General features: G+C 44.4%; 3 protein-coding genes and 1 long non-coding RNA gene across 17 annotated transcripts in view; 1 reads left to right on the plus strand and 3 right to left on the minus strand.

Annotated features, from left to right (window-relative positions):
• Pdzd2 (PDZ domain containing 2) overlaps nt 1-35689 on the minus strand; it is a 385871-nt gene extending 350182 nt beyond the window's left edge. For 2 of the 5 annotated variants that reach the window (XM_039103091.2, XM_039103090.2), the window contains exon 1: nt 35378-35689. The gene's annotated coding sequence lies outside the window, so the exon portion shown is untranslated. The remainder of the gene's footprint in view (nt 1-35377) is intronic. The other 3 variants (XM_039103085.2, XM_039103086.2, NM_022940.2) reach the window with 2 other exon arrangements.
• Nucleotides 35690-93272: 57583 nt separating this feature from the next.
• On the minus strand, nt 93273-95435 carry LOC100909396 (uncharacterized). Its single transcript, XR_351464.5, has 2 exons — nt 95209-95435; nt 93273-93782 (listed from the first exon to the last, which is right to left on the minus strand). It is a non-coding gene; the product is annotated as an uncharacterized LOC100909396 (long non-coding RNA).
• Nucleotides 95436-114516: 19081 nt separating this feature from the next.
• Nucleotides 114517-129933, minus strand: C2h5orf22 (similar to human chromosome 5 open reading frame 22). Of its 4 annotated transcripts, none has more exons than NM_001107654.2 (9): nt 129743-129921; nt 128816-128961; nt 126822-126971; nt 122190-122592; nt 120699-120761; nt 120240-120361; nt 118808-118874; nt 116742-116881; nt 114517-116353 (listed from the first exon to the last, which is right to left on the minus strand). In NM_001107654.2, the coding sequence occupies exons 1-9, from the start codon at nt 129821-129823 to the stop codon at nt 116221-116223; spliced, it is 1305 nt and encodes a 434-aa protein (NP_001101124.1). In that variant the 5' UTR covers nt 129824-129921; the 3' UTR covers nt 114517-116220. The 4 variants fall into 4 exon arrangements, with proteins under 4 accessions (NP_001101124.1, XP_006232110.1, XP_006232109.1 ...); XM_006232048.5 differs by lacking the exon at nt 129743-129921 and adding an exon at nt 129609-129742 and having other exon boundaries at nt 114538-116353; XM_006232047.5 differs by lacking the exon at nt 129743-129921 and adding an exon at nt 129263-129578 and having other exon boundaries at nt 114538-116353.
• A 120-nt stretch (nt 129934-130053) lies between these two features.
• Nucleotides 130054-241857, plus strand: Drosha (drosha ribonuclease III). Of its 7 annotated transcripts, none has more exons than XM_039102206.1 (36): nt 130063-130219; nt 131271-131381; nt 132208-132251; nt 132943-133008; nt 138529-139362; nt 142014-142106; nt 146683-146793; nt 147012-147243; nt 150000-150141; nt 152068-152222; nt 155622-155702; nt 162442-162528; nt 165113-165199; nt 171465-171536; nt 173052-173133; nt 174047-174121; nt 186317-186486; nt 189378-189502; nt 190943-191042; nt 192985-193092; nt 197972-198079; nt 198514-198652; nt 199175-199235; nt 209287-209346; nt 210723-210822; nt 213656-213758; nt 215580-215650; nt 220755-220799; nt 222189-222346; nt 223510-223615; nt 232631-232772; nt 234616-234698; nt 234777-234880; nt 237368-237460; nt 238191-238237; nt 241603-241854. In XM_039102206.1, exons 4-36 carry the CDS (start codon nt 132992-132994, stop codon nt 241731-241733), a joined length of 4122 nt encoding a protein of 1373 aa, XP_038958134.1. In that variant the 5' UTR covers nt 130063-130219; nt 131271-131381; nt 132208-132251; nt 132943-132991; the 3' UTR covers nt 241734-241854. The 7 variants fall into 7 exon arrangements, with proteins under 7 accessions (XP_006232112.2, XP_063137815.1, XP_038958134.1 ...); XM_039102207.1 differs by having other exon boundaries at nt 130075-130223; XM_063281744.1 differs by having other exon boundaries at nt 130075-130223; nt 189378-189478.
• Nucleotides 241858-267425: the final 25568 nt, after the last annotated feature.

Raw genomic sequence — 267425 nt, forward strand, 5'->3', positions numbered from 1 at the left:
ATCCACTCAGACCGTGTTCCAACTGATACCCTCAGCCCAGAAATACCACAACACACACAGACTTTAGCCACAGTCCCGAGCGGTCCTCAGTAGCTGCTTCTAGCGTAGGAGGATAGATGGGAGGCACCTGACCACAACTCAGGACAATTCTTAAGGGCTGCCCTAGCCTAGAGAGCCTGGGGATTTTCTGCCCCATCCGGTGGATGGTCTGTGATGTGGAAGTGTAAGCAAAATAAACCCTTCCCTCCCCAGATCGATTTTCCTGCTGCCCAGCCTCTCCTCCCACCGTCCAGGCCTCTGCACGTGTAACCCCTCAGAATCCAAACATTAACTCACATTAGGTCCTGGGGGAACGCCCACTGAACCTCTTTCCCTCGTGTTTGGAGTTTTATAAGGCACTCTACTGAAGTGCCATTGGTGTGCAAAAAGTGAACTTGAACCACACAATTTGATGTGTGTTCTTTTTCTTCCCTTTACACATTAATGGGTTGAAGGGTCATGTGCAACCTAGGCCAAGTATTCTACTCCTGAATCCTTCCCTCAGTTTCTGTGCTGGCTGATTTTTAGGTCAGTTTGATATAGTCTAGAGTCATTTTAGAAGAGGGAACTCAACTGAGACAATACTCCACAAGACTGTCCTGTGGGCAACCCCGTTGTACATTTTCTTAGTTCCTAATAGGTATGGAGGGGGCTGCTTCAGTCCATTGTGAGTAACATCACCCCTAGGGAGGTAGCCCTGGATGGTATAAGTCCTTAGTAAGCCACAGAAGCAGAAGCCAAAAAGCAGTGTTCATGGCCTCTGCTTCAACTCCTGCCTCCAGGTTCCTGCCCTGACTTTCTTTTATGATGGAGTGATGGGGAAGTGTAAGTGAAATAAACCCTTTCCTCCCCAGGTTGCTTTTTGGTGTTTTATCACAACACTAGAAATCCTAACGAGGACAGCTTCTTCCTCTACTTTCCCCTGTTTTCTTCCCTTTTTATTTCTTTCAGACTCTCACTAAGCTGCCCTGGCTGGCCTTGAACTTGCAATCCTCCTTTCTCAGCCTTCCAGAGTTGAGAATACAGACAGATGTGCACCAGCATAGTCCACTGTGTGTGTATGTGTGTGTGTGTGTGTGTGTGTGTGTGGTGTGTGTGTGTGGTGTGTGTGTGTATGTGATGTGTGTGGTATGTGGGTTTGTGTATATGTGTGTGGTATGTGTGTGTGGTGTGTGTGTGTGTGGTGTGTGTGTATGTGTGTGTGTGGTGTGTGTGTTTGTGTATATGTGTGTGGTATGTGTGTGTGTGTGTGTGGTGTGTGTATGTGTGTGTGTGGTGTGTGTGTTTGTGTATATGTGTGTGGTATGTGTGTGTGTGTGTGGTGTGTGTGTGTGATGTGTGTGGTATGTGTGTTTGTGTATATGTGTGTGGTATGTGTGTGTGTGTGTGTGGTGTGTGTGTGTGTGGTGTGTGTGTGTGTGTGGTGTGGTGTGTGTGTGTGTGTGTGGTGTGTGTATGTGATGTGTGTGGTATGTGTGTTTGTGTATATGTGTGTGGTATGTGTGTGTGGTGTGTGTGTGTGGTGTGTGTGTATGTGTGTGTGTGGTGTGTGTGTTTGTGTATATGTGTGTGGTATGTGTGTGTGTGTGTGGTGTGTGTGTTTGTGTATATGTGTGTGGTATGTGTGTGTGTGGTGTGTGTGTGTGTGTGGTATGTGTGTGTGATGTGTGTGGTATGTGTGTGGTATGTGTGTGTGTGTATGTGTGTGTGTTGACGCTGATCGCAGGATGCCCAATGAGATAAGGAACCCACATTGAAACTGTGCCCTCTGGTTAGTCAGTGCTCTCTGCTTTTATCTTTGAGGAGATTGTCTGGTAGGTAACAAGGTATTGGGGCAGCGGGTGTCTGAAGACTCTAACTAAATACGTTTAGTCTTTGCCCTATATTGGGCTGGAACTGCTGCTCATTCCCACCCCCCAATCCCATGCGCAAACTAGGAAACTCCTTCTACCCTCCTTCTCCCAATTCTGCCCACCCAGAGAAAACTCTGGGCTCCTCATTCTCCGAGTTTCCTGAAATCGACCCAAAAGTGACTCCCTCCCCCAAAGGGTCTCAGGTTTTGGCCATTTACAGACACAGTGCCAGCTTCTAGATCAAACATCTTCAGCATGCGCCCAGAACCCATAAAACACCCTCGTTTTAGCCTGGATGTGTCCCTGTAAAATCGGTGAACCCACCTGAGAGCTGCCTCCTAATAAACCTAACTTTATGTACTTTTAATCTGCTCTAATCTGGCCTATATCTGTGTTACCAAGGGACAGGACAAAGCCTATCACCCTACTCCCTCGCTCTATTTCTGTCACAGACAGATATCACCCAAGCCCAGAATCAAGTTCTCCCACAGACAGTGACCTAACAGAATGATGAACTAGTCCCTCTCAAGTTTTAGGTTCTCATATGCCTCTCACCCACATCTGCCTTGCTCAATGAGAGGACACTGTCACCTTAGTTCTTTTTGGCCTCATTTGTAACCCGGCACCAACAACCTCAAAGGGCTGCCACACTGAATAAATGAGATCTTAGGGTTGGGGCTCATAGTACCCTCGACAGTCAGCAGCCATTAATGTTATGATGACGGTTCCCAAATGTTCCATTTGTCACCAGCTCCACTCCTTCCACAACTGGTACATTTTCTAAAATTCCTGTCATCACTGGGATGCCCATGCTCAGAGGCAGCCACAAAGAGCCCGACACAAAACCTATCCTTCCCTCCTTCTGGACCTTTCCTTCCTGCTGGTAACCCCAAGTCCACATTCGCCTTATCTCTCCCTCCAGTTTTCTAATTCCCCAGTGCCAAGGTTTTGACACAGCTGGATTTTGCAAGCCAATAAATTTTTTATGAATTATTGTTAGAATAAGACTATTTCAAAGTTTATTTTTTGTAATAAAGATACAAAGTGAATATAACTGATTGACAGCGTTTTTTCATCATCTAATATCCTGAGCAGGAAAACAGGGCCCACAGCATTGCTTTTTAAAACACTTATGTAGCATTAAAAAAAAGTTCATTGCATTAGTTTTCTTTTTGTCATTTCTCATCACATTAACACGAACACTGGCTAGTACCTATTAGCTGGCATTTAGAAGCCCAAAGACTGTCTTCCTCCTGCCTGTCTTAATCAGTCCATAGAAGTCGCTATCACAGAGCAGTCCCACAGACTGGGTCAGGGGAGAACAACAGAGTCAGCTCTTCCAGTTCTGGTTCTTGGTAAAAATCTGCTTGCCTCTTCAGTACGTCCACACTGGTGGAGAAGGAAACATTTTCCTGTGTCTTCACTATGATCAATGATGACTTCCTGTGGACTCTGCCCTCCTGTCATACTCATGTCCTGGTCCTGGTCCTCCCAAAGACCTTACCTCTAAATATCATCATGTTGGGGAGTAGGTTTCAACACAGGAAACAGGCATTCAATTCTCAGTACCAACCAATCTCCTTCCTGTCCGTCCATCCCATCCAAACATTCTTAGAACTCACCTTCTGCACCCTTCCTAATGGATAGCTGAGGAGTCTTATTCTTATTGTGTGGAGGGCTCATGAGATACAGAACCCCAAGTCTGGCTAACAGGAGACCTCAAAACACCAATGTGCAGGTTGAAATTTGGATACACTGTTCCATAGAAACAGTAAGGAGGAAGTGCCCTCCATCAACCAACACACACTGTGTTACATGGAGCACAGTCCACAGAACCAGGGACGACAGGTATGAGTCAGCCCCAGTCAGAGACCTGGCCACTCATCTTTGAGACTAGGTCCTCTTCACTCCCTACACCAGCGTGCTTTCTAGTGGGACTTCCTCGGAACAGTAGCCACTTCTTTTTCTCCACACTATCTCAAACCTTCTTGCTAAAGCACCCAGAAAAGGTCTCCCAAGAATGCTCGCTGTTCCTAACAATAGGAAACAGACAATGGCTAAAAATAACAATGGGCAAAGTGACAGCATTTCTAGAAGGCTGAAAAGAGTTCCATTAGCAGAATTCCTGGGGTTCAGTGGTATGTAAAAGGGGCCCTCCCCTCCTGTCCCATCTGCTTCAAGCCTTCCCCATTCTGTTGCATAATTGTGGCTGCTCCTCTGGCTTTCCCAATGCTCTCCACCTTCACAGAGACTCTCTAGACCTCCCCAGAGCTCAGGCCAAACACCTGTGCTTCTCCTCTTCCTCAAGAAAGCTCCTTCCTATATTCCCCTTTAATAAAACAAACAAAACAAAACAAAGCAAAACAAAAAGACCAGAAAACAAAAAACACAAAAAGAAAAAGAGAAAGACAAAGAAAGATTCAAAAGAGTCAATAGGGCTTCCTGGAGACTCAGAGGGTCCTAGTGAGATCTTTAAGGGCATCAAAGGAAAACAGATGTACTGTCACTCCTCCTGGGGGAAAGCTTACCCCTCCCATGACAAGAAGGAGGCACCCAGATGGAGCTGTGCCAACAGAATCGGAGAGAACTGCCTCAGATGTCCTCCATCTGGGGAAGTTGGAGGGAACCTAGGGGACTAAACAAGTTATCAGTTCTTTGAGCCTCAGATCCTGCAAACAATGTCCACTCACTAGTGTTAGCCTCTCGGAGCATGAATCAACCAACCTGTAGTGCCAGCATTCAACAGAAATGGACTCAGACTCTCCCTGGATCTACTGAATTCCTGTCTGCATTTGAACAAGGCTCTCAGGGGAGTCCTGGTGGGCAGAGCCCAGGGCAAGGCACAGGCAACTCTGCAATGGTATATTGGTTCATGTTTATAAGCCTGGTGCTCAGGATCCTGAAGCAGAACAATTGCATGCAAATCTAAGGCTAGCTTAAGATATACAAGACTGTGGTGTTTTAATGAGAATGGCCCCTGTAGGCTTATGGAACTGAAAACTCGTTCCCCAGATGGTAAACTGTTTGGGAAGGATTAGGAGGTGTGGCCTTTTTAGAAAAAGTGTGTCACTCGAGTGGGCTTTGAGGTTTCAAAAGACTCCTAGTGAGCTAGTTCGTTCTCTCTCTCTCTCTCTCTCTCTCTCTCTCTCTCTCTCTCTCTCTCTCTCTCTGCCTACTGGCTGCACGGATTAAGCTGTTCCTATATTCCACCACCATGGACTCTAACCCTCCGAAGCCATAAGCCACTTTAAACACTTGGTTTATTTACGTTGTCTTGGTCATGGTGTCTTCTTAACACAACAGAAAAGTGATTAAGGCCCATCCTATCTCAAAAGACCAAGGGAGCAAGGGAGCAATGATCTGCCCCAGAGATCAGTATAGTCCAGGAGAAAAATGACAAGTGGTCCCAGAGCCTTACTACTCCACATGAGGGCTGAAAAATAGCAGCCCCCCCACCAAAAGGAATGCACGTGACCTAGAACTGCAAGACTAGAGCCTCCCAGTCATCCCCAGAATCCTGGGTGAACTGCATGTGTGCCTCTGTTCTTCTAGGTTTTTAGAAGCATTGGTGTGAGCCACGAGCGCCTGTCCATGGATGGCTGTCAGGAAGCCTAGGCTTGGCCAGGTTTCACCAGTGATAGCTGCCATCCAGATCCGAAGAAGAGCAGGCTCCAGTGGACATGGAACTGACACAGACTCTTTGCTACGTAAGTATAAAATTGATGGATTGAGGGAGGGGGATGTTGCTGGGAGCACAGCACTCTGGGCTCAGGTCCTCATGCTGGCCACAAGAGAAACTGGGCATGATGACCCCCGGGAAAAAAAGAACTTATACAACACTCCACAGTATTTTGTGTGCCATCCTAGAAGAGGGATGGGAGATCCCGGTGGCAGGGATCTGTATCTCTTCTTGGTCCTTCAATGGCACCTCCTCTGGAAGGCCTTCTTTAACTTTCCCTTCTGAGCCATTACCTTTTTATTTTCCTTCTGCATTCCTCGTACTTTGCTCCTTTCTGTCCCACTGATCTGTGGGCTTTTTGCTCCTTTTCCTTGCTACATGATTGCAAGTCCAGGACTGTAGCAGAAATGGTGGATCTTAGCCTCTCTTCTGAAGATCACCAGAACATAGTTACCAAACATGATCTGGGGTTCTTTATTCTCTCCAGGGAACTCTGCAGCCTGGGGGCGGGGTGTCAGAGTGAATGCCCCTGCAGCAGTGTGCACCCAGTGAGGAATGAGGGTGAGACTCAGTGGGTGTATAACCTGGAGTTCATGCATCATGGTAGGGCAATTCTGAGGTATGTTTCAGACCTGTCCCCTCTCTCTCTACCTCACCTCCCATTTCTCACGGTTCCTGTCCCAGAGCCTTGACTGCTCTGCTGTCAGCAATCAGAGGAAGACAAGCATATCACTCACTGTTAAAAACCCAGTGCTCAAGGTGGGGGGTGACTGCACACGCCTTTAATCGTAGCACTCGGGAGGCAGAGGCAGGCAGATCTCTATGAGTTCAAGGCCAGCCTGATCCACAGAGCTAATTCCATGACAGCCAGGACTACATAGAGAAACCCTGTCTCAAAAAACAAACAAACAAACAAACAATAACAAAACAAAACAAAAACAAACAACAAAACCCAGTGTTTCGACACACACACATTCTGCACAGTGAATGCTCATACACACCAATCGTCTATAGAAGTTAGAAGTCCCTCTGTGCCTTGAAAATCCAAATACAACTGCCATCAGCCAAACTAGTAAAGCCCGTTACAACTTCAGTGACAGAAGAGGCCAGAAGAACACATCTTATGTCTTTTCCTTGATTTATGATTAAAACAGCCTAGTCTTGTACCCGCACTAACAATTAAATTTCTAATTTTCATTCAGAAGAGCTCCAGGGCTAGGGCACCAGCTCTAGAGTCTAGTAGGCCAAGACATGAAGTCCAGCCTGGTGTCTCCTTGGTATCCCAGAGTTTCCGACTCATTACCTGGAAAATCAGGCCTTCAATGTTCTGGGGAGATTTTAATGACACTGGACTTATTAGAGGATTTAACCCAGTCCCATCTACGAATAAACCTACAAGTGGTTTTTAACATTATCACTATTGTTACTTCATTGCCCATATCAGGCAATCTCCATGCTTATTGGGGTGATTGATGGATGCTGAGCTCCAGCTACGTAAAAGACACAAAGCAACCAGTTCCTGTACGCATGATGGAATTCTCCAAAAGTAGGGTGCAAAGAGGTTTATGCCTTACCATGAGCATGTGTGCATGTGTGTGTGTATGTGCATGCGTGTGTACGTACATGTGTGTGTTGCCTGCGTGCATGCATGCATGTGTATTTGCACACACTTGTCTACTAACACACACACACACACACACACACACACACACACACACACACACACAGAGGCCAGATATCAACCTTGAGTGCTGTTTATTGGGAATCGTCCATCTAGCTTTGTAAGAGTCTCCCATTGGCCTGGAGCTTACCAAGTAAGCTAGGTGGGCCAGTCAGCAAGGCTTAGGCACCCTCCTATCTCCTCCTCCCCAGCACTGGGATCAGACAGGCACCACACACAGCTTTGTATGTAGGTTCTGAATTTAAACTCTGGTTCTCAGGCTTGTGCTGCACGCACTATGCCAACTGAGCCTTCTCCCTAGTTTCCCCCTCCCTTTTGGCAAACGCTCTTACCTATATCTTTTCCAGTTCATTCAGCCTACACTGTGACTAAAACGCAACTCGGACTTGGGAAAGTCACCTCCTCTACGCAGGCCTCCCTGTGATGTTTGAGTGAGTAGCAGGCCATTTCTCGGGCCCTCACAGTTCCCCTCATGAAAGGAGAGCAGTCTGCACTGAAGGGAAACAGGGCATGATGAGCAGCGTGCAGTCTCCCTACCGCTGACAAAGCATGGTGGGTTATTTGGGCTCAAGGCAGCCATCTTGTATACTGTCAGAGAGCCAGTAGCATATTTGGCCTCTACTCATAACTACCTCAGCACAGCCAATACTGATGTCTCCAGATAGCATCAAATGTCTTCTGGGGCAAAAACCGTCAAGTGGAGGTTTGATTCCTCTGTGGCCTGCAGACAAGGGCAGGCCATGTGATCGAGCCCTAGGCCCATATCAGGGAGGAGTCGTACTGCCCATTTGCCTTGGTTGGCCTGATTTTGGTTTTCTTAGGCTACCAATACTGACGAGAATATTAGCTCTCTCAGCCATGTCTACCTTTTCTCTAGCGAGCGCGTGCCTTTCTCGCTCATCCTTCACTCCCTACTACACTTCATTAAGGAGCAGGCCGGAGGAAACAAGCAAGCATTTGCCGCAGAGCTAGGATTATTTCTGTTTTCCCTGGTCTATCATTAGCCACATCTGCCTGCAGATAGGATTGATGTTTTCAAAGCTCATCTACTCACAGCTCCAGAACATAACCCTCGCCACGGTCATCACTATCTCTTTATGACAGTAGAAACAGCAGGAGATCCAGACTCAGATGATCCTGACATGCAAATGCGCCATAGAGTCCCAGCAAAGGCAAACGGCTTCCACAGATTTATTAACAACAGTGCTGCTCTCAACTAGAAAAAAATCGGATGGCTTTTCCGGGCAATGGTCAAGGTTGCTGTACAATGGGACATGAACTCCAACTGATCTGATGAAAGTCAGAGCACCCCCATGAGCAGACCATGCCTGGGGTGGGCAGCACCCAGGGTTTGAAGGAACAGAGGATGGTCTGATGCTCTGCCAGCTTCCAAATAGCTGTCTGTAAACATGGCTCAGGGTTGGGTGTGGCCATCAAGGTTGGTTGGGCTCATCGATTCTCCCTTTATATCAAAAACAAATTCCAGGGAAAGACCGGACAGCAGACCTCCAGAGCTACATGTGTTAGAGCAATGAGAAAGTCAATTTGCTAGACAACAAATCGTTCCACAGTCTTCCAAACCGGAGCAGTGCCACATAAGTACCTCTAACTCACAGCTCCTGCCTTCTAGGGATATACTACCCACCCTTCAAGAATGAGCACACTGACAGGGCAGGACCAACAGCATGATAGGGAGGACTACCGTAGTGATGGGGAGGACTGCCTGGGAGGATCATAGCGATAGGGAGGACCAATGGGGTGAGTAGAAAGATGGATGGGGGCTGGAGAGATGGCTCAGCGGTTAAGAGCACCCGACTGCTCTTCCAGAGGTTATGAGTTCAATTCCCAGCAACCACATGGTGGCTCACAACCATCTGTAAAGAGATCCGATGCCCTCTTCTGGTGTATCTGAAGACAGCTACAGTGTGTACTTATATATAATAAATAAATAAATCTTAAAAAAAAAAAAGAAAGATGGATGGATTGTCAGGGAGGACTGTTGTGGTGATGGGGAGGAGTGATACAATGACTTCTGCGGTAACTAGAAAGAATGATGGAATTATGGGGAGGACTACCATCAGGAAGGGGAGGACTGCTATGGTGATGAAGAGGCCTGCTTCTATGAAAGAGAAGACTGGGGAGGACAACTGTAGTTCAGATGAAGGAATATTCTATCCTTTCCCCCGAGCCTTAGTCCTTGAGTTTTTATCCTTTCTCTTTGGCTCTCCCTCCCCAGCAATCAGTGCCTATCTGACTCCTCATTGTCCCAGCCTCTGCACCAATGTCCCCTTCTCAGAGTAGCCTTCCCTCACAGCAGCCCCTCCATGCTACCTAGTCCTTGACATGTTTTGGTTATCTCTAAGAAGCCTTTGGTTCCCCTAATTTTACTGCCAATGCTTTCATTGGCTTCATGTCCACACCCCAAATGTGACTACCACGAGGGCCAGAAGCTTGGAGTCTGACCCCCCCCCCCCCCAGGCACACAGTAGAGACTCTGTCAATATTTAGCTCATGAATAAAGGTGCCTGGACTGCCTGGGTGGCCAAGAGACTGAAGGTTTGCAAATGGTGCTACCAAGAATGGTTCGACATGCTCAACCTTAAAGATTTACCTCATAGCTCTGTTTTGTTTGCCCTTGATGGCATCTGTGATTGTCTTCATAGCAAGACTGATCTCTTTTGGTACAACCAGACAGCGGCTCCAGAGAGCCAAGCCTTCAGGCTGAGGAGAGCCAATGGCAAATTCCCTGCCTCCTTCTAAATGGTTTCTGCCAAGTTTTTTGAGCACAGTTCACTGGTCTATTTTTAGGTAACTCCAGTGGTAATCTAACCAGTAAAAGCAGCCACCACCTTGTAAATGCAGGATCAGCAGGCACTTGCGTGTATGAACTTGTCAAAATAACTGCAAAAAGCACTTTTCCTGAAGATCACTAAAAATAATTAGAAGAAGAGAGTTTTTGAGTAAGGGGATAAGTTCGGCTGCAGAATCATATTCATTTCTTATATCCCACATGAAAACCTTTGCAATATTTGGAACATGAAGATACATTCCAAGATCACCTTGGCCCTGAAGGTTTCTGTACTTTGCCCTTCAACTTCAATGCCAGACTGGGGCTGGCTGGGTAAATAACTCCTCTGGCCCCTAAGCTAAGAACACACTACAGAAGAGCCCCCCACCCCCCATGGAAACACTGAATTCCTTAACCAGCATACACAAAATCTCCTGTTTTACTCTCTAGCCTTCCCAGCCGACTCATGAAGCCCAGGACTAGAAGTGTTGGCTCAGGAATGCAAGCAGCCTGCTCTCCCTCAGAGGTCTGCACAGCTCCCCTCCCACGGGCTGGAAGGTGCAAGGCCATTCTTCCCCATGACCTTAAGGCTTTCTTGCCTCTGTCTTCTGAGTGCTGAAGTTTACGACGAATAAAATTTCCATTTGATAAGCGCAAGAAATTACAGTTTGTCTTGAGAGATGGCTAGAACATACAACTGTGAACCGGGTCCAAGAAAGGATTCTGGAATAAATTTATCCCTAATGAGATGACTGCTGGGTTTGCAGAGGAGGGACAGGTGGTGTGGTGTTTTGGATAGGAAAGCCGCCCCTCCCCCACCCCGTAGACTCTTATGTTTGAATGCTTGGCCCACAGGGAGTGTGGTTTTGTTGTTAGGAGGTGTGGCCTTGTTGGAGTAGGTGTGTCACTGTGGAGGCAGGCTTTGAGGTTATAATTGCTCAAGCTATGCCCAATATGACTCACAGTCCCCTTCTGCTGCCTGTGGATCAGGATGTAGAACTCTCAGCTCCTTCTCCAACACCGTGTCAGTCAGAAATGCTGCCATGCTTCCCATCATGATGATAACGACTAAACCTTGGAAGCTCTCAGCCAGCCCCAATCAAATGTTTTCTTTGTAAGAGTTGCCTTGGTCATGGTGTCTCTTCACATCAATGGAAACCCTAAGACAGGTGGGATGGGAGGAAGGCCAAAGACCCAAGAAGGTGGGCGCTATTTCGAAGTGGACACGAAGAAGCATCCTAGAGAACTGAAATCAAGTCCAGGAAGGACCAAGTGCTAACGCCCCTGCAGACCCTCCTGAGGTTCCTCTCTTCAGTGTAAGTAGTGCCTCAAGTACCTCCCAGGAGCCCAACGGCAAAACCAGCAAATTCCACATGGTCCTGAGGTCCAGATAGTCCCTTCTATACAGCACTGACAGACCCACCACAGACTGCATTTCCTATCCTGCTTGCATCTAAGCAGGGCCATTTCCTGGGTGCCAGCTCCAAGCCAAGGCAGCTCAGAGACAGGTGTGACATCACGCCACCATCTCTCCTTCCTTCTAACAGCTAGAGGCTGCAAAAGATTTGCAACCCTGGTAAGGAAGACAGATAAAAGACCCCAATCTTTTAATTGCCATGCAGGAAGAGTCCACGTGCCAACACGAGCTCCTGCACAAGTTACTGTGTGAAAGAGAAGTCACTGTTGTTAGGTTCGATGAACATGAACCACACTGAAACTTGGTGGTTGCACGGTCACCACACCTATCGATACTCTAACACAACAGAGTAGGTACTGCTTACTGGTTCAATGTGGGTAGGAGTTGCTCAGATGTTTCAACACTGAGAAGCGCATTCATTAAATGGCAGTGGGGGTGGGGTGTATATATATGCTCACCTCCGTTTGTACACATATGTTTTCGAGCATGTGGAGGCCAGAGGTTGGGTGTTTCCTAACTCATCTCCACCTTAGTTTTTGAGACAAGGTCTCTCGTTGCACCTGCCTCAGCTAGATTGGCTGGCCAGTGGGCCCTTGGTGTCCCCATCTCTGCTCCCAGCCCTAGGATCACACGTATGTCTCTCCACCAAGCTTGTTAATTGTCCTGAGATTTCAAGTCAGATCCTCATGCTTTTCCAGTAAGCATTTTACACAGAGGCATCTCACTGGTCCTTAAATGAGTGTTTGTTGAATGAGAACAGTCCATTTTATTAGAAGGACTCAAATCCCAGAAAACAAAAGTTCACACAAATTCATCACCATACATACACGCTCACGCATGAATGCATGCAAATGAATGAATGCATGTATGCATCCACCCCACATGCACATGTACCCTTAAGGTCCCGCACCAAAATCACATAGGGTCCTGGCCAAGCCTACTCCAGCTAGCTCTGATTCATAGGACAGCAGAAACCATCCTAGAAACTGTCCTCCCAAGGCTCCGCTGCCCAGCATGGGTATCACACACCGCCAATACCGAAAAAGAAAATTGGAAAAGGAAAGAAAAAGTCATCAAGAAAAAGAATCCAGATTTCTCATGATCTCACCCATGAGTCAGATCGGCATTTGGGATAAGAAGTAACCAGCGCCGACCAGAACAGTTTGTCTGCGAGATGCCTGCCTGCCAGTTTCAACAGCAAAGAAGGCACACTTTTTAAATTGGCTTAAAAGGACAAACGGAGAGAGCACTTGTTTATTTTTCTTTCTCCTTAAAAAAAATTACAAGGTGAACGAATTTCTTGCTTAAAAATAGCCCCCTTGGAAATGAAACTATAATTTTCTTGTAGACGCTGAGTGCCAAGTATCTTGCCATCAGGGCAGTGGGGAAACATCTTGCAGGATGTCTTTGCTCTATGACCCTTGCATCTTCCTGGAGTTGTTCACCTATAACATGTACAGTTAGAATAGATAACTTCTGAAGTCCAAGAAAGACAGCTTTAGCGAAAAGGAACTGATTATTCTTTGCACATCTTGTAAATCTTTTACTATCCATAGAACTTATTCCTAACAGAAATGGTGGTATTTTTGTGAGCAGTTTAGTTTAGAGGGATTTATTTATCCAGAACTGATGAAGTCCAAGACACTACCCATGTGGCTGAATCTTTAGTCATGAGACGCGCAAGATGTGTGGACCCTCTCCAACAAATGACAGTACGGAGGTCCGAATGCCTGTGGTTCTCCCCTAAGTCATTACTGAAATAGTTCTCAACCTGTGGGTCGTGACCTCATAAGGAGTCACATATCACATTACATCTTATAATAGTAATAAAGTAACAGTTATGGAATAGCAACAAAATGACTTTATGGTTGGGGGTCAGCATAACATGAGGAGCTGAATTAAAGGGTTGTAAGCAACAGGAAGGTTGAAAAACACTGCCTTATGGGTTGGAAAACCCAGCCCCATGGGGCCGATAGGAGTGGACCTTTTGGAAGTGACTGGGTTCTAACAGCTAAACCCTCCCAATCATCACAGCTCTTCCCTAAAAGATCCGAGGAGCAGGCTAGCCCCTTCTATTTTCTGAGAACAAGTAAACCAACGCCTCCATCCATGAGCCGGCATGAACAACTGAGTCTAGTGGCAATGATCTGAATGTCTCAGGGACCAGAACAGCAAGAACTACATATTTGTGTTGTTTATAAGCCACATCGTTTACACTTTGACAAAGAAGCCCAAAAGGACTCAGGCAGGCAGTGTGAAGATTATGGCAAAACAAATTTTATCTTGTTGTTGTTTGAGACAGAGCAGTCCAGACTCAGCTCACACTCCTTACGCAACGGAAAGCTGGTCTGGAATTCCTGATCCTCCTCCTCCTTTCAAGTGCTGATATTGCAGGCAAGTGCATCCAGGCCTGGTTTTTCTTTCTTTCTTTCTTTCTTTTTTTTTTTTTTTTTGGAGCTGGGGACCAAACCCAGGGCCTTGTGCTTGCTAGGCAAGCGCTCTACCACTGAGCTAAACCCCCAACCCCCAGGCCCGGCTTATTTAGGTTTTGTTGTTGTTTGGACACAGGGTCTTGAACTCCTGCCCGAGCCTCTCGCATTCAGGAGTTACAGGGCTGTGTATGCTACCACTCCTGGCCGGGACATTTTCTTCTCTTATTCTAGTTTTGAAACAAAAGTACATTTTCAACCCAGGCTGGCCTCAAACACTCCATAGTTATGAATAACCTTGAACTCCTGGTTTTCCTCAAGCCTACGTGTGTGGCCACACCCAGCTGTTGTCTACCCTCACCCCTTCCTTTTTAATCCAGAAAAGAAGCTTTGGGAATTACAAATGACCATCGATTCCTTCTGAAAGTGAGGTAAGTAGGGCTTCACCCAACTCTAGAGAGACGAGGAGAGAGAGAGAAAGAGAGAGAGAGAGAGAGAGAGAGAGAGAGAGAGAGAGAGAGAGAGAAAGAGAGAGAGAGAGAACATGTGTCTAGATGAGAGACCAGGGTTGCTGCTATCCACTCCAGACTTTTGTCCCTGTTCCCACCCAGTTCCTCCACCAGCCCCCTCTGCCCACCGAACCCCCACTCCACTTGACATTTTTCACCTGGGCTTCGGAGAAAAGGAGAAAAGGAAGAGCCAGCTATTTCTATCTATCTTTAGGGTGAGGAATTATTGCAAACTTTAATTACTTGGGCCGTGGCAGTCCCTCAGGCCCACAGGCTGATCGAGCTCTCTGCACACTACAACAGTAATGTTAGGATCTGGTGAAGGAAGCAGAGTGACTGCATACTCGGGGTCTGTGAAAGGATAGGTTCTCCTTGACTGCTGAGAACACCGCTAATGAGGGTTATGGAAATAGCTACTCATAGCTGACCCGTGAGAGTCGAGCCTCGACAGCCTTGATTTCAGGGCCAGACTGCCCCCCCTTGTCCTTTCGCCTGGTTGCTGTCCTTTGCTGTCTCCAAGGTTGCTGTTTAAATCAGGCTTCTGTGTCCTACCAGTACAGTGTCTGGTCAAAAAAAAATGTCTATAGGCAAAAAGTTAAAAAGAGGCAAATATTTGTATGTGTATGTACATGCATGTGTATGCATGTGTGTATGTGTGTATGTATGTGCACATATATATTCCTTTCTATATTTGAAGTCTTTCCAGTATACACTATCATTTTCCTTTTTTGCCAGCTTATAAAGGAACCTCGTCAATATCACCACAGACTGTGTAGCCACAGCCAGAATCCTCTGAGGCTAGGACCTGCATTTAATTAAAACCCTTTTTCTTTAAGTAAAGCAAGAGTTAACCAATCCCCTCCTCACGTTTCTTCAGTGCCTCTGGAAAATAGATGTGGTTGTCTATAAAGAAAACTGCACCAAGTGTTTATAGAAGTGGGGGAAAGAGTAACATACAGTCACCACAGGGCCCCCTTCAAGGAAAACTTAGGTTCCAAATTTAAGCTTCAAATCATGAAATGGCTTCTTTCTATTATCCTCAGAGGCTTAATTGTACCAAGGAGGAAGCACACCCAACTGCATTCAATTGAACTGAAGTTTACGTCTACAAGCAAATGGAAAAGGAAACCAGTGGCTTCCTAAGAGGAGGAGGCCTTGGGAATAGCAGGTCTCGGGTGGCAGGCTATCTACTCAGTCAGATTGACTTAGAAAAAGTTCTTGTCTCTAAGCCTGTGACTCTTCGTCTGTTAAGAAGTCTGGCAATCCTTTAGAAAACCAGGATAAAGCAGTATATAGAGACAAACTTGGGAGAGGGGGATGATTTGGTACCGGGGTGAATTACGAGGTAGAGGCGCCTCTAGATGCTAGAGAGTCTAATCTTGGGACATGAGTTCACCGGTCCCTGCTTGGTGCCTACAGGAAAAGGCAGCAGCCAAGCTCTCTGTGTCTTTTGGAAGACAGAATAGAAAGGAAAGAATTCCTGACATAGGACTGCTTCTCCAGTCATGAACTTCAATGCTCTGACCCCTGTTCTCTCTTTTAAACCCAGAACAAGTCTTATACACTAAAGCCACTGCAATGCTTTATTATCACACAGTGGATTATAGCCTCAAATCAGTCAACTCAAAGTATGGGGAGTAATAAAGAGGTGAGTCTAGACTTCTCATTCAGAGGGGTGATGGTGTAATCTAGGTGTTGGCCAACCTGGGGGACAGGGGAAGAGGAACAGATTTGTGGGTGGAATGTGATAAATGGAGTTTGGGTCCCATTGCTTTAGAAGAGTCGGGGTTGCCCAGATGGAGACAACAGGTGGGTCAGAGCTTAGCAACTGTGTGTATGGCACAGATTTTGGAGTGACTAGTCCATAGATTGTGGATATGGTTTAAAGATTAGCCTCAGATTGCTGGGGTTGTAGGAGGAAGGCAGAGAGAGAGAGAGAGAGAGAGAGAGAGAGAGAGAGAGAGAGAGAGAGAGAGGGAGGGAGGGAGGGAGGGAGGGAGAGAGAGAGAGAGAGAGAGAGAGAGAGAGAGAGAGAGAGAATGTGGGGGGGGTGGAATTGTTCTAAAGCAAAGCACAGAATTCAATCAAAACAAGGAATGGAGGCCAGGCATGGTGGTACATATGCTAACAATCTCAGGAAGTAGGAGGTTGAAGAAGAGGGTTATGAGTTTGAGGCTATCTTGGACTATATAAGACCCTATCTCCAACAATGCACTGGGCTCTAAAGGCTGTTGCAAACACTCACTGAGACCTTTGTTGGAAAGGGCTTAGGCAGAGGTGGAGGAGACCAAAGAAAGTCCAGAGACAAAGTGACATAGGTGAATCCTAGAGAATGGAGACTCGTGGCGGATGGTGGTGTTGAGAGGCTGTAGTACATGAGGGGTTGGTTCCTACAGGTCAAGGTGGTGAGGGCATTTCACAAATGTGTGGGCTGGAAACCAGGCCTTGTAGAGTACCGAGGAATTAATGAGAGACTGGGGACTCAGGGACAGCCAAGGGAGACCAATTTTTCAAGTGACTTGGGGATTATGAATACAGGGCAAAGCAGTCTTAATTAAAGAGTTGGTGGCCAAGGAAATTCCCATCAATACAGAAGGGCTAAAAAGATACTCGTCATCGGTGATCCTGAGTGAAGCCAGAGGAGACAGTCCCCCAACTCTGTCCCCGCCCAAACCATGATCTGATGCAAGGAGATAGGAAAGCAGGCACTTGGGCTGGGTGTGGAAGTGCACAGTCTGTGATGTGGAGGTGTGGGGAAGGGGGAGGGGGAAGGGAGGGGGAGGGGGAGGGAAGTAGATTTGTATTGCTTCTCTCTCTAGAGGCCACACTACCACTCTTTTCTAAAAGGCAAGGTAGGAGGTGAAGGGGAGGGCAAGAGTTAGGGTGGATGCTCAAGAGTAACTGGTGTGGTCCAGGTGCAGACTGTCCAGTTACAACAGCAGCCTGTACATCTGATGAGTTTAGAGATTTACGCTACAACAGTTACACCAGTACAAGTCACTGGGTGGATGGATCTAGCAGCTTTAGTTTGGATTTCTGGTGTCTGGAGACCCAGGCTAGCCTGGAACCTGTTGGGATCCTCCTGCCTCTGCCTCTCAAGTGCTGGGATGTCAGGCACACACACCCGTAACCAACTTAGGTGGCGCTGGTTTGTTTGCTTGCTTGTTTTGTTTTTCTTCCATAGGAATGCTTAGCAGTCAGACTGAAAGGGCAGAAAATACAGTGGCTAGACTTAGTGTAGAGACATTGGAGGACATTGAGAAGGGGAGAGCAAACTTGAGACACTAGCCAAGAAGCTGATGAAGTGACAGTTCCCAGGGGCACAGGCTGAGAAGGGGCAAGGAGCTGGAAGACAGCCAGTTTCTCTCCTGGAATTCTCTCCCACTGGGCTCCTCTACTTTGGGCCCTTTGTCTGGATATGTTGCCTTCTACCTCAGGCCTCCCTGGGCAGCACAGGCTGGATATAGAATACTACAGTAGAACTCCATGCTGTGTTCCTGGCCCCACACACCTAGGACTGACCTCATTTAAGAGGCACACCACACTGGCTGCTGTTCAGACAGGCTCCTGGACATCCCACAATAAATGCAGTTGGTCTTCTCAGCCCGAGTGTAGGATCTTCACCCGAGCCGTTGGCTGACTTCAGTGAGGCTTGGCCTCCATTTCCATTCCAGAGCGAAATGAGGTCACTGTGCTTCTCGGATCTGGGTCATGAGCAAATGGGATAAACATGTCACCCACGCCTTTTTTCAGGTTGTTGGTGAAAATGTGGGAAGAGGAGGAGGGTGACACCAGTGCCAGAGCTGCGCCTGGGTCTTGTTCTCTGGAACCCTCTCTCTGGGTGGATGCCAATCCTTCCATCCTTTTGGGTACACAGCTGGTCACCTAAAGATCTCCCCCTGCCTCTGTGGCTACTGCTGGCCAGGCCCTGTTGCTGCATTCTGCCTGTGAAGCTATCCCAAAGGCTGGGCACAGTGACACATGCTTGTGATCCAAGTACTCCAATAGGAGAGGCAGGAGGATGGCAAGCTTGAGACTAACCTAGGTTACACAGCAAGGCCCTGTCTTAGACAAAACAATGAAAAGATAAAGGTATCAGTCATTCAAACCCTAGCTGAAAAGTCTGGACCAACAGCACCCCTGGGATGAGCTGGTCTGCTAACCTTTCCCCTTGGTAAGATACAATTCCCCTTTCTTTGCCATTTCTTATTCATTCACTACCAAACAAATTGAGATTGCTTTACAGCATTTCATAGCTTTATAACATTTCCTGTCTTCACCAAGATATCACTTTCTCTTAAACCAGGGCTTCAAAAGGACTTAAAGGTGTTAAAGGTTTAGTTTCAGACCTTCCTCCTACCGTAGTATATCAGGTTACTTACTCTCCCAGGCTATTGAAATGAAGAATGTCACCCAGATAATGTGACTCTAGTTGAAAAGTAACCCAGGAGGTGGGAGAGATTGTTCTGTGGTTGAGAGCACTAGCTGCTCTTCCAGAGGTCTTGGGTTCGATGCCCAGCACCCCCATAGTGGCTCACAACCATCTACAACTATAGTTCCACGGGTCCTCTTTTGGTTTGCAGACATACATGCAGACAAAACGCTCACATACATAAAATAAGTATAAATCTTAAAGCATGCGGCATAAAAAAAAAGGAAAGAAAGCTGCTTAGACTAGATGGATGGCCTAACAATGCCTCCATTAAGCTGTTTAGCAGAATCTTCTTAGCAGATCTACAGTGCAATTACAGTTCTATCCCTCTGCATCTGATTTTGGAATTGAGGCCAAATGTGATGCTGTTTGAGCTTTCTTGAGTAGATTTTCAGACACTGAAATCCTGAGGTCTGAAATGTATGTGTATGCACATTACATGTATGTTTAGATACATATAATATAGTTCCTTATACATACATATAGTTCCTTTTGCCTGCTCTCGGGACCCTCTTCCTCCTACTGGGTTGCCTTGCCCAGCCTTGATATGAGGGTTTGTGCCCAGTCTTATTGCATCCTGTTACACCGTGTTTGTTTATATCCCTGGGAGGCCTGCTCTTTTCTGAAGGGAAATGGAGGAACAGTGGATCTAGGGCAGAGGGGTGGTGCCAGGTGGGTTGGGGGTGGGGTGGGGGACTGGGAGGAGCAGAGAGAGGGGAGGCTGCAGTTGGGATGTATTGTATGAGAGAGGAATAATCTTTTTTAAAAACGATAAAATAAGGATGATATAGCTCAATGATGAACCAGAGTGGGAAATGGCAGGGTGCTAATGAAGGGGATAATCCCTCATCATGAAGGGTGTGGCATCCTTTCCCCCAGGCAACCTTCCTTAGATAATGCTGTCCATCCAGTAAACAGGAATGGTTAAGCAATCCATCAGCATCTACTTCCGGCCCACCACCAGGGACTCAAAAAAGTCCAACAAAATGGCCTGGTGTCCCTAGAGAAAATACGGTCTAGTCTGAGAGGAAGAAGGAAAGGGAACAACAGAAGACAAGATGTGGGGACTCACCTGCTGTACAGTGGGAGCTGGGTACCATGTGATGATGCCAGCCATGTTACAAGGAGCTGCCAGGCAGGGAAGAAAGGAAGATGCGCCTTCTCCTGAGCCTCAAGAGAGTGACAGAACTTAGACAGTGGGTAGGTGGACATGGGGTAGGGGCTAAAAATGTGGGGAGCTCACTCGGGCAAATGGAGTTTATAAATAGCCAGCATCAATTCCCTTCTCTTAAAAAAAAAGTCTAAGCTTAAGTTGGAAAGCTCCCTGAGAACACTGTGATGTAGGGCCCGTTCCTCCCAGCCCAAGTTCAGCCAAGGTTATACAGGGATGGATGTGCAAAACACTCACTTTAATAGGATGCTCCAATTAAAACCCTAATATGCTACCCTACACAGCGCCAGTTTTATTAGAACCACTCACTGCAATTTACGTTTCGAGATGAATGGATTTTCTAAGAATATAGCAGCATATGTCACAGACGTAAAACTCCAAGAAGGAGAAAAAAAAAAAAAGAGTTCAGATCACAAAAGTAGTTGGCAACCCGGGCTCCATATTGGAATCACCTAGGGAGCCTTGAAGAAAGATCAGGGCTTGGGTTGTACCTCGTGCCAATTAAACCACAGTCCCCGGAGCACCAGTATTTAAATTAAAAACACCACTGATTCTAATTCATCCTTTCAACTAATATTTCCTGAGTGCCTGCTCCTAGCCAAGCATCTTCCTAAAGGTTGGTGATGTAGCAATGAGTGAAACAGAACCCCCCCTCCAAAAATATAACATCATCGGTCTTCCGTTGCAATTAGTAGGCAGAAAAGGCAATTAAGTTAGAAACTTATATAGGAAATGAAGGCCAGGCAACCTCACAACAACACTGAGTGGGTACAAAAGACTTCAACAATGGATATCTGTATCAACCTGGAGAAAGCGAGGGAGAACTCAGCTATACACTAGAAGAACATGCTAGAGAGAACAGCATCATAGCCCTAAAGCACAATCCTGCGAGTGAGGCAAGAGCTGGCAGAAAGAGTTAACAGGTAAAGCCAGAAAGGGGAGGGACATAGTGGGGAAGCACCAGCGAGGGCCTGGTGGCCCTGTAGTGAGTAGGCTTTTACTCTGAGCAGAGCAGTGACATGGAATGATTTATATTTTTACTAGAATCATTCTGGATGCTCCATTGAGAATAGACTATGGGGAGGGGGGAGTAGCAGCGACTGGGAGTCTCCTAAAATAGCCCAGTTGAGAGATAAGGAGAACTTGGATGAGAAAAGTGCTGAGAGCTGGTTAGCTTCCAGATAGACTTTAGACGACCAAGTGTAGAAATATCATGAGCTGAGCATGGTGGCATATGCCTCTAATTCCAGTCTGAAGCAGGAGAATCCTGAGTTTGAGGCCAGCCTGGGCTACGTGTCAGAGAGAGAGAGACAGAGAGACAGAGACAGAGACAGAGACAGAGACAGAGAGAGACAGAGAGAGGAAGGGCTGGGAATTCAGCTCAGTTGGTAGAGAGTTTATCTAATGGCAAAGCCCTGGGTTTGATCCCTGGTACCACGGTTAACAGGCACAGAAGAACACACCTAAAATCCCAGTACTGGGCAGGTAGAGGGAGGAGGACCAAGAGTTCAGAGGTTACATAGACTGTCTCGAGACAATGAAAAAGGGAGGGAGGGGAGAAAAGAAAGGGGATGGGAGAGGAAGGAGAAGGTGGAGCTCCTAGGGAAGAGGATGGGTCATATGGATTAAGTAGTTACATATGGAAGCAGGACAAGATGGAGGATGTACTGGTGGGCATTCTTGACTTCCGGGTGCCCTTTAGAGCTGTCAAATGGAAGACAGAAACCCCAAATGTTCAGTCTTGGACTGCCCTGCATTACCAGAGGGATAAGGGTGGGGTGAGGAGGCAATCTTGACAATGAAAACGAATGCTGGCTGGCTTGCAAAGAAGAACGCCTGCAAACGGTGCCATTCAGAGCCAGAGCACCGCAGAGGCTACACTGGTCATGTCAAATGTGTCGAGCGGTCAAGCACCGGTCTCAGAGCTATCTCTGGATTTAGCAAATGTGGCATCATTAGCAACTTCCAGAAGAGCAGGTTATATGCATCTGGAGATGTGCTTCAATGGGAAAACACACGGCCTTCTAGACTCAGCTTATGGGATGCCAGTCTTTCTTACTGCGACTTAAGGGGTTCACACATACTAGATCTAGAAGAGATAACTAATGTAGTGACTAAGTAAACAGAACCGTGCACGTATCCACATAGGGCATTTGGAATATCATCTACAATAGATAGCATGGAAAATGGGACCTGCCCCACTTAAAGTGACTGCTGACGACAGGGTAGCTTCTCTGGCACATTTATCAGAAGGCTCATCAGCTGGGATATCAGAGCAGTGCCACTTCGGACTACAGCACCCTCGTGGCCCAGCTGTGAGCATCGGCCCCGTTCTTCTCTACCACCTTAGACATGAGAGCTGACACTAATTTCATTCCGCTTAAAAGAAGCTTCATAAAGAATGAATGACGGCTCAGTATTGACGCATGCTTGTGTCTCAGCAACGCCATGCAAATAGTCTGGGTTCTTTTGTCTTTCTTAATTAGGCTTTGAGTGTGCATGCATGTGTACGTGTGTGTGAGGTGTGTGCTTGTGCAGCCGTGAATGTGCCCTGGTGTGCCCATTGAAGCCAGTTCTCTCCTTTCATTAGGTGGGTTCTGGGAACCAAACTTGTGTTGTCAGGCTTGGTGGCAAGTGTCTTTACTGCCAAGCCATCTCACTGGACTTATGGTCAATGTTTTGATGAGCTTTCCGCTCTACTCTTTTGACCAATGCTGACCAACAGTGACTGCACTGTAGACTACAGTTTACATCCAGGTCAAACCACCCAGATTTCACTGAGGTCTACATATGCATTGCGAAATGGCAAGGAGGATCTTTGTGTGGGGAATGGGTGGACACTGCATATCCTTCTTGTCAGTCCGAGCCTTATTTTTTGAGAAGTCTCTCACTGAGCTTGGAAACCATCATTTTAGCTAAACTGGATAGCCAGTGAGCCCCAGGGACTCTTCCTGTCTCTGCTTACCCAGTGTTGGAATTACAGCACTCACAGTTATGCTTAGCCTTTATGTGGGCACTGGGGGATCGAACTCAGGTCCCCATGTCTGCACAGCAAGCACTTCACTCACTGAGTCATCTTCCCATCCCCTACCCAGAAGGATCCTAACCAGCTTCAAGTCCCCAGAAAATAAGGTTTTGGGGACTCACTATACTCTTAAAAAAAAAAAAAAGACAGAGTCTGATGCAATCCAGCTCAGCCTCAAAATCAGTAGCTGAGGATAACCTTTAACCCTTCATTTTTATGCCTCCTCCTCCTCCCACATGCTGGGATTATAGCGATGCAGACCTACATAGGAAGTCATACTATGTTCTTGATGCATTTTCTTTTCTCCTTCTAGACCAGGCGGGATACAAGGGCAAGAAAAAACTTACTTGGTATAGAAAGTTTGGGCTATGAAGGCAGGGAAAGACACAGGGAGTGGACAGTACTAGTTAGGCATCAGAGGAAGTGATGGTCCAGGGAGCGAGTGCAGGCCGTAAGGGAAGGAAGGGCCTGAAAAGCACCACTTTCTCTCTTGCCAATCTTTCCAGGAGGCTGAGTACTTTAACATATTCGATAATTCAAAGAAATCTGACTTCCATTTATTTCGTCCATGTACAGAACGGGAGGCATATGTAACATTTCTTTATGTGTCATGCATTAAATAAATATTAGCCGAATGAAAAGAAAGTAGAAAAAGTTGGCTTGAGGGCATCAAGGACAAGAAGGTAAGCCCTAAGAGAAAACTGGGCATCATGTTGAGAGGGAAAATGCTACCTCCTCCAAATGTTTGCTGTGCTTTCCCAGCATTCAATGATTTTATGGGCAGCTACCCTCCTCCTAGCTGCAGGACCTCGGCAGTTATAAAATTGGCATGCTGTGCCAAGACGCAGATCGGGAACAGCAGTTGAGAACATGTTATTAAAAAAAAATAGTAAGTCCAACTATCCTAGCCTGCAGGTTCCAGCGAGGATCTGAACCAACGGAATTCCAGAAGCACACCGCGATCCACCAAGTGAGAACTGTGGTAGGCGGTACCATTCCACATGAGAACAGCACATGAAATTCATCCTGGCTCCGCTGTGCCTACCCACCTGCCTGTTAACAGGAACAATGAGCAGCTCTTCTTTGGTCGATGCTAAAAATAAAGGGTCCTACCAATGAGTGGCACTTTACATGCACAACCCTCAGGCAAGCTCTGGTTACCATAGCAAATCCTACTTCCGACAGCAGAGGTGGGGTGCATGATGTATCCAGGAGCCAGGGTTCTGCCTTCCCACAGGAAAGCGGTTATATCTGCCACAAGTCCTGATCCGCTGCTGTAGCCCTCTCCATGAGGAAAGCCCAACCAATACTTATGGGTCTTGGACATGCTTACAATTACAGTTACTGTTTGCCTGAAAGAGTAGGGTTTCCTCCCCACTCCCAGTGTTGATGTTTACTTACTGGCATGCTGATGTAATTTTCGAGATTGGCCTTGTTTTTAAGTGGAAGTCTAAACTGAGCACAGCATGTCAGGCCTGTTATCCTAGCAACTCACAAGGCTGGGGCAACAAGCACTTGAGCCTAAGAGTTCAAAACCAGCTTTGGCAGCAAGGCAAGACTCTGTGGAAGGAAGGAAGGAAGGAAGGAAGGAAGGAAGGAAGGAAGGAAGGAAGGAAGGAAGGAAGGGGAGAAACTGAGAGGAAAGAAAGGAAGGAAGGGAAAAGGGGAAAAAGAAAGGAGAGAGAAAGAGTCAACAAAAAAGGGGGTGAGGGTAACTGCTTTCTTACCTGGTAAGAATGTGTTGTTCTTGGCTTCTTCCATGACTAGTCCAAAGCTGATGAAAGAGGGACCAGCCTTGTAGCAAGGCTCCACAAAGTAAGTTGTCCTTGTCTACCAACCTACAGGTGAAGTCTACGCAATCACCCAGGGCTCCCTCATCTGGGAAGAGATGTAGGGGCCGCAAAACTCCAAAAATACAGAAAAATGCTGATGCGTAAGGAAAACCAGACCAACAAAGTCCTCCAATCAGACCAACGAAGACCTCTGAGCCTCTTCTAAATCAACTGTCACCTAAGCCCAAGTTCTCATCCATGGTCTACACGGAGCCTCTGAGAAACTGGGACAGCCCGGATTCCAACACCCCCTCCCCCCAGGCTTCTGAGCTCTCCAGCTCCTTTGCAGCCTCTTGAGCTCAGGATGCTGACACACAACACCACTGGATGTAAGGATCCCTCCTGGTCATCTCTCCCTTCCCAGTAAGGCTTCAAGGAAGGCATTTTAATCCATCAAGTCTCACAATGGCTCAGAAAAAAGTCTTGAGCCCAAAAGTCTTGAGAGAAAGCAAAATTAACTTCTCTGCTTCTGGGGCTTACGTTTCAGGCCAACTTCTCAGAGAAACTGAGAATCTGAGCTTGAGACTTCTTCCCTGTGTATTAACCATCTGTGACAGGAAATGAACTTTTAGGAAGCTTGGAAGTCTGGAGGGACTGCCAGGATCCCGGGCCAGCCCTGCTTCTCAGAGACTTATGTGTAGAATATGGCTGAGGCCTCCGGCTTAGGAGACACGGGGATCTAGATGGCAATCTAAGAGGACATGTCTGTGGTCTCCTGTCACTTAATCTTCCTGAGACTGAGGACACTTAAGTGTTTCACGTGTTCGACAATTGAGAGCGTGGTAAGGATGGAAAGACAGCTCCAATGGGCATAAATGTCTCTATGGCAGGACTGCTGCTGGCACTTAGGATTCATGAACAAAGAAAGGTCTTTGCTTTAAGGAAGTTTGTACTCCAAGAGGTGATACAGAAAATAAGCAGAAAAAAAAATCAAGGCTATGTTTCAAACAGGAATCATGTATGGAGCCCCAGGAGGTCCCATCTTATACAACAGACTTGTGAAGATCTTAGGGAAGAAGCTTTGAAAAGTAGAAGGGCACAGTGCATGATGGGACATGGTAGGTTCCAGAACTGAAAGGACAGAAGTTAGGCACAGACAGAAGACAATGGGTGGTAACAGTCATTACCATTGATCCTGTTCAAACAGTGAGAAATCCCCAGTCTTAAGCTAGGAAGTGACATGATTTGATGATGTGTCAAAGATTGTCCTTTTAGTTTTTATTATTTGATGTATATATATGAGTGTTTTGTCTATACATGTATGCCCCTGTGCCATGTGCATGCCTGGTGCCCTGAGAGGCCAGAGAAGGACATCAGATCCCTTGAAACTGGAGTTACAGATGGTTCTGAGCTCATGGAGAAGCCCATGCTAACATTCCTTTGCTGATATCAGAAGCTAGCCCTTTCTGGTTTCCAGTGTGGACTGAAGATGGCCAGTGGCTCTTCAGTAATCCTCCAGACACTCCCACTAGGTTGGGACTGTTAAGGCATCCAGCTTTGTGGACTGAATAGCCATTGAATCTCAATAGTCCTCAACCTCTCCACTGCAAAGACAGCCATCGATAGACTACCAGGTTGTGGTGTTGTATAAGCCAATCTAAGAAACATACTACACACACACACACACACACACACACACACACACACAGAGAGAGAGAGAGAGAGAGAGAGAGAGAGAGAGAGAGAGAGAGAGAGTTCTGTTCCTCTATGGAATCTTAACTAATACAATCTGATTGTCACCAAATTCAATCTCAAGTGTCCTTGGAAAAGATACAAACACACACACAGGAGGTTGCCATGTGGTGACAGTGGCAGATAATGGGGTAACACAGCCTTAAGAGATGTCAACAGAAGCTGGAAGAGGTGAGGCGTTCTCCCAATTTGAAGCCTTTGGCAGGAACACAACCCTGCCAAGAAGCTTGATCTCAGACTTCTAACCCCCAGAACCACGAGAGAATGTGTCTCTGCTGTTTTAAGGCACCAAGCTTGTGTTAATTTGTGCTGGCAGCCCTCAGAGCAGTAAAAGGATACACCTCACTGGATTAGTATGAATTGAATAAGTCAAAATGTTATAACATGTCTATCACAGGGCTTGCCAAAAGTGAACATTAGAATCACCTTAATTTTTACCATGCCAGATCCTGAAGAGCAGGATCACAGCTCGTCTTAGGATATGCTCATGCTCAAGGTAAAGATGGCGTCCAAGAAACTGGGCAGGTGAGGGACCAAGTGGTAGAGGAGCGTTCATGCACCAGGTGTGTCTCTCTGGTGCCAAAACTTGCTGACTGCTGCCCCACAGCAGTCGCCAATAGAGCAGTCAATCAGCTTTACATCTGCCCAGGGTTTCTGCCATCAGTATTAGATCCAGAGAGGGGTGAATACAATCTTTTCCGGCACATTCCTTTCTTCACGCTGTCTTACTGCCTGCTCTCTCATGAGAACCCATGCTGATGAAGACGCTCGGAGCCTATTTTCCAGGGACAGTGGGGACAGCTGTTTCTTCTTTGAGCCTAATGATATTGGGAATAACAATGGCCAGGGCAGGGTAGGAGTGGAGAGTGGGTTGAGGAAACCGTGGGGGGAGAGCCGGGTCGATTCGGCATGCTGAGTGACTTTGTAATAATATCTGCATGGCTGCTTTAGCCTTGAAAGTTAATTTCCTTACCCAGAGACCCATATAGCACAATCTAGTTTTACCCAAATCTCTATAAAATACACTGTGCCAAATGGGACAGGGCACAGGGACGTGGTGGAGAGGGCATTGGGAATGAACTGAAACACAGCTGGAATCATATATGTCATTAAGTGTCTATTGGCCAACACACAGAGGCAGAGTTTATTGCCGTCTTGTCTCATTAACCTTGGCTCCATTTTGATCTTCTTGGGCGCAGAGACGGTAGTGCTGGAACACTTGGGAAGAGTTGCTGATTGGGTGTGTTCACTTTCCTGCCAACCTGAATCCTGTGAGGAGACACCTACTGTTCGCTATACAGAGGGGCAGCTTGTGAAGACACTTCTGGTGGCTGCGTCACCGGAACTCTTCAAGGGAGGCTGCGTTATTGGGTATTCAAACATGCTCATGCCAGTCCAAGATGTTACAGTTAACTTAAAAAGCACTTGTCAGTCTGCTCTCCAGGAAGAGCATTGTGTAGAACATCAGAATCACGGTAATAACCCAGCATATTTAAACAGGCTGAGCCAGGCTGGCCTTTGGTGAAGAGTCACAAGTTGCTGTTTATTCTGTCTCCCTGCTGAGGAATTCTTACATCTCCTAGGGCAACTGTAGTTGAGCAGGTCCCCTCCCGTGAGCGTCCTCCTGATGCCCAGAAACTGCCCCTACACAGAAGCCTGATTCCCCGCCTTCCTTTCCCTCACTGAGAATACCGGCCTCCAAAATTGACCTCTTGCTTACCTCCTCCCAGCTCAATTCAGTGCCTTAGTGAGCAGGTGCCAGCCAGGAACTGACTTTGGATTTACACAGCATTGAGTATGTCCCTGCTCACGGTAGGAATTCCCTTTGGCATGATCCGAACACCATCTTTATTTTTAGCAAAGCAGGACGATCACTCTTCCGAGGTCAGAACGACAGGGGACTCGTGTTTTAGTTTGGATGGTTCTGTTGAGGTAACAGAGTGAAGCCAGCCAGTACTTCCAAAGTCCAGGTCCTAGAGATGCCCAAGCACTGATAAAAATGAGCCCAGGAACAGATCTGCTCAACTCCATTCCCACTCCTGCTAAACACCTCAGAGGACCCAGTCTGGGATCCTCTATAAAGGACAAACATGCCACAGAGGCTTTCTGCCCAGGAAGCTGTCAATCCAGCATAGATCCTACACGAGAAGGCCTCAGTTTATGTCAACCTTTAGGCAAGGGAGCGGCAGATTATCCTGTTCAAGGATTTGTGGAGTTTGTGATTCCTTTTTATCCTTCTGGAGGGATGCAGACACTTCTAGCTGCTCCTGACGAATTTCGCCACATTTTTACTATTATCCCACTCAAAACTTGCGGAAATTATCTGTGCGAAATAAGTTCACATTGTACACAGTGGTTCCCCATCCCTGCTTCCCCCAAACCTCCATGTTCTAAAAGTACTTTTGAGTCACAGAGAAAAAGATCACCTCCAAACAAACAACCTGAGGAAGGCTTCTGGGGCCAGATGTTCACTACTCTCTGATTTCGTTAGACTGTTAGAAAGAGTTAGGAATCTTACGGGGTTTGTTTTGTTTTGTTTTGTTTTTTATTGTCTGCAAGTTTCTAGCCAGCCACTCACTCTTGATGTATTCAAAGAGGTAGCAAAAGCAGGGACCATCCAGGACCTGATGGGGAGGGGGGGCTGGGTCAGATGCAGACAGTGTCACCTGACATCTGAGAGAGATAAAGCCCCCAGGTTGGTCTCTTCCCAGGGCAACAAAGGCACCTATGTCTTGTCTGCACACCTGCACCTAAGCCAGCCGATTCCTTAGCACAGCACAAGGAGCCTCTGCGACCATTGAGTGGGGACAGGCTGTAAACACATGGTGTTCTCTGAGAGCACATTTGTCAACAGATTATAGACCCCTTTAGTTCAGTCAGACTAGATCACATGACCTGCCTGGCTTCAAACGTCTATCAACCCTGAACCGAACTCTAACCCCACCCCACCCCCGCCTCATTTCACCAATCCAAGGATTTTAAAGTTTTAGAATATCATAAAATACATATCTTTTAATGTGCAACTAATGCATAAACCCAAAGGGCAACATGAGCCAGGCATGAACAATCCAGGTAGAAAATAAAGAATGAGAGAAAAAAAAAATCAAGGCTTCTATTTCCTTAAGAAGCACTCTTCACATTTCTCCCAGAGTTAAATTAGTTCGGCGTACATCTTGGGAGTGTTTAGTAAATAAAGTTAAGTGCTCCATTTCTCCCCGTCTTCACTAATCACTAAGAATATTTATTTCATCTCTCTGTGTGTAGTCAGAGATCCATTACTAAAAGCGAGGTGTGCGATGCTTGCTTACTTCTCCATCTCCCTGCATCTGGCCTACTTGCTTTGGAATTGACAAGAGTTTTCTGATCAAGCAAGAGTGTGCTACAGTTCTAGCTCCCGCTGGGGGACGGAGGGACTACTCTTTCTTTCCTGGGCCCCAGGAACTGGGAGGGATGCATCATCCCCCTCCAGATCACAGGGGACAGGGCAGATCACCCTTGCTTAAGCCCAGCAGCTGGACCTTTGCTCAAGGGGGACATCATGGAGCCACTGCTGTAAGGCGGCAGATAAAAAGGCAGGCATCCCAAATGGTTCCTTAAGATCAGGACATTGGGAGGGCAGACAGCGCAGGGCAACCTAAAGCGCTTCATCCGTCAGGGAAGGAAAGCTCCTCCAGGGAGGCTGGAGAGATTATCGGTTAAGAGTACTGACTGGTCCACCAGAGGTCCTGAGTTCAATCCGCAGCAACCACATGGTGGCTCACAACCATCTGTAACGGGATCTGATGCCCTCTTCTGGTGTGTGTGAAGAGAGCTACAGTGCACTTATATAAATAAATAAAAATAAACAAACAAACAAACAAATAAATCTTTCAAAACAAAAACAGAAAACCTCCTCCGAATACGTTCAGTGGGAATGGAGAGGATTTTGGAGAGAGATGTATTCCCCTCTAACCAAGCTGTTCCAAAGGGCCCAGGGCGTACCGGAGGCCACCATCTGGGGACTTGCACACCTCAGTACTTCTTTGTACACCTCTTGAAAACAGCTTGTGAAGGAGCTACTCCAAAATTCCAATGGTGTGGAGTTCTCTGCATTGCTGAAATTCCAGCCAAGCCCCCTCCAATTTAGGATTCCTTCTCCTTAGCTGCCTCAGAGAGAACCAGGCTCACCTCCCAGGGCTGGCTGTGGTAGCACACACAGTTCCTCCCTTTCAAGCCCTCTCGGCCTAACCAGGTGTCATAGCAGCTCTCAGCATCCCTCCAGCATCACTGAGGATTGATTCCACTATTCTCCTGGCTGGGGCACTGCAACCTGTTCTTTCCAGTGCTCCCCCAACCTCTGCCTCTCTCCTCACAGAGAAGACAGATGATAGCCATTTTCTTTCCTTGTGCATGTTCTCGATTGTCTCCAGACTCAACCTCCCCAAACATCCCTTCTTTGTGTTTTCCATTCTCTCCCAGTTTTTGGTTGCTTTCCAAACATGCCTGAGGAGGGGACCTGGGACCTCGTCCTGCATATACCTTCCTTAAGTACCACTACCTGCGCCAAGCTCGCCTCAGTGAAACTGACACTTGGTAGGCCTACTTTCACTACCTATCAATCATGTTCTTTTGCAAGCTCAGTGACCATTCTGTACATCAGTGGCTCTCAATCTTCCTAACGCTGCAACCCATTAATACAGTTCCTCATGTTATAGTGACACCGCCCCAACCATAAAATTATTTTTGCTGCTACTTCGTAACTGTACTTTTGCTACTGTTATGAATGTTAATGTAAGTATCTGTGTTTTCTGATGGTCTCAGGCGGCCCTTGGGAAAAAGTCGTTCAACCCCCACAGGGTTTGAGACCGGAAGGTTGAAAACGCTGCTTTAGACTGCTCTCAGCCTCTGCGGTGGCCTTTCCTTTCCATGTCTCTGGGCATCGGTTTCCCTCACATAGGCTTTTCCAATACCAGCAACATGCTGTGCTCAGCCTCCTACTGGGCGCTCTGGGGACATTGCTAAAGCCAGAAGAAAATCTCCAAGAGATTCAGCCTCCTCTTGGGTTTGGCTGTGATCTTCAGTGGGCCCTCCTTTGAGATACTTTTTCCCCTTATGATTGGTGGACCCAGACCTGGGCCACCTTTAGATGAGGATGCCCCCTCCACCAAGATATGACTCACCCAGGCTCATGTGATCTAGGTCAAGGGAGCATTTATGCCATTCTCTTGCCAGCCCACTAGGAGCTCCCACTCAGGGTTTAGAGACCCTAGAGTGTATTCAGCCTGGGGTAGTTCCCCTGGATTCTTTCATGGTCTAGCCTGAGGCCACTGTTCCAGGTCTAGTGTGGGAGGTCTTAGAGAAACAGCAGGGCAGCCTGATGAACAGATCCTCAGGCTCTGCAGAGAGCAGGCAGAGAAGGAAGAAGCACCATGAGGTCTCCCAGGAATGGTGGCAGAGTCAGAGAGGAGGCCCTGTAGCTCGATCTTAATGAAGAAGAGGTTTGTCAGGATCATCAGAGAAGAAAGGATATTCCAGGATTCACCACCCAGAGAAAACAGCTTTGAAAGGCAGCCACCATAGCAGTGAAGGAAAGACTATTCCTGGACTCATCTGTGGTGTGGTGGGTGTGGTGTGGTGTGTATGTGTGTGTGTGTCTTTGTGTGTCTACATGTCTTTCTCTGTGTGTATGGTTTTGTGTGTCTATATGTGTGTGTCTCTCTGTGAGTCTCTCTCTTTTTTTCCGTGTCTCTGTATATGTCTCTCTCTTCTGTGTGTATGTGTCTTTGTGTGTGTATGTGACCCTCTCTGAATCTGTGTAGTTCTTCGTATGTATCTCTCTGTGTGTCTGTGTATGTCCGTCTCTTTCTCTCTGTGTCTCTGTGTATGTCTCTTTCTTGTGCATGTATGTGACTCTGATGGTTCATATATGCTTGGCCCAAGAAATGGCTCTGTTGGAGTAGGTGTGGCCTTGTTGGAATGGGTGTGTCACTGTGGGCGTGGGCTTTATGACCCACATCCTAGCTGCCTGGAAGTTAGTCTTCCACTAGCCACCTTCAGATGAAGATGCAGAACTTTCAGCTCTTCCTACACTATGTCTGCCTGGATGCTGCCATGGTCCCGCCTTGATGATAATGGACTGAACCTCTGAACCTAATTAAATGTTATCCTTATGAGTTGCCTTGGTCATGGTGTCTGTTCATAGCAGTAAAACCCTAACTAAGACAGACCCTCTTTGTATCTCTGTGTGTTTGTTCTTTGTGTGTCTATGTGTATGTCTGTCTGTCTTTTTCTCTCTATGCGTGTCTCTGTGTGTATGTCTCTTTGTGTGTCTGTCTCTCTCATGTGTGTAGGTATATGTACTGGATAATGTGACAAGAGAGAAATGTACAGTTGGCTAGGTTTGAAGCTTACTCCATAAGTCCCCAGGGTCTTGACAAGTTTTACAGGAAGTAGTGAGAAAAAGAAGGCTGGGGGCTGGCTAGTTGGCTGGCTTGGGTAAGGGCCCTTGCTCTGCAAGCCTGTCCACCTGAGGTTAGTCCCAGGAACCTGTGGCCAAAGTAAAGAACTGACTCCACAGAATGGTCCTCTCACTTCTACACCTGAGTCATACACTCACCCACATGTGCCTACACACACACACACACACACACACACACACACACACACACACACACACGTAAAGTCTGGAAGGTTTTTCCAGACTGCTGTCTTGTCAGATGTTAAACCCCAGCCTCCCTAACTTGGCTCACCTACTTGTAGTTAGAACCAGCATGCGGGCTTTGTCTCTGCTCTCTGAGTCCCACCCATCCCCCACAGTGGATGACTCTTTCCTTTCTACCTCACAAACTACCATCCACCAGCTTGGACCTTCACTGCCTCCCCTACCATCACCCACAAGAATCTTCTCATTAGACTCTCCGTCTCTCCTCTCTCCCGTCTCAGTTCTTTCTACAAGAATTGCCTGGAAGCACATACCTGATCACGATAGACCCTTGCTCAAAAGTCCCAAATATTTCCCAACTGTCTGGAAAACTAGATTCATGTGGGTCAAAGCTCAGCCTCTGATGCCACGGAAGAATCCTAAGACAGGATCCACCTTTCAGCACACACTTCCTCCCCTAGGTGCTCCTCCACAAAGCTCTCCGATCCCCACAGTGATAAGGGGGCTTTGTTCTCCTCCATACCCCTGAGATATTTCATTTGGAACATACTTAAATTAGTCATTTAATTATGCCTTTATTCCTTCACACACTAAACATCGGGAATTTACATTAAGGCCAGAAAGGCACTAGCTTGTATCATCGCTTTCCAGAGAGGGCTTTCCTGCTACACTGAAACGCTTGACAGCAAGGACAGATCCTCTACGCACTTCTCCCTGGAACCCCTAGACCCAGCAAACCACAGGTGCTCCAAATGACTGAAATGAATAGAGGAATTATCATACGTTTCCTTAAATAGTAAACTGCTGTAAGTGCATCCAAAAATCAATTTCAGTGATAGATTTAAAGCGTGATTCAATATTTTTCCAGGCGCTTATTAACTGTGCCAAGGGGGACGCATTTATAGACCTCACATGGTTCCGACTCTCCTCTCCTAACACCTACCACCCCATGACTCCTACCCCGAAACACGGTGCACAAGCTCACACCGTGGTGTAGCTTTTATAGTAGCAGCAGTTCCTGGCTCATCCTAGTGGAAGAAGAAATTCATGTAGCCAGAACAACCACCCACAGCCAGGGGTGTGCTCTGAGATATTAATTCCACCCTCACAAGCAGCCCTCCCACACCACACCTGCCAGCATGTACCTACCTGGCTCCCACCCAGAAGTCACGGGCCAGAAAAAGCTGACCCAGTAGAAACAGTGGAGACCTACCCCCCCCCAAGCCGGGAGCAGAGATGAGTGTGGGAGACCCCCCCCCCCAGTCAGAGAAGTGCCCTGAAGATTCAGGGGTGTGTCTGCAAGAGGAGCTCACTTTCTTTCGTCACTCCGCAATCACTTACCTGCAGGAGCCTCATCGTGACTTGTCAAGCAAAAGACGTGTAAGAGGCAAAACCGAGCTTAGGCCTCCACAATGCTCAACCTCCAGTCCCAGTATATGCTCTGGACTCTGGAATGCCCCGGTGTCTGTCTTTCCAGTGTCTGCCACCAGCACATGCCAGACCTGGTGTGACTTCAGTGTTCCTTATCAAGATCTATGCATAGAGCAGGGCTGCCAAAGGTAGGCAGCAGGTAAACTTCTGTCCAGGGTCCTAGATCCTTCGTCCCGCCCCCCTCCCCCCAATTCAGTCTTGTGCTTCATGGGGAAGGCGGGCAGGGGGCTGAAGGGGAGTGGACTTCAGGAAGAAATACTTTCCTACTGGAACATCCCTTATCTCCCTAGCAGATGACATTAAAACCCCAAAGATGCCCTTACTCTTCATGCAGACTCTTTCTCGCGCCTCTTAGTGGGTAGGGGATTAGCGAGAGACGAAGCGCAGGAGGATGGTCCTTAAAACAGTGGCTAAGGTAGGGAGACAAACCAACACACTAGGTTAAGGACTCTTGGCCCGATTTAGGCGTCCCAGGCAATGAGCCTCCGGTTATTCCTGTCTCTTGTCTCGCTCCGCCCAACCTCTCTGCTCCACTGTGCCCCTCTTACCTCCCACCAGAAGGAAGAGGAGTTTGTGCCACCCAACGTGGGATCCCACTTGGGTGCCCTCACTCACCGCTTTGCTTGGACTGGGATTCCCGCACCCGATTGTCACTGAACTTTCTCCAGAGCACACCGTCCTGGGGTTACGAGCTCCGCTACCCCGAGAGCCCACCCGAAGCCCCACCCCCGTGGCGACCGTAGCACCAGGTCTCTTCACCTGTTCGTGGATCGGCGGAGGCTCGAGCCGCTCCTGGCGCGTCCAGACTCAGGCGCCGCCCGGCGGTGCCCGCGCAGCTACCGCCGCCCCTTCCACCACCGGTGCCGCCGCCGCGCCTGCCCGGAGAAGCTGCGCCGCAGGGGTTCGCCGGTTGCCGCGGTAGGCGCAATCCCGAGCGTCTTGAGATCGGTCGGGCGCTTGGAGGGCGCCCGCAGCAGCCGCCCCGCCGCGTCCCACTGCCCGCCGCCAGCACGCACTGGCGCTGGGAGTGAGCTGCTCGCTGCGCAGCGCAGCGCAGCGCAGGGATGCTCCGAGCCTCCAGAATGGGCGGGGATTCCTTCCCTCTGCTGGATTCGAGGGGCGGGAACTACCTTCCCGGAGTGACAGGCCCAGGGGGCGGGGATTCCCCTGCAGGAATGACAAGGTGGGCGGGGATTCCCCCCGAGCAAGCCCCGGAGCCGGGAGGACCGCTCTCCCAGGGAAACAGCAGTCCTGGTGCGCCCGCTTCCTGGGGATCCTGGGAGGAACCGATCCAGGGAGACTGCGGCTCAGAGCTGCCATGTAGGCAGGGCTTGGGGCGCCATCTAGGTGGAAGAACCAGAGCTAGGAGGCTTAATTTGCTTTTGCATAGCACGTAGTAGCACATAGCGGAGAAAAATGTCTATTGCCTTTTCAGGGCCTGGGGAGGCCCAGGGAGACTGGAGAAGAGCCACCATCCACCCCAACCTTCCCTGGCCTCTAGCCCTTAGGATACCAATACTTAATATAGTATTAGTCTGAGCATTCCTTGGGAGAGAGAACCTCTTTGCGTCTTAAGAACCCCAGAGCTGTTAATCCTTCAATTAAGCCGCTAGAGGAAATTCCATGGGCCCCAGGATGCAGGATTTGGATCTTATGGACCTCCTGCTGAGTGGACCTCAAGAGCTAAGGCCAACTGCCCTCCGTTTTATTCCAGGTCACTGGGAGAACGGGAGCCTCTGGCTTTTTGGATGCGTCATCCCATGGATTTCAGGAAGCCTTCAAATATTTTTGGTTCCTTTTTTTGTCATCCTTGTCATTCTGCCTACCACAGGGAGAGGACGATAAGAACATAATAGGGAGACTGCACGGCTCTGCAAATTAAGCTCTCTTGAGAGGAAAAGGCTGGTCTTTTTCAAGTGCTGGCAGATAAGGGTAAAAACATACGAAAAATTACAAACCTCGGGATCATGAGTTGTTGAATAAATGCTTTTGACATTTTCTGCAGAGCAGTAATTGGAAATCTTTGCTTTGAGGGAGATGGGGATATGGTGGAGCGTGGCTGGGCTCTAGATTTGTTCAGCAAAGCGTTAAGATCTGCTCTCTTGGAAGAGCAGATAGACATACGTCACCTTCAACCCTCGCAGAGCGTCCCTCAGCACCAGTGACCAGAGTAGACCCAAGGCGTTTCTAGAGAGCATTTTCAGCAAGTTGTCGGGGTTCTTTTCCTCGGCTTTTATAATTCCCAATCTTCAGAGATCAATGTCTGTACAAATCCAGGCCTGCAGTATTACAGACTGCACAGCCTTCACCACCTGCAAGCTTCTCTTCTGTCTACAGAGAAGACACTCGCCGTGCGGAACGGAGCAAGGATCAGTGGTAGGCTGTTCCGTGTAGCACTACGGAGGTGTTCAATGAGACAGGCCTAGAAAGGTGTTATTAGGACGCCACGAAGAATTCTTCCCCAATTATGCAGTGCTATCTGTTTGTTCAGCGATCCTAGCCTCAGCTGCCACCGCCCCCTCCCGATCTCAGGAGCCTTGAAGAGGCCACCTGTGTCTCCTAAGCCTCTGTGCTCAGCACCTGGCACAGCCAGCAAGCCACTGAATATGCAAATGGTCACCGCTCCAAAGGTTCTCATTGCTCCCTCTCACCCAGCCGGTTCCAGTCCTTTCAGCCCAACCCTGTGCTCCAACCAGGAGAGTCTGTTGCTTTTGTCAGAAGGACATTCTCCCTCCCCAGGCTCTACTGAGATCTCAGAGTTGAACAGTGGCAAAGGTAGCACTGCGTTCGTAATGATAACAGAGCCCTTCCCAGGTGTGCTAAGACGAGGAGCCGGTAATGTTTGTCTCCTGTATTTCCAGCTTGTGAGCTCATGGAAGTTAAGAAAACAACATAAAAGATCTTATGGCGTTTATAAAGTTCAGTGCATTAGGGTGTCCAATCAAATAGCCAGCCTCTCAAAAAAATATGAACGAAAGCAAAATGAGCTGCTAGGGTATTGGGGAGACCATTCAGTGGGTAAAGCACTTGCTGGGCAATCATAAGGATCTGAGTTTGAATCTCCGGACCCCAACTAAAGCCAGGGATGGTAATGCTTCATTAATCCAAGTGTTCCTCCAGGGAGATTAGAAGCACCACTAGGGAAATGCTAGGAATCTCAGAGCCCCATCTTGGCATACGAAATAGTAAGCAGCAACAATAATCAAAAAGAGACAGGTCATAGACAAGGTGGAAGGTGAAAACTAATACAACACCTCAGGTTGTCCTCTAGCCTCCACAGGTGTGCACTGGCACGTGCTCGAGCACGCGCACACACACACATGCACTCACACACACATGCACACACTCACACACACACACATGCAAATGCATAAAGGTAGGTGAGTTATTATTAAATGTATGTGTGACTCATGCTACACATAATACATGCAGTTGGATGCTTTTGTTATCTGCCCCATTCAGGTGTGGCCCCGCTGACCTGGTTAAAATGCTTCTGGTCCCCATCAGTCTTCATCTGCCATTTTTCAGGAATGTTCTCATGAGTTCTTGCTCCTTGTCAACAGTAGTTCAACTCCCGTGAGGTCAATCAAATGCATGGAGCTTTTGTTTTGCCCTTGTAGCCTGGTCAATTTGAAAAACCGGCAAGTGAAGTCATTTCAGTTCCGGTGTTTGAAGATCAAAATGTAAATCCTCTCTGCCCTCTTGTCAAATATTGAGTCAACAGATTAGTATGTCCATCTAAGTTGCCACTTTAATTTATCGTTCAAAACATGTGCAGTGTGAAGGAGAAAGTGGGGTGCAGAAAAACTACAGACTGTGATGCCGTGGCTAGTTTTATGCCAACTTGAGACAAGCTAGAGTTATCTGAAAGGAGGGAGCCTCAATTGAGAAAATGCCTTCATAAGATCAGACTGGAGGGCATTTTCCTAGTGATTGATGGGGGAGAGCCTAGTCCATCATGGGTGGTGCCATCCCTGAGTTCCTGGTCCTGAGTTCTATAAGAAAGCAGGCTGAGTAAGCCAACGGGAAGCAAGCCAGTAAGCAGCATCCCTTCCCAGCCTCTGCATCAGCTCCTGCCTCCGGGTTCCTGCCCTGTTTGAGTTCCTGTCTGACTTCCTTTGATAATGAATGGCAATGTGGAAGTGTAAGCCAAATAAACACTTTCTTCTCCAAGCTGCTTTAGTCATGGTGTCCCATCACAGCAATAGTGACCCTAACTAACTCAGACAGCAGGTAATGATAATGAACAGAGAGAGGAATCTACTGTCTCATTCATTACGTAGGTGACAGGTTAAGGCATGCCCTTTCGGAGCAGTACTCAGACTGCAGTGGTTTGGTCCATCTCTGAGCATTTTCCTAGTGATTGATGGAGGAGAGCCTAGTCCATCATGGGTGGTGCCATCCCTGAGTTCTTGGTCCTGGGTTCTATAAGATTTCTTCTGAGGAAGCAGAATCTACCCACCAGATTGCTTCTTCACCTATTTCTGCAACAGACACTGGATGTTTCAACACTTTCCATTGCTCCTCCTCCACCGCTTGTCCAAGTTCATTTCCAGAGAGGAAAAAGAGCTTTAATCAACTGCTCGTGGGTTCCCTCTCTCTTCTCAAGCTCCGTGGATTCACTTCATCCTCGAACCAGATTCTAGTTTTCTACTTACTTAGCCAATGTAATGTGCTATCCCGGGCCAAGAAAGGGCTAAAAGAGGACGGTAACTGCTGGATCCCCAAACAGACGATGTTTAAGAATTCCTATGAGATGGGAAACTTCTATCCTTAGACTCCTCAACCCCTGAGATCATCACGCTCTGGGTCTGAGTAAGTTGGCTATGCCAGGGGTATGGGTGGGATCTTGTATCTTTCATTCTTAACCCAAAGCCCCTGGCTGGTATTTGGGTGAACCATGGTGCAGGCTTGGAGAAACTCTGAAGCTACCAGACAAGAAACAGTCCAGGTTCACACATTCCAACACATGACCACAGTACTAATAGATTTTATTTTAAACCTTGATGAAAATTTTGTAGTATTTATTGGTCTCAGACCAAATCTTTTATTAGCCAGTATACAGTGTATTAGCCAGACCTACAGCTGATGAATGCTCTTTAAACGATGTGTCCAGGGAAAGATTTAAGGACTTCCCATCTTACACATATCAAGAATGCTGTTTTGTGGGGCTGGGGATTTAGCTCAGTGGTAGAGCGCTTACCTAGGAAGCGCAAGGCCCTGGGTTCGGTCCCCAGCTCCGAAAAAAGAACCAAAAAAAAAAAAAAAAGAATGCTGTTTTGTGGGAGGCATGAGCATGATATTGGAACCTGGACCGAGATGCTTTGTCTTTTCAGAGTTGTCTAATATTTCCACATATGTGGATGATTTGACTTTCTCCTGGGTTAACAATAACAAAGCACACTCTGGTTTATTAAGACAGCCAAGCCAATCTATTATTTTATTACTTTGATTCTCTTATGGAAACATTGATTACTGTACTAATTCTTTCTTCATGCATTTTGGCAGGAAAAATCAATTAAACACCGGCGAGCGCAGCTCAGCGCGCATTATTCATTATGCTCGCAATCCATGTTGGTGAGTCTGTCTTTTTTCCAAACGGGTTCCAGAAGGTAGTGCGAATCCAATAGATTCTGTTGTGTTATTTTCAAAACAAGATTTCACGCATCAGGGCCTGACCTTCAACTCCTCACCCTCCTGCTTCTACCCCCTGCACACTGGGATTCCAGGTGTGCACTACACATCCGGTTCTAGAGATTTCTAGAGTCAAACCCAGGGCCTCATTCATGCTACAAGAGCACTTCGCTATTTGAGCGACTCCCCCACAGAGTCCAGTAGGTTCCTGTGGGTGGTGACGCATTTGGCTTGCTTCTGAGCTTACTTGATCCTCAGGATTAGGGCACCAGCAAAACAGATCTACTAAAACTTAAAAGAGAAGAGAAAGGGGTTTTGACTAGCATAGCCTGTCCTTAGCAATCAGCCTCTCTAAAAGAAGCTGCTGTCGTAGCTAGACAGGCACCTCGGCGTTTTGTTTTGTTTGTTTGATGTTTTGTTTTCTTTTCTTCTGATTTTATAAACCAGAGAGATGGGACTTGTCAGCAAGTCTTCTCTGGGCCTGTGGCTTCTGCTGAACTAGCAGTTGTTGTATTCTCCAAACTTGAGACAATTTGGTATCAAATCATTGCGTATCCAAATGTGTGTGTCCTTAGGTAAGCTGCACAGCCCATCCTCAGCCCTGCCCCCGCCCCGCTGCCCCCGCCCTGCTGTCCCCGCCCTGCTGCTGATCGTCTTCACTCTGTTCTGCACAGCTTAGGGAAAAGGCATCACTTTAAGTCACTCGCACACTAATTTTACTTCTAAGCAGCTTCGCTGAATCATCTGAAAAAAGGTAATTACACAGAGAAATATTTCGCTCATGTGTGATGTTTTCTTTCTTTTAAATCTATTTCTTCACTCCGTATCTCTCTTGCCAATCTTAGCATCTGTCTTTACCGATGCTCCGAACTCGAAGGCAGAAATGACAGTTCATCTGGGAAAACAACAAAGAGTAAGCACGGCGCTCTGAGACCAGTCGCCACCATGCAAAGAAGCGTGGGCAAACTGGGGTGCGTGTCTCTAAAGTGACGGTCATGCTACTGACCACTAAAGGTCTCATTAGAATCTTAGGTCCCTAAAGGTAGATATGGGAGTCCTTTGAAAGAAATTAAAGTTCTGCTCAAATGAGAAACATGTGTGGACAACAGCCACTTGAACGCCAGTTTCAGCTCGTCAAGAAGTATGAACAGGTAAGGTGCATTATATTTCGCCTCAGTAGTGAACATCACCAGGCACATGTGAGAGGTCATCATGCAGCCTCTCCGCATGGTGCATCAATTAGTGGGACATTAAAATTTCATTTTGCATCTTTGCTGTCTGCAAGAGTGCCAGTCAATGACACCTGCAGAAATCAAAACCCTGGATGAAATGCTAAGGTGAACTTGAAAGTCAAAGACTGGGGCTGGAGAGATGGCTCAGTGGTTAAGAGCACTGACTGCTTTTCCAGAGGTCCTGAGTTCAAATCCCAACAATCACATGGTGGCTCACAACCATCTGTAATAAGATCCGATGCTGTCTTCTGGTGTGTCTGAAGACAGCTACAGTGTATTTATGTATAATAAATCTTTAAAAAGAAAAGTTGCTTTATGAAGGAGCCCAGAGGACCATGACCTTGGCAGGATTTTACTTAACTGTTTGGTTTCAGACCCCAGACAAGGGACTGAAGTGCTTATTTTACAGATCAAAGCGGACCTGGCCTTCAGGTTCTCCAGGCATCCCTCAGTCCCTACCTGGTATATCCTGTCCCCAACCCTAAACTTTCCGGCTCAGAGTCTGGGCTGTCCTCCTCCTAGAGGCTTTCCCTGTATAATCCAGACATTTTAGTCCCGCTTCTTTTCCTCTTCTTTCTCTGCGTGTGTATGCACTTTCTCTTTCTCCCCACCACCTCCCCATGGTGATTCCTCTAGCTTCAATCCTTGGGACCAGTGAACTCACCCCAAAAACCTGCCTTTAATCTAATCTAACCTGGCTTGAATTGGCTCATTTTACTGGTGGAAAAATAACCTTTCACCTTTCTCAAGGGGTTTGTCTCATTCTGGCTAATAGGAGAACATACAAATTCTTGAGTGTTAAAAAATTTTAGGACTTGGAGGAAAAAAAACGAATCATTTTTTTCCTTCTCCTTATTATGTGCTTATCAATAAAGCGAATAACTTAAGCTAGATTTATTTGTTTGTTTGTTTTCTTTTTTCCTGAGACAAAAATTTCACTCTGTAGCTCTACTGGTCCTAAGATTCCCTGTGTAAACTGGATTGACCTTGGATTAGTTACTTTTCTGTGGCTGTGACAAAATAGCTGGTGAAAGAAACATTGTGTCTTCTGACTCATAGGTGAAGGTTGCAGTCTACGATGACAGAGGAAGCATGGCGGCACAAGCATGGGACATGTGGCTGCGTTGCATTTGAAGGCAGGTAGAGATGAAGGCGGGTGCTTAGCTCACTTTCTCCCTTCTATTCAGTTTGGAATCCCAGCTTGAGGACTGGTGCCACCTACATTCAGGATGGGGCCTTGTCTTCTTTAGAAACACCTTCCTAGACAGACCCAGGAGTGTGTGTTTCTATGGTGATTCTAAATCCTATCAAATTGATAATGAAGTTTAATCATCACAGACCTCAAATTTGTAGTGATCCATCCATCTCTGCCTCCCTAGTGGTGAGATTACAAGGGTATGTCACTACACATGGTTTAGACTACCTTTAAATAAATAGTTTGCTATTGTGGCTTGAATGATTAGATCACATAGAAATAAAGTAAGAAAAAAACCAAAGACAAACAGCTAATGGCTTTCACAGTACTGAAATTTGCTATTCTGACTACTAGAGGAGGGGGGATTTCAACGTCTTACTCAGATGTGAACCAAGTGAAGTACAATAGCAAACCGCATGACAAGATATGCCTATGAGTACTACAGTGGCACACACGTTATGGAAGTAACCAGCCACTTGCTGATTGGTTTTAAAGTCCACTCCACAGGAGGGAGCAAATGCTTGGTACTGAAAATCTGGTTGAGAACCCGTGGTTGGGGAGAATTCACAAGCTCCAGGGGTGAACCTATTAACTATCATTCTGCTAAATGAATATAGCATAATTCTTATCTCTCTATCCATATACTAGAAACGTGTGTTTCTTTTCACGGTGGATGGTGTCTCACAGTTGGTACAAGTACATAGAATAAGTATTACTGCAATACTCAACTATAGATATAGGACATCTGTATCACACACATATCTGAGGCTCAGGGACCATTTCAAAAGAAGGGATGGAAAGATTATAAGAGCCAGGAGTTGGGGAGGACCAAAGCAAAATGCCATCTGGACTTAATAGAATGTCTGCACACATGAACTTGCATCACACAAGATGGGGTCAGTCAACATTCTAGCATAGAGTGGAAAGAGGTTCATGAGTTCACATACTGTGGTGGTTTGAATATACTTGGCCCATAGAGAGTGGTACTGTTAGGAAGTGTGGCCTTGTTCAAGGAAGTGTGTCACTGTGGGGATGGGCTTTGGAGGTGTCCTCCTATGCTCAGGCTCTACCCCTTGCAGAAGAGGGCTTCCTCCTAGCTGCCTGAGGAGGCCAGTCTCTCCTGGTTGCCTTTGAGTCAGGATGCAGAACTCTCAGCTTATTCTCCAGCGCCATGTCTGCCAGCATGCTGCCATGCTTCCTGCTATGATGATAATGGACTAAACCTCTGAAACTATAAGCCAGCCCCAAGTAAATGTTGTCCTTTATAAGAGTTGCCTTGGTCATGGTGTCTCTTCATAGCAATGAAAACCCTAACTAAGACACCTACTGAATAGCAACAGAGAGTTGATGGTTTGGGGATGAGGGAGAGTTGATTTTAAGAACATGGTTCCTAGTGAATTGACTGCACTCCAAATTGGTGGTCCCATTGTGGGAGTTTATGGGCAGTTCAAATTGACTTGAGAGAAAGAGAGAGAGAGAGAGAGAGAGAGAGAGAGAGAGAGAACATGAAATTGGGAGGCAGAGAGATGGGGAAACTAGGAGGAAATTATAGAGAGTAGTTGGAGGATATAGATATGATCAGAATATACTTTGTGGTATTCTCAAATAATAATAAACAAAGTTTAAAAAATACAAGTAGGTATTAACAATCAACAAGATCCCAGAATTCTAGAGTCCAAACAAGGCCTCCTTTATTTTTAAAGATTTATTTTAATTTTATGTATGCATGTGAATGCTTACATGTATGTATGTGTATCATGTGTGTATCTGGTGCCTAATTGGATCCCTCGGAATTGGAATTATGGACAGTTGTGAGCCATCTAGTGTTGCTCTTGGAACTGAACTCATGTCCCCTAGGAAGGGCAGTGAGCGTTCATTAACTGCTTCTTAACTCTTGAGCCATCCCTCAGCGTCTCTCGAGGCTCCCAAGAGGAGACTTCTTCAGTATGATTCTGTTAATTACCTAGGATGAATCTTTTTTTCTCTTTCTTTCTCTCACTTTTTTCTCCCTCTCTGTCTCTCCATCACCCCCCTTTCTCCCCTCCCCCACCTCTCTATCCCTCCCCCTTCTTTCCCTCCTCTCTCCCCTCTAACCCTTACCCCTTCCTCTCCTCCCCTTCCCCTTAATCCCCTCACCTTACTCCCTTTTCTTCCCCCCTCTCCCCTTACCCCTCTTCCTTTCTTCCTCTCCCCCTATCCTTCTTCAATTCAAAATGGATGGCCTCAAACTAGATAGGTAAACCTGATTGACCACAAATTCTTATTCTTTTTCCCTCAGCCTTCCGAGTGCTAGAGTGCTGAGTACTACCATCTCTGTGGACTATGTGTTCTGGGCCTTGGAAACCTGACTGGGGCAATGAAGAAAGGACAGAGCCATGTATAGAAAATCTTAGATCAGGTGGGCTCTAATGGAGATGCAGCAGCTACTAGGAGACTCATCAGATTTAGTATATACTGCAGATGGAGGAGGTGGGGTTGTTATATGCGGGTAAATGAGGAGGCCGATTCAGCTAATCTCAGGAGGAGGTTTCTGTAGGGGATCAGTCTCAGGCAGAAAGAAGCTGCAGTCCATACTTTTATTTTAATGTTTATTTATTTATTGTATATGGGTACACTGTAGCTGTCTTCAGACACACCAGAAGAGGTCCACCGTGTAATTGCTGGGAATTGAACTCAGGACCTCTGGAAGAGCAGTCAGTGCTCTTAACCACGGAGCCATCTCTCCAGCCCCAGTCCATACTTTCTGAATACCCTGTCAAGATTTATACACGGCCCAAAGGAACGCTTTGCCATTTCTCTGAGCCTGACCTAGGGAGGGCTTTGCCATTTCCCTGAGCCTAGCATGAAGAAGGCCTTGCCGTTCCCGTTGGTCTGAGGCATTGAGCGCCTTGGCACAGTTATGTGCATGTCGACAGCACACGCTCAGGACTTCATCCCCCCCGCCCCCCACACACACTGTGGACCGGCTTCAAAAACTAAGGTCATTCACGTCCCAGTACAGATGAGTAGTTACACACCTCTGTTCCACAGCCCCAAGAGACAGAATCATCTCCAGTGAGGGCAGCACACTTATACATTCATTCCTTGTGATAAATTACAGATGCTCCTCAAAGGGGGTTACTTTTCTTATTACCGTCTTTTGATATGTCTGCTATCAGTCAGACTGTCAAGCAGCCCATCAATATTGTATCTCCAGCATGAAACTGAAAAAAAAAATCAAACGGTTTAACACGTGTAATTCTGCGTGGGTCACAGAGAGAAGTCTCCCAAACTGGCCTTACTGTAGGTGCATACAATATTGTCTTTTGTTTTCCTAGCAAACTAATACTCTATTCCAAAAGCAAACTTGATTTTTCATGAAGTTGTTAATTGGAATCTTCATTCAGATGTGAAGCAAATGATCCCAAAGGCAGTTCTAACTTGCTGGGTGCTGGAGTCATGAGCTCTCTGGATGGGGCATGGCCCTGCAGAGATGGGATACTAGGAGTGTTCTAATGTCTTTTTCTTTACCCTAGTTTTAAGCTTTTATTTATTTATTTTACACCCCAAACATAGTTTCCCTTCCTTCCTCTCCTCCCAGTTCCTCATTTCCCCTTCTCAAATCTGCTCCTCCTCTATTTCTCTTCAGAAAAAGGTAGGCCTCCCACGGATAGCAACCAGCATACCAAGTTAGTAAGACAGGCACCTCCTCTCCTACTGTGGCTAGACAAGGCAACACATAAAAAAGGCAAAGCATAAAAAAGGCAGGCCCCAGAGTCAGAGACAGCTCCTGCTCCCACTGTTAGGAGCCTCACAAGGAGACCAAGCTACACAACAATGACATGTGTGGAGGGTCTAGGTCAGTCCCATGCAGGCTCCCTATTTGTCTGTTTAGTCTCTGCGAGCCCCTATGGGCCCAGGGTGGTTGATTCTGTGGGTTTTCTTGGCGGTGTCCTTGACCCCTCTGACTCCTCCTCTGCTGGACTCCCCAAGCTCCACTTGATGTTTGGCTGTGGGTCTCTGTATCTGTTTCCATCCATTGCTGGGTGAAGCCTCTCTGATGACAGTTATACTAGGTGCTTGTCTGCAAGTATAGCAGAATGTCATCAGCAGTGTTGGAGGTGAGCTCCTTCTCATGGCATAGATCTCAAGCCGGACCAGTCATTGATTGGCTATTCCCTCAATTTCCACTCCATCCTTACCCTAGCTTTGATTCTGGATCCTACAGAACATGTAGAATGCAGAGGCCTGAACGCAGAAGGCTGAGAAGCTTGGACACCAACTGGCCAGAAGCTCTATGACTGTGACTAGCGGCCTGAATTGGAGACAAGTTTATGATCTGTTAATGACTGTGGAGGTGACCTTGGGAAAGCTGAGTCCAGATGCAATTCCATGGTGCAACACTCCAGCTCTCTGCCTTGCCCACACCCTCCTGCATTCCCCACTGAATGACCACACACGTTCTGAGAGCACAACTGTCAACACTTGGCAGACGACGGTCACCAGAGGCTGCTCTGGCACCATCAGATCCACGTTTTCTATTTTTTGCACATTAACTAAATTCTGTTGCTTGAGCCCTCAGAGCCTGTCGGACGTGTGGGAAGTGTAAGTGTGCACACGTCCACTTTTCCATGGGTCCATGTCCCCTGTCAGCCTTTGGTTGTCCCCACTTACCACAGACTTGTTGCTCTAACGCCCTGTCTAGACCCTGATGTGTTTCCCTCTTCTGCGTTCCCAAACCACTGTGGCAACTAGCACCCCCACAGCCACCCAGTGTCCTCGTGTCCTCAGCTGCTCCTCTTAGCATTCCTTCCCACTCCAGACTTCCACTGAAGAGCCAGGCTTCCCAGCAGCTGTCTCTAGTGGAGTCTGTTTATTTGGTCACAGCACATGTAAGCTCATAGCTCACTGTCAGGAAAAGTGTGAAGAACTCTATGTCCTGTCGCTCTAACACTTGCTTATCTAAACACTCTTGTCCCTGGGTGGTAACTCAGGGAAAACTCCAATCCAGCATGAAGGCTGCTCTGCCCTGGGTTTATACTGTCCACTGAAATGCCCAAGGGAAGGATAGAGAAATCTCGGTAGATGGTGGATTTTCCCATCTTACCTGACTTGTAACAATGTCCGATATTTATTTCTCCGGCCCACCTAATCTACTATTTACTGTCAAATTTCTGACTTCTTTGTCTTATCCAGAAAGAACCTTCCTTATTAATTCTCCAGATTGATGGGATTTCTCTGAATCAGACCTGGGTTCCTCAAGCTCCTTAACTACAAACTGAATTCACGATCTCTTCCCTAAAACATCTCTGATGGCCATCCCCAGGGAATAGAACACAAGTATCCCCTGCTGTCTAAACCAAAACTCTGCAAGTCCCTTGCCTCTCAAATCTCAGAATTATGTCTGCCCAGTTATTTCTCAAGTCCTTAGAGCCATGACTGCTCTGTTCTAAATAGAGATTGGCAAATAAAATATTCTCGACCACAGCTATAGCTGCTTGTACGTCAGGGGCAGAATTGAACATGACCATTTGACATGGTATGACAGGATCATAAAGCTGAAATTTTTTGCTACCTATTCCTTGACAAGAAAGTTTTGTCCATTCAGCCCTAGATCTATTCTACAGCAGGAATCTCCTCAACGTGCCCTACATTCAGCTTCCCAGACACGACCTCTACAGCACAGATGATCATCTATTTCAAAAACGGCCATGTTTTTGAACTTTTGAACCCTTGAAAATGGGAAGCATGTGTCCCTAGCCCCAATCCTTTTGGCCTGCTCTCACTTTCATTTTATCTTATTTATCTGTTGCTGTGATAAAACACCATGACCAAGGCAATTTAGAAAAGAAAGAGTTACACTGGTTCCAGAAGTTTAGAGTTCATGAAACACTGGGCTTATGGTCCATGATGACGGACTGGGCATGGTGGCAGGAAGAGCTGAGAGCTCACATCTTGAACCACAAACAGAACACACTGGAAATGGCAGGAGTCTTTTGAAAGCTCAAAACCCCCAGTGACACATCTACTTATCCTTCTAGACCTGTCCACCACCTAGGAACTAAACAGTTAAAAATATGAGCCAATGGGAGCCATTCTCATCCAAACAGCCACATCTTAATGCACTCTAGCCCTAACCTCCCAGCATCAGAATTCTTTGCCTTTCTATCCTTCCAAAGTACAGTGATGCTGGTTGACTCCACAGAGCTTGGGGGATTTTGTTTCCCTTGCCGTGAGGGGAGTCCCCCCCTTTCCCTAGTTCCTTCTCGTTCCTGAGGACTCTGATTAATCCTCATTTCCTCCAGGAACACATATAGGTTAGGCTAGATGCCCTAGTCTATGACACTACTTCTAAAGTAAAACTCCTATCTGAACTGTTTTTAATTCTCAGTTAAATTATCCATTTAATATTTGCTTTCTTTTTTCAGGCTAAGAAGCATGCTTCGCGATAGGAAATGTTTTATTTATCTGGTTGAGAGAAGTAACTTTCAGGGCCTGGCACACGGTGGCTACTTAGAAAATATTTGTTGAAGAAATTGGTGATTAGCAGTAATCTCCTAGGGCTGTGGTGGGGATAACGGGAGGAAAAACACATACCATTTAGTTAATTGCCTGGTACCTGTAAAAGTTAGATACCATTGAAAAAAATAATTATTGTGCTCTTTGAATTAGTTCTAGGCTCCTTGTTTTGTGGGGAGAAAGGCATCTCGACAGCATTTTGCTCTTCCCATATGTGGCATGAATTGTTCTTTAGTTGATTTTTTTTTCTGCTTGGCAGTCTGTAGCAAGCATCCTTAGTTATTCATAAGGCGAGCTCTTTAAAAAGCCAATATGTCAATCTCTAGAAGCCTGAAATCATGCTAGTGTGTGGATCCTGGGTTAGACTATCCCTGTTTGCCCTCCATTGGCTCCCACCATTGTCTTCCCAGCTTCAGGCTCCTGGAGAACATGATTGGGAATTCATGTTCTGTCTCTTCGACTTCACTTTCCATGTGGGTTTGAGCAGTGCATACCACTGGCCAGTGACTGGAGGCAGGAGAGCAAGGAGAAGGTATCTGACCTGCCCTCCCCTCCTCTGGGTTGTGGGTTGAGAGTGTTTCTGCTTTCCTCCCTAAGGTCATAGTTCCTATGAGAATCCTTTCTAACCTGCTGTTGTCATGCACCCTGCCTTGTTGCTCTTCTTTTGTATTTTGAGGCAGGGTCTGGCTATGAAACCTAGGCTGGATCCAAACTTTTCCTCCTCCTCTTCTCCTCCTCCTCCTCTTCCTCTTCCTCTTCCTCCTCCCCCTCCTCCTCTTCCTCCTCCTCTCCCTCCTCCTCCTCTCCCTCTTCTTCCTCCTCCCCCTCTTCCTCCTCCCCCTCCTCCTCTTCCTCCTCCTCCTCTCCCTCTTCCTCCTCCTCCCCCTCTTCCTCCCCCTCTTCCTCCTCTTCCTTCTCCTCCCCCTCTTCCTCCTTCTCCTCCTCTTCCTCCTCCCCCTTCCTCCTCTTCCTCCTCCTCCTCTTCCTCCTCCTCTTCCTCCTCCCCCTCCTCCCCCCTCCCCTGCCCCTCCCCCTCCTCCTCCTTCTCCATCTGCAGTGTGAGGATTACAGGCTTGCCTTAGCACACACACTTGACTTCTCACGGACCCTGTCTCTGTAGACACACCTTCCTCACGCTTATTCGGACCCAAGGTAGCCACAGTTCCCTGTTCTTGCTAGCTCTGGCAAATGTCTTCATCCTTCTCGATTTCTCTCAGCTCTTCTGTCAATTACATTCTTTTTAGTTCCTCTCCCTTACGTTATGCCTTTGCTCTCTGATAGGATCCCGACTCGTGCAATTCTATTGCCTAAATGAAGAGTGTTGAAGTGGTTCTCACGTGTCCCTATGCTTCCTCTAAGCAGGTCAGAAGTTGGGTTGATGTCCTCTGAGCATAGGTTCCCATTATTCCCATCGCTCGAGTAGGCAACAAGCGTCTGGAAGCAACGAAAGTGAGGGACATACCAGACATCTAGAGGCCGGCAGTGTCAGAGCCAAGGAGCCCCTCAGCTCTAAGCCTCACCGTTGAACGGATAGCTGCCCTCAGCAGCTTCCCTCCCCGTCGCTCGTCAAAAGCTGGACAGCTGGAACCCTAGATAAATCATTTTTGGCAATAAAGCCCTCTGCAGTGAGCCTGATCCAGGTAATCTCTGAAGCTCGTGAGTGCACAGCTGGCTCTGCGCCCCAGTTTAGAGCAGGTTCAGGAAGCATTCCCAGATGGCTCCTGGATGCCACAGCTTTTTCTGGCTGCATTCCTGAGGTGGATGGGAAAACACACATGCGGTCTCCTAGCTGCAAACCCAAGCAAAGAGTCCATCGTCATATCTTTAGCATATGACAACAGGCAAAACACGCATGTCCAAAGGACTGGCTGAAATAATTCCCTCTTTACAACCAGCGTGCAAGATCCTAATCTACTCAAGAGTCCGTGGCCCTTAAATATGGCGCCCCAGGGGTCTAGCAAGTCACAGATGCTCCCATATTTCGATTTATATTCCAACTTTTCACTCGGGGAAAAATGAAGTTTTACCCACTGGTAAGAAGAAAAGCTCATTAGAGCGAGCCACGACAAAACAAGAACAAGAACAAAAACAAAAAGAAACAAACAAAACAAAATAAGCTGGGAGATTACTCGGTGGGGAAGAGCCCCTTTATGCCATCCTGAGAACCTGAGCTTGGTTCCTGAGGCCCCAGGGAAGAATTGACCCAGTGAAGACATCCTCTGATGCCTGCCTTCCTCCCATGCACACATCATACACACACATACCCACAATAATAAACATATAAAAATAAAATAAGCAAAAAAGGCAACCAAACAATCAATAAAAACAAAACAAAACAAAAAACCTCTGTAAGTCTTAATTGATTTACCTCAAATGCAAAAGTAGTGGTGACTGAGGGCAGGAGGCAGCTCCTATGGAGACACGTGACAGGTTACAGAGTCAGACGGCCCGGACTGAATTCCAGCTCTGCACAACATGGCTACAGCATCTTTTTTTTTTTTTTTTTTTTTTTTTCCGGAGCTGAGGACCGAACCCAGGGCCTTGTGCTTGCTAGGCAAGTGCTCTACCACTGAGCTAAATCCCCAACCCCCTGGCTACAGCATCTTGGAAAAGGAACTCAAGTGCCACTGTGCCTGTGTTTCCTGCTGTAAAGTGGGACGATGATAGAGTGTACCTGTGCTTGCTGGCTAGTTTCAGGTGAACTTTACACAAACCATAGTCATCTGAGGGAACTTCAACTGAGACAATACCTCCATAAGATCAGGCTGTAGGCAAGGCATTAATTTTTAAAATTAATGATTGATGGGGGAGGGACCAGCCCATTGTAGGTGGGGCCATCCCTGGGATGGTGGTCTGAGGTTCTATAAGAAAACAGGCTGAACAAGCCATGAGTGTGAAGATTAAACTCAGGCTGTAAGCTTGGCGGCCAGGGCCTTACTCACTGTACTGTCTCATTACACTTGGTGGGGAAGGGACCAGACCATTGTAGGTGGGCCCATCCCTGGGATGGTGCTCTGAGGTTCTATGAAAAAGCAAGCTGATGGCCTCTGCATCAGCTCCTGCCTCTATGGTTCTGCTCTGTTTGAGTTCCGGTCCTGACTTCCTTCCGTCATGAACATATTAAAGTGTAAGCCAAATAAAAATAAACCCTTTCTCCCCAAGTTGCTTAGGTCATTTTTTTTGTTTTATTTTGTTCTTTACAATAATATTTCTTTTTAGTCTTTTAAAATTATGTATATTACACAAACTCACATACTCATACACACACAGGTGAGCACACACACACACACACAGATGAGCACACACACACTCACACACACAATTAAAAATAAAAGAGACCTTTTGAAAAAAGAAATGAGGAATGAAATAAGGAAAAAATGTGGGTGGGAGAAATGGCTCATCTGTTAAAGGCAAATTACCAAAGAAGGGAAAGAAAGTCAAATGACTGCAAAGTACCTTTGAGATTATGTCAAAAGATGCAGAGTTGGTGAAAGTAATGAGGTGTTACTGATGTGTGTGAACAACCGTTACAAACTGGGTGAAACAGTTAATGTTTGCAGAAGAAAACTCAAAGGATCGTAAGGATGGTAAGACTGGGTGGGTGGCTTTCAAAAGGGATAACCTACTGTCAATGGGTTTTAAGAAAGCCCTGAGGAAATGAATGATACTGTGTTTGCCAAAACCGCACCCCGTCAAAACTACTGTGTTGTGTAATGTCAAAGAATTTTAGTTTAAATATTATGCCTGAAAATCCATGAGATTTATTCTTTTTCATTCTAAGAATGAACACAGTTTGAATTATAACCTACGTTCTATTGGATGGAATACTTTTTAAATAATGTATAGCTTCATTTTTCATTAAAAATAACCATTCCCGAAATGTTAATCTATCTCAAGTGACTTGGGTGTAATGTAAAGTGATCTGGATGTGACGCTCCAGCCTCAATGATAGGAAGAGGCAGGACTCAAACCCAAGCCATCAAACCCCCAGGGGAGGCTGTCACCATTACCTTGTGGGGTGTGCCAACATGGTGGCTTTCTTTGTTTCCTGATCAAACATCCTCTGATTATTCCAAACAAAATCCATACCCTTCATGACAATAAGAATGTAGTACGTGTATGTGTGATGTATGTGTTCCTGTGTGATACACACATATTCATGTGTGTACATGTATGTGTGTGATGTGTGTGTTCCTGAGTGTGATGTGTGTGATGGTTTGTGCTATGTGTATGTGTGTGAACATGTGTGCATGTGTGGGTGTGTGTATGTGTGCATATGTGTATATGTGTGTGTGTGCTTGCTGACATTAATGTTGTCTTCCTCTCTCTCTCTCTCTCTCTCTCTCTCTCTCTCTCTCTCTCTCTGAGAGTGTCTCTCACTGAACCCATTGCTCACTGATTTGACAAGATTGTCTGGCCAGCAAACTCCAGGAGTCTACCTGTTTACCCATTTCTGCTTAAGCATCAGCCTCGTAAAGGGGTTCTGGGACTCTGAACTCTGGTCCTTGTAACTTTGTTGGGGAATGGGCAACATTGTAAAACAATGGGAGACAAGAAGAAAGGAATTGAATGAGCTTGGGAACCACATCAGTCCCGCTTGTATGCCAGGTATGAAATATCTACCATCCTCTGGCCCGCCAAGACTCATTGCAACTGCAATTGACCTTCATTCTTCAATAAATTCATTGCTTTTAGCTCCAGAACCAAACCTACAGCCAATGAAATAACTCAGGAATGTCCAAAGTGTTCAAATAGTGGTCTGTGACTTTTTAAAAAGTAAATACTCGGGCTGGAGAGATGGCTCAGCGGTTAAGAGCACCCGACTACTCTTCCAGAGGTCCTGAGTTCAATTCCCAGCAACCACATGGTGGCTCACGAACATCTGTAAAGAGATCCAATGCCCTCTTCTGGTGTATCTGAAGACAGCTACAGTGTACTTATATATAACAAATGAATAAATCTTAAAAAAAAAAAAGTAAATACTCTGTTTTCTTTAATGACTCCCATCTCCCTATAGGGTGGGTTCTGACAGCTAGACAACAGCAAGAGATGCTCAGTTGAAGCTCATGCCTTGATCGAAGGCTTTGCCCACGTGCTGAAAAATAATGAAGTAGAATCAGGGTCTCCTTGCTGTCAGAACTCATTTGCGCTGTGGATGTGACTTTCTCTGGATGCACTATGGATGTAGTTTCTCTGCCGATCTGAACCCCAGGCATCTCAAGATGCAATCTTCAGAAATGATGCTGGCGTTGTTGGGTCCAAAGAGGATGGCACTGGAAAAGCTATATTTCTTCAGCTTGTATAATCACTGGAAGACGCCAGTGATGAGGTTGTGACTTCTGTGGGTCTGGGAGAGCTCCTCAGGAAGTGATACTCACCACACTGGGAGCCAGCCATCTTTGCCAAAGTGCTCTCCAAGTATGGCAGTGCCAATGAGGGTATCTCCATTGGTATACCCATGCTTTTATTGATCCAACCAAAGGCATTCTTGGGCAACTGAGCAAAGGGTCCTTGGCCTTGGGCTCAGCAATTGGTGTCTACTTTGTCATGTTGTCCTCTGGAGCGTGCGTGTACACACATGCGCGCGCGCGCGCGCGTGCACACACACACACACACACACACACACACTTGAAATTTAAATATGTTAGAGTGTCCATTACTGTGATAAAACACCATAGCTAAAAGTACCTTGGGAAGGAAAGGGTTTATTTTATTTTATTTTATTTTAAAGCTTGTAGTCCAGCATTCTGGGAAATCAGGGCAGGAACCTAGGGACAGGAACTAACACAGAGGCCATAGCACAGTGGGGCTTATTCTTCGTGGCTTGCTCAGCCTACTTTATTGTACATCCCAGGACTACCAGTCCAAGAGTGGCACCACCTACAATGGACTGGAGCCCCTAACATCAATTTCTAATTATGAAAATACTCCCATTTGTTTGCCTACGGGCCGGTCTTCTTGAGACATTTTCTCAGGTGTGGTTCCCTCTTCTCGGATAACTCTGGTTCATGTTAATTTGACAAAAAACCTGGTCAGCAGAGATCAGTGGGGAGGATGGATAACATACATCATGCTATCAGTCTAGCCCGACACACCTTTGCTAACATCATGTTAACATGCATCATGCTATCAGTCTAGCCCTGACACACCTTTGAAGCAAAGGGGAGCAGAACGGGGAATGACGATTTATCTCTACATTTACACCCATGGACAGGATATCTGGGTTGTACCAGGGTTCATTCAGGTTCATCTATATCCCAGAATGACCCTCAAGTAACTGGACAACAGGCCATCTTCTAGTCAGTTGTGATGCTGATAGTTAGAGAGCTAGTACACTGGGGCCAAGGCCACACCAGGGAGCTGGGCAGTAGGGTGTAGCCCCTTATTGACTTATTATAAGGACTAAACTTTTGTGATCAATTTGCTCTTTTCCCTGAGAGTTGTAAGATAAGCTGATCCCAGAGAGGCTAAAACCCTGGAGGATCCCTCTCCAGTCAGCCACATCACCACCGCCACAGTTACCGATGAAAACAGAGGCTACCCCAGGACACAGAGACCTTTTGCCTGGCTGGGTTCCAACAGTCCTTGTAGCTCTCCGCTAATTCCTCACAGTCCCGCTGGAATGTTCTTTCGTTTGAGTGTCCTGGCTGTGCTATCTCACATTCTGACATCCACTGAACACCGGGTTGCACTGCTTGCTAAAAATGTGCTTTCAAGGGTATCAATCAGCTATTGGCACTCTGGGAACTGGCTCAGCTAAAAGGAGCTGCCTGGCCCAAGGGCACACCAGCTTCCCGAGGCAGAATAAGGATACAGAACCTTTGCTCCAATTTAGAACAACACTGGAGTTAACCCAGCTTCCCCAGGTTGGCTAGGGCCTCTGTTGAGACCACCCCACACCAGCTCCTCCCTCTGTGCAGCTCTGCATCCTCTATCTGCCTCCACAGGGACTGATTTTGGCAGCATTCACTGAGCAGCTCTGGGCATGCAGACCTTCATGTAAAAGTCTCCTTCTCTCCCTTCCCTCCCATATCTCTCCTTCATCTTTCCTTCTTGAGATTGGATCTTGCTATGTAGCCTTGGCTAGCATTGTACTCCATAACCCAAACTGATGTCAAATCATGGCAATCCTCCTGTCCCAGCCTCTTGCGAGCTTGGGTGACAGGCTTTTGCCACATTTGATGAGAATCTGCTTCTTGGAGGACTCAACTTTTTCGTTCTGTGGAAGGCCCTCTTTGTCTTGACACTCCGAGAGAACCGGCTCTGGTTCTCTGCAGATTTTATCTGCAATCCTCAGGAAACCATTCCCTTCTTTCTCTGGAATTAAGGCTCCTCTGAGAATTCTTCCTGAGAGAGTCATAAGGACCAGTGCAGCTTCTTTACCAGTCTCATGCCTGTGAACAGCTCAGGAGGGTCTTCCTCACAGTCCTCCTCCACCAAGACCAAGGAATTAGGTTCACACACACACACACACACACACACACACACACACTCAAACACTCATTCAGTCACATACAAACACCTATACACACACTCACACACACACATACTCACACACACTCACACATACAAATGCCAAATACCCATAAACACTCATATATACACAATACACACTCACACACACACAAACAGCCATACACACATACACACACATATACTTACTCACACTCAAACACTCACTCACTCAAACACCCACACACACACATATACACACATACACACAGTCATATATATTCACACACACATATACATACACTCATTAACATTCACACATTCACACACACACATACTCACACACTCATACATACAAATACTCATAAACACACACACATACATATATATATATACACACACACAAACACCCATACACATACACACTCATACACTCACACATATACACATACACACACACTCATACACAAATACTCAAAACACATACTCACATATGTATACACACACATTTCACAGACACACTCATACACAAACACCCATACACTCACACATACACACACTCACACACAATGCCCCCCCCCCACTTTTCTTGGTCTCTCAACGAAAATCCTTTGGTAGAAAGATAGACAAGTATTAGCCCCAGAACTAAGGCTTAGTGGGCTTCCTGAGCCAAGGCTGGCCCTGTAGTTTCATCTCTCAGTCTTGTCTGGCCACACCACCGGGCAGGGAGGCTGACCTCCACAATGCACCGGATTTTGCTATTTTGGTGGGCAGGCGTGATGAGCTACTTCATTCTACCAAGTGGAGGAAGGGCTCAGTCATTTGTCACCACACCGGTGCATCCTATCTCCACTAGTAGCTTCTCAAGGGCCTGGCAGAGCCGAGTGGGATCTGGGAAGGAAGATGCAAGGGCCTTATACTTCCACAACTAACTAGAAGGTGCAGCATCCTGACGTCAGGGTTTTGAGGCCATAGTCTGCTGCAGCTTCCATTGTATGGTGTTGGTCATGATGCTCTGCCATCCGCCTGGCAACAGAGTTTTGCAAGTACAATAAGCCAAAGACACCATCTGTAGTATTCATCTCCATATGGAGAAAAAGACAGATGCTGATACCTGGAGAGGCAGCAGAGTAGACGTCAGGACATCCGTTGAGCACAGGGGAGGGGCTGGCAGGGCAAGCACTGAGTCTTTGTGCTAATGTGGTAAGCTATGGAACAGAGAGGAAGGTGGAGGGGGAGCACAAGCAAAAGGGGAGGAAAGGTCAGCTATTGAGCCAAGAGGCTGGGAAAGGTGAACAGCCCTTGGGAGATAGGGTAAAGTGAGAAAGCTCAGTAAACAAAGCCACAATGTTTGTGCGGAGAAGTATTTTTCTCTCACGCTCTCCTCTCCCGTTCTCAGGAATTCTCCTAGCTACAAGCAACTCCTCCAAGGTACCCTAAAAACAAAGACCTTCCCAACTCTGAAAATTGTCTATTATTAGTAGACTTGGCACAGTGCTGACTTCCCATGGCACCAGCGTGACAGGGCTACCGAGAGTTTCACCCAGTATCTGACAGCAATGAGCTGTGTCGTTGCTCAAAATGGAGAGTGGCTCATAATCCTCACCGGGATCAGAGGTTAAGAATTCTTCCTGAGAGAGGCACAAGGACAAGTGTGGTTTCCTTGCCAGTCCCACACCTGTGAACTGCACACTGACACAGCTCGAGAGAGCTTTCCTTTCAATTTCCCACCAAGACCAAGGAATAAGGTTCATCAAGATTCATCCTCTCTCTCTCTCTCTCCCTCCCTCCCTCCCTCCCTCCCTCTCTCTGTCTCTGTCTCTCTCTGTCTCTCTCTGTCTCTCTCTCCCTCCCTCCCTCCCTCCTTCCCTCCCTCTCTCTGTCTCTCTGTCTCTCTGTCTCTCTCTCTGTCTCTCTCTCTCTCTCAAAAAAAATCTCCTTTGGTAGAAAAGTAACAGGCCCAGAACTAAAATTTAGTAAGCTGCCTGGGCTTACTAAGGGCCTGCACTGAAGCCATGTAACTCCCTCTGGTCTGGCCACATCACCAGAAAGCGAGACTGACCTTCCCGGTGCACTAGGTTTTGTCATTTCTGTAGCCAGGTGCCTGACAATGTTTACAATGTAACACTGATTTTCGTAAACTCTTTACAGAATGGACCCTATATGCTCTAAGAGCATCAGCCAAGAGAATATGTTTTCTTTTCTGTGTGTGTGTGTGTGTGTGTGTGTGTGTGTGTGTGTGTCTAGTATATGTATGTGTTCATGTGTAATATGCATTTTTGTGGGTGTGAACATGTGTGGAGGTCAGAAGTCAAAAATCTAGAGTTTTCTTCTACCGCTTTCCACATTATTGTTTGAGGCAGAATTTTTCACTGAATGCAGAGCTCAGGATCCCTAAGATCCACCTTTTTGCACTGCCTCAGATGTCCCCATCCCTAGTCCCGGGGTTACAGGTACACTGGCATTTCTCCAGGCTTTCCCACACGTCTGGCGATCTGAATTCATGTCCTCATGCTTGGGCAGCTGGAGTCTACACAACTGCCCTTTTCTCTAGCCCACTTATGCCTTTCCTATTAATTAAACACTCAAAGCTCCCTGAAGGCATTCCTGACCTGGAAATTAAGACGCACAGAGAAATGGGGGAAGGGCTGGGGGAGGGAGCATGCTTTCTCCTTCATCCTCACCTGCTTGTTTTCTTCAGTCTTTTCAGTAATGCTTTTCACACCCACGGAATCCCCTGAGGAATTCCAGGGGTTGGGGCAGAGGGGCAAGCTGTCTGCTGGAGTGACAAATCAGTCCTCACCAGCACCAGAAAGCCCCAAGAATCTTTGCAGTTTGAAGACCCAAATAGCAAAGCCTCGACACCCTGCATGATTTATAGAATCATCATTGCTTCATAAAAACTGTGAGCTGCCTGCTTGAAAGGGGGTGAGACTGTCAAAGCCCTCTTTGCATCCTGGGAATTATCCGTATGCCATCCTCTCTTCCTGAGTAACTGCACACACAGAGGTAAGGCTGCTTGCATGGAGCTGGATGAATGTCTCAGCTTTGTTGGATCGAGATCCTTAGATAGCAGTCAGGCAAGTAGATGGTAGTGTAGAGTGAGTGGCAAGGTAAAGAGATGCCCCTTGTGGTGTGGGGTGGAGAATTCTCCACAGAAAGTGAACTCTTTTTTCAAGGAGACCAACATCCCTTTCTTCCCTTTCTGAGCAGTGTTAGTAGAGCCCAGTGCAGAAGCCTTCAGAGTCTTCTCCAAGGCCGCTGGGGAGGGCTGACTCCCAGGCCTAACCTTAAACACAGAGGCAGTCTGCTGTAAATCAAATAACTTCCTGGAGGGCCTTGCCCTCACAGTAGGACCCTTGGGACTTTCTAAACAAAGCCAAATTTCAAGTGAATGAAAACTTCATGGCTGGCCTCCCTTTCCCACATGGCTGCCAGTACTTGCACAGTGAGCAGACCAATCAAAATAACTTTCATCTGGCTAATTAGAAAAACAACTCTCCTTCCCTCCCAAGTCAGGGAGACCTCTTGAGATGAAAAAACAGAGTAGGTCTCCCATGGCTCATTAACATCTAAGGCCTACAATTGTGGGGAGTCCAGCTGTTAGTCTCTCTCTCTCTCTCTCTCTCTCTCTCTCTCTCTCTCTCTCTCTCTCTCTCTCTCTCTCTCATACTCTAGAGGCCTTTCAAAGTCTCTGCTGGAATATTATAGCACGTCCCAGACACTGCACCACAAACTTGAGTACACACCCTAAGTCCTGACTGCACAAGAGTGCCCATGAGCACAAGTGGAACCCTCCTACACCCATAGTGCTCCCCTACTTGGACTGTTCTTGAAACATTTGCTTTGTAGAACAAGGCACAAGTAGAGGCATGAGGGAAAGCAGTCTGTTCTCAGCTCCACGCTGAGCACGTGCTGAGCACGTGACGATGGGGGAAATCGCTAAACCTCCTCCCGTAGGCTCTCTGTCTATAAAAAGAGGGTAAAGCTATCCTGGGATGCGTACCAAGATCGTATGTGAGAGAGTTTGGAAAGCAGATCTGTGAGTGTGATACAACTACAGCTTCACACAGCGCTAAATCCATCCCTTGCACAGAGACTCTCGTTTAATGCCTGACTGGTCCCTGGACAAGCACATTTTGGGGCATTTCCTACAAAGGGCAACTATCAAGGGCGACGGGTCAGAGAGCCTCATTTCTAGAGTTTTAAATATCTCTCCTTGCTCATCTATTAATGGGGTCTGAGCTGGCTAACAGGACCCAAAATGAGGGCACGCACTTATGTGACGTTTCACCCGACCTAGCAGAGAGCTAAACTCGCAGGCCAAGAAAGAGTACGTCTTACGTTTGTAAATCAGCTATTAATGTGTCTGTCCTTGCCCAAGATAGAAAATTACATGTTTTCAGTTCTTCCCGTGTTTTATTTTGTCATAGTTTAGTGCTTACATTTAAATGCCCCTTAACAGTATCACAATGTTAAGTGACTGCCAGTCCCTTGTGATTGCTAAGACTCTGTGTGGTTTGAAGAGACAAACAGTAATGTCTCAATAACCAATATACAAATAGTAATGCCTCAATAACTAATACGACGTGTAAAATTTTGATTTTTTTCATTTCTAGGGTTGTACACAGAGCTTAAAAGAAAGGTGTTTGCATTTTCAGATACACTCTTTCCACAATTTATTAACTCAAGACCTATCACATGTTCCTCTTTATTATAAATAGTAATTTCTTATCAGGCCATAACTTACATATCCAAATGCATCTCTTCCTCCCAGAAATAGCTAAAGGAAAAAAAATCTTAAGGTTGTGGTTTTTTTTTTTAAATGTACTGATGAAGATTGATCCAAGAAAACTATTTTAAAGTTTGTTGGCTGAAAAGTATGAATTTGACTGTGTTAGAACCAATGGTTTTATTTTGTCTGTACCACGCATGGATACTCATTCTTAATACAACTCGGTTTGTTCAAAACAGTCACTACTTTGAGTGTAGGCAGTTCTATCCACCAGAATTCACCCAGTTTAAATGTGTCAGGGCATGCTGGACTATAAGACAGATGGCAGGTATTGGGCAACCGAATCCTAAGTCTTGTGTATCCTAGGCCAGCACTGTCCTACTGAGCAACATTCCTAGCCCTTGGTTTTCTGAGTCAGGGTCTTGATCTTGCTATGAGCTGAGGTTGGCATCAAACGTCTCTCAGCTCCCTGAGTGTTGAGGTTATAGGTGTGCAGCACCACACTCACTTAGAGCTCAACCGAGAACTCTTTTTGTTGTTGTTGTTGTTTAAAATTTATTTTATGTATATGAGTACACTGTCTTCAGACACACCAGAAGAGGGCATCGGTTCCCAATACAGATGGTTGTGCGCCACCATGTGGTTTCTGGGAATTGAACTCAGGACCTCTGGAAGAGCAGCCAGTGCTCTTAACTGCAGAATCATCTCTCCAGCCCTCAACTGAGAACTCTTAAACCACTTGATAAAAAGAACTGGAACAGAGGTAGGCTGGATCACCGGGGGAACAAATACTTCTCAGTTCCTGCTTTCTAGGTAAGAAAAGCAGATTCATTCCAGCTTTTTATCCTCCCAGGAATAATAGTTTACAATTATAATTGATTGATGCCACTGTTTTTCAGATCATCAATTAAAAAGAGAACTTTTTACCGGTAGCCAGGCCCGGCCCTCATAAATAATGTCATAAAACAATTCACCCAAAATGTATGGCTTTGCCTGTATTTCTTTAATTCCATATGTGTAGACTCAAGTGGATCTCATCGCATTTGTTGCTGTCCCACATCACAGCTCCTCAACATTAACCAAATAGTTTCCTACTTGCTCTTATGATAGACAGACAGACAAAGTGTACTAGAAAGTTCCAGACATTCTGGAACCTGAGGTTCTTTGCTTTTCCAAGTTGCCCAATATCACTGACCCTCCTCACCCAAAATAACAGACTCATTTATGTAGTGTTTAGATCCCACACTCTAGGTTAGGAATATCTATTCTTTTATTAACTGCTGGCTGGCCTTATATCAATTTGACACAAGCTAGAGTTATCTGAAAGGAGAGAAACTCAACTGAGAAAAGGCTTCCATAAGGTCCAGCTGTAAGGCATTTTCTCAATTATGATTGACGGGGGGGGGGGGCAGCCTTTTGTGGGTGGTGCCATTCCTGGGCTGGTGGTCCCTGGTTCCATTAAGAAAGCAGACTGAGCAAGCTATGGAGAGCAAGCCAATAAGCAGCATCCCTCTACAGTCTCTGGGACAGCTCCTGCCGCCTCGGACTCCTGCTGACCCTGGACTCCTGATCTTTCTACCTTGCCTGTGCGGTGTTAGGGTTGCAAGTGTACACTATCGTGCTCAGCCTGGACACTCTTCAGTCTCATCACTCATTGGCTCTGTGGTAACAAAAGGGAGGAGACTTTCCACAGTCTCAACCTGTCCATTGTTCCCTCAATTTTGTAGGTCTTTATACTTCTTTTCAGAAATATGACTTCTTCAAAAGCACGATTTATGAGGGGTTTTTTTTTTTAGTTTTGGTTTTGTGTGTGCGTGTGCGTATGCGTGTGCGTATGCATGCACGCCAGAGTGCACACACATGATGTATGTAAGAGGGACATCCTCTTTTGTAAGTCACTCTTGTTCCTTTTATAGTGCAAGATTTCACTGATGATAAGGAGTCAACAGACCTGGCTGACATTTACATAAAGGAAATAGCTCCTACTGTGAGATAAGACTAAGATAACCAAGATTTCTAAAATAAAAGGAGTGGATCAGTGAAATCCCTGGAAGAAAGCTGCTGTGTAGAAGTGCTTAACGCCATCAGACACATCAACCGCTACTGAGGAAAGGAATTAGAGTATTCGCTTATTACAGCTTCCTTCTTTCCCAAAGCAACGCCCACCTTTCTTTTTATCCTCACAGCCACACAGAGACTACTTAATACCCAATTACATGTATGCTGCAGACAGAACTGTTAACTTGTAAGGCCATTTTCAAATTTAATCCTCATGTCTCTGGGTGATTTATTAACTGCTTATGACTGGGGAGTGGAAGTGAGCATCATGGCTCCCGTTCTGCAACATCATCTTCACTTCTTACCCCATGGCTGACCACCCTTAGCACAGTCTTGCCCTAGCCAGGTCCACCGTCAAATTCCTTCACATTAACCATCTCTTAACATCATCTAACAGAAGGAATTGTTGCATTTTTTTTAAAATCTAAAACTCCGCCTCTTAAACGTAGATCCTCTCTGCCCAAGAGTCTAGATTTTTATGCAAACAAATTTCCCAGTGTTCAATTCCCCCTTCCCCCACCAGAGACAGAGGCTCAGCACTAGTCAAAGAGGACAAACCACTGAAGGATGCTTGGCCCCACATAGAACATCCGTATCATCCCTTTCACCCAAGGCTCAGGGAATATCACAAAAGAGAAACCAGAAAGGTTATAGTCAGGGTTAGAGAGAATCGTCATAAAATAGCCTTCTGTAAGAGACAAGGCTGTGGTGCTTTTAACCTCATAGCAGTGTGGCGTCTACACAGGATCAAAGTGAGCAACAGTCCAGGTTGAATGAGGAGAGGCTTATGGGGACCTTCCTCAAGCTGAGCGCTATTGGCAGTTGGGTTCTGCTAGGGGAGGAGTTAGTTTTCTTCAGGGGTGTGGCCTCTTGTAGGTGACCATGCACCAGGGTATGCTCCACACCACTGCTATGGGTAATTCTAATTGAGCACAGGCGGTTCATAAGAGAGGAAACCAAAGAGAATATGATGTTGGAAGGTAGGGGTGGGCATGAGTCTAGAAAAAGTTGAGGGAGGAGGAGCTGTATGATCATTTAGACATACATTGTAGTTGGTCATACTTTTTTTTTTTTAATACTTTAGCTAGGGGACTGGAGAGATGGCTCAGTGGTTCAGAGCACTGACTGCTCTTCCAGAAGTCCTGAGTTCAAATCCCAGCAATCACATGGTGGCTCACAACCACCTGTAATGGGCTCTGATGCCCTCTTCTGGTGTGTCTGAAGAGAGGGACAGTGTACTCACATACATAAGATAAATAAACAAATCTTAAAAAAAAAAAGACTTTTGCTAGAACATGCCTGAATTTGATGAAAACAAACAAAGAAACAAAGAAACTGAAGGAATGCACCTCTGATTCTTCTGCTAAGCACAGTGGGCTTCACCAGATATTTGACACAGAAAAAAAGTATGTTAGCAGATGCTTCAGGTTATTTCAGTGTGGTTATTCAAATTCAGTTACTGGAAAACCAGCCCCTAAAGGGAGCCTCAGGTAATTCAGGGTTGATATTGGAAGGAAGACATTTCTCTTCACTGTGGTTTTCAGAAACACGCGCGCACGCGCGCGCGCACACACACACACACACACACACACACACACACACACAGAGCCAACAAACATAAAATTGGTTTTACTATCAAGCATGCAGAGAAACACCAAATGCCAAACGTAGAATTGGTTTTACTATTAAATTGAATGTCCTAACTCAAAAGGATGGGAGATTTATTTCAAAATGAGGCTGAAATCCTGAGTTCCAGGCTAGCTTGAGCTACATAATAAGACCTTGACTTACAACAGAGCAGAACAAATAAAACAAAAACCTCAAAGGCAGGGTTTGTGGGAAACAAGCATCCACGTATGGGGAATCGAGGCAGCTGGGATAAACCTAACCAAGACAATGAATTCAAGATTCAAATCTCTCAAAAGTTTACCCTTGACCACGTAGCCCAAAGCCCTTGATTGCTGGGGTTCTTTCTGTCTTTCTGGAGCCTTTGATCCAATGAAAGCAGTGGGGCAAGAGGGTAAGACATATTCGTAGACTGGGGCAGACTGCCATGCAGATGTTCTAGTGGGATGGGTCAGATGATCTCTACTAGGTAGAGTCAGGTTCCACATCTGGACATGGTTGTGTCAAGACTCACAAGACTCCATACTCTGAGAAGAGAGTACACTCAGCTATTAACCACCTGGCTTCCCTTTCCTTCCCTCTTAACGATTGAGCTCCATTACAGATACTGAATAGCATGTCATAACCTGGTGATGGCTATTATATTTAAGTAAAATTCCATATAATTAAAAGAGAAATGTAGGCTTGGAAACTAAAACATTTCAACATACCTGGGAAGATAACTCTTGGAAGCTACCCAAGACGATCTTTTTTTTTTTTTTTTAAACCTTACTTGAATAATTTAAAACACCAAGGGAAAGTGTTTGGCATTTAGAAAGTACTAGATCAACACTGGCCCAATGATTGCACAAATACCTTTCCATTAAAAAAGAAAAAGCCTCTCTACCTACTAATTAATTTGCATTCAAGTAAGCATCTCTCTTAGTGGGCATAAGCCCATGTGGCCAGTTTTGAAATGTTATATTCTGTATTAATTATTGCTACTCCCTGTAAATACCAGAGCCCAATACGAATGACTTCAAAGGTCTTTGAAGCTCTCTTCACCTTTCTATGTATTCTCTATACTTGGGCTGCCCGGCAGGTCTGGCTTTAGTGTTGGAGCTTTATACCCTCGTAGACCACATCAGTAGCTTCTGTTCATCCATGGTGATTAGCACTTGAAGTGTGGCTACCTCAGCTATGTTCTTTAATGCTGGGAATTAAAAGTCAGGGCTTCATATGCACTGGACAAGTCCTTCAACACAGAAACACATCATCGGGCCTTGTCTAAATTTAAGTGTCCACACGTGGCAAATGGTCATCAATTAGAAAGCCCAGAAGAGAAAAAAGAATCTAGGAATGGCGATGTGTATACTGGGAGAATCCCAGCACTTGGAAGGTGGAAGCAAGAGGACCATGAGCTCAAGACAAGGCTGGGCTAGACAGTGAGGGAAGCCATATCTCAGAAAGCAAGATGAACAAAAGGATGATGGGAGAGAGTTGGTTTAAGGCATGCCCACAAACCTGAACAGCGTTTATTCTCCTTTGTCACCTTCTGCGCTGCCAGCTGAGTTTCAGAGTTGTCCATGGTGACGGCTGTTCACCAGACAGTCCTTGCTCTCCTGCGTCTTCAACCTGGCTGTGCATCGACGTCTTGTAGGAGACTCCACTCAGCACGTCTGGAGGGGACTGGGCATCTGTGTTTCCTCAGCTCCACAGATGATTCTGATCTGCAGCCAGGCTTGGGAACAAACGACTCCTTTACAGAGAGACCCAAACCAACAGCCCCTGGGCCAAATACACCCTCAAAACATATGTTCACCCCACGCGCTGTTTTAAAATGTTTTTAAGTAGTTGCCAACTTCTACAAATTGTATTTTTTTTTAATCTAAAAAGTGAAGTCTAGTAAAGGGTGCCCCCTTCAGACACAGAGAAATTGCCTTTGATACCACGTTCCTGTCTTCTGTGAGTTCCAGTTCCCAACAGGTTTTTGCATTTGAGACCTTTTCCTTACTCCATCTATATAAATCTTTGCTATGCCACAAAGTACCTATATACCATGTAGACCATGCACACTATCAACATCGCTTAGAGCCACCTTGACAGGCTGGAGAATATGATCTTATCATCATGTGAAAACCCTGGAAAAGTGTGAGGAAAGTCTTGTTGAAAGAATGGGTCATTTCCAGATCACGAGACCAATCACACTTAGAGATAAGTCATTGTATTCTGGGAAATAATATTGTGTCATATTTTACTTTTATATCCCAAACTCTCTCACCTTGAAACATAATGCTACCCACTAAGACTATCAGGATAGCAGATACAGAACCCATAGCCAAGCATTAGGCTGAACTCAGGGAACCCTACAGAAGAGGGGGTGGAAGGATTATAGGAGCCAGAGGGTCAGAGGACACCAGGAGAACAGAACCCACAGAATCAACTAAGCCAGGTTCATATTGGTTCACAGAGCCTGCACAGGTCTGGTCAGAGCTAGGGTTTCTGCATATATGTTATGGATGCTAGCTTGGTGTTTTTGTGAGATTCCTAACCAAGTGAGTGGGGATGTCTCTGAGTCTTTCGCCTGCTCTTGGGGCCTTTTTTCTCCTACTGGGTTGCCTTGCCCAGCCTTGATATGAGGGTTTGTGCCCAGTCTTGTTGCATCTTGTTAGGCAGTGTTTGGTTGATATCCCTGGGAGGCCGAAGAGAAACAGAACAGTGGAGCTGGGGAAGAGGGGAAGTGAGAGAGATACTGAATGGAAAGAAGAGAGGGGAGGGTGTGGTCAGGATGTATTATATGATAAGAATAAAGAAAAAGACTATCAGGAGAGCATAGTTTTTCATTATGCATTTTATTCTATGTTTTTGTGTGTTTGTGGAGGCAATATATGTATACATATATTTTTGTGTGGTACAGGTGCACAGGCAGGGTGTGCGTGTATGACTGTACATGTAGAGGCCAAGGGACAACCTTAGGTGTTATTCCTCAATAGCTGTCTACCTCAATTTTTGAAACACAGTCTCTCGCTGGGACCTGGAGTTCACTGACTAGGCAAGACTACGTGAGCAGCTAACTCTAGGAATCTGTCTCAGCTAACACTGAGCTGGCATTACAAGTGGGCATACAAGTGCACGCCTCTCTCTTAGTTTTGTTTCTTCATGTTATGATAAAATGCCCTGATAAAAGCATCTTAGAGGACAAGGGCTTATTTGAGTCACAATTCCTAGCTACTGTCCATCATTGCAAGTGAGTCGAGGCACAGAACTCCAGCTGGGCAATGGCTTTCACAGTTAGGAGCAGAGAACAATGGATTGAGGCATGCATGCTAGTGTTCAACTGGCCTCCTCCAGTCCCTAGGGAATGGCGCCACCCGAATTGGGTGGGTATTCCTACTTCATAATCCCCATAGACATGCCCACGGGCCAACCTGATTTAGATAGTTCTTCATTAAGACTCCCTTCCCAGGTGATTCTGGATGGCGTCAAATAGACAATTAAAACTAACCTGCACTGCCACCATGCCTGGCTTTGTACATTGTGCTGGGAACTGAACTCAGGTCCTCATGCTTGACCAAAAAGTACCTTACTGACTGTGCTAAATAACACCCCCCTTTCATGTTCTAAAACCAGAAAATCATTAGTTCTCTCATCCTTCACCCATGTCTTCCTTCAGAAACAGTACACACACACACACACACAGACACACACCCAGAGCCTTGGTCTTTGACATTAAAATGGCTGGCCACACTTGCTTATCTGTACTGCCTTGAGATTTTTCTGTGATAGCTAATGAATAAATAATGTATAAGCTGAAATGATTAACTTGAAGATGAAAGGGTCATCCGGGGATGAAGACTGGATGGTGCTGATGGATAAGGTGGCTGAGGAAGGTAGCACTCTTAGGGATTTATGGGAATAGTAGATCTTCTCAGCCAAATGCGTTCATGCCCAATGTCTTACAATAACGTTTCACAGTCCTCTGAACTCTATGAGTTAATTCTTGGCAGAAGAAGGTGCAGCCTGAAATAAGACACAACACTTAGTTGTAGGCCAGAGCCCAAGCACATCCGCTATAGCGGAGTGGGACTTAATGCCCTGGGTGAGACACTGTACTAAGGCTTTTCTTGTCAACAAACGAGTCAAATGCTGGGAATAAATTGTCCTTCCAGGATCGTTTCAAGTGTCAGCTAGAATGTATGACTGAAGGCACCATGGATTTCTTAGCACACATGAAATAAATCTGCAGCATTTGAATTTTTTATGCAAATCCTTACAGGCGTCTATGACAGCACTGAAACTGCCCCACTCACACACTGCCAACAATTGCTTACTCCCTCAGCCCTGTCAGTTTCAGACCTGGCTATTTTCCTCCTGGTTTTTTTTTTTTTTTTTTTTTTTTTTTTTTTTTGGCTTGTTTTGTTTTAGCTTTTTGTTTGTCTCTCTCCCTCAAGGGGCAGTTGGTCTCACCATTAAGTCAATAAGCCAGGAATAACTTTAAAGCATGAAACAGGCAATACGAAACAATCTTATTTATAACTGGAAATTTCCATTCTCTACTATGTGTACATAGGACAGACATCAAGAGTAAGACAATAACATTGCCTCACAGGGTGGCGTTGGCTTTCGGTCTCCGTCTCTATATAATGGAATGAATATGCATAGACTTTTCACCCATCTTGCCTCTCCCTGAGTATATCACAGCTTTCTACAATCATCACACATCCCTGGCTCTCTTTTCATCCCTACATTTGGTCTTTAGCCTTTACCAGGGTTGCACAAGAGAGGACGGTGGTGGATTGGATGCCCCCAAGTTCCCTTGACAACTGGCTTCCCTCCAGTACCTCTGTGGAGCTACAGCAGGGGATGGGGGTGAGAGAAGAGCGATTACACTGGGCTTCTTCCCCCTCTGTTCCCCTCTAATATGGGTTAAAGCCTCTAACACAGCTGCATCCCTCCCCAGCCTCAAACTGCTTGATGCCCTTCTCTACCTTTTCCTATTCACTGGGCTCAGTATTCTGTTTCCTCCTTTGTCCTCTTTGCTTGATATGGTAATGGCTGTCCTCAGTTGCTAGCCTTGGTATCTTCACTACCCTTTGTTCCCATCCACACATCTGAAAGGAGTATTTCACTAAAGTCCCTTCTTTGGGATGAGTTGAAGTGAAGTCAGCTTCCTGCTGGGACCTTGGCTAATGGGCCTCTTTTCAAACAAGTAAGGCTGGTGAAGCAGAAAGAGGAAGAAAAAGGTGGGCATAGGTGTGGGTGTGGGGCATGGAGGTGGGGGTGGGCATGGGTATGGGTGTGGGATAGGGGTGGTAGGCATAGGGGTGGGTGTGGGTATGGGGGTGGGGTTCAGTCTTTTTTTTTTAAGATTGACTTATTTTATGTGAAGACACACCAGAATGGGGAGTCGGATCCCATTATAGATGACTGTGAGCCACCATGTGGTTGCTGGCAATTGAACTCAGGACCTCCAGAAGAGCAGTTAGTACTCTTAACCGCTGAGCCATCAAGGTTAAGCCACCAGCCCTTTAAGGAAATTTTTTATACTTATTGACTGGATGTAACTCATCAAGTAGTTGACACCATATACCATAGACAGACAACCTCAGTGGGCTTCCTCCTATTGACTCCCAACCCAGACTTTTTTTCTAGATACAGGTCTCAGCCTTGGTTGCTTGTCTCAGCACCCACTGACATAACAAAGAGGTCCACAGTCCCATACCGCACAGGACAAGGTAGCCATTTGGGCTCTCCCTGTGGTTGCTCTACTCATAGGCTCAGCTTTGGCATGCCTTGTTACCAGGACATTGCATAGCCAGGGCCATGTAATTATTCCTTCCGAAACTCATATTTGGTTCTGTCTGTCCTTGTTATGTTATATAGTGCTATTCCTAGGGAGACATAAACAAATGTCTACTCATCCCAGATAAAGAACCAATGATAGGCCAATGTATTGATACCACCAAAGTCCAACTTGGTGAGCCAATGAGTTTTACTGGTGTTACTTAACAGGAGCAAGAGTGAAGGGTTATATACAGGAACACAAATGACTTGAAGACAGCTGCATTATCAAAAGCTCATGACAGCATGGGTGACAGCTCATAGAAGCTGGAAACCCTGGAGCACCCTGCATGGCCTGTAGGAAGCTCAGACAGGAGAGTGTCCTTTCCTGGGTGTTCTGTTGGCCGGAGAGTCTTTAGGTACCTTGAATGGTCTCTGTCTCTTTCTTGGGTAGCTCAGCTGACTTGAGAGTCTTGACCAGCATCCATACTGCTCATAATATATTTAGAGAGGGAGGGGCTTAGAGTTTCTGTCAGTTCAGGAAGCCTTTGAGTTGTTTACGTCCAGAGTTGAAAAAGTTTCCCTGCAGAGTGTAATGCTTTACCTCTTCTTGGAGCATCCGATGTCACCAGTCATGGTGGCAAATGATTTCATCCAGAACTTGGGAGGTAGAGACAGGCAGATCTCTGAGTTCAGAGCCAGCCTGGTCTACAGAGTGAGTTCCAAAACAGCCAGGAGTATAGAGAGAAACCCTGTTTTGAAAAAAAAGGAACATTCTATGTCTTAACAAGCACACCATCCAAGACGCCATCCAAGACGGCGTGTGTCTCAAAGGAACATGGCCGAGTTTGCTTTGCTCTTGCAGGGGACCAGTGTTCAATTCCTAGCACCCATGTCAGGCCTAGGTAGAGCTGAAGGTGACCCACAAGCATCTGTGATGGGACCTGATGCCCTCTTCTGGTGTGTCTGAAGACAGCTACAGTGTACTTATATATATGAAATCTATAAAAAACAAAAACAAAAACAAAACAAAACAACAACAACAAAAAAACAACCTCACAGCCACCATCCCATCAAATAAAATTTTTCCTTAAAATGTTTAAAAGTTTAGAACAAAAATTGCAATCCTCAAGAGTAGTATGTAAGGGACAAAAACATCAACAGGTGCCACAGAGCAGCCATGGCTACCTATAATTAAAATATGTCTAAGACTGAGATGCCTATTTTGTGGGAACTTGCTTGTGTAAGAGAGGATGAGGTAGAGAAGCTGCCATACTGCTTCTTACCACATTTGTATGAAAATGGCCCCTACAGGCTCATTGGGAGTGGTACTATTAGGAGGTGTGACTCATTGGAGGAAATGTATCACTGGGGGCAGGCTTTGAGGTCTTGGACACTAAAGCCAGGCCCAAAGTCACTCTCTCTTCCCGCTGCCAATTCAGATGTGGAGCTCTCAGATCCCTCTCTAGTACCATGTCTGCCTGCATGCCGCCATGTGTCCATCAAGACAATAATGGGGGCTAGAGAGATGGCTCAGCGGTTAAGAGCACCCGACTACTCTTCCAGAGGTCCTGAGTTCAATTCCCAGCAACCACATGGTGGCTCACGAACATCTGTAAAGAGATCCAATGCCCTCTTCTGGTGTGTCTGAAGACAGCTACAGTGTACTTAGATATAATAAATGAATAAATCTTAAAAAAAAAAAGACAATAATGGACTAAACCTCTGAACTGTAAGCCAGCCCCAGCTAAATGTTTTCTTTTATAAAGAGTTGCCGTGGTCATGGTGTCTCTTCACAGCAACAGAAACTCTAACTAAGACAGAAGATAAAAGGAAAAGGGAGCATATGTTAAATCTGTGCTAAAAAGCTGATCCTGGGATCCAAAAACTTGGAACCCATGGAAAGAGAAAGATGTTGAAAAAGAGGAAGACAAGGCAAAAAAGAATACTAAAAGAGCTAAATATTTTTTAAAAGGAAGGTTTGCTATTCTGCGAATCATTCAAGGGTTAAAAGGTCAATTTGTCATCATCCTGGGGCCTAGGATAGAGCTTTAATGACTGTGATGAGTGAGTCCCATGGAAGGACATGGTCCTTGTAAAGTAAGAAAGGCATTGGAGAGCATCACTGCCCTCAATGAGCATGCAAACTGGGCCCACAGAGTGTTGAAATGCATAAAAACAAATCAAAAGAAAGAATGCCAAACAAAGGGACCTCTCCATGTCCCTTGGAGGCAAATGTGGGTAAAGTCACATCAAGCCAGAGTCCCTAGATAGAAATGTGATAGAAGACCAAATTTGGTGTTGGAGAGCCCTTAGAAGGCTCAACAGTTCACCACAGGGATTGAAAAGAGAAGCAGAGAAGTACAGAGGGTTTCTTCAGCACCCTCCATTGTGGAGAAACCAGGTCTCCGGGATGGGAACCTCCCCTAAAGGAATGACCATGGGTACCTGTAGGTGAGGGCTCTGTACCGAAAGCCCCCTGTTAAATTATGTTAATTACTCTATTAATGTGAAAAATTTTGGTATTAGGTAGATGTTAGAAGCAGACGTGCTTTGGTTCCTTGTGACCCAAGAATAGATACAAATCAATATTGATTAAAGGAATTAAGTTTGACTGAGGGCAGACAGCTGTTTTCCCTGAGTAAACAATGTTCATTTTCGCCTGGGTACAGAGATTGTTAATCCAGCCCAGGAGGCAGGGGCAGACATAGCTTGTGTCTTAGTTAGAAGTACTATGCTGTGCTAAAGCACCATGGCCAAATGTAAGCTGGGGAGGAAAGAGGGTTTTGTGGCTTACACTTCCACATTGCTGTTCACCACCAAAGGAAGCCAGGGCAGAAACTCAAACAGAGCAGAAACCTGGAGGCAGGAGCTGATGCAGAGGCCATGGAGGGTGCTGCTTACTGGTTCACTCCCCATGACTTGCTCAGCCTGCTTTCTTATAGAACCTAGGCCCTCCATCCCAGGGTGCTCCCACCCACAATGGACCAGGCCCTCCCACATCAATCATTAACTAAGAAAATGCTCAAGGGATTGCCTGTAGCCCAATCTGATAAAGGCATTTTCTCAGTTCAGGGTCCCTCCTCTCAAATGACTATAGTTTTTGTGTCAAATTGACATAAAACTAGCCAGCACAGGCCGGGAGGGAGATTCAGGCATAGTCTAGGAAGTGGGTAAAGGCATAGCCTAATAGGTGGTTGGTTGACTATGCCCCCACTGGCTCTAGGATAGACTAATCATGTAGAGATCCCCACTGAGTTCACAGGGGGCGAGTGTACAGAGACCATAAAGGCCTCTCACCTATACAAATGCAGACAGAGACAGCCAGCTCACCTATACAAATGCACAAGCGCCACACAGTACTCAACCTTGCTAATGGCTTAGTTCTGTGTCTTCTTTGTTGTGAACGTCTGAGATCACCTGATGCTTGCTCAGAGTGGATGACAGGGTCCTCCACATAGGTTATCCCTGTAACCTTTCTATTATTCATTATGGGATGGTGGTTCAGGACTTTGAGCTGGTAAGCCACCCATCCTCTGTAAAAAGATCTTGTTGTATATAGATTACATAATGCTAATCCTTAAGTGTTTGACAGACTTAGGGACCCATGAGAGACATGTGGGTGCTCCTGGAAGACTGTGGATGACAAATCACTTCGCAAACAGTAAATGAATTTCCTGTGCTAGTAAAGGCGGAGGCTCCTGGAAGCCATAAAGTTGTGAAAAGATACTAGCTGTGTGGCTGGATTACTTCTGGAGGGGATGCTGGCCAGGGAACCTCAGAGGCCCCTAAAACAATAAAAGCTATTGCCATTGATGTAGATTACATTCCTGAATTAGGCGGTAAGACCCTACTGCCTACATGCTTTGATCACAGGACTTGGAGAAATGAGGTTAGGACTGAGCTAGACGTGTCCCCTCCCTGCCAGCTAGCTCCTGGAATGCCGGGTACTGTTAAGGTTTCTTGGGGGAATTATTGGTCGGAGTCCCATTCAACGTGGCTTCTTCATTCCTTATAATGTAAATGCCAGACGAGACGCGTCAGGCAGTGCAATAAGGCAAAGTGGTTATATTTATAACCAATTTTATGGTTGGACTTAAGGTCCACTCCACATAGAGAAATTCAGACCTGGTACTGAGAAATGAGGAGAGCCTGTGTGGCCAGGAAGGTCATAGGGTCATAGTGGAAGAACAACCGCCAGTAAATAAGTATGATGTACTGGCTAAAGCTACGTCCCTAACCTTTAACTATGACCATAGGTCATTCTTGCTGCCAGTCTTCATTTGGTAATTTCGGACCTTCTCCTCAGCTGTTGTTTTTTAAATTATTTTATTTATTTACATTCCGAATGTTGCCTTCTTCCTGGTCCCCCCTCCCCTTTGCATCTGAGAGAGTGTTTCCCCCTCCCACCCTCATCCCCTAATCTCACCCACCCCAGGGATCCTCCTGCCCCAAGGCATCAAGTCTCTATAGGATTAGGTACATCTGCTCTCAAAGAAGCTAGACAAGGCAGTCCTCTGCTACATATGTGCTGGGAGCCACAAACCAGCCCATGTGTGCTCTTTGGTTGGTGGCTTAGTCTCGGGAGCCCCCAGGGGTCCTGGTTAGTTGATACTGTTGTTCTTCCTGTTGGGTTGCCATCCTCTTCAGCTCCTTCAGTCCTTTCCCTGACTCTTCCATAGGAGTCCCCAACCTCAGTCCAATGGTTGGCTGTGAGTATCTGCATCTGTCTCAGTCAGCTGCTGGTAGAGCCTCTCAGAAGAAAGCCAGGCTAGGCTCCTGTCTGCAAGCACAACATAGTGTCGGTAATAGTGTCAGGGTTTGGTGCCCACCACTGAGATGAATCCCAAGTTGGGCCAGTCACTGGATGGCCTTTCCTTCTGTCTCTGTTTCATTTTTGTCCCTGCATTTCTTTTAGACAGGAACAATTCTGGGTCAAAAATTTTGAAGGTAGGTGGGCGGTCCCATTCCTCCACTGGGGGCTCTATCTACAGGAGGTGGTCTCAACTTCAGGTCCCATCTCTCCACTGTTAGGCAATTCTGCTAAGGTCATCCCCATTGAGTCCTGGGAGCCTCTCACATCCCAGGTCTCTGGAACTTTTTAGAGGTTCCCCAACTCCCTATAACTGCATATTTCCATTCATTCTCCTGGCCCTCTGGGTTTCTCTCCTGTCTCCCCTGATACCTGCCCCTGCCCCCTTTCTCCTCCGCTTCCTCTCTCCCACCCAGGGAACTCCCTCCTTCTGCCTCCCATGATTATTTTGCTGCCCATTCTAAGTGGGATTGAAGCATCCTCACTTGGACCTTCCTTCTTGTTAAACTTCTTATGATGTGTGGGGTGTATCATGGGTATTCTGTTCTTTTTGGCTAATATCCACTTATCAGTGAGTACATACCATGCATGTCCTTCTGGGTCAGCTGTGTTTGATAGGGAAACCCCACCAAAGCTCGCAGCAAGCTACACTCTGAGAACAGAGAGAAAAATAAAAAGACATGAGATTCTCCCAACTAGAATTAGACCACAGTCAGGCTTCCATGACACTTCTTCCAGGGTTTAGGAGGAGGGGGCAGAGAGAACGTAAGAGTCAGAGGAGAAGTTGGTCTTTCTTCCTTCCATGTAGTCATCTGACTTACACTTTCTTTTTATAGTTTCCTCCCAACACATTTACTGAGCATTTTATGTTTGTGAAATAGTCTGCTACATTTCCACAATACCAAGGAAACATAAGAAATGACATTATCTTTGCAGAACTTGGGCTCAATAATAAATGGTTATATAAAATGTTCATACTATCACTACAGAAATATCTCAAACAAAAGTAAGCAAGGAGTGTGTAGCAGGGGGGGGGGAGGGAGACCTGGAGGTAGCCACTAGAAAGCCCCAGATGCCAGGAATCCAAGAGGTTCCCAGGATCCAACAGGGAGGACTTTAGCCGAAATACCCAACAAAGGAGAGATAGACCCATATCCAGTGGATAGGCGCCGCCCCTAGTTGAGGGATGGGGCCATCCACCCACGTCAAAAATATTAATCCAGAATTCCCCCTGTCAAAAGGAAATGCAAGGACAAAGAGTGGAGCAGAGACTGAAGAAAAGGCCATCCAGAGACTGCCCCACCTAGGGATCCATCCCATCTGCAGACTCCAAACCCAGACACTATTACATCAGCTAAGAAGTGCTTACTGACAGGAGCCCGGTCAGTATAGCTGTCCCCTGAGAGGTTCTGTCAGAGCCAGCCCAATACAGATGCAGATGTATACAGCCAAACATTGGACTGAGTGTGGGGACCCCAATGGGGAAGTTAGGGCTGTAGGAGCTGAAGGGGTTTGCAACCTCATAGGGAGAACAACAATATCAACCAACCAGATGCTCCAGTGCTCCCAGGGACTAAACCACCCACCAAAGAGTACACAAGGAGTGCCCATGGCTCCACCTGGATATGTAGCAGAGGATGGCCTTATCTGGCATCACTGGGAGGGGAGCCCCTTGGTCCTGTGGAGGCTCAATGACCCAGGGTAGGGGAATGCTAGGCCGCTAGGGCAGCAGTGGGTGGGTAAGTAGGTGGGGAGCACCCTAATAGAGTCAGGGGGAAGGAGGAGGAGATAGGGGGCTTGTGGAGGGGAAACTGGGAAGGGGGATAACATTCAAAATGTAAATAAATAAAATACTAATAAAAATAATCTAAAACACAAAAACAAAAGTGAACAAGGAGAGACCCTTGGTTTCTGAAGATTCCCACTTCCAATATACTTTGGCCCACTCTCAGTTAACCTGTGGCACCATACCAGCAAGATTAGACAATATGGATCCTAGAATCAATGAGTCATCAAACACAGACTCCAGTGACAATTGCAGGACCCTGTGTAGGAACCGTTGGTTAAAAGAGCCCCAAGGGACTCACAAATAATACAGGATCGTGAGATTGTTCTTGCTTACTCACCAGAACTCGTGAGCAAGACCACACTGTGGAGACACCACACTGCTTTGATGTAAGATACAGAGATGAGTCTGGAACTGGACTGGACGGTTCTTCCCGGATGACTGGCTCTCATGGTGCCCCATGGTGCTGTGCAGGCTGCTGTGAGGTAAAGATTTCAACAGTCTCCCCAGCTGTGCACCCTGTGAGCTCTAACACCAACCCGCCAGGCCAGATGTGTGTGTTGGCGCAATGATGTCATGCCTGTTATATGGGTAACTAGCAGCTCACTAATTAGATTTGGGGCCTCTTTTATAAGAGGGGGCTCATTCCTAGGGAGCTATAAACCCACGTTAAAACCCATGAATTAGATCCTGGGAACCCAAGACAATTACTTAGCTGAATTGACTTAGTACCCCCACCCCCTTGGCTGGAAAACTATGTGTACCTACAGACAAATGCTACTCTTGGCTTTAAACAGAAAAGCCTCTCTTTGCAGTAGATGGAGGTGGGGTAAAGAGCCATTACTCCACAAGACGCTGAGGATAAAGACTGAGCTGACTGAGCTCAGTCACAGATGAGACATTTACGCCACTCCCGGAAGGCTCAGGGAATGTTGTGAAGGAGGGGGCAGAGAAAATTCGAGAGCCTTAGAATGAGGAGAGAGGCTGTGAGATTCAAGCTGCCAAGCAGGACAGTGACATGAGAACCATGGACTCACGAGAGCCACGCCTACTGGCACTGGGTCAAAGAAGCTGAGCTTTCTAATAGTCAGCTACCGAGGAGGGGACCCTGGGACCCCTACCACACACTATTGATCTGTTAATAACCAACAGATTCTGGCAGACAGGGAGGCAGAGTACCAAGTTGTATAACCCACTGGGAAGCCCACAATGCTCTGAATGTTAGTTCCAAACCCAGGATCACACAGACAGCCCTATTAAACTCCACAGTGTACTATGCAAAACCAAAACTAGTCAGTAGAGGAAAGAGATTTATGTCAGGGGTGTCAGGGTTTGGAGAGACAGGAGGGGAACAGGAGAGGGTGGGGGAAGGGGAGAGGGACAAAATACATAATGTATATTTATGAAAGAACAAAATTGACTATTAAAAAACTAAATGAACGCCCAGACCCGGTGAGAGAGAGACCCAACCGCCTGGTCAGGTGGGCACTCCTGAGGCTGCAGAGCGGAAGAAACCACCAGCTCTGCTCACCCCTGCCCACATCCCTGGCCCAAGAGGAAACTGTATAAGGCCTCTGGGCTCCCGTGGGGGAGGGCCCAGGAGCGGCAGGACCCCTGTGCCTGAGACACCGCCGGAACCTGAAAGAAACAGACCGGATAAACAGTTCTCTGCACCCAAATCCCGTGGGAGGGAGAGCTAAACCTTCAGAGAGGCAGACAAGCCTGGGAAACCAGAAGTGACTGCTCCCTGCACACACATCTCTGACGCCAGAGGAAAAAGCCAAAGACCATCTGGAACCCTGGTGCACTGAAGCTCCCGGAAGGGGCGGCACAGGTCTTCCTGGTTGCTGCCGCTGCAGAGAGCCCGTGGGCGGCACCCCACGAGCGAACCTGAGCCTCGGGACCACAGGTAAGACCAAATTTTCTGCTGCAAGAAAGCTGCCTGGTTAACTCAAGACACAGGCCCACAGGAACAGCTGAAGACCTGTAGAGAGGAAAAACTACACGCCAGAAAGCAGAACACTCTGTCCCCATAACTGACTGAAAGAGAGGAAAACAGGTCTACAGCACTCCTGTCACACAGGCTTATAGGACAGTCTAGCCACTGTCAGAAATAGCAGAACAAAGTAACACTAGAGATAATCTGATGGCGAGAGGCAAGCGCAGGAACCCAAGCAACAGAAACCAAGACTACATGGCACCATCGGAGCCCAATTCTCCCATCAAAACAAACATGGAATATCCAAACACACCAGAAAAGCAAGATCTATTTTCAAAATCATATTTGATCATGATGCTGGAGGACTTCAAGAAAGACATGAAGAACTCCCTTAGAGAACAAGTAGAAGCCTACAGAGAGGAATCGCAAAAATCCCTGAAAGAATTCCAGGAAAACACAATCAAACAGTTGAAGGAATTAAAAATGGAAATAGAAGCAATCAAGAAAGAACACATGGAAACAACCCTGGATATAGAAAACCAAAAGAAGAGACAAGGAGCTGTAGATACAAGCCTCACCAACAGAATTCAAGAGATGGAAGAGAGAATCTCAGGAGCAGAAGATTCCATAGAAATCATTGACTCAACTGTCAAAGATAATGTAAAGCGGAAAAAGCTACTGGTCCAAAACATACAGGAAATCCAGGACTCAATGAGAAGATCAAACCTAAGGATAATAGGTATAGAAGAGAGTGAAGACTCCCAGCTCAAAGGACCAGTAAATATCTTCAACAAAATCATAGAAGAAAACTTCCCTAACCTAAAAAAAGAGATACCCATAGACATACAAGAAGCCTACAGAACTCCAAATAGATTGGACCAGAAAAGAAACACCTCCCGTCACATAATTGTCAAAACACCAAACGCACAAAATAAAGAAAGAATATTAAAAGCAGTAAGGGAAAAAGGTCAAGTAACATATAAAGGGAGACCTATCAGAATCACACCAGACTTCTCGCCAGAAACTATGAAGGCCAGAAGATCCTGGACTGATGTCATACAGACCCTACGAGAACACAAATGCCAGCCCAGGTTACTGTATCCAGCAAAACTCTCAATTAACATTGATGGAGAAACCAAGATATTCCATGACAAAACCAAATTTACACAATATGTTTCTACAAATCCAGCACTACAAAGGATAATAAATGGTAAAGCCCAACATAAGGAGGCAAGCTATACCCTAGAAGAAGCAAGAAACTAATCGTCTTGGCAACAAAACAAAGAGAATGAAAGCACACAAACATAACCTCACATCCAAATATGAATATAAAGGGAAGCAATAATCACTATTCCTTAATATCTCTCAATATCAATGGCCTCAACTCCCCAATAAAAAGACATAGATTAACAAACTGGATACGCAATGAGGACCCTGCATTCTGCTGCCTACAGGAAACACACCTCAGAGACAAAGACAGACACTACCTCAGAGTGAAAGGCTGGAAAACAACTTTCCAAGCAAATGGTCAGAAGAAGCAAGCTGGAGTAGCCATTCTAATATCAAATAAAATCAATTTCCAACTAAAAGTCATCAAAAAAGATAAGGAAGGACACTTCATATTCATCAAAGGAAAAATCCACCAAGATGAACTCTCAATCCTAAATATCTATGCCCCAAATACAAGGGCACCTACATACGTAAAAGAAACCTTACTAAAGCTCAAAACACACATTGCACCTCACACAATAATAGTGGGAGATTTCAACACCCCACTCTCATCAATGGACAGATCATGGAAACAGAAATTAAACAGTGATGTCGACAGACTAAGAGAAGTCATGAGCCAAATGGACTTAACGGATATTTATAGAACATTCTATCCTAAAGCAAAAGGATATACCTTCTTCTCAGCTCCTCATGGTACTTTCTCCAAAACTGACCATATAATTGGTCAAAAAACGGGCCTCAACAGGTACAGAAAGATAGAGATAATCCCATGCGTGCTATCGGACCACCACGGCCTAAAACTGGTCTTCAATAACAATAAGGGAAGAATGCCCACATATACGTGGAAATTGAACAATGCTCTACTCAATGATAACCTGGTCAAGGAAGAAATAAAGAAAGAAATTAAAAACTTTTTAGAATTTAATGAAAATGAAGATACAACATACCCAAACTTATGGGACACAATGAAAGCTGTGCTAAGAGGAAAACTCATAGCGCTGAGTGCCTGCAGAAAGAAACAGGAAAGAGCATATGTCAGCAGCTTGACAGCACACCTAAAAGCTCTAGAACAAAAAGAAGCAAATACACCCAGGAGGAGTAGAAGGCAGGAAATAATCAAACTCAGAGCTGAAATCAACCAAGTAGAAACAAAAAGGACCATAGAAAGAATCAACAGAACCAAAAGTTGGTTCTTTGAGAAAATCAACAAGATAGATAAACCCTTAGCCAGACTAACGAGAGGACACAGAGAGTGCGTCCAAATTAACAAAATTAGAAATGAAAAGGGAGACATAACTACAGATTCAGAGGAAATTCAAAAAATCATCAGATCTTACTATAAAAACCTATATTCAACAAAATTTGAAAATCTTCAGGAAATGGACAATTTCCTAGACAGATACCAGGTATCGAAGTTAAATCAGGAACAGATAAACCAGTTAAACAACCCCATAACTCCTAAGGAAATAGAAGCAGTCATTAAAGGTCTCCCAACCAAAAAGAGCCCAGGTCCAGACGGGTTTAGTGCAGAATTCTATCAAACCTTCATAGAAGACCTCATACCAATATTATCCAAACTATTCCACAAAATTGAAACAGATGGAGCACTACCGAATTCCTTCTACGAAGCCACAATTACTCTTATACCTAAATCACACAAAGACACAACAAAGAAAGAGAACTTCAGACCAATTTCCCTTATGAATATCGACGCAAAAATACTCAATAAAATTCTGGCAAACCGAATTCAAGAGCACATCAAAACAATCATCCACCATGATCAAGTAGGCTTCATCCCAGGCATGCAGGGATGGTTTAATATACGGAAAACCATCAACGTGATCCATCATATAAACAAACTGAAAGAACAAAACCACATGATCATTTCATTAGATGCTGAGAAAGCATTTGACAAAATTCAACACCCCTTCATGATAAAAGTCCTGGAAAGAATAGGAATTCAAGGCCCATACCTAAACATAGTAAAAGCCATATACAGCAAACCAGTTGCTAACATTAAACTAAATGGAGAGAAACTTGAAGCAATCCCACTAAAATCAGGGACTAGACAAGGCTGCCCACTTTCTTCCTACTTATTCAATATAGTTCTTGAAGTTCTAGCCAGAGCAATCAGACAACAAAAGGAGATCAAGGGGATACAGATCGGAAAAGAAGAGGTCAAAATATCACTATTTGCAGATGACATGATAGTATATTTAAGTGATCCCAAAAGTTCCACCAGAGAACTACTAAAGCTGATAAACAACTTCAGCAAAGTGGCTGGGTATAAAATTAACTCAAATAAATCAGTTGCCTTCCTCTATACAAAAGAGAAACAAGCCGAGAAAGAAATTAGGGAAACGACACCCTTCATAATAGACCCAAATAATATAAAGTACCTCGGTGTGACTTTAACCAAGCAAGTAAAAGATCTGTACAATAAGAACTTCAAGACACTGAGGAAAGAAATTGAAGAAGACCTCAGAAGATGGAAAGATCTCCCATGCTCATGGATTGGCAGGATTAATATAGTAAAAATGGCCATTTTACCAAAAGCAATCTACAGATTCAATGCAATCCCCATCAAAATACCAATCCAATTCTTCAAAGAGTTAGACAGAACAATTTGCAAATTCATCTGGAATAACAAAAAACCCAGGATAGCTAAAGCTATCCTCAACAATAAAAGGACTTCAGGGGGAATCACTATCCCTGAACTCAAGCAGTATTACAGAGCAATAGTGATAAAAACTGCATGGTATTGGTACAGAGACAGACAGATAGACCAATGGAATAGAATTGAAGACCCAGAAATGAAACCACACACCTATGGTCACTTGATTTTTGACAAAGGAGCCAAAACCATCCAATGGAAAAAAGATAGCATTTTCAGCAAGTGGTGCTGGTTCAACTGGAGGGCAACATGTAGAAGAATGCAGATCGATCCATGCTTATCACCCTGTACAAAGCTTAAGTCCAAGTGGATCAAGGACCTCCACATCAAACCAGACACACTCAAACTAATAGAAGAAAAACTAGGGAAGCATCTGGAACACATGGGCACTGGAAAAAATTTCCTGAACAAAACACCAATGGCTTATGCTCTAAGATCAAGAATCGACAAATGGGATCTCATAAAACTGCAAAGCTTCTGTAAGGCAAAGGACACGGTGGTTAGGACAAAACGGCAACCAACAGATTGGGAAAAGATCTTTACCAATCCTACAACAGATAGAGGCCTTATATCCAAAATATACAAAGAACTCAAGAAGTTAGACCGCAGGGAAACAAATAACCCTATTAAAAAATGGGGTTCAGAGCTAAACAAAGAATTCACAGCTGAGGAATGCCGAATGGCTGAGAAACACCTAAAGAAATGTTCAACATCTTTAGTCATAAGGGAAATGCAAATCAAAACAACCCTGAGATTTCACCTCACACCAGTGAGAATGGCTAAGATCAAAAACTCAGGTGACAGCAGATGCTGGCGAGGATGTGGAGAAAGAGGAACACTCCTCCATTGTTGGTGGGATTGCAGACTGGTAAAACCATTCTGGAAATCAGTCTGGAGGTTCCTCAGAAAATTGGACATTGAACTGCCTGAGGATCCAGCTATACCTCTCTTGGGCATATACCCAAAAGATGCCTCAACATATAAAAGAGACACGTGCTCCACTATGTTCATCGCAGCCTTATTTATAATAGCCAGAAGCTGGAAAGAACCCAGATGCCCTTCAACAGAGGAATGGATACAGAAAATGTGGTACATCTACACAATGGAATATTACTCAGCTATCAAAAACAACGAGTTTATGAAATTCGTAGGCAAATGGTTGGAACTGGAAAATATCATCCTGAGTGAGCTAACCCAATCACAGAAAGACATACATGGTATGCACTCATTGATAAGTGGCTATTAGCCCAAATGCTTGAATTACCCTAGATCCCTAGAACAAACGAAACTCAAGACAGATGATCAAAATGTGAATGCTTCACTCCTTCTTTAAATGAGGAAAAAGAATACCCTTGGCAGGGAAGGGAGAGGCAAAGATTAAAACAGAGACTGAAGGAACACCCAATCCGAGCCTGCCCCACATGTGGCCCATACATATACAGCCACCCAATTAGACAAGATGGATGAAGCAAAGAAGTGCAGACCGACAGGAGCCGGATGTAGATCGCTCCTGAGAGACACAGCCAGAATACAGCAAATACAGAGGCAAATGCCAGCAGCAAACCACTGAACTGAGAATAGGTCCCCCGTTGAAGGAATCAGAGAAAGAACTGGAAGAGCTTGAAGGGGCTCGAGACCCCAAAAGTACAACAATGTCAAGCAACCAGAGCTTCCAGGGACTAAGCCACTACCTAAAGACTATACATGGACTGACCCTGGACTCTGACCCCATAGGTAGCAATGAATATCCTAGTAAGAGCACCAGTGGAAGGGGAAGCCCTGGGTCCTGCTAAGACTGAACCCCCAGTGAACTAGACTATGGGGGGAGGGCGGCAATGGGGGGAGGGTTGGGAGGGGAACACCCATAAGGAAGGGGAGGGGGGAGGGGGATTTTGCCCGGAAACCGGGAAAGGGAATAACACTTGAAATGTATATAAGAAATACTCAAGTTAATTAAAAAATAAATAAATAAATAAAAAAACTAAATGAACAACAATAGCAAAAATCCAGTTTGATAACAGGGGCAAACCTAGAACTATGCAAAAAAAAAAAAAAAAAAAAAAAGAGTGGGAATGTTCTTGAAAGTATGCAAACATAAAAGATTTTTCCTTTTGTTTTTAATTTTATTTAGAGAAGATTTGATTATGTAAAGTATAAGCAGTCACAATATCATATGCTCTACCGTGGAGCTATCATGACAGTAACCCAAAGAACAAAAGGGAGGAAATTAAAGTGTAATTACATTTTAGGTAGCGGTGTTCTGTGAAGGTAGACTGGCACAGGTTAGAGACTAAGTACTGTAAACCCTAGAGCACTCGGTCGCTACGGAGGGTGAAGCAAAGAGAACACAAACAACAGGGAAGATGAAATGGAATATTAAAGGTCCTCAGCCAAGAGAATGAGAGAAACAGCTTCTGAAGGTTCTTTCCAATCTCTATATGCAGTCTGGCAAACACATGGAAACCACCTCATAACACACACACACATGCCACATGCACACACACACACACGCCACATGCACACACACACCACATGCACACACACACATGCCACATGCACACACACACACACCCTACATGCCCACACATACACACACACATGCCACATGCACACACACATGCCACATGCACACACACACATCACATGCACACACACATGCCACATGCACACACACCCTACATGCCCACACATACACACACACACACCACATGCACACACACATATGCCACATGCACACACACACCACATGCACACACACACATGCCACATGCACACACACACACCACATGCACACACATACACACACACCACATGCACACACATGCCACATGCACACACACACACCACATGCACACACATACACACACACACGCCACATGAACACACACATACCCCACATGCACACACATACACACACACACACACACACACACCACTAAATACATACATTTTCAAAGGTCACTAGGACTGAAACTGTAGCTTAGCATACTGTGTCCTCCCTCATCTATCCCTTCAGCAGGTTGTCCCAGGGTTGACAAATGCCACAACACAGCTTCCTAAACAGACATGGAACATGGTAACAGATCCCAAGATGGTGAGCAGGCTCTTTAAAAGCATAAGCAGGCTGGAGAGATGGCCCAGTGTTTAAGGACACTTAGTGCTCTTGCAGGAGATGTAGGTTGATTTCTGGCACCCACACTGGATGGGTTACTACTACTTAGGACTACATTTTCCAGGGCATCTGAAGCTCTCTTTTCTCCCCCATCAGTAGCTGAATGCATGTGGTGTGCCTAACTACACTCCTGTAGGCACACACACAATAGATAGGTAGATAGATAGATAGATAGACAGACAGACAGACAGACAGACAGACAGACAGACAGACAGATAGATTCAAAATGTCTACTAAAAACATAGGCATATCAGCTTTAGTGACTTCACAAAGGTCTTTCAGTGTGAATTATCAAATGTAAGCAGGCTTTCAATTTGTAGTGGGTGTCAAGAATGACTGTGATTCCAGGTGCTGTTCCTTGTAACTTACAAAACATGCCAGTGTCAAAACTGTTATTCAAGAAAATCCAGCATCTGTTGATCAGGTCCAACTATGCATACAGCTCCTTAGGTGCACTGCCTCTGCTGTGGCTCCCTTTGCCCACAGTAATTGTAACAGAGACACGATACCCATCCTTCAAGTACTCAGTATATCACGAGTGCAAGCAGGACAACATAACACAAACTTCCACTTAGAAAAACAAACACAGGAAGCGTGGACCAGGCACTACTCTAAGCAGGTTGGAAATCTACTCAGGTACGTGCGGTCAGGACCTCAGTGATTCCCTTGACTTGGGCCAATGTCTGGTCTCCAAAAGTGGTTTCCAACTCACTGGTCACGGACCCATTCCCTGAAACCTTCCTTCCACTCTCTGATATGTTTTTAAAAGGTAAGAAATGGCCTGTTTTATGCAGCTGCACAGCTTTCTCAGTCTGTTCTCCAGCTAGAGAAAGGCGGGACTCCAGAGACTTCTTTCTTTTCAAACTACATCTCTTCTGGTTTATCCAACATGACAGCAGCTTTATGAGTAAAACCAAATCAAACAAACAAAATACCAACCAACCAAACAAAAAACATTACAAAGCTTATAAGCATCCTATGAATATAAATGGGATATATTCTTGCCCTACATTTATTTTCTTATTTATTTATTTATTTATTTATTTATTAAATATGAGTACACTGTAACTGTCTTCAGACACACCAGAAGAGGGCATCAGATCCCATGACAGATGGTTGTGAGCCACCATGTGGTTGCTGGGATTTGAACTCAGGACCTCTGGAAGAGCAGCCAGTGCTCTTAACCTGCTGAGCCATCTCTCCAGCTCCATACATTTATTTTCTTACTCTTTGTCTCAGTAAAAGCCTATAGAGCTCAGGCTGGTTTCTGATCGATCTATCTATCTATCTATCTATCTATCTATCTATCTATCTATCTATCTATCTATCCATCCATCCATCCATCTATCTATCTATCTATCGATCTATCGATCTATCTATCTATCTATCTATCTATCTATCTATCTATCTATCTATCTATCTATCTATCATGTACATCCATCATCTATCTATCTATCTATCTATCTATCTATCTATCTATCTATCTATCCATCCATCCATCCATCCATCCATCCATCCATCTATCTATCTATCTATCTATCTATCTATCTATCCATCCATCCATCTATCTATCTATCATCTACATCCATCATCATCTATCTATCTATCTATCCATCCATCCATCCATCCATCCATCCACCCACCCACCCACCCACCTACCTACCTACCTACTGATAGCACAGACTGGCCACATTCCTGCTTCAGTCCAAACGCTGGGAATGCAAATTCGAGTCTTTGTCCTCAGCTTGGCCTCCAGTTTCCTCCTGCCTTAGTCTCCTGAGAGCCTGTATTACAAGTGTGTGCCACCATGCCCAGCCACCTCCTCCCCTATCCACCCCCATACAAGTCTCTTGCTCATCTGAGGCAGGTAAGAAGTAATGGGGCCATGCTGTTAGGATTCTTAGAGATACCTTTACCCAGCTGAGAGGCTCTCGAAGGTTCCACTTACATTTCCCTGGCAGCTTCCAAAGGGGTCTTACAGTCAGTCTCACACTTGGTTTTAACCTTATGTCAACCTTATCATTACTTAGAGACACTTCTGCCAGTTTGGAAGATTGGAAGTGAAAAACAGTTTAAATTTATAACCCAGCTTCTGTAAGGCAAAGGACACTGTGGTTAGGACAAAACGGCAACCAACAGATTGGGAAAAGATCTTTACCAATCCTACAACAGATAGAGGCCTTATATCCAAAATATACAAAGAACTCAAGAAGTTAGACCACAGGGAGACAAATAATCCTATTAAAAAATGGGGTTCAGGGGTTGGGGATTTAGCTCAGTGGTAGAGCGCTTGCCTAGGAAGCGCAAGGCCCTGAGTTCGGCCCCCAGCTCCGAAAAAAAGAACCAAAAAATGGGGTTCAGAGCTAAACAAAGAATTCACAGCTGAGGAATGCCGAATGGCTGAGAAACACCTAAAGAAATATTCAACATCTTTAGTCATAAGGGAAATGCAAATCAAAACAACCCTGAGATTTCACCTCACACCAGTGAGAATGGCTAAGATCAAAAACCTCGACAGCAGATGCTGGCGAGGATGTGGAGAAAGAGGAACACTCCTCCATTGTTGGTGGGATTGCAGACTGGTACAACCATTCTGGAAATCAGTCTGGAGGTTCCTCAGAAAATTGGACATTGAACTGCCTGAGGATCCAGCTATACCTCTCTTGGGCATATACCCACAAGATGCCCCAACATATAAAAAAGACACGTGCTCCACTATGTTCATCGCAGCCTTATTTATAATAGCCAGAAGCTGGAAAGAACCCAGATGCCCTTCAACAGAGGAATGGATACAGAAAATGTGGTACATCTACACAATGGAATATTACTCAGCTATCAAAAACAATGACTTTATGAAATTCGTAGGCAAATGGTTGGAACTGGAAAATATCATCCTAAGTGAGGTAACCCAATCACAGAAAAACACACATGGTATGCACTCATTGATAAGTGGCTATTAGCCCAAATGCTTGAATTACCCTAGATGCCTAGAACAAATGAAACTCAAGACGGATGATCAAAATGTGAATGCTTCACTCCTTCTTTAAAAGGGGAATAAGAATACCCGTGGCAGGGAATAGAGAGGCAAAGATTAAAACAGAGACAGGGGCTGGAGAGATGGCTCAGCGGTTAAGAGCTCCGACTGCTCTTCCAGAGGTCCTGAGTTCAATTCCCAGCAACCACATGGTGGCTCACAACCATCTGTAATGAGGTCTGGTGTGTCTGAAGACAGCTACAGTGTACTTGTATACATTAAATAAATAAATAAATAAATAAATAAATAAATCTTAAAAAAAAGTAAAATAGTTGTTTAAAAAAAAAAACAGAGACAGAAGGAATACCCATTCAGAGCCTGCCCTACATGTGGCCCACACATATACAGCCATCCAATTAGACAAGATAGATGAAGCAAAGAAGTGCAGGCCGACAGGAGCCGGATGTAGATCGCTCCTGAGAGACACAGCCAGAATACAGCAAACACAGAGGCGAATGCCAGCAGCAAACCACTGAACTGAGAATAGGACCCTCGTTGAAGGAATCAGAGAAAGAACTGGAAGAGCTTGAAGGGGCTCGAGACCCCATATGTACAACAATGCCAAGCAACCAGAGCTTCCAGGGACTAAGCCACTACCTAAAGACTATACATGGACTGACCGTGAACTCTGACCTCATAGGTAGCAATGAATATCCTAGTAAGAGCACCAGTGGAAGGGGAAGCCCTGGGTCCTGCTAAGACTGAACCCCCAGTGAACTAAATTGTTGGGGGGAGGGTGGCAATGGGGGAAGGATGGGGAGGGGAACACCCATCAAGAAGGGGAGGGGGAGGGATTAGGGGGATGTTTGCCCGGAAACTGGGAAAGGGAATAACACTCGAAATGTATATAAGAAATACTCAAGTTAATAAAAAAAAAATTTATAACCCACCGTTCCTAGGGTGCTTTTTGGAATTCTGCTTGCCAACTGCTGTTTATTTAGTCCAGTCTCTCTATATTTTGTCATATGCACTTAAAATGCTGACTTTGTTTGATGTTCTTCCTAGAAATAATAGGGTGTTACCTCGTTTGGACTGCTGCTTTAAAATGTCCCCATACACTGAGTGGCTTAAACAATGAAAACGTTCCACCCAAACCCTGTTATGCAGAAGTCAAAAATCAAAGTGCGGTTGGTGTTTGTCAAGGGCTCTTGCTTATCAGCAAAGGGCTTTCTTCTCACCGTGTCCTGATGCTTCTTTCACATATGTATGTGCATAGGACAGACAGACAGACACTGTTGGTGTCTTTCTTCCTAAAGGGGCATTAATCCTATCAGAAAAACATTCCACTCTGATAATTCCTTTCACAGTACCCTTCCAGGAGCCTTAGTCTCTGCATATATAAAATTGGAGAGGATTGCTTCAAGACATGACTTCTGAGAGGATGCAGTTTAGTCTTTAATAGTTAGGCATACATTTTCATTAGTGTTTCAACTCTCTGCTACTATATAAAAGTTCCCCCAAGTGCACACTGTCTCAGTGCAACAAGCCTTCATCATTTCCCAGTGATCTATGGGTTGGCCATGTGGTTCTTTGGCTGTGTGTGGTGTTGCTCGAAGGAGTTATCGTTCTTTTTTTTTTTTTTTTTTTGGTTCTTTTTTTCGGAGCTGGGGACCGAACCCAGGGCCTTGCGCTTCCTAGGTAAGCGCTCTACCACTGAGCTAAATCCCCAGCCCCAGGAGTTATCGTTCTTGTTGCTGTGACAAAGCACCTGGTAACACCCCTTGAAGAAATGGCTTGTTTTCAGCTCACAGTTTGAGGGTCCAGTTCATCATGGTGGGAAAGCCAGGGTAGTTGCAGCTTGAGGCAGCTGACCACAGTGCATCGTTAGGAAACCGAGAGATGACTGCCCGTTCACTGATTTTTTTTTTTAAGATTTTTATTTATTATATAGGAGTACACTGTAGCTGTCTTCAGACACACCAGAAGAGGGCATCAGATCCCATTACAGATGGTTGTGAGCCACCGTGTGGTTGCTGGGAATTGAACTCAGGACCTCTGGAAGAGCAGTCAGTGCTCTTAACCACTGAGCCATCTCTCCAGTCCCCGTTCACTTATTTTATCCTTGTTATTTACTCTTGGGCTAGAGCCATCACATCCAAGACAGGGTCCCCCACCTCAGCCAAACCTTTCTTCGAACACCCACATAGGCTCAGCCGGAGGTGTGTTTTCATGGTGACTCTAAACTCAGTCAAGTTGATGATGAAGATGAGCCAACACAGCTGTGCTGTTAGGACAGCTGGGAGGTTCCGATTGGAAGTGGGTGTTGCATGGGCCGTCTTCCTTTCTGTGCGTATCTCTCTGCACTACCACTGAATTCCTCAAGGCCTGGTGGCTGGGTTCCCAGCAGCATTCGGAAGGAAAAGTGCACAGCTGTCAAGCCTTTGCACGTGTCCTGTCTGCTAGAGTCAAAGCAGGAAAAAAACTGGTGGGAGTGCAGGCCTGGGGAGGAGTTTTATTGGGCGCTGACTCACACATTCAATGGGGGCCTAAGGCACATCATTTCCAAGTACGGAGGCATCCTGACATTTGATAAGACAGCAAAAGTAGAAAGGTCTCTTTCAGCTCCTCCTGACACTCTTCCCTTAAGCAAGCCCTTAAAACCCAACTGCCCTTCCCTCCACCATACCGTGTCTCCAGAGGAAAGGAACCAAGGCAGAGATACCAAGAATTTGAACATTCAGGTCTTGCAAACTCAGTCACCTTCAGATGTTACCATAGATCATACCCTATTGTCCTTCAACTCCTTTTCAGCACAAATGTCTTTTTTAAAAAAATGCACGCATTTTCCAGTTTCTTTGGGACTTCGTTTTTGTGGTTGTTGTTGCTACTGTTGTTTTTGTTTTTGAGAAGAGGTTCCTCTGTGTAATAGCCCTGGCTGTCCCCAAACTCTCTTTGTAAACCAGGATGGCCTTGAATGCACAGAGATCTACCTGCCTTTGCCTCCTGTGTGCTGAGATTAAAGCCCCACACCCAGCAGGGGCTTCATTTCTGATGGTCACATAAACTTTGTATTAAGTAGATTTGTTTGTGACTCAGACCATTTTATGTTGCGTTAGCATAAAGATTGGATAGATTACATTGAATAGAAGACTTTTTTTCATGGTATGGGGGTACCTGGTAGTACCATAAGGCATGTACAATGCAGGAGAGAGTAAAGGCACTGAGTTCCCCCTGTCAGCATAAAATCTCCTCCTCAGTAATGACATCACTTAATTATGAGGGCAAAGTCTTCAGGCCTAATCTCCTCTTAAAGGTCTCTCCCCTTTGCTTTTGGTGCTGTATATCAAACCTGAGTCTCTTGTGTGCACCAAACCCCTGCACCATTTCCCCAACCTGGTCTCTTAATACTGTTACAATGGCCAGTAAGTTTCAATGTGAATTTGGAAGGAGACAAACATCAAAGCATACTAGCGTGCGTCCTTTGGTCATAGGACTCTTAGGCATGATCCTTAGTGCCAGGGAAGAAATCTTTTCTCCCAACAGGGATATTCAAGTAAGAATCAACACATTGTCTTCCTAGGCACCCCAAGCAAAGGTTTTGTTGATTTTCACTCACGTAAGGCATCAGTTGTTCTTTTCCTAGACCACTACAGTATCTTCCTCAGTGCTTCACTAACCTCCCCCAAGTCTCCTTCTGTTCTTTAGCATCTAATACCCAGACCCAAAGCCAGTGCTTCATGCACTGAATTTCACTGTAGCAGCATCCCTGTACCACAGTGGTTCTCAACCTGTGGGTCATGACCCCTTTGGCAAATATCTATCTCCAAAACTATTTATATCACGATCCATATCAGTAGCAAAATCACAATCATGAAATGGCAGCTCTAAAACTATTTATATTACAAGTCATAACAACAGTATAGATATGATTATGAAGTAGCAATAAAAGTAATTTTATGGTTGGGGGCATCATCACGACGGAGGAACTGTATTAAAGGGTTGCAGGCTCAGGAGGGTTGAGAACCTCTTCTCTACGAGCTGTCAGTTTCTCTTTCAGCCAGTCTTTGTTGTAGTGTAGAATACCATGGGAGGCAACTGCTGAAAGCAAAAGCAGTTTATCATGTTCTACAATTCTATGCGCAGTCCGTGCAGCCCTCTGCCTTTCAGCTGGGTTCATTGACGTAGACGCATTCATCTGATGAGTCAATCGGCTAGTGCTGATCTGACAAGGCTATCAGGCTGGGCTGGGCTTCTCTTTTTCAGACGGGCTTTTTGTTTGAGACTTCAGCATGGTATGGCACTCTGAAGGCAGGCAGCCAAGAGATTAAAGACAGAAATGATGTCACTTCAAGCTCTGGGACCAGCAAAACTCACTTCTGTCACATCCTGTTAAATAAAGCAAACAGCAAAGTCAGCCCAGATCCAAGAGAACAGACTCTTTCTTCCTCTTGGTTTTCATTTCTTTAAGAAAAGGATCTCAGGGTATAGCACAGTCCACCCTTGAATTCACCGTCTTCCTGCCTTGGCCTCTGGAGTCCTGCACATGTAGGATTTGACAACCACCTGTCTAGACTCCTTAATAGAGTTGCACAGAAACTGAAGCCAGACCAAACCCACTTCATAAAGTTACACTGTATTCCTAGAGAGAGGGCTCAATATCTCAAAGATTTCAACTCCTTCCAATAAATCTAGAAAGGCAAAGTCAACCCAAACTCAACAGAGTAATTTAGGCCATGGGAAAAAAAAAAAGATGTTTCATAGAATCGACAGAATTGCAAAGGGCTCAGACTCACCAACACCATCTTGAGGAAGGACTGCATGCAAGCACCAGTCCTTACAGATTCCAAGACTATAAAATTATTACTATTGGATAAAACTATAATAAGCAATAATTAACTAAGGGATAAATAATCCAGGTTTTCTTTTTAAAATGAATTATCTAAAAATCATGATTTATGTAACTTTAGGAAAGTTACAAAGAGTGGAGAACAAACATATGCATCTTACGAAGTTTTTCCTTTAGTCTGGTACAATTGTGACAATTAACGAACTAACAATAAAAGTTATCGTTACTTTTGCCATGCTGCCAATGCTTGCCCATGCTAGGTATGCGCTCTACCTCTGAGCTGTAGTTCCAACCCAAAATAAAAGTCTCATGAAGGGGGAAACCCATGACGAGCATCCAGAGTCCAGTCTGAGGGCTCATGCACTAACACTACCTCTTGGAAGACCGAGGCAGAAAGATTGCCTCACTGTCTGTTAGCCTATGCTACAGAGTGAGACTGTCTTGTAGAAAAAGCAAAAGCAAACAAAAATGGCCTGGTAGGAAAATAATAGCAGTAAATATGTCAGGACCCTGGGAAGGAGAGGGGAAAGTGGCGAATGAGTTAATGGACCCGAGAACACAAATTCCAAATTGGCAGAGAGCAAAGGAGAGAGGCGGGTAGCCTGCCTTCTACTGCAAAACCCCAAAGACTCAGAAGTTGGGCTGAAAAGACAGAAACGTGTTTAGGCAATCTGAGTAACTGATAACTTGGTGTGGCAGCTCGTGTCTGTACCCGGGCCCTTGGGAAGCTGGGGTGTCTAGAGTTCTAGGGCATCTTTACTTACAGCAGAGACCGTGATGAAGAAGGAAAAGGAAAGGAGAAGGAAGGGAGAGAGGAAGGGAAGGAAAGAAAGATGGGAGAGAGGAAAACAAGAAAAGAGAAAGGAAAATGGAGGGGGGGCGAATCTCTGAGAAACATTTCAGCGTCAGTGTCTGAGGTGGCCATCAAGAACTTGTCCTTGCAGACGTTGTGTGGATTCTACCTACCCGTGTGGGAGGAGGGCTCCTGGCTGTTCTCTTCCTTCGAAGACCGTGAACAAAGCTAAGGTGGAGTGGACCAGCAGGCGGCTCCCGTTAGAGGTGAGGGCTGCCTTGAGCTCTAGGACTCTGTTTCTCTCAGTTCAGCATTTGTATAAATACTTCTGCCGCTTATAGGTACCACGTGGGCCGTTGGCTTGGGCAGAGGCTTCGGTGAGTAATAAAAGCTGTCCGGTCCCCAGAGAGTCCTCTCAGTTCTTTCTTTGCTGTCTCAAAATAGTACCCTGAGGCTTTCAAGGCCATGGGTGTGCATAAGGCTGTCCCAGCTTCACCTCTGCTCTGCAACCGCTGAAGAGCACAGGGAGTTAAGTGATCTGAGCACTGCAGCTTAGCTTTCTAATTCCCCTGGATTCTAGAACACTAGAAGTCAGGGCTGCAGCCCCTGGAACAGAGCAGACCTGTCTTTAGACACTTAGATCAGTTCAAAGGAGAGGATGAAAATTTTAAGTGGGCATACTTTTCATCGTATATACATTATATTCCAGAAAGTAAATGTTTTGCTTTTACGTTTACTTGTGTGAGTGTGTGTGTGTGTGTGTGTGTGTGTGTGTGTGTGTGTGTGTGCCTAGGGAGGTCAGAGAACTACCTGAAGAAATTGGTTATTTCTTTCTACCATGGGGATCTCAGAGATCGAACTTGGATCTGCAGGCTTAGGACCTTTATCTGCCGAGCCAAACCAAACTAGGTTTGTGGCTGTTTGTTTATTTTTAACAAAGAAACCCATAGAAAGATCACACGATAGAGAGAAGAAAATCAGAAAGACCATAACTGTTACTATTTTCGGAGAAGTAGGGGAGAATATTTTACCCATAATACAAATCAAGATGGTAGTTTTATAATGAATGTTCAATAGTTTGAGAGACGGCTCAGCAGTTAACAGCGCTTGCTACTTTTCCAGAAGCCCTGAGTTCAGTTCCCAGCACCCACATGGGGTAGCTTACAACTGCCTGTAACTCCAGCTGCAGGGGATCGGACATCCTCTTCTTGTCTTATCGGGCACTTACACAATGGGAATTAACTTATAGGCAACCAAATAACAATCAAAACCAAACCAAAAAGCCAATTAACATTAAATTTCTCAAACGGAAGGTAGAAAATAATGGAGCTGTAGTTACACATTTCCATGAGAAGATGAGTTTTTAATTAGGAATCCATATTTGGCCACTTTTGCTACCAAATAAAGGGGCTGATGCCAAGCATGGACACTCATGTGGGAGGCTGAGGGAGGAAGACTGCCTCAGTCTGCAACCAGGCTAGACCAGTGAGTTCCAAGCCAGACGAGGCTTCAGGGTGAGGCTTTGGTTTCTTTCAAAGAAACCAAAATACAAAATAAAAACAAAACAAAACTACAGAAGAGAGATATACAATTTCTAGGTATTATAAGGAAATAACAGAGTACAAGTAGTGAAAGCAGCTTTTTTAAAAATGAAGAAAAGAGAAAGTCAGAAAGACTCGAAGAAAGCAAGCCAGCCAGCCAGACTAGCAGAAAGAAAGAAGGAAATTGGGGTTGGGGATTTAGCTCAGTGGTAGAGCGCTTGCCTAGCAAGCACAAGGCCCTGGGTTCGGTCCCCAGCTCCGAAAAAAAGAAAAAAAAAAAAAAAAAAAGAAAGAAGGAAATTGTGTTGGTAAATGAGAGGGGCTAGAAGGTACAGTTGGGGGTTATTTGCAAAACACACACATATCAATGTTTGATCTTTCAGTGTTCAAGTATACCACTTAATAAAAATTAAAAAGTTGTTTATCATTATTGCTGTTCTTGCAGTCCTGGGGATAGAACCCAGGGCCTTTTGAATACTGGGCAAATGCTCTACCAACAAATTAGCCCACTAATTATTATAATTATGCGAGTAAATGCAAAGAAAAATGTATAGTTGGAATTGTATAGCACCAGGAAATAGGAACATTCCAAGTATACATTGTCACGCACTTTAACATAAATAAAAATGTATGTAATCATGAATTTAATACCAAAAGGCAGAGAAGATTTGGAAAAGCCAGTTTTCACTTTGTGATATACTTTTGTAAAATTAGAGTTTTAAAACTGTGATAATTAATTCATGAAAGCCTGATGATTTCATTTCCACTTTCTGAAGTATGTTAATATTTAAAGCCCGAGTCTGTGTTTGAAGCATAAAGAATTTTATCAAATTAAAGAGTGGCAAATCACTCTCTTTCGAAGGAAAAAATTACAAGTTGCCTTCAAATCCCTTCCTTATCTTTTAGAAAGTAAAAACACATTGCTTTTGGATCTCATAGTTTTTATTCCAAGGGTTTGCAGACAGAAATTCTACCGGAAAAAAAAAGTAACCTCTTTTATTTTTCTTTCTTTCTTTCTTTTTCTGGATTAAACATATACAAGCATGCATATTTAGGTATGAAGACCTCAGCAATAGTTATTCTCACATCTGACATAGGAGACCAATGATAAGAGAGCCCCGCCCTTCTGCAGGAATGACAAGAACTTGCATTCTGCTCTCTAAAGCTTTGAGAATAGAGCCTGTGGGTATGAACAGGCATACAAACGTGTTTATGTACTCACACACCAGAGTCACACAAAATATGAAACCCCAAAGGCCAGGTGATTGGAGCTTAAATCATGCTTTGCACTGCAGAAAAAAAAAAAAAAAAAAAAAAAAAAAAAGGAGGGGTTTCTCGGAGGAAACGGTACCAGCAAAGAACAGGGGTTCTGGGACTTCCAGAGAAATCCCCGTGCTCTAATAGTGAGGCAAGGCACATACATCTATCTAGCAGACAGGCTGCCACACGGGTTCTGTCTGCAAACCCTTGGAATAAAACCTGGGAGGAGATCCAAAAGCAATGTGGTTTTACTTTTCAAAAGATAAGGAAGGGATTTGAAGGCAACTTGTTTCCTTCAAAAGAGTGATCTGACTTTCTTTAAGGCAGGCACCACAGTCTCCTGTGTGGTAGGTAAGCAGTTGACCCTCACCTGTCACCCTAGCAGTTAGGAGACTGAAGCAGACCTGCTCCAAATCCAAGACTAGACTTGACTATATTGCAAATTTGAGACGGGCCTAGGCCACACATTGCCTCATCTCAAACGCAGCAGCAATAGCAACAACACAACACGACATAAAAACAAGGATATTCATGTAATAGAATGTATGTCACCTTTCCTGTGACAGTTTTCTTCAGCAAACGACGTCACGGGGGGCGGGGCTCATGATAAGTGCATCCCTCCTGGAAGAACGTCACTTAGTTATGGGAACTTCAGAGAAAGCCTTGGCTGCTATCACTTCGAAGTGATCAGCATATCTGGCGTCAATCTGAACCCTTAATCCTCCTTCCTTTCCCTCTTTCCAGAAGTGTTTACATTGCTTGTATTATTGGCTGAGTCTTGCAAATACATAAAAGGATAACACATGCCTTCTCTATCGGAGATTGAATTTTCTTTTTCAGTTTCTTGGGACAGGGACTCCTCTGTCCTAGGCTAGCCTTGAACTCAATATGTAGCTGAACATGGATGGCCTTGAACGCCTTCTTAATCTTCTGTCTCCCCCTTCCAAGTGTTGGGATTTCAGTCATGCACCACCACAATCGTTGGGAAGTTATAATCCTCTATCACTTTACACAAGAATCGGAGTTTATAGGGGGTCTGGAGACTCAGAATATAATATAGTCACGTGGCTGGTTTTTGGAGAAGGAGCCTGATAGGTTTCTTAAACCTTTAAGGAAACCTGGTGAGGGAGAGACTAGGCAAGTCTATGCTGATTATGCTTTATAGTTCTGAACAAAACATGTATCAAATCATCCACCTTTGTGTGCAGAACTAAAGAGATTCTCATGAAAGACAACAGCAGCGAAGGTGACAGACATCATATGAAGACAGTGATGCCAAGGCTCACCTTGTTCTGGTAACCCTTCAGAATCTGCAGGCACAAGGGAAGTTAGGGTCCCTAGTAACAACAGTACTCATGTCCTGGAAACCAAGTTGGGTACCTGTTAGCTTCACTTACAATAAAGTTGGTGGGAGACTAGCCATGTGCTGCCCTGTTGAGCTCCAGACTTAGGGACTTTTTTTTTTTTAACTATTTATTTATATGAGCATACTATAGCTGTCTTGAGACACACCAGAAGAGGGCATCAGATCCCATTACAGATGGTTGTGAGCCACCATGTGGTTGCTGGGATTTGAACTCAGGACCTCTGGAAGAGCAGTCAGTGCTCTTAACCACTGAGCCATCTCTCCAGCCCTTTTTTCATTTTTTTTAAAGACAGGGTTTCCCTGTGTAGTCTTGTCTAGCTGGAACTCACTGTGAAATCAGCCTGTGGAACTCACTGTGAAAACAGTCAGTGCTCTTAACTGCTGAGCCACTTAGGGACTTTTAAGTCACTGAAAGGCAGAGAAGCTAGAAGGTTAACTTAGGTTTGCCTTCCTTAACACAAAGACCGACCCATATGTAAGAGAAATTTACGTTTCTAAAAGAAATATCATTTGTAAGGTGTCTTCTGTGTAACTGGAAGAAAGGAGGATGGGGACTTGGAGTAGGGGGTAGTGGGGTTGGAGGATGAGCATGGGGAAAGGTTCACCCAGCATATGTAAGGCCTGGGCTTGACCCCTCACAGTGAGGGAAAAACTCACATAACAACTTACATCTACTCTAGGATGCTTTTCCAGGCCATGCCGTCTTAACTGGGTCATCCTGTAAATGAGCCTTTGTCTCAAAGTCTGATAATGTTTAGGCCTGATGTTTAAATGCTTTTTTTAAAATTTGTTTAAAAAAAGATCTACTCTAGAGACTTGTTTTCTTCCACATATACTTGAGGTATGAGGAATTTATGTTAATAAGCATGTCTGGTTTTCTCCTGTTCATCTTTCTTTTATTATAGAGAGTTCCAGTTTAGACCTATGAAAAATAGAAAAAAGAGGTGCTCCATTTGCTAAGGGTTTCCCAAGAGGATGCTTTCTCCTTTAACATAGAGGGCTTGCCAGGTGATAGGAGAGGGTCTCAGAGGTACCTGTACCTCTCACCCCCAGGAAGCAGCTAGTATGCGTACCGAAGTATGCACAGGTGGCAGTGAACAATGCAGAGTCCTTTATGTCCCCAGGTGTTTGACTTCTGGGCCACTGTTGATTGTGCTGACCACGTGATCCCTGCAAATGACTCTCACATGAGATGAGGTGACTAGAAACCTTGGAGGCTGCTGCACTACAATTGGATACACCTGAGCAGAGGGCACAGTGGGCTCTGCAGAACAAGAAATGGCTGTTTTGTTTCTAGCACCAAGACGGCACTGCAAGCCCATTTCAATGAACAAGTGCTCTGTGAATGGTGAGTGCTACGTTTGAAAATCCTGGAAAAAGGATTTCACTTCACGTTCCAGATTGCCCAGGTTAGTGTGAAAAGAGAACTGACCAATACTTTATACGTGCACACCGGGCACAAGATGTTCTTCTACTCAATTATTCATTGGGCATCTGCTATGGGCTGCCATCAGGGCTCAAGGCACTAGAAACAGAACGTTCGGGGTTGGGGATTTAGCTCAGTGGTAGAGCGCTTGCCTAGGAAGCGCAAGGCCCCGGGTTCGGTCCCCAGCTCCGAAAAAAAAGAACCAAAAAAAAAAAAAAAAAAAAAAGAAACAGAACGTTCTACTGCTGTGACACATATTCGTGTGACTTCAGTCACCCACAATTCATCATTGGATATAAAGCAATAACCCCCCCCCCCAAATCTGCTCTAAAGTGCTTCAGGATGAGTGATGTGTCAAGTGGTGCAAGCCTATAAGTCCAGCCCTCAGGAGGTGGAGACTGGGGGATCTCAAGTTGGAGGCAACTGGAGCTTCAGAGTGAATTCAAGATGGAATTGGTGTTCAGGTCAGTAAGCCAGCTATTGGGGAAGTAGAGACCGAAGGATGATAATTCTGGGTTTTAGCATCCCAGAGATCAATGGCTAAATGGGTTATATAGAAACCCTTCCGCAAAAATTAGGGATGTGGCTTAGTGGTAGAGCCCTTTCTTAGCATGTGCAAAGCCCTAGGTTCAATCCATTAGCCCTGAAGAGGCTTATTTCCTAAAAAATAAAATAAAATAAAAAGGAAACTTCATCTAGACCGAGTTAGAGAGTGACCAACAGCACTGAAGAGATCTGAAGGGTGAATTGGAGGAAGAGTCAAATTTTCATTAGGAACCTCTTTTCCTCATGCCCAATCCCCTCTTACAACATAGCATGATTCTGGTAGCCTACTGCCATCTCGTGTCCAAACTCCTCAATTACATAACAAATGACGAAGATACTGGGTTAGTTTGCGATGGCTGCTTAAAGGCAGAGGGACTCTCTCCTACTTCTCTAGGGTCTGAGTCTTCTCATTGGCTGAACAAGTAGCAACAGATTAAAGAAAAAGGTGTGTGTACTTTCAGACGCCAGGGCTTTGCAGGAAGGTGAGTGCCTAACAACTCCGTAAGATCCATACATCGATGTAGCTGGCTTTCTAGGGGAGAAAAGAATTGAGGGAAGGCGGTAGAGGGCGCTAGACGATCCAGAGTGGGTAGCGCATTTTTAAAAAGAGACTTGAACGGCCCACAAAACAGACAGCGGCTTGGGTCAAAGTTCACTGGGCTCCACGTGTGGTATTTGATTTTTTTTTTTTTTCAGTCTCTTCCTCTGATGAATTTAATCTTCTTTGGTTAATGAAATTTCAGTAAGAGGATTGAAGGTAACTGTGTGGCTTTTTTGTTGTTGTTGGGCCTGGGTATCGCTAGATAAGGGAACTGCAGAGCAAAGCTTCTCCCTGCACCATCAGGGAAGAAAACAACATCCCAGGGGCCTTCATTCTCTGGCAGCTTCTTAGGCTTTCCAATTTCCCTTCGTTCAAAGCACTCGGCGTGCTGAAATGCTGTGCTTTGCAGGTCATTTGCTGAGCCTCCACATTGCTGCAATAAATTATCGCAGGCTTGGTAGCTTAAAGACAACACGGGCGGTTTCATAATCCTGCATTTGAATCATGCATTTGAAATAGATCTCAGCGGGCTAAAATTAAAGTATCAGCAGGTCCCCCTTTCCTTCTAAAAGCCCAGAGAATGTTCTTTGAATTTTGCACCTGTAGAGGTAGCCTGTATTGTCTGGTGGCACCCTCATGTTTTCAGGGCAGTGGTGGGGACTAGGATCTTCCTCAGGGTGCATTGTTCTAACACTGTGTCCTCATCCATTTACAAGGACCCTCTGGTTACACTGGGCCATCACAGTGAGCCAGGATGCACGCCCATCTCAGTTCTCTACCTGCAACCCCAGCCTCCTCAGCCATGTGACACACCTATTCATAGGTCTGATAAACTAACATATCCTCTTTGGGGCAAACCGCGTTATTTTGCTTTCCGCAGAATCTATTAATTTTTTTTTTCTGGGAGAAGATATGCTACTTGTATTTTAATCAAATGGTAGCCAGTAAGTCTGACTTTCTTTGCTCTTGTTTGTAACTTAGGACTAATGGACAGAAAAAGATACGTCTCTGTCAGTGTCTAAAAGTGTTTACTAAGTGTTTAGAATTCCCCCAAATACCCCCAAATACACATGATTGATCTAAACTGAAACACTCACTAAATAGAAAAACAATGCTTGCGGGTCAGTGGCAGTGGACGCCTTTGATCCCAGCACTCAGGAGGCAGAGGCAGGTGGATCTCTGAGTTCAAAGTCAGCCTGGTCTTCAGAGTCCCAGGATAGCCAGGACTACACAAAGCAACGTTATCTTGAAAAACCAAACTGAACCAAACCAAACCAAACCAAACCAAACCAAACCAAACCAACAACAAAAACCCAAGTCAAAAAACAACAAACAGGGGCTGGGGATTTAGCTCAGTGGTAGAGCGCTTACCTAGGAAGCGCAAGGCCCTGGGTTCGGTCCCCAGCTCCGAAAAAAAAGAACCAAAAAAAAAAAAAAAGATTAAAAAAAAAAAAACAACAAACAAATCAACCCAAACCCCCACAAGAAACACAACCCAAAACCAACAACAACAACCACAGCAACAACAAAAACCCTACAACCATCACCACCACCACCACCACCACAACAACAACAAAGTGGACATATGAGACCAAATACTGCTTGCTAAGATAGAAAACGTGTACTTTTTGTTTCGTTTTGAGATTTGATCCTCTGTGGCTGAGGTGCATGGTGTAGATAGAGGTGACTCTCCTGCCTCTATCTCTCAAGTTACATAGAGGGTCTTGTTTACTAGGGACGTGGTTTTATTTACGCATTAGTCAGAATTAAACTCACAAGAACTTAAAAAAAAAAAAAAAAAAGGTAACTCCTAAAGGGGTTACGGAAAGAGAGGGATAAAGCAGGTCTCTGTTGAGTCTTGATTCTTCACTGGCGGCAGGCGAAGACTCGCTTTGTCCCGCCATCGGCCAGCCAGGGCAGTGTGGCTACACCGCATTCACTAGACATTTGCTTATTGGTGCTGGAGAGCAAACCCAGGGTCTCCCAGCAAAAACATTGCTTTCCCACGTACTCACGTTTCCTGTTCACATCCCCTAGAGTCGAGTGGCTTGCTCCTGGGTGCCCTTCACATGGTGGATGACCAGCAGGGTCCTCCTCTGTTAACATTTATAAAACACAACGTCCTTTTTTTTCTGGATGTCCCCAGTGTATGCTAATAAAACATCCAAGGAAAACCAACAGGATGAAGTCCTGGGGTTTTCCTTAGTGTTCCTCTGCCTTTCTAAAATATCACAGATATTGTGGTTGTTTTTACCTTATCAGGCTCCTTTTGTGACTGTCTTATCTGATCAGACTGTTATCCTGGACTGAATATCTAAGAACTACCATGAGCCCATGACTCATTAAAGACAAGCTCCTTAGATATAAATAAATATAACAGAATGTTCTTACTTAATCTTTTAAAGGCTTTGAACCATGCAACTTGGATAGTCACCAAAACCTGTATATATAGCTATCCTTAAGAATGCTATGTTCCCTTGAAGAACCAAAGCCCAAGTTAGGGTGTGTTCTAATGTCCTTTCCTAGTGTGGTTTCTCTTCTGCTTTCTTAATGCCCCTGCTTAAATCTAAACCTTCTTTCCTTCCTTCCTCCCTCTCTTCTTTCCTTCCTGTTCTTTTAAGGCAAGGTCTCACTATGTAGTCCAGTCTGGTCAGATGCTTGCTATGTAGTTCACCATGGCCTTTGCCACCCTGGACAATCTTCCTGCCTCAGTCTCCTCAGTGCTGGGATCATAGGACTTGGCTCCCAAAACCTTTCGGCAGAGCTGAGTGTGGCGGTGCTGTGTAGTCTTAAGGCCCATCCTGAGGAGACGAGGCAGGAGTTCAAGAACAGTTGGTGCTGCATGGGACAAGGCCAAACGAGAAGGGGAGGCAGGTAAGAAATAAACTGCAGTTTTGTTAATGAACCACAGCTTTGCTTTGCACTGACTTGTCCTGAAGTGATATTCCATGGTTTAAGTCAGGAAACCTAACTTCATCTAAGGAGCGGTCCTAAAAAGGACTCCAGATGATGCAGCCAGCACAGCCAGTGGGTTGAGCTGCACCCACTGCTGGCTGATGAGCCATAGCTCTGAGATGCCTCTAACAGAAGCTCCTTAGAACACATTTGAACGAACAGCAGTCTTTAGATTATACCTTGAGTTCTGGTGTTATTATGCTGTGGCTACTACTTTTTAAAAACATATATCTGTGATTATGGTTTGTGTATGTTGTATGCATGTGGAAATGTGTGTGTGTGTGTATGTATACATGTATCTGTAAGTTTGTGTGTGTGTGTGTGAGTGTGTGTGTGTGAGTTTGTGTATGCATAGGAGTGTGTGTGTGTATTTTTTGTGTGTAAGTTTGTGCCTATGTATGTGTGTGTGTGTATTTTTTGTGTGTAAGTTTGTGCATATGTATGTATGTGAGTGTGTGTTTTTGTGTATGTGAGTGAGTATGAGTAAGTGTGAGTGTGTGTGAGTTTGTGTGTGTGTTTGTGAATATGTGTGTGTCTTCCTCAATCATTCTCCACATTATATGCTGAGGCAGGTATTTCTGTGATAAAACTCCATTATTAAGGCAACTTCTAAAGGAAAACATTTAATTTGGCTAATGGTTTCAGAGGGTTAGAGCCCGTGATGGCAGACTAAAGGAATAGCTGAGAGCTCACATCCTGATCCACAACCATGAAGCTGGGGGTTGTAGGGAGTGTGAGTAAACACTGGGAATTGCAGAAGTCTTTGAAACCTCAACATCCAATCCCAGTGACATGCTTCTTCCAAGGCCACACCTCCCAGTCCTCCCTAAACATTTCCACCAACTGGGGGCCAGTATTCAAATATATGGACCTATGGGGGCCATTCTCATTTAAACCATCACATTCTACTCCCTGGCTACCATAGGCTCATGACCATATCATAATGTAAAAGGTATTGGTTCAACTTCAAAAGTTCCTACAGTCTCTCACAGTCACATTAGTTTAAAAGTTTCTTCTGACTTAAGGCAATCTCCTAATCGTATCCCCTCACGTCCCGTAAAATCAAAGTGAAATCATATACTTGTAACACACAATAGTATAGACTAAATACCATTCCGAAAGGGATCTATCCACAGCAGGTAGTCAAACTTGGCAGTGTGTCCATGTGGTTCTGGCTTTAAAGTTATGATGGCTTATGTGAGGAAAGGAGTTGAACATTTTCCTATGAAGTTAAGGACAGCCTCTGAGGCCAGGTGCGTGGCAGGGAAATTCCTACATGGAGGTCTTGAAAGGCCATTGAGTGACACTGTGAAAGTGAAGTCTGAATTGCACTAGGGATCCCGAGATGTAGAGGTGCCAGAGCTGTTGGATATCTGCCAATGAGAGCGGCATACAAGGAATGGAACCAGCCTGAACGAGAACTGTGTTGCAGGGAGCAAAGCTGGAAAGGCAGAGCCGTCCAAGCCCCCTGATATCAAGCATGAAGCTACAGGACAGGGTCTCTCATGGAAACCAGAGCTTGCCATTTGGGTAATCTATTCCCTTGGGGATTCCAGACCTTTACTTCCTGTGGTTAGGAACCACAGATGGGCTGCCACACCCATCTGTTATTTATGTGAATTATGGGGCTCCAAGCTTGGGTTCCCATTATCTGTGTGGCAAGGGCTTTACAAATTGAATCATCTCCCTAGCTGTATGTATGTATGTATGTATGTATGTATGTATGTATGTATGTATTATGTATGTTTGTATGTATTATGTATTATATATTTTGCATTATGGGGGACTGAGCCCTGTACCTTACAAGTGCTCTACCACTGAGTTATATTTCTAACCCTTTGTGTGTGTGTGTGTGTGTGTGTGTGTGTGTGTGTGTGTGTGTGTGTATATGAGGAAAGTAGAGGACTTCCATTGTTGTCCCTCAGGTGCCATTTACCTTTCCCAGGTCTGGAACCTGCCACGGAGGCTTGCAGGCTCTCTGCCTCTCTCTCTCTCACTCTCCAGCCCTAGGATTACAAACTGTCACCATGCCTGTGTTTCCACGCAGGTTCTGAGAACACAGGTCCTCATGTCTGCAAGGCAAGAACTTTACCGAGGAGCTCTCTGACCTGTCTCCACCTTCCAAGTGACAGAGCAGGAACCCAGGTTCTCAGCTCCAAGTCATCTTTTAAGGTTACCTATGAGGAATTCCATGGTCTGTGCCTGTGTTTGTCACCTCTTTTGAACATAGAGCCAAGGTTTAGAATCGTATCACATTTGCAGCGAGTGGCCTCTTTGCCAGTCTGAGGTTTCCTCTTTGATTTGACACTGTCTGTGATGTTGACATGATAGTGTGGAGCCTCTTTATCTTCCTAAACTGCTACGGAGAGAATTACACTTTTGTGTCCACTTTTACATCCATCAGGTTGATGTCTGATGCTCTTTTTTTTTCCACTTTGGTATAAGGCATCAGAAGCCGAGTGTGGATTCAAACCTGCTATGTAACTGAGGTTGGTTATGACCTCCTGAGTCCTCCTGCCTTTGCCTCCCAAGAGACTTCTTTCTTAATGACTGACATTCTGACTGAGGTGAGATGGGGTGTTCCTGGGTTTGGGGGACACCGGGACATTTTGTTTCCAAAACAGTGCTGTTAGCAGATGGAAAGGTCTTCTTTGCCTTCCCCCTCCCTCTCTCCCTCTCCTCCTCTGTTACCATGAGATGGAGTCTTGCTCTGTAGCTCAGGACGCCTCAGACTCATCCAACCTCCTCCTCAGCACTGACTGCAGGCAGGCCGCACCACACTCAGCTGGAGAGATTGCTTTTAAACAGACCAGACATCACCACAGAGCTCTGGAGAGGGTTTCTGGAGACTCGGGTGTTAGTGTCAGATCTGTTATCGAATGACTTTGGCCTTGAGCAAGTCCTGGTTTCCTTGATCTCAGTCTTTTCATCTGGAAAGGAGGGAGTCGAGGAGACAGTTTCTAGGTCTCCTCTTAGGTGTAACATTCTGTAGTTTCCTCCGTCTGTGCTCTTGAACTGAAAATGGGATACTGTGTGATCTACGCCTTACCAGAAAATGAAAAAAAAAAAAAAAAAAGGTAGCGTAACTTTCATCCTTCTGACATCTGGTGACGTTAAACATGCCTTTCATACATAAATTGGTCATTTGTACTTACCTTTTGAGAACTGTTTGTTCATGACCCCCACTTATTGATTAGGTTGCTGGGTTTCTCGTTAGTGTGCTGAGTTCTTGTGTATTCTAGCTATAAATCCTGTCAGATGCACTTTTAACATAGTTCTCCTCCCGTGACGTAAGCTGTCTCTTCACTCAGCTGTTTCCTTTCCCCTTTTGCTTTCTGGTTTCATGAAATGCCACTTGTCAATGGTTAGGACTCTTTCCTGCCTGACGGGAGCCCTGTTTAAGTGAGTCCTAGCCTATGCCCAAATCTCGAAGTGTTTTCTATAGTTAATTCTCTAATGGTTTCATGTGTTCTGTTGAGCTTTTTGTTCCACTTGGGGCTGGATCTTTTTGGCAAGGTGATCTACTACTTTCATTCTCCGTGTGAATATCCAGTTTTGCCAGCACCGTTTGTTGAAGAGGTGGTTTTTCTTTCAGTATACTTCTGGCATCTGTGTCAAAACTTAGGTGGCTGTACCTGTGCAGGTTGATATCTGTATCTTTTCTCCTGGCCCGCTGATCTGCTGATCTGCTCTGTGCCATAGTATACTGTATTTGCTACTATGGCTCAGGGGTGTCACATGTACACAGATATGGTGATTCTTGTGGTATTGTTCTTTTTCTGTCAGGATTGAATGCAAGTTGTCAGGCTTGGTAGAAAGCCTTTAAGCAGCTGGTCCTTCTTCCTGGCTTTCTGATTTAACTTTTAAGATTTTTACCCCCTCCTTCTATGAAGAATGACACTGGAATTTTGATGGGATGGTATTTAATCTGTAGATTGTTTTTTTGGAAGACTAGCCATTTCCATAATGCTAATTCTTCCAATTCATGAGCATGTCCTCTTTTTTTTTTTAATCTCTTATATATATGGATATTTTGCCTGCATGTATGTGTACCACGTGTGTGTCTGGTGCCTGCAGAGGCCAAGATATCGATCCCATGAACTTGAGTTACAGATGGCTGCGGACCATCATGTGGGTGCTGGGAATCAAACTCAAGTCTTCAGGAAGAACAACCAGTGCTCATGACTGCTGAGCTAGCCCGCCAGCCCCAGCCTTTCACTTTTTTTTTTTTTTTTGAGACAGGGTCCTTCTATGTAGCCCAGGATGGCCAATGAACTCAAGGATCCTTTGCTTCAACTTCCTTAGTATTCTTAACACTATGGCATGCACCCACCACAACATCTTTCCTCATAGTTGGGAGCTGATGATCCAGGAGCGTAATACAAGCTTTGTAAAGGCTCTCTCTGCCCATCTTCAGCCTTCTTGTGAGGTGGAATGTGAGGTGTACCCAGGGAAAATCTTGGAAGCTACATGTTCAAGATGGTAGCTGAAGCTCAAAACAGCCAAAGTCCAGAATCCTTGCTTTGGAGCGGAGTCTGCTGAGCAGAGACTATTTTGGAGTTGATGAAAATTTTTATTAAGTGCAAGAGCTATTTTTCCGCTAAACTAGATGCACTGTATGTAAACAATAAAGGATTATTTCCATATCTTATTCTGGTCGTGTTTGATGATTTGTACTATCTTGTGGGATATTTTGTTTTTTGTTTTTGTTTTTAATTTTGTTTATTTAATGTGTGAGCATTCTGTTGCATATACATCCACCTGCCTGAAGAAGGCATCAGATCTCCCTATAGTTGGTTATGAGCCACCAGGTGGTTGCTGGGAATTGAACTCAGGACCTCTGGAAGAGCAGTCAGTGCTCTTAACCACTGAGCCATCTCTCCAGCCCTGTACTGTCTTGTTTTAACAAACATGATTACACACCCAGTATACAATCCATTTGTTATGTTTATTTTTGAATATTTTCCTGGTTTTCCTTACATCCTTGTTCACTTTTACATTCAGACGTTCAAAATCAGTTTCACTAGTTACACAAAATGAAAATGTCCTAAGGCGTATGTGTGACTCACACCTGTAATCCCAATACCTGGGCAACATAGTTAATGTCTAGAGTGGGACGGAGAGAGCAGCAAGAGCTTTATGGGACCTCACATGGATGAGAGGAAGATGACGGAGGCAACCGTCAAACACAAGAGCCTGATGGCCGTGGACAGCACCGAGCTCAGGATGGCACAGGAGAAGAACTGCTACTTGAGAAAAGGCTTCCTGGAAGCCAGTGATCAAGGGCCAGACACCATTTCCGATTGATAGCCTCTGATCTAGCCGCACCAACAAACCTGGCTGCTGTCCATGTCTGGGAGGCAACACTGGTCTGGGACGTCTTCTGGCCACTTGTAGAGGGGAACTGTTGTGGCTGTTTAGAAAGACTCTGACTTTCTCAGATCCCTGGAACAGCAGATCAGAGCTAAAGCAATGAATAGAGCTCTTGTGGTGGGCAATGTTTGTCTTTGCCCCTCAGTGTCAGCTACCTCTTTAGTGTTTGTTTTAGAGTCTTGTTATGTAGTTCTGGCTAGCCTCCAGAGCTTGATATATATACACACATTATATATATATACATATATATATATGTATGTATATATATATATACAATATATATACAATATATAATGTATACACATATATAATGTATAATATATTATACATATATAATGTATGTATATATATCAACTTCAAATACATGGTGTTTTTTCTTATCTCTACTTTTCAACACTTGGGATTACAGACACATGCTAATGTGTGGCTACGTGAATAGCGTTTATATTAGCATATCATATCTTTCTATAGTCATATCTTCACTTGTGTTATTTAATTACCTCATGAAGTTCTATTTGTGTAGGTTACAGGTTTAATTTGTGGGTATCTTGCTTTGAATTATAACATCCTATTTGCTGACACTTTACGACTACATGCTATTTATCTGGGAATCTTTCTAAGGCGCTGTGTGGCCTGTCTCAGCGTGATACCGGATAAAAGTCAAATTACTAGTCTATTAATCAAAAGCAAGCAAACCATAAAAAGCTTAAAATGCTCTGTTATGTAGCACCTAAAATTTTTATATTGAGAGAATTTCCTTTTTTGTCAGAATTTTATTCCCCCCCGCAACAAAGCAAGTGTTATATTGCGATTTGAGGAGGCCCAAACAACATCACCTTTCTGTTAGTTTTCTAAATAACTGTATCACCATCACCATTACAGCCGTTGACAAGGGACAGGATTGCAGCTCTGAATTACAGCTTCCTTGAGGTGGAGTTGGTCATCCACTGGCACAACTGTGAGCTACTTTTTTTGGGGGGGGGGCTACTTTCAAAACTCTGCCTCAGTGGATGAAGAGAGCAGAACAAATCCTTCTAGAAGAAAAGATGCCGATTTTCTTTCACTCTTTTGGCTCAGGGAGGAGTAGAGAGGCAGAGCCAGGCTACAGCTGTGCTTCTAAGTGGACGCTAAGAGCCAGAGGCGGGGAAGAAGAGTCATTGCGTCAACGGTCAGCAAAGCTCATCCAAAGCAGGATAAGTTTAGGGATCTAAACGTCATAGACACTGTCCTTGGAAAATCATGTCGAAGGCTCGATTTTAAAATTTTAGGCGGAAAAAAACCCCAAAAAACCAAAAAACCAAGCTGTGCATATTTGTAGGTTATGCTTGCCCGTTGGGAACATGAGTCTCATCAGGTCTTTCTTATCATTAGAAGTCAGGTCGCAAAAGACCCAACCAGCTATGACTATGTAAGTACAAGATTAAGAACACTAGTGGGCTAGACAAAGGGTTCCATAAACAGTCTTCCAAACACCTCCGGCTGTTGCCAAGGCTATTGGCTATTGATCAGAACCGAAAGGTAAGGCCCTGCTGCCGAAGACACAACTTCCTTATGTCATCAGAGAAATAAGCCGGTGTGTGGAGCATGTGACTTGGGGAACAGGCCTGGAAAAACAGTGAAGCTGAGACATGTCCACACTCCTAAAACTCATCTGGAGACTGGCAGGAGTAAGCATTGCTCTCTCCCTGCTCAGGGCCTGTAGCTCCCTCCTCCACCACCATTGTGACCAAATTACAGGTTTAACTTCCTCTCTCCCTACAAGGACATGTTCAGCAAGCACCTGGAATTCCTCTTCATGCAAATGAAGCATTCCCGGCCCCTCAGCGCCAGCTAAGAATTACATTCACCCCCCAACCCTGTACACATCCCCCAAGGTTGATATAGCCCTTATTACCCCTAATAAAGAAGCCGTAACACTGAAAACTGTCTCAGAAAAGGTTTCTTTCTCCCTGGCATTCAAGCCAACCGAGTTCCTGCAAACCTACCCGGCCTGGACAAACCTTGTTGCTTTCATTCCAGGCAGGTGAGCTACAGTGCCTGAATTCACAGGAGGCAGAAGCAGAATCGGCCCACACTGGTGCCCAGCCAGAAGCTTCATCCCTACTGACTATTATTGTTCATAGTGCTAGAAGGTACTTTGCATATTGGAGAAGGAAAGTGGTCATCAGCATCACCCAGCTACAACAAACCCTACAATCTACAACAAAGACCAGCTTACAAGATATACCGTTTGGCACATGTATTATGGAAGGAATCAGTTACCTTTGAGATAGAAGACATGCCAGGCACTGCTTAAGTGGCAAAATACCTGGGCCTAAATTGGTCATAGGCCTAGGGGAAAGCCTACTAAAATTCTGCTAAGGGAACAGAGCAATAAGATGACACCTAATGACACATTGCTATACTCATAGATCAGAGCATTGTCCCTCATTAGAGAAGCTTCTTCATGTAGTGAGTAGTAATTAATACAGAAACTCATAACTGAGCAGTGCGCAGAGTTACTTTGGTGCACTTTGCCCTCCATCATTGATGGAATGTCTCCATCAACCCCCTTCCCTCAAGACTTACGAATCGATGTGGAAGAGGTGTTAAGAGTGGAAGAGTGGTGGATGACTCCAAAGAAAGAAAACTGATGCACATGTGAACTACAGAGACCGATAGCACACACAAGATCCACAAAAATAAAAGCAGACAAAATTCCAGCACCGAGAAGAGAAAGTTGAAACAAAGCCCTACCTGTTCCCAAAAGCTATCTATAATTGGCGTTTTCTGGGAAAGGGACAATGAGTTTTCTCCAGTGGACTGTCACTGGGCATGTCAACTACTCTAGTGGCAAGTACCATCAAAGGGGCAGTTGGCCTACACAAATACTCTTTTTGTGTGTGTGTGTGAGACTTTTGGTATTTTTACTCTTTTTTTTGGAGAGAGAGACCATGGAATAGGTAGGGGCGATCTTGGAGGAGTTATATACGAAATGCATTGTATGTAAAAATCTTTAAATAATTAAATATTAGGGGGTTGAAAGGATTGTTTGGAAGTCAAAAGTACTAGCTACTCTTCCATAGAACCAGGTTTAATTCTGAGAACCCACACAGAAGCTCACAACTGTCTCTACAGCTCTGAGTCCACCAAGTCCAGGGGCTTGGACAGATAGATCTCTGGCTTCCGTGGGCACTAAAGGTATGTGGTACACATACACACATGCAAAACACTAAAGTAATAAAAAATTTACAAATGTTACCAATAGATACGTATTTTGTTAAATAATTTTAAAAGTTCTAAATTATGAGTGACTATTTAAACCCCTATTCACTTCTTTCCTTATGGGAGTACACCTATCTTTCTGAATAAAGATCTCTACTCTTAAAATCATCTATTCACAGAACTTCTGAGACTTCAACTATTATTTCAAAACTCAGGATTCAGGGGCTGACATGGCTCAGGGGTGAAGGGCCGTACTATTTGTATATGGGTCCCCTCACTGACACAGGGGTACAAATGAAAGGTGTATTAGTTATCTTCCTGTTTGGGATGTGCAAATTTATATTTTACTAACTGGGCTTTATTCAACAGTGTGTGTGTATGTGTGTTACCTCAAACACTAGGATTTTTGTAAAGGAAATGGAATTTTTGTTCTCTTTTTTTGAGATAATACTCAGTAGCCTAGGCTGCCCTTGAACTCATAGGAATCTTCCTTCATTAGCTTGGGTATTGAGATTACAGGTGTGTACCGTATACCTGGATAACTAATACTTTTATCCAGGTTAAAAAATGATGAATCACATCAGAGTCCATTGGAGTCATAATAACCCCTCCAACAATAAAAAATCAAAACAAAAACATAGCTAAAACTCTATGAAGTCTACCGACATGAAGAATTAGTTTGACCTGAAAGCCTTATGACTTCCAAACACATCATTTAATTTCATTTTGCACATAGAATAATTTATTCATAGAAATGTCTATTTACAGAACTTTTTAAAAAAAATTTATGTGGGTACACTGTAGCTGTCTTCAGACACACCAGAAGAGGGCATTGGATCCCATTACAGATAGTTGTGAGCCACCATGTGGTTGCTGGGAATTGAACTCAGGACCTCTGGAAGAGCAGTCAGTGCTCTTAACTGGTGAGCCATCTCTCCAGCCCTACAGAACTCTTAACAAGAAATTTTCAAAACTTAAAAAACAATTTTACAATTCTGATTTTGTAAGAACACAAACCTTTTGGGTATCAGACTGGAAGGTTAAATCAGTTGGTTTTGTTTCCACAATACAGACAAGCTTTCATAGTATTAGATTTTGGGAAATCTCAGTGCCACGAGAATTCACCAGAGGAAAACATGACCCCCTAAGAATGGAATATGGTTCCATGTACTGCATGACAAGGGTAACACATCCTGGAGCACTAGCTGAAGTGAGGAGACTCTGATCCTGGCTACTTGACAGGCACACATGCAGGCAAGAGACGAATGATCTGTGAAAATGAAATCAGGCTGGGTGGTAGATGTTTTATTATTTTTCTTTGCACATCATCTGACCCTTTAAAGAAATTAAGCACTTAAAAAGTAATTACTGAACAAAAGTGAAACAAAGTGCAGAAAAAAGGCAAACTGAGGCATTAACTTCCATGATAAAGACAGTCCTATTCATGGCTGGAGGGGTGGGAACTCGGGGTTAAACAGTGGTGTCTACAGTCACTCTTGTGGGTCACTAAGGTTAAACTCCGCTCATTAAATATATGAAGGGTGATCTCCAATGCATGTAGCAGAAAATACTCTTCTTTACAGTACAAACTTGCATTAGTCTTCCCTCCTTTCTTCATGTATTATGAAATATATCCCTAGTGCTCTCCTCACTGCTTCAAACAATAAACTATTCTTCACTCTTAGAATTCAGCTAAGGGAGGACCCACTGTGCTCAGTCACACCGTGAGAAGGCTGGATGGCAGTTATCCTTGGGTATTTATGTCAGGTCACAAAGATGCAATTTTCTTATTTTTTTCCTTAAAATGTTGGCTCATCAGGAAAATTTATTGTCCTTGGTTCTTTAAAAAATATTATTTATATGTTTATGTGTGGGTATGTATGTGGGTATGTACACGTATGTGTGTGTGGTGCTGGGAGGTCACAAGAGAACGTTGGAGTTACAATGTTGTGAGCTGCCGTGTGGGTACTGGGAAGGACAGCAAGTGCTCTTAACTTTCTAGATGCTTGACTGATTGCCATAAAAATGATACTTAGTGCTTAATGCCAACTGAGGCCCAAGATGACTACCAAGGAAAAAACTCCCAAAAGGCGTTTCCAGTTATCAAACACTGTAAGCAGCTGGGTAGTGGTGGTGCAGTCCTTCGGAGGCAGAGGCAGTTGGGTTTTTTGAGTTCAAGATCAGTTTACTCTACAGATTGAGTTCCAGGACAGTCAGGGCTACACAGAGAAACCCTGTCTCAGAAAATTAAAACCAACCAATCAATAACACCACCAATAACACCACCACCACCACCACCACCACCACCACCACCACCACCACCACCACCTATAATTTTGTTTGATTAGGTTTACTCAACCAAAACAAGTCTGGAGAACATTTAGCAAAAGGGTGGGCACAATCCCAACATCTTTAGACTGACAGACTTGCTGCAAACATTGTCACGGACTGGCAAGACCTTTTACATGACTTTTGCGAGTGTTACTTTCCTGTCAGGCTGGCTGCCCTGAGAACTGACGCTGTGCCAGACACAGCTGTGGCCCTCCCTTCTTTCCCTGAGACTGTTTGCAGGCCATTGTTTGCTTCTCGTGTCTTCCATAGGAGGGCAGGGCATCTTGTCGCTAATAGTGTCTGGCACACAAAAGTGCTAGATAAACAGCAGCTGATGAATAAATAAATAAATTATATGACCCAAAGTCCTGTTGGGGAAAGAGAAAAAAACCTTACAGAATCAGGGCAGCGATGGGCAGCAAGGAAGACAGCCGACCGTCTCCATCAACCGGGGTAACAGATTTGGTGCAAACAAGAACCCCTGCCGATACCCCGATGCTGTACTGTTGTTCACTGATATGTGCTTGGAGATTCAAAATGTCTGACTGATTCCGACTGAAAGTTCACTAAAAAGTGCACTCTGAAAGCTCACAAACAATAGTCCTGTCACTGTGCCAGAACGCACAGCAGCCCAGCACTCTGTCAACATGGAGGGGACTCTTCTGAGTACACCAGGTGAGTTTCCAGGGTCCCGTAGAGCGAGCCCAGCACATCGAGGACCTTTCCCTGAATGATGTCGACTTGCTCTGGAGGACAGTAGTCATCCAGACTCGACCTGAAGCCAAGAGAAAAGGGGGAAGAACAGTGAGAACGGTCAGTGCTCAGCCACGCGGGCGACTGCAGTTCTGGCCGGGAGCCGGAGATGCCTGCCTACTTTAGGGTTTTCCAAGAACTGCCCTTTATTGTTTTCATTACTAAGGATTGGTATTTGTATGGAGACAGGATGTACTGGCCAGGAGAACCAAAGCCTGGAACGGGTTGTGTAGACTAGACAGCTCTCAAACTTCCTGTGACCTTCTGCCTTTGCCTCTAAGTGCCTACTACCAGCCTGCGCCACCACAGCTGAACTCAGGTCCGCATACTCGGGTGGCAAGCACCTTACCCACAGCCATCTCCCCGTGGACATACATCTTTGATGGGCTGTATCCAGACCACACACTTACCTTGCAATTGTCACAAGAGTAGGCTTTGGTAGACTTTTCAATAAAGAATACACAGACTGAATAAGATACTCGATTTCTTCTTCTGTGCTGATATGATGCGGAAGTTCTGAATAATCGCAGGTTAGCCCAGCCTGGTGAACCTGACAGTAGGAGGAATGTAAAATGACACAATAAGCTGGGAATATAGCTCAATGGCAGAGTGTATGCTTAGTGGGCACAAGCACTGGGTCACGGTCCAAAACTGAAAACAAAAGCCTTCTAAGATTCACTAATTTCAGAAGAGGCAATAGGCAGTGAGGAGACAGGGGATTGTTGGCCTTCGTACCAAGGTAAGCTAGTGAGCTCCACATTCAGTGAGACCTTATCTCAACATAAAGGATGTGGGACAGTGAGATGGCTCAGCAGTAAAAGTGCTTGCTGCATAAAGCCAGAACCCAGGCTATAGAGTCTGACACCCCACACATCTCTCCCCCCTTCTCTATCTGTCTCTCTTGTCTCTGTCACACACACACACACACACACACACACACACACACACACACACACACGCGCACACACACAAAGGATATGCCTCAGGCATACTTACCTGAAGACACATTTCATGATAAATCCACACCATTATATTTTTAATCCCTGAATATCATGTTTATCATTTTATTTTTAATGTTGTATGTATAGGTGTTTGCCTGCATCTATGTCTGTGCACCACGTGTGTAGTGCTCACAAAGGCCCGGGGAGGGTATGAGCTACCCAAGAGCTGGAGTTGCAGACGGTTGTAAGCAGTCTTGTGGGGCTGGCAACTGAGCCTAGGTCTGGAAGAGCAGCTGGTCCTGTTAACTGCCGAGCCATCTCTCCAGCCCCAATATCTGCTACTAACAAATTCCATTTTCAGGAAAGAGCACAGCAAGCATTAATCATGACTTTTTTTGCTGTTATTTTTTTCCATAAATGAAGATGAAGTTAGGAAACATCAGCTCAGATAAAGTGGTATGACAGCATTCTACAAACAAAGAAAACACGAAAGCAGCCCTCACTGACAGGACAGAAGGGTTAGGCGCAGAGCACTTGGGAGTCTCAGTGGTAGCTTAACAATCTCACATGCTCCTGAACTTTGAGTTTTGACCCCGGGCCTGGCTGTACACCCCGACCGGCTTTGAAGAAAGCATGTAGTTGTGGCTAGCCAGAGAACTGCTACTGTTCCCAGGGGGCGGAGACTACAGTGATGCCCTTCCTGGTTTCAACTGAACTTTGAAATCTTGAATTTTCTCAAATTTGGAGTCAAAGAGGAAAATATATGCTGTAAATAAAGCAACGTGAACTTAGCAATTCCAATTAGAAACATCTCTGCCTCTCCACGCAGGTCCCGACCGACAAACATTTAAATTCTTGGACCAAACACAGTTTGTTTCTTTCTCTCTTGGTTTTTATGATCAGTTAAGTTTTCAGAGAAAGGAAAAGAGCCTAAGTTAGAACTAATGGCTGGGTGTGGTGGCACACTCCTTTAGTTCTAGCACTCACCACAGAAGTTTGAGGCCAGCCTGGTCTACATAGCAAGTTCCAGGTCAGCCAGAGTTACCCAGTAAATCTTACCACAACATAGGAAAAAAAAAATCAGTGAGTGGATGACATTTGAGATCCTAGACGAAGTGGAGCCGACTGAATTGTCAACAAGCACAGCAAACAGACAAACAAGTGACAGCAGCCGGGTGTGGGGGGCACGCCTGAAATACCACAACTGGGAGGGGGAGTTTCATAGGCCACAGGCTCCGTGGGACCTGGTATCAAATTACAGTCAGAACAGTCAGACTCAGTCTTATAGTTCTGGTTGTGAGCCCAGCCTCTAACAGCTGAACCATCTCTCCAGTCCCCCCTGCTTCTTAGATAAAATAAGGATCTTTTTGGTAGAAAATATTTTTAAAATTCTTGTTTCTAAAAAGTATATATTGCTCATTAATTGTTTTAATAATTCAGAGAGCAGTAACATGAACAGAATGAAGCAGTTTAACGAGAATTGCACTAGGGAATTGCCAGTATAGAGCATTAACCTACAATGACAAAGCACTTACCATTTCATAGTCTGGTACTTCCATCCGACTTGTCAGGCTCTGTACAAGTGGGACGAGTGATTCCATTCTAGAAAAGAGCCACCAGTCACTAAATACAATAGCCGTGAGTAGAATTAGCGTCAGACAGCACGTAAGTTACATCCATGGATTGGGGTTAGGGGTTGTGCTGGATAGTTTTATGTCAACATGACACAGGCGAAGTCATTGGAGGGGAGAGAACCTCAGTAGAGAAAACGTCTCTGTAACAATCAGGCTGCAGGTAAGAGAGCAAGCTAAGCATAGTGGGCCAACCAGTAAGCAGCACTTCTCTAAGACCTCTGCGCCAGCTCCTCCTTCCAGGTTTCTGCCCTGCCTTCCTTTGATGTGATATGGGATCTGACAGATCCATGGTATCTGACACTTGGCACTATGTGGCAGGGCTGCAGTCCTTGAAGAGAGCCCAGGAGGGGCTTCTGGTAAAAGCACAGTCCAGTTGCAGCAAGGAACCCCCAGCAGTTTGGGAGATGCCAGTGCCAGGGGATGACCACCAAGAACAGCAGCAGCAGTGGAGGGGAGCCAGCTGGAGCCTGGAAGGCAAACTGCGTGCTGCTGGGAAAGGTTGAAGTGATCCAGGCCCCTGGAGAAGCCCATAGGACTGTGAATGAATCCTGGATTATTGGACATTGAATTATTTGCAGTGTTTGGTTTTGCTTTGATCTGATTGTGACTGTGCCCTGGTTCTTCCTTCTTGAAGTAAAAAAATATTTAACTTAATTTTGATTTTTACAGGAGCCTACAGTAGAGACACTTTGAACTTTTAAAAGAGATTTTAGATTTTTAAAGAGATTGGATATTTTTAAAGGGACTGAACTTCTTTTTTTGGATTCAGGGTCTCACTATGTAGCCCTGGCTAGCCTGGAACTCAGAGATCCTTTTGTACCTACCCCGAGGTGCTAGGATTAATGTGCATCACTTTGTCTGACCGTTTTACTAAAGCCTGTAACTTATAACTTAAGCTTGTAATTCAATATACAGCTGATATTCAACTCCCAGTCTTCCTGTCTCTACCTCTAAAGCCTTTGACAGAGAGCACATAGCACATAAATAATACTCAGTAAAGGCTGGAGGCCACTGGATGACACTGTGTCGTCTTTAGTTACTTTTTGAGAAATGATCTTCCCCTGACCCTTGTGTTCATCAACTGAGCTAGGCTGTCGGCTAGTGAGCGACAAGCATACTCTTGTCTCCATCTCCATAGTCTTACAGAGACAGGCTTTTAAAACAGATGTTTGGGATCTGAACTCAGGTCCTCATGGTGATGTAGCAAGTACTCTGAGTAAGTGGTCCCCCTAAACTTCAACTCTAATTTTAAAGAACAATTCACCCAACAAAGTTGGAAATGTATCTAGGGTGGATAATTCATATTTGGGAAGAAAAAGTTTAGGGGTCTCACCCAGGGTTCGAAGCCCATTTCCGTACAGTTTCTTCACTATCACCGTCACACAAATCAGCAAAAATTGCTTCTAAATCTTCTAACTGATGAGTTCGAGCATCAACAACATCTACCAAATCTTCCTTTAAAAACATTGAAAAACTGAGGTTACAGCTGCTCCTTCAAAAAACCAAATATTATTATGATGAGAATACCAGTTTACTTAGCTAAAAATATCTCCTATGCACCAAGGGGGCCTTCACCAACACACACACCTGTGTGGGTGAGCATCTATATGCACACACACAATCTGCAGAGTCAAGAACATTTAACTAAGCTACAGCATGTTCTTAGAGCCTGGCATGGCGGCTCACACAATTCCAGCACTCAGGAGGCTCACTTTGAGGCCAGCTAGAACTCTGTAGCCTCTCACTGAAAACAGAAGTGCGGCAGGTTTTAGTGAGAACGTGCAAGGCTTACCTCAGTAAGGTTACTGTCAGGCTTTTTAAATTGGTAAAGCTCCTGTAGAATTTTGTACTCATCCTGTAAGACAAAACAAAAAGCCCCCCAAGGTCAGCAGTTCCCAACAGTGTCTGTGATACATCCTAGATAACACCCAAAGGATTGAGAACTGTATACTCTATCTTTGTATTATAAACAGGCATACTGTATACTTTAGATTTCCAAAGATGTCCTAATTTATCAGTACAAGTTTATCTAGCTGGGCATAATATAGTATAAAACTTAGCTGATAGGCTAACAGGTCATGAAAGTATTTCCAATACCATTACCATTATGTGAATGGATAAACCCATGATCTAAATGGGCTTCAGCTGTTGATGGGAGTCATGTATGTCTTCAATGACAGTGACAGAAGTCCCCCTTGTGTGCTATGCGGCTACTTTCCTAGTTACAGAGACCTCTGAGTACCAAAGTATGCTGGCCTGAGGAATGGCAGACACAGACCCTGAGTTAAGAAAAGATGCCCAAGACATCTAGGCTTTGGAAGTAAATGAAAGCAATAAATAAAACTCCTTCTTAAAAGCATAGCTAGTCAGCGCCATATGAAGTGGCTGCATCTGCTCTCACTGTTTTATTTAGTACCACACTGCAGCAGTCTTCCATGCTTTGCTGATTGTACAGTTCCGAGCTGGGGTTTACTTACACACTTTCTTTGTAGCACTGGAGATTGAACCCATGGCCCTGAGCAAGGTAGGCAAGTACTCTAGTACTGAGGCACACCCTTTGCAGGCTGAGTGACTGCTTATGCTGCGAGTCAGAAAGGCAGTACCTTTCCCAGGATGACACAGTTGGCAAGCAATGGATTCGAGAAGCTGAATTACCTATCTTTTTTTTTTTTTTTGAGACAGGGTTTCATGTAGCACAGGCTGAATTTGAACTCACGATCTCCTATATCTACTTCCCAAGTGTTGGTGTTACAAGTGTGTGCCATTATATCTTGTCCTGTTATCTTTGTTTATATTGAAATTAAAGATGGGCCAGTGAGATAAGTTTGAAACCAGGTTTGAAAAGTTGTTCTCTGACATCCACATGTGCACTATGGCATGTCCTATCACTCTCCCCCTCCAATAAATAAATTTGTGTAATAAGAAATAAAAATATGGCTAGTAAATTATAAAGTATAATTCAGGTTGGATATCTTTGTCCTATCAAATTCCAGAGTCTTTCAGATTTTGGAGTATCTGGGGACTTTACAGGTGCACATCATCAGGGTTCATAGAAAGTTCTGGATTTTGAAGTACTTTAGGTTTTGTAATTTTTAACTAGGGATGATTAACTTGTATATAATTTTTAAAAGACTGGAAAAGAACAGAAGAATATGTGGCAGAAAACATGGCCTTTGAACCTAAAATAAATATCATGTGGATGTTTGCAGACAGCTTGCTATCTGTAAGCCAGAGACTTGCTATGCAATTGTCAAGGCCTATGTTTTCAAACTACCACATTTACCTGAGTGAACATTTCTTTGAAGGGGTTTTTGACAGAAAAAAAATCCAAGTCAATATCCAGAACAAACGCATCTCCAGTCTTCAACATGCCCAGAATCTCCCCTGTGCTGGCTGTGCCCTGGCTCTGCTGACTTCCAGAGCATGAGTCACTTCTTGGTGTCACTGCATCCCCTCGATGTCCTTCTGAGCAAGAGTCTCCATCAGCAGCGACAGTGCTCTCTCCACCTCCCAGTGCCAGCCTGGGCTTCTTTGTAGAAGACACAGAGTCACCGTCATCTTGATTGCTACAGAGTTTGTAAGGTTCTACCATAATCACATCTAACTGTAAGGGCTTTTGGTTCTCTAGCTGATCTTCAGGTACAAACAGACCGTCACTTAGGAAGTAATAATCTGTACTTGTAACCCTGGACCAAAAGAAAAAATATTGTAAGGAACGGGCATGTGAGCTGACATTATACTGTGACACTGTAGACATAAGACACGTGACAAAACCAAGGGGTTTGAACACTTGCACTTTCTTTTCAGCAGAATCAGCTTTCTCCAAATTCCGAGCTAGCACCATATGTCTGCCACACGAGTTCTGATCAGTGACTGTGACAGAACAGGTGAATGGCACATACTCTCTCTGTCCCCGCTAACCAGCTCTGACTATGAACGTGGAAAGTTACTATGAGGACTCAAGAGTTCGGGGAACATGAAGATAGGGAGTCAGTTGTACTTACTCATGTCTATAACTCAGACCTTGGAAAGGTAAGGCGGGGCTGGTAAGGCAAGTATGAGGCTAGACTGGGCTACAAAGTGGGACACACACACACACACACACACACACACACACGAAAGGCAGGACAAGGAAGAGCTAGGAAAACTAGACATTTGTTATACAGGCTTGATATATGTATGTTTAGGTGTGCATGGATCTCATGGGGCTGGAGACACAGGTGCGTGTGAGCTTCCTGAACATGGGTGCTAAGATCCCAACTCCAGTCCTTTGAGAAAGCAGGAAGTGCTCTTACTTGCTGAGTTGTTTCTCTACCCTGACTTTTTCTTTCTTTTGTAAAGAGATATAGTGTGACCCCATTCAGAGCCTGCCCCACATGTGGCCCATACATATACAGCCACACAATTAGACAAGATGGATGAAGCAAAGAAGTGCAGACCGACAGGAGCCGGATGTAGATCGCTCCTGAGAGACACAGCCAGAATACAGCAAATACAGAGGCGAATGCCAGCAGCAAACCACTGAACTGAGAATAGGACCCCCGTTGAAGGAATCAGAGAAAGAACTGGAAGAGCTTGAAGGGGCTCGAGACCCCATATGTACAACAATGCCAAGCAACCAGAGCTTCCAGGGACTAAGCCACTACCTAAAGACTATACATGGACTGACCCTGGACTCTGACCTCATAGGTAGCAATGAATATCCTAGTAAGAGCACCAGTGGAAGGGGAAGCCCTGGGTCCTGCTAAGACTGAACCCCCAGTGAACTAGACTGTGGGGGGGGAGGGCGGCAATGGGGGGAGGGTTGGGAGGGGAACACCCATAAGGAAGGGGAGGGGGGAAGGGGGATGTTTGCCCGGAAACCGGGAAAGGGAATAACACTCGAAATGTATATAAGAAATACTCAAGTTAATAAAAAAAAAAAAAAAAAAAGAAAAAAAAAAAAAAGAGATATAGTGTGACCATGATGCTCATTCTGGTACTAACTCTGGTGCTCAAGTGATCTTGCCTCAGCAGCCCAAGAATCTTGGACAATAGGGGTGTGTGTGTGTGTGTGTGTGTGTGTGTGTGTGTGTGTATATTTATTCTGATTCTAGAAATATCTGTGTGTTCTGGGCTTTTTGACTATATTATGTCTTGGTGAGGACTTAGAACACTAAATTCAAATACATTTTTCAGAGGCATACTGTGATGGTTTGCATATGCTTGGCCTGGGAAGTGGTACTATTTTGAGGTGTGTCGTTGTTGGAATAGATGTGTCACTGTGGGCGTGGGTTTTAATACAATACCCTAGTCCTAGCTGCCTGGAAGTCAGTATTCTGCTAGCAGCCTTCAGATGAAGCCGTAGAACTCTCAGCTCCTCCTGCACCATGCCTGCCTGGATGCTGCCATGCTCCCACCTTGATGATAATGGACTGAACCTCTGAACCTGTAAGCCAGCACCAATTAAATGTTGTCCTTATGAGTTGGCTTGGTCATGGTGTCTGTTCACAGCAGTAAAACCCTCACTATGACACATACTCTACTACATGAAAATAATACAACTTATTTCTCACCTATCCACACTTTAAATACACAGCCTAAGCTACTGATTCTCCTGAGTGCTGACCTCTCCTGAGTGCTGGCATTATGGGCATATACCGACACACCTATCCATAGGAATTGAGTCTGGGCCTTCAAGCACACTAACCAAACACCTAACTGAGGCTCCACCCCAGCCCCCATAGCTATAAATTTAAAATGACAGTTTTCAAAACAAATCAATGACAGAAAAACAAAGTCTAAGCTTGTTAAAAACTAACATCCTACTAAAGACAATGACTGTAACCGCAACTTAAATTTATAGTCCACATGTGGGTATGTAAGCTAGTGTGTGCATATGGAAGCTATTGGTCATCCTGGGGGTCATCCCCCTGAGTATCTCCCACCTTGCTTTTGAGACTATTGCTGGTCTGGGGCTCATAAGTAGGCTGTACTGTCTGGCCTATGAGCCTGTCTCTGGGTCCCTGGAATTGGCATTAGACGTAAGTGCCACACGCCTAGCTTTGTTACATAGGTTTTGGGATCAAGCTCGGGCTCTCATGCTTGTACTGTAAGCACTCTACCAACTTCGCTATATTCACAGTCTTATAATCTTTTTAGTAAAGCAAGTTTTACCTTTTCTATTCTGTAAATAAGTGAACTCAGACTCATGGTTATATGCGATTGGCTATTCACACATTTGTACTTGCTAGACTAACACACACCATGAGGTAAGCAAAATATTCCCAAACTGTTGTTATGCATTAAGTTTCCAAAAATATCTATGCTGCTATGTGCCAGAGTAAGACCCTGTCTCAGAAAAACCACGGCAGGTGTGTGATGCATGTCTTTAATCCCAGCACTTGGGGGGCACAGCTTTGTGAGTTCAAGTCTAGCCTGGTCTCCAGAGAGAGTTGTAGGCTATGCAAGCTAATGTGAGAACCTGTCTCAAAGTAAAAAACAAAAAACCTCACACACACACACACACACACACACACACACACACACACACACACACATCCCTGTCAAGCTGGGCACAGTGGTTTACACCATTAACCCCAGCACTTGGGAGACAAAAGGGCTGTTGTAGTCTGTCAGATAGCAGCAGCAAAAAAAAAAAAAGCTATGAAGTGACTTGATTTTATAGGTTCTATTAGGTCCACTCAACATACTGAACTCACTCTCATAAAGACCAATATTACGTACAATATTTGTTACATGTTGAGTTCTAAATACTTAAAAATTATATAGTAAGTACAGTTTTTATAAGTCAAGATGATGCTACTCACATAAATGACCAAAACACACACCACCAGAAGTAATACTGTCATAAAAACGGAAACAGAAATAAAGGGCACAATTTTCATTATCTGTTAGGGCCCAGAAAGTTCTGTGTATCTCTTATCCCGAGAGAAGTCAGACCTTGACTGCTGCTTCTAAAGACGACTCTGTAGCAGCACATGACAGGGGATGCTGGTTAAGGACTTCACACAAAAACCCTGATACACATACAGTTCCAGTCAGAGGGCATAATAATTTATCTTAGACTAAATACCGAAAACCACATTAATAAATGTAAAACCTAAGTAAGTCCAGACACTGACTTATTAAAAATAAAAACAAAACCAGTGCATTTTGTTGTTGTTCTTTTGCTTGTTTGAAACATGGTCTCATGTACCCACCGTTGGACTCAAACTCACTCTGGGGCTGAGGATGACCCTGAACTCTAGATCTTCCTGCCTCTACCTCCAGAAGGCTGGGATTACAGATACGTGCCACAACTCCCAAGTTTGTCCCCTCCCCGAAAGTGATGTACTATGGAGTTATATCTCCAGTCCTTATTTTGCATCTAACACAGGGTCTCGCTCTATAGTTCAGGCTGACTCTTAACTTTGAGCCCCGCCCCTCCATGTCAGCTTCTCAAGGTCTGCGATTATAGACGTGTTTCGCTTCCCTGCCTGGCTTACTTCTAAGAGTTAAATTCAACACAGGATAGGTGCATCAGGAGCAGAAAAAAATACACCACTGGTTATATAGTACTACAGTTATGGTCGTACAGTAGTACATACTATGGTTCTATAGTACTAAATATAAATAGCACCATTGGTTATGTTGGCACAACAAAGACTAGATGGAGTTAGCCAGCAATGGAACCCAAATTCTAGGGAATGTTATTTAAAACAGAGCAAATCAATTTAACTAGTAACCATACAAAGATTACCCGAAGGAGAGCAAAAAAAAAAAAAAATCAAAACTCTGTTTTTGGTGGTTCAAGAACTGTTTTTGGCGGGGCTGGGGCCTACCATGACCCTGTAGTAGGAAGTTACTTCAGGAATCCAAAGTGTAATGAGAAGAATTCAAATCCTCTCATACTCATCGAAAACGAGGACATTACCTGATGGTTGTGGTGGAAATGTCTTTGCCTACTAAGAAGTGGTGTTTGCCCTCTCTGATTTGCTGGGCCCATGTGGGATGAAGCCATATTACGTGAGAGAAATGGCCAGCGTAAACTGCAGGCATAATCCAATTTTCAATACTTAGTTCTCTGGAAAAAATGGAAACATTAGAATATTAACAAATGATTTCCTCCAAACATTAAGACAGCAGGTTTTAACAGTATGGCCCCTTGGGAGGTTCCCAAGACTGCAAAATTAACGCTAATTTCACAGAAATACTGTTTTCTTTCTTTCTTTCTTTCTTTCTTTCTTTCTTTCTTTTTTTAAAGATTTTGTTTATTTTATATAAGTGAGTACCCTGTCACTCTCTTCAGACACCAGAAGAGGACATCAGATTGTGTTGCAGATGGTTGTGAGCCACCACGTCATTGCTGGGATTTGAACTCAGGACCTCTGGAAGAGCAATCAGTGCTCTTAACTACTGAGCCATCTGTCCAGTGAAATACTGTTTTCTGAATAAACATTTGTACTGATGGCATGCAAGCATCACGGTGGGTTGGTATCCTCAGTGCCACGACACCCAAGGTCTTTTAGTAGTCACTGCATGTTTCGCCCCCTAGGAAAGTGATCTACTATGGAGTTACATCGCCCTTGTCCAAAGGTAGTTTTACTGAAGAACGTTCTTGGTTTTATTAATTCTTGTTCCTAAGTAGATATTTTAAAATATTCTGTGAAGCAAAAAGAGGGCTGCACCAAAACTTCTGCTGTAGACCGTGAAGTACAACAGTTGCTTCAAGGAAAAGCACTGAATTCTGAAATGAATTGTCTTTGAAAGATCAATTAACTGGTTATTTAGACACAGGACTGAACCTCTGGAGTCTGTATTCCAGCCAAGCTTTTGTAAGCTTGTGGAGGATCAAAGAATAGTCAGAACATTACTTACCTGAATTAGTATTGAAAATACTATCTCATTTTCTAATCACTTTTGTAAGAGCACGAATCTTAATCATAAACTTCAATCAAAATGGCACATAGCAATGGACTGAATCAAACAGATGGAGAATCCGGGTGTCATTTGCAAGGGCAAAAATGAAAGAATTGCCTTGTCTGGCCCCAGTGGCAGTGTCTTAGTCAGGGTTCCTATTCCTGCACAAACATCGTGACCAAGAAACAAGTTGGAGAGGAAAGGATTTATTCAGCTCACACTTCCACGTGGCCGTTCATCACCAAAGGAAGTCAGGACTGGAGTTAACACAGGGCAGGAAGCAGGAGCTGATGCAGAGGCCATGGAGGGATATAACTTACTGGCTTGCTCAGTTTGCTTTCTTATAGAACTTGGGTATAGACTACCAGCCCAGGGATGGCACCACCCACAATGGGCCCTTCCACCCTTGATCACTAATTGAGAAAATGCCTTATAGCTGGATCTCACAGAGGCATTTCTTCAAGGGAGGCTCCTTTCTCTGTGATAACTCCAGCTTATGTCAAGTGGACACACAAACATAGCCAGATACACTAAGATATTGGTTATCAAGGGTAGGAATGTGTGGTGGTTGAATGAAAATGGACCCATAGACTCACATATAGGAATGCCTAGGGAGTGGCCTTTATTAATCCAATCAAGATAATCCCTCACAGGCAAGCCCTGTAGCCACTTCTCAGAGAATTCTAGATTCTGCCAAGAATCTAGACTTCTGTCAAGAATATTGACAACACTTAACCATAAAGAGGCTACAATGTAGCCCTGGCTCTCATCAAACTGTAATTCTTCTGCCTCAGCATTCCAAGGGCTGGGATCACAGGTTTCAGCCACTGCACTCGATCCTTATTTTGGCTCTTTTAGTTAGTTAAAAAAAATGTTCTAACTAAAATTTAAAAGGGCAAACAAACAAAAACAAATAAAAAACCCAAACATGAGTGTAGCAGAATCTATTGTTTATCATGTTATACGTTGTATTTCAAATACATAAAATATGATAAAAAAAAATGTTACCCAAAGAGTGCTTCTTTATCAAACACAGTGTCTGCCGGCATATTCACAGGAATAAGGAGGTCTGGGTGGGAGTCAAAGTGTAAAAAACGTATATTACTGTCAGGAAGATGCTTCGAACCTATGGCCCGGTATATGAAAGGCAGAACCTGTAACAGAGACAGACGCATACACACTTGTCAAGTGCAGACAAAACAAAAGAAAAAACTGCATCAACTTGAAGTGCACCAAGTTGCTGAAGTGGGAAAATACAAAAATGGTAGATGGTTCTGACGATAATCTCCATCTTTATCACCCAACAGTCCAGAACCACGTACTCTAGTATTAAACTGTGTTCCAGGTACCTGGGCATTTTCTGTCCCTTTAGGATGGTGGTGCTAGACTAGATGACTTTTTCCTCTTACTCGCTATACATCCAAGTTTACTACCAAATTTAAAAGCCAGACTAACCCAAAGTTGAGTTTCTCAGAGATAGACCTTCTTTCCAACTTTCTCCATCAGTAAATAACCTTCTCCCACTTTTTCCTGGGGACAGGGGTTGAACCCAAGATCTGCGGCCAGCACTGTACCACTGAGCTTCGTTCACTCTAGATCCCCTTTGTTTTATATCCAGAGACTCTCCACAGGTCCATAAACAAATCTAGACTTGCTTGGTTGTCTTCCAGAAGTCTACTGAAGCACTGCCATATAAAACGTTAATAAACGCTAAGGCTTACGTCTTCAGCGACAGCCCTATAATACATTCTACGATTATTGGGGACCCATTTCACCGCCGCGGGTTCAGGTCGTAGGTAACCTCGTTAAACGGTAGGATGATGACGTCGGCAGGGGGACAGGCTGCGCCAGCGTTAGGTGCTGGTCAAGTCTCTGCAGGCTGCCGGGGTTCGAATCCCTCCTGCCAGGGCTCGGTGGCTTGCGTCGCCCGCTCACCTCCTGGTGATCCTCCACTACCCACACCGGGAGCCTGGGATAGCGCCTGAGGCGCGCGCCGTCGCCTCCCGTGTCACTCATGTCTCCGCGCGACCGAGGCCGCGGTGACTCTGAGACACCCGGGAGAGGAGCCCAGCACCTCCAAGCCGCGCGCCCCACGGTCCATTAGCGGCGGAAACGCGCGCTCACCCGGTTGCGCTTCCGGATTGGAGGACAACAAGGTGGAGGGGCGTGTGTGAGACCTGTAGACATTGTCGATTGGACTAGACGTCCGTCACTCTCTCTGATCTACCAATCACAGCACAAAAGGTGCTGCGACGCGCTCCGGAGAGTTTTCCCTCCCCAGGCCCAGCTTTCTCGGCTTTGCTTTTTAATTCCCGGGGTTTCCTGTTCCGGAGGCGCGGGGTGGCGCCTCTGCCGTGGAGGCTGTTATAGTAACCAGGCTGGGCTTTGATGGCGGCGACCTCGGTACTATCTGTAGGTAAACCGGGGCGCGTGATGGGCGTTCGGAGAACGAGAATCGAGGGTCGGGATTTAAATGGAGTCCGGGACTGAGCGAAACGATCCTGGGAGCTTGGGTCTGGCAGCTTCGGGGCAGATCTGCCTCCAGGGCGAAAGAGATACAGATCCCGTTGATGTGGAGCAGCGGGATGGGATGCCTTTCATCTATTTGTGGAGCACAAGCGGTGGTGTAGGCGCGGGGCGGCCCGGGCTCCAGTGGGAGGCGAGTCCCGGAGTCTGGCACTTAACCCCGCAGGCTGGCGGGAGATGCAAACTAGACTACATGCAGTTGCTCATCGTCCTGCAGGAGGCCGGGCTGCAGGTTCAGCCTGGGGAAAGTGCGGGGTTTCAGCGACTTCTAGACACACCTTGCAACCCTCGTGTGTCGATCGCCGGTCCTGGACAAGTAAACTGTTCAGAATAGCTCCCTCGGTTTCCCTGCTTTCAAAGGGCATTCCCAGGAATAGGTATTTCCCACTTGCATTAACTCACTGACTTGAGTTAAACTTTGCATCCACAGTACAGTGAGTGGTACAGTATTGTCTAGCTTTTCTAACGGAGTATGCCGTTCCGTTTTTACACTGTGGAGAGGTGTTAATTCCCCTGACTGTTGTCCAACTCTAGCTTCAGTTCAGTCCTTTTTGTTCTCCTGGACTCTCTACATCCTTATTTTCTTGTATTTATCACATTGCATTTTTCCTTTTAAAGTGTTTGGGACATGTTGTGTTGTTGTTATTATTATTATTATTATATAAACATTTGTATGTGGATTTTGCGATCCTTGAACTCAGCAGGCTTGTGCGCCTTACCCATCTTTGAGTCTACAGAGTTTGGGACAGTGTCCCACATATGCTGTCTCAGTAAGTGATGGAGTCAGTGAATATGTCTGCTTCCGAATATGTCTGCTTCCCAGGTAGTTTTGAAAATGTGTATTTGTGGGAGGAATAGAATGAAAATGTAAACTTAGTGATTTAGAGACATACCCAATGAGGGAGATTAAAACTTGCCTGCCGTTTACTGTGTGCAGAGGCTGTGAAGGATGCAGGAATGACTGAATGAGCGCATGATTTCAAGGATCTAGTAAATGCTGGAGGAGTTCACCATGGGCACACGTGACTGTCACATACAGCAGATTCTGGTAAGTTCCCTAAAAGAAGTGAGTATACACTAAGTAGTAGCAACCTAGAAGGGATGAGATTGAGTTCCCAAAGGAAGTCAGGAGTTCTTCACAAGAAGAGGTTGGTGGATGGTTAGGAATTCATTGGACAAGTTAGGGAGAATGGAAGCGAAAAAGTTTTATGATAGTGCTTGGTATGTTAAGTGATCCAGAAACTATGGGCTGACAGGGACTTTGTGGAGAAGGAAGTAAGATGATAGCCCGGGAGAGATTGGGTTCAGTTTCTGTAGGGCCTCAAATCCCAAGGAGCAATCATTGATCCTATTATTTGGTAGCTATTGTTTATTAAGCAGTAATTGATAGAGCTCATATATATATATATATATGTATATATATATATGTGTATATATATATATATGTAAGTTTGATAGAGACAAACATTTTTAAAAATTTTATTTTTGTGTGTGTGTATGTTTGTGTGTGTGTGTGTGTGTGTTTGTAACTTCTCTAGAGTTAAAGAACTTACAGAAAGAACTGACAGAATGAATCTACATGTATAGAAAGGGGATTTATTAGAATGACTTGCACGCTGTGATCCACCTAATCCAACAATGGCTGGCTATCAATGGGAAGTCACAGCAGTTTCATATTAGATGTCCTGCCTATCACATATTTACATTACGATTCATAACAGTAGCAAAATTACAGTCATGAAGTAGCAATGAAATAACTTTATGGTTGTTTGGGGGGGGGGTCACCAGAACATGAGGGACTGTCCTAAAGGGTCATAGCAATAGGGAGGTTGAGAGCCACTAGCCTACATATTTGTATGTATACTTGTGTGCAGGTACCTCCAGAGGCTGGAAGAGGGCACTGGATCTCCTGACAGCTGTGAGTCACCCAGCATGGGTGCTGGAAACTGAGCTCTGCAAGAGCAGCAAGTGCTCTCCACTGCTGAGCTGTTCTCCAGCCCCTAGAAAGATGTTTCTACATTAAACCTTGAGCGTCCTAGAGCTCCAGCTCTGTAGACCAGGCTGGCTTTGCACTCACAGAGATCTGCCTGTTTCTGCCTCCCCAGTTCTGGGATAGCCTTGTGTGGTGTGTGTGTGTGTGTGTGTGTGTGTGTGTGTGTGTGTAAGTTCATTCGTGTTTGCAGTGTTCTGTGGGAAGAGCTGAGGATGAAAGTAAAGAATGGTGGTTGTTTCTTAGTCAGGTTGTGGCTCTATTTGAATTAGACTCAGGTTTCACTGGGGTTTTTGGGTTAGCTTTATGCCTACTTTATATTACAGTGAAGGGAATTCTGTCTGTGGAGGATGGAGGAAGTCTTTCCTTCAATCTTCTACCAAACCTTAGCAATGGCTAGTTTTGGGTTAGCACAGCTGCCCAACTAACAAGGACAGCAATTTGCTTGGAAAATCGACCATAGCTCAGTATGCTCCTGATTTGGTAAGAGACTAAGAGCATTAGAGGATTTAAAATCACTGATAATCGTAAACCAAGACAACCCCCTCCATACCCCTCCCCCACTTTTTTTAAGCACTGGCACTTTTGGAAATGTGTTTAAACCTTTTCTGTCTTGTAGAACTTACATTGTGAGCGGAAGATGTAGCTTATCTACAGTGTACCTCGAGATGCAAGGCAATACGTGGTAAGTGGGATGCTGGAAATGGCAGTTTCGAGAGAGTAGAGGAGAGGGGGAAGGTAGTGGGCCAGAGAGGATGGGAAAGTTTCAGATACAGGGGAAGGGCAGGGACTGTGTTCATTCTGTTATCTGTGGTCATCACTTGTTAAGAGATTTTTGTGGAGGGCTAGGAGCCAGACCAGAAGAGTCAATGAAACATCCTAGAGGCCTCCCCTGATCGAGCTTGCAGTTCTTGATGTCACATAGGCATTGAAGGTAGACCTACATAATTATTGGTGGACTGTGACGCTTGCAGGACCTGCTAAGAAGCCACGCAGAGTGTTATAAGAGCGGGTGTATTATTCAGGGTTCTCTAGAGTTAGAGAATTTATAGAATGAATCTCTTTCATTTCATAAAAAGATTTTGTTAGATTAGCTTACAGACCTTTTTTGTAGTTACTGTGATGGTTTATATATGCTTAGCCCAGGGAATGCCAGTGTTTGGAGGTGTGGCCTTGTTGGAGTAGGTATGGCCTTGTTGGAGTAGGCGTGTTACTGTGGGCGTGGGCTTTAATACCCTAGTCCTAGCTTCATAGAAGCCAGTATTCTACTAACAGCTTTCAGATGAAGATGTAGAACTCTTTTTTTTTTTTTTTTTTTGCTTCTTTTTTTCTGGAGCTGGGGACCGAACCCAGGGCCTTGTGCTTCCTAGGTAAGCGCTCTACCACTGAGCTAAATCCCCAGCCCTTTTTTTTTTTTTTTTTTTTTTTTTTTTATAAGCACACAATTATCCTGGTGCTTTTCTTTTTTTTTTTTTTTTTTTTTTTTTTTCCGGAGCTGGGGACCGAACCCAGGGCCTCGAGCTTCCTAGGTGAGCGCTCTACCACTGAGCTAAATCCCCAGCTGAAGATGTAGAACTCTTAACTCCTCCTGTACCATGCCTGCCTGGATTAGGCTGTTGTAGTTTCCTATTGACTTTAATCACAGGATGTGACTAAGAGACGTCCTAAGGGATCTTCTGCACTCCAGACATAATCCTTCTTATCTCCACTGTGGAGAGGCAATCCAATTTCCCCATGGTAATTTGTATTTATCACTCCTCCTAGCACTGTTATTCCTTTCTTAGCTTGCTATACTTGTTTAAAATGCTCTTCATGACACTTAACCAGAGAACAAAGTCTATGATGGGCGTTTCTGAGACTTCCATTGTCAGTGCAATTAATCTTGAGTTTCTTCACGTTGGCCTCAGGCAGACTCTTCAGACAAGGGCAAAAAAGTAGCCATTCTTTACCAAAATACCAGAAAAAGTCTCTAGGCCACATATTGAAATTCTCCACTGAAATGTCTTGGGCCACTTCTGCACAATTCAAATCACTCTCATAAAGTCTTCTATATTCCTACTAGGATAACTCATTAAGCCCAATTTAAAGCATTCTACTGCTTTCCAAATCCAAAGTCCTAAAATTCCACATTCTTCCAAACAAAAGCATGGTCAGGTTTATCAGCAATACCACAGTCCCTGGTACCAACTTCTGTCTTAGGATTTTACTTCTGTGAACAGACACCAGGACCAATGCAAGTCTTATAAAGGATATTTAATTGGGACTGTCTTACAGGTTCAGAGGTTTAGTCCATTAACATCAAGAGGGGAACATGGCAATATCCTGGCAGGCATGGTGCAGGAGGAGCTGAGAGTTCTACATCTTCATTTGAAGGCTGCTAGCAGAATACTGGCTTCTATGAAGCTAGGACTAGGGTATTAAAGCCCATGTTCACAGTGACACACCTACTTTGATGGGGCCACACCTCCAAATAGTGCCACTTTTTGGGCCAAGAATATACAAACCATAACTAAGCCAACAGTGGCTGGCTGTGAATGGCTGTGAAAGTCCAACAATTCTGTAGTTACATAGTCTATGAGGCTGGATGTCTTAGCTGGTTTTCAGTATATGCTGGAAGCTGATAAAAAATAGGCTCTAATGTAAGTGAAGGAGTGAACTTGCTAAGAAGGTAAGAGCAATCAGGCAAAGAGCAAAAGCTTCCTTCTCCCATGTCCTTATACAGGCTTCCAGCAAGGAGGTGTGGCCCAGATTAGGTACAGATAATTAAAGATGTGTCTTCCTACCTCAGCGATCTGGATCAGAAGTAGTTCTTCCTACTAAAAATTAAGCAAAAATCTCCTCAGAATTGTGGCTTCCGTTTTTTGGGTTTTAGTTCTAATAATAGTCAAGTTGGTAAGAATAGTTATCCCAGAAGGTGATGGGGTTGCTGAAAGGTCAGAAAGAATACTGTAGCTAGTTAAGGAAGTTATTTATTTATTTATTTTATTATTTATTTTATTTTAAAAAAATTTTTTATTAGATATATTTCTTTACTTACATTTCAAATGTTATTCCCCATCCCAGTTTCCTGTCCATAAGCCCTCATCCCTTCCCTTCCTCCTCCCCCATACGGGTATTTCCCTCTATGCATCCCCCTTACTGCCCCTCCCCCCCACATATTCTCCTGCACTGGGGGTCCAACCTTGGCAGGACCAAGGGCTTCCCCTTCCCCTGGTGCCCCAACAAGGCTATTCTCTGCTACATATGCAGTTGGAGACCTGGGTCAGTCCATGTGTAGTCTTTCGGTAGTGGTTTAGTCCCTGGAAGCTCTGGTTGGTTGTCATTGTTGCTTTTACGGGGTTGCAAGCTCCTTCAACTCTTTCAATACTTCCTCTAATTCCCCCCAAGGGGGTTCTGTTCTCAGTTCGGTGGTTTACTGCCAGCATTGACCTCTGTATTGGACATGCTCTGGATGTGTCTCAGGAGAGATCTATATCCGGTTCTTTTTAGCATGCATTTTTCTAGCTTCATCAATCTTATCTAGTTTTGGTGACTGTATATATATGGGCCACATGTGGGGCAGGCTCTGAATGCCTGTTCCTTCAGTTGCTGCTCTAAACTTCGCTTCTATATCCCCGCCTATGGATATCCCCCCCCTTTTAAGAAGGAGTGGGAGCATCCACATTTTGGTCATCATCCTTCTTGAGCTTTCTGTGGTCTGTGGATTGCATCTTGGGTAATTTGAGCTTTTTGGCTAAAAAAGGAAGTTATTTATTAAGTAGTATTAAAGTATTTGCAGAGAAAATGGTAGGAATTTTTTACTTTGGGAGGCAGAGGCAGGCTGACCAACCTGCTCCATATCAAGTTCCAGGCACCCTAGGGTTGCAGAATGAGACCAGATCTCAAAAAACAAACAAAACCAACACAAACAAAAAAACCACACCAAACCCTTTTTATTAGATATAATGACACATACATTGTGTCAGTTTTGAGATAAAGTTTTAGTTAAATAAGGTAAGGTTTCAGGATGACTCCCTGGTATGTGTATTTGTCTTGATACTCAGCAAATGATATTTATTGGGAAGGGAATTGAGCACCCTTGCTTTTCAGCCTTGGTAGAAATAAAGGTCCTGGTGCTAACCCTGCTTGCATACTGAAGGAGCACTGTAGACTTTCATCAGGGTGCCAGAGTGGTCAGTTTTCAGGTTTGCTTTCATGGTGGAGAGTTTTGCCTTGATGTTCAGGTGGCTTTCTTGCTGTACCCTCCCTCACCAGGTGACCAGGTCTCTTCTGTCTTCCAAGGGCACTAATCTCATCTTTAGGTTACCCTATTGTCTTAGTGACTCTTCGGTCGCTGCAACGAGACACCAGAAATAAGGCAGTTTTTATAAGAAAGTGTCTGATTGGAAGTCTTCTCATGGCAGGAAGCATGGTGGCAGGCAGGTAGTCAGGGAGGCATAAGGCTGAGAGCTTATATCCTGAACCACGTGCAAGCGAGCAGAAGGGAGAGGGAGAGTGAGAGAATGAAAGAATGAGAGAGGGAGAGAGGGAGAGGGAAAGAGAAACAGAGAAACAGAAACAGAAAGAGTGAGACAAGGCCTGGGCCTGGTGTGGGCTTTTGAAACTGCAGAGCCTACCCACAGTGACTACCCCAGCTCCTCCACAGACCTAATCCTTCTTAGTAAGTTCTGCTCACTGGGGACCAAGCATGCCAATACATGAGCATATAGGCGCTTTTCTCGTTCTAACCACCACACTCGTGACTCGCTTAAATAACACTGTGACTGACTTTTATCCTAGTTACTTCTTCAAGCTCCATCCTCCATGCATCACCACAGGAATATAAGGATTTTGAGGAAACAAAAACATTTAGTCCATGCCGTCATTTTCAGGGAGTTTGAACATGGAAAAGACGAGGCAGTGCAGAGTTGAGGGAGAACTGGAGGCAAGTGTTGTATGTTGAGTAGACTGGGCCTCTAAGACTGGTGTGAAGGGTAGGGGAGTAGGGAAAGACTGGGAGATGGCAGACGGTCCCCTAGTCCCAAGTACATATTTGGAGATGGAGCCCTAGGCGCTTCTACGAGATAAGCTTTGGCTGGAACAGGAGGTTGGGGATGGGGTTGGATGCACATGAATTTGGTGAGTTGTTACAGCATCTGTTGTGATGGCGTTGGTGTTTCTGTGTGATAGAAGAGAGTTACTGTAAACAGGAGGGATTGAGATGTGAGGAAGGATCCCCAGACGGCACGCAGCCTCCGTGGTGGCATCCACGGTGGCCCGGAAAGCACACTGGCTGCTGGAGGGTGCCAGGGATGTGTTGGCAGAAGCTGATCGAGATAACGTGGGCACCAGCCTGCCCATTTAAGTGGTGTTCAGCAGTCCTGTTTTCTCCTTGGCCTTCAGGGAACATGTCGGCTCCTTCTTAGACTGAGGCATTGCCAGGTTTTCGACGACTAAAGGACTAAAGCCGAGTGGGTCAGAGCTGAGTAGGTTGTTTTAACAAGTGAGCTTTTAAGACACCGGGCAAGATTAGAGGGAATGTGGGCGAGGGTAGGAATGAATGGAGAGGAAGAGGAGGGGCAGCCGTTGGGTCCAGGGGTTGGCTGTAGTAGCGGGCGTGTGGAAGAGATGGGAAAGAAGAGCCGGCTGTAAAGATTTTAGGAAAGGAAAACTTTATATGGTTGAATAAATAGTTTGGCCCTACTAAGTGCTTAGGGGCTCATCAGGATAGTTAGGTGTTTAGGAAACCTGCTTGCATAGTGTTTACATGGTGGTGTGCATGTGCATGTGTGTGCGTGTGCATGTGTGTGCATGTGCGTGTGTGTGTGCATGTGCATGTGTGTGCATGTGCATGTGCATGTATGTCTGTGTGCATGTGTGTGTGGTGTGTGCGTGCACACGCGTGTGTGTATGTATGTGTGTATATATTTGTGTGTGTGTAATTTGTGTGTGTGCATGTGTGTGTATATTTATGTGTGTGCGTGTGTGTATATTTATGTGTGTGCGTGTGTGTGAATGTGCATGTGTATGCATGTGTGTGTGCGCGTTTACGTGTGCGTGCATGTGCATGTGTGTGTGTGTGTGCGTGTGTGCGTGTGTGCGTGTGTGCGTGTGTGTATTTATGTGTGTGTAGGTCACAGGATAGCTTGCAGGAATCAGTTCCCTCCTCGCCGTGGGTCTTGGTGAGACCCATGTTCTGATTTCTCCTTTTCTTTTCTCTAAAAAGTCATAGAATGTCTTACCACCCAGGACGAGGGTGTCCCCGGGGACGAGGAGGACATGGAGCCAGACCCTCAGCACCGACTTACAGGCCCCAAAATCTGAGACTTCTTCACCCTCAGCAGCCTCCTGCGCAGTATCAATATGAGCCTCCCAGTGCCCCCTCTTCCTCGTTCTCGAACTCTCAAGCCCCCAACTTTATGCCCCCACGGCCTGACTTTGTCCCTTACCCTCCACCAGTTGCACCGTCAGCACAGGGCCCTCTCCCACCCTGCCCAGTTAGGCCCCCTTACCCCAACCACCAGATGAGACACCCTTTCCCTGTGCCTCCCTGTTTTCCACCCATGCCCCCTCCAATGCCTTGTCCCAACAACCCCCCAGTCTCCGGAGCACCTCCCGGCCAAGGCACTTTCCCCTTCATGGTCCCCCCTCCTTCCATGCCCCACCCCCCACCCCCTCCCGTCATGCCGCAGCAGGTTAATTATCAGTACCCTCCTGGATACTCGCACAGTTTCCCGCCTCCCAATTTCAACAGTTTTCAGAACAACTCCAGTTCTTTCCCACCCAGTGCTAATAACAGCAGCACCCCTCATTTTAGACACCTCCCTCCATACTCACTTCCCAAGGCTCAGAGTGAGAGAAGGTCCCCAGAGAGGCTTAAGCACTACGATGACCACAGGCACCGAGATCACAGTCACGGGCGAGGTGAGAGGCATCGGTCCCTGGAGCGCAGAGAGCGCGGCCGCAGCCCGGAGAGGAGAAGACCTGAGAGCCGCTACCGCTCGGAATATGATCGGGGGAGGACGCCACCGCCGCGCCATCGCAGCTACGAAAGGAGCAGGTAAGCCCGCACGTGACGTTCCTTAATGAAGCTGCAGACACGGCCTGTTTCTGTTTGTTGATCAACTTGTTCACTTTTTTCCCCCTGAAGTTTTTGAGACAGCGTTTCTCTGTGTAGCCCAGGCTGTCCTGGAGTGGTTTAGGGAAGCATTCCAAAATGCCCGGGGTAGACCATGTGGCCTTCCCTTCATGACACACAGTTGTGTTTTAATGATGATTTGATGGCATGGAATTGTTTTAATTTAATATTGTTTTAAATCATTGGGGCTTTAATTTTGCTCATCGTGGTCACCTTCAGTTTGCGACACTGTTCTTTACAAACTGGTGATGTGCGTGCACCACTGCTGACCGAGACGCAGAGCTGCTCAGGGCGCTTTAACACGGTTACCTTTGGAAAGTGAAACAAGACTGCTTATTCATGTTACAGTCTCCAATAGCGTTAGCCCGTTTCCCTGTGCTGAAATGTTCTCATGGAGGGAAGTTTGAAAAATGCTGTTTAGTTGTAGATACTTTTTTTTTTTTTTCCCAGTACCAAATTTTTCTAAATAAAAAAAAAAAAATAAAATCTTTAATGGAGGCAATTTGTCCCAGTTTCACTTCTGCCATGATAAAAAAAAAAACCCACTTATTTGAGCTGGAGAGGTGGCTCAGTGGTTAAGTGCACTTAACTGTTTTTCCCGAGGTCCTGAGTTCAAATCCCAGCAACCACATGGTGGCTCACAACCATGTGTAATGAGATCTGATGCCCTCTTCTGGTGTGTCTGAAGACAGCTACAGTGTACACATATATAATAAATCTTTAAAAAAACAATTTAAGGGACAAGGGTTTATTTCAGCCTCTGATTCCGAGTTATAGTCCATCACTGTGGGAAGGCAAGGCAGGACCTTGAAACAGCTAGTCACATCACGTCCATAGTCAGAGCAGAGACAACGGCATGCTTACATTCTTACATTGTGCCCCAAGTACAGTTAAATAGCAACTGCAAGATTGTTCCAAGGCACTCTTTGCAGAAAGAGTTATGTCCTTGTTTCCTTGAAAGATCAAGCTTGTTCTAAAGTGTGGAGAAAGAAGCTTAGGAACAAGGTACTAGCATGCAGTTCACAAGGTGGCAGGGCGTCACGCCGTAGGCTTTGCCTAGCTAGGCAGAGCTGTCGCACAGTCTCTCCCAGGCTCCTCTCAGTCAGCTGTACAGCATGGCCGCCTAAGGGATAGCTCACCGCTTGTGAGGAAGAAGGATCTTAGGGCACTGCATACAGATAACACACACGCACTCTTGCTTAGTTTAAGTAGATTTATCATCCATTTATATTCGTAAATGCGATTTATATCCAAATTAGTTTTGAATCCCTGCCCACTTGGAGGGAGCAATTGAATGAAAGGTTATTCCTAGATGTAAATTTGTTGGCTAGATGTTAAAAATACCCAGAATGTCGTCTGGTTTGGTTCTTCATGTTGGATGGAAGAGCTGCCCTTTCGTGTCTTTGATCTGCAGCACCTGTCCCTCACTCTGTAGGCGAGGCTACTCTCGATGTAAACTGTGGCTTTAGTAGAATTTAAGATGGAGAAGGCGTTCGTTCCCACCTCTGGGTGCTTCATTTTGCCGTAATTACCTGAGGATTGTATGTTTCAGGATCATATAATTTGGAGTAATCTTCCTTGAGAGTGGGGTAATCTTTAAGTGAAAGATATTTTGTGTTGGAATTGCTAAGTAGCTGCTAAATTCGACTGCTTTGACTTGACTGTTTTGCTGTTCCTTGGATAGAAGAAGGGGGTAGGGGTTATTTTTGAGTTTAGATTTTTTTAGATTTATTCTTGTTGAACCCTAGTCTGAAGAATCAAGATGTTACATCCTGCTCCGAAAGTTTTGGAATTTAAAGTATTTTATATTTCATATTTTCAAATTAGGGGATACCCAGTTTTGTAAGGTTGATAAATACTCTGAACTTGAAAACTCCAAATGAGGGGTGGTCAGCTTTCTGCTCCTCATCACCCTTCTTCACTTGGGTGATGACTTCTTCCTTCAGATTGGTGGCTCTGATGCAGACACACTGGACGCTGATTTTATTCTAGGTCTTCACTGCGTCTGTCAGATAGACTCAAGCTGTTAGTATATCATAGTATATATGTATGTATACTGTATATATGCTAGTTCATGTCAGCATATGATAGGTTTATGCTGAGAGCCTCCTCGGTCTCTTCTCACTTGAAGTAAATCTGTCTATTTGGGGCGCTTTTATAGAGGAAAGTAGCCCACGTGCTGAAGTTGCAGCCTGGCAGGTTACTGAGCGCTCACAGCTCTAACTCAGGCCCCTCTCCATGAGGCTCCGGCTTGTTCTGATCTCTGCTGTGAGACCTTCAGTCCGCATTTACTTATTAAGTAAATAGTTTTCTAGAAGCCGGTAGTAAGGGAGTTCTTTTGTAGGTTAGCTGATTAAAAGTTCTTGAGAAGATTATGAGAGACTTGTGTTGAGTGGGGGATGACGTCCAAAACTGCCCGTGGAGAGACTCTGCCTGTCTCTCAGTAAACTGAGGAGCAATGAGTAGGAATAGTCCCTGAAGTTTTCGTAGATGTGCAATTTCTTCAGAGGGAGGTTCAGTGAAGACATTCTGAGTCTCTCTGCTGAAAACAGCTGTGTATTATTTCCTCTAAGAGAGCGGGAACGAGAGAGACACAGGCACCGGGAAAACCGCAGATCACCGTCTCTGGAAAGGGCCTACAAAAAGGAATATAAGAGATCTGGAAGGTAAGCGATTAGCATTACCTTTTAAAATTCGAGTTTCTGTGCTTGTCCAACCCTGCCAAGTCTTCATTCCAGCTCTGACCAGCGTGGCCTGGGAGGTGGAGAAGCCCAGTGCTAACGCTGATGGCGTTTGAGGAAGATCTTGTTAAATGTCCTCCAATTAAAAGTGTGTCTGTCTGTAAGTGCTCGCAGTGCTATAAAGCTATGAACTTATAAATTTAGATTAAAGACTACAAGTCTAGATGAAAACTTGACATTGATTCATAATTATGCCCTTAAATTTGCTTGTTTGAGGGAAAAGAGCCAAGTGTCAGTTAGACCCTTTAGCAGTCTGACACCACAGTTGTCACTGCTGCAGTTTAAGATGTCATTTCCACGTCTGAAAGGAGCTCTGTGGTCTTGGATCATGGTGCTTAGGAGCCTGACACAGTGCCGACTGCTTATTGCCTGTCAGCTTTGCTACTAGCTAAGGTTATCCAGCCTCTCTAAGCTGGAGTTCTTTCCGTGTGAAATAAGAGTGACATTTTCCCTGATGACTGGCGAAGCACTGATGAGACAGTACACGTCCCAGGTACCACATGAATGGCCACTCAGTACAACTGTGCGAGCATTGACTTTAACACTAGGCGGTAAGTAAGAAGCAGGAAACTGATCAGGGAAGCCAAGTGAGCTGACTCACATCTGGGGTCCCAACATTTGGGAGGCTGACACAAGAGGACCACTGAGTCTGAGGCAAGCCTGGGCTACAATACTGAGTTCCAGACTAGCCTGGGCTGCAGGGTAAGACTCTGTCTCATTTTTTTTTTTAAAGAACAATTTAAGTATAAACTAAATTAAGGAAATTGAAATCACTATAGCAACATAACTAAATTTGTAAATAAATGCAAAGCTGGTTCTTTGAAAGAGCCTGTACCTAAAAGTGGCAAATGCCAAGTGTGATGCAGAATACTATAGGGATGCAGGTAAGGGAAGCGATCAAATGACGGGAGAGATGGCTTAGTGGTTAGAGACACTGGCTGCTCTTCCAGAGGCCCGGGCTCCTCTCTTAGTGCCTACGGCTGCTGACTGCCATCTGGAACTCCGGTTCCAGGGCAGCTAATCCACCCTTCTGGCCTCTATGACATTGACAACATCTGCTGTATAGAAATACATGCAGGCAAAGCACACATACACATAAAGATAAATAAATTTCCAAAAAAATTACAAAATGATGTAAAGGACAAATTTTATTTTAAACCTAAATACTTGAATACAATGGGTTGAGTTTTAGGAAAACAAGTTTATAAATTTTACACAAGTAACAGAAAACTACTAAGGCAAAAATCATGGAAAAATAGGAAAAGCTGATATTTAAAAAAATTTTTTTTTAGTACAAAAAAAGCTTTAAACTGTTCTCAAACACGCTCAGCTGGTGACGGCAGAGACGACCCAGACCGCAGAAGCCCACCTAGGCAAAGGAAGCTACAAGGCGGTCTCTCGTGGGAATAAACATACCCATTAGAGTGACTACTAGCAAGTTGTTTTCAGTAGTGCGATAAACAGTAATTAGAGGTTTTTCCCAGGAATATATGCATAGCTAGGTTAGTATTATTTAAGGTAAAATTAGTATTTATTTATGGGTAAAACCATTATGAAAGAATGGTCACTTACGAAAGAATAGCATCTGTTGATGAACATGATTTATACCGTGTCAAGAGAGCCAGGCTTAATGTTGAAATCTAGAGGTTTTCCCATAAAAATAAGAGCAAAGTGAAGGAGTACCCATTGCTTATTGTTGTTTCCTGTCAGCAAGTTAAAAACAGCGTCGTTGTGTCCCCTCGATATTGTGCTGTTTTAAATGTGATATTCACTTCTTAATAGGAGAGGTAAATAAAAGTCCAGGGCTTTTGAGAGGACAATCCCACGGCCTTCTGGGAACCCAGCAGTGAAAGGTGGTGTGGAGCAGACCTAGAGAAGTCGTACTGAGGTCTGAAGGGAAGGGTAGGGAACGAGGACTTCAAGGGAAGCAGGAAGAGCATGTTCCCAGGACTTAGTGTAGAGAAATGCTCTGAGGGAGTCCATCCTGGAGGTCAGGAAGTCAGCTGTGATGACTTCTGTGCTAGTGTGCAGTGGGAGTGATCTGATGACCCAGATCATAGCAGGGGCAGAGGTAATGATCTTACTAGGACTTGAGAGCTGAAGACGTACGTGTTGGAGCAGGGAAGAAATAGCAGTCACAATCCTGAGCTCTGGTGTTCCTTATTGTGAGTAGGGGGACATGAAGAAAGAGATAAGAGAATTAGTTGTATTTGGGGCAGTAACATTATGACCAGTGTTCACCAAGGCAGACACAAACTAGTCATGGCATTGGTCTAACATTGTGTGCTCGCCCACAGGCTCGGGATGACAGAGATCATGGTCCATGTGTAAGAAAGACATGCAAATTCATGGAGCACTTCGTCATGTTATAAGAGAGGGGTGGGTAGAATAATCAGAATGTGTTATATAAATGTATGCAACCATCTGGTAAAATTAATGACTTCTGACTTACAGCAAAGATTCTAAGAATACTATTTTGATGAGATGTGTGAAAATGGAACTTGCATGTGTTTTGAGGGTAGTTAAACCTAGTATTAGGTTTATGGAGAGAGGATGCACGCACACTAAGGTGATTGATCTGACAAATGTACAAAGATGCGGTGGTATTCACAGAGGGGAAGTGTTAACTAACCTACCATTAGATTTGTTAAGTTATGGTGTACACATGAAAGAGGAGAGTAGACACCAGTAGTTCTAGCACTTTTGAGGTAAAAGCAGGAAGATCAGGAACTCAAAGATTTTCTCACATCTCATCAAGCATAGTAAGTTTGAAGCCAGCCTTGGCTATAATTAATTAATATAATTAATATTAAAAACTTTAAAAATAAACTCATTAAAAATATTAAAATACAGAATATAATTGTTATCAGTAAGTGGTATTTTAGGTAACTTTTATTAATATGTTTATGCTTCCTTTGTCTTTCTTTGCTGTTTTTCTTTTTTGTTATTGAGGTGGAGTTTCACTGTGTAGCTCTGACTGGCCTAAGGTTGCTATGTAGATAAGCTACAGCCATCTTCCTCCCTCTGCCTCCTCATTGCTGGGGTTATAGGCTTGGACCAGGGTACCCAGGGTTTCTCTGGGCAGCCCTGGCTGCCTTTGAACTCAAGAGATCTGCCTGCCTGTGCATTGTGTTTCTCCAGAGGATACACACTTGCTTACTTGTGTGTGTGTATGTGTGTGTGTGTATGTAGTGGGAGGGCGTGCTCTCGTCCATCCGTGAGTATACCACAGTGTGTCTGTAGAGTCGAGAAGACCGTGTTTGGAAGGCAGTTCTCTCCTTTCACCACGTAGGATCTGGGCATCACTCTTGTCCGGCCTGGCAGAAGCACCGTTACTTGAGCGGCCATCTAACCGGCTCCACACATTTTCTTTTGAGTGATTTGTGCTAACAAAGCTAATGCATGTTGGAATACGTGTGTCTAGATTTTATAGATGTTTTTGAGGCAGAGTCTCAGGTTTGTTCCCAGGCTGGCATGTAGGTCTAGAACTTGAAACAGTCTTCCTACCTTGGCCTCCCACGTGCTGACATTGCAGGTGGGAACCATAGCTTAGCTAGGGTTTCCATTGTGGTGAAGAGACACTGTGAGCATGGAAACTCTTATAAGGGAAAACATTTAATGGGGGCTGACTTACAATTCAGAGGTTTAGTCCATTGTTAGGGTGGTTTGAAGCATGGCAGCCTGCCGGCAGGCATGGTGCTGGAGAAGGAACTGAGAGCTCTACATCCAGATTTGAAGGCAGAGGGAAGAGAGAATGAGCCAGCAGGCCTGACTTGCCCTCCTGAAATATCAAAGCTTTAACCCCTCCCTACACCTCCCCAGTGACACACTTCCTCCAACAAGGCCACACCCACTCCAACAAGGCCACACCCACTCCAACAAGGCCACACCTCCAGTAATACCACTCATTATTCAGTAGGGCCATTTTATTTAGACCACAACAAGTCACCATGTCTGTCTCAAAATAATTTCTCACTTAAATCTAGAGGCAGTAGTAATTTTATCCACAGACAATGGGGCGAACACTATAATAATGTGGCCACGATTCTCACTCACTGTCTTTTGGAAGGGTTTTAGGGTCTGTCTAGATCTATTAGGCTTAAGTTAGAATCTACCCTATAGATTTTTCCTCCAAGTACATTCGTCGGATTAATCTTACGTATTTTTAAGCCTCAGGAATTCAAGGATAGGAGATTTCTTATCCTCTTTATTAACTGAGTTGACATTAGTATTTTGAGGACCATAATTAGCCACAGTTTTGATTGACTCGGTGTAACACTTAAGTCTGTTTTTCCAGGGCGAGGTTGGGAGTGTCACTGCTGCTTCTCTCGGATTAGCAGTCAGGTTAAGTTCAAAGCTAAGTGCAAGCCAGGCTTTGGGAAGCTTTAAAAAATTATTTTGGCAAAGCACTATATGAAAGATTCAAAACTGTCATTCTCTTTGGTGAAATTGTCCGCAAGTAGAGATGTCCGAATGTTTTCCGAGTGTCTTTTTCTTCTAGGAGCTATGGCTTACCAGTCACTCCTGAGCCGGCTGGATGCACAGCAGAATTACCTGGGGAGATTATTAAAAATACAGATTCTTGGGCCCCACCCCAGGAGAATGTGAATCAGTAAGTAAATCTGGGTGGGGCCTGGGGATGTGTATATTTATACAAATAGACCAGGTGATTCTGACGCTAGCAGACTGGCATTTGGGAATCACTGGTTTACTGAAACTTGGCATGGTGCATAGGCAGGGTGCATTGACATGTAGGCAGAAAATACACTAGGTAGCTTAGACAATGGAATGTTATTATCAATAACTAACATTCCCCCCCTCCTTTGGAAGTCGTTCTCCAAGCAGGGAGAAGAAGAGAGCACGTTGGGAGGAGGAAAAAGACAGGTGGAGTGACAGCCAGAGCTCTGGCAAAGAGAAGAGCTATACGTCCATCAAAGAAAAGGAACCAGAGGAGGCGCCGCCTGAGAAAACCGAGGAAGAGGACGAAGAGCTCCTCAAGCCCGTGTGGATCCGATGCACACACTCGGAAAGTTACTACTCCAGTGACCCCATGGATCAGGTGGTAGGTCTGAAGCAGAGACCATGTGGGCCAGGCTCTCTCCACTGCACCCTGTGGCATTTAGGCCAGATATTTCTTTGTGGGCATTGCCTGTGGATTGTAGGATAGTGGGCAGTATCCGTAGGCCCTGTCCGTTTGATGCTAATAGCATCCTTCTCCAGTGGTGAGAACCAAAACTGTCCTCAGATGCGGCCATCTGTGACTGTAATCACTCACTTTTCTGTTGTTGTGATAGAATACCATGACCAGAAACAACGTACGGGGGAAGTTATTTTGGCTCGTGGTTAGAGTCTAAAACGGCAGGAGCAAGAAGCTGAGTACGGCAGTCAGTACTGACCAGGCCCTACCTGCTTGTCCTCTGAGACCAGACAAGGTCTGTCCTCCGGAGGCATTCTCCCTCTAGCTAGTCTGTACCTTGTAAAGGTTCCATAACCCCACCAAGCAGCGCCACCACGTGGGGACCAAGTGTTCCTATCCAGTTAATTATAAATTAGGCTCATATCTCATACTAGATACAAGGTAGATATAGAATAAGGGTCATTCATTAAATGAATGAGTGGAACAATGGCCATGTGACATTTGGCGCATGAGGTTAGGTAAGATGGGGTTTTGCTCTTTGAGATTTCGTAAATGTAGAGATGCTCCTTGACTTAGGGCAGGGCTATATTTAGCAACACCATTGTAAGTTGAAGATAGCTTTTGTCCAAGTTATGTTTAATACACCCAGCAAAATGTTACAGTTAATTCCGCTCTGCATTCAGTGCACTCAGAACACCTGGGTTCTACTCTGTAGTTGGACAAAATCATCTTGTACAAAGTCCAACTTTTAATGAAGTATTGAGTAGCTCTTGTAAAGTTTCCGAAGCATGTACCCAAGAAGTCCTGGCAGCATAGTATGTATGAAACGGAACGTGGGCTGTGTCTCTTCATAATGGCACACGTGCCTGAGAGCAACATCTTACTGCCACTGCCCCGAGTCTCAAGAGAAGGTCATAGAGCACTTGTCAATTTGGGCAAAGATTAAAACCCTAATTTTGAAATATATTTTTTTTATAAGCATTTATATTGCGATGTGTATGGTCATGTGTGTGATCACGGGATAGCCATGGGAGTTAGTTTGCTCCTCCCACTAGGAAGGTTATGGGGACTGAACTCAGGTTGTCAGGCTCAGTAGCAGTAAGCACCTTTACCTACTAAGCCATCTTGCTGGCCCTGAGGTATGGCTTCTACTGAATATACATGGCTTTTGAACTGTCAGTTGCTTCTCTTGTGGCCCTTACCTGTGCAGAACTTGAAAGGCTTCCTTGTCTTTGGAAGAAAAGGGATTGAGGAATCCATGATAGTGGTATGATACTCGATACAGTATAACTAGAAGTTATACCTCTATGCTGTTTGAATGTGTCAGGCTTAGTTTTCTTACAAGGGAGGTCATTGCCAGCATTTAGTTAGTGGCTCAGGGACAGCATCTCATGTTGTCTTGAGAATCCTCCCCAGTTCCCAAATGGCACTGTGTAGCCATTGTTTTCTTACCTCTGTCTGCATACAGGATTCAGAGAGCACATGACTTTTCCAAGGTCTGCGTCCATCTCTGCCAGAGCTGTGTCTGTGTCACTCCTGGCCACGGAATTTTCCTTTGCGGCCATGACGAAGCTTTATGAGCTAGGAGGCTTGAAAACCAAGTGTTTACCGTTTCCCAGCTCCTAGGGTCAGAAGTTCAGCTTGGATTGGATTGTTTAAATCAAGGTGTCAGAAGGGCAATATGTTCCTTTCTGGAGCTCCAGAGAAAATCTTTTCTCATTACATTGCTGGCAGTTCTGTTTTTTGTAGCTATTGAGCAGAGGTTCTCATGTGATTGCTCAGTGTCTCCTGTGGGTTCCTCACTTTTGGTGGCCATTTGTAGTTTTCCTCATTCCGGAGACTCTTCTGTGACAGCCCTGACATTCTCACGCCTTCTCTGCCAGAGACAAGATTCAAAACCAAATGCTAGACAACTGGTGTCTTATCAGCTTCCCTTTTAATAGTACATTGTTATAGATGCAAGAGAAGGGACTAGACAGATGGCTTAGTGGTTAAAAGCACCGAGGCCTTTACAGAGGACCAAGGTTTAATCCCAGCACCCGGGTGGCAGTTCACAGCTGTCAGTAAGTCTGAAATCCTCCCCTGGCCTCCAAGGCACCAGGCGTGCGCACAGTGCACAGAGAAGGTAGGAAGGATGGCAGAGCCGTCAGGGCAGCTAGAGTCTTGGGGATGAGGAGGGATTGACGGGAAGCAGGCATTTCCTCTGCAGAGTGACAGATGAGTCACTGTTTGCCTTAGTTTTATTTTAAAGAATGAAAGCTCTGCTTTTTACATTTTGTGGTCATTACGTCAGTCTGGCCATTCAGAGTGATTTTCATTGTGGAAGGACAGTGGGCAGCGGCAGAGGACTCCTCCTGTGTCCTGTGTGTGTGTGTGTGTGTGCTTATTGGGGAGAGAGGAGGGGAGGAGACTTTCTTTTGCTCTAAGGGTCATGGTATTTTTTAATGTCACATGTAGTGGGCATATGCAAACAGTTCCAGTGCTGCCCAGTGTGAGCGAAACTCACGGGTAAACCACCAGGCATACAGTGTGTGTTTGGTTCAGAAGCTGTCAGTGTGTGGTGTTTTCGTTTTCAAATACTGACTACATTGGGGACTTGAAAGTGGCATCTTGTAGTTAAGGGGTTTTCTGTATAATGATCGTTAATTCGGCTTCTCACACTGATCCTTTACTTTGCAAAGGGAGACTCTACTGTCGTAGGAACAAGCAGGCTCCGGGATCTGTATGACAAATTTGAGGAAGAGTTGGGGAACAGGCAAGAGAAGGCCAAAGCTGCCCGGCCTCCATGGGAGCCCCCAAAGACAAAGCTGGATGAAGATTTAGGTGAGTGGAAGAGCTCAGGACTGCTGTTAGCACTGCTGAAATCTGACCTGTGCCAAAATAGCCTTTAGATTCCCAACTTGAAATATTTTCTTTTTTCATTTTCCTTTTGCTAACTGTAGTCAATAAATATGTGGTCTTCCTTTCTCAGTTACATTCCAGAATGTAGAAGATCTTACTTTATAAGGCAGGCTAACATGTCTATCTCTTGCAGAGTTGTCTAGCCTCAGAATCAGGAAGCGCTCTATTCCGGCATCCCTCTAAAAGCAGGAGCTGTGCCTTAAATTCTTGAAAATGGGCAGGTGACACTTCCCTAGCTCTCGTTCCATTGCTGGGCACTCCTTGCTTAATGAGGAAGCATCACACTCTAGTGTGAAGGCTTCTACCTACTGACATAGATTTTTTTCCTTCATAGTCTACGATTTTAAATGTTCTGATGTTTAAAGTATATGGTGAGATTCTCCCCCTGTACCCACAACCCCCTCTAGTTTTTTGAGACAGGCTCTCATTCCTTGGTTCAGTTAGCCTGAAATCTAATATCTCGCCCAGGCCAGACTTGAACTCACGGTCATCCTCTTCTTTCAGCCTTCAAAGGGTTGCAGGTGACAAGGTACACTGATGGAATCTTTGGAATGCTTTTAGCCACTTTGTCCTTAGCCCCTAGCATAGTGCCACACTCAGATGTCACTATACTTGATCTTGGGCAGAAGGTGGGGAAGTGGTCATGGGAGACTCACCATAGGCCATCACTTCGCCCAGATTTATTTTGTCTCATGCCATGCAGTGGCGGCAAAATTAAAGCCTCAGATGCCAAACGGCTCAGAAACCTTGTTCTCCTTACCTGTTAAGTGACTTGGGCATGCATCTTCGAGTCTCGGTGTCTCAAGTTGTAATAGAATACAACACTAAGTATACCACCATAACCATTGGACTCACCTAGCTTGTTAGTAAGGACATGTGTATTACCAGCAACCAGTTTGCAGAACTCTTCATCAGGGAAAACTGAAGCGTTTCCATTAAGCAAAAATGCAGGCAGCCTCCCAATCCCATCCTCCATTACTGTGTGTCTCTGACCTCAAGAACTTCACCTAAGTGGAGTTGTGTAGTGTTTGTTTCTTGTGGCTTATTTTACACATTATAATTGTCTTGTCTGTTTCCGTGAAGTTGCTTTCAGGAACTCTGTCTTTTTCTGGTTTTGTTGTTTTGTTTTGTTTTTGTTTTTTGAGATGGAGTCTCATTTCATTTAACCTGTTTTCAGATTCATTACGGAGCTGAGGGTGGCCTTGAACTCCTAATCCCCCTGAATCTCCTTGAGTACTGGGTTGCAGTTGCAAGTGAAGAGTTGTCCTCAGAAAGGACTAACCCCCTTTATTGCTGTTATCAAGAGAAAAAAGGATAAGATCTTCAGTGTTCTCTCAGCCTAGAGTCTGGCATTTGGGGTGCTTCTACTCCTTCCCCCAGGGTTGCTCTGTTGCGCTCAGAGTCTGTCCCAGGCCTGTGTCCAGGGTTACATGGCCCCTCCCCATTCTCTCCCACCCTTCTGTCTGTCTGTTCTTCTGTCCAGTGGCTCAGACGCAAGTGTCTGTTCTGTGAAATTGCCACTGACCTTTCTGACTCGCGGTAGACTAGCTCTTTATTGAATCGATATCATTTTTACAGTGCGAAACACTATTGCTGTGTTATCTTTATTTGATATTTGTCATTGTTAGTTCTCATTTTCTTTATAAAATCTATATTTTTTTCTTTTTCCCAGCTGGTATTATGACTTAGCACTCTGACCTGCATCACCTAGCAGTGTCGAGTTACCCCTCAAATGTTTACTGTAGGAATGCACAGCTGCCCGTACCGTTAGAGGTTAGGGCATTCGAAAGTCTGCAGAACCATTGTTACATCCATGAACTTCTTGTGCGTTCTCCCACCCTGTACTAGAGAGCTCCAGTGAGTCTGAATGCGAGACGGACGAGGACAGCACCTGCTCAAGCAGCTCGGACTCGGAGGTGTTCGATGTCATTGCAGAGATTAAACGCAAAAAGGCTCACCCTGACCGACTTCATGATGAACTTTGGTACAACGACCCAGGCCAGGTGCGAGTGTTTCTGTGTTTCCGCTGTGAAAGTTGCAAGCCTACACATCACATTTACGACTGAGGGCTGAGAAGGTGCATGCTGGCTGGTACTGAAATGGAACCTTACTCCCAGCGCTGTGAGTCATTTTTCAGAGATCAGCTGCAGAGTGTGAGCCCAGAACAGCTGTTCCCGAGTCACAGGGACAGCGCCTACGACCTTGTTCAGAGTGGCAAAGCTGCACTGTTCATCAGACTGGCAGCAGGAGGGAAGGAAGAGCCTGTGGGCCTCTTAAAGCAGCTCCCCGGAAGGGGTCTTACTGCCGAGTAGTGAGCAGAAGCATTCTATACACTATCACTTGTTTTAGTTGGTAACCATCATGAGCTTTTGTGAACTCTGTTCTTGGTTGAACGTGTGAACTAATGAATGGCATAGCAGCTGGAACATTTAAAATTTCCTGGCTATTTTGTTTTCTGAAGTAACATCCGATAAAAACAATGTATATAGCATTCATGATTGTTGAGACAGACTCTCACTATAGTTCTGGCTGGCCTCCTGAGTGCTAGCTTACATACAGGCTTGTGCCACAGGGCTGGGCTCTGAAAATGGTATCTTTATAACACATTTATTTGTATCTTACAAATACACAGTCCATATGAAAATGTGCCTTTTATGGATGTAATTTGTTACACATAGTAAGGCACATCTCATCTTGCTCTGTATGGTAATTTACCAGTCATAGTTTGTGAGTGAGTTCATACCATTCAGGATTATTTAGAATTTTCTTTTGATTCTTATTAGATAACAATAATTTTAAAAGCTTTTAAAATTATTATTATTATTACTACTATTTCGTTTTATTTTAAGTGTATTGGTTTTGGCCTGCATGTCTCTCCATGTACTGCATGCATGCCTTGTGCTCATGGTGTCCCAAAAGGGCATGGATCCTCTGCTACTGGTGGTTCACGTAGTTGGGCCCGGGTCCAGTAGGGGAGGAGCCAGTGTCATTAACTGTGGAGCCATCTCTTCTCTTTAGCCCCAGATTTTTTTTTTTTTTTTTTTTTGGGGGGGGAAAGGATTAAAATAATTGAAACGACTGAGAAAAATGTGGTTTGAGTAGAAACCTTTGTAAAGCTTTCAACGTATTTTATACCAGGTTTTTATAGCTACTCCAGGTTGACCTTGAACCTGTGAGCTTTTCTGCCTCAGCTCCTCGAGCGCTGGCATTCTAAACAGATGCCACCACACTTAGTGCTTTCCTTTCCCATTCAGATGAAGGAGTTACATGTCGTGTGAGAGGATTTACACTGAAGTTTATAATCTGTTGCTGTTTTCCATATATTTTTCAGGACTGCACATTAGCACTACAAGTTTTAGAACATTTTTGTCTGCTAGAAACTTTTCTCCATACCCATGTGCCTGGTCTTTTTCACTGGTGGTTATTGTCAGTTAGGAAGTATCAGCCGAAAGAGAGAGAGAGAGAGAGATTGAGAGAGAGAGAGAGAGAGAGAGAGAGGGAGAGAGAGAGAGAGAGAGAGAGAGAGAGAGAGAGAGAGAGAGAGAGATTGAGAGAGAGAGAGAGAGAGAGAGAGAGAGAGATTGAGAGAGAGAGAGGGAGAGAGAGAGAGAGAGAGTGTGTGTGTGTGTGTGTGTGTGTGTGTTCAGCCTTGATAGGACTACATTGCCGTCCTGTGTGTTGTACTTGGGTTCCTGTCCTCAGGATACTTGAGCCTTGTGGAGGGTCCATGTGGGATCACAGATGCTGGTGGGAGGCACGAATGTGACTGTTTGTCTGCTTCCCTGGAAGCTATGACTGGCACTAGGAGTATGTTATGATTTTTGATGAAAAGTTATTAAGCCTCTTATTTGCCCGCTGTTGCTTCATAACAACCCTAACACCGTTTTTAAGGTAATAATGTTATTTTCTTGCTATACTTCCTGGAGCTTTAGATTTCCCAAAAGGCTAGCAGGAGTTTAAGCTTTTCACTGTACTGTTTTTCGCCAAAGTCTTATTGAGACACTTTCATTTATATTTTAATCGAGCACAGTGAATTACAAATCCAGAGTACTTAAAAAAAAAGTATCAATATATCATCACCCCTCGGTGTCTAAGGAGATTGATCCCAGGATCTACATTGATACCGGACTGCACAGGTGTCGTCTCATGAGTAAATCGTAGCATTTCCATATAAGTGACACACTCCTCTTTTATGCTTTAAAAGATTACATATAATACCTGGTAGAATATAATAGCGTGTCAGTAGTTGTTACACACTTTAGGAATGTAAAAACAAATGTCCGTCTTTAGCGCATTTAGACTGGATGAACTCCCAGAGCTGCACATAAGCATGTGCTGTGTGTGCGCATGGAGGAGAGTTCGAACACAAGCTCAAGTCTGGTCCACAGGGACAGTCCATCTTTCATTGGCGGCAAAGTTTCTCCTTGGTCTGGAACTTGGGCCAAGCTAGCTGGTCTTTGGGCTTCCAGGACCGGCCATTGCTAGAAGTATGGTGCGTGCCACCTCACTTGGCTGTTAAGTGGGTTCTGAGCTCGGGTCCTTACACCTGTGAGGCAAATGGCTTGTTAGATTTTGAGTGCAGCTTTCATTTGGTCTGCACACACACACACACACGATCCATTCTGTTTGTTGGGTTGCACGCCCTGAGCCTGATAAATGTCGTACACCTTCTTTCTTTTCTCTCATGCCCTCTGGTGCCGTGTGGGAAACCCCTTGTGTTTTTCTGTACCACTCAGCACTTCGTTTTCTTCCTTTAGGCCTGGCCTACCCAACTCCAGCAGCCCCAGTGGTACGTCCATTTAGATGGAGTTTCCTTTTCTTTCAAAATCTAAGGTTATTTGTTCTTTCTAGAATAAGTGTTACTTGGTTTCATGGGCTCTTCTATTTAGTGTGTGTGTGTGTGTGTGTGTGTGTGTGTGTGTGTGTGTGTGTGTGTGTGTGTGTTTATTCTCCTGGACACTCCCTTGATCCCTCTGGTTCATACGTACTTCAGTTTTTAAGACATTTAATCTGTAGGTCTTCTTCAGAGTAGACTAATTCAAAGTCTTCATACCTTGAGGATATGAAATGCATCTGTCGCTGTGTGTCTAACATACATTTTTTCCTGAAATAAGAGAAAGGCGAGAATCCTGTGGAGAGGTAGGAGACAATGGGACCGACAGCACGCTGACATTGGTGTTTTCTGCTTGACTGCACACACGACTTGGGATTCCAGGGTTGTCATAGCTTCCCTTTATCAGCCTTTATAGACAGTTGGCAGCTTTATTGGTTTTGGACTTCTAATCAGACAGCCTCTTCAGAGCCTCAGTATTCATGGCATTAAAGCGCATGGTTTCTAAGGCATCCTCGGGCCTTGTGTGGTCTACTCCAAGTAACACCGACCTGCACTCTGTTTCTGACAGATGAACGACGGACCACTTTGCAAATGCAGTGCAAAAGCAAGACGCACAGGAATTCGGCACAGCATTTATCCCGGAGAAGAGGTAACTGGCTTGGGTTATGATTTATATAAGCACCAAGTAGTCAGAAGTAGACAGATGCCATTGTTACTCTTTTCCATTAAATGGAATAATGTCATCAAAATACCCTTTTCATGTTCCCTATTAGAGACTGTTACTGACAGTTACAGAAAGAAAAGTGTTTGGGCTTTGAGTAGACTACAAAGTGTTGTTAAGGAAGCAAGAGTTTGGAAGGCTCCTGTTAGATGTGCTATCATTAGGTCCTCAGACTGTACACACCGTGGTATTAGTTTCTGGTGTTCATCGGAAGAGGTTGTGAACTGCCCCAGGGAAGTGTTCTCGTTGAAGCTGTGAGGCGACGTTCTCTTTCCCTGAGGACCTACCCTGCTTTGGACCTACTGTGGCCCTTTATCTTACTGTAGTACTGGTTAAAGTCTCTCTCTCCAGCTGTCATTTCCCATTGACTGCGTGCCCCAGCCCTGGCTTCTCAGACACTCTAGGCTTGACTGAAGGGATGGAACACTCTCACACTGCAGCCACGTGACCTACTCGCTTTAGACTAGTTTTCTCTCACTGTGTTGGGTTTCGTAAGTTATTTTCATTAATTCCATGATTCCCATCTTATGATTCCGAAGTAAGTTCTTAATTCTATTTAAAACTTGTTTGAGGCTCTAAAAAAGCTTTAGGACTGCTTGGTAATTTAAATGACTTAGTGACTTTGAAGGTCAAATGAGTCTTGATAAGGTTTTATCTGTGGGCATCCGTCCCTGTGCCTCAGGTAGGGTGCTCTGACCTCTCGTTAGGGATCTGCATCTGAGAAGTGGGGGCAAGAGTAAAGGGGGTGGTTCAGTTGCTCTGTGGGCCTGATCAGCCATCTTAACAGAGTTTCCTTCTGTGTGGCCGGAATGGCCTTCGTACCTGCACATCCCTTGGTCTGCAGAGCTTCTTTTCAGGAAGTACATGACCTCGGAAGAGAAGGCTTTGTAGCAGAGGATGGCCTCATGGGAGCCGCCCTGTGGAGCAGCAGCTGCTGCCTACAGGCTGACTGTGTTCCCTATAGCTGGGTGGTAGGCTTTTCCTGTGTGGGAGCCAGAGTGCGGTATATCAGCTGTCTGCCTGTGGGCTGTATTCTTCTTGTTGGCTTTTGTACAGGTAGAAGGCCTAGGCAGTCAGCTTGCGACTGATGGTAGATTGTTCTCAAGGGATGGTGCCAGTGGATGGAATACAGTGTTCGATTCTGTATGTGCCACCTTCCTTTAGGATGGCTTGCTGCCTGTGCCACTCAGCTTAATTGCTTGTTGGGATCAACAGAATCCAGCTTGTGATAGGCAGGTCTGGGCACATTGATTTCTCACTACATTATTATCTCCATCATAATATTCATAGAGGTCCCAGGAAGCCAGGCCTTCCATACGAATGAGATACCTACCTTCCCATCATCCCTCACACCCACCCCAAGGCATGTAATTCTTCACTAAAGATGACCAGGCCTACGTGCAGGGACCAGCATTGTGATTCGCCAGTGTGATCAGCCATGGATTCTTCTTGGCACCTTTTCCAGACCTTGCCGTAGGAGCTGCTGAATTCTTGGTTCACAGCGACAGGAGTGCTTGTCCTTAACCTAGACTTGCTAAGGGATCTCACTTGGGCCCCATTTGATACCGCAGCCTTTTGTGTCACTGTGTAATGGCCAGAGCAGTCTTGTTGGGTGTGCGTTTGCTGTCCTGTGAACCTGTAGAGGACTTCTGGGTGTTGTAGTTCTTCCTTTATTGTAGGAAGGGGATGGTAGAGTAATGCGTTGTTTACTCTGGAGATGATGTCCTGAGAGCTCCTAGATAGCTGAACTTGCAGATACTGTTGGTGTGTGGCAGGTTCCTGAACCTTTGTGGGGGTTTTCTCAGATCCTCTGTAGTGCATAGTGTCTTTATTAAGGTCTCTTCCTTGAATAGCATAATACAACAGAGATAATGGAGCAGTTTGGCCTGTAGTATGTCTGGACAGTTGGGATCTCTGTGAATATAATGTAGGAAGTATGATAGTGAGAAATTCCAGTCCTTCTTTCTGATTGGATGGAGACAAACACGTTGACCGGATGAGCTGCCATGGAGTTTGGGTAATGTCTCATTGAGCTACAAAGCTTGGCACAGCGGCTGCCCTCGGAGCTGCTGCTTGGGAGAGATTATGATAGCCTGCGATCACCCTCTAGTATCCTTTAGGATCTACACTGGTGGATTCCACAGTACCAGTAATTCTGTGAGCCTTAAGGATGGCACGTATCTCCATTTTCCTTGTAATGCAATCTTGTTTTTTGGTACTTGGGCTGAAGAAGTGGTGGTGGTAATTTAAGTAGATTTTTCCTGGTCATGCTATTATTGTTGCTCTCCTTCCACATTAGGAACTAATGAGGGAATAGTTTCATATGCCAAGATATGTCAGTTCCAGTGAGCTACTCAGGCGGGAGAAATGAGTGCTCTGTAGATCCGAGGTAGACTTACTAAACCAGACTTGGCCAACACTCCATTGTGCTATCTACTCTTACTAGGTGCAAGGATATCACGTCCAGTCTGTATGCTACCAGTGGTTACTTAGCTGCTGTGGCCAATGCTCACTGAACTATCTGGACATGGACATCTCTTTTCTGCTTTGTACAGGGTCTCAAGGGCCCGTTAGGAAAGATGGGTACTCATCACCAGTTTAGTGATTCCAGTGAGCAGGATCGTTTCTTCTGGAGCCAGTTTACTTTTCCAGCCTGTGGATTTCAGTCTAAGAATCTGGATGAAGCTTATACTGCTCAAGGGATAGTGAGACTGTGCAGGGGAGTAACTTGCCTTTAGGCTTTTGGCTAGTCTTTAGTTCTTCTGCTTGTAGAAACTGCTCAGCCCTCTTGTTGGTTTCTTTTGTACCCAGTTTATTGGTTTATTTTGTACCCAGTGACAGCATGTTCTGTTAACCATGGTGCAGACCCCCTTGGCTGGTGCTCTGCTTTTACTAGTCATAATGATAATGTGTTGTGGCTTCTCTTGGCTTAGTTTCTAGGTCCTGTCATCCCCATTGTTCTTGACAAACTCCACTACTTGTCCCTGGTCTGCCTGGCTGACAGAGGGCGCCAGCCCTGGTCTTGGTGGTGCAGTCCTCCTCCCTAGCACACTTCTCTTTGCATGACTTTTGGGGATTGTCTGTACAGTTCTTGGTTGTTGGTCCCACCTCTGTCCCAGCACACCTGCTTCTTTCCTCCAGTCTTGGGCTGGGCACTTGGGAATTTCACATCTCCTAGCCGTGCCATTGCCTTTAGATCAGTGCTTGAAGGAAACTCCATGATCCTGAGTTCTGCCACGTAAAACAAACTCTTCTTTATCCTGAAGCTCTCTCCCCATCTGGCCCTTTGCAGACTCCTGTGGCTGCTGGGATATGCTGGTTATTTCTTGTAGCTCCTTTGGGAAGTAAGTCCTTTCTTTCAAACACCCATACAACCGGGTTATGCTGTGAAATAACTCATCGTAGGTCTGTTGGCAAGGAGGCTGATTGGGTACTGTGTGTGGGCACTGCTGTCTGACAGGATCTGCCATTGTCTTCTGGTATAGGTGAGTGATCTAAACAGGGAGGGATGTGCCCTCTACAGAGTCAGGAGGTTCAGAGGAGTCTGGGGACTTAAAATCCAAATGTCCCTGTCCCAGGTTTCCAGGGCCCTGACCTTGGCATAACAGTTGTTGGCTTGGTTGGCTGTCACTTGTCCTTGAATTATGGCTGTTTCACAGGTAAGCTCTGGCCTGCTGGCTTCTCTGATGTCTCACTGCAAGTGATGGGAAGTTCCTTCTGTGTCTTCAAGAAGCCCTCTGGCATTCACTTGCCACCGTTGTCCTCTGTTGTTATGTTTCTGTTGAGCTATAGTCTTCTCGGTGAACTCTTCAGATTAGTGTCAGCTTCATCGGGAGCCTGTTGGAAGTGGACACTGTCAGCCCCACCAGCTGCCGGGAAACTATGCTGAGAGTTAATAAGCCCTGCGGGGGATTTCATGCCTCACTGAGGATTGAAGAACATGGTAGGGAAGATGGTATTGATCCCCTGTCGCCCATGTCTACACTCCATGACCCTTTTTTTTTTCTTTTTAAATTTAAAAATTTTAAAAAATGGTTTAGGTTTTTCAAGACAGGGTTTGTCTATGTAGTCCTGGCTGTCCTGGCACTCTCCCCATAGACCAGAATGGCTTCGAATACACAGAGATCTGCCAGCCTCTGCCTCCCCGGTGTTAGCATTAAAAGGCATCACACAGCGATCCTTGTTCTTGTAGATACCATTTCCTCTATAGTCCTGAATACTTGGTATGTTATACTAGCTCTTCCAATGGTGCCCAGTTCTCAGACCTGATGCCAGGGATCATTTGGACTGCACTTAAGCCCAGTGATAGGGACTCTGCTCACCAGATAGTGTTTCAGCTCTAAAATGCCATCTTTGTTACCATTCTTAACTTATTTATTCCTAACATTCTGCCACGTATTAGCTTCTCTGGAAGCAGAGCCAAGGTGTCCCAGATGCAAGGTTGATCTGATACATCTCGGGTCTGGATTTCTAAGGGCCCCTCCCACCCCCCTTAGCACAAATGCAGCTTTCTAAAACCTCTGCAGAGTCATTTTCAAGAGCTTCAACCTTCTTAAAGAAAGACAACTGGTAACTACCTTAGGTACAAAGAGCAGGACCAATGGCCCAGATTCATCTAGGGATCCTTTCAGTCAGTCATTTGTCTCATAGCTGAATGTGACACCCACTTTGGCTGTGTGTTTTATGGCAGTGCTGCCAGGATAAAGTGTCTGAGTGTTGGGCAGTGCCTCAGACTCATTCGTGATGGAATTGAAATGAAGGGGAACGACTCACTCCTAGGGACGAGGATGAACTGGGGCTGTCCAGTCCTGAGCATGATGGGTGGAGTTGAAGGTGGGCTTCTTAGAAGCAAGTCATCACTCTGATTTCTCTGGGAGAATCAGTAGGGTGAATGCTGACCCAACCTGGGGAGTTTGGATCATTCCACAGTTGGTGTGGTGGCTTTAGTCTGCTCTTTGACCTGTGTCAACTTTCTTGATGCACTTTCTGTCTCTACGATGGACATTTCTAACAGGCACAATGTGACAAAATGATTCCTTAGACCACTCTGGGCCCCTCTTTGTTGGGTGACTCACTGGAGGAGGTTGGGTGGGAAGTAGCATGCCTGTTTTGCAAAGTGACTGTATGCCTGTAGTTCCTGCTGTGTAGGAGCATGGCTGGTTCTGAAAGGTTTCACGATGCCGCTGAGCCGAGCCGCTGAGCTGAGCTGCTGAGCGTGAAGGCTAAGGAAACGTTTGCCTGCAGAGAGTACACTTGTTGCTGTCAGCGGGGATCCACACAGCATCCTTAACCCTCACCCATACTCACTCCTGCTGAGAGCCTTTCACAGAGAGTGTCACCAGCTGTGATTCTCACCCAGAGCTGTGGCTGTGGTACTCACACGCCACAGCTATGGCAGTGCAGCACAAGTCTAATGTATGCGTGCCCTTCCAGGGTCAGTTGCAGACTACAGCTGTAAGGTAGGACACACACAACCAAGCAGGACACTCGGGTCTTTCAGGCTCTCCTCAGAACCGCATCACTCTGCTTGACTGCTCAGGATCCTGAGATCTCTAGTGTTTATGCAGAGTAAGGCCTCGTTATTCATCACTTAGGAGTCAGCTGCCACGTACACAATTGGCTCAGATGAATAAGCATTCACCTTAGACACCACCGAGTCCACAAAGAGGTGTGCCCAGGTGGGTGCAGTTACGTTTGTACTGAAAAGATACAGTCTGCAGCTCCTGGGCCAAGAAATGCCACATCTGGTGGCTGACTACAGAAGTGCTAAGAATGCTCCTCTCAACAAGGTTCACCTAGGAGGGCATACATGTGGTGTTCCTGGACAGCACCTTAGCACTGGACTCCTCACATTAAGCTCTTAAAAGTGAGGAAGGAAGGGGACCACTAACAAATTCAGGCATGTCCTAGTGGGTGTTTGCAAGTGTTGTCTCCTTGGGACTAAAGCACACTGGGAAAGCCATCTCAGGTCATTCCAGGGTCAGATGTTTTACAGTTGTTGTGTGGATCTTATAGCACAGATTCTAGAATTAAGTAGGATCCCCAGGGCCTGAATGTCCTGGAAAGGACAGAGAATCCAGTAAAGACTCCACAATAGTTTACCTACTTTGGATTATTGGCGGCCTTTGCAGGCTAGTCCCCTTATGAAGAGACCCAGTGCAGCTGTTTGCAGAGTGACAGAGCAGTCTACTGGTAGTTGTGCCCAATGAGGCTCCCAGATAGACTCTTAGATGGCAGGCTTCATGAGTTCTCCAAAGCCCTCCCAGATGCTGAAGTCACTTACTTTTCTATTTGTACTGAATAGAAACATATTATACCAGTAACAGGTATAATATGCTGTCAATACTGGGATCTAGTCATGTTCCCCAGGTATCCAACTGATGACAGATATTGATTCACTGAGATCATAAGGCCTACAGACACTTCTGGTCTTACTGAGCACACTTAGTGATCACAGGTCAGTCTGGTGCCTACTTCACTACCACACATGGGAAGGTTGAGAACCTTCATTTAGTTAATAGAGAATAAAGCAAGCGGTGTATTTTCCTACTGCTCTGTTGAGGAAGACACATAAAAGCAGTAGTCAGATGTGAAGCTGACAGTATAGTGTATTTTAAAAGAAAATGGTTTTCTACTTAATTTGTAAAGCATTTTCGTTTTTCCCTAGGCAATCAAGCCCTGTCGTCCTATGACCAACAACGCTGGACGACTTTTCCACTACCGGATTACCGTCTCCCCGCCTACCAACTTTTTAGTAAGTTGCTAATGAGTCAGAGTCTAGCCTAGGGTGGCCTGGAACTTAGCTATGCAGCCTAGGCTGCTCTCTAACTTACCGCATTTCTCCTGACTCGTCTCCACAGTGCTGGGGTCACGGGCATGAGCCATCGTGATAGCTAGGTCAGTTCTTAATCATTTTTATTCTTAAGATCATCATGTGGATAAAGTTTGGCTTCCTCATGCTAATGTTTATCTCAGCTTTCCTCCATTTTATTATGTCTTTTTATTTGTATTGGTGCCATACAATAACCACATGTATTGCAGCCAGTGGATTCTGCATTCTTTGGAGCGATGGTGTGGGAAGAGCCAAGCAGGACATTTCCACATGGCTTTAAAGCCATGGCGGCTTATTGTCTCGTGACCAAATCAGGAAATCCATTGTATAATAAGACAGTATGGTAGTGTGGTCAGCATGCATGTGTACTATGTTCTAGTATCATTCTAAGAGGTGAATATGGTTAATCTCACTACACATCTGCATGTATATTATCCGTATTATTCACTTGGGGCATTCGTCCATCTTTTATAGATGAGGCTGAGTAACGGCAGCTCAGGTATTTTGGATGGTGGCTTTCAGAAGACAGGGCGTCTGCTCCAGAGTGCATATCTATGCTGTGCTCTGCCGCATTGCCTCTCATATTATAAAATTTATTACTTTTAGTTACATGCACTGAAAAGTCTTGATTTCAAGATTATTCATAATTACAGATTTTAATATGTTTATTTAGCTAGACATCTTGTGTCATCAGCTTTACCCATTGAAAGTGTGTAAGTCATGATTTTAGCATAATTACAGACTTGTAACCACAGTCTAACTTTGGAACATTTATCCTAGAAGAAACTTTGCATCCTTTAGGTGGCATGTGTCTGGTAGGCTTGTCTGGCCTCTACTTTTCCTAGGGACCAAATAGTAGCTGCTTTTTCTGTTTCGCTTCTTTTATTTGGAGGTTGTTTTTGGTTTTGTTTTTTGCTTTTTAGATTTGCCTGTGTTGTAGCATGTGTCAGTATTTCCCTCCCCTCTCTCCCTCCTTCCCATGTTCGTTCTTTCTTTTTTTTATCCAACTCAGAGTCTTTTGTTACTATACACCTACTCTGCACAGAGCTATGTAACCTGCATCCTCTATAGTGGGTTTTTTTTTTTTTTTTTGTTTTGTTTTAATGGTCAGGTAATACTGTGTGTGTGTGTGTGTGTGTGTGTGTGTGTGTGTATGCGTATTGTATGATTACAATATGTTTCAGTTATTTATTCATTCGGTTAATGGGTTTGGTTGTTTCCATCGTTTGCTGTTGTGAATAATGTTGATCGGAGTAGGTGTGTGGGGCTGAGGAGATGACCCAGCAGTTTAGGGCTGCTCCTCCAGAAGACCCACGTTTGATTCCCAGCACCCGCATGGCAGCTCACAGCCATCTGTAACTGCAGCTCTAGGGCATCTGGTTCCCTTTTCTAGCTTCTCTGGACACCAAGCATACTCAGGATGTACAGAGATACCCATGAAATAAAACAAAGTAAAATAAAATAGGAAGAAGGAGGGATTGGGGGAAAGGACAGGGAAGGGGGAAGTAATATAATTATATTTTAAATATATTTTATTAAACAACATTTGTATGAATATGTTTTAATATCTTCTGGGTATATACTTAGGACTGAGATTGCTGATGTATATACTGGCTATGTTTAATACTCTAAGGAACAGCCTATCAGAGTGGTTGTACCGCTCATTATTAATCCTTGTTCGTCAGAATCTTCTCATTACATCTAATTTAGTCATATTGGGTCACTCAAATAGAAAGTGACAGTTACATTGACAAAAGAATACTATGTGTATATAAATACTCTTTGGTTGGCTCCAGTTCTCATCTTGTACCTTGTGAAACAGTGATGCTTAGTACCTAGGTGAGAAGTATCTTTTAGGCTGCCAATCTTTGTAATTTGCTCCACAATTGGCATTTAATAGCAAAAGAATTGGCTATTGAGAATGACTTCTGAGGAAGAGAGTCTGTTGTGCTGAGATTGACATTTAGATCACGTAAGCATAGATTCTGTTCCCAAGGAAATGAAGCCTTTGGCATTGTCTGGGCCCACTCCTGCAGGGTTTGGTGGGCTGCCTTCTCCTTGGGGATGGTGGGGTGCAGCTGTGGGGTGGGGCTTCTGACGCTTCCCGGCCCTCAGGGTGTTCCCTAGGTTGTCTCTAGTCTCCACCCTAGCGCTGTCAGCCTTTATGTGTTCCAAAATACAGTTCAGGGAAGCAGAGCCAGCAGTGTTGTGGAATTAAAGAAAATGAACTTCTAGGAAAGGAAGCTACATATAGCCTTTAGTTTTCTTGATGGTGTACATAAGTAACATTAGTGGTAATTTAAATATATAATGTGATACATAACATCTGAAGCCAGAGAATTCCACTTCAGATTAATGTATATTAATTTAGTGTATATTTCCTGATATTTGGGAAAATGTTGAGCCTACTAAGCCGCTTTTGTTTATGCCTTGAGTGAGTTTGTCTCCGGGTAGATTCCTGCACATGCTTAACTTAAATCTTGTTTGTGTTCTTGTTTACCTTTAGACGGACAGGCCAACAGTCATAGAATACGATGATCATGAGTATATCTTTGAAGGATTTTCTATGTTTGCACATGCCCCTCTGACCAATGTAAGTATGCCAGGTGGCTCCCGTCTCCTTCCCCAGACCTGCCTCCCCTGCTTTTCCTTTACCTTTCCTTCCCCCAAATCAAAATAAATCCCCTTTACATAGCATTTATTCTGCATCCCACCCATGTGAACTGCAGGGTGGCTGCAGCCGTGTCTCAGGCAGGCCTGTGAGTCTGCTAATGAGTCACAGGTTTGGGCTGCATTAAATGGTGTAAGTAAACGTGTTAGAGTAACATTTTGAGAGTGTGAAACATTGAAAAGGAGGATAAACTGCGGGGTGATGTGATGAACTATTTTGGGATTGTCGTCCTTCAAAGGAAAGTTGAAGTTTGAAAGGAACGTAACATCCCTGAGCAAAGGAAGGAGAAACAGTGACCTCACAGGGTTTCTGGTTTTGAATTCGAGGGCTGTATCTGTTGGGAGACTTGGTCCGACAGTAGGACATGTGGTGTGTATCTGGTCATTAGGGATGGTTTTCTGGGTATCAGTCTAAATGGCTGGACTCTCTGTTTCTGCATCAGAGTCATCCCGCTTTGAAGTTGGCAGCCTTGGGAATTGCAGTGCTCATCTGGTCTTGAGGTTGATGGTGCTTGCCGTAGTAGTGTTGGGAAGAGCGTGGCAGTGCTTTACCTGGGCTGAGTGTCCTGTGGAGACTTGTGAGTTTGAGTTTCACTGTGGTGTTTGCCCGCAGTCAGAAAGTCACCTTACTGCACCTACTTGGAACGTGGACTTCCCGCTGGAGACTGAGTCAAATCTTGCTCCTGCCTCGCTTCTGTCTCTCAACCTTGTGTACTTGTTACTTTATTAAGTAGATGTAATTCTAGGTACGGACACTAACTTAAAATGGTGCTTTCTTATGTTTTTTATTCTATGTTATATCATCCTACAGATTTTTATGTATTTATTTAACCTTTTGGATTTTTTTTTTTTAAAGATTTATTCATTTATTAGTACAAGTACACTGTAGCTGTCTTCAGACACACCAGAAGAGGGCATCGGAACTCTTACAGATGGTTGTGAGCCACCATGTGGTTGCTGGGAATTGAACTCAGGACCTCTGGAAGAGCAGTCAGTGTTCTTAACCGCTGAGCCATCTCTCCAGCCCTGGATTTTTGAGACGAGGTCTCACTAAGTAGCCCAAGCTGGCCTGGCATTTGTAGCCCAAGGTCTTTAAATTTGGATCTTCTCGCCTTAGTCTCTTATACCCAGAGTGCAGGCATGCTTAACCATGTCTGATTTCTGGAGAGTCTTCTTTTAGAAGATTATCATATTATAAATATACAGTCATAGGTTTCCTTATGACATTTCATTCGTTCATATTGCTGTAGCATTCTCATATTTGCCCCTCCATTCCCAATTGTTAGTTTCTTTCTCTCCCTGTGGTAGTTTCCTTCTGCCTTCATGCCATGTATGTACATCACTATGTCTGTCTGTCTGTCTATGAATGAATATCTCTCTCTCTCTCTCTCTCTGACCTAGGTTCTTCTTTTATTTATAAGTTCACTGTACCTGTCTTCAGACACACCAGAAGAGAGCATCAGATCCCATTACAAATGGCTGTGAGCCACCATGTGGTTGCTGGGAATTGAACTCAGGACCTCTGGGAGAGCAGCCAGTGCTCTTAACCACTGAGTCATCTCTCCAGTCCCTGAGTTTGAATCTTTTAATTATTTTTGTTTTTTGTTTTACTTTGGACTGGTGATTCTTTGAGGTTAATAAATGATAGCTGTGCTTAGGGTTTTAATTAAAATCAGGCCTTTTTTTTTCCCAAAGAAAGATTTGTCTTTGATTTTCATTATACATCTATGTGTGTCTGTCTGTGTGGGTATGTGCATAAGTGTGCCGGTACTCATGGAAGCCAGATCACCTAGAGATGGACGTACAGGAGGCTGTGCACTGCCTGACATGGGTGCTGGAACTCAGTCTCAGGTCTCCTCTGAGAGCAGTAAATCCTAGTAACTGCTGAGCCATCCTTCCAGCCCCTGACTTATGTTTAAAAGTAGAATTTTTATTTTGTTTTTTGTTGTGTGACGGGATCTTACTGTGTGGTCCTGATTGGCCTTGAACTATGTATTTGCTTTTCTAGAACAGTCTTAGTGTTACAGCAAGAGTGAGTACAAGGTCTGATTCTTTTTCTTTAGAGATAATTTTTTGAAAAAAGTTACCCAGCACAAGGCTTGATGCTGAGAGGCAGTTATACTAAATTACTCCATTTTTATTGTGTTATATAAGAGATGAAACCAAAACCAAAGCAACAACATCCCTTACCTCAGCATATATTTATATAAACACTGAATTTCCTAACAAGTCTGAGGACTTCAGTTCATAATAAAGAGCCCTATCATTCTTTTGAGTGATGTTGATAATAGAAATAAAATTTTGAATCGAGTATTCTAAAGTTCCTAGGACCTAGAGCCATCAAAGAGCTTTGGAATTTGAGATAGATGCTTACACAAAAAGGTTTTTAAACTGCATCTTTGACACATTTCTCAGAACAAGCCCATTAGCGGGGAGAGCCTACGGGTTATGGTCACATAGACTCTTGACCTGAACTAGCTCTGGCACCTAGGCTTAAAGTCTTAAAGTGGAGTGGATTGAGAGCTGTCTTGGCTAAGTGTGTAGCATTCTGGAGGGATTTTGTTCTGTCGTGTAGTTATACTTGTGGGTACTTATAATACCTGATGTTGTTGGTGGCTTTGGCAGTGTAAAGTTTGAAAAAGTGTAATACTTGTACAATATCTCGTTACATTGTCATATGCATAAGAAAACTCCATGATCATTTCTGTGATCAAGAACTTGGTTGGCTTTCTGTTTTTCTGACCACTGATGTCATTCACTGTCTAGAAGAAATAGGGCCCGAGTGTATGGATCGATGGGGGTGGTTACCAGCTAATTAATTTTGCCGTTCTGGGTTAGGAGTTGGTATCAGGATACAGCTGTGCTTACTTTTAAGTAATCAAACCTGTTTTAAGAAGTGCTAGGCATTCATGTTATTTTGTGGGTTGATGGAAGCTGTGTTGGTTCAGCGATGTGTGTAGAGAGGATGAATTCACTCTCAGTCTCAGACAGAGATGAAGACATGACCTGGTGGGGAGTGAGGCCTTTCCAGCTCTGCCTCTCAGAAGGACCCTGGTGGTAGGGAGGGAAGCCCGAAGTGTGTCCTGAGAATAGTTCGAAGAACAAAGTCCAGCAATGAGTTTTGTTGCAAGAGGCTGCTTGCTCCCCCCAGGAGGAGGAGGAAAGGTTGCTACTCTTCTCTGCTTGCCTGTTGTGTGGTCACAGAGCTCAGTTAGTTTTCCGTCCTGTGTACACTCTTGCTGAATGATTCACCTCCCCCTGTGTGCTTCTCGTGATGCCAGACAGCTGTCATGAGTAGCGTTGCCCTGGCTCTGTCTTTAGATTGTCGGTTGGCATGTGTCTGTAACGTCCCCTCTGATGTCGCTTCAGTTAGGGTTTCTACTGCTGTGATAAAGCACCATGACCAAAAGCAACTGGAGGAAGAGAGAGTTGTTTTACATTACAGCTTGTTAGCCCATCATCCCAGGAAGTCAGGAAGAGCAGGATCTCAAGGCAGGAACCGATACAGAGGCTGTGGAGGAGCCCTGCTTACTGACTTGTTCCTTGTGCTTTCTTACAGCACCACCAGCCCAATTGTAGCACTGCCCAGTGAGCTGGGACATCCGTCAATCAATCAGACTGTACATGTGTCTGTAGGCAGATCTTATGGAGGCATTTTCTCAGTTGAGAGACCTTGTCCCAAATGACTGTAGCTTGCAGTTGACAGGAAACTAGCCAGGATCGGCATTGAACCTTTGTGAGACCTAACGTTCATCCGTCTTTTCTGGGCCTTGATACCTGGACGGATGTATCAGACTGTAACCTGGTCCTCTGCTTCTTCCGGTCTCTCCAAGCCGTTCCACAGTTTGTTATGTTGTGACATCTATAAACTGTGGTAGTCTCCTATGGGAATGTACTTGAAAGACATTGGGATATAGCGGTAGACCTGGCCTTGGTGTGGGTCATAAGGACAGCACGACTGTTCATTTCTCCCTAGCAGCATCTGGCTTCTCTCTGTGTGCACTGTGCTTTCTGTGGAGCTAAGTGACTTCACTGGTCCCTTTTCTCTGTGTTCCAGAACCTTCCCTCTTCGCCTGTATGTTTCTATGTGCCCTTGTTTTCTTTTTTTCCCTTTTTCCTGTTCTTTTTTGAGCAGATTCTTGCTGTATTTCATAGGCTGACATAGAATCTACTGTGTAGACTGGGCTGGCCTCAGCTTCGCAGCTCTCCTGCCTTTACCCCCAAGTGCTGGTATTATAGAGGTATGAGATCTCCCTGTGCTTTCCAGGCTGACTTGGAATTCACACTCCTTCCATTGTCTCAGGAGCTTTAGGGAGAGAGCCTTATGCCATTCTGTTGGACTCTATCTAGATCCTTGCTTTTTAAGCCTATGGCTCATTCTAAAGCATGAACCTTATATAGATAGTAGTAAAGAGTAGGTATTTTGGGCTGGAGAGATGACTCAGAAGTCCTGAGTTCAAATCCCAGCAACCTCTTCTGGTGTGTTTGAAGACAGCTACAGTGTACTTTATATTTAATAAATAAATACATCTTTTTTTTTCTTTAAAAAAAGAATGGGTATTTTAAACCTGGAGATGGCTCAGCGGTTAAGAGCAATGACTCCTCTTCCAGAGGTTCTGAGTTCAAGTCCTAGCAACCACATGGTGGCTTACAACATTTGTAATGGGATCCGATGCCCTCTTTTGGTATTTCTGAAAACAACTTCAGTGCACTCATATAAAGTAAATAAATCTTTAAAAAAAAAAAGAAAGATAAAACCAGGTTAAATTATGTACCAATTTGTAACTCTCAACTCATTAAATGTCTGTGGGATTAAAGTAGGTTGGAAAAACAACAGTGTATTAAGTATATTTCATTGGTTAGCTGAGGACTGAGGACACAAGAAATCTAGAACATTGAAAAGGAATCCCATATTCAAGTTAATTACAACACAAGTTAAAGATAGCAACCACTATATTAAAAAAAAAAGTATCTAAAAGCTAAAATTTTTTTTCCAGCAGATGGCATTGTAAGACTATTTTTCTATATTCTTACTATTCCTCTTGCTGGGAGAATTAAAGTTTGTTTCTTTCTGACAGCTGTGGTTTGTAAAAGTGATTACATTGTTTCATGGACAGATTGCTAAGCCAGAAAGATGGTGTAACACATCTCCAGGGCCTCTGGTTTCAATTATTGTGCCCAGCTAGCCAGTTCCTTAACCTCCTTCCTTCCCTCCCCCACTCTTTCATTCATTGAGAACTCTATTATGGGATCCTCTCGTGTCTGAATACTAGGCTTCTGTTTGATGGTTCACTGGGAGGAGGAGACAGCTGTGGGTTAGTTCATGCTGAGTCCCCAGTCCTCACGCACTCTGGGTGCTCGGATGGGTAATGAGGACTGCCCATTTTGGTAGGGAAGAATTGTCTAGAATCAAAAGTCCTCTTTTCCAACTACCTGTTCCCTTAGGCCAGGTACTGATGGCTCCCCTGTGACAGTTACACGAGTAAACCCGGAGGGGAGTTGGATCAGTTCCTGCCCAGCGAACACTACCTATTGTGTTCTATACTTGTTGGTTGTACTGGCTGTCAGAGACCCATAGAACGAGATGTGCATTGTGAACGGATCAAAGAACTAAATTAATGTAACTGATAAACTGTCGTGCTACCATTCCTTATCTGTGTGAAGAATTAAGGTAGAATAAGTACACAGTTGGCTTTCTAATTCTTTTCTAGAGGTGGCATGTTTGGTCTAGTGTGTTCTTGTGTTGTTTGTGTTGTTCTGTTAATCACATAAGGAAGCACCAATAGTACCTCCCCTTGTGTAGAAGGTCGGTCAAAGCTAGGGTCTTGCCATGAGAATGGAGGAGTTTGGCCGAGGTGTAGTGACACACTGATTGCCTTTTATACCAGCGTTCAGGAGGCAGAGGCTTGCAAATTTCTCTGAATTTGAGGCCAGCCTAGACTAGTAGTCTACACAGGAGGTCTAAACCAACAGGGACAAAGAGTGAGACCCTATCTCAAAAAACAAAACCAGAACAAACAAACAAACCAGAACAGAAAGCAGAGGGTGGGATTGAATGTCTTGCCAAGGTTGCTGCCAGGTTAAGTGAAGGTAAAACTGGACTCGGTTGCTGGGCTCGGTTAGACAGTGAGTCCTGCATTGTTAGCCGGAGAGAAATGCTGGGGCCTCAACAGCTCTTCTTCTTGCAGATTCCACTGTGTAAAGTAATTCGATTCAACATAGACTACACGATTCATTTTATTGAAGAGATGATGCCTGAGGTAAGAGAGAAGAGAGCTTAACAGCTTCCTGTATTTACTCTGTTTTTATAATATTTTTCTCTTAGAAAAGAAAAAGAAAAACAACAACAAAACCAAACCATAGTTGTAGTTGGTCAGCTCTAGCTTTTTGCCACTTGAGACCCCTGAAATACCGTGTGCCCTGTCAAAAGTGTCCCAATGATAAGCTCTGGTGCCACAGTTCAAAACTTTAAACTCACTGACCTACTTCTGAACCCATGTCTGCTTGTGCCGCATCTGCTGGTAGTCACTGCACATCTGTTCTCAGTTTTGCCTAGGGGACAGAGTTTGGGGACCGGCCAGTGTCACAGAGAATCGGAATAGTGACACTGACTCCGAGGGCTGTTGGCATAATCTTACTCATTATCGCCAGTGACAAGATCAGTGCTTGGTTCATTTCTCTTCCCATATATTTACATTTTTTTTCCTAATTGTTTTTCATTGCAGATGCTAAACAGCAGATTTATCTAAATATATGCAAGGGATTTTAAATTCCAAAGTAAGATTAATGTGAATCTCAGAATGATTCATTGCCTGGTGTGGAATTTAGTGTTGTCAACAAATCACACTAAGAAATAACAAGGAGACAGCAAACAAGCTCGTGGACTTGATGCATTGGGGATGATCTCTGGTGCTTTTGGCTCCCGGAATGTGTCTAACAGGGGGCACTGTCGTGGAAGGTCAGGGAGCAGTGGGGAGGGCCTGATGCCTGACTGCATACTCAGTTACTGAGTCCTGGTCATTCTACCTGCTTTCAAATAGCCTTCAAGAGCAAGGGCTGGCCCTTCCTCTGTGGGTAGGGATTTTTTTTAGTTTTTACTTTTGTTTTGCTTCTGTTTGGTTCTAAGGTCATGAGCCCTTGCTTAGTGTTGTAAAACTTGATAACTTCTGATGTGATCTCATGCAGGGTGATTTATGAACCCTGGGCAAAACAACTAGGCAGAAGACTTAGGAGAGAAAGGCACTTGCAAATGTGTCATCTGTTCAGCCTGTCTGCAGGAGGAATTTTGGTCGAATTCTGTAGTATTCCTTAGCCCTTAGCCTCTGTTAAGAGTTTGAAGCTTTTGTGGTACAGAGGACTTCTACTTTTTGGTAACTTGGCAACAGTGTTCCTGGGTTGTGGGGGTAGGGACAATTCGGGAGGGGGACAAGCTCGTCAGCTTGCAGTTGTGTGTGTAACCTCAATTAGCACAATGTTCCCAGGAGATTCTTACACGTTTTACAACTAGATTAGAAAAGCGGGATCCAAGTAAAACTTTAAGTTTTGGATATTTTATTTGTACAGTAAAAAGAGCTAAATTGACATTTTTGTAGAAATCCTAATGGCAGTACTGTCTTCATTTCTACTTGAAATCGGCAAGCCGTTTAGGACGGTGGCCAAGCCGAGGAGGAAAACCTTTTACTATGGCTTCCACAAATAGTTTTGAGATACTTGGCTAGGACATGGTAATGTATATTTGCAGATCAATAGTAATTTGATTTTGACTTATTTTTCAGAATTTTTGTGTGAAAGGACTTGAACTGTTTTCATTGTTCCTATTCAGAGATATTTTGGAGTTATACGACTGGAATCTTAAAGGTAAATATTAGGCCTTACAAGAAGAGAAGTGCTTCTAAGATGCAAATCGCGGTGCATATAAACTCTGAGGACACGGTGGGGGCATGGCTGGAGTTTTTACTCTGTAAACATGTAAGGAAAAGCGTGTTAGCTATAGGAACGCTTGCTGGTGGTCAGCAGGCATGGGTGGCTGTGGTTTATCTGTGCTGTCGGTAGCCAAGAATGGTTCTAGTTACTAATACAACTACCTTGATTTGTATATATTAGGGAATAAATCTCAGTCGTTAGTATTTTAAATATAGTGACTTTGTAAGATAACAGTTTATTAAATTAGAGAACCAATTACTCATTAAAACTTACAGGCACGCGTGGGGTGAACACGTGGTCTTGCAGGTGCTCCTGTTCCAGCAGATTTTTTAATTTGCTTATTTTTAAACCTGGATATCGAAGGAAGATTTTTGGAAGGTAGTTTTTAAATAAAATGAATGAGATGCTTTTTAAAACACAAGTGCGCTGCTTAATGGTTTCCTAAACCAGCAGCATCGTTCTATGTATTGATTGAAAACCGACGGAATTAACATATAGCGGATCATTTAAAGCTACGCTTCAGTTCTAACAAAGATGCTGCTAGTTTTTAATTTACAAAGTGACTTTTTTTTGTATGTGTTGCCTCTTGGCTTTCATTCTCCCCGAGAGTAGCAGGAGTAGCAGGAGTAGCAGGAGCCCCTCACTGCAGTCCTGGCTGGCACCTGAGGCAGTTGCTGATGATTGATTACGCTATTGAGGCAGAGTGGGGGAAGTGGTCCTGTTTATGTCCCTGCTTCTGGTGCTGGTTTTTTTTGTGGTAACCATAAATCTTGGGAATTAAGTTGCAGTGTGTGCTTTCTGTGGTGGTCTGAATTCTCTTTTCTTTCTTTCTCCTTGTCTGCTTTAGGTCCTTTGTTTGAAGACAGCCCTCCCTGCTGTCCAAGATTTCATTTCATGCCACGTTTTGTAAGATTTCTTCCAGGTAAATCTTTTGGCTTGTCAGTGACCTGGTGTGACTGTGTGTCTGAAAACTAGCCTGCTGTTCTCCTCCCAGTCTTTAGGGATGGCTTTTCCACGTTGGATGCTGTTAATTATCTACTTCTCAGATTGAACTTGGAAATGTAAACCTTTACATGCTGATTTATGCCTTTCATAATTTATCAGAGCCCTCGGCTTGCTGGGCAATCGGTGATTTATATATTTTGAGAATGTATTTAGTAAATTGTCATGTGTTATATGGAAGAATACATGTTGCTTAATACTGCATATGGTCAATTGGAACACAATTAGTGAAAATTTATAATTATAGTATGTTAAAATTACTACAATAGTAGTTATATTAAGGTGATAGGATTATAGGTGATTGTTTGCTATTTTGGTAGATACTTTTAATATTTTGCAATGAAAAATTTGTTCTCCCATTAAATTAAAATAAGTCAATGAGTAATTTAGTTTAAGTGTTTCTGATCTTTTTCAAGAGTCTACTCATAAGGTTTGTTAATATTAGTATCGTTAATGATTGGGTTTTTTTTTTTTTTTTTTGGTTCTTTTTTCCGGAGCTGGGGACCGAACCCAGGGCCTTGTGCTTCCTAGGCAAGCGCTCTACCGCTGAGCCAGATCCCCAGCCCCAATGATTGGGTTTTTGATGAAATCTTTGGAAGCCTTATTTGCAGCCTTTTTCTGGAGTCTTCTGGCATCCAGTCTCTTTCTCTGATGTTCAGTGCAATGCTGTGCAGTCTCCCAAAGCATTGCTACCAGCTAGTGAACGAACGCCTCTCACCATTCTTCCCTGAGCTAGCCCATGTTCCCCTTTTCTATTCTAATGACTGCTACAGCTCAGCCACTGAGCCCTTGGGCACAACGTTGGCTCACTCTGTCACTGTAAACGAATTTGTTCCCAGAATCAAGGTCCAGTATTTCACCTGGGGGTGACATCTTCTATCTTCCCATCCCCCTCGTGTGCATGGCCACCTTTCTTTGCTCTCTTCGCTAAGTTCTCTATCATGGATCTTTCTGTCACTTTAGTCCCCTGTGCCATCACCACCGCCGTGCCATCTTTCCTCCTTTTCTAGCCTGTGGCCACTCTGGAGTCAGAGGCAGGAAACAGCTGCTGCTTTCTCTTTGGGCCATACAGAATCCAGCCCTGCAGTCACGCTTAGGTCCTGCCTCTTGTTCTGAGGTGTCATTTGCCCTGGCCTTCCTCCTGCTCCAGAACCTTCTGAGGAACCTGACATGCTGGCTTCCTCAAGTAAACTTTGCCTCAATGCTAGACGCCCTCCTACCTGTTCAGTGCATTGAAGCCTCCCACTGCAGGGCCAGCTTCCTGCAGAGCAGTGCACAGGAGTGCCTCACACTTCTGAGGTGGGACCCGTGCTCTTGACTCCGTCTGGGTTTTGGCTTTTTCATTCTATACTTGTCCCCCAATTCTCTGGAGATTTGAGTGTGGGACATTCTTTATCTAGGCTGTCACACTGGCTTATTTTTATCGCTTGTGCTTTTAATATTATTGTTATTGTTGATTTCATTTAGGAAATGCATTCAGCAGCTTTTTTTCCTAGGTGCTTTTGGTTTCATTTCAAGTGAATGCATCTTTGATTTCATAATGGAGCTTCAACAACAAGCGTCTTAGAAAATAGTATTAGAGAGACATTGCTGGAAAGGCTGTTCTTTCTGTACCTCTCTGCCTCTCGGCATTTTATGACCAAACAAATCTAGAAGAAAATAGGCAGTTTTAAAACCGTCATACAGAAAAATCTTATTTTATGGGATTTCAGTGTACAAAATGCTTCTCATAACTATAGGAATAACATTTAGGTTGTCATAAATGAAAAGGTCTATTGCTTTATTTTTAAACAGGATCTGCTTTTGTTTTAAACCTGCCTCTGAGAATATACATATTTTAGAAACTCCAAAGGCTGCAGAACGGTGCCCACTGTATAACATTCTCACATGGTTGATTTGTATTGTACAGTGTGGCTTCCTTAAAGATCATTTAAAGAGGTGAATTAAAAGATACATCTGATATGTTTCCATATGTTTCTATGCATGAGGTTCTTTAAAAGTACAGTTACCACGCTAGTCTTACGTCCTATTTTTAAATGGTTCATTGAGCAGGTGGGTATTTTTAAGCATTCTGTTCTGTAGTTCTATAGTGCTGCCAAGTTTCTTCTCAAAGGAGCCACTGCAGTTTCTGTGCTGTGAGGAAGACGCTCTTGCTCTTTAACATTGGGCCCAGACAGGCCCTCCCTCCGCTTCTCTCCGTCTCGCATGCTTTTCTTCCTTTGTAAAAGCCATTCAACCAGTTGCTCCTTTGAGGTTAAGAATAAAGACTGCACTCTCCCTCAGACTCCTGTCCCTCTTGTCTCCTCCACCAACAGAGTCTCAAGCTTGACCTCCTGATGTCTGTCTCTCCCCATGCAGGCCTTACAGGCACGCTCCACCATGTCTAAGTCATCTGCTTTTTACATCATCATTGATCATGTGATTCTTGGCACTCACAGGGACTCCATAAATAGCTACTGATCTTATTCTGTGGGTCATAATAGCACCTTATTAATTTTTTAAAGAATTATTTACTTCTATTTCATATGTATATGTGAGGGCCTCCGTATATGTATATACACCATGTGTGCTCCGGGAGGACAGGAGACAACATTATATCTCTTGGGAATGGAGTTACAGATAGTTGGGAGCCATTCCCAACTGGGAAATACACACTCAGCCCTCTTTCCAGTGTGTCAGTACTTACTTAAATATTGATGTTTTAGTTATTCATAAAGGTGCTTTTAAAACATTTTCGTTATTGCCCAAACCTAGTTTTATTTATTTTTTAAATACTTTTAAAAGACATTCTTATTTTATAGCCCAGGTTGCTTCATAAATCACTATGTAGCCCAGGCTGGCCTCAAACTCATATTCCTTTGCCTCAGCCTCTTAAGATTATGGACATGTTATCACGAAATCTGTTTTTCTTTTTCCTTTTTCTCCCATGCGTTCCAAGAGCGCATCACACTGGGTGTGTCTCATTTTTCATGAATAAAGCGTTGCCCGAGCTGTGACACTCAGTGCGTATTTCTGAAGGAGTGTGACTGCCTGCAGTGACCACATCCAGCTCCAGAGTCTGAGAAGCTGCTCTCGACTCGATGCCCAGAACCTTCGTAGAGACCACTGTCGTAGGCCGCAGGTCCGTGTACCAGGCCTGCCTGTTTCTGACCTATACAAAGTGGAATTCTGCATTCTCTTTTGTTCAGTGTACTTTGGAGACAGCTGTTATTGACATTACTGTAGTTGGCTGTACCGTTTATGTGGTATGGCTAACTCTGACTAACGAACATTTTAATAATGCCAGATTTATAGACATGTGAAATTAAAACACATGTTTTATAGATAGATGTTTCATATATATGTATATTAAAACAGCACACATATGTTCATTTAAGTCCTGAGTCTTTTGCATGCATGTCTTCTGAGCTAGGTACAGGTGTTTTATCTTAAGTGTTATATTTCGTTCAGTGCTCAGAAGCCATCGGGCCCCCAGTAGTGTGTAAATGTTCACATTCTTTCCAACATTTGGCTCTTACTCTGTGCACACTTTCCATTTCTTCCTCTTGTTCTCTGGTGTTGCCGGACCAGACCCCAAGCTGTTTCAATGTTTAGCTCTTCTGATAAGTGTTCAGAAGTCCCACATGATTTCTTTTTTGCTTTACTTCAGTGACTAATGACATGGTGTATGACTTTGTTCACAGATTCATTACTTTTTTTTTTCTGTTTTTTTTTTAAACTATAAGATTACATTTATTTATTTATTTATTTATTTATTTATTTATTTATTTATTTATTTATTCTATATGAGTACACTGTAGCTGTCTTCAGACACACCAGAAGAGGGCCTCAGATGCCATTACAGATGGTTGTAAGCCACCATGTGGTTGCTGGGATTTGAACTCAGGACCTCTGGAAGAGCAGTCAGTGTTCTTAACCACTGAGCCATCTCTCCAGCCCAACTCACTACTTCTTGAGAGTGGTTGAAGTGCTTGTTCACTTCATGCTCATTGTTTAATTGAGTAATGTCTTCCTTTTCCCATATATATTTGAAAAAAATACTGTATATAGCATTTTTCTTTAAATTTTACATGTTCACTTTTTAAAGCTGTGGGTGTGTGTGTGTGTGTGCGCATGTGTGTGTATGTGTATGTGCATGTGCGCTGTGGTGTGTGTGTGTGTGCGTGCGTGTGTGTTTGCATACACCACAGCACACACATGCACTGACAGGCTGTGTCTCAGGAGCTGATTCGCTCCTGCTTCCTTGTGGAACCTGTGGATCAGACCTAGGTCTTCAAGCTTTTGTGCCTCTGTCTGCCAAGCATCTCCCCAGCCCCCTCTCCCCTCTTTTCCCTCTTTTGAAACAGTTGTCACACTGTAGCTCAGGCTGCCAGAGAACTCACTGTGTAGACCAGGCTGGTCTTTAACTTTGTTAGTCTTTTTGCCTCAGTTTCCCGTCAGTCATACGTTTCCTGAGTGTTGGGATTATAGGCACAGGTCCCTTTGCCTGTCTGTGTGAGCTGTTGTCTGTCCACACACTCTGAGTGGCTCTTGGTGAGGATTGGAAACTCCTACTCTTAAGGCTGTGCTCTAGCTTACGTTTTTGGTTTATCTCATGGCTATAGCCTTTTGTAGCTTGTTGATCAAATTTTTGCTTATTCTGATGTCATTCTAATTTTCTTTCATGTTTTTATTTTAAATTAATTTTTTAATAATTGGTGTATGTATAGGCCAAACCTTTTTATTTTCAGTGTAGATATTAATTACCACATACCATTTATTAAAGACATTTCTTCACAGATTGGAGTGCCTTTGTCATCTGCCCTAGGCTAGTGTGCACAGACAGTCCATAAGATCTGCCCTAGGCTAGTGTGCATAGACAGTCCATGAGATCTGTCCTCGGCTAGTGTGCACACAGATAGTCCTTGAGATCTGCCCCCGGCTAGTGTGAACACAGACAGTCCATGAGATCTGCCCTCGGCTAGTGTGCACACAGACAGACCATGAGATCTGCCCTCGGCTAGTGTGAACACAGACAGTCCATGAGATCTGCCCTTGGCTAGTGTGAACACAGACAGTCCATGAGATATGCCCTCGGCTAGTGTGCACACAGACAGTCCATGAGATCTGCCCTCGGCTAGTGTGAACACAGTCCATGAGATCTGCCGTCGGCTAGTGTGCACACAGACAGTCCATGAGATCTGCCCCCGGCTAGTGTGCACACATACAGTCCATGAGATCTGCCCTCGGCTAGTGTGAACACAGACAGTCCATGAGATCTGCCCTCGGCTAGTGTACACAGACAGTCCATGAGATCTGCCCTCGGCTAGTGTGAACACAGACAGTCCATGAGATCTGCCCCCGGCTAGTGTGCACACAGACAGTCCATGAGATCCGCCCTCGGCTAGTGTGAACACAGACTGTCCATGAGAGTGTGTCCTGAAAGCTGAGCACACTCCTCTGCTCACACTTTGACCTGTGAGGCACATTTCACTTTTGCTCTTCAAATGAGATTATATCGAGGACGTTATGTAGCTTGTTTTCTTTACTATAAAATACTTGAGACATTTTTCTGTGTAAATGTTTTGTGTCATGTTTAATGCTGACAAGAGAATTCTGCAGTATGGATGGATATACTTTCTTGACAGTCATCCAGTGGTGAATTTGCCCATTTCATAGAGTGCTCTAGCCACGGTCCTGTGCATTTGTCCATTTGCACTTGTGCGCCTCCGAAGATAGAATTCAACAAGTGATGTTGCTTTGTCAACAGAGCATACACGCTTTAAGTAAGGAAGAGTGGCCGATTGCTCCTGGAAAAGTACGCACCAATTGGTACCGCTGGCCAAGAATTTTTGTGAGATATTTTGAAAAAGCTACTTGCTGACTGAGTACTACTGTCTGTCCTTTACAGTTTCGTCCGTCTACGTCACAAGAACAGCCCCATTGCTAGCATGCACGTGCTTCTTGAGTTTCTGAGAGGCTGGGTAGTTTATTATTTCAAGTGTTTTGTGGTCTTTTCATTCTACTTAGATTTTTATAAAACTTTTTTCATTTACTACTTGTTTTTTGCTTGGGCTGGCATGGAACTCCTTATGTAGACCAGGCTGGCCTCAAACTTAGAATCCCTTTGCATTCCCCGCCACATCTCCACCTTTGGGATCAAAGGCCTGCACCACCACGCCTGGGTTGCTGCCTGCTATCATCAGTTATTATAATACTAGATTGAATGTTAAAGTTACCAGTCATCATAGTTTTTCTCCCTTTTTCTAATCTGAAGGCGTCACCTCTCAGTTGCCCTACACATATGTACAGACTTGATAGTGTAAACTAGATGTTGTTTGGTGCGTTCCAGATTGCCAGAACTCAAGTGTTAGAGCGGCTGCTGCATTTAGATTTTAGGAGTCTCCTTTCATTTGTTCTCTCATGCTGCTCTCCCCTCTGGTTGCAGGAGAACTGGGAGGAACTAGACCCAGGGTAGGATTTTCTTCTGACCATAGCTGATCAGGACAGGAGGCAACTGTAGAGGACAACCTGTGTCCTCAGCAGAGTGAGCCAGAAATCCTGAGTTAGTTTGCAGTTCGCCTGTCTAGCAAATGCGTCTCGGAAATTGCCTTATCTGGAGCAGCAGTTGTCCTGTATGGCTGGCAGGAGGCCGGGAGGATAGAGGGCATTTCAGCGTTCTAGGAAGCAAATGTACTGGGGGTGTGGGGAGCGGGATTCAATTGATATAGCATCTTTAATCTTTTCATTATCCTATTTAAAAAACTTAAAAATTATATACGTATGAGTGTTTTACCCGCGTCTGTGTGTATGCTGGATGACCTTGGAGGCCAGGTGAGGACATTGGATACTCTTGACCTGGGTTATTTATGAACATATGAGTGCTGGAACCTAGATCCAGGTCCCATAAAGCAAGCATTACTTTAGGCCTGCCTACAGGGCAGCAGGAATGAAGGAGCCCTCAAGCTCTTGGGCAGTAACTGCCACGCTGATGAGGTTCAGCAGGAAGCAAGGGACGAGCTCACTAGTACTTGGCTTATAAACGTGAAGGTACTGAGTTTATCTAGGAGAGCCATGAGCTGCCCTGGCCGCACTGCAGTCCGAGACAGCGGAAGGAGTGGAATGTCGTCTGCCTCTGCAAGTGCCGCCAGCCACTGAGCCATCTCCAGCTCTTAATATAACTATATTTTGAAATTAAGGAATACTTGTTGTGAATACCAACTTGAGGAAATAAAATCATTCCAAGTTATCTTGGTGGGATTATGTGGATGTAGTGTATAGTTAATGGTAGTGTGAAGAACGGGGATTTGAGTATTTGTTAGATAATTGACAAATACTTGTTCGAGCAGCCATAGATTTAACACGGATTTCCTAACAAATTGTCCCTCTCTCCCAAATAACCACATAAATAACCAAGCAATATAAACCGAGGGAGCTGGGTGTCTAAGCAACAGTTTATAAAGTCTGTCAGTTCATTAATGACCAGATTCATTCCCTGAAACACAAACTACTTCTTCCCGAATAATGAGCTGTTGTCACGGTTCCAGCCCCAGATCTGGCAGAATTCCTGCTAACCTTAGCTTACCCGCTCTAATTTCTCATTTGTATCGTGTCCTATTTATTCTAGCCAACGAGATAAAAATTACTTTGTTGCCTTCAGTGACATAATTCTATAAATCCCCAACATAAACATGTAGCAACACAGACAAACGCAAAGAGCCAATTCATTAACATCGGTAAGTTCATGGCAGTAGGAGGGCGAGTCGCCATATGATTAATCCACCTCAGAAAGCCATTCCACAGCCATTTATTACGGTGTCTCTTTGCTAGGTGGGGGTTACTACAGCTTGTGGCCTGTGGGCTGGTGCAGGGCTCTCAGGTTCTGTCTGCCTCTTCTAATACTTCCTTAAGGTTGCATCCGGGTACCAGATGTGGAGCAGAGCCACAGTCCCCGTCCCAGACATCCCTTCATGTTAGTTTGTCCTGAGTTTCTACATTTTCATAGTTGTGAATGACTGTCTTTTTGTAGCCGCCGTGTGAATTAGTTAGCAGGCTTTTAGCATGGATTTATTTTCTCTTTTACCAGCAGCAGTTTGCACCTGACGTACATTTTGTGTACTTGTTTAATTGTGCCCAGTTTCTATGCTGCTATAAAACTCGCACCCTTCCCATCAGCCAGGTTGCTCCCAGCCCAAACCAGAGACTGTGTGGTGGGCTTCTTGGTAAGCATTTATTTGCCTTGTTTTTTTTTTTTTTTTCTTGCAGATATTCCCCTCCTAAATTGGGCAGTACCTATACCACTCATTTAGCCTAGAGCTTGAGGTTTTTAAGAGACGGATGGTTTGTAGATTTAAGTATTTCCCTCTGCCAGTAGCTCTTTTTTAGCTTTTTCACTTTAAATTAGATACCTCTCATCTGTCTCACTGTATTTGAAGTGCCTCCGGGTCAGCCGGGCATAGCTGTGCAGAGAGCCTGTTGCTGTTCATCAGTGTCTGTTTATATTTGCTCCCATCCCATCCCATGCTCATACACATAGGCAGACTTTCCCAGATCCAAAGGCAGATGGCATTCCACTCCTCCCACTGGAAGCAGTGCCGCCTTGTCAGCCCACAGTTCTAGATAAACTCACCTTTGAGTTTGTAAGACAAATACTAGTGAGCTCGTCTCTCAGATCCTGCTGTTGTGTATGTAGACACAGGCAGTGTAGAGCCACTCACTTGCTTTACAGTGTCTCTTGTCTGCCTGTTCCCTTCAGACTCATTGGAGATGAGAGATGAACGTGTCAGCATTGTTTCCTTATGCGGTGGAAGGCAAAATGAAGTCAGAGTTCCCTCTCCCTCTCCTTCTCCCTCTCCCTCCCCCCTGTGTGTGTGTGTCTTCTTTTTTGAGACAGGGTCTTGCTCTGTAGATCAGGGTAGAACTTAGCAGAGTAGCTCAGGCTAGCCTCAGACTTGCAGTGATACTCCTGCCCCTGCGTCTGAAGGACTAGACAGGGCCGTAGCAGCAGACTTTGGTTTCTTAGCACTTCTTGTAAGTTCAAAGTCAGCGTCCCTGCGGCTGCGATGCAGAGGAGGGAGAAGCATCAGGAAGGCAGGCCTCATCTTCTGTAGGACCGTGCTGTTGTGATCATGCCCAGCCCCAGACACAATCCCAAGGCTTGTACCGAGACCACACAGAGTCTGGCACCTGACAGTCAAAAATAAAATACCAAGCCTGTATTGAGTGTTGTGAAGTCCTGCAAACGTTTGGCACCTTCCTGCAGCCTCTTTATCCCTCTCCTGTTTAATCTGTGCCCCAGACACTGGCCTCAGTCCCTGGAGCACAGTCTACTGAGACACTTTCGCCACTGTGGTGGCTTCATCGCCAGCTTGACATGCTCTAGTGTTACCTGGGTAAAGAGTTACAGGGAGAGGTTGGGTACATCGGATTGGCTGGGGGCACGTCTCCGCATGATTGGCTTGTTATGCTAATTCATGGGGGAGTTAGTGACCCTTTCCTGCATCCCTGACTGTTTAAAAAGGAGGAGATTGGCAGTTCTTCCCTCTGCTCTCGACCAGGGCTCTGCTGTGTCTAGCCATTTTAAGTTCCACAGCAGTGACTTTCCGAAAATGAAATGTAACCTGTGCAACTGTGAGCTAAAAGGAATTGCAATAAATAGAAAACTCAGTTTAGTATCATCTTAACTCAGGACACTTAAATGTTTAATAACACCACACTCTAGCTTTGTGAGTTTTTTATTATTATCTTTAATCTTTTGTTTATAGTCCAGTCGTTATCCCCCTCCCAGTCTGTCCCCAACAATTCCTCATCCCATTCCTCCTCCCCTGTCCCCAAGAGGATGTCCCCTCTCCCACACCCTAACACCCCGACACCCCACCAGACCTCCCCACTCCCTGGGGTCTCAAGGTTCTCAAGGGTTAGGTGCATCTTCTCTCACTGAGGCCAGGTCACGCAGTTCTCTGTGGTATATGTGTCGGGGCCTCCGACCAGCTGGTGTATGCGGCCTGGTTGGTGACTCAGTGTCTGATAGACCTTGGGGATCTAGGTTTATGGAGTCTGCTGGTCCTTCTATAGGGTCGCCCTTCTCCTCAGCCTCTTCCGGCTTTTCCCTAATTCAACCACAGCAGTCCCCGACTTCAGACCATTGGTTGGGTGAGAGTATCTGCATCTGTCTCAGTCAGCTGCTTGTTGGGCCTCAGAGGGCAGCCATGCTAGGCTTCTGTCTGTAAGGACACCATAGCATCAGTAACAGTGTCAGGCCTTGGTGCCTCCTCTTGAGATAGATCTCAAGTTGGGCCTGTCACTGGACCTCAGTCTCTTCTACATTTTTGTCCCTGCAGTTCTTTTAGACAGGAACAATTCAGGGTCAGAGTTTTTGACTGTGGAATGGCAACCCCCTCCCTCTACCTGATGCCCGGTCTTTCTACTGGAGATGGACTCCAAAAGTTCCCTCTTCCCTCTATTGGGCATTTCATCTAAGGTCTCTTTTCCCTTTGAGTCTTGAAATTCTCTCACCTCCTAGGGCTCTGGTATATTCTAGAGGGTCCCCCCTCCCCCACTCCTACTTCCAAGGTTGCCTGTTTCTTTTCTTTCTGCTGGCCCTTAGGGCTTCAGTCCTATTCCTCCCCCACTACACTCCCAAGTACTCGATCATGTTTCCCTTTTTCCCTGCCCCTCCTACTCCCCTCTCTCACCCAGTTCTTCTCTTTCCCGACCCTTAGACTTGTTAACCTTCTTGCCTTCTGTGGATTGTACACTGGATATTCTGTACTTGTTGGCTAATAGCCACTTACTAGTGAGTATATTCCATGTATGTCCTTTTGGGTCTGACATACTTCACTCAGGATATTTTCTAGTTCCATCCATTTGCCTGAGAATTTCATGAAGTCATTGTTTTTAATAGCTGAGTAGTACTCCATTGTGTCAGTGAACCACATTCCTCAGTTGAAGGGTATCCGGGTTCTTTCCAGCTTCTGGCTATTATAAATAAGGCTGCTATGAACATAGTGGAGCACGTGTCTTTGTTGTATGTTGGGGCATCTTTTGGGTATATGCCCAAGAGAGGTATAGCTGGATCCTCAGGTAGTTCAATGTCCAATTTTCTGAGGAACCTCCAGACTGATTTCCAGAAAGGTTGTTGTGCCAGTTTGTAATCCCACCAGCAATGGACCTCCCGTGTTTCCTACCCACCAGATTCCTCGGGGCCAGTAGCTCCTCTGACCCCAAAGGGGCTTCTTGCTCCTTTTTGCCCACTCAGTGTTTGGCTTGTACTTTAGCTCCTCACATTTGAGGGAAGGGTAGTGATCTCAGAAAAGTCTTTCTCAGAGTCCCCAGGAGGGTGCTCGTCCTTTTGGGTGGAGGTAGTCAGAGAAAAGTGGTACAAGATCCGTTGCCGTGTTGGTCGTGAAGCTAAATTCAGAGAGCAGGCAGCGCCGTGCGGCCTCCATCCTGGGCACACAGGAGTCGCTCGTCTTTGGTTTATGAGTACGGGTTGTCCCTTTCTGAGCTGACTTTGCATTGTGCCTTTTGTGGTTTTCAGCCCACCGTACTGGTAAACCCCAGACAGTTGGTATTTCATTCCTGTAGTATCCATAACGATCTTCTGTGATATCAGTACAGACTCTTCAGCTCCGCTCACTGTGGCAGGTGCAGCACATTAGCACCTCCCACTTAGAGCATAGTGCAACAGTGTCTTATTGAAAACATCTATAAATACCTCATAAAGCTTGCAGTTTCCCTCAGACAGGAGCATCACTTCTGAAAAGCTTTCATCTGTTACTCTAGAAAGAATGATAAAATATTTAGACATAACACGATTCTGTTTATTATAAACTGTGGCTTCTTATGATAGGTTACTTTAAATTTATTTAGGCAAGCACCCTTTCTCATATTCATACCTCACAAATAAAGCCTTTATCATTTATAATGTTGCTGTTCCCATTGTAGTAAGTGAGATGGTTTATGAGTACCGTTCGTCAGTGAGACAAATGGTGTTCGTATTACTTGGCACCTGGCTGAAAGTGTAAATTCTGAATTGCTTCTTTACATGTGCTCTGCTACAGCCATTGTCTTGTTTTACCACAGTGAGTCTCGCTTTGCTGTTAATTGAGTAGCTCTGTTCTTCTCCCACCCCAAGATGGCGGCAAAGAAGTGTTATCAATGCACCAGATTCTTCTCTACCTGCTTCGCTGTAGCAAGGCTTTGGTCCCTGAGGAGGAGATTGCCAATATGCTCCAATGGGAGGAGCTCGAGTGGCAGAAATATGCGGAAGAGTGCAAAGGCATGATAGTTACCAACCCTGGGACGGTGAGTTCTGGAGCTTGCCCAGCCTGGACTGGGGGTGAGCCTCCTTCCCTTGTTCAAATGTTCCACACAGCAGTTACAGCGTGGGACATGTTGTGAGTACTCTAGCTTCTTGTCCTTTGGGTAAGTTTTCTTTAAATACTTAGTGAGTAAGAAAAGGACTACAGTTTGGGCATATTTTGTTCACCTGCCTGAACATGGACATATCTTTAAGACATACATGGCAGATTTCTCCCCAGGAGGATTGTGGGTTATATGAGAATACTCATTGTTTCGTAGTAGCTTTAAAACAAAAAACCTTAGCCACTTTGGTAGTGGGGGAAATCAGTATTTTGCCTATTTTTATATTTATTTTAGTTTCTAGTGAATATTTATATTTTAAATTGTTTTGCCAATTCTTATTTTTTGTTAAGTAAATTGTTATTACCCATTACTTGATTTTATTCTATGGTATTTGTTTTTTTTTTTTTTTTTTTTGTTATTGATCATTTGTCACATAGATATTATTTTTTTAATTGGTATATAACCAAAACTGTGTTTAAAACTAGAAAGATAAAATAGTCTTTTTGCTGCTGTAGTGTTAAACGCCACAGAATTCATAAAGTATCTTTAGAAAAATATAACAACCCCGTGTATGGCACTGAATTGTTCCCTTTGAACAGGTGGAAATGTTTTCAGTTCTTCTGACTACTTAGAGCTAAGTCACAGAGTGGCTGATTGTAGGAGATGTAATTTGTCTTGTTCTGTAGTAGTCTCTTTGGGAGTGTGTCACCCTGGGCTTGTTTCCGAGACATGCGTCAGTTTTCCTGAAATCCTACGGTCAGTTAGAAGCCATTTGAAAGAGGTTAATACTCCTTACGGTTCATACCATATTTTGCAGACAGGGGCCCAAGAAGTTACAGCGTTTAAAAAGTCCCAGGTGCTTCTGATTCTTCCTGGCGTGTCCCGATGCATTGCGTGTGGTGTGCATCACTTTGACCTGTCACCCAGGCATCGTGCAGCTGGTGTATTGATGAGCCGGTGCACGAGCTGCAGCTAGCTCCTTGTCTGGGATGCCAGGAGCATTTAGTTAGCATCCCGCACGCTGAAACCTCTAGTTTTAGCAGAGATCACAGTGGAAAGACACAGAAATGAAGAAACCGTCCTGACCATCGGCACGACTAGTGTATATCTTTGAGATGGTGAGCGGCTTGGTTTGTAGATAGTGAAAGGAACCAGACTGGTGAGGATCAAAGGCTTCTGTTGGAAAACGATCAGAAATAGATTAGGAAAGTAAGTATGGATGTTCAGCTTAGGGACGTGATGATGAAGTCAGCTCTTTCTTACTCTTTATGGGAAGATAGTTTATTGTCACAGAAGCAGCTTTTCACTCCGTACTCTTCAGACGTGTACATGTTACAGGGCAGAGTAGGCATGACACTGCATTCCGTCCTGTACAGTACTCATTTGAAAGATTACCTAGTGGCAAGGACATTGGGAAATTTATTGAGTTTTCCCAGCCATTATGGTCACATTAAATACTTTCTTGCTGCAGACCTAAAATAATTAATGTTCCTTCCTGACAGTTTCGCCTCTGCCAGAGAACACTTTGGTCATTAGTGAAAAGGCTTTAATTCTTACAGAGAGATTCAATGATAGATTTGTAGGCTATGGCCAAAGTCTAGAATGTACTTCATCCCCCACACCACCGTCCTCATAATTTAGAGATGATTTTTAATTTTTCAAAATTAACTTTGGTATTCTGAGTCAAGATTTTATAAGCCCAGGCTGGCCTTAAGCTCTGGATTCGCCCACCCCTTCCACTTGGCAGGGCTGGGATTAGATGCTGTGTTACCGCGCACGGCCTGGGAGACCCTGGCTGGTATCGCGCTTCTGTGCGCAGGTTGGTCTCCAATGTGGAGGCTCGAGTGATCTTAGCAGCTGCAGTTGGCGGTGCTCACGGCTGGCTTCTGTAGGTTGTAGTGATATAAGTCGTAGCATGATACAGAAGTAACCCAGCACCATTCCTTAGACAGCTTTCCAAACACCAGCGTGCCACCGTATGCCTAAACAAATCACATGTTTCTGCTGCTCATGGGCATTTGTATTTTTAGGATTAGGTTACCTGTGATCAACATTGTCTAAATTTTTTTTTTTTGAGAACAAAGATTTTTTTTTTCAAGCTAGCAGTAAGATTTTTTATTTCTAGATGACATCCATTTTCAGAGGTTTCATGACTTTGAACAATGTGAGTGAATTTGTGCAAAGCTGTCCTCGTCATTGTTGTAATTGTCAGCTGGTCGAGCAGGCTGGGTTACAGGTAGGGAGCAACTGGCCTGCATCCACTTCCAGGGAGCCCGTACACTTTGACCTTCAAGGGCACCAGGCGTAGACATGGTGCACATAAGTGCATGCACATGGAACACTCACATACATACGGTAAATCTTAAAAAGAGAGAAAGTCAGCTCTCTGTTGTGTCACCGACCTTTTAATCTAAGTGTAGAATTAGGGGAAAACTGTTTAAATAGCAGTGCACCCATCATTTGAATATGATGTTCCGACAGACTAAGCCTGCAAATCTCTCTCTGTGATGTGCAGCCCATTCCCTATAAGAGGTGAGGGGGTAGATAACTGACCAGGTGTTTTTTTAAAAGTTTAGGTTTTAAAGGTTTCTGGGTAGACTGCAAAAATAAAACAAAATCACTGTTCATTATGCCAAATGACCAAGACTTGTTTGCAGGGGCGCCATTAACATACATCCCACAGTGTAGGATTTTATATCCTTCCGGATTTTTCTGGTTGGAGACAAAGCTTTTCTAGAGGAAAGGAATCGGTTAATCCCTTTGCTTAGGTTAAGTTGGTGTCTCAGGACTTCTGATGGGAATAACGACCCTGATACTCTTTTCTCCCTTAGAAACCAAGCTCTGTCCGCATCGATCAACTGGATCGTGAGCAGTTCAACCCTGAAGTGATCACTTTTCCGATTATCGTTCACTTTGGGATACGCCCTGCACAGTTGAGTTATGCAGGAGACCCACAGTAAGATATTTCTCGGTGTTTGTCTTGGCCAGTTTCACCTTCTACTAACAGCCGCGTTAGCAGAGGATGCCTTCAGTGGACATCTTCCTTTTTACAAATTAAGACTTGAAACAAACCATGTCTCCAAATCTACAAATTAGGTTTTGTAGTTTGTGAAGAATGAGTTTCTTTACACATTTGACTGCAATAAATTACCGCGAAGATTATCCCCGACAGTCTGGTCGCCAGGAGTCGTGAGTGGATTTAAACTTTAGGGAGCTTTCCCTTTACTTGTTATTGTAATATTTATGTGTTTCATTTTGTTTTGAATTTGCTCAGTGCCCTGATGGCAGGTAGCACGATGTTGGCTTGTAGCATGGGGGTGTTTGGAAGATCCCATAGTCCAGGGCTGTGTGGGATGTAGGAGCCGTGTGTTCCTACCCTTAGAGTTCATATTGCTTTGCAGATGTGAGCTTTTCCAACTGGCACATTAATATTTTTCTGGGAGAAGATGAGGATATGTGGGGATGGAGATAGCTAGGACCTTTCAGGTGTGTTTCGATGTCCTCCTTTTTAGACAAATAAACGATTTCCTGACTTAATTTAAAGAGAGAAGGACTCATAGTGGGAGAGAAGGGCTTGGGAGATTTCCATTCATAACTGCAGTTCTGGCTGTTGTGTATTAGAAGAGGCTAAAGGGTTTTGTTCTTTTTTTTCCCTCTTTGGATAAAAGTATGAAGCAGTGAACTGGCCCCGTGTAAGTACTTCTTTTTTTCCCTCCATTCTCTAAACTTGTTGACAAAGGAGAGAGGCCGAGCACAGGCCAGGAAAGGAGCAGCTCCAGCATGACAGGAAGTCTGCAGACCCCTTGTTAGAAAGATGTTGGTAGAATGTGACGAGGCTCTCGTGAACTCTCGTGGCAGGACTGTGGACTGAGACAGGGCTGTGCAGTCTCTGCATTCCCAGGTCGCTTTAACAAATGGCACCACCTCTGCCTTCCCTGCTCTCCAGCTGGCAGTGCATCCACCTTTGTGCCTTGAGTCTCCGCACTAATGGGTTCTTTGTTGTCGCGCTCTTGAATCCGCCATCTCTATTTTGAGAAAGATAAATTTAGATAAACACCTCACTTATAAAGAGGTAGCATTCGGAAATGGAACAGGAATCCGTTGACTGAAGTGGTTGTGTGAGTCTTCTGTGGAGTCTTTCCAGAGGCTCATCCATTTAGTGTGAACCCCATTTCTGATCCAGATAAGCTATCAGTCACTTATTCAACAGGCTCCTGGTGACTCGTGTCATCCAGTTCCTGAGCTCTCAAACCATGGGTTTCTTTAGAACGAGCTTTTTTTCTGCCACTAAGGTATTTAAAGGAATGTATGTTTGAGCAGGCTTATTAGAAAATTGGTTTAATTTTCACAGATTTGCCTTCTCTTTGTCTAAGATAACTTTCTGTCCTTTTCCTAGATACCAAAAATTATGGAAAAGTTACGTGAAACTTCGCCACCTCTTAGCAAATAGTCCCAAGGTCAAACAGACTGACAAACAGAAGCTGGCGCAGAGGGAGGTGGGTATTGAATCCACTCCTCGGCGGTTAATGACTGTGCATGTTGGGTTTATTTTCAGATTGTTGGATTGCACTGTTAACTCTAGAATAATATTTTAAAAAGAAGATTTTAAATAATTAGGGATACTCCTCTGTGTATTCTAGTATATTGATTGCCTCTTAAAAATCTTTTAGTAGTCAAGGGAAATTCTTCTTACTTGAACTTCATATATGTCTACATGTATGTATACATGTCTACGGTGTTTTGATCTCGTCCACCTTAGTTCCTCCCCTCCAAGTGCTCCCAAATCCTTCTTGACAGGTCTTCTTATAACTTCACACCCCACTCTCACCCCACCCACCTTGGTTTTTTTTTTTTTTTTTTTTTTTAAACCACTGGGTTTGGTTGGTGTTGCTGGTAGTTGCAGGGGTGCAGGGGTGCAGGGACATGAGCTGTAGGATATTTTTACCCTTAAAAGGCCAGTTTTCTAATAAATCGCTGGCTGTCTTTAGGAATCACATCTGTTGTTTGGCATTGGCACTTAAACACTTACAAGCAAGGCGAGCAGTTTACTACTGAGCAACACCCCGGCCTTTAAATATGCGTCCTGTAGAAGTAGAAAAAGCTCAAAGTTTATAAATCAGCCTTATCCCTAACCTTACGTAGCATAACACTGGGTCATAGATTTCTGGGTATGACAGTTGTAAGAGACCACCCTCCCTCCGTAATTCTTTTAGTGTAACGGTGATCTTACCTTGTAAAGTTTGACATCTCACACCCCATACTCCTGACTGATGAGCAGTAGTGTCCTCTGTATTCCAGGGTTCTCTTTTAGTTCTTGGGTAAGAGTAAATTTAGCATCAACACAGACTTTTTCTCAATGAGGTTTTATTCTACTGTACAAGGCTAAGACGCTGGGAAGAGACATGGATTCTGGCTCTGTCACTCTCTGTGACTTGAGCCAATCAGAGCCTTTATAAAGGAAGACTCTGAGGCGAGAGGCTAGCGGTGCCCTACAAGGCCAAGGCTGTGTGTGTGCACTTCTGAAAATGTGCCATTCAGTGGTCTGTGCCATTGAATACTCATCTCCTGGTAGGTAGCCTCTAGTAGGAACTTGATGGTGGAGTTGGTTGTAGTTACTCTTTTTGTTATGACTTCCTGGGACTTTTATTAAATGTACAATGTTTTTGTACAGCTAAATAGATGAAGGGTAGTGAAAAGGAAGGCATGATTTCTGATTGTGTCTCACGGGGGAAAATCTGAGGTCCTCGTCTTTACCCTTTCCCGACTCTTTCTTCCAGGGGAATGTCATTTTTTTTTTTTTTCTTTTCGTTTTTTCAGAGCTGGGGACCGAACCCAGGGCCTTGCGCTTCCTAGGCAAGCGCTCTACCACTGAGCTAAATCCCCAACCCCAGGAATGTCATTTTATAGTTCAGGCTGCACTCTAATTTGCAGTCATCTTGTAAAATCTTGTGAGTTGTTGGTGCACACCATTGGACCCTTCTTGGCTCCACCCCACCCCACTTCTAACATGTACCCCTGCAGTAAGACTGTGAGGGCTTTACAAATTAGGCAACTTGTAGAATCATGTCGATATCAGCTTGATTGAGTGTCTTTCTTAAATGGAAATGCTGTAAGGCTGTAAGGCTGGGTATAAGAACACTTCTTACCTGGTGATTTCAGAACCCAAGCCATATATTGCCTTTCGTTTGTAAAAGCATATTTTGTTCAGACTTGATGGGTTAGTAATTTTTCTCATGTGGTTAATAGGAAGGATTGCTTTGTACCTAGAGGGTCTTATACCTTGGCCCTCACCTCAGTCAGGTTAAATATTGTCTTTTTGCATAAGAGGTTTAGTGCCCCAAAGTAAGGAAATATTGAGGGACTCTCATCTTCTCATGCTTGATGCTTGGCTTAGAATTGCTTCGCTGATGTCGTTACTTACGATGAGCTCTTCTCCAGGAAGCGCTCCAGAAGATACGGCAGAAGAACACAATGCGTCGAGAAGTCACCGTGGAGCTGAGTAGCCAAGGATTCTGGAAAACTGGCATTCGTTCTGATGTCTGTCAGGTGATGGCGCTGCTCTGAACAGTCGTGCCCATATATCTCTTCCTCACAGGCCCTGGCAATGAACTTTTCTCTAATTGGGAAGTTTCTGTGGATTATACTCTGATGCGAAATCAGACACCAAACACAGGTTTCTTTTTAGCTGTTTAGGCTTTGTCTTTATTTTCTGTGTTGATGCTCTGGGGTGTGCGTGCATGTGCGTGTGTGTGTGTGTGTGTGTGTGTGTGTGTGTGTGTGTGTAGGAGCAGTAGGGGGGAGCGTAAGTGGGAATGTTAAAGTCGGTCTCTTTGGGTGGAGGCAGCCTGCTTTCAGATGTCTCCCCATCTCAGCGCCTGTGTAGATGCTTGTGTGAGAGCCCAGCAGCCATATACATAGTCACCAGAATAGGAGGTTTCTGTAGCTCCGACCTGAACGTGCTGCAGAGAACTGATGGCGTCAGTGAGCAGCATGCATTCCTGTGTGGCAATGACAGTACCTTTCCCTTGGGTAAGCAAGGGTGAAACAGTTCTGCTTTCGTCAGCGCCTCATTTGTAAGCATTGTTATCTGTGTTGTGGTTAAATGTACACCAGATTCGAGGTTGCCCCACAGCGGCTCGTTCTGTGGCTTTTTACCTGACCCTTTGTCACGGTTGGTATTGGTTCAAGTAGATGAGAAGGGAAGGAACTGAACACACAGACTGGGTCAGTAGGACAGTTTGCTCCCTTCCGCCTTTTACAGAAGTACTCCCAAGCTGCCACATGTCTATTTAAAGGTAGCACACAGTTTTAAAAGGTGAGGTTACGCACGGGTAGGTATTCATTTCATTGTAATGAATTAAAAAATTCACGTTGCCATTTAACTGAACAATGGTCTTCATGTAAATTATTGAAAATATTGTTTAAAAAAAGTCAACGTTCTGAGTAGTAGTCCAAAGTAATCTTGCATTAGGATGTGCTGCTGTTAATGGAGTGATAGTAAACAGTTAGAGATAGTTGGGGGCAGTCAGCTGCTGTGGTATTTTGCCGGTTGACCAGCTTCCTCTCTGGGATTCCATGCAGTGCACAGCATGACAGTGTCTTACTGTCAGTTCTTTAAAACACGTCATTTTACTGCTGTGGTTCTCCCTCGGACTATTTGAAGTCATCACGTAATTTTTCTGGTGGGTCGTGTTTCTCCAGAACTGAGCAGAATGTTGTAAGATGCTGTCATGGATGATGAACAGACTGGTGAGCAGTCACTGTCTCAGTGACAAGGCGCAGTCGAGGGTTTAAGAATCGTTAACCTTTGGGTTTGGGCGTTGCAGTGTGGTGGTCGAATGCTTGCATAGCGTTCAGGATCCTTAGGTCTTACCTCCAGCACCATGGGGCGAGAGCTGAGATTCTGATGCCCTGAGAACTGGAGAGAGGATCTCTGAGACCTTCAGTGAGTGGCTTTTTAAAAAACATTATTTTATTTTATGTGTAGGAGTGCTCTGTTCGCATGTATGCGTGTGTACTACATGCATGTGTGGCACTCTTGTCAGTCAGAAAAATATGTCAGATTCCCTGGAAGTGGAGGTTCAGATGGTCTTGAGCCTGCGTGTGTGTGCTGGGAACTAAACTCACTCCTCTGCAGGGAGTGCTAGTGCTCTTCACCAGTGAGCTCTGCCTAGCTCCAGGGCCAGTGGGTTGTCTTCTTTTAATTTACATTTCTGGCTGACTTTAAAGTCTATTTTCCAACAAAACTTTTGGAGAGCCTGTGTGTGTGCAGGATACAACATGGCTGAAGGGTGATGGGCGATGGGTGAGGGAAGCATATCCTGTTTGGCTCAGTTTCTCACCCTTAGTTGGTTTCCTGAGCACAATGTTGTTTTATAGCGTTGAGCCCTGTCTGCTTGATCTTACAGCCTTCCCTCTTCCTGCGTCTCACTGACACGGCGCCCTCTGTCTCATTCATTCCCGATTACTTTTATTTATGTTCTGGGAGGGCTTCTCGGATCTTCCTACTACAGCTGACTGAGTGCTGGGATCATGGTTGCGCCTCTGCTCCCAGCTTGGCTGTTAGCTCTTCGTCGCACAGCCTCATGTCTGCCCACTGAGTCAGTTTGTCTGTGCCCTTCGGAGCTTCATCTTTTTACAGCTTCTTTTCTCCTCACGATTTTCATTCCTATAAAACTCAGTTGTCATTGTCATTTACAGCTCTCACTTCCTTATTTTCTTTTTTTAGTATTACACCTTTCTATTGGCAACTTTAGATGAGACTTAATTATGATTGTTCTCTATAGCTCTGTAAGGTTTGTAACTTGGTTAAGTTAAGCAAGGTCAGTGAAATACCTCCGTGTCCGTCCTGGAAGGCAGTGGAAGCCAGGACGGATGGTGTGGTTCTGCTGGGCTCTGCCTGCCGTGCTCCCTGCCTGTGGACACCAGGCCTCTCCTCCTGGCTCTGTGTTCCTCAGTCCCCTGTGCCTCCTATTACAGTGCTTCCTCCAGAAGCAGCTCTGCACAGGCATGCTTTCTCCTGACAGCTGGGTTGTCCCTTCTCTTCATCTACGCTGAGTGTGCGTAGGCTGCCCTGGTTCTCCTCATGTTCACACCTAGTTACTCTCCCACAGAGCCTGACACCACACAGCTCTTTGTCTTCACATGGCTCTCGTTCAGGGACCTTTGGTTCTGGTAGTCTTTTTTTTTTTTTTTTTTACTTGTATATTTTAATTTTTTGAAACTTTTATACATGTATTCAACGTGTCATGGTCATATCAATCCCCGACTCCATTCCTCAAGCCCCACCCCCAGTCTCTTTTCTATCTTCTTCCCAACTTTACATCATTTTTTCCCCCTTTCTCTTTTTTACTAGTGAACTAAGTCCAGTTAGTGTGTGTGTGTGTGTGTGTGTGTGTGTGTGTGTGTGTGTGTGTGTGTGTAGGGTCATCTACTAGAGCATTAGGCAACTACCAGAGGCTTAACGAATCCCCCACCCCACCCCACCCTCACCCCTGTCTAGGAAAAGATGACTTTCTTCAGCCTCATCCAGTGACTGCCATTAGCTCCTTGTCTAGGTGTGGGGAGTATCAGGAGCTTGGCTTTTATGGGTCAGTTAAAACTTGAAAACTGTACCTCTGTCTGTCTGTCTGTCTGTCTGTCTGTCTTCCTTTTAAATAAATACGTGTACTCGTCACGCATATAAGATGCTTCATAATTGTACTTTAACACTGAGCTGTTCACACCAGCTCTCTTGAGCTGCATGACGTTTAAGTGGCTGGAAATGGTATTCTATTGGCTGCGTGCTTTGTGAACAAACTTGTCATGTTTTTAAAATATTATATTTAGAAAAAAATTGACCAAGTGCTGCTGATGTATACCACAGTGGTGTGTCTCTTGGAAGCCCGTGATGCAAAAACTCTGTATTCATCCTTTTTCCCATCTTCCACAGACACAGGGAGGCCTGCACTTGTAGGCGCTCAGTGGATACTCACTGAATCGCCCTGGTGAGAAGGCTTTCTGTTGGTTAGATCCTATTTGGCAGAACTAGTGTTTCTTTTTAAGTTAATAAGTTAAGACCGATTTCTGTAGCTTCAGGTAGGCCCGTTCTCACGTCTATTTTTAATAATACCAGCTTAAAATACTTCAGAATGAAGCTTTTTCAAAATGAAAAGCGTATGTCAATCATCCTGTGAGCTGTGCCCACCCTCCAGCTTCTGATGAATAAGAATGATTCCTTTATTCTTTTACGCTCCAGACAAACATTATTAAAGAAAAGGGAAAGATACGCCTTCCATGAAGTCATCTCCCAATAAGGATCTGGAGCCAGATAAAATGCGATTTAAGTTCCAAGTCCTCAGCTGCCTGTACTGGCTTTCTGAGGGCTCTGTCTGAATGTCTGATCAGGAGCTGTTAGACCCGGTGTAGCTCAGTACATCCACCCTGTGACTGAGGTAGTTTTGAAGGATAATCATAAGGCTTGGTTTATGTCAACATTAAAATTAGATTCAAATTTTGCATATATAGCCATTTTTTTTCTGGAGAAAGTTATTTATTTGAGGCTCAAAATATCTTGACCCTAAAGCATTTTAGTTTATTCCTATGGAATTAGAGACAGGGATGCACAGAATGGCTTACTTGAGGCTGTTGTGCTGAATATTCATAGACCCAGAGCTATCCCTTGGGAGGTGCCCATGGTCCCAGCACTTAGAAGCCTGAGGCAGGAGGGTGTGAATTCAAGGCCATACTTCTCCATAGCAAATTCCAGGTTAGCCTTAAGTATATAGCAAAGCCTTGGATTTAAAGAGAAGTAATAAATAAATGCAAGCTGGAGAGATGTCTTAGTGGATAAAATAGTCTACAAGTGGGTGGACCTGAGATAAGGTCCACAGCACCCATGTGAAAGCTGAGTGGGGAAACATATTTCTGTAACTCCAGGAGATGGATGGGAGGCCAGCGGATCCTTGGGATTTATTGGCCAGGTGGTCCAGCCAAAACAGTAACAGTAGGTTCAGTGAGAAACCTGTAGGACAATGAAGAGAGTGTTATATTGACCGTGGGTCCTCATATATGGACATACATTGAGTGCAGTTACACACATGCAAGCGCACACGCCATGCAAAAAGGGAAGAAAACAAGTGTTTTTTTCCCTTACATTTTATTCATTTAACTGTCCCTGAGCTTAGTTACGTTATATCCTCATTTTAGAGGTGAGGAAAAGGCAAAATAAAATAGCCCCAAGTCAAGCAGTGAGTGAGGGGTAGAATAAGATCCAGGTACTCTGGGTCCAGACAGACGGTTCTGCAGATTGCCACATAGCCAATAAACTGCTTCAGGACTTTATGAGCTGGAGTTTGGGGTGAGAAAATGGTTCTTACTTGTCATAGAGTAAACAGTGTTTTTATGAATTTTTATAGAGTTAAACATACTGAGTTTTTCCCCCCAGCACGCGATGATGCTGCCTGTTCTGACCCATCACATCCGATACCATCAATGCTTAATGCACTTGGACAAGTTGATAGGGTATACTTTTCAGGATCGTTGTCTGCTCCAGGTAAGAAAGAAGCGCTGTTCCAGAGATCCACTGAACTTGCACAGTGAGGCCGGGAGAGCCCACCCTGCAGAGTATAAATGGTATAGTGGGTTCTCTTCGGAGAGACCACCTCCCTGCTCTCTCTCCCCTTGCCTTGGCTGCTCTTGGGCCCTTCATACTTATTTGAGGCTGTAGACTGATGCTACAGTCTGTCTGTCAAGGGTCAGAACATTTTCCGCATTCCCTTGTTTCCGACTCTTCTTCCTACAGTCCAGGGTTGTAATCCTCCCTGAAAGGTGGGGTTGTGGGGTTGTTTAGAAAGATCTTGCAGCCATGTCTGCAGATTCGATTCTGAAGGAGGAGCTGGAATGTTTGTCTGAAGTGTTTTGTTGTGAGTGTTAGGAGGCGGTGCCTCTGCTAAGTTTTAAACTGAACTTGTTTCATTAAAACTGTAGCTGGCCATGACTCATCCGAGTCATCATTTAAATTTTGGAATGAATCCTGATCATGCCAGGAATTCTCTGTCTAACTGTGGAATTCGACAGCCCAAATATGGAGACAGAAAAGTTCATCACATGCACATGCGGAAAAAAGGTTGGTTTGGGTGACTGTAAGACACTACTGTCTGCTCTGTGCTGCTTCCTTTTTTTATTTTTTAAAGATGTATTTATTATATTTACGTGAGTACACTGTAGCTGTTCAGACTCACCAGAAGAGGGCATCAGATCCCATTACAGATGGTTGTGAGCCACCATGTGGTTGCTGGGAATTGAACTCAGGACCTTCGGTAGAACAGTCAGTGCTCTTAACCTCTGAGCCATTTCTCCAGCCCTCTGTGCTGCTTCCTAAGATCCACTGCCATCCTTGGAACTGGTTCCCCGGGGTTCCGTAAACCCCTTGCTCATGTACCGCATGCATCCTGGGTAACGTTCATTTTTGGCACGGATGCATATTTTAGAACATTTTCTTTCTGTTATCACATATTTTAGAGACTGGAATGCAGATGTTAAAGTTTTAAATGTCAAAGTGGGGTGAGAAGAATTCCTTTCTAGATATCACGATGTTCTAAACTAGTTCTTAAATTATTTTATTTGTATGTTTGTGGTTTTTTAATAGGAATTAACACCCTAATAAATATCATGTCACGCCTCGGCCAAGATGATCCAACTCCTTCAAGGTAAATTTTTAAAAAGCAGATTTCTGAGAAGGACTGTACATATTTTGTAATTTACTCACTTCAAGTGTAGACTTCAAATGGTTTGGAGAGTATATTCATGAAATTCTTGAACTATAGGTGTCTAATTTCAGGGCATTTTCATTGTATGAAAACCAATACCCTATGCCCACGAGTGGTCCCAGTAACTCTCAGCCTCCCCAGCCCTAAGCCACAGTCAGCTCTCCACTAACACCTTTCTGAACAGTCTGTGAACAGCTCTGGGCGCGCTTGGTGTCCTCTGTGTTCACTTCTCTCGGCATAAGATTTGTCTGTAACAAATACTCCTATTTCTTCTCCTGCTAAATAATGTCAAGGTGTGAGATGTAACACGTTTTGTTTATTTTCTCAGTAGTTGCTGGGCTTGTGGACATATGCTTTGCCTTTTCTTGATACTTATCCAAGAATGGGATTGGAGGTCATGCGGTGACTGTTTGATCTTTTAAGGAACTTTTTTTAAAATTCACAACAGCAGTTCCTATGTCCCTTAAAAACCATTTTAATTAAAAATTTCGGTGTGTGTGTTAGAGTATAATATAGCACATGTACACATAGTGTGTGTGCACACAATCCTCGTGTGTGCACTTCCTCTATTGTATTAAGATGGGCTCTCTAGCCGAACCTAAAACATGTCCTTTTGCTGGGCTGACTGACACCAAGCTCCAGGATCCGCCTGTGTCTGTCATACTGGAGGTGTAGGCGTACACAGCTGTGCCCGACGTCCCACGTGGATGCTGGGTTTTTGAGTTCAGGTCCTCGTGTTTTCGTGGCAGTCTATGTTTCCACTGAGCCATAGCCCCAGCCTCGTCCCTGGGCTTTGATGTAATTGTCTGTACTGACACATCTGCCTCTTTAGCCCTTGGCCATCCTAGTCAGATGTAGTTTTTCATTACTTCTTTGATGTGTCCCAGTGTTTAGTATTGATATATGTACTCACTGGTTGTTTGGGAAAATTTTAGTTCATATCTCTCACATCTTTAGTTTTCTTGTTAATGATACAGCTATTTTACATTGTAGATGAGTCTCTTATTAAATACATGATTTGTGGAATCTTTCCTTGTTCTAAAGATTGCCTTTAATTCTCCTGATGTCTTTTGGGACAAACAGTCATAATGAATTCTCATTCATTTATCCTTCATTCTATTGATTGTGATTTTGGGGGTATGCCAAGAAAACCATTCCTGAGTGTAAAATTTTGGTGTGTGTGAGTAGTAGAAGTATAGTGCATGTACACATAGCGAGTGTGTGTGTGTGTGTGTGTGTGTGTGTGTGTGTGTGTGTGTCTGTCTGTCTGTCTGTCTGTCTGTCTGTTCGTGGGCACACACTTTTGTTTCTATTGTGGTTTTTAGTTTTCCATAAATTGTGTAGGTTTTTTAAATCTGTCCTGAGTTATTTGGACATGGTGTGAGTGATGTATCGAGATGTTTCAACAGCATTTGTTGAGGAGTCTCCTGATGCCCCGTTAAGGATATGAGCACTTGTTTTAGGACTCACTTCCTCTGTGGATGGGGGTCTGCCCTCTGCTTGTACCACACTGTCTTGATTGATATAGCTTTGGAGGAAGTTTTGAGATACTGGTTGATAGTTTTTCTTTCCCGTGGTATTTTTATTTGCTTTATTGTGACAATATTGACCATTGGGTGACTGAACAACATTTAATTGAGGCTGGCTTACAGGTTCAGAGATTCAGTCCATTATCATCAAGGCGGGAGCATAGAAGCTAAGCATGGGGCTGGCGGAGCTGAGAGTTCCACTCTTGTTTTGATGGTAGCTGGGAGAAGACTGACTTGCAGGCAGCGAGGAAGAGGGACTTAAAGCACATGTCCACAGTGACACACTTCCTCGAACAAGGCCACACCTACTCCAACGAGGCCACACCTCCAAATAGTGCCTTAAATAGTGCCAAATCGTGCCAAGCATATTCAAACCACCATGGTATCTTTATTAACATCTTCATTTTTGTTTGGCTTTGAACCCTTTCTGGGAAGGAAGTGAGCTGGATCTGTATGAGATCTACATCATGTTTCGACTGCAGTGTGAAATGTCCCTCCTAGGCTTGTGTGTTTGAATAGTTGGTCCCCAGCTGGTGGCACTGTTTGGAAAACTGTGGAACCTTTAAGAAGTAGCACTTTACTGGAGCAAATGGGACACTAATAGGCCTTCTTGTCTGTTAGTACTCCCCAGTGGAGACACTAGGACAGGCTACTACACCTGATGGCATGCCTTCTACACAGGGATGTACTGAGTCTATCTGTTCTTAAACTGTAAGCCACAGGAACCCTTCCTCTAGGATTGCTTCTTGCCAGGTGTGTGGTGTATACCCCGGAAACGGAATAAGTAGAACTGCATGTCTAGTTGGTCAGGGAGAGTTACGGTGTGTGAAGCAGAGCACACTGTGTTTTAAAAGCTATTTGAGGACATTGCTTGAAGGACGCTCCTTTTTAAAATGGGAGGTGGCAGTGTTTACTGGCATTGGCTGTCACTCCCTCTGTCCAGGTTCAGGTCGAGTAGGGAGACAAGAACTGAGGCAGTTGCTTCAGAGGCTGCCTCCCTCTACAGCTTCCCTTTCTGTCTTACTTCATACAGCTTGGTGTTGCTCTCTCTGAATGCTTGGGACCAGACATGTTGAGAACATTTCAGAGTTTGACTTTGTTAAACATTTGGAGTACTGCACTGGCTTTACCACTTTGAGCAGCTCTAATCCAAAAGTCTAAATGTTCCAAAATCCAGAAGATTCTAATGAATTGGTTCTAATTCTAATTGAAATGGTTGCTTGAAAAGTTTTGTGTTCTATATTTACCTCTGATGCTGAGATTAAAGTAATAATAAAAAATAAAGACAGTCTGACCAAAAGTAATTCAGGGGCGGACAGGATTAGTTTCGGCTTACAAGTTACAGTCCATTATTGAAGGAAGTGGGGGATTCTAGCAGGAACTTGAAGTAGAAGTCATGGAAGAACAGTGTTTGTTGGCTCTCTCACACACTGATTCATGTTTAGCCAGTTTTCTTACATGGCTCAACCATCTGCCCATCTGTAAGTGGGCGGGGCCCGCTTACATCAGTTAACAATCAAGACGTCCCTTCATAGACAAGGTCCTCATTTGATCTGGTCCGGGCAGTCCCTCAGCTGAGACTTTCTTAGGTGGAGGCTGGGCTCTGTCAGGCTGACAGTTCAAGCTGACTTGGTCTGTTAAGCTTGGACGTCTCGGCATTGGATTCATAATTCAGAGATGCTTGGCTGTGTGCCAGTTCTCCTTTTCAGTTGGCTTGACTCAGATTTCTTTCTTTTGGGGTTGTCTTAGCTCCAACCGTGTTTTTCCTCTTCAATTCAGAGGTACAAAGGAAACTGGGCAGTGGTGGCATATGTCTTTAGTCCCAGCCCTTGGGAGGCAGAGGCAGGCTGATCTGTGAGTTCAAGGCCAGCCTGGGCTATAGAGTGAGTTCCAGGACAGAAAGGCTAGGACAAAAAGCCCTGTCTTAACAAACAAACAAACAAACAAATGAACAGGAAGTACAAAGAAAGCAGTACAGAGCTTTAAAATTCTAGTTTGAAATGTTGTAAATGTCTAACTGTGACATTCTTTCAGAGTCTGAGATTATAAAAGAGCCACTTACAAAGTAACTAGTCACCCTGGGAGATAGAATAGCCTGGTTTTGTTTTATCTTGTTATGTCTTAGACTCCAGATGACCAGTGTTTTATATTTTTATTACATTTTCATTTAGGTGAGTAGGGCACGCATAGTGTGTTACACGGGGACGTTAGAGGACAACCAGCAGGGAATGGGTTCTTGCTTTTCACCATGAGGATCCAGGGATCCAGTGCAAGCTTGACAGCCAGTGCCCTTACTTGCTGAGCCATCCCAGTGGCCTGAGATGACCAGTTATGGTTTTGTTTGCCTGTAATTTTTATTTTATGTGTATGGGTGTTTTGCCTGAAACTGTGCATGTCTGTGCACCATGTGCGTGGCTGGTCCTTGTAGAGGCCAGAAGAGTGTCACGTGTCCTGAAATTAGAGTTACAGACTATTGTAAGCCAGCATGTGGGTGCCAGAATTGAACACAGGACCTCTAAAAGAATACCTAGTGCTGTTAGCCTCTAGGCCATCCCTCTAGCTCCTGGTGACCATTTCTTAAAACAAGGAACCCTGCACGGTTCCCTAACCAAGCACTTCACACCCACCACTGTTGTCTGTATGTAAAGTACATCTTTTGATGGTGCTCATGATCAGACTGCAGGAGGACTTCTCTCCCTCCTCCCCATTCCTCCTCCTCAAACTCCTCTCCCCCTTCTCCTCTTCCTCTTCCTCTTCCTCTTCCTCTTCTTCTTCCTATTCCTCTTCCTGTAAAAGGCTGTCTGGTAGTGCATGCCTAGCATTTATAATACTCTGGATTCCATTTCTAGAGAGAGTGTAGGAGTAAGAGTTTGAATGTGTGGGAATGTGAGCGAGAGGGGAGGGGAGAAGGATAGAGAAGGAGAGGCGGGGTAGGTAGAGCAAGAATTTTAATCAAGGCAAAAGATTGCAATCTCTAAATTGTGTCATTTCTGAGTTTGCTGTTTTGAAGCTTCAGAGTAGGCAGCAGGTAAGCTCTCAGACAGAGGCAGCAAAAGCAGTTGGCTGGCTGAGTGCAGCAGCTGCCCGGAGGAAGCGGGCAGAATGCCACCATGCTACCACAGACAGAACTAATAGCTTCTCCTACTCTCTGACTTTGGCTGTGGATTTGTGGAATGCCACCATGCTACCACAGACAGAACTAATAGCTTCTCTTACTCTTTGACTTTGGCCGTGGATTTGTGGACTTTGTGGATGGAGAGTTGACCTCAAGTGTCTGATCTGAAAGAGCCCCTGGCCTTGCTGCAGGGTCTGCTGCTTGTCTGCTGCCAGTGCCTCTGAGCTGTGCGGCCACAGAAGCCAGCCTTAAGATGCTTCGTGCAAATTTAATTTGGCAGACATTTATCCAGAGCCTTTTAGTCTGAGGCAGTATGCAGGTATTTTAGGGGATCCAAAGCCAAGTACCACAAAACCCCCAGTCCTCAGGAGAGGCATGATTGCCTAGGGTAGGATGAGAATGCTAGAAACCTGAATTATATAGGAGAGGCTCTGATAGATGCTTTAGAGAAGATCAAAAGCGAATCGTGCAAACCGCTCCCAAGGGGCTCGGGATAGCTCAGGCGGTAGTTCCGGGATTATAGGTCAGTTTTGTTCTGTGCACTTGAATAATTGAGTTGACTTTAAACTATTTGCCCTCTCCTTTGTTTGTTTCTTAGTTACTGTTCGAAATGGGGTGCTCGTCTCTGCTTCTTGGAAGCCTTTGCCTATCTTTGAAGCATACTTCCCAAGACTCTTAAGAATTGGGAAGACCTCAAGCAAGAGGTTAGGGAGAGAATGTTTCTAAGGATGTTTCTTGATCAGTATCAAGGGGAGAAGAAGGGAGGCACCCAAGCCAGCATGTTGGTCCCCTGAGTTCTTCACAGACTGCTTCTGGTGCCCTTAGCCCCTATGCTCACCCTGCAGTACCATGAGGAGTGGCCGGCCACGTTCTGTCTGTGTGCCCTGGAGCTGCTGTTTCCTTAGACATCTCACTACCCCCGAGCCTCAGTTTCCCATCTTAGCTGTCACCTGCTCCAAAGCTTCCACCAATTGAGCCAAGGCTGAGCTGCCCCCTGCCAGCCGCAGCTCCCGTGACCTGGCCCTGCACTGTTGACAGGCATGTCTTCCTCACGTGGAGAGCCACACGCTTTCCGAGTTGTCAGGCAGTCTTTCTTCCTCACATGCCGGTCGACATTTTACATTTGCTTCCGGAGTGCCCAGATGGCCTTGTGAAGTCCTGCTGGTGTTGACTCTGCCACACATGTCTTGTTCTTCTGTGTATTCTGATCATGCCGCAGAACTAATTTTCTCTATTAGACAGTGAGGGTTTCGAAGTCTGTGTCCCTGCTCTTTTTCTTCTCCTTTCATCTTGTAACCAGTTCCTTTCACAGAGAAGACACTTCAGTAATTAAGTATTAAAACAAATGTGTATGTGGTATGTATGTAGCTGTGTGTACAGACGCACATGCCTCTGTGTGTGAATGTGGAAGCCAAAGGTAGTGTCTCTCTCTATTACTCTCTCCAGCATTGCCCACATGACCATGCTAGTCCAGTGGGCCTGGGATCTGATGAGGCTGTGTCCTCTTCTCTCCTTCCCTCAAATTCAGGAACATGAGAGAAGTTCTTCAGGTGGGTAGGCATTTCCCCAACCTTCAAGGTCTATAGTTCTACCCTACCAGTTACTGCTTGAGACTGTGCGGAAAAATGTGTGTTCACCCTTGAATTTGGCCTGTGCCAAGTTGCCTTTGCGTAGAATAAATGCCATCTTAGCCTGTTTGCTGGCGTAGAGAGAATATGTATTTTATGAGGTACACTGAAATTTCTTAGACAAAATTTGAGGTATAAATGTGACAAATAATCTCGGTCTTATAATGCCTTTGTTAATTCAGTTCTCAAAATGGCGTTTACTACCCAGCAGACGTCTTGCTTTGGATCTTGCTTTTGCTTAAAGCAAAAACAGTGAAAGGGGCAAGAGGTTTGCTGCTGCCGTGGGCACCAGTAGCTTTCTTTGAGCCTTAGTTGCTTGTTATACTGCTGTGACAGAACACTGTGACCAAGACAACTTGTACAAGAAAATGTTCAATATGATGCTCGCCATCGTAGAAGGGAAGTCCATGACCATCTTGGTGGGAGCATGGCAGCCAGGGGACATGGTGCCGGAGTAGTAGCAGAGGGAACTCACTAAGGATGGTATGTGTGGGGCTTTTGAAACCTCAAAGCCCACCCTCAGTGACATGTCCTCCAGTAAGGCCAGGCCTCCTAATCCTTCCCAAATAATTCCATGGGCTGAGGACCAAGTGTTCAAGTCTGTGAGCCTATGGGGCTGTTCTCATTTAAACCACCTGCCGTACTCTGGGTCCATTTTGTAGATGAACTGTTGGGTCAGGAGCTGACCAGCATAATAGTACCTACAGTGAAATTCACTCCCCACTTTGCATTTTATGACTTATTGCCAGAGTTTAGTCATGATGTAAAAATTAAAAAAATCAAAGCCAGATATGGGTAATTTTTTTTTAATGAATAGTAAATTCACTATTGAACAAATTGTTCTAGTACTGTGATCTTGGATTTTAACAAACTGAATGGTCCAATTTCTGGTAATTAAAATACTAGACTAGACTAAAAATAGTCTCTGTCTCTATGAAAGTTCATAAAAGAAGTTAAGGTAAAACTTATGACAGTAAGGCTTCATTTAAAATCATGTGACTTAGAGTAGCTCCTGTTCTTTGACTGGATGTCTCGTTATCCTCTAATAAAGCCTCCAGTTCAGATACAGCTTGGCTCTCATATCTGACTCCAGACTTCTAACAGGGCTTTATGCTTCACATTAAACAGATTTGCTATATAATACTTTGAATTGCTAAGGGAAAAAAAATCTCTATCAAAGAAAATGGCTTTTTATTTTAATGGCTCAGAATAGCATAGTGTAACTTATTTTCTTTTAGAAAATTTACCATTCCTTTTAAAGTGTGTGTGTGTGTGTGTGTGTGTGTGTGTGTGTGTGTGTGTGTGTGTGTAGGGAGGGAGAGAGAGAGAGAGAGAGAGAGAGAGAGAGAGAGAGAGAAAAGACAGAGAGACAAGGTATTCTATAACTCAGGATGGTCTTAAACTTAAGACTCCGAGTGCTAGGATTATGGGTGTGAGCGTTTACATCTGGCAATTCTATTTCTTCTTAGAACAACAGCTGAGTAACTTAAAACACACACACACACACACACACACACACACACACACACACACACACACACCCCCAAGAGGACTATAAGGTTATCTCATTCTATGTTTAAATAATGTCTATTCCTTGATACTTTCAGTAAGGGTAATTAGCAGACATTTTTGGAAGTCAGTGGTTTTTTTTTTTTGGTTTGGTTTTGTTTTTGAGACAGTCTTGTTTTATAGCCAGTGCTGCCCTAAAAGTCCAGGTTGGCCTTTAACTCAGAATCTTTCTGCCTCAGTCTCTTGAGTGTGGGATTACAGACATGCACCACTGTGCTTGGCTCAATTAAAAAAGAACATGTAATCCTCCTAAGTCACCCTTGGCTAATAGAGTAGTAAAATCCACAACAACAACAACAACAACCCCCCAAGCATCCTTTAAGGTAGTGTACGTTTGACTGAGAGAGAAATTAGTTCATAGGGCCTACTGCACTGTATATGCACACAGGGTCAGAACAGGAGGCTGTCACACGGGTGGAAGAGGATAGCACAGGGCACTGAGGGGTCACATACATTAGGCCCGTCTTAAAGGGCTAGACACTAGGTTTGTATGTGTAATACATACATCTACATTTTAGGTAATCAGTGAGATCAAGAATTTCTCAGCCTAGGCATAAATTGACACATATCTTTACTTTTCTTCCACTCCATTTTAATTCCCCATTATTGACTACTAATTCCTTTCCTGAATATTATTTTCTTTTGAGGGAACAATACTGAGGATTATTGAACCTCGGGCCTGATGTCCAGGGCACGGGCTCAACCACTGAGCTACAACCCCAACTGAATATCCTTTTCACATAATTATAAGCCGTCAACTGGGATGGGTTTTCAGGGTGACTTCTTCATAGCTGTTCCTTCATCATATAAGCAAAGTGTGATCTGTGTGCTGGGGAGGGGAGCGCTCATGTTCATGAGGGCATGGCGTCCTCAGGCAGAATTTCATCAGTTTTCCTGAACTGTACCTGAGTGTACAGAGACAGAGTGGAAAGTTCTGGGGAGGGAGAAGGGCTGGCTTAAAGAGAGCGGGGACATGCCACTTTGAGAGAATATCTAGTGGTTTGGAACAGGAGGTGTCACGCTGGTGGGAGAGGACATCCGGGACTGCTGAGATAGCAGATACATTAGGCTTGCTTTAAAGGACTAGACACTATTGAGTCTGCAGGTGAGGAGATGAGATGCTGTCTGGGCAGCTCTACTAGAGTGCACTCTCCTTTCTCTGGTTCTCCTCATCAGTGTAGAGATACTCACCATAGTCACTGTGATAGCTGACTTCTCTGGAAGCTATCTTCTTGTTCCTAGGGAAAGAAAGCCTTAAGCTTGAAAGGTGGAACCATATATTATGAAGGGCTGAACCCCATTCTCCCCTTCTTTCTTAGTTACTTCTCTGTTGCTGTGAAGAGATACCATGACCAAGGCAACTCTTAGGAAAGAAAGCGTTTAAATGGTGCTGGCTTACAGCTACAGAGAGTTAGTCCAGTATCATCATGGTGGGGAGCATGGCAGCAGGCGGGCAGCTGCTGGAACAGTAGCTGAAGAGCTGCATCTGACCTGTAGGCAGAGAGAGACACTGCCTGGCATGGACTTTGAAACCTCAAACCCCAGTGACATAGTTCCTCTCACAAGGCCACCCCTCCCCCAATTATTAAAGTCCTCCCAAATAGTGGCACTTCCAAATAGTAGGTAAACACACGCCTGTGTGGCCAGTCTTCTGGCCACCACACCTTCCTACCGTGTGGGATTTGGGTGACTTCAGGCTAAGATAGGCGGGTCGTTGCTCTTGAGTACGAGAGACGGGCCTGTAAGATGTTGGGTTACTCAGTGAACTAACCCGTGTTTCCCTTTATCAAGAGTAGGGAAGGAAAGTAAATGTGCTGGGATTCTCTTGTTGTTCTTGTTTTGTTTTTTAAATAAAAGCTTTTAAAAATTGCGTTTGCCTCTGGGGTGTGTGTGTGTGTCCCCGTCTGTCCGTCCGTCTGTCCGTCTGTTCTCCCATCCATCTCTGTCCATCTGTCTGTCCGTCTTTCTTTGTTATGGCACATGTGTGGAGATCCATGGACTGGAGTCATGGTCTGGAGTCATCTTGTACCATGTAGACCCTGGGACTCATGCTTAGATGATCAGGCTTCCTGGAGACATCTTTTCCTGTTGAGCCATTTCCCTAGCCCTAAATGTACTATTTTCAATGGCCTTTTACATTTTCATTTTAGGATTAATCACAATGAAAGGTTGGAGTTCCTGGGAGATGCTGTTGTTGAGTTTCTGACCAGGTAAGTATGTCTTCCCCATAGCCCCTCAGTGATTGCATTCGATAAGCGCTACCTCCTTCGTAATTAGCCAGCAATTCTAAGCAAGGCATTGGAGCGCCGTACATTTCTCCTCTGAAAGCTTAAAAGCCGCATGTCTGTGGCTCTGGCCCTGACAACTGCTCTTGCTGCTGCTGTAATGAGTGAGATTACAAGATGAAAGCCTGGCGTGTCTGTCCTGTCAAGCACGTGTTAAAGTTGTTCACAGCCACAGGAGATCAGCTGGTCCTGGGCTGGATGCTTCAGAGCTTACATTCCATTTGAAAGGGGAAGGATGATATTTTAAAATGTCATTTCATCTTCCAGGATTTGCCTTTGATCCTGTTCTGTCTTTTCTAATCTTGAGGGAAGTAAAGCTTCCAAGTAGCTTTAATGACTAGGAGTGTGCATGCGCGTGTTTGTGTGTGTGTGTGTGTGTGTGTGTGTGTGTGTGTGTGTGTGTGTGTTTGTTTTCTAAGATTTTTTATTGGTCATACAGACTGTCACAATCTTTTCCTAAGGGAGGTGAGCGTGCTTCCCTTGGAGCTATCTTGAACTATTTTTATTATCTTATGGTTATTTGTTTTCCTAAGAAGAACATAAAGGGGCTGTCTCCTACTACTGCAAGGCTGGCTGTTCTGGTGGACAACAGGCTTGATGAAATAGAGTGCTGTAGGAGAGGCAGCTGCAGCTGTGATCCAGATGTGTTCTGGGTGGCCTTCTACCCTGGCCACACTTTGCCCTGGAGTTCCTTCACTCACTGCATAGAACCTGCCAAATGTCACTCACTGCTCTATTCCTGGCTGCTGTATTCTGGACACTTGACCACCACATCGCTACTCAGGGCTTCCCCAGATTGTCCCCAGGGGCCTCCCGGAATCCTACCCAGCAAAAGGCATCTGTTTATAGGCCCAAGTTTGGACTTTAAGATGTTTGCTCTCATTAGTCACAAAAGTGTGACAGATTGTATCATCCGATTTCAGAGACTCTCTTTATTTGCTTTTACTTTTTGAGCTATGGTCTTATTACTTAATCCTGACTGGCGTGGAACTCTCCATATACACCAGGCTAGCTTTATATTTATGATGATTCTCTTGTCTCTGTCTCTAGAATGCTGGGATAGCAGATGTCTGTTACTGTGTCTGTCCCCAGAGACATCTTTTAACACAAATAGCTATGGACATATGAGTAAATGTTGCTATTAGGGTTTTGTGTGCTCGTAAATAATTTACTCTTTACGTTAGTTCAGTGTAATTGACTAGTATCTGTTGCAGATACTGTGTCACCTCCGTGTCTGTGTCGCATTGCTGCGACAGTTTGTGACAAGTATTTATGCTCTTTTCTGTTCTTTCTTCCGGCAGTGTCCACCTGTACTATTTGTTTCCTAGCTTGGAGGAAGGAGGCTTGGCAACCTATCGGACAGCCATTGTTCAGAATCAGCACCTCGCCATGCTCGCAAAGGTACTGTTGGATGTCGGAAGCAATTGCAGAGCCTGGCATTGTCTTCTGGAGCCCACAACATTCTTCAGCAGAGTGAATCCTCCTTGAGAGTATACTGGGGAGTCAGGCTTTATGGACCAGACCACGGTGGACTTGTTTGTTTCTTTGTTTTGGTCTGTTGCCTTTGTGAATTTCACCAGCAGCTAATAAACTCAGCTGTGAGGTAACTTGAAAACAGAGGAGTAAGAAACTGACAGATGTACGTGAACAGCTAAGCATTTGGGGGAAAGGAACATGGGAGCCATGCAAACAAAATGAAATACTTTCGTGATACATTTGTGTATTAATTTATGTTAACAGGCAGAATTATAGATCAGAACAGAATATTTCAGACAGTTCACATCCATACGGGATATTTTTTAGACCTTTGAGAATCTCCAAACCACAAATCCCATTAATTTAGATTTAGGCTTTAAGCTTTAGGCTGTATGCGTACCTCCTTGACTTAGCTGAGTGGCTAACAGAACACACTCATGCTAGGATGTTATTCCCCTGGTCTGATCTGGCCGTGCCATTTTTATGTGATGTCTTACAGTAGTAACTCATACCAGAGAGGAACATAGTCATTTTGGCTGACCCCTTAGGGTTTTGTGCATCCCCTTTTTACATACTGGGTAGCAATAGGGCATTGTTCTCTCCCTAAGCCTCAGACTGCTCATATATAAAGTGGGGTCCACACTAGCTTCCATACACATGCTGACTTTGAGAATGAAATGAAATTAAGTTTTCATGAGTCTATTTAGAGTGGGTTTCATGATCTTTGTTCTTGGAAATCACACAAAGATGTAAATGAGTTTGTAGCAGCTAGTTATTTTTAGTGTTGTTTATCATTGTTCTTACAATAAATTCTCACATTTTATAGGCTTTTGTGTTTGTGCAACATCAGAAAGAATGAAGGCTTTTAAGTCCTAGATGATAGTGTCTACTACAAGAGCTTTCCCTTGCTTCTGCCTTAAGTACTTTCTTCTCTCCTTTCATTTTGATATAAAGTTTAGAAAAGACTAGTTTCGTGACTGGCTTGTTGATTGGATCTTGTAAGGATATTAACAGTATTAAAAATGTAGCAAATTTCAGCCTGTGGTTTTTGTGTTGTCATTAAAGCCTTGTCTTACTTTGTGTAGTCCATTATCACAGTTACAGTGGTGGGCTGCAGTCCGCCTTTGGTGGCATTGGAGAATGTCGTTGAGAATGCCTAATGACAAACCACAAGCAGCAGGAAGAGCTCACTTGGCTTTTAGCAGCCTCGCGTGTGTGAACTCCACGTGCTGTAAAAAAGCTCTTTGGTGTTCAGCTGCTGTCACGTGCTTCCTGGTAGTCCATAGTCCTGGTTGGAAGTACATAGTAACCAAGAGCTTTCAGCTTCTCCATCCTCACTCTCTTTCCAGTTTGGGCCATGGTGAAATTCTTCAACTGTCCTTCAGACATTGGACAACAGTGGAGAGGATATTTACCAGGTGTATCCGGGAAGCAGGTCATTATATAGCACAGTGGGTCCTCTCCAGAACAGAACCCTGAGGAATGACTGGCTGGCCAGGCTCTTCCTAAACCCACCCTAACATAGTTCTCTGATTGGGAATCCAAGTGCTGAGAACATGGTGTCGTCAGCCAGGTTCTTCTTTCCTTTGATTTCCCTGTAGCATTTGTCTCCAGCAGAAGGTAGTGGTGGTCCCATCTAGAGCGGTAGCCCTGTAGCTATTGCTATAGGGAGCAGGAGTTGGAGACAGACTGACAACTGCTGTGCATCTTAGGGGTTTCACACCAGGGCCCACGCTCCTTTAGAGTTCTGCTGCAGACTGTATAGAAAGTCAAGGCTAAGAGAGTGGGCTGTGTAAGAAGTTGGAACTCCACAGCATGACAGAATAATTGTTCACAACATAAAAATGCCGTTTGCAGTCTGCTCTCAAGCAGGACTCCAGAGATAGCAAGCAATTGTATTTTCCCAGTGAGACTGTGAAACAGATGACGTTTACACAGTCTAGTATAAACCCTGGCACTTTGGGATCAAGTGTTTTTTGTTTTTTAAAGAACTTTGTGCTGTTATATTCGTGGTAGTCAAAACTGATTTGAATATGTTTTATACTCGAGATTCTTAGCAGTGGTTCCAGTATGGATGCAGTCTGAGTGTCTTTAATCCAAAGACTGACGAGACCGCAGCTGTTGGCTTGGTCATTAGCTTGCGCCATATTCCATATTATGTTTCAGATGTTTGTTTAGGAAGTACTTTAAATTTTAATTTTATGGAAATGGAAACAGATTTAATACATGTCTATAATTTTGTATCTTTCCCCTTTTATGACACAGTCTCAGGAATTTTATAAGGAAGTATTTATTTGTTTGGGTCTAGCTCTAAAAGGTCTTAGGTCTTATCTAACTGTATATTAGGATATGAAATGAGTAGATGTGGAAATCAAGGTAAAGGAGCCGAGCTTCACCTGTTCTGTGTGGTACCAGACACCATCCATGCCGTTATTCTGACTATTGGCTACACCCTTGGGTTAGGCTTGCATCCTCCAAGTGAATCCAAGCACCCATGTTCTTCTAGCAGAATCTTGTTTAGTGACGTCTCATACTTGGTTTGCTCTTGGATTTGAAAAGTCAGGTGTGGTCATTTCTGACCCCACATCTGACTGTTGGGATTTGGTTAGGACTGAACCATGTGGCTCTCTAGTGAGTGTTAGACCAAGCACCTGATAAACCCGCATAAGGTCTGTGCTTTTCACCACTGCTCCCTTCCTGTGATAGACAGGGCTGTTTTGGTAAATGTTCTCACTTCTTGTCATTTTGGATTTTATAGAAACTTGAACTGGATCGATTTATGCTGTATGCCCATGGGCCCGACCTATGTAGAGAATCAGACCTCCGGCATGCGATGGCCAATTGTTTCGAAGCATTGATAGGTAATTTCCCGTTAAAATCTATTTCTTGTATGTCTTGAGCTTGTTGGAGAGCGCATGAAAATCATTGTAGAAGCTTACAAGTACCCACAAGGTACATGTAGAAGCATGTGAGTACCCACCACATTCTGCTGTAGTTAGTGTCTCTAAAGAATCAGCTGTGCTTTTCTGGTTACTGTGTCCTTAGTGTCTGATATCATGCTTACTATTTCCTATATGGGAGTGAGTTTATATGTAGATGGCTTGCTTTCTGTATGTCGCGCACGCACGCACACACACGCGCGCACACACACGCGCGCACACACACACACACACACACACACACACACACCACGAGAAAACAGGAACTAAGTCACTAGTAATGTCCCAGTGTGGCTTTTGAACACATTTTAAATTGTTTGCAAGATTTTCTGATTTTATTATCTTGGAAAAAAAAATCTTTTTAATCTTAGGTTTTGAGTCTGTGTCACTACTCAGATATAGACACCCCTCACCCAGGCCTTATATCTACAGCATATGGTTAGCTGTTGGTACAGGAAAATTTGTGGAGAACTAATTAGCTGGTAATTGAAATGTACTTTATAATAAATGTTATAGTCAACCAGCAGTTTCTTGCTTTTTAATAAACAATTAAGTACTTTTATTTCTCAAAGACCTTTGTACTTTTTTGCCCTCTTTCTTTGGAAATGCACACAAAAGTTTCCTGTTCGAGTTTTATATTGATGATAGTACCAAAAGAGTGTGAACAGTTCTCCAGTTCTCCAAGCTGTGTGTGCTTTTCATAAATAGGTGTATTTGCAGAGAGCTTACCACATGGAATTATTATGCCTTGTCCACATAATTGGTCAGGGTTCTGGTTTGGCTTCAGGCTTGAGTGGCCAGGATTCCATCACTCGTCACATAATGTGTCTCTGGCAGATAATCCAATCCCTGATCATCACCTGCCTGTCAGAGGTGGAGGTAGTGCCACTTCCTCAGGAGTTCATAAAGAGTCACCCTGGTCCCGGCAGCACCAGTTCCAGGATAGAGGTCCATAGCACTGGTGCACCAATCACCTCAGAGCCTGGGTCTCCAGAGTCTTCTGACACCTTCCCCAAGCTGCCCCGAGAAGGGGCAAAGAGTAGCGACCCTGGTGCCTGCCAGCCCCTGAACCACAGCTTCTGTTGCATCAATCTGGATGTAACTATTGATACATTCAGTAATATTTATTGATCAAAGCTTCTTAGTTAGCATTTTATACATGGAAATGTAGCTATTCTGAAGACATATATAACATTTAGATTTTTAAGAAAATAAGACTTTTCACTCTAGGTTTATTTTGCTACCAAGTTAAAATGTTGCTAAAGTGCTTATAGCTTATGATTAATGCTAAGTGCATTTATAGTGCTTCATTGTTTCAAAGTAAAAGTGGAGCCTATCCTGGTTTTAATTTTCAGAAGCCTTCATTGGTCTAGTTTCTGGTTTTATCTGTATGACTTTTTCTTTTGTTAACGTGTATGTGTTTGTTTTAAAAAAATGCACTGTAAAAACAGAAGTATGGTTAAATATTGTCTCCTTAATAGGAGATATATGCCATATCTCTCATGAGAGTTCGTATTTAGCCTCATGAGAATTCATATTTAGTGAATTAACTTTATATCGCAGTCTGAATTTTAGCACAAAAGCATAGCTAAGGGCAAGAAAGTGTCCCTTTAAAATGTCTCCTCTTAGCGCCGAGGCTTTCTTCTGTGACTGGGCTCAGCTTGCCTCTGCTTTTTATAGAGCTGTGTAATTTCTCTGAATATTAATGCGGCCTTCCTCTGACATTCGCTTCCTTTCATCCAGGAGCTGTTTACTTGGAGGGGACCCTGGAGGAAGCCAAACAGTTGTTTGGACGCTTACTCTTTAATGATCCGGTATTTATGTTCAGTCATCTCTTTTTCCTTGGCCGTACCAGTGCACAAGTTTTGTTTCTTGAAATGACTGGGAAAAACTAAATGCCAGCCTCTCATAGCTAGTGGATGTCAAGTACGTCAACATCAGCCCCTTCAACTCCTGCAGACGTGAGGGTTTTGGGACATTTTTTCCAGGAATTTTTTTTAACCTGATGATCTTTCCTTGTGGGATTATTTAATCATTTCTAGATTAAATGTGGATTACAAATACAATAGGAGTTGTTATGTTCTTTAGATTTTCTAGGTTAATTATGATCCTATACTTGTGAATATGTGAGTACCTGCCCCATGCAGGAGCAGTTAACAATATTAGTCTGTTCATGACTTTTTTTTGTAAATTATGTAAACTAGAGGAACATATTTATTTTAGACAGGAGTTTCTGATGGGCCTATGAATAATCTAGGAGAACTTTTTTTTTTTTTCTTTTTCTTTTTTTCGGAGCTGGGGACCGAACCCAGGGCCTTGTGCTTGCTAGGTAAGCGCCCTACCACTGAGCTAAATCCCAGCACGAGAACTTTTTTATAAAGCAAACTACAGGGTTTTTTTTTTTAAGATTCTAAGATGGTTTGTGTTACTGACGTTTTAGGTCATTGATGTTGCCAGAGATAGCCCTTTACTCTTGCATATGCTAGAGCCTCCTAAATGCTTTCTGTACCAAAACAAGTCAAGGCAGCATTAGAAGGGAAAGGCAGCTCTATATTGCAAACTGAAACGCTATCATAATTGAATGAAGGAGCCCCCGCCGAAGCAGGAAGAGCGTGGGATGCCGGTGTTGTAGGCCTGGTGAAGCTCTCCCCTCACACACTGTGTCATGACTGCATTGCTTTGTGTAGTTAAAAGTCGATACCTTTAAACACGTGACCCCCATGGTATGTCCAGGAATCATTAAGCGTGTTTTTCTAGAGATGTGATGACTTTTATGCTCCCATATTTGCTTGTGATAGAATTATCTGAAGACCCATGGTCCCCATCTTGCCCTACATACACAGGATACAACTGCGTATCCTGATTTGTGCCTGTAGCAGATGGCATGTATTTTAGGACTTTTTTCTCAAATTTTAAAATATCCCGGTTCTGGCTTTTATCTTTTGTTGGCAGCCTGAGCAACCTTCTCCTGCTTTCTTCAGTGTTCCCCTCACCTCGCTGTCACTGCTCCTTTGTCCCGGCTTAACCTGCACCCACTCCAGTACTCCTCGCCCAGCTTTCGATCCTGTGTCTTAGCTGGGTCTGCTTGTGTTCAGACTCCCCCTTAACTCCCCTGCCCCATTGGTCTCCTCACTAAGCTTATCTTACTCTTCCAGCACCTCGTGCAGTGCTGACCTGGCCAGCACTGGGTACTGATTAGCGGGTGAAGAGGTGTCTGAGGAAAGGCGGGGCCTGAGCATTATCTTACAGATGGATCAGCCAAGGTTCAGAACTCACTTTGGTGTCTCGTGTAAAACTGAGTAAGGCTCAGTAATACATAACTTTCTGCCTCAGAATTTCCATGTATACAAGCTGGAGCCTTTTAACTTGACTGATATTTCTAAATTGGCTTGAATCTACTAGCTTTTGAATGGGTGAAACATTGACAAACTGAGTGTGTGTGTGTGTGTGTGTGTGTGTGTGTGTGTGTGTGTGTGTGTGTGTATGTATGTATGTATGTATGTAAGTATGTATGTGTTGTTATGAAAATGTAACAAGCCGCACACAGAATGGGGAAAAGTATAGACAGCTAATGCAGTTGATGAACTCTCTGTAACCAAAGGGTATCTGTGTGAGTGAGGAGAGAGGTGTCCTTTAAGACCAGGGCCGGTGCTGAATATGGAGGGTGTTGATTGGCTGCTGTGTGTGCGACCAAATTAAGAGAAGGAGTTAGTTTGAAATTGGGTGCAACTGTGAGGTGGGTTAATGAACCCTGTTTAAGGGACAGGGCAGACTGAGGCAGCTGAGAGGACAGTGTAGTCAGGACAGCAGAAGGCACACATAGAGAGGGTCCCTGACTTCTGTCCTGCGGGTGGGTGGGAAGGAGGCCTGTTTCCTGTTAACATCCCTGTTGACTGACTGACTGATGGTGCTCTCAGCCCAGCCCTTTGAATAGCAGGGCTGTCTTGTCTTTTCTCCCTCAGCTTCTTTCTCTTTCTAAAAACATTTGTCTTTCGTTTGTATAACCCTCCAGGATTACCCAGTGAGTTTCCTGTGTGGGAAGCTTAAGTCTGCTTCCCCTGTGCCTCTTCAACAATGGAGGGCATTGCATCATTTTCCCTATCTTCTCCTCTCTTTTCTCTGTCCCCAGCATCTCTGACCCAGGCCTTTCTCTGGCATGCTAGAAATTGGAAAAGGTGTTTCTTCAAATTGCTTCTGAGCAGCCTGGTGTGGGTCTTCCACAGACTTGCCATTTTTACAGGTTTACTGTTGGCCCCATCACCTTTAGTCTCAAACATATTTTGCTTTTATTTTTATCTTTAAATCACAAACCTCAGACTCTTTTCTGCCCTTAGCTTCTCCCCTCCCTCCCGCCCTGGTATATCCATTTAGTTTTAAATTTTCATCACTTGCCTGGGTGACTCTTGCTTTGCTTCCCTTAAAGCTGTCCTGCATTCTTCTCAAGGCCTCTCATCTCTCGCCTGTTAACTGTCTGTCATCATCTCTCAGTGCTGTGTGAGTGACAGACTTTCTAGTTTTAAGATATTTGATTACTAGCTACCAAAGCCTATACAGCATATAGAGGCCCAGTTTTAAACAGGGCCTCACCTTAGCCCTGGCTCACCAGTAACTCACTATGTGAACAGGGTGCTTTGAACTTACAAAGAGCTTCTGCCTTCTGAGTGCTGACATTAAGTCCCCCTCCCCCTGATTGTTCTGCCTGTGTCTGTCTCCTTTTTTGTCCACAACGTTTTTATGCCATCCTTAGACATTGTCTTTGCTGCCCGTGTCTGCCTGGCGTTTGTAGTGGCGTTTGTTCTCACTCTCTGCTGGGGTTTGCTAGATTTTCCATCTGAAGTCCGCTTTGGAGATTTTTCTCATAACCCTGGGCAGAGTGATGCTTTTCCTCTGGTGCCCACTTCCTCCCAGCTTGGTGTTGTAGCCTAACCTCCTTCAGTGAGCCTACCTCAAGTACATCCGTTTCTCTTCATACGAGATTTAGTCTGTCTGAGACAGGCAGCTGGGGTGTCGTTTAGCGCGATTCTTCACTGTTAAGGGACCTGCTGCAGGTAGGTAAGCTCTGTTTACGTTCCTCTGTTACCTCTCACTAGGCATCTTGGAGGACAGAGTTGGATCCTATTTATCTTGGTGACCTAATACACAATGGGTGTTTAATATCAATATGCTATGTTAATGAATGCCCAGTTAGTCTTGAGCATTTTCTAGAAGCGAGATGTAGTCCTAGAGCTAATGAGCAGTCTCCCTGGGATCCCAGTCTGGATCTTTGCGGTGTGTTTTCTCTGGCACTACACTGGGATAAATACAAGGGAACAGATGTGCGAGAAATTGGCTGTAAGGAGGCTTAGATTTGCACCAAGATGGGTGGCCAAGGAGAAGTCACAAGTACTTTTAAGTGGAAAACATGAAGCAGCAAGAAGGAAAGGACCAGAGTGTTACGTGAGTCTTGACTTCTGGAGACTGGCAAGGGCTGGATGAGAAAGCTGATTTATCAGTGCTGCTGATACGTCATTCTTGATCGTGGTGTGCACTCTGACCGCAGTACACACAGTGTTCTCAGTGCGCTGCTCACCGAGCGGCTGTCAGGGACTGATTTGAAGAAGGTCCTAGGATTGTCTTTGGTTTATACCTGTGGATATAGAAGCTTGGGGAGAATACGTTACTAACATGCACTTGGAATTAAACCTAGGCTCCTCCTCGCCCGAGCCTCCATGCTCCCTAGTGCATGTGAGGTAAAGATGTCCGTAAGGTGTTCCCAGTCATAGCATAGACGAGAGGTCATTGTTGTGGAATGAAAGAATCCAGACAGAAACAGGTGAAGATCAGTAAGAATGGTGCCGCACTCCAGAGGAGACGGGTGGCCCGAGAGTTCATCTTGTCGTGGGGGGCGAGAACAAGACTTGGAGAGAACACAGAGTGTGAGGAGGGGCTGACACTCTGGGGAATAAAAGGGAGAGGTTAGGGGTTGGGGATTTAGCTCAGTGGTAGAGCGCTTGCCTAGCAAGCGCAAGGCCCTGGCTTCAGTCCCCAGCTCCGAAAAAAAAGAAAAGAAAAAAAAAGGGAGAGGTTATTTATTTGGTTAACAGAAGTCCTTTCTTGAACAGTTTGATATTTAAACCCCTTTTTAAACATTGCCCGAGAACCTCTGTGCTTTGTTAAATTGTTCAGAACCATTGAGCTTCTATTTCATTTTATCACCTTATATCGCAAATGATCCTAAATTTTCCTGTATCCTGCCAAAAACAAAATTTAGAAAAACATTTCAGGTTCTTTTTCTTGCTTATTTACAAAAGCCTAGCATTAAGGGCCGAGAGTAGATCCAGGTCGAAGAGCTTCCCTCGAGTCTGAACCTGAAGGAAAAAACACTTTCCCCAAGGAAATTGGAATTCTAACTGCTCCTGGATTTAACTCAGCCACTGAGATAATATGCCAGGATTTTCCATAAAGTTTGTTCATTATCGTATTTCAAGTACACATTTATGAGAACCGTGTTAAAGCGTGGTCTCAGAGTTGTGAGGGCCTAGGAACATGGTGTGAGGTGTGCTCACTCGCTCTGGAACAGGCTAGTGACAATGCAGCAAGGTCAGAGGGCGTGCGGTGACAGCCGCTGCAGCAGATCCCCAGGTCTGGGCGTGAGTGCAGCAGCAGCAGTGTAATCCAGTGTATCAGGTTCAGCAAACATGGAACTGAGTTTAAAAGGCTCCTTTCCTCCCCCACGTAATAGGCTAATTGCAGTCACTCCAGGCTCTGTGAGTGGCGAACACACTTTTAAAAAATTAGTTTGCTAGCGCTATTGAATTTGCAGTGAGTGGAGTCAGCGTCTGAAATAGTTCAGTATTTCAAATAATGACGTTTTCTTTAGTACTCTGGAGTGTGTTAAATGACTCCCTTGAGCACTAAAGACACCATTCCATTTTCCAGGACCTGAGAGAAGTCTGGCTCAATTATCCTCTCCACCCACTCCAAGTGAGTACGACCTTCTTGTCTGCAGTGAACCCTACAACTCCATGGCTGCCCCGCCCTTCCCTTCCCTCCATTATTCTCTGGTTCTCAGAGTTAGGACTTTATGTTGGGTGTCAGGGAAGTGTCAGAAACAGCAAGATGCGCACGTGTTGTATGTACGTATGCATGTGTCGTATGCTCATGTGGCCCGGAAAGCACGGGGTGGCATTCCTGGTGAGACGGACAGAGCAGCTGTGGGGGAATAGCCCTATCTCCACAGGCGCTCACAGCGTGTGGGCGCTCCCACACCACGTGCCTGCTATTGGAGGGAAACTAGTTGGTGTTAGAGGTAATTTCAGGCATAGTTAAAAATGCAGAACAAGTACTAAATGACTCTTGCTAAATCTAAACTATTTAGATCGTATAAGATTTACTACACATTAAGGGTTCAGTGTGTATGGTAGCTTTTTACTCGGAAGTTAGGAATTGAAAAGATCTATACATGATGACGTTCTTTTCCTCAGTTAGCTACACAAGTTTCTTCTCTTGGCTTTTCCCTCTGCTTTAGTTTAGGATATGTGTATTTCCCCTAGTCACACGTGTTATTTGTAAACCTGTATTTAACATAAGTAGTAATCACTAGCGATCAGATGTTCATGGAGGGTTTATGATAGTAAATGGCAATTCAGTACTGTAAGACGGTTCTAGTAAAAATAAGAGTTCCCCAATAGTGTTGAAAATGGTCATTTTAGTTGCACTTCTTACATGTTCTCTTTGCCAGTTGTCCAAGGCTCGTTGTTATATGGAGCACCACCTGTCTAGAGGAATAATAATATCCACCGGAAGCTAAATTCAGTTTTAATGATGCTCATTTGCTAAAACAGTTCGCACAGTATGTCCAAGATGCAGTCGCCCAGTTACTCGAAAATCAGTGACTCTTAAAGGGCAGTTCCCAGAGAGCAGCACCCCATTTCCTAGAAACTTGTCAGAAAGACCAACTCCAGTACCCACTGCAGGCATGCGCGCGCGCGCGCGCGCGCACACACACACACACACACACACACACACACACACACACACACACACACACGGGAGGACGCACATGTACATGGCAGCTGTTCTCAGTCACGTCTTCCTTAGAGAGTTAGTCTAATACCAGAGATTTTGAACTATCTATGTACAGAACTTGGCCTTGAAATTTGAATGAAGATTGGAAAATATTATTTGAGCCTTCTTTAAATATTAGGTTTGTTTGCTATTCTAAGAGATGAGAAAGAGGCTTTCAGGTTTTATTTGGCATTTCCGAAATTTCTGCCCACGGGAGATGGAATTTTACAGAACAGTGTCCAAGAATTGATAATTACTCTTGTAACAAAACCTGTGATTTTTAATTTATTTCTCTTTCTTCTGAAGCTACAAGAGCCAAATACAGATCGACAACTTATTGAAACTTCCCCAGTTCTACAGAAACTGACCGAGTTTGAAGAAGCAATTGGGGTGATCTTCACTCACGTCCGGCTTCTGGCACGGGCATTCACACTAAGAACTGTGGGCTTTAACCACCTGACCCTGTGAGTGGTGTGAGCTCCCGTAGTTCCCTGAGCATCTAGAGGAGGGTTCCAAACCTTCCTGCCCTCCAGAGGAACTGGGAGGGCAGCCAGTGCAGGAGGGACGCATGGCGAGACCGCAGTGTGGGTCGGGGGCTGTTCTCTCTTCCGTGCTTTTGGTTCCTTTGCTACACATCGTGATGTCTTGAAGCTTATGAGATCTGAAGGAAGTAAACCCTTTGTCCACACTGAGACGTGGACAAAGAATTACACGCTTTGAGGACCGTGTGATCTGTTTGTCATGATTTGTCACAATCCCTTCAAAATAGCCATAGATTAAAAAAAAATGTAACCTCTCTAGTAAAACTTTCAAACAGGCTTTGACTGGATATGGCTTTCTAGCTCCTACTTTAGACAAATTCATTGAGACTATTGAAATTGAAAATAAGAAAAACTTTGCTAGGGATAAAACCCTGAGTTCAGTCCTCAGAACAAAGAGAGAGAGAGGAAAGTAGCAAAACTGTAGGTTTGAGTGTGTAGGTGTGGTTATGTAATATAAAACATTTTCCCCTTCCCTTGAATGGAAAATTCCCAACTCTTTAAACTGTAAGATTAAAGACATAGGTTTTGTAAACATTTGTAAATTAAATTCTAGATTTGATTAAGTAACATACATATTTAATAGGTTTAGAAAAAAATTAGGGGCTCTTTTCTTTCAAGAGAATTGTTTTATATTTTACTTTCTATTTCAGTAGCACTCTGCTTTGGGCCAGGTGCTGTTCACTGATTTAATTTAGTAGTTACTTATCCTTAAAGTATTCTCCTTGGAGCTGGAGAGATCAGGAATGGTTATTGCTCTGTCAAAGGACTTGAGTTCGGTTCAAGTCAGATACAAAAGAAATCACTTGCATTAGGTGATCTTCTGGTCTCACGTGCACATACCTGTACTCAAACACATAAACACACACCACACATGCCCATGATTAAATAAAAATTACATTTTTTAAAAAGACAATCATTTCATTTTCAGATTTTTTTTCCCACAGTTGAAGGTGTCAGGGTTCTATATTTATGCTTTAAAACAAAATGAACAAATTATATTTTTAGGCTGTCATCTTAAAAATTCTGTGTTTTTTTAAAATCCGCAAGTACTTCCTGGTTTATTTACAGTGGTGTTTCATTTTCAGAGGCCACAATCAGAGGATGGAATTCCTGGGTGACTCCATAATGCAGCTGGTAGCCACGGAGTACTTGTTCATCCACTTCCCCGACCACCACGAAGGACACTTGACGGTGAGTGTCCTCAGTCAGTCACTCCTCCCCGAAAGCTTGCTGGACAGCAGACGGAGAGCGAGGAGCAGGGGCCCAGATACGTGCCTGTTTGACTACTCACTTATCTCTTGATGGCTATGATGGTCACTTTTTTCCCCAGGGGAATAAATACTCTTCAATATAAGTTGTATGTGTAATTGCATACACATATATGTACACACACGTGCTCATTATAAAAGTGTGAGTGAGAATAACTGTGTAAGGTAGAACATGTCAGATATTATAGAGACACAGGCCGGTTGCTGGACTTACATGGTCAGGAAAAGATTCTTCTGGTTACAGGGTGCAGGGAAGGCGTCACGGGTCTGGTGATGTTGGACCCTCACAGATGGTTTAGCCATTGCGTATTTATTAAAAGTCAGTTTGTATGCAGTGGCTTCCTGCACACTGAGTCCAGAGAAGCAAGGGAAATGAATGGACAGAGAGGCAATGGGCACACATGTTGACTCTGGGGCAGAATTGATAGGGAAGTGCAGATGAGGTTAGAGTCATACACAAAGTCAGCCAGCCACTGTTCCTCAGACTGTTTTAGCTTTGGTTTGTTGATAATATACCCAGGATGGTGGGAATAGCCTGTCTAGCTCTCCTGGATCTGGGAGGGCCTCCGACTAGGCCTTGAGAGTCCCTTGGGAACTGCCTATGGGGAAAGCTGGGGCCCTGTTAGGTGGAAGATTATGTACTTACGCCCTGAGTTCTTCAGTGTGACCTCTATTGTGTTGATGCTAATAGCTTCTTTCATACTTTTTAAGTTGCTGTGTGTGGTTTTCTTTGACTGGAAATTGAATCATAGTTCTGCAGTTCTGAGAGATTAGGTATTGGAAGTAGAGAACACATGGAGTTCAGGCGGAAACTTTCAGTGCTATTTCTCCACTTAGTCCTTACTCAGTAGGTGAGGGCTGTGCCTCTGTCATCCGCCATGCGCTGGGACAAGAGTCACAAGTACCTCTTTAGTTTTAACTGAGTGGGATGATTGCCATGAGACATTAACTGCCCTTTAGCAAGACAAGGATTTCTTTCTTTGAATTCTTTAGAAAATATGAACCTTTTGGGAGCTGGTGTCTCACATCTTGCTTAGGAAAACAGTAAGTTGACTCTTCTCAACTACAGAAGAGACATTCTACGTATCAAGAGTGCCTGGGTTGTGAGAAGTAGCCGAAGTGTACTAAGTAGCTTAAGGACAGCTTGCCTTGTGGACGCAGGAAAATCTGTGCTTCCAGCGGCCCCGCCTCCGGCTCGTCCCGAGTTATCCTTAGGGTCTTAGGGATGGGGTCTGCCTTCAGATGTCAGATGCTGGCTCTGTGCAGGGCCTGGCTTCTTTCCGAGTCCCTGCAGAGCTGGCAGTGAGGTTGCTTTGGTTTTGTTATTTTGACATAAGGTTCTTTTCTGTAGTCCAGGCTGGTTTCAAACTCACAGCAGTCTTCATGCCCGAGTCTCCCAAATGCTGGCATTAGGAGTGCCGTGGAAGTACAGCTTACACAAAGGAGTTTGTCAGCCTTGCCGCCTTAAAATTAGTGCCTTACCAGGATGGCGGTAGCGAAGGAGAAAGCTGTGATCCATATGGTGGTTTTATAAAGTATTGTTACAGAAAGCGCTGAGAGAAATGGAAAGTACCAGCAGCTCTGTTGGCAAGACGGAGATGATGTGTCATAAGCACATACTTTAAAGGCTGTTAAACATTGACATGACTGCTCCCTCCTTGAGTGGCATCTCCGTTGGCTTCTGTCACACTGTGTTCTGGATTTTTCCATACCTCTTTTCTTAACTACTGTGTCTTAGCATCCTTAGCATGTTCAGCTTTTACTTTCCAGCTAGTTAATATGTCAGCATCGGAGAGGTCACTGCTAGAGCATGTCTCCTGCTAATATATTGTCTCTCAGACAGTCCGATCGAAGTGTGTCAGCAGTTTTCCCGTCTTCGCAGGAAACTTGCAACTGATCTCTTTAGGCTCACTTCTATCCTAAGCTCCAGTGGCGAGTGTCAAGATGGAATTTAATATTCTTCCACCTCGGTCTTCTTGAAGCTTCCCCGAGTAATGGGTTGATGACAGACAGCATCAGCTCTCTCCCGTACTGTGTATCAGAAACCTAGGAGTCATGTTTGTGTCCTCCCTTGACCTCACTTCCTCCCGAGTCCTAACAGTGTTACTCCGGTATTTCTGGAGTGTGTCCTTTTGTTACCACCTAATCGCATCCCAGATAGCTGTTGTCCCAGTCCTGCTCACCTGGGTCATTGAAGGGAGTTCTTCATAGCCATAAAGGTGTACAGGAAGTATGTGGCTGACAGGGGGATCCACTTAGAAGCAGTAACACTTGTAATGTTGGAAAGGACGAGTAGCTTAGGGTTCTGGTCATTCAAAGCACAGGGTAGGAGAGCATTCTTCTGCAAGAGGAGTGGGCTCCCCAGCTCCCCAGATTTCCTCCAGACTATCTGCTACTCTTTGAAAAGCTTTCCTTGGTATTTTGAGGGCACTTTTGTCCTCAGCTTAAGAGATGAACAGTTTAAAGCTGAAATCTTCAGGAGGCCCAGATCTCAGGATGTTGTGAAGTCATTTTCTGTCAACCTGTACCCCGGTCCAGTCCATTTTATGTGTTTCAATTGATAGTTGTTTCACAACAGCTCTCTGGTGAGGACACCAACTAGCTGCTTATCTGCAATCTGCTACCACCAAATTGTCCCTGTCCTCAGTTGTCAGGCCTTCTCCTGTCCTCTGACTTCTGCACCGTAGGTGATCTCATTCTGTCTTCTGACTTTGAAGACATCTGTATGCTGCTTCCTGATTTATGCCCAAAGCCAAATCTCCTCATACTCTAGACTCGTGTCTATGGAATGTAGCAATACTCAGATTACGAGGATATGAGAACACGCAAATCTTTCTAACAGGTAACTCTGACTAGTGCGTCTAAAACAAAACAGTTTTCAGTTTCCACCCCCAGCCCTGCTGCTCTCTCTGTATTCTTCATACCCATAGGGATTACTCAGTTATCTCAGCTGCCAGAAGCCGTAAGATCATCCTTAACTCTTGTCTTTGTCTCCTGTTACACCTCCCAACACTGGCGTGTCCTGCCAACTTTCCCTTCGTCATTAATTCTGCGTGTGAGCATGAGCTTCACTGCTGGTGCGTTGTGTGCCTTACAGCCATCCTCTCCTATCAGATGTGGCCCCTTCTTCCTCCCCAGTCTGCCTTCAGTATGGTATGTAGAAGAATTCTGTTTCCAGTGTTGGGAGATTGAACCCCAGGGTTTGTATGTGTTAAGCAGGCGCTCCTAACACTGGGCTCCAACCCTAAAGGGATCTTTTGAAAGGGCAACTAGGTACCTAGTCTCCTTGCATCAGACCTCTCTCACATCCTAAAGGGAAAAGAAAGGGCTGTTTAGTTTCTTCATCCTTTTGACATTGGCCTACGAGAGTGGGCGCTTAGCATGTGCTCTAGTAACCCTTGTAGCCCAGTTCCTCACCTCCTTTAGCTCTCTGTTCGGTCATCTTTAAACCCTTAAGCATGTGGCCTCTTCCTCTCGTCCCTTAGACTGGAACTGCATCTCCATTTTCTCCCTAGGACAAGCAAGGTATATGTTACTAGCCTTCTCCCATCAGAGTATAAACTGAAAATACGTTGTCTGGTCTTTTATTTTGATTTTTGGTTGATTGACAAATTCCTATTGTATAGGTACTTAGAAAATAGCCTTTGAATGAACGATCTTCACAGCCTAGATTAATGATTTTTGATTCCTCTTTGGACAATGGCTGGGGAACCAGCAAGATGCTTAGTGGCCTTGCCTACCTGTTCAGCCCTGTGCTCTGTGTTCTTCCCACTCTGCACCAGCCTGCTGGGTCCAGATCTTCTACCATTGCCTTTTTACATGCTGTTCTTCTGTCTGGAGGCCATTCTACTCCTAGCTCTGTATGTTTCGTGGTTTTTTTTTAGCATTCCTCCCCTTGGCAGCTCTGACCTGACCCCTCACGTCTACTCAAGTCTAAACCCTGTGCTGCTTTCTATTCTTGTACTTGATAGAATATTCTAGTGCTGTTTTATTCCAGCTTGCCGACCCTTACTCCACCAGAAGTTCCTAAGAGTATGCTGTCGTGCTCTAGCCCCGCAGTACCTAGCTTATGTTGGGTTCTCAGTACAGACTTGGTAAAGAGGTAGAGTAGGGAGCTACAGAAGGGAGCGCCACATGGAGGGCAGAGCAGGGACTGTACTGTAAGGAAGTGGCCTGTTACTTCACATGTCAAGAAGTGAACTGGAAACTGATTTTGAAATGCTTAAGGATTAAAAAAATGGAAGTGTGCTGATTCCTGGAATGGCATTGGAAGGGCAGCAATTGATTCCCTCTTCTAATTAAAGGCACAGAATGGCAGCTAATCACATTGGAAAGCCTTAGCAATGAGCCGGTTGTGTACACACTTGCTCTCTAAAGAATAAAGACAAAAAAAGCGGATGTAACGGCGTCTTCCAAATGTTGCAGGTTGCTGAGGAGAAGGGCTGCCCTGTGAGAGTACTGAAAGGGCCTGCTCAGGAAGCAGTGTGAATCAGGTGCAGACCCCACTGCTTAGTCAAGTTTGGATTGGGATGTCGAGGGAAGATGTTCTGTCTGTACACTGCAGTTCCTGTTCTTCAGGGTCAGCCCCCCTGGTAAGGTCAGTGTGAAGAGACAACCTCAAAGAAAACCGGTGCTCAGGCTGGAATGCCTGTCCTACAGCACTTGCAAACTTGGTCCCTTCCTGCTTCCAAATAGAAGTTTATTCCTAAGAACCTTTCTTGCCCTCACTGAAGTTTATCAGAAGCAAGAAAGAGAAGTACAGCTAAGGCCTTTGTAGCCTGACACAATTACTTTAAGCTGAGATTTCCATAAGAACATGAAGATGGATATTCTTCCTTTAACACTCTTGGTTCTATGAGGAAGCCATAGTGTGGGACATTCGCCTTTCGCTGCTGAGCTAGCAGGAGCTGCTCACTCCATGCCTGCTGTGTGTCAGGCGCTGTGTCCGGGGCTGAAATGCACCAGCAAGATGAACTTGTGGAAGTGTTTTGCTTGATTTTAGGGGAACAGTAGGAGGTGGGGGGAGAGAGAGCAGGGATTACAAACACATTTGAGAAACGGTGATCTCATCCTGCCCTGCTGCCTCCCGACAGTGGCGAGTATAAATCACCCAGGCAGGCAGGTGCCCTATCTAGCAGCACTCCGAGAAGATGGATTCCCCAGCCTCCCGACAGGATTTCTCTATCGTTGACATACTTCAGCTCCTGGTGTCTGCCCTGCGTTCTGCCGGCTACCATTGTGTGCCTTTGCTTTAATTATCATGGGAAATGGAGACCATCTACCTACCCCTTGGTATAAAAGACCTGTGTGGCATGTCACTGTCAACTCGATATAATTGTATATTTCGCTTGTGCTCCACTGCCTTCTATTGAAGTCCTCAAAATAATAAATCTGTCCCTTCGCCTTACACTAGGTGGCCCTCTTGGGTAGCTTATGTCCCACACTGTGGCTTCCTCCCAGAACCAAGAGTGTTAAAGGAAGAATATCCATCTTCATGTTCTTATGGAAATCTCAGCTTAAAGTAATTGAGGGAGACGTCTCTTTTGAGACTGGAGGAACGTCTTGAAGTCTCAAAGCCCGAATCTGAGATTTGGAACAGGTGCTGGCCGTGGTCACTGCACCAGGGATCAACAGTCCCTTTGTCAGGCTACAAAGGCCTTAGCTGTACTTCTCTTTCTTGCTTCTGATTTAAAATTAAATTCAGTGAGGGCGAGAAAGGTTGTTAGGGGTAGATGACTATTTGGTAAAGGGAGGATTTGGAAGGCAGCAAGGAAAAGGATATCTAAAAGATTTGTTTTAAAATAAAATCTAGAGGGATTCTGTAGCTTTCTAGACTCTTTTCCCTATTATTGGGGAGCAAGCAATAAGACCGAATATTGAGGCTGCTGTAGCTAACGCCTCTGGAAAATAGCAATTATAGTATCAGCATCTTGCCTTGCCACCCTCCTTGGGGATTTCTTATTTTCTGCAGGGACATTTAACTTCCATCTCCTGGTGGCCTTGCTTATATCAGCTTGTATTTTTTTTTCCTAGTTTCCACTGTGGTCACCTTGCTGTACCATGATCTGTACTCCTGCCACTATGTTTAATTTTCCTAGAAAACCCTCTCTGGCCATTACTGTCCCAGTCCTTCTTAGGTCATTCCATGCTCATCTGAACCCACATGAACCTTTTCAAACAGCAAGCATTCCAAGTTCAGAGTTCAAAGTCCTGATGCCTTGGTGTTTGGGAGAAACATGGGCCAATATGGAAGACCTCAGTGTTGAAGTTGACTAGAGTGTCCTTGAGAGGGGTTTCCTAGGCTGCCACCTCTGGAAAGCTTGGTTAAGAGGAGCAGCTGTGTTCCTGAGTCTGCTCGCCTCTCCGTCAGCACGGTGACTGTGTGGCTGGTCTGTGTGCCGCTTTCTCAGGAGTGGGTCCACTCTGAAGCACTTTAGAGGATGCTGCTGGTCCTGTTAGACCTTCAGCTTTCAGCGCAGACCTGGTGGATAATCAGCTTGCACTGCCGCTGCGCTAGCCCCAGAACCTCACGGGCTTCGCTTCTGTTATCGAGCCTCAGTGTACCCGTGGTTTGGCAAATAGATTTATTCTGAAGTTGAATGCAGCTGAGGACCAAGATGGAAATTGTCACTTTAATGAACCTCCGTTTGGGCTTTCATGATTATGTAGAGAGCACAGGTCTTCATTTACCTCATTTTACTTCATGTTCCAAAGTTAAATGGACTACAGAAATAAGGTTAATTACTCGTTTCCTTCTCCTCGTTGATTCTTGCTTCTTACGCTGAGTTTTTGGCAAGAACTTAACAGACCTCGCTTACTTAGCTGGGTCCTTGCTCTAAGACTTGCCAGGGCTTATCTTAAAGCAGAGCTGGTTCAAGGACCTCCTGTCTCCATCCACACTGCTTCCCTTCTGTCAGACAGTGTTGTACATGGCACTGAAGGAGGATCTGTGAGGCTGAAGGTGGCAGCCGTGCCCTGGTGGCCAGCAGTGTGTTGTTACTTGTGTGTACTCTCGTTCACACTGGGCCCATTGGTCCTGGGGCAGGAATATGCCATTTCCACAGCCCGTGGAGCTTCCCTCCTTACCCAGGTGTGGATTCAACTTGCTCAGCCCAGCCATACTCCCAGAATAACCTTCCTGTCTGCGTGCGCTCTATTTCAACCTGAAATCCAAACCACAGAAAGAGATAGCACTTCCAGCTCATGGATTCTGTGAGTTGGTGATGTGGGCTTCTATTGTGTGGGTCCCATTTGGCCTTTTAATTTTTAAGCTTCCTTGTGGTTTTTAATTTATATGTATATTTATTATTGTCTGTTACTTGTACATAATAGCACACATATATTAATTTTAAAGAACTAGTGTGTACTGAAGAAAAACTGTAGTTAAGGGAAGCTGGGAATGAAAATGGAGAGAGACAGGCAGAGAGTTACAGTCTTAAGATTCAATTCAGGCAAGGCTTATGGAGACCAAGTTGTATTTCTGCTTCATGAATCATTGTCAAACAAATTAAGAACATATTGTTCCTTATTTATCTATTGTCAAGGATTCGCTATCAAGCACTGAGAATAAATCTTGATTTTCATAAGCTTTGTTGACACTGTGGAGCTGTAGAGCATAAAGCTTGCATCTAATAAGCTCAGTGCTCTATGGAACAGTGGCGGGGATAATGGCGGCATGGCTCACAGCTGCTTCCGCCTGTCCTGTGTTCAGGAAGCCAACTCTGTTTATGTTTCTGGTGAGGAATCAGATTCAAGTACATTATTCCCTTGAGTCTTAGGGATCGGGAACAATTACGTCAGTTTTTTAAAGTTTGTGAATTGACATCATGGCATCTGCCTGCTTCCTTAGTTGCCTTTCCCATCTCTCTTCCCCAGGGTGTTAAATGCTTACACTGGGCTTGTTTTCTGGACACTTGGAATAGATTGGTTATATAATGTTTAGGCGGTGTCTAAATACTATGTGAATAGCCCTTGGAGGGCTGTTAGCAGTCCCAAACTCTAGTAGACATTTCTGTTTTGAATTCCCGGGGTTGAAATATATAAATAAGTTGAAATTTGGGGCTAGAGTTCAGTGGTTTAAAGAGGTTGCTGTTCTTGTAGAGGATCTGAGTTCTGTTCCTAATTCTCTGAGGGGAGGCTTAACTGCGGTTCGCTCTGGGAAGTCCAACATCCTCTGGCGCACAGGTATCTATACACGTGCAGTGCACAGCACATATACAGAATATAAATAAAAACAAATCCTAAGTTATATTAAATTTAGTTAAAGATAAAGGGTCTGAGTATGAAAAGACCGAGTTACAGGGAATGTAACGTAAATCTTTAAAATAATAACTACAAATAAACAGGTGTTTTAATAATATTGAAAGATCTCTTCCCTAAGTCATGTATCAAAATTAGGACCTGTGTCATGAAATATACTTCTTGTGGGCAACTTTAAACACAAGTTTGATTGGTGGATGTGCCCCTGTAATTGTTGGCAAAGACTGATTGATTATTTCAGAATATGGTAAATTTGTTTGGGGTAATAAAAGTGGGTAAGGTTTTCAAAATGTATCTAATTGTACACAAAAGGGGTATAATTTACTGAGTATAAGTTATATTTAAGTAAAATTATTTTTAAAAGTTTTAATGTTTCCTGATCTGGTAGCTTTGAGCTTTTCAGATTGCTGTGTACTCTTCCCAAAGCCTGCTCAGTGCCACTAAATAAGTAATTGGGTTCTGACTGCTTGGTTAAATCCACGGAGTGGGGTGGGTGAGTCATTAAGGAGATAGTAGACACATTTTGGAGGATGTTGCAGTCACCTGACGATACAGGGCTTAGACCATCACTTGTCTGCTGTCCCTTTGTGACACTCTGTCAGGTGGTTGGGTTCAACACAGCAGGAGAGAGACCAGAGCTGATGTGGTTCCTAACCGTACGCCAATTCCTTCTTACCAGTTGTTACGAAGTTCTTTAGTGAACAACAGAACTCAAGCCAAGGTAGCAGAGGAACTGGGCATGCAAGAGTATGCCATCACCAACGACAAAACCAAGAGACCCGTGGCCCTAAGAACCAAGACTTTGGCAGACCTTTTGGAATGTGAGTCCTATCTATAGTGTGAAGTGTTTTAACATGCGGATCCAAGGTTTAAATTAAACCAACTAGCTCTTACTCTTTTCATGGTGATGATGGTGATGATTGGTGATGATGATGTTCTAGCTAAAAAACCTCTTTTTTCTGTTTTTCTGCTTCTTTTCTTTTGTATAGCTTAAGCTAGCCTTGAAATTCCTGTGTAGTCAAAGGTAGCCTTGACCTCCTGGGTTGCCCCTGCCTATCTCCTGGTATTATATGCTTGGATGACCACATCTATCTGAGTAATGTCTTTTGTTTTTGTTTTTTATTTATTTTTGCTTTTCACTAAGCCACATGAATAATGCATTTTGTTGTTCGATCTGTATTCAGGGCTGCATATTCCACTGTCCTGTCTCTCAGTCATCAAGTCCTTTTGTATGAAACAGTAGCACAATGTAAAGATTAGTTATTCAGAATCGCAGTAGTGACTTTGGCTTAATTGTTTTAGTTGGTTGGTTTTGCTACCCAGCATTCTTCATAAAGGGACATAGAATAAAAGATAATTTATTCACTAAACACTAAAATCGCCACCTATTGTTTTGAGTGAGAACAAAACTCTCTAAACAGCCTCCATCTTTTTTATTTTCCGATATTGTCTGAAGCATAAATAATTCCATTATAGCTAATTAAGGGATTATACACATAAATTTATTATTTCTAATATTACTTCAAAAGAACTAGAATGTTCTCTGGGTCTTAGAGCTTTTTATGTTACAGTATTTTTCAGAATGGAAATTATATAAAATATTAAAGCCTACTGTGCAAGCCAGCTTATTGACGGATTATCAAGGCAGTCTAACCAAGGCACTTAAAGGGAGGTAAAATTCAGTTGAGTGAATGGTGTCACTGCCATTTTTATTTTTGTTTAATAAAAGGTTTTTGCAGTCTTTAAAATAAATGTACCATTTGTTGACTTGGCTAAAATTCTTTTAAATGAGCCCACCTTTGGAATTGTCCCTTGATTAATTCAATTGCATAAATTATTGTGTCGTTGTTTAGTTTTTCTTAATTTAGGCAGGTCAAATCTTTGAATTTTCTCTTTTCTTTCTCTGGTTATGAAACTTACCATGGAACTGGTACACACGAGTGGTCTCAGAATGGAGTTGGAATGTGCTGGTCCCAGCAGCGTCTGCGCTCCACCCCTGGTGTCTCCAGTTTCTTTCTTACGTTACTAACTTGGTTGCGTTCCCTGGTCCCACCCCTACCCAGCACTACAGTATTGGTGTAGCGTTTAGACCAGTGGTTCCCAACCTGGGGGTCCAGTGAGCCTTTCACAGAGGTTGCCTAAGAGTACAATGTATTTACATCATAACAGTAGCAAAATTACAGTCAAGTAGCAATGAAAGTAACCTTATGGTGGCAGGGGTGAGGGTCACCACAACATTAAAGGGTCCCAGCATTGGGAGGTTGAGATCTACCGCATTAGACTACTCCCTTAGCCACTACCTAAGGGCAGTTTGGTGTCTGCTCTGTGATTCTTCATCTAAATCACACATCTGGTTGGTGTTTCTGATAGTCGTGATAAAGGGTGGAGTTTTATTTGAAGAAAAAAAAAAAAGAAAGAATTGTGCTTAAAAGAGTGTCTAGAAGTCAAAAGCCTTGGGAAAATGCTACTTCAAAGCTTGGCCCTTAGGCTGGGTGGCTCAGTAGTTATGAGCACTTACGGGTCTTGTGGACGACCCGCGTTCTGTTCCTGCCACCTGTGCTGCCACACGCACATGCAGCTAATCACGTATCTCAGGAAGGAAGCTCAGCTCCTGCCGTTTCTGGTCAGCAACAGTGAGTTGCTTATTTCACATTTGTTTTTCAGCATTTATTGCAGCCCTGTACATCGACAAGGACTTGGAATACGTCCATACTTTCATGAACGTCTGCTTCTTTCCACGTCTGAAGGTAAGCGCTCACGTTTCCAGCAGCCTGTGCTTTGTTTCTCTGGAACACACGACTCAATGCTTTGGGGGATTCCCACAGGAGTTCATTCTGAACCAGGACTGGAATGACCCCAAGTCGCAGCTGCAGCAGTGCTGCCTGACCCTGAGGACTGAAGGGAAAGAACCAGACATCCCCTTGTACAAGTAAGTGCTCGCGCCGGCCAGCTGTCCTGCCGTGTGCTCACATGGAGAACGCAGGGACTTCTCGTGACACCAGCTAAGCCCTGAAGTGCTCTGTCCTAGCACCCACCTGTATAAGTGGGTACATCTCGATTGTCTCTGCCTTCTCCCATCTGTAAATTTCTCAGATCTACTGCCTGGCACAAAGACATACTAAGACATAAGATGAAAATGTAGCAGTTCAGATGTAGTACTTGCTGCTTTTTAAGATGTACTCATGGGTGTGATCTCTGCGTGTGGGTGACAGGAATTGGGTCCTCTCCAAGAGTAGCAAGTGCTGTTATCCCCTGAACTACCTATCTCTTGGTCCCCCACATGAAGTGGTTTTTTGAAGCTTCTTATTTTTGTCTGATTTTGCGTAGGAGTAATGGACTGTGTGTTGTTCCTAGCAATATTCGGGTTCTGCTTGTACTTTCCCCCGAGCCCCTGTTGGCCTCTTATCTGAAAGGCTGTCTCCCAAGCTGCAGAGAAAGGGAACAAAGGTTTACTGCTGCTACTGTTACTCAAGTACTTGCTTTCCTGCGATTTGAATCAAAAGTTGCCTTCTACTTGTGATACTCACTTGTGGGTGGAGAAGATGTTTAAATGGGAATCAACAAAGTAAAGAATTATTAGAGTACATGGCTGCCTCCCAAGGTACTGTTGATACTGTTTTAGGGATGCTTAAAAATCTAGTTACACTGGGCTGGAGAAATCCTCAGCAGTTAAGAACACTTGCTGCTCTTGCAGGGGGACCCAGGCTCCATTCCCAGCACCCACACTCGACTCGCAACCACCTGTCACCCAGGTCCGAGGAGCAGTTGCTCCTCTGGTCACCTGCACATGCTTAACCCTGGGGTTGGCAGCGTGAACCTGAGGGGGTGGGGGCCTAAAAACAAGCCAGGCTAAAGTGTCATGCAGTAGCCAGCTTCAGTCAGAGCATCAGACAGTTTATACTCTGGGACAAAGAAAGATCACGTGAGTAAGTGCTCAGTCACAAGGACAAGACACACATGGCAAAACCATTTGTTTTCTTCCACAGAAGCACATAAATAGCAGCTGAAGTAAATGCACTCTCCTATCTGCTACGTCTGAGAGGAACATGCAGACATAGTCCAAGAACAGTTCTGTGTTTTGAAGTCACAAGACTCTTGTCTTATTGTCTTGGCGTTTTCTCACAAGCACTCAGAATTCTCACATGACTTCATTCGTGGACTATATTCCAACATACCTACATGTATACACCATGCAATTTTTATTAATTAAAAAAGAACCTAGTTTCAATACTATTTACTCCATGCCTTTGGGAACAGAAGGATCTAACACACTCATTCGTGCAGGTGTGCTCCTATGGAAAGTTGCTCCTTTTGGACTTTTCTAACTTCAAAATAAAGTCACAACAGTTCACAAGCTTTTGTGCTGCTAGCAAAACAGAGGCCGGAAGACTAGTCACCTTATAGCAAGAAGCTGTCAGTGTGAAACTGTTTTCTGTATTGGAGAAAATCCCTAAATAGAAACAGCTTATCGATCTGCCTAATAAGCATAAGGAATGTCTAAGCTATGTGTATGATTGAGTCAAAGAATTTCCCCATCAAAGTGATTGCTGAGGTCAGTGATAAAGGTGGTGCATGTCTCACAACCCAGGGATGATTAGTAAGTACCACCTTAAGCCACAATACACACCCTTGAGTATGTAAACAGAGAGGAAATTGCTGTGTTCTCTGCCCATAAATCCTCCCACAAAAGTACTTGGTGACTTTGTTCTTTGTTATCATGATGGTGGGGTTGCTTTACATAGTCCTTGTGATTACTTTGTTTATTCCATTATCATTCTCAGCTGCTTTTAATTTCCCTTTCCCCTGAGTTATCAGGTTTTTTACGTTTGAAATCTGCACCTTGTCATTAAATCCGGAGTACCTGGAGCCTTGTTTTTTAGTGGTTGTGTTATATACTTGCCATCATAGCTTTATCTCCGAGATGATCACAGATGTTCCAGAAATTAAATATATTTTCTGATCTCTTAGGTAAAGTACTAGACAGTAGAAAGGAACCATAACGGTGTGGAACCATCCAGGCGCGTCTTGAGGTGTTATTGCTTTGCAACATCACAGACGAAAGCCCTCAGTTCTTCACATAAGTTTGTTGATTCTGTGATGCTAGAACCCACACACAGAAGCTGTTGTAGAGCATCGAATACTTAACCGTGAGCCCTCAGAGATAGTGTCCTATTTGAGAAAACACATAAAATGACAGTGCACAGTCTTTTAAACTTTCTATTTTAAAGCTCTACATTTTGTTAGGTTAGCAAATCAAAAATTGAATCACTTCCTCTTTCCATATTCCTTGTTACTTTTACGTTGTCCTTTCTGGCAGTAAGAATAAAGTTTTTTGTTTTTTGTTTTTCATCTTGTCAGTTTATATAAGAGCAAAACAACTGAGCGTTGCATTATGACTACTGTGCTTTCGTTTCAGGACTCTGCAGACAGTGGGGCCGTCCCACGCTAGAACCTACACGGTGGCCGTTTACTTCAAAGGAGAGAGGATAGGCTGTGGGAAAGGACCAAGGTATGGGAGACGCTGAATTCCATGGGGTACATGTCTGTGTTCAGGAAAGTTAGTTCCTGCCTGATAGTTCCTACCTACCTCTGCAGTCTGCACAGCAGGAGAGAGTGTGAAGCGTCTTCAGTTATAGCAGAGGGAATCCCGAGAACTAATGTCCCCCTAGGCTGACTGAGAGACTTGGTAATCAGCCTCGGGGCAGGCATTCCATTGTCCAAGGAGTCTTGGCCCTGTTGAGAAAACTGCATCAGTTGCTACACAAGTCAGTTCCATCTGCGTTCAGCCGCAGCAGATGTGTGAGCTGTGCCGTGGTGCACACGACAGCCTCAGTCTATACCTCACTTCCTGTCACTTGAGCATTGCGGGCATGCGTGCTATTTTGTAAAACAAAGAATTACGTGTATAATCTAGGTCTTGCCCTCTCTCTCTCCCCCCGCCCCCTCTCTCTATTTTATACTTTTCATGTTTAACCTTTACATGGAGTATTTTCAGACTTGAGAAATACTTCAGCCCTAATACAAACAAGAGATATTGGTGTGGAACCAATACTTTAAAGAGGCTTTGTGTAAATGCATTTCTGCATGTTCCCCCGTGTGTTCCTAGCCTTGCAATTCAGTTGTGATGGAAGTAATCGCATGAAGTTTTATGCACTAGATGTGAAAATCAGCATTAATAATTTGTAGTTTTTGAAGAAGAAAGCCTTTAAAGTCTACCCCACCTTTACTTTATTCAACAGTATTCAGCAGGCCGAAATGGGAGCAGCAATGGACGCACTTGAGAAATGTAAGCCATCTCTTTTCCTATAGCCACACCTGTATAATGTAATGCATATTTTATGGAAGGAAAATGAAGTAGAGGAGAGGTTAAGTTTTGATAAAATGTGGCCGATTGTTGTTAATAATTTTCCTCCATACAGTAGAGTACAGTAGAGTATGTGCTGTGTATACAGCAGATTGCACTTTTCGTTGGAGTCCTCAGCGTGGTTTACATTTTCCTTTATACGCGGAGCTCTACTCAGCAGAGGCACCTCTAAGTGGCCTTCTGCTTCTGACGGCGTTTCCCACACTTTTGATGGCGAGTAAGCCAGCCATGGTGACACATGCACTTGGGAGGTAGATTCATGGGATCAGGGGTTAAGGTCACCTCAAGCTACATTGTGAGGTCAAGGTGAGCCCGGGCCACATGAGAGCTCATCTCAAAACAAAACAAACAAAATAAAATTAAAAATCTGTGAAAGCTAGGTGGCACACACCTTTAATCCCAGCACTCAGGAGGTAGAAACAACAGATCTTTGAATTCAAGGCCAGCCTGGTCTATACAGAGAAACTCTATTTGGAAAAAAAATCTTATGTAGGCATAAATGCATACAAGGGAAGTTTTTTTGTTTGTTTATCTGTTTAGTTTTTAACCATTGTCTTATTTAAATTGGATGGCAACTACATACTTCTGCATACATTTTCATGCTAATGTATGTATATAATATACCTCACTTTTGCCCAGCAGCCCTGCAAGTCATAGAGCATAGAGAATTCTTTTTATTGTGGTTACTTCGCATGTATGCATATGTATGTGTGTTCAGTGTCTACAATAAACGTCTAGATTGTGGTGCATTTACTTCTGAAGATAGATTGTCTCAAGAGTGAAACGCCCACGCTGAAGGGATTCAGCTGCATAGTTGATGTCTGGTACATTGAAGGCATGGGTACAGGGCAGTCTTCTCCAGGTCTGTTGTGCTTCATTCGAAGAAGAACCAACCTGTGGGCACGATATGCCAGTGCTTTGAGGACTAGCTGAAGGAGTGGGGACAGTGAATACACAGGCTCAGCGGGAAATGTCCCAGGATTCTCAAGTTTAAAGAGGTTCTAGGAGAAGGTTAGAGGGCCTCTAGCCAAGTGGAAATCAGCGGACAATAGCTTACTGTTCAGAGGCAGGGAGGGTAGTTAGTGGGGCAGAAGCCAGTGCTGCCAGCCAGGGTCTAGCATCCATAGAATTGACACTGAGAGTTTTACAGTGACTTTTTTTTTTGAGAATGTTTTCATTGATTGTTTGTATAAATGCACCATCGTTTATTGAATGAGAATGGGATTCTTTTTTCCAGTTATAGCAATAGAGGCTACCCCCACTTCTGATGCGTATAGTCAGATATAAAACAGTACTGGAAAAATGACTATTTCTGAGACAGACATCCCCTAAAGGATGATAGAAGTGGATGACTTAAATGCAGGAAAGTAAGTTGGCATTCTGTCCCATCCTTAAAGAAGCTTTTACCTTTTGGTCCTGATTCCATTTCTAGGAATCCAACTTAAGGAAATACTTGGATTCTGAGCTACAGCTCACAAACTGCAGTAATCATAACAACTTGATTTATAATAGCATAATATTTAAATAAAATGAAACAACACATTAACAGTAAGTGAATTCTTAGTGAACGCTGTACACAAACACATCCCAGAAAGGACCAGCTGCACCGTATTTAGGCTTCGTGGGTCATAATCTGTCTCATTTACACTGAATTCTGACACTGTGACACACAGACACAGGTGGCGTCAAATGTCCGTGTGTCTGTTTTATTTACAGAAACCGACTGAGAGCTGTATTTGGCTCAGCGGCAATAGTTTACCAGATCCTGAATATCCAAGTGTGATATGTTTGTATCTGTTGAAACAATGCCTTTGGAGGCGGATACGGAGCTACAGGAAATGCTAGTACTGAAACAAAGGAAAATATTATATCCATCAAACCATAGCAGTATAGGGGAGGAGAGTGGAAAGATTTTCACTGTTTTACAGTGTATGTGTACATACATGAAAACCTACACTGACGTAAGACACTGCATGATGTAGTAACACTTCTGAACAGATTGTGGATATGTGTGACAGCTTGTTCATGGGTAGATATGAACAGTAGGACTTGTTAGTACAAGCTCAGTTACACAGAAACATCTACTGAAAAAATGGGACCTATTTAGCATAAACCTACCTTTACAATGGAGTTCTGGGGATTTATTTGACGAGTTTTTTTTTTTTAAGTACTTAAAGTATTTGAAGTAAAAATGTATACAGTAAGGACTCAGCATTACTGTTTTCTTCCAAGTGCTTTTTCCACCTTGTCTGTGTCTCTAACCTGTAGTGACGATGGAGTATAGTATAGAAAAGGAATAAAAAAGAATTGAGGAACCTGGTGCATATAGACAGACCCACTTCTTCGCACTCCATCCATCAGCAAACACATAAACAGACTTGCTTTCCGTCGAAAGCCACACCCCTCCCCTCTGATCCGTCACGTGTGAAGTAAGAATAATCCTTAGTTGGTCAGGCAGAGCTGTGTCCCTTCTGGTGTTGCCACATCGTGTCTTTCATGACCTTTGCATGTTTGCTGGCCAAGGACGCAATGGCTGTTTCTCATTCTGAGCTTGAGTTCCTAGCTTGAATACTGTGTATAGTAATACTGTGCTGCATGTGAAAAGAGAAATGGAGACTTTCTAAATCTTAGTCTAGGTGTTTCTTGTGTCTGTGCTGTTACACAGGGTCAGATCTCAAGCTAAACATAGCTTAGCCACACCACTGAGTGACAGTCATCCTTTATCCATAGCGATCGTTACGTGTGCAGAGAGAGCCGTGGTGTTTTATAGTGCACTAAAGATAGAATTGATCACGGGACACTGGGACTTAGAATGTGGCTTCCCTTGTGCTCCGATACGCTTTTGCTCTTCTGGAAAACTCCTTCCTGTACAATCATGGCTGTGCTAGTGTTACTTGCTGGAAGCTTTTAGCTTGAGCTTTTCCAAGCCATAAACCCTCACGTTCTTTCTTTCTGTCTCCTTGGAAGTCACTCGGTGTAGAGAGGCTGCTTAAGGCACCTGCCTGAGTGGAAACCTTCCAGAACCTTATGTCTTTATTTTAAGTTACTGTGTGTTTTGGTGTTTTTACTCTGTTTTACATACATCAGATACTGAAATAAGAATCTGAGACGCCAATCCAGACTTGTAGTGTGTGTGGCATAAGAAAAGAGTAAAAAGGAATTAAACCATTGTCAGTCTCAGGTTTATAAAACACAGTTCTGTGTGCGTGCTGATTACATGTTTGTTTGTCGTCGTCTGCACCCGTGGACAGTCTTTATTAAGTATTAAACTTATCTCCTTGTGTCAGATAACTTTCCCCAGATGGCTCATCAGAAGCGGTTCATTGAACGGAAATACAGACAAGAGTTAAAGGAAATGAGGTGGGAAAGAGAGCATCAGGAGAGAGAGCCGGATGAGGCTGAAGACATAAAGAAGTAAAGGGGGACACGAAGTGGTGGAGCACTGACTTCCTGAGAATGAGACTGTGGCCCCTCGAGACCTAGCCTGCTTTTCCTCCAATGAATGAAGCGTGCCCATCGAAATAAAACTCAAAGTCAAACTGCGGTTGTTGTCTTAATGATCGAATGTTCCGTTCCTAGCTGGATGGTCTTTGTTACGGAGTATTCAATTCCTACTTAGTAGACGTGCATTATTTCCTTTATTTTGTTCTTTAAAGAATAATATTCAGGCGGGCATATTCTATGGAATAGTTGCTGTTTTCTGTTTCAGGTTGTGACTTCAGACTGTCAGCTGACAAGGGGTGCACCACTTTACCAGGTATTCTCGGTATTTGTTACTACTGCCTGTGGTAACAGCTTTACTTTTTTGAAATATGTATCATTGATCACGTTTTCGGCATTCATCTGGATGTTTCTGTAGTACTCAGGTGCTGCTCCTGAAGCTAACCCATTCCATGCAGTGTAGCGAGTCCTGTGTGAGAGAAACCTCTAACTGCCTCTAACCAGTTCCCGGAGCCGGAGGAGGACTCAGTCTGAGTCACACATATTCTCAGAATCATCAGATTAGGCGAGGAGTTGTTGTCCTGAGTCAGAACATCCTTTAAAACAGCTGCCCTCTCTGGGGTCTAGAGAGGCTTGGGGTGTTTCAGAGTCTCCTGGAGTATTTAATTTTATGTGTGTGAAGGATGGGTATGAAGGGCTAGGAGTCAGGAAGAAAAGTTCACATGGCTTTTGGCAGTTTCTCTAGTGGTCCCCCTAGTAAAGAAGTAGGGCATTTTTAAAGTCACTTTACACTGAACACCAATGGCTTCTTATTAATAAAAGCAAAATTTGCAAGACAAATGTGCTTTTATTCATTATTTCAGCAGATGTCATACAGCGAATTCCCACTGTGTATCTGGTTCTGTTCTAGTACTTCATGCAGGGTTGCAGCAGTGAACAACAGAGACTACACCCACACCTCAGCGAGCTCGTGTGCTAACACAGGAGCACCCCAATCCAGGGACACAGCAGTGAGCAATCAGACTACACCCACACCTCAGCGAGCTTGTGTGCTAACACAGGAGCACCCCATACCCAGTGAATAGCCAGTAGGAAGGTTAGTGGGTACAGTTGTAAGTGCGGTGACAGCGGAAGTCTTCCTGAGGGACATCACTGAATTAGGATGAGGAGGACCAGAAAAGAACCAGTTAGGTCCCTGAAGTGTTCCTTATGTATGTAATGATAACATTACTGATGTTTTACAAGGTATTTTAGCAGTAGATAGAATTGTTACTTCGAAAATATTAGAAAGCACAAGCAAGAAAGTAAATTTCTCATGACTCCATCATTGATAAACTTTGTATATCCTGTCAGCCTGTGTATGTATGGATACACGCCACTCAAGCATGTAGTCAATGGAATGCAGTATATTCCGTTTCCCTTGCTGTTTTTGAATTACCTGGCGTGCTGTGTTGAACATGTTATTGTTGATGGCTGTATGAATGTACCATCTTTAGCTAAGATTCTGAAAGACATGTAGATTGTATACATGTACATGTACACATGTGTATACCTATGCATACATATCACATGTTCTTGCTTTGTACTTTTCAAGGAAGCTGGGGACAGGATGACAGGCCCGCACTGGGGAGGGAGGAGAGCTCATTTTGAAGCACTTGTTTCCAGCATGTCTCCTATGTCATTGGTATGGTTATAGCTGAGTATTGTATTTAAGTTCTGTATGCAGTGGATAGCAGGACTGGAAGTGGGGTGTCAGATATCTGGGTGCCTTGACATTGTTATAAGGAAAACCAAAATGCATAGGACTATACTTAGAATTATAAAAGGTGAGTGTGTGTGTGTGTGTGTGTGTGTGTGTGTGTGTGTGTGTGTGTGTGTGTGTGTTTAGTGTCCTATGACATATTTGGGTCAAGACAACTCTTGGGGGTTAGTTCTCCACCATGTGGCTCTATGGATGGAACCCAAGTCATCCTGCAGCAGGTACTTTACCTGCTGAGCTTTGAATTGTTCTTTAAATGAACATTCTCAGGAATGCCAATCCAGCATGCCAGTCAAGCATCTTTATTGGGGCTTATAGTCCCCTGACCCTTTCCTGCTTCCAAAGTAATATGAAGTCTATAAAATACCAGTAGAGCTCTTGTCATGGACACATCGGAGCAGAATGACCACTGTGACCACAGACTTCAGCCCTGCCCCTTTATCCCAACCCCGTGTCATTGTCCGGTTCTGCCGAGGGTTAAGTTCATGCAGTAACTCAACTGCTTGTAAGTGCTGGTCACTGACTCGGAATGTTGGGTGTGGTTGAGAGAACAGTCAGATGATGGCACGTATGCAGATGAAGGGGCTTCAAGTGACTGGGGCGGTGGTGGTGGAAGGAGTGCAGCGCAGCCTGGATGGACATCTTGCAGGAATTGGCAGTTGGGTTAGGGCTAGTGAGCAGGGGCTGCTGAATGTCTGGACTAGGGAGAAACACTGTCTAGCATTGCTGAAACCTGGGACCTGTCCACTCCCATGCCTGATGTTGCCTTGACTGCTGTGGCTGCACTTAGCCCAATTAAGTGTTTATCAGCCCAAGCATATGAGAAAAGAACAGTTCACTCGCCGATTGCAGGACACTGCCCTGAACCAGCTCACAGGCTTCCTGCACTGTCACCTATGCGTATGATCAGAAATTCCTGTGTACAGATTGAGAGATGTTACGATTGACAGCTATGAAACAGTTGTATGTACAAGTTAGGGATTTTCAGGTATTTAGAGGTTTACTAGAATTAGTAACATACACTATATGCTGGGTGCATTGATTCGAAATAAAGTCCTTGTCTCCAGGGAGCTCACTGTTTAGAAGAGAAAATGCCACTGTGTGTAGGGTGCCACACAGGACCAGGAAAGAGTGACCTGTTCCTTCTGGAAAGTTGGGGTTCATATCCCACTATGTGGACTCTACTATAACTCCTGGACAAAAAGACTTTCAAGTCAAACATTTTACTTAACAAAAATAGTGTTGGAACACCATGAAATTTCCAACAAGTTTTTAAAAGTTTGAAATAACCGGTCTATATGAACACATGCAGTTGGCTGGATCAAGGAATGATTCAGATGGGGTTCATAATGTGTGTACATTTGCCTTCTGTAGACTCCTAAGTGACTTGGCCTAGGGAGTCTCCTTTTTTTCTAACTAGTTGAAGAAACCAGGTCAGTGTCTTAGTTTGGGTGTTATTGCTGTGAATAGATACTATGACCAAGGCAACTCTAAGAACAACATTTAATTGGGGCTGGCTTACAGGTTCAGAGGTTCAGTCTGTCACCATCAAGGCAGGAGCATGGCAGCACCCAGGCAGCCATGGCACAGGAGCTGAGAGTTCTATACCTTGTTCTGAAGGCAACTAGAAGACTGGCATCCTCAGGCAGCTAAGAGGAGCTCTCAAAGCTCACCCTGACAGTGACACATTTCCTCCAGCCAGGCCATACCTACTCCAACAAGGCCTCATCTCAAAATAGTGCCACTCCCTGGGTGAGCATAGTCAAACCTCACAATCTACATGGAGTATCATTTTCCAGTCATAACACTTTGGTTTCCTGTGGCATCAGCTTCCTTTCTTTTTTCCCTGTATCCTTTAGGTCTGAAGCCTCAATTTTAGATTGAGATTAGAAATTTTGACAAATGTGTATTTAGGAATAGCCTCTCCCCAATTGCTGTTTTCTTTCTTTTTTCTTTCTTTCTTTCTTTTTTTTTTTTTTTTTGTTATAGGTGGTTGGGATGGTTAATTTTATGTCAGGAAAGCTACAGGTGTTTTAAGATGCTACGTTTGTGGTAAGTTGTTATCTCCTGGCCTCCCTGTGACCTCTAGAGTAAAGCCCAACTTTCTTACAGCGGACATGAGCAGGGGTATTAGTTTCTTCCACAGCCCTTCCTACATACTGCCCAGCCCACAACATTCATACTTCTCTTCCCTGCAGAGCCTTTTCTGCCCAAGCAAGCTATCTCTTTCTTAATCGTTTCTTACCTTTTGGCCTCAGCTCAGATACTAACTACAGCCAGTCTTTCTGGGCCTCGAATCAAGTGCTGGTCATTAGACTCCGCCTAGCTCATTCTAGTCTCACTGTACTTACTCCCTTTCTGTCTCCCTCCCTCTTCTCCCCAACCTCCCCCTCCTCTCACCCCATCTTCAAGGTTTCACTGAATGGCCTGGAACTTAAAGAGATCCATCTGCCTCAGGCAAGTGCTGGGATTAACAGGATGGACCACGATCCTTCTTTTCAGGATCTCTTGGTTTACCTACCTTCCCTCACGAGTCCACAGCTCTGGAGGGGCAGGGTCATCATTGATCCACCTTGGAAGCACTGGCTCCTTGGAAGCTGGGCTCCTCTTTGCATAAGCCTCGGCTACCTCAGCAGTAATGTAACTTCCCTTAGACCATCTTCCTGACTGATGATCTTGAGAGTGACCTGCTGGAATCTACCACAACATGGCCGCCCTCTCAGGATCTCCTGCACTCAAATTCAACATGAATGGGACACTCAGACTGGACCCCAGGAGCCCAGAGAAATCCAGCTAGAAGCAGGGTGCCTTTTTCTCCCTGGGCTTGTCTCTCCACAGCAGAAGCTAGGGAGTATGCTAACACAATAACAGCCTCAGAAACCAGTAAAGGGAGACTTAGTGTTTGGTGACAGCACTAACTGGTGTCTTGGGACTGGCTTTCCTCACCAACGCTCATTTTCTCCCACCTCCTCCCTCTCCAGTGTACTTCACTACAGACCAGTGACCTTTATTTATGTAGTCTTTTATAACACATCTTGTTTTCATTTCCAACTAAATTGTCGCCAAACTGCTGCTGTTTAGTACTTTGGGAGCTGTTCTGAGTTTAATTCTAAATCAAACCACCCCAGCTAGATTCTTACGGCTGACTCACTAATCTGGGGCCCGGAGACATCCCTTTGAGGGGAATGACCCCCTTCCCCCCATTTCTGCCAGTAACCCAATGGAAGTGAAGCCAGCAGTTCCATCACCGCGTTCTTTTACTTTATATTAGGAGAAAGTTTTTAACGGACTTATTTTTGTTTTTACTTTTTTAAAAACCCGGTAGCTAATCATTTGCATGCCGCCTATTAGCCCATCGTGATTTGAAAATCTCCGATAAAAGAACTCATAATGAGCGCGCAGTCAGATGTAATGGAGGCAGGTCTAGTGCTCACCTCTGTTATTACAATAATAGGGCGCTCATGCGCTGAGGAGAAGAGTGGCTGCCCCTGACTAGAATTCAGCCAGAAAGATCAAGAGAGAGTCCTAATTGCCTTTCTTCTTAGATCAAACAATTGACTTAATTCACCAGGCCTCCACACGGAAATGTGTTTGAGGAGATTCAAATGGGTTACTACAGAGGATTAAGGTTTTCTCTGCAGATTATACTTTTATGCCCTGTAGTTCATTGCTTGAAGTGTTAAGTAGTTTTGTCAAAATAAGCAGGGCTGGAAGGATTTTTAGAAACTTACAAATCACCTAACTCTTGCTGAGTAACACAAGGGACTCTCTCCCCCTTCTCCTCCTCTTGTTATTATTTTATTTTTTTAATTTGATGGTGGTGACTTTGGGGGTGCGGAAAAATCAGCCATAGGAAAAAAGATCAGCTGGAAACTTTTAAGAGTCTCAGATAAGAAGAATACAAGTGTGGCAGTCTGTTGTATTTGTCTTGTAACAATCGCCTCACAAATGATGCGGCTAAAGAAGCCACATAAAGCGGGGATTTTCTCCTGAGTGCTTAGCTGCCCGCAGACAAAGTCCAACGGGGATGTGAGATCTGACCCCGGAGGCCTCTCTGTGGTGCTGTGCTAATCAGTGTTATTTTACCCACTAAGAAGTCAGTTCTGCTTAAAGGACTTCCCAGTTCTTAAAATTAAACACTCCCCAGAAAGGGCGCGTGTTAGAAAGCCACTAGTGTTGTTTTGTCCTTGGTGTTTTCTCCCTGTGGCTGATGGCTGCTGCTTCTCACTGGTTCTCCTGGGATCCATGAGACTGTGTCTTCATCAAAAACTTGCTCTGGGAATCCATCCTAGCCGGCAGCGGCAGGGAGGTTGGTTCTTTACTTCTCTTGGGCCATCACTGACCTTATGTAGTGAATATCCAGAGAGTGTTAACAAGCAGTAGGTGTAAGGTGCAGACTAGGTGAAGCCCTGGCAATGGCTGGGCAAGCTTGGTGTGTGAACATCCGCCACTACACCTCTGGGGTTCACTTTGGTTTGGTTTTCTGAGCTGGTAACTCATTTACTCCCCGGTCAACTCCTTATACTGGGCCCTGACAGTTGCCAAGGAAATTATTCTTTGACTTTGATTTCTCATAGGAATCTCTCTATTTTTCTCAGCCTTGCTTTCTATCTTATAGGTAAGAAATCCATCAACGGACAGAAGTACTTGCCAATACCCCCAAACCACTAAACAAAGGCTTTCAAAGCACCAGTCCACTCCCCAATGTTTTCAGGGTCCGGGAAACCTCATATATTATTTATAACCTCTCTCTTCTAGGAGGCAAATTGCAAGGCAGAGTTAAGTAGGGGGGGGGTGGGGTTGTGGATTTGGCTCAGGCAAAGCGGAGTCATGCAAAGGGGAGAGAAGAAAGCCTAGAGGGAGGGAAGGTGTGGGAGCGAGAGGCTTCCAGAGCCTGCTGGTTCTTAGAGCTGGCAGAACTGGGAGTAGGCAAGGGAGGACAGGGAGGGGGTGGAGGAAAGTCTAACTGGTGGTTAAGGATCATAGAATGCAACCCCTACCACCACACCTCCCCACCCCCCACCCCACCCCCGCCACCATATTTCTCCTGTCTCTCCTGAGATTGCACTGGTAAAATACTGATTGCTCATTCTTACATGCAACAAGGATAAAGACGTGTTAAGATCATAGCCAGAGTGACCACAAAGAGAGCTTCGGGGACAGACAGCACAGGTCTGGCAATGTCTGAATCACAGTGCCAAGAAAAATTGTATTCTTCCACCTCAACACATTGTATTTCCCATCTCTATTACTTTTGGTCATTCCTGTCTTGATGGAACCCTTAAAGAGCCCCTCTGCTCTATTGGGTCCCCAGGCAGATTCCTTTGTTTAGGTAAACCTCTCTGTTAAGGTCTTGGCACAGATTAAGTCCTTTAGGTGACATGGCTGCCTCACATTGAGGATTTAGAATGTCTTACATGCAGGACTAAGACAGGACTAAGCTGACCTGTGGCTTTTGTGGCCCAACAGGCAAACCTTAAGAACAGTATGTTGGTATTAAGAGAAATGACAATATGTATGGTTTTTAGTGGTAAACATTCTGTAGGTGATGGCATTAGAAGTCTATGTAAGTTTTACATATTAAATATATTATTTTGATTCCTTTTCACCTCTTTTAAGAGGTAAAAAATAAAAATTCTTGGCTCGGGATGCAGATAGATGGCAAAGCTAGATTTCATCTGTGGCTATAACTTCCTGACCTCCGCTTTAAGACTGGGAAATACCAGCAGAAGGCAGCTGCATTTAAAGTGGCATGTGGTTCCTTCCCATGTCTGCGGACATACCATGGCAGCAGATAAAAATGCTAGTCATCAAATCCCGCTTTAGGAATCAGTGCGTGAGCCCTCATGGGCAGACAACGTGGCGGAGTTACAGAACTCTCTGACTTTCTTCCTGGTAATTAGGCTGCACACTCACATGCCTTCATAATTTCCATGGCACGCTCCTTAAACACATGCCCTTCATCTGAAGTTGGCACCAGCCAGAGGCATGGTCCTGTGTTTTCAAGACAGTATATGGTTTTCCAAGCACATTAAGCACATTGCCTCATTTACTCTTCAGAATCACTTGAGAGTGTGAGAGAATGGCTTTTCTTTGTTTTTATGAATAAAAGGATCCCAAACTAAAGACGGTGAGAAGTTGTATTTTGCTGCTCCCTGAGGTTGGCCACCAGGACAGGTTGCAGGGCTCGCAAGAGCTCGGGAGAGAGTAGAAAGGAAGTTCTGAGTCTTGACCAACAAAATAGACAGCCAACCCAGAAAGTAGCAATCCTATGATCCTGTTAACATGAAAAGAATCGGTGTACATACTAAGATGAGAAAGAAATCCAAGTCCATGTTTAAACACTTTCAGAAATAGTCTGCCTTGTTTGTGGTAACGTAAAAGCGTATCTTAAGGTAAAAGGGTCTAAAAGCCAAAGAAATCCCAAAGATAAAAAGGATGGACTTCAAGGTAATAATTAGACTTCCCCCAAAGATGCTTCTAAATGGCCGGCACTCCTGTGTGAGCCTTGTTATTCTCTCTCTCATGTCAAAATCTTAAAACAGGCGGCAAAGAGAATGCTAAGAAAGTCACAGAACTCAGGTTGAACATAAAGGGAAACATGAATTGGGACCAAAGCCCGGGACTGTGACCCTTTGCACAGATCCGAAGGGGATCAGAAAGGCCTAAGGCTTTAATGAACCACAGCAGGTTAGTGGCGAAGGCGATCCTGCTGCCCGCTCGGTGTAGCCTTCCTTCTGGGAAAAGGTCAGGGAAGTTGGGACAGCCTGCTGCTACTGTGTGCTTCAATCGAGGCCACACAGTGACATCACACAAACCCGAAGTTTTTTGAACACCACCCTCAGGAAGTGTCACTCGGTGACAGAACCAGTGCCCTTGCAGGGTGCTGGCTAAGAGCAAGAACTTCGGGAGTTGCATTAATCTGGGTTCAAATCTCCAGTCTCCTTTTACTGGGGTGACTGTGGGGGACTTGCCTCTGCATAGCTGATGACTTACGAAGGGTAATAGAGTCACCGCATCATTGGCTTATGGGGAGCACTAAATAAGATAACGCATATAGAATGTCTGCCACGGAGCAGGCGAATGGTACAGACAGGCACATGTCACTGGTGTCATTTGTCAGGCCAGCAGCAAACCTGCATGGCTAATGACTCTGTGGAGAGGTAAGTCAGTGATGGAAAAAAAGAGCTCTGGATTGGGATTCAAGAGAGGGGATGCACATCAAATTCTAACCATGGGGGAAGGTTGTTCCTGAGGCCAAGCTGCCTTATCTTAGCAATGGAGTTCATTAATGTCTGTCTCATAGGGTCATTGGGAGTATTAAGGAAGACAAGATAACTTAATAAGATTATATTGTATCATAAAAATGTTCCGGACAGCGTATAGACACATTTATACATACCACATCTCATTCCACAAAAGATTTGAGACGTTCTTCAAACCTCAGGCAGAGCTCAAAACTCATATTAAAAAATCCACACAGAATAATGACCTATAAATACAGTGTGAAAATGAGGATCCAAAAATAAGTGAAGGTAGGCACAAAAGAGGCAGGGGAAACGAACATTCGACATTACGGGCAAGGAGATTGCATCTGCTTTCCTATTCAAAGTGAATATCAAATGTATCTCTAAGCGTGCTGAGGGGCAAAGGAGGAAAAATGTGCGTTTTTTCATTTTTATCGAAAGAATGCGTACCTGTCTTGTGTCTCCTCTTCTCCCTGTCCTCTCCGCCTCTTCCTAGAAACAGAATTTCGCAGTCCTGTTAGAGTTGTTTGTAGATGGAGAAGTCAGGACACAGTGAAGTCATGTCCCTTGCCTGAGATCGCAGAATAGTCTGAGACAAGGTAGTGTGGTGGTGGTTGGTGGGGGTGGGGGTAAGCCAAAGCCCTGAGGAGAGTTGTTCTGCTGGGGCATTACTGTTCACTGCTGAGGGACCCAGGGATGCTGACCAGCATGTTGCTTTTTCAATGCAAACAAGGTAAGATAGATAGAACTGAGTTGGGTAAGTAGAACCAGCCTTAGTGGCAGGTGTGGCTTGGCACCATTAAGAAAAGAGGCAGCCTATCATCCTCCTGCTTCGGACGGTTTTAGCATGTAGGGATGGAGCGAGGCTGAAGGCTGCTGGTGATGGAAAGCTGAGCCAAGGGCACAGTAGACCCTTCACAGGTGATGCTCTTCATCAAAACGTTTCAAGTCAGATATGAGCTGCGTAAGGACAACATGGAAGACATGAGTTAGCAGTAATGGAACAAAGCAAGAGGGAAAGGAGACAAAGGCCCCACTGGCCTTTGATTTTGGGTCTGATAAGGGCCACCACAACTCCTGTTGTCCAGAGTTACAAGTCATCATACCTAAGTGAGGTTCGTGTTTATTGCACAGTATAAAGTATATCGCTCCCCCTGGTTTATTTAATAGATCCATAAAGTCTGGAGTTAAGGAGCTCCACCAGGCATCCTCATATTACTACCTGGACTGGAGGAACTTGCCTGTTATTGCAGCCCAGAATAAGTGACACCATGATTTTTGACACAGCTTATGTCTCTCTGGATGGCTATAGATTATGTTCACATGGATTCCAAGGTGCATCGTACAATTGGGTCACCGGGGAGACATTGAGAGAGCAAGAGAGCAATGCCTTCAAGCCATATTCCTGAAGTAAATGTGCCATCCGCTCTCTGGGGCTTTTCTTCTAGTGTCTCTTGATCAAAGTGAAGGACTCATCACCATGAAGTAGAGTGTCGGGAAGGCAAACATGGCCTGCTCCAGCTCTGAGAGTCTCATGTTGAGTTTGAGCAAACAATGGGCTTTCGGCATCACTGAAGCATGTGTTAAAACATCACATGTAATTTTAAGTAGCTGTCCATCAACGTCATCTTTTTTTTTTTTTTTTTTTTTGATCTGAGATTTTTGACAGGAATTGGTCAGTTGACAGTTTGGTGTTAATGGTTTCAGGCAGAGGCTTATATTAAGAGACAATGTGTCAGTTGACATGGAACTTTGTTCTTTGTGTTGGGGAGGGCAAATTGGTGGCAATTGAATTCTATTTAATAAAATATGAGTAGCTGCCTGCTTGGAATGATAGTCATTTGACTACTGTATGGGGCCAGGGTGCAGGAAGCTGGGATCATCCTTAGGAAATAATTCTGAAGCTTGTCTGGTACTTGAAGAAGAGCGTGATTAAGCCTTGCCAGTTTTACACCATAGAGCATGAGAGGAAGTGGTGGGCCTGTAAACTAGCAGAGCGGTTGTTACACTTTTCTCTCCATGACCATATAAAGCTTGGGTAATGTTCTCATCAAGAGCACAGTTTTGATCACAGCAATTTGATATTGCCTGTGTGCATTAACTGAAAGATACACTTCAGTTTCTAAATAAATATACCTGTCGTAATGAGATAATTGGACACCAATCAATTGCATTTTGGACAACATGCCAAAAATGATTTTAGTTTGGTCTCGTATTTAATTAACTGAGGGTTGTGCATCAGGAGAGCCTGCTTGTGACGGGATATAATTTGGAGGAATTTGGACCACAAATCGTTGGCTTCGAAGGTATTTAACTTTAGTCGTATTTTGGACACTGAAGCCACAGAATTCACTATGGAACCCTAAGTGAAAATCTGGCCTCGAATAGGAATGCCAAGCATTTGAGGGCAAGGTCAATGATGCACACAAAGCAGAAGAGAGAAGCCAAGCAAAGGGAAGTGTAAGGGGCATGTCCGAGTCCTGGCATTACCCACACAGACTACAGTTTGTTACTTAAGGCAGACTGAGAATAAGAATACATTAGGAAGCTCCGAGATTCTAGGCTTTACAAACTTACTAGTCTGCTGGCAGAAATCTCACTTCAGGGTAAGTGCTCGTGGCTATATGTTATGTTCGTGTCCTTTTTAGCCATGTTATTTTTGCTCTGCCAGGGGATCACTAGATCACCTTGTGAGTGTCCTTGAAAAGAAAGGTCTCAAGGAGGCAGTGGATTTTTTAGGAGTCATGGCTCTTGTCAGTAAACCAAGGCCCCCTTTGTCTCTGAAGATGGTGTGGGCTTACTAAAGAGTATACCTTCCCATTCACGGTTTTATATCTTCCATTCTGCAAAGTGTAGCCGTGACACAGAAGTTAAGTGGTAATGACTCCACTCAAGAAATGCTGCCTCGGAAAAAGCCCTTAACTCCTCTCGTGGACTTCCTGACTCTTCTTGACCAGGCTTTTCTATAAGCACTGGAGTCAAGTTCTCCTGCTCTTTGGATGGCAACCATGGGCAGAAGCAGGCAAATAAAGAGAGTGTCTCAAGATAGTTGGAGACGTGTTTGGAGCCTGGAGTTATTATACAAATTCCAGACTTGGAACTGTACTGTTTTATAAAACTCTAATGTTGTACATTCACAAGAACAATTCTGAGTCAAGAACCGGCTAAATATTATTTTCCAGGGCATACATAACATGGCACATTTAAAATTTGATCACAGAATGTATTTGTTAAGCTCACAATCAAATAATATTTTAGCAGGAAGTTGATGTTGCCATTTGAAGAAAACCAGGTTTGTTACTTAAGACAGACTGAGAGTAAGAAAATTGTGTGTGTGTGTGTGTGTGTGTGTGTGTGTGTGTGTATGTGTGTGTGTGTGTGTGTGTGTGTGTGTGAGAGAGAGGGGGAGAGAGAGAGAGAGAGAGAGAGAGAGAGAGGGAGGGAGAGAGAGAATGATAGTTTCTTACAGAGCTTAGAAGCTCAGTCTGCTTTGCACACACAGCTGAGATACTAAGAGGAAGCCGCTGGCACTAGGACTCCATTAAGGAGGATTGCCAGCAAGAACAGAGGAGTTTCAGGAGTCACGTTCATGTTCTGGAGCAGGAACCTGCTTGTTCTAGAAGTCAGAAGCACCGTGGGTAATGTCTGAAAACCAGAGATTCTATGGCAATCTGCAAGCCCAACTTCATGCATTTGTGCATGTTTCAGGGGTAGGAGGGGAACAAGTCAGAATGCAGTGCAGTGAGGTGCGGCATGGCGTGCTTGGTCCTCAGGAGGCCAAGGCAGATGGATCACTAGTTCAAGGCCTGGGCTACATAGGGAAGTCTTGTCGCAAAAAAAAATACTAAGTGCTACAACAAAAAGAAATAGGGCAGGCAGACTCCGGTTTCTCTTTGCCGTCACTCCCCGTGAAGGCCTGGAGCACAGGAGTTCAGTTGTAAAGCTGAGTGAATTAAGTTGGGATGAAAGTGTGACAGCAAGTGCTGGAAGAAAACCACTGTGTTTGTTCAGTAACTAAAGAATAGGAACGATGGAGTGTCGATACGTTTTCCTGTTCTCTATTTCAAGATAAGTGTAAATGGATGCTCTGTCTGGAAGCTTTTTATTAAAATTGACTTAAAATAATAAAAATGTTATTGGCCTTTATGGGGGTCATATTGTATAAGTCATATACCTGACTTCCAAGGCAAGCATCAACTTTGTCTCTTACTAGCTAGGAGATTCCAGGAAAAAAATTTAACACCTTGCCATTTTTTAAGTGAAGCAGCAGACTCTCAAAACCATGACTTCTGTTGTCCAGGGTGGTCAGGGATATCAGGACACCATCTGGGGGTGTCCTAGGCGATCCTATCATCTATTCATTTCTCTGATCCTAAGGTTTTGTGCTCGATGATTGTCAAATTGTCCCCAAGGCTCATCTGACTAGTGGGGAGAAAAAGTAGTTAGCAAGTCCCCAAACAAGGCAATAGCAGCAGCCACACCTTGCCAGCTAAAATTTGTAAGGGCTGACAAGCAAGTCCTCTGTAGCAGAGAACCCTTCAAAAGGCAAGAGCGTCTTCACAGACTATCGTGTTGGAAGCTTCTGAGTTTCAGTTGCTCTTAGCAGAGAGGAGAGATGCATTCTGGGAAACTGGCCCAGAGCTGCACCCAAACCAAGGGCTATTTCCTTCCTATTGATTTAATGACAGCTGGATTCTCAAGAGAACTGTTGGAGGACTGGCTTGATTGACATTCTCTGACATATGTGAGGCTATAGTGAACAGGCTCCCACTGTATGTCTCTTCATTCCCAGTGGGATTTACACAGCCTTCACTTCCCTTTCTGCCTCTGTCTTTGAGTTTATTTATCTCCTGCTTGTCCATTAGTCAGTTTTGTGTTATAACAGAAAAGGTGGTATTGAATAGTATATATAAAACAGATTATTTTTATCATTGTGGTAGTTATAAGGTGCAATCAGCATGGCACTGTTGCCATGAAAAGAGCCATTTGCATTGGTCAAAACATGGTGGAGAACCAGAAAAGGACCAGCTCGGAAGGAATATGTATGTGATTAAGAAAACACAAACCAGGGAGGTGCCAGTCTTACTCCTTTTGATAGTGTGATGGTTTGTATATGCTTGGCCCAGGGAATAGCACTATTAGAAGGTGTGGCCCTGTTGGAGTAGGTGTGTCATTGTGGGTGTGGGCTTTAAAACCCATATCCTAGCTGCCTGGAAGCCAGTATTCTCTTAGCAGCCTTCAGATGAAGATGTAGAACTCTCAGCTCTTCCTGCACCATGCCTGCCTGGATGCTGCCATGCTTCCTGCCTTGAGGATACTGTACTGACCCTCTGAACCTGTAAACCAGCCCCAATTAAATGTTTTCCTTATGAGAGTTGCCTTGGTCCTGGCATCTCTTCACAGCAGTAAAACGCTAACTAAGGCAGGTAGCAACTTGCTCTAACACAAATACTAATCCACTCCTACCAGGCATGATCTACTTCTTGGAGACAGTACTAATCCATTTAGAAGGGTGGCAACACCAATGACCTAATTACCTTCCACTAAGCCCCACCTCTTAACAAAAAACCAAAACAGAAGTCTTATTACCAAATCACAAGCACTCAAGAATCAAGCTTTCACTACATGAGTCTCTGGGGGACAACCATATCCACACCCATGGTTTCAGGCATGGCTGGCCGCTAGAGTCAATAAAAGCAGAAGGTAAGTGACATTGGATTTCCATACCCCACAATACAGTTTTCAGGTCCTTCCTGTCAGGGGAAAAGTATGTGACAATCGGGGTTATGGGAGACTATCCTAGTCCAGTATGGCTCTGTGATAGTTTGAATCCTTGTGGACCATGAAAAGTGGTACTATTAGGAGGTGTGGCCTTGTTGGAATAGGTGTAGCCTTGTTGAGGTGTGTCACTGTGTAGGCAAGCTTTGAGGTTTCTTAATGCTCCAGCTTCACGAAGGTGAAAGAGGGCCTGTGGACGAGTATTCTGCTGGCTGCCTGCGGATCAAGATGTAGAAATCTCAGCTTCCGTTTCAACACCATGCCTGCCTGCATGCCCCCATGCCTTTTGCTATGATGATAATGGATGGAATCTCTGAAACTGCGAAGCCAGCCCCAACTAAATGTTAGCCTTTGTAAAAGTTGCCTTGGTCACGGTATATCTTCACAGAAATCAAACCCAAACTAGACAACGGCAGAGCATCCAGTCCCTGAACACGCCATGATTCTGTTTGCATCTTATAGTTTGTACCCATAACCAGGAACTCTATGACCTTGACCTCAGAATACTCTTGATGTTGTAATACTTAGATGCTCCTTGGGTGCTGGGAGCCAGAATTCAGAAGTCTTTCCACAGATAACACTCCTAAAGACAAATGAATCTGGGGGCTGGAGATGTAGCTCCAGTTGTCAGAGTGTTTGCCTAGATGATAGGAAGCCTTGGACTCCATGTCCCATATTGTATAAAAACAGGTGCCCCTCACCTGTAATCCCAGCACTTGGGAGGTAGATGCAGGATGATCAAAAATTTCAGCCATCATCCTTAATTACCTTGCAAATTTGAGGTCAGTCTAAGACACATGAGACTGAGAGAGAAGGTAGGGGATGTGTGGATAATTTGTCTGATTGGAGGACCTCATAACTTCATAGTCAATAGGCAAGAAGCACCATGGTGATGTATGGCTATAAAGGTTCATAGAGCTGCCAAGATGTCAAGGAATATAAGTGATACAGGTGTCAAATAGGAGGCAGGGGTTTAAGAACCAATGGAATTTACTGCTGAACCATTGCAGAAAGACTCGCAGTGAGTGAGAACTACAAGAAGAGTCCTCTAACTGGAGCAAGATTATGATGACAGATGGTCCTGCCAAGGGGTCACTGGGGACAGTAGCTTATCTCAGCTGTTAATGTTTAATGCAAAACCCTTGCTTTCAAAGTGCTGAAGAGACTCAATATTCACTGAATACAAGGTTAAATAGACATTCAGACAGCATAGGTGAAGAGACAGATGCATGAAGCTTACTGTGAATGGGAGTTCTACCAAGTAAGGATTCTCACATAGGATGAGGTGAGTGGAGGTGGCAATATGGAGAAACTCAAGTCTTACTTGATTCTTGAAGTATGGAGAATGCTGGAGAAGCAGATGTGGGGGCATTAAGTATACAATGGCATAGTGTAGGATGCCTTTTTAGTTAAAGTATCGCAGGATTGTTAGTATGCTAACTCTCTTTGTGACAGGACAAGTGGCAGATGGAGCATAGCAAGGAAACTACAACTTATAGTTCGGCAAGAGCTGAAAGGAAGGCCAGCTCTTGTATGTATGCCAATACATTACAGGTCAAGAATAGACATGCAATTAATTAATTAATTAATTAATTAATTAATTAATGAGCTGGACCTCTGGCCCAGGAGACTGTACTCTAATGAGATAGAATACATAAACATATAACATGTAAAGAAAATAATCAAGAAAAGCAAGGTTAGTTCATCTTAGGTCTTAGCAAATAGGATTGTGCTATCCCTGTTAAACTCAATCAGAGAAAGGGGAGTTTTATATAATTGATTAATAATCTGCTTTCACTGGCCTAATGCATGGCTTAGGCAGAGACCTACATCAGAGAAACTGGAGAGAAACCCAATTAGATTAATAAATAAATAAATAATGTTATTAAATATTCAATTATTTTCTTTCTATAGCCATCAAGTATTCTTTAGATTTTAAATTGCAATTCCTTTTGGATTTTCTTACACCTAGAAAATGCTGATAAAAGGAGTTCTAAGTACTTCTGGTGTTTACTATAAGAATCCTTTTTCATAGACTAGCAAATGCTCATTTTGATTTTGATTTTCGCAATCATACTCATGAATCTAATTAATGGTAAGATTTACTTGTGGTTTCTAATGCTGACAACCCACTCTGGGCTATTGTCATTAAAACAAAACAACAACAACAAAAGGAGTGCTAGGGGCCTTGCACATGCCAGGCAAGAACCCTGGCCCCAAAAGGAAATGATCTTTAGCTAGTAGAATTGGTCTTATTAAGATAGAGGAGCAGCGTGCAGTATGTCAAGAGAGCCCCTGGGCCTGGGGATGGGAATGGGGTTGAGAAGAAAAAGGGTTATGCATAGCCGAGGCCCCCTTGAGTTACAGACCCACGTTTACACATTGACAAATAGCTGGTGTTGTGTGAACAGGACAGTGATGCAGTACGATTTTTATTTTCTCTTCAGAAAAATATTTCTGGAAGCTAAATAAGGACTAGATTGGAAATGAGCATGAGGAAAAGCCCAGAGAAAAGAAAGATGATGATGGGTGGGAAAGAAAGGGCAGGTTGCAGGGCAGGGTTCTTACCATGATGCCAGCAATCGTTGCAAGGCTCATGGATGAACTATGAGTTGTATACGCCTTGAAGACAGTTTGTCCAATGTTGGAAACTAGTGTGAGTTTAACTGAGGATCAGATTCAACTAGTGTATTAGACACTTTTGCGTCTTAGTGACCAAATGGCCTGACTAAAACAAAGAAGGAAAGGTTTCTTTGGACTCACAGTCTCAGAGAAGTCAGTCCATGGTTGTTGGATTTAGGGACTTAAGCAGAACAGCATAGCAGAGAGCAGTAAGATAGCTATTACTATCATAGCAGGCAGGAAGTGGTCAAGGATACTATCCCCAAGGGTCTACCTGCCGAGTCCTTCTTGGACATGGTTTTCTGGCCCTGAAACAGAGCCAGCAGGGTGTGGGCCTCCATGAGTGTTGATTGGTGCTGGGTGTGAGGCTTGTTTGTATATAAAAATTATTTTAGTAATAACTAAACTGATATGTTAATAAAGACTGGGCTTTTGATCTATAAGAGATGCACTATCCAGAGAGTTTTTGGAATTGCAAGAGAGAACTGTCTCAAGAGAATTCTATCTGGAAAGTTATCTGGAGCAGAACATAGCCATCAGATTGGCCCAACAATTTGACTTTGAGTCATACTTTCATGGTTCTCAAACACCCCTTCCTCAGAATCTCTCTCCAAGCCAAGGCTAGTCCTTGGCACCTACCTCCAGTGACCTACTTATTCTAGATAGACCCTGATCCTCAAGACTAGTGACCTCCTAACATAATAAAAAATGTACAAGTTCAAACCATAGTAACCTATATCAATGAGAAGATGTGAAGACAGTATTAAAACTCAAGAAGTTTCTTACAGGAACTATCTGAGTAAGATAATGGGAAGACAAGTGAAAGCATCCTGGGGGGGGGGGAGATTAGGTGGGGAAAGAAGAAAGAGGATGGAAGAAAAAGAATAAAAGCAGGATAGAAGGCGGATGCTTGTGGTGGGTACTTCTTAGAATCCTGTCCACGTGAGACAAGTGCAGTAAAGCCATTGTGGAATCTTCCAGTGTCCTAGTACATCTTCTGCATCAATAACAGGACACCACAGACTGGATAATTTATAAGCAGGAAAATTTTATTTGGTCTGGTTTTAAAAACTTGCAAAATCCAACAATGTGAGATCAGCAGGCGAAGGCATTTATGCTGTGACACAATGTGATAGAAGGGCAAGAAATATTCATAAGATAAAGAGAAAACTTTGGTCAAACTCATCTTTTATATCAGAACCCCTCCTCTATGAACACCACAGTAAAGGCATCTGTCCTCATGGATTACTTCTAAAGAATCTTTATCGCTTTCTTTTAATTTTTTTTTTAAATTTGTATGTGTGTGTGTGTGCGCGCGCGCGTGCGTGCACACATACATGCCCGAGGAAGCTAGAAAAGGCATCAGATCCCAGGGACTGAGTTACAGATGGTGTGGACAACCATGTGAGTGCTGGGAATGGAACCTGGGTCTTCTGGAAGAGAAACAAGTGCTCTTCACCACAAAGTCATCTCCAGCCTCAAGATTTTTTCTCTTAATATTAATGTACTGGTGATTAAATTTCACCATGAGTTTGGGGAAGACATTCAAACTATAGCCTTCAGAGAAAATACCCACCATTGAATCCCTGATCTCTTTGGAACACTTGTGCTTATTCATGCAGTTATTGGGAAGCAGGCTGTTAGAAGCACAGGCTCCTCTCTGCTCCCAGACCCCGTGGGAAAGAGACCTCACCGCCTGGTCAGGTGGGCACTCCTGAGGCTGCATAAGCTCCCGGAAGGGGCGGCACAGGTCTTCCTGGTTGCTGCTGCCGCAAAGAGCCCGTGGGCAGCACCCCGAGAGCGAACTTGAGCCTCGGGACCACAGGTAAGACCAACTTTTCTGCTGCAAGTAAGCTGCCTGGTGAACTCAAGACACAGGCCCACAGGAACAGCTGAAGACCTGTAGAGAGGAAAAACTACACGCCCGAAAGGAGAACACTCTGTCCCCATAACTGACTGAAAGAGAGGAAAACAGGTCTACAGCACTCCTGACACACAGGCTTATAGGACAGTCTAGCCACTGTCAGAAATAGCAGAACAAAGTAACACTAGAGATAATCTGATGGCGAGAGGCAAGCGCAGGAACCCAAGCAACAGAAACCAAGACTACATGGCACCATCGGAGCCCAATTCTCCCATCAAAACAAACATGGAATATCCAAACACACCAGAAAAGCAAGATCTAGTTTCAAAATCATTTTTGATCATGATGCTGGAGGACTTCAAGAAAGATGTGAAGAACTCCCTTAGAGAACAAGTAGAACCCTACAGAGAGGAATCGGAAAAATGCCTGAAAGAATTCCAGGAAAACATAAATAAACAAGTAGAAGCCCATAGAGAGGAGACACAAAATCCCTGAAAGAATTCCAGGAAAACACAATCAAACAGTTGAAGGAATTAAAAATGGAAATAGAAGCAATCAAAAAAGAACACATGGAAACAACCCTGGATATAGAAAACCAAAAGAAGAGACAAGGAGCTGTAGATACAAGCTTCACCAACAGAATACAAGAGATGGAAGAGAGAATCTCAGGAGCAGAAGATTCCATAGAAATCATTGACTCAACTGTCAAAGATAATGTAAAGCGGAAAAAGCTACTGGTCCAAAACATACAGGAAATCCAGGACTCAATGAGAAGATCAAACCTAAGGATAATAGGTATAGAAGAGAGTGAAGACTCCCAGCTCAAAGGACCAGTAAATATCTTCAACAAAATCATAGAAGAAAACTTCCCTAAACTAAAAAAAGAGATACCCATAGGCATACAAGAAGCCTACAGAACTCCAAATAGATTGGACCAGGAAAGAAACACCTCCCGTCACATAATTGTCAAAACACCAAACGCACAAAATAAAGAAAGAATATTAAAAGCAGTAAGGGAAAAAGGTCAAGTAACATATAAAGGCAGACCTATCAGAATCACACCAGACTTCTCGCCAGAAACTATGAAGGCCAGAAGATCCTGGACTGATGTCATACAGACCCTAAGAGAACACAAATGCCAGCCCAGGTTACTGTATCCTGCAAAACTCTCAATTAACATTGATGGAGAAACCAAGATATTCCATGACAAAACCAAATTTACACAATATCTTTCTACAAATCCAGCACTACAAAGGATAATAAATGGTAAAGCCCAACATAAGGAGGCAAGCTATACCCTAGAAGAAGCAAGAAACTAATCGTCTTGGCAACAAAACAAAGAGAGTGAAAGCACACAAACATAACCTCACATCCAAATATGAATATAACGGGAAGCAATAATCACTATTCCTTAATATCTCTCAACATCAATGGCCTCAACTCCCCAATAAAAAGACATAGATTAACAAACTGGATACGCAACGAGGACCCTGCATTCTGCTGCCTACAGGAAACACACCTCAGAGACAAAGACAGACACTACCTCAGAGTGAAAAGCTGGAAAACAACTTTCCAAGCAAATGGTCAGAAGAAGCAAGCTGGAGTAGCCATTCTAATATCAAATAAAATCAAATTTCAAGTAAAAGTCATCAAAAAAGATAAGGAAGGACACTTCATATTCCTCAAAGGAAAAATCCACCAAGGTGAACTCTCAATCCTAAATATCTATGCCCCAAATACAAGGGCACCTACATACGTAAAAGAAACCTTACTAAAGCTCAAAACACACATTGCACCTCACACAATAATAGTGGGAGATTTCAACACCCCACTCTCATCAATGGACAGATCATGGAAACAGAAATTAAACAGTGATGTCGACAGACTAAGAGAAGTCATGAGCCAAATGGACTTAACGGATATTTATAGAACATTCTATCCTAAAGCAAAAGGATATACCTTCTTCTCAGCTCCTCATGGTACTTTCTCCAAAACTGACCATATAATTGGTCAAAAAACGGGCCTCAACAGGTACAGAAAGATAGAAATAATCCCATGCGTGCTATCGGACCACCACGGCCTAAAACTGGTCTTCAATAACAATAAGGGAAGAATGCCCACATATACGTGGAAATTGAACAATGCTCTACTCAATGATAACCTGGTCAAGGAAGAAATAAAGAAAGAAATTAAAAACTTTTTAGAATTTAATGAAAATGAAGGTACAACATACCCAAACTTATGGGACACAATGAAAGCTGTGCTAAGAGGAAAACTCATAGCGCTGAGTGCCTGCAGAAAGAAACAGGAAAGAGCATATGTCAGCAGCTTGACAGCACACCTAACAGCTCTAGAACAAAAAGAAGCAAATACACCCAGGAGGAGTAGAAGGCAGGAAATAATCAAACTCAGAGCTGAAATCAACCAAGTAGAAACAAAAAGGACCATAGAAAGAATCAACAGAACCAAAAGTTGGTTCTTTGAGAAAATCAACAAGATAGATAAACCCTTAGCCAGACTAACGAGAGGACACAGAGAGTGCATCCAAATTAACAAAATCAGAAATGAAAAGGGAGACATAACTACAGATTCAGAGGAAATTCAAAAAATCATCAGATCTTACTATAAAAGCCTATATTCAACAAAACTTGAAAATCTTCAGGAAATGGACAATTTCCTAGACAGATACCAGGTATCGAAGTTAAATCAGGAACAGATAAACCAGTTAAACAACCCCATAACTCCTAAGGAAATAGAAGCAGTCATTAAAGGTCTCCCAACCAAAAAGAGCCCAGGTCCAGACGGGTTTAGTGCAGAATTCTATCAAACCTTCATAGAAGACCTCATACCAATATTATCCAAACTATTCCACAAAATTGAAACAGATGGATCACTACCGAATACCTTCTACGAAGCCACAATTACTCTTATACCTAAACCACACAAAGACACAACAAAGAAAGAGAACTTCAGACCAATTTCCCTTATGAATATCGACGCAAAAATACTCAATAAAATTCTGGCAAACCGAATTCAAGAGCACATCAAAACAATCATCCACCACGATCAAGTAGGCTTCATCCCAGGCATGCAGGGATGGTTTAATATAAGGAAAACCATCAACGTGATCCATTATATAAACAAACTGAAAGAACAGAACCACATGATCATTTCATTAGATGCTGAGAAAGCATTTGACAAAATTCAACACCCCTTCATGATAAAAGTCCTGGAAAGAATAGGAATTCAAGGCCCATACCTAAACATAGTAAAAGCCATATACAGCAAACCAGTTGCTAACATTAAACTAAATGGAAAGAAACTTGAAGCAATCCCACTAAAATCAGGGACTAGACAAGGCTGCCCACTCTCTCCCTACTTATTCAATATAGTTCTTGAAGTTCTAGCCAGAGCAATCAGACAACAAAAGGAGATCAAGGGGATAAAGATCGGAAAAGAAGAGGTCAAAATATCACTATTTGCAGATGATATGATAGTATATTTAAGTGATCCCAAAAGTTCCACCAGAGAACTACTAAAGCTGATAAACAACTTCAGCAAAGTGGCTGGGTATAAAATTAACTCAAATAAATCAGTTGCCTTCCTCTATACAAAAGAGAAACAAGCCGAGAAAGAAATTAGGGAAACGACACCCTTCATAATAGACCCAAATAATATAAAGTACCTCGGTGTGACTTTAACTAAGCAAGTAAAAGGTCTGTACAATAAGAACTTCAAGACACTGAGGAAAGAAATTGAAGAAGACCTCAGAAGATGGAAAGATCTCCCATGCTCATGGATTGGCAGGATTAATATAGTAAAAATGGCCATTTTACCAAAAGCAATCTACAGATTCAATGCAATCCCCATCAAAATACCAATCCAATTCTTCAAAGAGTTAGACAGAACAATTTGCAAATTCATCTGGAATAACAAAAAACCCAGGATAGCTAAAGCTATCCTCAACAATAAAAGGACTTCAGGGGGAATCACTATCCCTGAACTCAAGCAGTATTACAGAGCAATAGTGATAAAAACTGCATGGTATTGGTACAGACAGATAGACCAATGGAATAGAATTGAAGACCCAGAAATGAACCCACACACCTATGGTCACTTGATTTTTGACAAAGGAGCCAAAACCATCCAATGGAAAAAAGATAGCATTTTCAGCAAATGGTGCTGGTTCAACTGGAGGTCAACATGTAGAAGAATGCAGATCGATCCATGCTTATCACTCTGTACAAAGCTTAAGTCCAAGTGGATCAAGGACCTCCACATCAAACCAGACACACTCAAACTAATAGAAGAAAAACTAGGGAAGCATCTGGAACACATGGGCACTGGAAAAAATTTCCTGAACAAAACACCAATGGCTTACGCTCTAAGATCAAGAATCGACAAATGGGATCTTATAAAACTGCAAAGCTTCTGTAAGGCAAAGGACACTGTGGTTAGGACAAAACGGCAACCAACAGATTGGGAAAAGATCTTTACCAATCCTACAACAGATAGAGGCCTTATATCCAAAATATACAAAGAACTCAAGAAGTTAGACCGCAGGGAAACAAATAACCCTATTAAAAATGGGGTTCAGAGCTAAACAAAGAATTCACAGCTGAGGAATGCCGAATGGCTGAGAAACACCTAAAGAAATGTTCAACATCTTTAGTCATAAGGGAAATGCAAATCAAAACAACCCTGAGATTTCACCTCACACCAGTGAGAATGGCTAAGATCAAAAACTCAGGTGACAGCAGATGCTGGCGAGGATGTGGAGAAAGAGGAACACTCCTCCATTGTTGGTGGGATTGCAGACTGGTACAACCATTCTGGAAATCAGTCTGGAGGTTCCTCAGAAAATTGGACATTGAACTGCCTGAGGATCCAGCTATACCTCTCTTGGGCATATACCCAAAAGATGCCTCAACATATAAAAGAGACACGTGCTCCACTATGTTCATTGCAGCCTTATTTATAATAGCCCGAAACTGGAAAGAACCCAGATGCCCTTCAACAGAGGAATGGATACAGAAAATGTGGTACATCTACACAATGGAATATTACTCAGCTATCAAAAACAACGACTTTATGAAATTCGTAGGCAAATGGTTGGAACTGGAAAATATCATCCTGAGTGAGCTAACCCAATCACAGAAAGACATACATGGTATGCACTCATTGATAAGTGCTATTAGCCCAAATGCTTGAATTACCCTAGATGCCTAGAACAAATGAAACTCAAGACGGATGATCAAAATGTGAATGCTTCACTCCTTCTTTAAATGAGGAAAAAGAATACCCTTGGCAGGGAAGGGAGAGGCAAAGATTAAAACAGAGACTGAAGGAACACCCATTCAGAGCCTGCCCCACATGTGGCCCATACATATACAGCCACCCAATTAGACAAGATGGATGAAGCAAAGAAGTGCAGACCGACAGGAGCCGGATGTAGATCGCTCCTGAGAGACACAGCCAGAATACAGCAAATACAGAGGCGAATGCCAGCAGCAAACCACTGAACTGAGAATAGGTCCCCCGTTGAAGGAATCAGAGAAAGAACTGGAAGAGCTTGAAGGGGCTCGAGACCCCAAAAGTACAACAATGTCAAGCAACCAGAGCTTCCAGGGACTAAGCCACTACCTAAAGACTATACATGGACTGACCCTGGACTCTGACCCCATAGGTAGCAATGAATATCCTAGTAAGAGCACCAGTGTAAGGTGAAGCCCTGGGTCCTGCTAAGACTGAACCCCCAGTGAACTAGACTATGGGGGGGGAGGGCGGCAATGGGGGGAGGGTTGGGAGGGGAACACCCATAAGGAAGGGGAGGGGGGAGGGGGATGTTTGCCCGGAAACCGGGAAAGGGAATAACACTCGAAATGTATATAAGAAATACTCAAGTTAATTAAAAAAAAAAAAAAAAAGCACAGGCTCTGTGCAAACACAGCAGCTCTATTTCCAAGCACACAGCTGGGAGATCTGAAAGGCCCATGCCCACGACAAGGACATAGGCCTTCATTAGATTTTCAAAGATGCTCACAGGCAGAGTCTGTGTGAGAAGGTGAGCCAGCAAGTGTAAAAGACACAGTCACCCTTCACCCCAGCTAGTCCCTCTGTGGTTTGTTCCCTCTCTTGCAGAATGCCAGGGCTAGGGTAAACCCACACTCTGTTCCCAAATGTCAAGACCAGTCTTGACATCATCTGGGATAATGGGACCTTCATTCCTTTCCAGAAACACACAGTGAGCCTTGCTGCAACTGGGGAATGCATTTAGTGCTCTACTGGATAACCCAGGAGACTGTGGGCAGGCATCAATGCATGGGCTGATGACATAGTATCTTTAAACTTCACAAAGGTGTACTTGTTTGTGTAGGAGTGGCTTATTGCCAGCTCATG

Source organism: Rattus norvegicus, chromosome 2, assembly GCF_036323735.1.
Source record: "Rattus norvegicus strain BN/NHsdMcwi chromosome 2, GRCr8, whole genome shotgun sequence".
Taxonomy (NCBI): domain Eukaryota; kingdom Metazoa; phylum Chordata; class Mammalia; order Rodentia; family Muridae; genus Rattus; species Rattus norvegicus.

Excerpts from the sequence above, each read along its gene's own strand:
- C2h5orf22 (NM_001107654.2), bottom strand. The coding sequence starts at position 129,823 with ATGAGTGACACGGGAGGCGACGGCGCGCGCCTCAGGCGCTATCCCAGG. Across the intron at positions 122,593-126,821 it reads ATTTCCACCACAACCATCAG|GGTTACAAGTACAGATTATT; the intron begins GTAATGTCCTCG and ends CTTTTGGTCCAG. Across the intron at positions 120,362-120,698 it reads CTGACAGTAACCTTACTGAG|GAAGATTTGGTAGATGTTGT; the intron begins GTAAGCCTTGCA and ends ATGTTTTTAAAG.
- Drosha (XM_039102206.1), top strand. Across the intron at positions 146,794-147,011 it reads CCCCAGGAGAATGTGAATCA|TCGTTCTCCAAGCAGGGAGA; the intron begins GTAAGTAAATCT and ends CTCCTTTGGAAG. Across the intron at positions 155,703-162,441 it reads GCATTTATCCCGGAGAAGAG|GCAATCAAGCCCTGTCGTCC; the intron begins GTAACTGGCTTG and ends GTTTTTCCCTAG.